This window comes from Anopheles gambiae, chromosome 2 (genome assembly GCF_943734735.2).
Source record: "Anopheles gambiae chromosome 2, idAnoGambNW_F1_1, whole genome shotgun sequence".
In the NCBI taxonomy this organism is placed as follows: domain Eukaryota; kingdom Metazoa; phylum Arthropoda; class Insecta; order Diptera; family Culicidae; genus Anopheles; species Anopheles gambiae.
The window spans coordinates 15,787,224-16,051,257 of record NC_064601.1 but is presented as its reverse complement, the minus strand read 5'-3'; the positions used below and the strand labels follow the sequence as shown (position 1 = coordinate 16,051,257).

Below are 264,034 nucleotides of genomic sequence, written 5' to 3'. Positions count from 1 at the left end.
ACCAAATTGGTATTTGGTGCATTAACAAGCAACCAAATTCTTTTCGTTTTGATGAGAATGTGGACTGTAGTGGTGCACTAACTATTTAAGGAAGAGATGAAAAAATAGCCCCAAAGTCCATCGGCTTTTGTGGAAATTTTGTCCGAAGGCCCTACCAATTTTCGATTGTCTATGTTATCATTTTCAGTCAGTTGTACTGGTGGACGCGTTGAAACAGCCAGCTCTTATTTTATACCCAATCTAGAATTTATGACATTCTTTCACATCTGGCAAAAGGTCCTTCGGAAGCCCGGCTATAGTCACCACTCCTTTGTTGTCTGAAGTTAGGTGCTTGGCGAAGAAAGTGAAGGAAGAGTTCAAAGGTAGTGTGGCCACACGTTACAACGGGAGATTCGAGTGGTATCGGTCAAGTAGTTGGAACAATATTTGGATAATTTGGATTTATTTATCCAGAAGCAGCAGCACTTCTGCAACAGAAGAGCAGACAATCACTCAGAAGAATTGGCTCTGGATGCTGATTTTCAACAGAGCGTAGTTCCATTTTTCATAATAATTTTACAGGAAAACAATCCACAGACATTTGCATCAATCATAATCTAAAAGACGAGCGCCTGGCGTAAGGTTGTATACTAGCAAGCTTTTTTTTATCTAGTTCATAATTTATGCAGACATGTTGAGAGATTGAAAACCCCAAAAAAAAAAAAACTGGAATACTTTATATGTATAAAAGTGCCTCAATGATCTTTAATGAAGAAAGAACTTTTAACGAATCCAGCGACACGAGCAAACCTTCTTATAAGTTTGTGCGAATTGCATACCTTACGGCGCGAAAGAAATGCTAAAGTTACTAACTTAATGCGCCTATTGTGATCGTGTAAAAATGACTATTCTTTCATTACCTCGCACACCCACGGAAACACCCTCATCGGCAACGTGAAACGTGATGTTGAAGGTCCTTAGCATCCAGGCAATCCTTGAGCCTTTTTTTTCGTTTTCAAACCGCCCCAAACGTAGCTTCCGCGAACCAGTCGAGGTGTCGAGAACGGTTCCCGAAACAAAATAATTGATCGTCCACTCGGCAAACCCATGGCAAATGGTACGCGGTGATAAGCAGCAATAAAGCGTGCCGGGATAATGAAGCAGCCTTATTAAGTATCCCCGTGTCGTGGGTCCGCGGGTTTTGACAGTAGCGCGAGCGTTGCCCCGTTCGTCGCCCCACGAAAGCGAAGGCGAGCACGAAGAAGATGAACACGTTTGGCGACTGAACCGTTCCACCGACTGGTGCCCGGGTCCGAGGGCAATTCCTTGCTGATTCCACGAAAAAGCCATCCCTGTTCGCGGGGTTTGCGCTGATAATGGACCATCGCCCCACCATCCACCGGTACAATGGCATTCATTACGCTGCAGTAGTGCCGTCTTTCTGGTGCGCAACGAAAATGTTTCCCAAAAAATGAACCGCCGTCAAGGATGTTGATGAGAAAGATGATGTCCATGATGATGATGATGATGATGGTCTTAGTAATGTTGAGAATAGTGAGGTGAATATATTTCAAGTGACCGGCGGTCACTTTGTCCAACGTGACAGGAAAGGTGCAGGGACATTCCTTCTTTTTTCTTGCTTATACGGGGGCAGTGGATTGCAAATTAGTTTAGCGCTAAAAAAAGGCACAGTACGTGTAACAAATTTACATCATGGTATTGGCGGGCACCAGCTCGAGGGGAAGCGTCATGAAAATAACCATTGGAATTTGTAAGCAATTAGGTCCGGCGGCTTCTCGGTAGCTAATGTAAAATCTAACAGCTTAATGAAGACGATCGACATCTAACGAACCGTAATTCTTACCAATTTTACATTCTAATTGATTGCATACGGTGAGTGGTGTACTTAGGAACCTTGGAATAGATACTCTAGGGTAGATATAGGATTTTTTGGAGGAATTGGAGCGGTTCTCCCGTAATTTGTAGACGCTTTTCGTGGCAAATTATTAGAAGGAGAGACTAAATAAAAAAGGTTATTAAACCACAGGACGAAGGATTAAAATAATATGTTATAAGATCATTTACTGTATGCAGCAATTTCACATTTCATAACGAAGCAAGCAATCGTGGGGAATCACATGTTAAACATTCTTCTTTTTCTGTCGAATTGAATCAAAATTGGGTTATAATTCTCGTACGAAGAAGCTTGTGTAAAGATTAACGTTTCAGCAAGCGCGAAATATTACACGAAATGCTTTTACGATATAATGACAGAAGTAGGAGCATTAATGGCATTTAATCTTTCTCGTTAATTACAGCTACAATTGCACTTCAAAATTAAAGTTCGTCGGAAAACATCACTCAAATATCCGCTTCACCACAGGAATGTGTGTACTTTTTTCTGTAGAAATCATAATTCGATCGCTGTAAGGACTTTCCAGCCAATGGTGTACACATTTAAACGTTAACCACAAAACCTCTCCCACCGCACCGCTGCTGGAATTGTGCCCTTCCTTTTCATTGGTTTCGTTTCCAAAACCTTTAGCGGTTCCCAATGCGCACAGTGCGAGGAGAGCTAGCGAAGCCGGTAGCCGGTGCGTGACGCAAGTGCACCGATGTTCGTGGTGGTTTAACGATGATCGTTTGACAAATGTAAATCATTTCATATATTCCCACAATTGGTAAGCATACTTGTGTGTACAATGGACGATGGGACGCGGGCTGGTAGGTTGGCACGGTTGGGAATGTCAGGAGAAAAACGCACCAACCATTGTGCAAACCGGGTCGTGCACATTGCGCCGTACATGGGTTCGAATTGGAGGCACTCTTCGAAGCGAGGTTGTCGTAGTGAGCATACTTCACTGGCACTTGGTCCATGCTGCGTGCAAAGGTGGAAACCCGCCCATGGCTGCCAGTGGCTCCGCTGGCTACGGCTTAACTCACGGCCGGCAAATGCCAAAAGTGCCATAATTTAATTCATGCTCCATTAAAGAAATAAATTAATTTATGTCGCACAATCTCGATGACGATTGCATACCCACACACACACACAGACAAACACATCCAAACACAAACCTGAAACACCCGGTGCCAGCCCGACCCGGAGCGCCAGTGGTCAGCGTGCACCGGTAGCAAATTGTCGAACAGCTTACCCATTGATCCTGGCGTGTCATCAATTCTTACCACGCGGTTTAGTGAAACCCAATCCATGCCGCGTCGAGATTGTGCGGCCAACGGTCGGTCGCGAGTGGATTCACTAACCGGCCGGTGAAGTGCATCTGTGCCGTAAGAAGGTGCACGAGTGTGGTGGTTTGCTGGCCACTTCGAAAGAGCACCGAAGCGGGCGAACACCGGCGGCCGGCGAAGATTTGACACCACGTTTGCTGTGGCCTTTGCTGCTGCTGGTGGTGATATACCATTTTGCCAGCCGATTTTGCCGAGACGGTAGCTTACGGTAGCGGCCCGCGATCATATCAGCCTTTCGACAGGCTGCGGCTGCAGACGACGGGATTAATTGAAAGAGATTCGCCCCGGATTAGTAGTGCCGACCGCCGAACGATGTTCTTGTAGAGCGACGCAGAAATCGGAACCGATGCCATCTAATTGCTGTCTGCATTGTGTTATGGATTGGTTGAGGGAGACTTTGGCGAAGGCTTTGTAGCACTAATGCTCTTCAAGGCAACTCGACGTGGCGCATAGACCACATTGAACTCATTAGGATAAGGGCTTGTGGAAGCTTTGCTTGCAAATGTGTTTGTAATTGCACATATTTGCATAGAACGATTGATTGTAAATGTGTTTTGTTTTGTAGCGATTGTGTAATATTTCATTCGAAAACATCAATGACTGAATATGAGGACATGGGATGAAATAGAGAGAGAGATGGTAACCAAACCTATCCGGTCTAGTATCGCAGCGACCACTGGTAAGCTGCAGAGCAATTGCTTTATTCCAGGAAATTTAGATTTCGATTCATTCGATAGCGCTGTGTAGTCTTTAGGTTTTTGGAATAAATTTGGAAATAAATGAAATGAAATACCAAGCTCGGACTCAGGTATCGACTTTACTGAAATGGTACATCAGACGTTCAGTAGAACTCGTTGCCAGATCTTTAATATTATTTTACAGTTTTGCATGACACGAAATTCAATCATGCAACAGTCGCAATAAAGAACATACTGGTATGAAAAGCTTGATGGCATCTTAATGGAAGCTGCTCTTACCAGAACCTTTATCACTATTGATCAAATACCCCATTACCTTCAATAACCATTGTGGCGCAAAATTAAAACGTTAAAACCCATCGCACAAGTCAACGGTGCGCGCACGTGTTGCTGTGGTGAGCCTGTTCAGCACTTCCATCGATCCGCACGCTCCACCCAGGGGAAACCCGATCACACCGGATCGAGCCCGTACTGGGAGTGGAGCCGGTACATCTCGTACACCATCGCCGCCAGCTCCCGGTCGAGTGGTTCGCCGCCCCGCTTCCACGCATCGGCTACCGATTCCTCCTCGGTGAAGATGTTTTCGGTGAATGATATCTCCATCGGTTCGTGCAGTATCATCAGGAACGCGGACGCAATGTTGAAGCCGTACGAGTAGTATTCGGCCAGCTCGCGATGGAATGATTCGTAGCTATTCGAGCCGGACCCCGAAATAGAAAAAAAGGAGAGATTGATAAGCATGAAAGGAAAAAGGGGTTCCGCACCCATGTTGATACCGGTTTGATTGACGCACCTGAAGTACGGTGGCAGATCGGCGGGCTCGGGAACGCCGACGACGGTGGCCACCGTCTGTACCAGCGCACCGTGATAGGTGCGGAAGATGGTATCGAAATGGTGCTCCCGCTCGGCGTACCCGGTCGAGTTGGCAAGGAAGGCAGCATAATCGATCATCGGTGATGCGTAGCGCAGCGTTTGAAAGTCAAACATCATCACTTGAGTGGGTCGGGCTGGGTTCTGGGTGGGGAAAAAACGTCCAAAAAAAAGTAGGTAAAAATAGGTTGAGTGAAAGTGGCTCCGAGCACTTTGTTAGTGTGAGGATTCGGTTTTGGAATTCGGGAGCCGCTGGGAGCCCGCACCTTGGCCCAGTCCAGCCGATGGTTACCTTCGCATCTGCGTACCGGAACGCCATGTTGTTGCGCAGATAGTCGCCATGGCAAATGACGGCGAGCGGTTCGCGCGGCTTCACCTTACCCTTCGCGTGCTCCCACGGATCCTGGAACAGGCGGGCCAGCTTTTCCAGGTAGCCCGCCGGCACCAGGCCCTTGAACCGGCTCTCCTTCAGGGCTTTGATGGCACGCATCGGTGCAACGGTCATGACCGCTTTCCACGTGTGGTCCGTAATGTCGGCGGCGTAGCGAGATTCCTTAAACTTTGCAATCATGCTGTCGAACTGGGGGCGGTGCGCCACCTTCAAGCCGTAACATTCGCCATGGAAGCGCCCCAGCTCGGTCACTGGAGTGGAAAATATAATGTGACGCAGACGGGCCAAAGAAAAAAAAGAAGGAATTAAAGTTAGGTGGGTTAAACATGGAAAAGGAAAATAACAACGAAAAGAAAAATAGCAAAAAAACTCGGTACATCTACCGTTACAAACCGGCGAGCATAATGTAATCCATTGGCAGGTTGACGACCATCGGGGCCATTTTCCAGCCGGAAAAGGAAAAATCGCTCATTACCATTAATGCTTCCGCTGGTTTCCGCTCGCAGTGATAGTACCTGTAGGTGACAAAAATGGACACCGACAGCGGTACGCAATCGGAATGATGATGTTTATCGGTCCTCGGACTGCTTGTTGGTGTGTGTCTGTATGTGTGTTGGTGTGTCTGGCAGATAATGTTACCTAGGATACAGCTCTGCCTTTCCGAGAGCGGGGATGATTTCCGTGTAAGCGACCATTTCATTCTCGAACAGTGTCTCGAATTGACAGCTCTCGTACATCTCCTTGTTGCAATCGGGCGTTATCTGGGCGTGGGAAGCGATGGGGAACGGGGGAGATATATAAGAATGATAGAAACGCAGATCAAATCCCCCGCTTTAGACGACTCAATTCCTGGTATGTTTCTTGCACCTCCGCAAAATTGCATCCTTTCGATTTTAGACCATTCACGGGAATCCGGTTGATTTATTTTGCAGAATGAAGATAGATTAGATTTATAGAGAGTGAGGTTTGATAGCTTCTCAGAATAGTAACGATGCAGGACACATCCAATTAGGTGCCCTATGTCAAAGGTAGCGTCCAAGTAGGGATGTTGGAGGGTGTCAAGAATTATTAGTTATTCAATGTAATAAATGAAATAAATAAATATACCATTGTCACTTCATTAATTACACTTAGTTGCTGTCTGTCTTTTATGATAATGATCAACGTGAAGTCTCTACGACAAGTGAAGATGGAAAAGGAATACAGTATTATGCTTGCACTATTAGTCTGCGCCATGGAAATTAACTCTGAAAAGTTCCCATGACTAGATCTAAGCTTACGCTGGAGACATCGTCATCATTGATCGCCAGCTCACATAAAGACTACCAAATAATTGAACATTTTTGCAAAGAGCCTCAAAGATCATCTCAATGTAAGCTCCACGGAATGGTGAGTTATGAAGTACAGTTTGTACAGTATAAAATTCGCGGAGAAGAAATATGTTCCTAACTATAATTCGAGGCCATTCGCGATCGGCAAACTTCGGGCTATGCCGTACTTTTACTATTTTAATACTCATTTGAACCACCGAAATTGAAGTTGTTCATTTCGAGGATGCTATATACCATTAACATATATCAAAAAGTGTTCAACAAAAGGGTTTAAGATCATAATAAGTCTCAATGAAACTTTGGGATTTGTTTACAAATTTGACCTAAAAAATCTCACTATGGAATAGGTAGTAGCCTGAACGAAACAGAATAATACTTAGAACATTCAGTCTCATCTCCTAGCCCTACGCATAGCATAGCTATTGGTTTAAGTGCAAGGCAACAGTTAAACCTACTTCAAATAAATTTAGAATATGAACTACCATTTTGAAACCAATCAAATTTAACTTTTTTTACTACGCTTGAACAAACTTAGAAGTATATACCAAACAACAAACAACATTTAGCAGAACGACCATTGTTCAATTCCCATGGCAAACGATGACGATCTAGATTGATTAAATATGTCTAGCAAGCCTGTATGATGGTCGGAGTCGTTATGCCAAGTGAAAGAAAAAGAACAGTAACTGTGATAAAAAGGGGAAGTAATTTAGTATTGTTTTGAACAGGCAAATATCGTTTATCGTCTCAGCTTGTGAAGTGCCGCGAGATATCGCTCTCCTGTTTCACTGCTCACAGCAAGACAAAATTGGACGAGTTGAAGACTAACACGGCGGCACAGTGACGCTATCATCGTTTGACCGGGCGAAAAATCGCACCATCATTGCATGCTTGGGGACACAAGGTTGCAGTGGCAGATTAAAGTGTGCTTGAATTGGCTAGAATTTGCAAGCAAAGTGCCGTCGAGTGGTCCCGCCTATCTTCACACTTACCTTCACTATCAGATGCAGTGTTTCCGGTTCCGGGGCTTCCTTGCCCTGCGCAGAGCCTTCCCGCTCCAGCACCACGGTTACCACGAACGGTATCGTCAGCATGAATCCATTTGTGACGAGCGGCTTAACTTCGACCGATTTGAGCCGCGTCTTAACGCCTGCCGGAACCGGCTCGGTGAATGAAAGCTGGCCGCGTGCCACCATCCCCGGTATCAGCACATCCCGCACGTACGCTTCCTTGTTCGTTGTATCATTCATATCTGCCCCGGCACTGATATAAGACAGGCAGCTGCTGATAAAACAATCCGTGAACGATCCGTTGTGTCGCGTTCCGTTCAACACAGCGCAGTGGGGGAAGCGCCTATCTTCACTTTGCACAAACACCACACAAACAAACACACACGCACACAACAAATACCACTGAAAGCGAGAACTTGGTCCCGCGATTGCCAAAGCAAAGGGTGTGTTTATCAGTTGGCGAAAAGTTGGCGAGTTAGAAATCAAAACACGCGGTCGCGTGACGCTATGCGCAATGGGGCGGCCCGGTGCGCGCGTATCAACTTTCGGGAAGGAATGGAACGGATTGCCGCACGACGACTTCGCGCACGCGTCCAATCTTCGGTACGGGTTTCGGTTGATCGGTGTGTGGTTGCCCGGGGCGCGTGCGTTCCGTGACCGAGCCGACAGGGGACTAATGTATCGCTGTGATTGTTAGCACCGTCGGTAGCCCGCTCGGCGAGATGCGCACGATGATGGCGCGAATGGACATGGACAAAGTATGTGGAGATAGATTTGTTTTAAATCTATCTTTACAGCTCAACACATTTAATATAAACAGTTCTACGTTTTAAGCTGGTTTGTTAAATGTTAACATAATTTCAACATTTAACTAGTGCTTCGTCTATTATTGTTTATATTTTATTCATTAAGAAAAGTCGTTCCATATAGAAAAGGCTTTAATAACAATGCAATAAATTGTTGTTGAAATGTAAAGCATTTTGCCAAATAAATTCAAACCCTTATTACGCAATTCTTGCTTGAGTCACGATATGCTTCGAATTGACCCACCGTGCTGGATGCTGAGCGGCTTGTCTAAGCGCATCATTAGCAACACGAACACGTCGTTCCTCAAAACGCACACAAACATACACGCACACCCACTTGAACGGTATGATAATGATGATGATGGGTTTCGTTGAATGATCGCTAGATCGAATTGGCTTTGACATTGAACCTTTTCCCACACCCCTATTAAACGCGAACGCTCCCCGTACAATCCAAACCAAACAGCCGGGTCGGATAGCTCGTGTGAATGCGTGAATGCGCACGGTGCGTGTAGTGGTACGATGTCATCAATACACGGAACGTTCGTTAGAAGGGGTTGAACGGGGCTGTCAAATGTGTGTATTTCTAATACGCCTAACGGTATGCTCTGCCGCTCTCACGGCGGTGCGAGCAAATAGGTTCGCAACGAAGCGCGAAACAGCGAACCGGGTGCGTACGCACCGGGACGGTATTGCCTTGCGGGGTAAAGACATCATTAATGAACTTAACGTAATTAAGTTCACTGCTGTGGGGGTAGTTTGAAAAGTAAAGGAAGAAAGACTGAATTTAAAACCACATTGTTTGCGTGTGGTTAACTACTCAGAAACAGGTCGAAAACAATAACACGAAGGAACAAAAAACTGGCGATTAATAGTTAACAGGTGTTTAGGCCATGCAGAGGTGGATCATCCATAGAGCGGACTAAGCGGTTGCTTGGGGCACCGAGCTCAAAGGAGCTTGTCGCTTTAATAAAAAGAACTTTGTGGCATGATGACGCTACGATGGTTGATGACATAATGTTACAGTTTTGATAGAGACGACTTATACCTGACAAATAAAGCCTGCCGATGGTTGAACAACATTTTAAAACAGTCTTGGAGAAACTAGCCTATTCTAGCCTATTCAAGCCCTTGGACCTTTATGGGTATTTTCGGTACGATCAGTCTGAAATGTAAGATACCAGGCTTTTAGTTGGCATCGTAATGGTGTAGTCTCGCCAGGGCGCCACAGTGTAAGGGCATCAGTCTACAGTGCAAAGACCCCTGTGGGCACGCACGAGTCTGCAAGAAGAGTCTAATCGTTAATTGTTCTTTAAATTAAATGCAAAACTTTCTAATCACCTGCAGCAGCAAGTAGTCTACGGTTGGTAAACCTGTCAATTATAATATTTCAAATAGAGCTTTTACCTGCTCATTGTGCTGATACGCTAATAATGAATGGTCGGTTTTCTACCGCACGCTTTTACGACTATCAATTAAGACAACCGTCCTCACCACAACACTCAGCGGGATCGATCTACTTTGAAGTGTGTGTTGCGCTTAACACGTGTTTGCTACGTTCGGCTCGGTTGACTGACGCCTCCGTTTACCATCACCAGGTTCATCGGCGTCTTCCTTCTACGCTTGTCACCGCGACTGGGTTCCTGGGTTGGTGAATGATTGTGCTAAATTAAATGGCAGTATTTGTGCTGTACACACCTGTACCGCGACCACTCGAGGAACAAATCGAATCAAGGACGTTCCATTTAGGGTATCGTGCATCCTTCCTGGCGGAACATTTGGCACGCCCTGTGTCCGTCCACTATGTGTCTGCAACGAATGCAACGAGCGAACTCCATCCACGGAACATGGTCAAAGCGCTTCCCTTCCCTCTATCCTCTTACCATCCAGAAAGCCGTTGATTAAATGTGTCATACAGCACGAGACATCTGCCCACAGCCAAAACCCGGAACGGGGGGCATTGGCGTGAACGGCCCACCGGCACTTTCGGAAGTGCGAAAGTTAGCCCCGTACAGTGCACAGCTGGAGGAGGAATTTGATTACCCCCGACAGTTGCCGGAATGAGGGCTCCCTTCGCCCACAGTGGACAGTGTTGCATCCCGGTGCGTTGCATATCACCGCTGCCGAAGAAGTTTCAAGGTGCCGGAAAGTTAGTGCCCCGTTCCTTACGGCAGGTTTTAGAGCATGGGCACAACAGTATGTTGTACAAGGTGTTGAGCTCGTGACGGTCCCGTTCTCTGCCAACCGGTACAGAGCCAACCAGAAGCCCCATTAAAATGCTCTCCGATGATTTTGTAATTTCGCTCGTACCCAACTTTATGACACATTATTAATTATATTTCCGTGGCTGGCTTTCTCGGCGTTGGGTGTGGGCGTCTGTATGGCAAGCGTCGGTGTGCTCATACTGCTTCTGCAGTGAATTGGCCAGCTGGCTTAGCAGAAGTGCCAACAGCCCTCCCTTGCTCCTCGCTAGACTTTGTAGCGTCAGAAGCGAAACGGTTCTGAGCGATGGTTCTGGACACTTGCTGTTACGGATAGCACAGAAGGTCAGAGCGTGTTGGAGGGTTTGATGGGAAGCTAGCACCCGTCCGGGTGGTTCTGTGGTTTTGGATTTTCACCTTGTTTCTTGTACGTCGAGATAGGCAAAAAAAAACAACGACAACTCACTCCATCCTTGAAGGCACACAGCGTCTTTGAAGGTGAATTGGTCTGAAGCACGCTTGAAGCGCTCGTACACCGTTGTGCATTCTAACCCATTCGCACTGGTCCTGTTGCATTAAGATGCGATGCGGGTAGGATAGCCGTCAGATATCGTGTGGCCGGTGTTTTTGCACAAGGAAGCAAGTTAGCAGCAGTTGGCCTCACCTTATGCTTGTAGAGGGAGAGAGAGAGAGATCTAGAGAGAAATTGTGTGAGAGAGAGAGGGCGCAAAATACAGCGAAGAGACACTGATTTCTCCGGTGAATTGCAATTGCTTTTGCGCAGCGTCTGAGGACCGCAGCTCGCGAGGGAATAGGGAAAAAGTTACTTTTCGTGCGGTTCGCATACCCGTTCGCACATGGCACGAAATTCCCTCCGGCGGTGAGGCGTCCGCTTGCCGCCCCATTAAAGTGGAGGATGTCTTTGCTGCTGCTGCCGCTGCCGTTGCCTGCCCAAAAGTTTGTATCTTTTGTTTTGATGCTCACCATCCCCATGCTCGGCGGGGGCTTAAGTGTTTGCAAACGATCAAATGCAAAGCTGTTGCAATCTTCCGGAACCACTCGCGGGCGAAGGCTTGGGCGGCTGGGGTGGGCCCGGTTCCACAAAATGAAAGCACTGCACCCCGGGGTTTGAAGTTAATGCGCTGCGGCTTACGGGCTTGGCGAACGAGTTGGATGATTAAGCCGCGAGAAAATGGTCGCCCGTTGATGTCTGTGTGTGCCGCAGTAACCCGGCGCATGCCATTGGTGCACAGCGGCTGGGGTGGTGTTTTGTTGCCTTGTACGTGTTCTTCTTCCCCGCTTGGCCAGGCGAACGGTTTCGTTCAACACTTTTCAGTACTTGTAGTTTATCGATCTTATGGTGCCGCTGGGCGGGATGGGCAGAATCAGTGGCAGTGCTGCCCATACGAATGCCGTTCGTAGGTTGCGGGTGTGAAAAGGGCTTTTCTCGTTGGTAAATGATGCCTGCGTTTTTTTTTTTTCAGAAAAGGGAGCGACAATTTTAGAGAGAAACACTCTCCACTGGGTACATTTACGGGTGGTGGCCTTTGTCGAGCGAAACGGTGAGCTTTATATTTATGCACACAACGTAATGCTGAAACGAGTCACTTGAGGGCGGCTATATTCGGTGCGTTACCAAGAAAAGCGCTTCGTTATATGAAGTTGGTGTGTGGGAGTTGAAGCAAGTGCTTGCATGGGGGAAAGCTGCTACTGAACTCAGCTTATAGTATAATTTATTTTTAAGTAAAACTTAACAAAAATATGCTTTTCATTGCACATTGAGAAACCAGCAATATTTTTCACAATTGCAGAATAATCAAATGAATGAAAAGTTACGAATATAGTTTAACTAACTCTAGGAAAGTAAACCATGAGTGTACAATTTGAAATTTAGTAATTGACAGCTCATTTACTGACAATAGTCAGACCAATGTATACATTTGTTACATTTACCACGTTAGCTACTTGCGGAGCCTAAAGAAACCTGAAAAAAGTCTAATAGTAGTCTACTCGCAGGATTTAACAACATGCCCGTCGTGGGTTCAAGCCCCAAATGGACCGTGTCCCCATACGTAGGACTTGGACCCCAAATGGACTATCTCCATACGTAAGAATAAGCATTTAGATGCTTCTAAAGTGATTGTCCAACTACTTGGCAAAATACCATTTTATGTAGAGGTACTTGATCAGAACCAGGATAACACTATTGTGCCTAGAATGATATTGAAATGTTTAGTTTATATTTGTTTGTTAGCTAAAAAAAATAGCTTAAACAGCTTATACATCTAATAATTCCACGCCGTTCCTATCGTGGGCTGGTTGCCCTTTTCGATACGATTGATGATGATGATTTACTTCCCCTATCGAGGCTCGAGTGCATCATTCTGCGTTTGATCTCACCATATGCTTCGTACGAGTGCCACACAGTGTACCGGAGCTGTAGCAGCGGCAGCAGCAGCAATGTCGGTAAATTTCCTCCGGGACTACTTCATCATCATAACCATTGGTTGATTACACTGTAGCTGTGGCTCGACTGTTGCCGGCGCACTGGTTGCCCCAACGGATGGCTCACAGCATCCAGTGGTGAGCCCGAGTGAAGATCAACGCTTCTGCAAGATGCGACACTCTGCTAGGTGGGCGTTTGTCAGCTTCATCATAAGCTTTGTCATTAATCTGTCTGAACAATGGAACATCCAGCACAGAAGAAGTCGTTGGAGATTGGCTAGCTGCTTCCTGAGCGTATGCCCGTGCCTTTGAGGGTGCGCCTGACACAGAGACAGCATTCCGTGAGTGCTCCTGTGAGAATAGTTTCGCTCAAACCGCGTTGACGGATGTGGCAATTCTTTTCATGCTGTGTTCCGAAGCATTCAACCGGTTGCAATTAATTAGAGTGTAATGAAAAACAAAAAACTAAACTAAAACGACAAGCTTTATCACTAAGCCAAAACATGTTTCGATGTAGTAATAGACAAAATGTGCCCAATTTCATAGTAATGTTCAAAGAAGCGGTTGAAAAGGACGACATAGGTTTGGGGTTAGGTGAAACTAAAAACTACAAACGGATGATTTGAATACATGTTAAAACCATTTACAGTATCAAATAACTAGCACACTGGGTAGCACAGGAGGGGTTTGGATGGTTTCCATGTGCAGGTGCTTACCGTTCCTAATGAGAAGTATAAACGAAAGCATACGGCCTTCCCCCCCAAACGAAACTGTTCTGTTTTCGCTGGTATCTGGTTGGGTTCAAGGCGTAACCCACACGTTGACAAGGTACCACACGTGTCCAGCGTCCTTTTGCCAAATGTATATCCTCTCTCTCTCTCTCTCTCTCTCTCTCTCTCTCTCTCTCTCTCTCTCTCTCTCTCTCTATCACACAAACACACAAACTTCCGATGTGTACCTTCTCTATAATGTCAATGAGCTTCGTTGACATTCACCGGTCGATGCACACGGCGAGTGTAAAGTGTATTGCTTTCATCATACATGTAAATTAGAAAGAATCTCGCTGGAGACTGAATTCTCTTACACAAACGCGCACACACAAACACAAACACACATACAGTGGTTTTTAAACCAGTGTGGAGGAAGGTTTTTTGTAGTTTAATCACCCTCCGCCCTCACGGTGTCAGAGCGGAGGCTAGATAGTGCGAGAGGATTGTGGATTCCGATGAGTTTGGGGAAAATGAATGTTGACATTAATTTGGCTCACGATGCATGGTAGAAAGCGTTACGTTCATTAGTCATCTGGAGGGTAGGAGAGAGGGTTTGGAATGTATAGGGTAATGTAGTAATAGGGGGGTTTTAGTTGTTTGCCCACCAGTACGTGGCTGTGTTCGATTACTTATAAAGCGTATCATAATTGGGGGCGTTGAAATGCATTGGAAATTAAATTCAACCAATTGCTTAGTGCCAAAAAGGGTAAGTTTAATTTCGATAGATACGATACTAGTGCCAAATGTAATAGAAAAAAATGAATTGAAATGCATTGGAAATTAAATTCAACCAATTGCTTAGTGCCAAAAAGGGTAAGTTTAATTTCGATAGATACGATACTAGTGCCAAATGTAATAGAAAAAAATGAATTGAAGATCTCCGGCCAGAGGAGCGTGTGTTGGCGCAGCTTGCAGAAGCATTTGTTACCAATAGTTAAATGCAACAGAGATATGAAACAGCATTACACAATTATTATCGTAAACCACAGCGTGTGTATTGGTTTGGGTACAATTACGCGCATCGGAAATGTGAGTTTATTGTTAGCTAAATTTAGCTCCCAAACATCAGACGAAAGAGTGAGCTAACCATGCTAACAGTGTGCAGATATGGCAGAAACAGTCCGTTTAATTAGCTAATGATGACAGGACCGCTGTAATCAAGATAGGGCGAAATGATAGCGGAACAACTGATTGGGTTTTTTGATCGTAAACCCTTACTGACCGTATCGTTCAGGCGAGTTTGATCTATTACCGCCAAAGATAGTAAACACACACACACACACATACACACGATGTTGATTGAAGATGGGCAACCAGGTAGACCAGACGGGATAAGCGGATAAGCGATAACTTTATTTGGTTCTATTCGGCACTGGCTCTGTAAACTCTGCTTGGAGTGGACAAATGTATCGTATAAAAGGTCGCTCGGCCGGTCGGAACGGTCAACACTTACTACAACCATTCCAATCGCAGCAGTAACCGTGTGCAACGAGCAGTGTGCAAGCAAACCAGACAAAAGATGCGCTTCCTAATCGTGCTGGCCATGCTGGCAGCGGTGGCCGTCGCCAACCCGCTGATTAGCATTCGAGTCAACGTGGAAAGCCCGGACGGTGAGGTTCGTCCACCGGGACCGCCCGGGCCGCCGCCGCCGCCACCACCACCGCCCGGTCCGGGACCGGATCCGGAGCAGCCGCCACCACAGCCCTACAGCCCGAACCAGCTGAAACGTGACGTGCTGCCGACCGACGCGGACGTGGTCTTCCCCGCTAACGAACCGAACCCGGCCGGAACGCTGGTCAACATTGAGGTATTCGTTGACAACCAGCGCCAGGGCAATGTACCGATCATCCCGGACTATCCGCCACCCCAGCCCTACTGAGTACCAAGGTCCGGTACGAGCCGTGTACAAATGAAGTGAACGGAAATATATCAACTGACGTATGAAGTCGTAGCTACGTTTCGTGCTTGTTTTTTTTTTTCTTTCGACCCGATGGCGGACACTGTGGACACTTGTTCCCGCTGGATGCACCTTGATGGGGGCTTTCTTGCAGTCCAGCTCGGAGACGCCGCAGTCTGGTCTGGACGGTTTCCGAGAAGCAGCACGTACACTCATTAGCTTCCGGTCGTTAGAGTGGATTGATCGTGAGTTTGCTGAATTTGTGCGTTGACCCGAATGGGCGAGGTTGTAACCTCGAGTAGGTTACTGGCGAATTTCTAATCTTAGCGTTCACGGCAAACACTGGAAGCGTTTCGGGGCTGGCAGTACATTCTTGTGATATTTATTTACTTACTCCCGGGCGGTAGTATTACACATTCGCACGTACCGTGCAGTGTACGCCGTTAACTACTTATCGGTACAGTGTATAGTATGTGTTTGTATATAGTGTAGGACGCCGTGCAGCAGTTTTGTTTTGTTTGTGATCGACTCCTTGGACCCGTTAAGGAGCAGCGGTAATTAATGCCAATTAGTTGATGTCACTCGTACTTCCGCGAAGTTGATCAGCCCACGCGCACATTCCCGGTCAACATGTTTATTTAATTTGTACGTACTATTTCCGGTCCTGCCGGTGTTGATACGGATTGATGGTGACGTGCGGATAGCTCGTATGGTGGCAACAAACACATGGCGCAGTTGGACGAGTTGGAGGTAATTATCGGGCCAGCTGGGGGAGTTTTCACAACAAAACAAGTTGTTTTGATGTGGGGGATGTGTTTTTTTGTGTACGTTCGTACCGTCACGTAAATACTTGCCATTTTACACCCCTCACTGTGATACTGGAAACGTTATTGGTGTATGACTAGGTATGGGTATTAGTAGTCATCGAAGTTTCCTGAGCTATTTCCAAAATTTCATCGATGTAAACGTACTCGATGTGTACCGTAGCACTTAAAACAACATTCAGGGCTTTTGTGCCTGAGCGTTTAAATTTGGAAGTAGTCGTAATTAACTGCTTATCAACAGATACCGCCGTTGGCGTTTGTTTCTGTCTCTATTAGTAATACCGAAGCTGGTCATATGCTTGAAGTAAACATGAAGCAACGTCTAAACATTGCCGAGTATCGTCAATGTTACCGCACATTGCTACTAGTGCTTAATACGTTTGGTTAGTGGATTGCAGGAAAGATTGTTCCGCTACAAATATCCTTTTATTACGTAGATTAAGACTAAAATCTATGATTTGTTTAGCAAAAATTGAAATATTATAATTGTCAACCCTTTGTCTGGCATTATAAGAACCATTCCTTCTGCCTAGACATTGTACCAATCGTACACATTCCTTGTCAATTCTACATCACCTCTTTCTTATGACAGCATAAAGTTATGTTACTCGCTGAAACATTCTACAGGGAAATTTTACACACAAAATAAAGGAAAACACACGCAAACGAAATCTAAACACAAAAAACAGCAATACTACGAATGGTACAATTTGAAAAGGTGCCTCCCTCTTCCCATCCCAGCATTGCACCGTTGCCGGAGGAAGCTGTATTTCCGCTATGCAAATCCACCGGTAAAGCTTCCACTGCACTTTCGTATGTTATGCAACGTTTCGGGAACAAAATTATGATGAAACGTGTGCAAATCACTGTGCAAGTTTCTCATTTTGAAGTCCGGACATTCGGAAGATTATTCTTCCTGTCCCTTACCCCTCCCCCCCCATGTCCCACTGTACACGATACATGAGCGAATGGGTACGGAAAAATTCGTTGAGTTGTTTTTCTGCCCGACTGAACGACATCTGGCAACGTGGGGACGTGGGCACAACGAACAAGATGTCGATTCCAAACGATGATGATACCGACGAAGGATGCAACGATTGCGCTTTTTCAGTGTGTGTGTGTGTGTGTCCATCCAGAAACCTCAGCGTCCGTCCCAGTGTATCCGCTCGCTTCGTGCCGAGGAAGCTCCCTGTGAACCCGTAAGCGTAGTCGGACCAGCTGGAGCAACCGCTCTGACAGGTCGGTTTTCCTGCCTGGTTCCTGCATGACCGCTTCCTCCGACCCGGGCTGCCAGAAACCAGTTACTCGGTCATGCAGGTGCCGTAATGCCTCCTGATCGTGGGTCAACTCTAAATGCTCCCATCTGCATGCAGAGCAGCAGCATCTTTGGCCCGGCGATTCGGTGTACGTAGTCGTTCGCCGGTCGTTCGCCGGCTGCCCATGTTCCAGCTGGTGCGTGGAATTGGCTGTAAGTGGTTTAGAAGATTACTACTGCAGCCCACCCGGGCAGTGGCTGTACGGGGTGCTAGTATTGCATTTTTTTTCACTGCCCCACTGCGCTTCTAAGGCGCTTCTTGCCGAGGAAACCAGAATGCGCCACGCCCTCCCCGCACAGTGTGCTCAGCTAAGCTTGAAACGTTTACTTAGAATTGAGTGCGCGCGTGTATGTGTGTGTGTGTTCAGCGTTTCGGTGGTCCGGTTGGTGCAATGTAAATTAGACGACCTGCTTCGGACCCACTGCCCATTCACAGGCGGTGTGTGTGCTGCTACGGTGAATGAAGTGCGCTCGGGATAAAGGGACAGCACTTTCTAGCACTGAGATTGATTTTTACTGTGAATCTACAGTGTGTGTGTGTATGTGTGGAGAGAGGGGGAAGGGGACTGTACGAAAAAAGCTCTCCATTCTTGGTCTAGGGAGCAACCATAAATCTGGCATCCCCGACTTTGCATGTGTAAGGAATGTGTTTTCGAAAGGAAAAAAATGGGACTGGGAAAGTGGTTAATCTTCTTTAAAGCTTTCGATTTACTTTGCCAAGTGCTTGCTGGGGAATTTCATCAAATTTGTGTGAATAAATATGAATAATTTAGGAATTAAAAGCGCCATTCTTTCTTTGCTGCCATCAATTTAGTATAACAAAAAGTAGAAACTAAGCTTGCATGTAAACCTTTGGCTGTTTGTGACAGTTGTCGGGGTGGACGCCATTTTTTCACATTGCTAGAGTGTTCGGAGAAGTGGAAGCGTTCCCGGGAAACATCTCATTCTTTCAAAAAAAAATGCACACCATCTTTTGCTACGGCAACCAGCCAGAGTGACGGGACGGTCGGTTTACCTTCTTCCCGTATTAGCTACCCAGTACCGCAGAAGTAGAAGAAGAAAAAAAAAAACCCGCAGCAGGAAGCAAAACTGTCCCACCGCATGCCCATCCATCCACCGTAGTTTGTGTGGCCCGGAGGCTCTTCCTGGCCAAACCGAAGAAAACCGAGAACTTGCTGGGCGCGGTGGACAGAATGTAATAAAATGCAAAATGCTTTCGGACGATATTAGCTTTCATTGTTGTTATTATTTGTTGTGCCCAGTCGGGGCAGTACGTGCTCCATATGTCCATAGCGTGTGCCGGGGGCTTTCGAGGCAGTGCGAAGGACAAGCGTTTTGAAATGGCTTTTGAAGTGTGCGCGTTTGCTTTTGAAATTTTGTGCATTTTCATCAAAACCTCGTTCACTGGTCGCGTGTACCATTCAGCAATGATGGTAGCGAGTGATTTGGTTGAATGTCTTTATTGTTTTGTTTTCAGTGTGCTTTTCGTTTGGGGTTTATAACGAGCAAGAGATTTACTATTGCAATTTAAATTAATTGTACGCTGGCCATTTTTTCGTGCTTCTCGCTGAAGCGGGAAGCAAGAAGAAAGGATAGAGTTTTTCTCGCTTGAAAGGAAGCGATTTTGGTCTCTGTTCACTTTGCGCATTGCGTTTTTCATCAGCAAAACGATCAGAAAACACTCAATCATTGCTTTTCTTGTTAAGAATGTATGTGCTGCTTTAGACAAGATTGTTTTATTCGTATAAAACGTTCAGTATTGGCTCTTTGGCAATGGATTGCATTGCCGACAAAAACGGGTTTTAGGGAGGATTCAGTAAAAACAAGTGTTATAATGGCGAGCTATTCACAAGGCGACACCGGTAACTGTTTGAACATACTCGCTGTTAATTAGAGATGTACAGCTCACTGCTGTACTTACTTATTTTCCCCCGCATTTTCATACGATTTGCACAATATTTAACAAATCTGTGAAACAAACCGTTTTATACATAAAACAAACAAATCGTCTGCGGGGCAACCACCGCGAAGGGACAGCGGAACAGCGTCCAAAACCTGTTACATGCCGTAACCGTTGAAAAGGTTAATGGTGCGTGTACGCTCGCTTTACGATGCTTGACCGCTGGGCGCATTACATGTTGCTTGCACTTTTTTTTTGTTTCACCCCCAAAACATATTTCATCCTTCCTCTAACCTTCCGTGAGTGTATAATTTTGATTTACGGCTCACCCACCGGCTCGGATTGCTGCGGACCCGCGCGCGACATCCCGCGCAGGATATGATGCTGAAACGGTTGGTTTCGGAGTGATCGTTCGATGGTAGCCGGGGAACGGGGAAAACGGGGCGCGGTGTTGTGCGTCCAAATTACATTACTGTTGCAATTCATCAAATTCCTGCCAACCGAAGCACCGGGCATTGCAAACTGTCAGCAGAGTGTGCAAGGGATCGGGTTCGCGCTGTAGACAAAGCGATTCGCAACGATGAGCCTACCCGGCCTCCAAATCCGCCAGCAGCAAAAGGGATTCGGAAACCCGTTTTTGACCACCATCACCGGCAATGCCAGAGCGCTCGAGCGTTTGAGGCGCGGTGGGCATGGGAAAGATAAAGTGCCCATGTGTGCAATTCTTCAATGGAAACGTGTGGGCCGGTGGGCGGACTGGAACTGGGGCGGCGGCTGTGTTTTGCGGATGTGTTTTGTGTCAGCGAAAATTAGTTAAATTTTCCGTACCGTGATCGATGACGGTACCCTCGCCGGCAATAGGAAGCGAGACTGCATTCTTTCAACCGCCCGGAAAAGGGTGGAAGTAAAGTGGAGGGACGGAATGGGGATTTTTGCTGGTTTTTCTGTAACCGAATGGTGATGAACCTTTCATTATTATTTTTTGTTTGCCTGCTAGTGTGCACAACCTGTGTACACGTGGGTGCGGGATTTTTTTTTTGGCACATACGTACAAAGAGAGCGGAATGGCAACGCAGTGGCAACAAATGGAACCGGCGTTTGAAGTGCGATTTTTCATAAATGTGCTTCAGACAATAATTGCATTAATGGAGGCGGTAATGGTGCAATGGCGATGATGATGACGCCAGTGCCGGATTGCCGGAAACTCTCTTCTTTTGGGAAGGGCACATGCAAATGTCCTCGGCGTCAGTGCGTTTTGTGTGGCATAGAGAGACAATATGCAACCGGGGGAGCCGGAGGTGGCCGCTTCGGGTGAAACAAAATAAATCCATCAAAGGTGTGAAAAGTATCGCTTCGTGCGCCTGTGCCTGTGCTCTTTGCGCGCTAATGGAGATATTTTAATGGCACCACTCGTTAGGATAAATCATATTAATATAGATCGTTTATCGGATGGAACGATCCGTTTTCTGCTTCTGCCAGTTTTTATCGCTTGTCGATCTACGGTATGGAACAGGGACGCTTTTTAAGAGGAGTGGGACAATTGTTGATTTATGTGGAAAATCGATTTCAAAATTTGAGCCAACCAATGGCAATTGGTTTGCTATTGGTTTGCTATTGGTTGTATGGTGGACCACTTGTGACTTATATTTTAATACAGCTTTGGAATACAGCTACAGCTCTTTTTTGTCATGATTTTGAACACATTGATTTTGATTAATAGAATGGTTTTCACTTATTCTTCTTCTTTTTGTTCTGAGGAACGATTGCTTGAGGATAGTGACAACATTACTATAGTACATTATATCTATAGCACAGCCCTTTAATCACCAACTGAATGCGGCTATTCGATTAAAGGATGATTCACATTAGAGTGGTTGAAATATTCTTATAAGGTTCAAAGAAATATAAAGCCAATCGAGCAGTCGATCGAGTCGATCTAGATCGAGTGAAACTGCCTGAATAACAGCAAAGGATTGAAGAATAGAACGTTCTTTCCGGGTTCAAACGAGAATAAAATATTCTGAAAATAACTGTCCAAAATGGTCATATGGGAAAGAAGCTGATCCAACTAAAGAGTTTGCAAATAGGAGTTAATTTAATATTACACGTTTAATATTAATTTCAAAGAACCAACAGAATATTTCCTCAGTTAGCAATTATTGAAATTATTTTCTTTAAATTCAAATTATTCACAAAACTTTAATCACTAATTCATTTTCAAGTGCATCTAGTTACATTACCAATCAACTGTTTCCCGGTGCAAGTTTCGATACGACTTTTGGCGCTATTCAAAAACAGCAAGTCAGCCGATGCAAAACATAAATACACAATATCGATTGCAAATGAAGCAGAATAATAAAGTACCTTGCCCCGGAGGGAGGAGGGGAGGGGATTAGGGAGGGAGAAACAAACGGGAAGGCTAACGGGTGCCGAACGGGTGTATAGCACACACATACACACCCACATACACACATACATTCACATGATTCAGCCTGCGTAAGTGTGCCAACATAATGAGAGACAAATTGTCATCCTCACACCCGAGCGATCGGTATCCAATTCCGCAGACTCATTTACTTACCCATCTGTCTGCCCGTTTCGGTGTCACCGCCGCTTCCCCCCTCCCCTTCCCTCTCCCCCCAGGTTAAAGTTGTGCTGCGTTGTGTTTCATCAGACGGCAACCAATATGTCCAAGTGGTGCGTTCCCCGGGAGGGCTGCGGGTGGAATTCGGCCAAAGGGACCGGACGAATCACGAATTAATTTCTACGTTCTTGATTTATTGCCTTTTGCGGTCCGATAAGAAGCTGCAGGGGGAGAGAAGGGAGAGGGTGGAGTATGGGATTATCAGGACGGCGAGCAGCTCCACGAACCGGAAGCCCATCCCGGCGGTCGGGTGTATTGGAGTTCTGCAGTTCTATTGGAGGGGAAAATTTATCGATACGTGTGCTGTTATGTGTGGGGATAGATGAAAGTTTGGAACGCAAGGGAGGGATAGCCGGAGTGCAGGAACGCCTGGACCATGAAACGAGACCGGGAAATTATAATGTTTCCATTTCATAGATAAATGATTCATCGACGAGCGGTGGTCGAACCATTGCCCGGGCAGTGCGGAGCAGTTGCAACTAACTCGTACTCGGGCTTGAAGGACACGATGATTGCTCGATTTCCGGTCGGTTGGGTTTGAGCAATTTCCGGCCCAGGGTGGTAACGGTCAAGAAAGCGCAAGACGCTGCGTTGTCCTACCGTTTTGCCAGAGCTTTGACCGTTCGAATGCGAATCCGTTCTGCAGTGAATTGAGTTCCGGGCGGTGAGGAAATTGCGTATAACTACTGTTCCAGCATTTGCGGCAAAAATTGTCGTACAAAGAAAACGAATTTGAAAGAAAATTAAGCTTACTTCATTTATTTCCCATGTACAAATCTTTTCCTATGAAAACACGCTTGATTCAAATCCGTTTGTCCTGCGGCAAGCTCGGTCGTCCTTGGTAACCTTGAACACAATCAGGCATGCTGAGCGAGAGCCTCGAGCTCTCATTACTCCAGCACAGCGGCGCACAACGCGTGCAACGAAAGACGGACAAATGTGTCCCAGTTTTCCCAAACCTCCACGGTCGAAAGTGAAGTGAATGTGTTCCACCTCCAAATGCGGGGCGTTTGTACAATTACACGACGCTACCGAAACCTCGGGAACGGGGAGGTTCGTTTTTGCGTTTCGCTTCATTTAACTTAACCATGAATAAAGGTCGCATTTCAGCGTTGCCCTCCCACGTTGCCCTCCCGAAGCGGTTAACTGAGGGCGCCTAATGGCACGCGGCCAAGCAAAGGCAGTCAAAATGGTTGGCTTTCCTTTCACTTTTCCCTTTCACGGTACGGTTGTGGCGAGAAGATTTTCAGGTCGGGCTTTACGTTTAATCATCAAATTTAAAACCTTTTGCGCGCCGTAAGCCCAGGGCCCGTGCTGGGAGCCGCTTTAGCGAGCGGGTCGACACGGTTGGCCGTTACAATGCTGCCGGGGAAGTGTTCGAGGTGTTCGAGAATAGTATCATCGTTCCGGTGTTTACTTTCTAAGCACTTGTTATTTGAGCAGAGATTTCCCGAGCAGCAACTTAAATCACGGCTCCCCCCGTTAAAAGTGGATGTGAGGAGTATTTTTCGGTGTGATTCGATTTTACAAGCGGCGAGTTATTGGTGTATTCGCTTAAACATTGTTGAACTCTTCAAATCTGTGCTGCTCGCCTGTTTGCTTTTTTGTTTAAAAATAAGCGGTAAAAATAATAAGCTGTTTATCATATCTTATTAGAAAATCATTTAACATTCACCACTTTCCAGTACAAACTATCGAACCGAAATGAAAAACAAGTTAATGCCTATTCACTAAACGTTTTTATCGCACTTGCTTTACTGGTATTAGGTAAGGTTTCTCTCACAAGCACACCTTATTTGCAGCACATTTTAATGAACTTCTCTATCGTGTGTAATTTGCTGTCCTGCAGTGTTAACACAGCAAAGCTTCCCTAGCTTTGGCAGGGTAAGGCTTAACGAAAATTCAACTAAGCCGTCGCCGGCTTACCTGTCGGTCCGGTGCAGCCAGAACAAGGCAAACCGCTTGCTACACTACCGCTGGTTACACTTCTACGCCACTATTTTCCTCCTAGATGGATAGGGGGCAAACGAACGCAACCCAGGAAGGAGGAGTAGAAGTATAAGTAGCAAAACCCTGAGCCGTTCAAATGGCCGTAATATAATAAATAATATTTGTAGGCTTATTATCAGCCAGCTCCTTTCGGCAGCGCGGCGCATTGTGGTTTGCAATGAATGAATAATTTAACAGATAAAATAGCATTTACCTTCGGAGCGCCGGATGGTGCGCCTGGGCAGGTTTTCGTGAATTCCTACCTTCAGCAGGCTGTGTACGTGTGTGCTTGTGTGTGTGTTTGGCGCGTGTGGTTGTTATTATTATTTTTTCTTTCGCTTTCTTGTAGTTCATTATTTCATCCCCGGGCTGCAATTTCACCAGCGCGCATGATAGGAATTGAGGGGGCCGGCCCGGGCCTGCCTTTTATGGCCACTCGACCATCCTTATGAGGCGCTTACGAGGCCGGTACTAAGCCACCGTCTTGCGTCTAACGCTCCCTACCCTTCGCCACAATGGATAACCATAGTTTTTCTTTGGCGTTTGCACCGGGTGGCATTTCAGTGTTTGGTTTTTGTGCGCCCGTGAAGCACACGAGAGATTCCGAAGCCGTTACGAAGCCGGCAGGCCGGGCATCGTGAGCATTGGGCATTGTTAAGCACCGTAATTAACCGCAGCACTGGGGATTGGTTTTTGGGGAAGTAGAGGGGAGTTTAAATAAAGTGTATCAACAACAAACTGGGATCAGAACAGTGGCTTAACAGTTGGCGGTGCACCGTGATGACAGGCAGTCGGGAAGAGCAACGGAGGCGAAATGCAGCAAAGTTTATGAGGAGCAAAATAAAATAAAAAATCACGTGTAGATATTTAAAATTTATTAAAATAAATTGAAAACTTATTTTTTAGCCTAAACTATTGCGAGAAGTATAGTAAAAACATGTCATGACTAAATAAGATTAAAAACGATAACACTCCATGTACAGGATTCAATTTGATCTGTATCATCACAGACCTTACCCGAGCTTAAAGCTTTTAAAGCTTACGCCAGCGGTTCCTTGCCATTTCGAGTAGCGTTTTTTTGTGTGGTAGCATTAGCAGCAGCGTCCATCCAATAGGGATTTATTTCCACTTGAACGATTATGAAACGGGTTGATTTACTTTTGCCTTGTTTTTTTTATTTATTTTATTTTTGGAAGTGATTCTGTGCATGGTGTGTTTGTGTACGCGATCTGCTCGCAGAAACATCCCCAACCTGTATTAATTGCACTCCGTTCGTCATTGCGACGGAGTCGTCTGTTTCCACCAATAAAAGTCTGAACAATCGTAAAGGCAAGCTCCCCCGATCCACTCTCCCACGGGGCCGGCGCACCGGTGCAAAGACTGTGTGCGCACAGCGCACTAACTTTTCATCAATTACCGTCGGATGCCCTGCGTCCCCATCAACGGGTGTGATCCGTTCCCGTTCCCTATCAACGGTCGTTAACGACGATGTTCAGCGGTGCAAGGATAACAGATCAAACGGAGCGCTAGATAAACCCCGGACCATTGAAAAAGGCGAACGGCGTAGAAAGAGCGTCGGTAAAGTGCTCGACGAATCCCAAAGTGGTGAGCCAAAAACACCCAGGGAGCGTAGGGTGTGCAAATGCTTCGGGACGGGGTTTTCGGTAAGGATAAAGATGCGCTGCCGTAGCGTGCCGTGGCCGGTCAGTAAAAGTGCTTGCACGGTTGAAAATATATAATCATTGGCAAAAGTTTTTCCAATAAAATAAAACGAGCACGTTTAACTCTTTTTGAACTGTCCATTATCTCAGCGGTGCAGATCTAATCCACCGAAAACGTCAGCGAATCGTTCGGTCCGTCTCTGTCGGTGTGTATTTGCGGTGCCCGCACTCTACCAAATCCCGCTCGAGGTCAGTGGTACCACGAGGTGGTGTGAACCTGTTTCTGGTCCGTGTGTTCGCGTGGCCGGGATTCCTTTGGAGCCATTTTTCTACGTCGTTTCCTTCTACCGCGCTGCTGGGCTAAATGCTTCACCGCACCGACGTGGACGTGGAAGTATTTGTCCACGAACGTTCGAGGGAAGTTCATCATAAATGTGGGGTGCAGGAGAAGTTGGTGGGCAAAAGTTTTAAACGGCACCAGCAGGTGCCAAACGCTAATGTGTCCTCCAACTTCGTGGTGAGTTGATGGTGAAATCGCACGAAACAAAAAAAAAAACCATGGTTGACACACTTCAAAAACGAGCTACGGAGGAGAAAACCCGTTTATTGCAGCCTTTTCCTCCTGCAGGGCGAGTGAACGCAAGGGGGAGCAGGTGTATGCGCGTTTTGCTTTTCTGATTCTGGCCACGAGTCGTCAACGGGCACGATAGACACATATCTTCCCATGGTAGATTAAGCTTCCAATGATCCGTTTTATTACTTTCATCCTTCGGTTTCCTTCGGGGTGTTTCAGCGCCATTCAAAGGAACGCGGGGAGGGTTCTCTGGTGGTTTTGTTGAATGGCCTTTATACATTCCGCATGCATTTATGTAGGCCGATTGTAAAAGTACGCAAGTTTTGTGCGGTTTCAGAGGGAAGATACTAAAATAGAAGCTTTAAAGGCGCTCGGTTGTTGGTGGTCGTGTTCGATGGAAAATCATACCTAAGAGGTGTAAGAGGGAACAATCGGTCACACAATATCAGCGATAAAACCATGCATTGGTCACATAATAGAAGAATTATAAGAGGGTTTCATTATTTTAGCGTACTTCTTTTGGAGAAATCAAATCAAGTGTCTTGCCCCAATGTTTGCTGTAACACAGCTTTCACGACTCTATTTTTCAAGAAAAGTACATCATTCATGCAAAATGAAGCTTTCTTAATTTGCATACATTCAATTGGATAGTTTGGCAACTATTTTTCGCACATAATTCAACCTAATCATTGAAATGTGTCATTTTCTACCAAAAGACTCCAGCGCTGCATGATACACACCCAGTACACAATGAAGCGAATGAAGCGGGAAACATAACACTGCAATGAATGCGGGTCCAACGCAAAACACAACATAAGCACACCCATCAAGGGTTCTTCTCGTTTCTTTACATTCCAGCACTGTTCACCGTGCCTTGTGCTGGTACGCTTTCCCGCTGATCCCTTTTGCATCAATTTCCCGGCAGTCCGATCTTTTTTTTCCAGCCAGGCGAACGTTGACAGTGAACATGTGCTCGTTATTTCACATTTTCTTCCACTGCTTCGGCACTTTCGCCAGCGCACACTTCCGACAGGTGTCTCGAGCATGCATTCAGGCGTTAAAATGTGAGCTGACTTCTTAATTAATTCCTCGTGCTTTGCTTTCGTCATTCTTGTTGCACGGGTGGATCGGATAGGGATGGTGCTTGTTGTTGTTGTTGTTGTTGTGTTGCTTCTGATGCAGTTTTCAAACATATTCTTTTTCACGATCAGGAAATTTGAAGCATTTGCAATGTTGTGTAAGAGCTAGTATCGAAGTGGACGACTGTACGGGTGGTGCAAAATATTGCACCGATTTTCATGGCCCAATGGAGACGCCTGGTGGCTTGGTTCGGATGGTATGATTGGAAGTTTTTCCCTGCTCCTGCACATCGCTCGCTCGCTCGCTCGCTCGCACTCTTTGTGTGGTAGTGTGGATTTGCTGCTCACCGTACTCCTCATGAATGTGTTGAATTTTTAATTTTTGCTTCAACGCCATGTTTGTGCACATACTTCAGTGTCGCAGTTACACTAATTGGAAAATAAATAAAGACTATTTAACGGTCGAATGCGTTTTTTTTGCTGCCAGTATATGTCGTTTGATTGATGAAAAACTAATTTCTGTGCATGATGCCACGTTCGAGTTTTCGTGTGAATTTACATGTTTTGGAATTTAAATAATTGTTCATCGCCAATGCGCGGCTTCGGATCCAGCAGGAAATTGCATTTGTTGACCATTAATTATATGATGCTTAATCGATTGACAATACATCTTACATAACTGCAAGAAACCAGCAATCTGATGCCTAATCAAAAGCAAAAATTTCCCAATTTTATACTTAGTTCATTAAACTGAAAGCAAAAATAGACACAAATAGAACAGTCTTAAGCTTGGAATCCCTCATCTAAACTCATCGCTAAAACATATCTTATATTTTGCGCCAGACCGACAATGTGACAGCTTAAGAAGGAAAACTTGTCTCAAATCTGTCAGCTACATACACTCTTCGCAGACCTTCCTTGAAAAACCGGCCCTCAAGCCGGCACATTCAATGTATCCCACCTATGGCTGTACGGTGGAATTAAAACATTATCTTACATGAAGATTTATTGGGCCATCTTTATTGTGGCCGAAACATTCGCTGACCTCAGACGTTGTCCATCTTCATTCCGCCGCAGCTGCCCCGGTCACCAAACGGGGGCACCGTTTCGGTGACAGGACTTTATAGTGGCTAACAATTATCTCGAACGTACTACCTGTGCGGCTGGGACGTGAAATGAAGGTTTTTCGTGTATTTATCCTACTTTTTCCCGCCGCTGGCCGACCGGTGATTAATGAGGGTGACTGTTTGGCTATGGGATGATAAACTTTTCACGCATAATTTTGACCACCCGGTAAAAGTAAACAGGACCGCCTTGGTTTGGTGGAGGGAAGCGCACCAGGAAGGAGGCTATAAAGTTGAAAATGGCCTGTAATTCAGGATTTCAGGATCCAGCTGAAAAGGAAGTTGATGAAGAAGTAAAGCGTGTGAATGAGCGTGTAGCAACATTGCGGTGATAAGCTGAGCTGAGGCACCCATTGGCATACCAGGCTAGGGTTTCAGAATTTAGAAAGATAATGTTGGGATGACGCATCTACAATGGGCTAGATTCCTTAGTTGCCATTTGTAACTTTAAACCAAAAGAAGCTGCCGTCGCATTTTGTGACAGATTACAATGCCCTTACCCGATGTCAGTAGAATTCGTAGCAGGTTTAGCTTGCAAAGTGTAGGAAAACTTGTTTGAAAAGCTTAAACTGCTGTATAGTTGTTTATTTATAAGATTCGTTCGAATAAATGTTGATCCAATTTTTGTAAAAGCAATGGTTAGCTGTGGTATTTTCTCCAAGAAAAGACATTTACGTCGGCACGTGCTTCATTGCCTATTCAATTTGGTCCGTTTGGTAAACATTTTGCGAAGAAATTCTAGTTACAGAGCCGCCGAATGATTGGTAAAGTTCGCCGAACAGGCTCCAGCTGGGAACTGACGTGGATTATGCAAAGAGAAACTTTCTCCCTCTCTCTTTCTCTCTCTCTCTATCTCTCTCTTTCCTCCCCTTACACAGAGATTTGAAAATTGAACAAAATAATCTATCCATCCCCTTGAAACTGGCTGGCTGGTCAGCAATTGCCACGCAAAATATATGGTGCAAGCAATTCGATCCGACCAGCAGGACGCGTTGTCCCACCGCAGCGAGTGTGAGTACATTGAAAAACTTGAAGTACCGCGGTTCATAAATAAGCAGTACCTTTTTTTGTTGTTGCTTGTTGGCCGCACCTCACGTACCATCATCCATCTTGATGCTGGGAGAGCACGGAACAGATGAAGAGAAGCAGCAGAAGAAATACAACCGAAAGAGGGAAATCGTTTTTGGTGGAAAGTTTTTCAATTTTCCCAATTTTCTTTCGCGCCCTGAGAAAAGATTGATCCTCGTGTTGAGCGTTGGGAGTGTACGATTGTGTGGAATCGATGGAAGCAATCGTTTTAGGTTTTGGTGGCCTCCAAAAACCGCTGGACCCAACCTTGCTATGAGCGTGTGATGGTGGGCGGTGACCCGCAGCAAATGTACGCCAGTTGCACTGGGGCAGAAAATATGGTGGCCCCCGCCCTGAGCACAGCACGCTAGCGTGACGATTGTTTGTACACATTTGCCCCGCTACTCCCGCTTGCTTCTGTGCTTCATCGCGGGAGCGGTTCGCAAGATGGTTCCAGGCCGCGTCCCGTTCGCGATTCACAATCAATGCAGGAAATCTTTTCGCAAAAGCAAACTTTACCATTCACCTTCGGTGTGCACCGTCGATCGGTCTCGTACGGTTTGGGAAAATCCATCGAACCGCCCAGCCACATGCAACGGTCTGGTGGAGAAGTTGTGCTTGTGCGTTTAGCGGGTAGGAAAGGAAGGGATTCCAGGAGGGGAGGGGCGTCATGATAAATAATGTGATTAGATCGCAATCTGTGCACGGGCAGGAAGCGCACGTTGGGCAGCAGCAGCAGCAATGCCAATGCCCAACACCCGATGGTTCTTGGTGAACGTGTGAAAATAATTACTTCACGTTCCCGTACCAAAATGAAGCTGTTCGGGAGTGGTTCCGTTCGTTTGTTGCTACCGTGTGCATCGATGGAATAGGAGCAATTGCAATGCAATTGTTTTGCGAAGCAGTCGTTGCGCTTCGGTCGAATCGAGAGAAAGTGTGAGCAAATAAAAACTAAGGCAGAATTGTAGCGAAAAGTGACGTAAATGGGCAAACAAAAGTACAAAGGCAAACAAACGACAAACAGTCCATTAGCATACCGTTGGTAAGAGTACATGCATAGCAAGACATGTGCGAAAAGGCAAGACCATTAGACGGTAGGACAATTGGTAGACAGCAAATAAAATACTGTTTTATGCGTCCAAGATAATTTGAAACTAACTCGTTTTTTAGTGCAGTATTCTTTGAAAGAGAACGATCAAAACCTGGACCGTTTGGACGTGGTTTGGTTGGGTTGGATTGAAAATCATTTACCAGACAACAGCCGGCTTAGAAATGCACGATAAAAGATGAATTATAATTATAACATGATCATGACTTCACGATCATTTTCTAAAGCGATTGATGTATGTACACACTTTTTTTCAATATTGTACACAATTTACCATTAAAACAGCGCAGGATGGGTTAGAGCGGTGATTCAATGATGCTGATCCTTAGGATATACCTGTGCACATGAAGTCAATGACAAGACATGCTATTTTTCGACTGCATTATTGTAACTGCAAGCCTTCTTGTACCAGAACTTTCTGTTGTTCGGCTGCATTGAAGCATTGAACAGCCAATGTATGACATTGGGGCCCTTCACGATTCTAGTCAGTTTTTTGTATGGAGTTTAACAGTTGGAGGCTGAAATCATGTAAACACTCCATACCAAATCACACACAAAACTAGCCTGCAATTTTCAGTCTAGATTATTCTAGCCTCAAAGCTCCGACTTTTCCGTCGGTTCCGGGTGCCTTGTTATTTTTCAGCCGACGGATAGCCTTTCGTGTTTCTTCTATGCTAGGTGGCAGTAGCATGTCACCATCTGCTAGTGGCGCTTCTAGCTGTTCGCTAAACTGGTCATTGAGTAATTCATCAAAGTACTGAGCCCACCGCGAGAGGACCTCTGGCTGGTTACTGACCAGATCTCCATCCTTGTTGCGACAGCAGGTTATCTTAGGTACAACGTTGTTTCGGTAACCTGCTATCGCTTGGTAAAACTTTCGTGTCGGTCCGTACGCCTCTCTGGTTTGCTCGAGTTCCCGCATGTTTTGCTCTTCCAAAGCATGCTTCTTGGAGCGGTGAACTCTTTTCTCTTCGCGTCTGAGCCGTGAATATTCCTCTGCGCATGCCCGCGTTCTATGCCGTTGCTGCATTGCTCGGTATGCAGTATTCTTACGTTCGGTCACTTGTCTGCATTCATCGTCGAACCAGCCAGATTTGGTGTTGCCACGACGTGGTGGGAGTATATTTCTTGCACAGTTTATTATTTTTGTTTTTAGAGCGTTCCACCTCTCGCTCGTAGTTTCATAACTGTTTTCTGGTAGTAGAGACTCGTCTAAAGCGGATTTGAATTCCTGTTAGACAGTAATGTCCCTTAGAGAGTGCGTGTTGAGCCGAGGCTGCGTGTTTTCTCCACCCCCATTGGCGCGGGGGTGGGCGACTCTACAACGTATCACTAAGCCAACCAAATAGTGATCGGAATCGATTTTAAATTCATACACCTTGGGATAACCCCACCTATATATATTATACCACATTGATAGCTGCTCGAAAACTGCTATACAATGCAAACAGCTGACAGGCTGAAATTTCAGCCTACGAACTTTAAACGGAAAGGACCTCATTGTTAGAGCAATCGGAAAGATACATAATGCGAGTAGAGTATAGAATAATAAACATTGGTTTTATTAGGTTAGTGTATGACAAAAGCTTTTCCATTAGATATCTATTGTTAGTAAAAACTGTTTCAGAAAAAAAATCACTAGCATTAGTGCTAGTGTTTGCTAAGCACCATATATTTGCTTGTAAAACACTCATCTCAAATGTTGATTGTATCCCGTTCCGGTATCGTCTTTCATCTGCTTCCTTTGCCGAAAATGCGGACCATGTTGTCATATCAACTGACAAAGCATCCTCCATTTAGCTGCTGAAACAATCGTAGCTTTCCCGGTTCGCACCAAACTGTTTACCGGTACCGAATTGCACACTCGAAAGATACCCATCACTTGCGTGGCACGACATAACTCTCCGCTGCTCGCGACACCCCTTCCCCTGCAGATCGTTTAAATCTTCATCCTTTCCGTAGGATTGTGCTCAGGGGAAACCCTCCGTTGCCAAGACAGCAAGCAACTGCAACTGTTCACACTTCTCACACGCGAGACTGTCAACGGCGTGAAAGTGTTGGTGGGATTTGCATGGCAAGAAATCCGAACCATTTCCCATCCTCAGTTCCACCCCTTTTTTGTGGGGTTGATTTTTCCGGCCCACCCTTAATGTGGTAAGGAATAGATACCCGCCAAGGCAGAACGCGTGTGCTTCCCCGTGGTGCTCTCCGCGCAACCATTGCTCAGATGCGGGCGCTAACTCGCCAATAGTGTCGGCACTGTTTGCCACCGCGTGTTGACCATGCCGACGGTGCCGGTGAACGCAAGATTGGGCTCGTGTGTGAATGCTGCGCGGTTGCGGTTTGCGGTGCAGCACGCTTCGAAGCCGCGCAGTCCAAACGCTAGACCGCGGGTCACGAGCGGGTGTAGTTTGCAAGTGTGCCTCGGTGTGTGAGTTTGTGTGTGTGCGCTGTTGCGCACAAAACGTCCGACCGAGGTTTATTTATGCGAACGTGACAGTGGAAATCCTCCTGTGTGTCAAAGCGAGAAAGCACACCAACGTTCAACTGTGATGACATTTTGACGAATGTATATTATTTATCTTACTTATACCCGGAATGTCTTCTGCCATTTCAACCCGTTTGATATTGGTATTTCGCTCGGTGGTTGCGGTGCCGCTCGGCGAGAGGCGAAGCCGTTCGCTGCTCGACCGTGTGGCGGTGTGAGATATTGTATCCTTGAAGGAAGGGTTGGAAGGGCTAGGCCCTACTACTACTCTACCCCTGCGCACCATGACACGTTTACAATGGGCGTGATGCATGCGAAAGTATTCGCATGCGGGAGTCGGAGTGCAGTGCCGATGGCGACCCCGGGGCAACCCAGCGTTACCGAATGCTCGGGCGAGTGATGGCGCCTTCGCCAAGGTGCCGGTGCGGTTTTGTCTGTGGCTGCTGCAGGAAGTCTCAAGACAGGCGTATGATTTATGGTGATGGGTTAGAATATTTTGCCAAACAATTGGGTTGGATTTTGATGCCGGTGCTGGTGGAGTGGAGCGGAGTGCAGTGACGAAGGTGGGTTGACGTGGCTGGTGGCGTGTGTCACTGATTCGTGGCGTACGCTTTGTCGTTCGAGCGTGGGTTATTTGTAAGTTGACAAAGTCACCTAGGCAAGGTAGAATTTCGGTACGGTTTCAGCATGGACTGGGAAGAGGTTGAACGGTTGAAGAGCTGATTATGCGGGGAACATTTTAGCTGAACTGAAGGTGTTACAGTAATGAGCTTTTTCATTTAGTTGTATAGCTAGAATGTTATTGAATTGAAAAAGAAGCTTGTTATTCAATCTTTTAGCGATTATTTGTTTGTTTTTTGAAGTAGACTTTAGGCTGAAAAAGTATTGTTTTTAGGTTTCTTCGGTTTGTACAGTTGATAAATATTTTCGTTTTGGAGGTTAACTTACTTCCTATATTAGTTGAAAAGGAGTAACCTAGGTGATAGTAACACAACATAGGTAAAATTATTTGTGGACGTTTGATCATGTCAACTTTAAAATGATGAATACGCCGATCACATCAAATGTAGGGCCGACTACTAACATGGGGACATATTTAAGGACAGAAAGCCAAACCTACAAGGGGTAAACTGAGTTGTTGAAACGTGCTTGTTATTGTTGATTGCTCGGATGTTATAACTTATTTTGAATGTATTTGTTACGACATTTGTATGCGTTTCCTCTCTGTAAAATGTAAAATTTGTGTCATGTAAACAAGACGCTACATTTCCTCACAATCAAATGCATTGGTTTTTCACTACACATCAAATACTGGAGCCGAAATGCATCACATTGTTCAATGGAGACATTTTTAGAATAGTTTTAGCCCAATATAAGGCTCTAGGTAATAATTAGTAATACATCAATTGATGGAAGCCTGTACCACAAAAAGAATAGAACACAAAACTGCCTTTCAAACTGTTTGACATATGAAAAATGTCTTCATACACTAGCTAGTTATGTGATGGGTTGCTCATTACAAAAAAAAAAATCATTTCATCAAAAACCAACGCAAAAAACCGTTAAATAACTTGTGAAAAAAGGTAATGTACTTAGCCGAATAAATGACGTTCATTTCGGGGAACGATGTTCACCCCGAGTTGTTTTCAAACGTTTCACTTACTATTGTACCAATGCAAGCTTCCTGCCTGTCAGTGCTGTACTGCAACGTAAATAGCATTCTTCCTACATCACTTTGAAAACAACACGGAAACAACGAACCGACCCACCCGAAGTGGGGTAGCATAAAGAAGTAAAGCAACTAGAAACGTAACGCTCTACGACTGTGCTCGAGTGTGCTGGTGCTCTTGCACGCCCATTTCCGTACGGGGTTGTATTCCATGTTTTTCATCATCATCATCATGCGCAGCAGCAGTAGCAGCAGTAGCAGCATCATTGTCAGCTCTTCCGTTACTAGGCTCATCATGTTCTCATTAGGCTTGACAGCAGCAGTCTGAAGTGATGGTGCAAGTGCCAGCATTAAACCATTACAACGCTCCCGCTCGACGGTAACCTCATTAAAACTTCCAGCCCATGTCCATTTGCCGAGCGCCAGGAACCGCTTTTGCATTGTTGATGGTTTTGTTTTTTCCTTTTACTATTTTCTTGCTCTCTTTCTCTCTCTCTCTCTCACACTTGGCATGGGGAGTTTGAGATTCTCCCGGGGAGGAGGTAACAGCCGGGAATCGGGATGTAAATTGGTGAGTTGTTTTTCATTTCAGTGTAGCCGTGTCTATTGGTGGGCGGGAAGGTATTCCACCTCCCCCCCTCTTCCCTCAGGTACGCGTCGAGAGCAGAGCAATTGTTAGTTGGGCGAAAAGTTTGGCAAAATCTAAGGTAATTTGCATTTGTGACTTGCTCCAAAATGGTGAATGGCAAACTTTCGCTCCACCACCAGTGGCAGCTGAGTGGCGAATGAATTCAATTAAAATCGATTGTTTGCGGTGCGGTGGAGTGGTCGGAGCGGTGGGCACGGTGCACGGAGCGGTACCAGGCTCATAATTGGCCATCCAGGAGCAAACAAGGTAAGGGAAAAAGGTAGTTTTACTTTAAATTTGTTACCATTTGCAGCACGATTAAGTGTACTTGTGCAATGGAGGCATCGATGGAAGTTGTTTGGATGTTTTGTAGATGAAACGACACAAAAAATGGGAGGGAAAAACAGCAAAACAACAACCCGAACCGGTGAAGCTTTTCTCTCTTTTGCAATGCATTTCCCAAAACCGAAGCGGCGTTGTTACAGCTTCACTGCCCCGCTACCCTGGTTCCGGGCAAAAGGCAAAACTTTTTTGCTAAATCGAAATTTAATATCTTATTGAAAGTATTTTATGTGTTTCCCCGTACGGGTGCAAAGTTTGCCCCGAGCTTCGGGCGAGCTGCAAGTGCTGCAGGGCTGGCCATATGGCCGCCACTTGTGGTCAGTCCAAAAGACAAGAAGAAACACACAGTTTTCGTAGGGATTGCCAAAATTCCGACCAATCCCCAAACGGGTTGCGTTGGGCACACCGGTTTTCACCAGAGCAGGAGAAAGTTTTCACGTCCAATTTGGACCTTCCAGGACTTGACTTTCAGCCCGGGGTTGGGTGGTGCTTTTTTAGTCCGGGTTTGCGCAAAGATGCAGTTCACGAAGCCGTATGGTTGCTTGCGTAGGGGGTGATTGATTCTAAAATTCCATCCGACCACTCCTTCCCAGTGCAATGTGTCCACTGGCTGGCAAATGTTTGACCCGACCCCAAACGAGTGTGATTCGCTGTGGGACCGTTACCGTTGCATTTCTAGCTAAAGGGTTTCAGTGTCCGCTTTCGCTGGCACCGGTCGTGCGGGTACTGTGAGATGCAATTTGGGCGCCACGGACACGGAACATGAAAAGGTAGTGAAAGCTCCACTCCAGCGCCTAGGGCTTTACTTAACTTGCACGCGCCCGAGAAGGCAGAGAGAGGGAGAGATCGTTTTCAGGTGGAACGAAAATAAAACAAGTTGTTAGATGTCGTGAATGCAGGATGCACAATTATTTTCCCCGAGCAGCAGTGCAGGCAGCGCGCTTGGCTTGCACAAAAAAAAAGGGGTAGGTAGGTGTGTCGGGTCAAATTCCAATTTCCCACATCCATCACCTTTACGGAGCATACTGGCGTCGTCGTCGTCGTCGTCGTCGGTGTGGTTCAAGTGGTAGAATTCGACCCGACACTAGGGAAACTTTGCCCCATTCATCTCGCCCCGACAGGCGGGCGCGGGCGATGAAATCTGAAGATCCGAAGTCATCGTCGTCATCGTCGTTGCTGGAAGTTATGTAGACTAGAAACGACCGGTAACTGGTTGGGCCAACCGTTGCCCGACAATATCTTCATCTAGTGGAGCTGGTGCGGATGTTGACGGCGCTCCCGGGTGGACCAAGTTCGTCAGGCTCGTAGCTCATTTAGAATGCAGGGCGTAGTAACCGTACACCCCTTTTGTACCGGTTGGTATGAGATCCCGGCTTGCTCAAGTATCACGTAAATGGAAAATATTTAAAACTTTTATTTCCCCCACCCGAAGCACCCGAGGCAGTGGGGGAGGGGACGGAGTTCTCCCGAAGGATTGTGCAGCACTTGCACGGCACCTGTTTCTGCTGTTTGCGTTTTGCAGCTTTGGAACAACAACAAAGACGCTAGCCCGCACCACGGAATGTTACGCTTCACGCAATGCTTCACAAAACCGTCATCACACGTACGGGAGAGAAATAATAACAATAATAAAATATCATCATCCAACTCTAAAAACGCATCGATGCATCGCTTCGTGTGAGTGTGCAGTCAGATTTTACGTCTGTCGGTGTCATTCTTAGCTGCAATCTCTGTGCTCGGTATGTGTGTTTGTGTGCATAGCTTCTTTTTCGTTGCACATTTCGCAAGGACGGGAAGATTCGGGAAGGACACTACTCAAGGCAGGCAGTGTGGCATTACTCGGTAGGGAAGGCAAATGTCTTCATTGCACTCTTGCAACTCCCCACCGTGCCTTACCGTGTGCTTGGGAAGCATTCAGCTGTTGACCGCCCGTTCGTGTATTGTTTTGCTGCTTGTTTTCGGCTGCAGCGGCAATAGCGCAGCACACTGCTCGCCCGTTGACATGACGGATAGGTTACGGGATGAGATTTAGCAACCGACGCCAAATAGTTTCCCATGCTTTATGGGACAGATTGTGGGTTTTATTGCGATGCGATGAACCCCGCTTCGGTCGGAATCTCCGTTTCTCGTTGTAAATGGGATGGACGTTTTTCGCATCGCTCGCAGCTCGCAGCAGTTGCTGAACCGGTTTAATGTGCAGCATATGAATAACAAAAAGCAAATGGCAATGTCAGCTTACAAAAAGCGCTCTGGTTTTTGCATATTACAATGTTGTACAAGTAGTACGGTTAGATTTGTTTTATTTTTGGAATTGCGTTTTTGTATGATGAAGTTGTTGCTTTTGGGCAGTGTTGGTTGTGAATTTGTAGACACCATGATTTGATTGCATTGAATGAGTTAATTTACTATTTTATTTAATTATGCATATTATATGCTTCATTATGGTTTATATTACATTGTTTATATAAAAGAGTTGTTATGTTTGTTTTATATGAAAAAGCAAGTGCATTACAGTACAATACAGTTTTGGGTCATCACGAATGGTCATGAATCGCTTTCATTTATTGTGTCCCATAACATATATTTGTCATTCCTAGAAGCGATGCGTAATTAATGGAGCGCGTAAGTTTATTGTTAAGTAGTAATTGATTTATAAAATTGTCTAGAATTACATAATTGAACTGAACAGAACTTTTAAAAGTTTTGAACATACAGGGTTTCCCATGATTTTTCGATTGGTTCCCATCAATTTTTGGTGGGTTCCCATATTTTTTTGGTGCGTTCCCAAAATGTTTTGGCCTTTCCCAGGATTTTTGGTCCAATTATATTGATATCCAATTGGAAAATAGCAATAAATTATGGGAACGAACCAAAAATCTATGGGATACGATAAAAAAATCGTGGGAACGCACCAAAAAATCATGGGAACTAACATGGAAAATCATGGGATAAATCGTGGGAAACCCTGTAAACAGGTTTTTTTTCAATTAAACAGATATCCTTTCAGCCTTGCTTATCTCTGCTTTAAAAAAAGGACTAAATTCTATTATATGTATTAAGGTTATATGACTGCATTTTGCTGTTGTTGAAGCAATTAACATCCAACTTAAGACTCATACTGGATCAGGATCGCATAAAAAAATGCTTCTCTTAGTATTTTCTTGAGTTGAGTTCTATACTATTAATTAAATAAAGTTTTATGAGCATATAAAACGCATTGTTCAGTTGGGCTTTTCTCACGCTTCCACGCCCGCACCAGCACGGGCACTATCATTTGATTTGAAGTGGCTCGACTATCGCAACCGACGCGGCAAATGGCACGTTTGGGAAAGCACTAAAAAGATTTTCACCGTACCCGGGAGAGAAAGAGCATTAGATTTGCCCTCCACGCGCCACCGCACTCCGCACTCCCGTCGGGTTCGCACGATCACGCTTCACCGGGTGCTGGTGCCACTGGCGTGGGGCGCCTATGTCTTGCTGCTTCTTAAATAAAGCGAAAAATATTGCAATGATCCGTAGCAGCACCGGGCGGCGGCACACATGGCAGCACACATCTCACGTGCTTCATGATTTATGATGAAGCATAAAACACTAATATCCGCCTTACCTTTCAATACCTGCCAGAATCACTATATTGCGCAACGGTGGTGGTGCTGGTTAGTGTGCCCGGTGCCCGGTTTCACCCCTCGTGCTGCGGGGTTTTGAAGAATTCACTCCCCCGAACACGTCGCCCCCGTGTCTGTCGAGAGCAAAGCTGCACCGCACCGCACCGGAGCCGGGTGTGTGTGCATATTTCAGCAAAACAGAATGCATCTCGGTGCTGCTACGGCATATGTGCGCATAAGGGGCGCTATGATTTGTACGGCAAATGCAGCAAGCGTTTCGTACCGGGCCCGGGCAAATCTTGCTGCCCGGGACGAGCACGCTGCAACCGCTCGGCAGCACGAGCGCCGCACTGCATTACACCTAAAGGGGGCCGAAAGGTGATCGGTTAACGGTGCAAAGGGAATGACACCCGTGGCCGTTCTGCCTTAATCTTCTGTTTGTTGAACAAATTCTACATTTCTTCACCCTTGAACCTGGCGCAGGTAATGCCGGTTCCCATTGCAGACAGTGCCGGGACAGTGCTGGGAAGGGAATGTTATGAATGCATGAATGGGGTTTCGGCGGGTAAATTAGATTAGTTCATGGTACGGTTATTTGTGCAGTGTGTGCAGGTTTCCACGCTGCGAATCGATGCTGGAAGCGTGAAAACAATTTCTTGTGCGGTAAGCGCGGTTGATTTTTTTTTTTTGAAAAGTTTTATTGGATTTTTATCCCATTGCATAATGGGGAAGTAAAGGCACCAAAGGGCTGCCCTGGGTCTCATTATAATATTTGAATGGCCGCCCGTTTCTTTGCTGGTGCAACTTTGTGCAAGCGAGTTATTACTTTCCATCAGTAGTGCGCAAAAACAGGAATTCGCTCACCATAAAGGAATGTTTTCTAAGGACAAACAATTTCGATTAAAATGCTTCCAAAGTTGCGTCACACTTTTGACGAAATGCATGTGCATTGATTGTTTGGATCCTTTTTTTTGTTGTTTAAGACCGTTTGCGCACGAATCGTACGCAAATGTTTCTCGCCAGCCGTCCTCACTGCTGCCGCAAACCGCAGCGATGTGGGTAAATACGTAAAGATCTCAATTTTTGAGCTGCGGCTCAAGTTTTGTGCGCGGAAGAAAAAGTTTTACTGCCACGTAGCGTTGCGGTGCGCGGGTTTTGGTAGTTGCCGTTGGCAAAATTCATGCCTTTAGGCACGTTTCAATTTGTGGGTTCGGTGAACATGGTTCGGCAAACTGCTGCCCGCGAAAACCACAACGGTTGAATGGTGATTGAAATACGCTTGCACTGGTAGAAGAATTGAGCAACAACGTGGAAAACTTTTGCGTTTTGTGGGGGGGAAAAAGTAACATCAGCAGGGTTGCAGGGTACTGTTGCGATTTCACGGGAATGCCATTCCATTGAGCAGATTGTTGGAAGTGACGGTTTTTGGAATGCATTCCATTTTGGATTGATGTGATCATGGTTAAAATATTACGCATCTCGGAACCTATGGTAAAGCCGTTAAAGGCAGGACTAAGCTTGATACCCAATTGATCCTCTGATAAGGATGGCTTTGCTTGTTTTAGTTCTTTTAAGGCATGCTATGAGGTTTATACGAATAAAGCCACTAGGCTCAAAGGATCAACATGCATTGTTTTCCATGGTTTTGCAGTTGCTTTTGCAAAGTTTCCTAAATAGATTTACAGTCTGTTTATTATGCTTAAATTGATGGATTAGTTGCAAACTATTTGGACAATTTATCAATAACTTTTGAAGGTAGTTTTTGGCAAAGATCGTGAAGTTTTGGGCATAGAATTCAAAATAAGAAACAAAATCCTTGCAAAACCTTGTACATTAACGTAACATCCGAGGGTACATAATAAATGCAGGTGTACAAATGTTAAGCTTTCCTAGTAGGGAATACAATTCATTCTCGAACAATTTACTGCAACAAACATTTCAATGAATAAGCAATACGGCCGAAGCCGTTCTTTCTGAATAATTAAAAAAAAAAAAAACATTTCAATGAATCGCCACTCCACACAACAGAGCATTGAAGCAGTTCCTGTAATCAGGACTAGCTACCCTATTTGCCCAGCATAATGGCAACATAATGTGTTTGTATTGAAATTTGGGTCGATTTGCCGCCCCAAAGTTTGCCCCCAAAGTGCACGGAGCATTAGGCAGGGCGTACTAATTAAGATGTTGTCACGCATTTTTATTGTTTGCTATTCTCTCGCACGCACAGCATCATGTGTAGCACCCCCGCCGGCACATTCTCTACAACCAACGCAAAATGATCGACGCTGTATGCATCTAACCCTCGTGTTTGCACTTTTGCATTGTTACCGCCCACGACCACTGTTACGGGCCCGCTATCGGTTTGCTTTATCGTTAGCTTTAGCAAAACAGCACTGGCAGTTGCAGACAGCAATGGAGCATAAATGAGCAAACTTTTGCACCGCCGGCCACATAATTATCAGGCTCAGCTTTGAGGTTGACCCAGCGTCATGTCACAGCGAACGAATGAATGACGGTGGACAGCACGCAGGGCGGGTCGATGGTGCTCCTGGCACCGCGAGCGTTCGCCTTCCGAGCCTAACGGCATGGATGTTGTGTAATTACGATGATTATCCAGGGTTCATTATTTGCAAACTATTGTCACGGTGGCGAGTGTTTTAATGATGTTGCCGGAGGGGGTTGTAATGACGCTGGCCAGCGACAAAGCATCGCTCCTTGCTTGGATCTTATGGGTGAAAGAAAACTGGGTTGGTTTTGCCATTGATTTGTTTAGATGCTATTGTTGCAAGAAGTATGTTGCAGTGTGCAGAACTAATGAACATCTAAAAACTGAAATTGAAACATTCAAAAGCTTCATGCAATTCAGTCTACACAAAATGGTTGAAACTGTATCAAACGGAAAGCAAATTTTAATTAAAACTGAAACTCTCAGGCTCAGAACACGTTCCAACCGCGGTCCAACCAGAGAGTAAGTGCGTCGGAAAGCTTCATTGCAACCGCGTCAAGACTACCCCAAGACGGTGCTAATGAGTGTCACGATGTAATTATAGAATGCAACCAGAGGGTTGCATCGTTACGGTAACGTCTCCAGTTCGTGGGCGACCGCACCGCACTCCAGGGATGCGACCGGCAGTGCTCTGTCAATGATGCCGACGAATCGAAACGTTGCGAATGTGTCATTCCATTTTGCTGGAGCATCGTGGACATGCCATTCAGTACCGGGTAGCTGGTAGATGGTGGCCTACATTAGCCCGTGTTGGATTGCACCAGTCGTACCGTGTTGCAGCTGAGGCAAAAGCTGCCTAGGCTCAAGGGGGTTTGGCTCACTGGCATTAGTGGGGCCGCGTGGGCTTGGGCTAAACCGGTAGTTACTTCATTAAGATACGCGGTGCTCGAAGGCACTGCTCCTGTAGTCCTGTAGGAAATCCTGCCGTCCTAAAGCGCTAATGCACATGCTTAACGTCTTCGCTGCCGCAACGGGGCGAAGCCGTTGATACGAGCGGGGAGAGAACATTAATTGACAAAAGTTTGTCCAAACTCACGAACCAGTGATGGGGTGTTGTTGTAGAAGGGAATGAGTCGGTTATCAATGAAACTGTTGACGTAAGAAATAGATTGGTAGTTGGGAAGGAAAAGTTTCATGTTTCGTCCTGGTGGAACGGCTGAATCTCAAAGCACTTTGTGCTGAACGCGAAAATGGTGCAGCAGCACAAAGTGTAGTTACTGATTTCATCGTGTCGTCTCGAAGCGGGTAAATGAAGCTGTGCCGAAGCAATAAACTCATTACTCAATCGCCGCCTGCTTCCAGCGTGTGTCTGTATTAGAGTGCAGGAAATGCAGGATGAAAAATTGGAAGAAGTAGTCCCCAGTAGTGGTAGTGATGGTGATGCAAGGAAAAATTATTCAACCAATTGCATTGATAAGTGGTGTAAGCTTTCGCAAACGATCACATGCATGAAAAGTTTTCCATGCTGAGTTGGTTTTTCTGAAGTGGAGAAGTGTGTGCATGATTTTGTTTTTTTGCATGAAGTGTGTGCATGAACTGCTCCAACACTGCCCGGCTGTGTCGGTTGTCGATGTTGCCCTGTCTATCACACATTTTGTAGACAAACTTTTAAAGCCCTTTCGATAGATATTACTCGCTCGAAATTTGGCCAAACTTTCCGGCAAAGGAAATAATTGGTACGGCACCTACTTCAAACTATGCCGTTGCGTAGATGCCGAAATGGACAGTGAAGAATGTGAGCACACGTGTGTGAGTTGGTGTGTGTTGTTTGAAGAATTCTCTTTCCAAACATTCTAAGCTTGCCTGATTGAGTGTGCAGCACCGGCACAATTATTGAAGCATAAGAGAGAAACTTTGCCAAATTGTTTGATAATGTGTGCTGTTTCGAGTTACCTTTGAGAGATCATTGATTTGCCAAAAAAAGAGAACTTATTAATAATTCACTAGACAGAAAGTGTGTCTCCATCCAACTTGATTTCAAATCGCTCTCCCAGCTGCCTTTACCAGCGCTTTCGAGCACCGGATGGGGTCGTTATGAAGGTTTCCAATTTTTCCTTCTCCTGCCAGCGCAAAAAGTAATAGTAAAAGTTGATTCCTTTACGATTATTTTATCGCAACCATTGCCATTGGTCCCGGTGCCTAGGTTTCTTGGGACTTGCTTGCGACCAACAGCCTGCACGGACGGAGCCAGTGTTGGGGGTAATCATTTTCATATCGCATCATGCAGCAGCTCGGACGAGGGAAAAGACAATCACTTTATTGCGGAAAAATTTCGCCTACCCTTACGAGGTGGAGTTCCCGTCCATCGTGCTTATCAAAAAGCTTATCATTTTCGCGCGTCTGCCTGTCATAAATTTTATTTCCAACGGTCGCTCGCATTCGGCCCCGGAGTCAGAACTGGACCGGAAGTCGCCGGACGATTGTCTCTTCATGCTTTGTCGTCGTCCGCGTCGCCGTGACAGGCGTAGGGAGACTGCATTCCTGACCCTCAACTTTGATCCACGCTTGACCTGCTTTTGGGGTTCGCTCTTCTGGTGGTATGCGTATACGAGCCAAGGTAACCAGTGTGTATGGGTATGTGCGGTACGGAAGGATGGACCGGACGGTATGGCAAAGTAGCACAACATTCCTATTGAATTATCCTGCCAAACAGTGGGCAGCACTAGTTTGCTTTACCTCGCCTGGTACGCAGGCGCTTGGATCGCATATCACATGTCCTTTACCGGGGTCCTTTACTAGCGCACGGCTAGTAGTTATTGGATATTTGATTGGATCGGTCAGCGGTATGGTATTTTTATAGAATCATCACCCCGACAAAGGCAACTAGCCCTCCACCACTCCAGCTGGTCCGTCTCTGCCAGCTGGTTTGTCTAGTTTGCAGCATGCATGTGGATGTGGTGCGAAAAAATTGATTGCAGCGCATGTATGACCGTTTGATGCGCTCGTAAACCTATTCCGTGTTTTACGATACGGTTCGTCGGCAGTGGCCAAGCGATATCAGCCAGTCAGGTCGGTTCCAGCGTTGGCGCGCCGCTAGCGATGTTTCATCTGCTCCGTCTTTGATTGCAGCGTTCGGGCATTCCCGATTGGTGATTTCATAACGGGCAGTTCCATCAGATTGATTGATCCTTAACCTATCACCTCCCCCAGTCCCGGGCCCTCACGTCCATTGTTCAGCGCATTTGGATCGTTTTCGGTGTTTATGATTTTTGGTTTTATGCAAAATAGGTGACAACATGCTGCTCACCGAATCTGGCATTGATCGTACCAGGATGCGAAACAAAAAGGGTAGATTTTTCCTATTAGGAATGGATTATTTTCATGGCAGCATTTCATTACTGTTAGATTGAGCTCAATGTATCGGAGGATGGTTAACAAGATAACTTTAAACAAATTTGTGTTATTCATTATGAATCCATTTTAATGGTTCAGAGATATTGATTTGATTTGAAATGGAGTATTTTGCAGTGGTGAAATAACACGAGTGGAGTCCGTAAGCTGTCACACGAATGTAGGTCTTGCTGAAGTGTCGAACGATAAGTTGTGTGAAGAATTCTAAACCAGAGAAGGTTCCTTTCCTCGGGACCTCATGCGGACGCTTAGATTGCGTACTGTTTAATTCGTCTCTGGTCTTATGTCCTCACACAAGGCAGCTTTATAGTCGAATGAAGCAGTTGCGATGGTCAATCTTGAGACTTTTGAGGCTTATACAGGTACTCGCATGCCACCTTTAAAGTTTGCTATAACGATTATAAAGGTGTCGAACGAGGGAGTCGTTCTTATTGATTCATGATATTGATTTTTCTTATTCAGGCTAGGCTGATGATCCTACCATTTAAAATGTTTCATGTAACTTCGAATGATTTAGTTACTTTTCAGCCACTACAATCGCCTTCCAGCTATGGAACCAATTACGTTACAGAGCTCTTTGAAGTAGTTTAAATACGGAACAGGACAAAAGTACACTTAATTTAGAAACATGAAAGGGAAAGTGAATTAAACACTGCAGCACATACTGATGGTTGAGCTCTGGATAGCATTGTAAAAAGGTTTACGTTTCTACGAAGAACCCCTAGCGTCTTGCTTGATGGGATCATATTTGTAGAATGATTACAACAAGCAGATTAGAATAAAACTTTCGACTGTCGTCAAGCAATCGCTTTATTGTTCGAAATATGTTTAATCCCATAAAAGGCACGCTTGTAATCCATTGTAAGAGGCAAAGTGGAGCACGAAGGAAAGTAAAAAAAAAAATCCCGAAAAAGGAAGCTAAAGCAACGACAAGAAGAAAACAACCGACACCGCTACGCTTTATTCCTTTCAAACCGGCCGAACCGCACGGAACAAAAGATGCAAATTGAGTAAAAATGTGTTAGGGGGAGGGAGTGGAGGGGGGAGGTTATAAAACTGCTCAAGATAGAAAGAGTGACCGCAGACGCTGCGTCAACATATGAGCGAACATCCGGCATCAGAAAGCGTAATGGTCGGGACGGTAGCCCTTGGTCGGGATGATCATGTTAATAATGATGAGCTGCCGACGGGTGGGTCGCGATGAAAAGCGTTGCGGGTTCGTAGGAAGATCCGCTTCGACACATCCTTATCCTGTTTGTCTAGCACAACTTAACGATTTCTCGCTGTTTCTTCGCATGCTGAGCGCCGTAGCGGACCGAGGAGAAGAAAAAAAATCAGCAACAACACATTTTCCAGCCAATGAGGGAAAATGGCTCATACACACAGCCACACACGTCTCTCTCCATTCTCTCGCATCAAAATCGCCCAAGCGTCCCATTTACAACGGGCATAGCCGGTCGTTTAAGCTGATTCCTCTCTATCGCTCTTCCCATAGTGTCCTTTTGCGCTTCGCTGCTCGAACCACCCGAACCGTCCATTTAAGTCTAGGTCCCCGATAAGGCCCTGCTGTATCGCCCTCTGCAGCAAGGCTCAAACCGGCGCTGCTGAGCTGAGAAAAAGGGGCAAACAAACCAAATCAAAAAAGGAAAGAGAAATGCGAAGTGATCCCCTTAAGAAAAATAACAACCCACCCAGCTAGCAAATGGGCCAACCAAACCCCATGGCAGGAAGTGAGCCCCAGCAGTAGTGGTGCTTCATAATGATGAACAAGTAGAAGAAGCAAACCACTATAGGAAGGGGGCAAACAGATCAGTGTCAGGGGAGAGGAAGGGGGCAAAAAAGGAAAACAATTTTGTTGAAATTAAATTATAGAGGATTTTATTAATAAAAACGAGATTACGCTGCTCAGTTATAAAATTGAATTTACAACCAATGTCCTGCTGGCTGGTCCAATGTGCTGCGGCGGTGGTCAGTGTGGTGGGCCCGTTTTGTGGGCGAGGTTTGGTTTTTCGCTGATTTTGTTTTCTTCCGTCGGTGGTGCGTTGCTGCGGCCATTACTTCGATGGACCAGCAGCTCTAGTAAACGAGAAATGGGATGGAGAAGTTTTTTTTTAGCAACGAATCAGGACGCTCGGTAGCGTGTTCGTGTTGGTTTACGTGTTGATGGATCATATTCGTGCTACGGTATTGCTATCCACATGCACGAACGTGATGGTTTGCTGTTTGGTAGCTTGTACAATGCGGTCATCATACTTAACTAACCGGCCTAATTTCAGTGGCGAATCTGTGCGTTTTATTTTCCAAATTATGCTCCACGCTACGTTCAATTGGTGTAAAAGTACAGTAAAGTGTCCATGACAGTTAGCAAAAATTCGCCCACACATGCCACTATCATGCTTGTTGAAATACTGAAGCTTTTCGGTAGCGCGAAAAATGGTTCAAGTGGGTGACAGAAACGAGGCAAAACTATTCATCCTGAGCTGTTGTAAATGGCACTCGACGGGATCGAATTGTGATGGCAGATTGATTGTACTACAGTGCACTTGAACGCACACAAAAAAAAACTTCCCACTTTGGCTCCAAAAATTCACTTTACCCCTTCAATCAAATCCAAATCATAACAAAAACTATTCATTTCTTTCACGGTTGGCTTGAGCAACACTTCAAAACATTGAAAAACAAGATGCACATAAAAATCGCTCCGTCCCGTACGGTCCAGTTGAGCAAGCGAGCCTGTTCGCCCCTCCCCCCCCCCCCCCCCCCTTCCGGAAGCACACAAATGAGCTTTCAATTATAGCCCGGTGGTAGAGAAATGACCGGGCGCTGCTCTTAGCTCGTTTGCTGTCATCGTTACCGTGGGCCGATTTGTGACCAAAACCCCTGGCGACGCGGTATGCGCGGTATTAAATGCTAACTGTCGGTACGGTACACACCACGGCAGCGAATGGCATTTACACTCTTCTACGTAGCACCGCCAACCAGCCAGCCACAGAGCACGAGGGTGTATGAGTCAATCTTCTCGCTCGCGATCCACCTCTCCGGCCTGGTGTCGCCGGGGCCAAACTACAAAACACGGCACTGGAAATGGTGACGGTAGCCGGCCATTGCACAATACGGCCGGAGACGCGGCCGCTTAAACTGGAGACAGGCGCAGCCGAGGGAATGGCGAGGGAAATAAAAAAGGATGAAGTACGTACTGTTTGGCCTGGTCAGGCCAGCCCGGCAGGCAAATGGTGTCTCATAAACGAGCGAATTAATTTTATTTTTATTTCATTTTTATGTTATCATCCACATTTCCATTTCTGCATCCGACTGTCGTTCCGGGAAACTGGGCCCGAACCGACCCGGGCCCTTGGCTAGAGCCGTGCTGTATATTTGCTGTGTGTTTGTGTGAATGTACGTGTGTATGTGTGTGTGTGAGTGTTTGCTTAAATGGAAAACGCGTCCCCCGGTACGGACGGGTTGACGAAACGCGGGGCGGGATGGACTGTGAGGTATTAATCGGGCTGGCAGCTTCCGGCCAGGTAAGGACCAGCAGCAGACGGTGTGGTATTAAAACTTATCATTATGGGCGCGTGAATATGATTAAATGATGCGCGAATGGTTGGGCTCCGTTGCAGGATGCCAGGGGATGCCGTTCGGGTGGGTTTGTTGACGGTTCCTTAGTTTTCATGGCCACCCTCAGGAGGGGCCGTGCGTTGGAGCCGCGCTATCAAACGATGAAAGATCCGTATGAATGCACTATTCGTGATTGTTATTTGGCATTTATCGCTTCGGGTGTATGTAATGGAATTTGAGAGCCGGGAATGAAATGAGTGCCGAGTCGAACATTTGAACGATTAATACAATAATTGAAATTTGTGAGATTAAACAACTTTAATGTTGTTGAATAGTTAAATGTTTTCATGCGTATTCCTTCATTTTTTCGTAAATTTATTCTGTGTCAAAACGACAGCTCCAAACAACTTATACAAAACATTTCGTTTTTCATTAAAAGTTAATTCATCTTCAAGATTGAATAAATCTCTACAAACGAAGCGACAATCATAGTACGTCTATCGTGATGTTTAAACAACTAATTACTTAATTCGATTTTTTGTCGTTCGATTTATTTGTTTAGGTTAATTGACCTGACAAGTGGTCAAGAAACAATATCAATCTATTCAAATGAATAGTGCAGGAGTAGTCAAGGAACTACTTGAAGGATCAAGGATTCAATTGAAGAGTCATCGCCTTCCTAGTATGGGTCTCGACGTAAGCTCCTTTTAGAAAGTCAGATATAAATTGCCTGTCGTTACGGAACTCTGCAGGAGGGACTGTTGCTAACAGTCCTGGCGAATATTTACCATCACTAAGAAGTGTGTACTTTGACATTAATTTGGAATTATTGCTTCTCGAATGAAAGTGTAGTTAAACATATCTAACAACGAGTACAGTACGACGGATTGAGTAGAACGTTACATTGCTTTTACTTTCATTCTTCACATTTTTTCGTACCAAATGCTTTAAATTATATGAATGCACTAAATCCTTATGTGCTGAACCCTTCTTAATTCCTCACCTTCCTTTTTCAATGGCTTTGCTGTTTTTTGTGGTGTACTGTGTGCTGTGAGCCAAATAAAATCTTGTATGCTCGTGTGCAGCGTCTACCTTTTCACGTAATTTCACAATTATAATGCAAGAATACTTTACCTAATTCTGTACTTTCGTGTTAATAAGCCGCCGACGACAGTCGAGCCTGTTAAACGTCAGAACTTATCGAGGAGCCAATATCGATTCCGATCACTACTTGGTTGGCTTAGTGATACGTTGTAGAATCGCCCGCCCCCGCGCCAATGGGGGCGGAGAAAACACGCTACCTCGGCTCAACACGGACTCTCTAAGGGACATTACTGTCCAACAGGAATTCAAAGCCGCTTTAGACGAGTCTCTACTACCAGAAAACAGTTATGAAACTACGAGCGAGAGGTGGAACGCTCTAAAAACAAATATAATAAACTGTGCAAAAATATACTCCCACCACGTCGTGGCAACACCAAATCTGGCTGGTTCGACGATGAATGCAGACCGAAGTGACCGAACGTAAGAATACTGCATACCGAGCAATGCAGCAACGGCATAGAACGCGGGCATGCGCAGAGGAATATTAACGACTCAGACGCGAAGAGAAACGAGTTCACCGCTCCAAGAAGCATGCTTTGGAAGAGCAAAACATGCGGGAACTCGAGCAAACCAGAGAGGCGTACGGACCAACACGAAAGTTTTACCAAGCGATGGCAGGTTACCGAAACAACGTTGTACCTAAGGTAACCTGCTGTCGCAACAAGGATGGAGATCTGGTTAGTAACCAGCCAGAGGTCCTCTCGCGGTGGGCTCAGTACTTTGATGAATTACTCAACGACCAGTTAAACGAACAGCTAGAAGCGCCACTAGCAGATAGTGTCATGCTACTGCCACCTAGCATAGAAGAAACACGAAAGGCTATCCGTCGGCTGAAAAATAACAAGGCACCCGGAACCGACGGAATTGCAGCTGAACTGGTCAAGAATGGAGGTGCACGACTGGAAAACGAAATCCATCAAATAGTTACTGAGGTGTGGGATAGCGAATCGATGCCTTGTGATTGGAATCTCGGCATCATCTACCCCGTATACAAGAAGGGAGACAGGTTGGACTGCAACAACTACAGGGGTATTACGGTGTTGAATACCGCCTATAAAATATTCTCCCTGATCCTCCAGGATCGGCTTGTCCCGCACGTCGAAGAGATAGTAGGAAACTATCAAAGAGGATTCCGAAACGGAAAATCAACCACTGATCAGATCTTCACCATGCGGCAGATCTTGGAGAAGATGGCTGAATACAGAAACGACACATACCATCTCTTCATAGACTTCAAAGCCGCATACGATAGCATAGCCAGGGTAAAACTGTACGACACCATGAGCTCATTTGGAATCCCGGCCAAACTGATAAGGCTAGTTAGAATGACTATGACCAACGTCACATACCAGGTGAGGGTGGATGGAAAACTCTCAGGACCTTTTGCTACCACCAAGGGCCTGCGCCAGGGGGACGGGCTTGCCTGTCTCCTATTCAACCTGGCGCTAGAGAGGGCCATCCGCGACTCGAGGGTGGAGACTACGGGAACCATCTTCTATAAGTCAACCCAGATCCTGGCATACGCTGATGATATAGACATCGTTGGTCTGCGGCTCTCCTATGTAGCAGAAGCCTACCAAGGGATCGAGCAGGCGGCAGAGAACCTCGGATTGCAGATAAACGAGGCAAAGACCAAACTGATGGTGGCAACATCAGCGGACCTACCAATAAATAATCCGAATCTACGTAGGCGTGATGTACAGATAGGTGAACGCACTTTTGAAGTCGTCCCAGAATTCACCTATCTTGGGTCAATGGTCAGCAACGACAACAGTATGGAAGTTGAGTTGCGCGCAAGGATGCTGGCTGCCAACCGGTCATTCTACAGCCTGAAAAAGCAGTTCACCTCAAAGAACCTGTCGCGACGGACGGAGCTGGGACTATATAGTACCTATATAGTACCAGTACTCACATACGCCTCTAAGACATGGACACTGTCCAAATCTGACGAAGCCCTCTTAGCCGCGTTCGAGAGGAAGATGCTCAGAAGGATACTTGGCCCCGTATGTGTGGAAGGACAATGGAGGAGCCGATATAATGACGAGCTATACGAGATGTACGGCGACCTCAATGTCGTACAGCGTATTAAGCTCGCCAGGCTCCGGTGGGCTGGCCATGTTATACGCATGGAAACGGACGACCCAGCCCGTAAAGTCTTTTTAGGCCGTCCACAAGGACAGAGGAGGCGTGGTAGGCCCAAACTGAGGTGGCAAGATGGCGTGGAGGCGTCCGCCATTAAGGCCGGGATAGCGGACTGGCAGACGAAGGCGCGAGACCGTGAGGGGTTTCGGACACTCCTCTTTCGGACATAGGTAAAACATATCACTAATACAAATATTCTCATCCTTACTGGATGAATCTCACTACAAAAACAACGAGACACTAACTATCGGTAGCTTGATAGGTAAGATAAGTGGCATGAGATTAAAATGACTAAGGCTACATTTAAGTCCATGTATCTAGTTCGTAAAAAAAGAGTACTCCAACAATTATGAGCGTTTTTCAGCAATAAACTGCACGCTGCGTTCAAATAGCAAAGCAAATAGCAAACCTACAATTGAATTAGTTGCTGCTCGTTTTCAAGTGGCTCCTTCTTTTTTATTTACCGACCTCCTTCATTACGATTATAAACGAATTGAAAACCGTCATACTGGCTGGTGTAATTTAATAGACCATATTTTATCATCTCGAACCGCAGCGAAAATATTTCCCCAGCTCTGGCCGGTTACAAGCAAAAGGGTTGCATCCGCCTCCATCCTTTACATGAAAAATGTACTAGAAAAATATATTAATTTAAATTATGAACGGTGTGGGTAGGGGGGGGGGAGGTTAAAATAATGTTCAACTCGGGTGTACTCTTTTTTTTGTCTAGCTTCTCCCCGTGCCGATATTTAATTAAAATGTTCACTTAAACTTCCTTTTCGAAAACTCGGCAAGCAAGCCGAGCACAGATCGATGGAAAGTTTTTAATGGAAACAGAAATGAAATATTTTACCATCTGAACACCGCCCGATTTTGCCCGCCGATGCTCGTCGTGGCGGTACCGACTGCAGGTGAAGTTGGGGACGAAATAGTATGCTTTGCTGCTCTCTGCGAGTTGCCATGCTGCCATGGGTATGCCGTGGGTGGCCGGGTTTGCCAGTGGTGCCATTCGGCCACGGACCCGGAAAGGGATAAACGATCACGCGCCGTTGAGCGATGAATGATGACGACGACGACGACGACTGGAGAGCAGAAGTGCTTAAAGCTTTCATTGGGCCGCCATTCATCGCGCGATCGCGTGGCGGGAGATGGCGGCCGCCACTACGGGAAGGGTGTTTTGGATTGCTCTTGGATTGGGGTAGTGGAAGAAGAGTATTTTTCGGGCTGTGTCAAAGTTAAGTTTGGCTGTGCCATCGTAGAGCTGCGATGATGTAGTGTTTGTGCCTGTGCAGTTTATCAAGGTGAAATGGGAGATGGCGGCGAAAGGAAAATTTTTCGAAAATCGAAACACAAAACTCACTCGACGTTAAATGGCTGCGAAAGGATGAAGATAGAGAGAGACAGAGAGAGAGAGAATAAAGATAAATAGAGAGAGAGATAGAGATAGGGAGGGAGAGAAAGAGAGAAATGTTGAAAGAAGACGTAAGATGTTTCTGGAGTTGATCTTTGACCAAAATGAGCTGGAATTGAAGCGCCGACTGTTTGTGCTAGCGGTCCTTGCCCTCCCTCCCTCCCTCGCAGGACGGCTAGCTTCCATGAGGTGAAAAATGAGCACCACAAAATCAGGAAAAAGGGAAACGATATTAATAAAAATAGCAAGAAACTCCACGTCAACAACAACAACAACAGCAACGAACGACGAAAATGGAATGATTTCCTGTGGATTTGAAAGAACCTTCCCGTTTTGTGTGGAATGAATATTCGTCCTCCCGCGCTTCCAGCACAATTACCTTAGCTCGGAAGCGATGTCGTTAAGAAAGTTTTAATTACTAAAGTTAAAGTGAATGATTATTTCACTGTCTTATTTATCGTTTTTGATCTTGCCCCAACCGGGAGCTTCCCGTTACTGGTTGGACCTTGCTGTACCGATCGGCATCCGGTGGACGGAACAGGGGTGCACAAATTATTGAAAGACGTTTCTTTAGGCTGCCCTTATTAAATCAGACGTTTGGTGGTGCCTCTGCTTTGCACCGATCGCGCACCTCGCGTGTAAATCGTACACCGGGGCTCTGTAGCGCGGGATCGGGATAACCGATTAGAATTTAATGAATGGGAATGAAGAATGAAATGCTGCCGGGAAAGCGAATGGAAAGCGAATGTGTGTGTGTGTGTGTGTGTGTGTTGTCACCGCAATAAAGTACGCTAGGGTTTGGTGGGCGTGGAAAGTTTACGATGCCTGCCGAAGGAGACCAAATGATACGAATTTAGGGAAGCGTGCGTGTTAGGGAGCTTTTAATTTCTATCATATTGCTTTGTCGGGTGAATATTACAATAAAGATGTACAGTTTGAAAAGGAATGCTATTGCGAAGGAATGTCATGTGGTAGCTACGAAAATGGGATTTGTTGTACTCTTGGGGGAGAAGCTTATCATTAGAAGTCATTTGTTCTACCCCTGGTGTATTGTTTACCAATCTTGGTTGGGGCTCGTGGTCTTATCACGTGAATCCCTCTCAAGTCTTTTGCTGGTGGTACTTTAGTATAGCAATTTAAGGCATTAAGCAAATCATGTTCCCGATTCGTAGCTTTACTATTTTTGCTCTTTTTACAAACACAAACAGTCTGGATGGGAGTTGAATCCAGCAAACCTTCCAAAAGTTTGACCTCTAATGGATCACCGAGTGCATTGTTCTGATTTAAGATTTACAAAACAACCTTGTTATATTTATCCCATTTTACACGTACTTGAAAGTTCCTCTTCAACCAGAACAGCTATAATAATGTCTCTTTCTTCTTAAAGGGAAATGTTTACTGCAGGCATGTTTTTTCATTCAGTCTGCACAGGAAAAGTTAAAACAAATAAGCAGTGCTATAAAAAAATCCCCTTCACAAACACCAACCCACTAACGGCTTCCAGCGAACGGACCCGTTACGGCTGAATTCCATGACCAGAGCGAACAGGAAAAGATGCGTCGCAGCCAAGACAAAGCATAACGCTCAATTATCGACAAAGCATAAACAAACATAAAGCAATCCAATTATATTTGACTACAATGTTATCTTTCGTCGATGTTTGTCCCCTCGATCCAATCAGACGAAGAGCCAAAACAAAACCATTTATCGATCCTTTGCGAGGAGTCTAGGTGGCGTACTGGCACAGGACACGGAACGCCACCCAACACTCGGAGCAGTGTTGGGAACACACACACACACACACACACACACATACACAGCGCATAGACCGACACACGCACATGTCGCATTTTATTTGTTTATGTGTTTGGAGACCCTTGGCGACGAATCCGGTCCAACAGTGGGGCCGTTGCGCCGTTGCTGGCCTTTACCAACAATGTCTGTGTGTGTGTGTTGGTGTGTGTGTCTATGTCCGTGTATTTGTTTGTGTGGGACGGTAGAACGATCCACCGTTTCGTTGGTGTGTAATTGTTCGTAAGCCGTTCCATTGATGCTGTCCTCCGTTCCAAGGCTGCCGAGGATGGATACACACAGGAGTTGATACTATTCAGGCTTCATAGGGAACCCACATTCCTTCAACCAGCCGGGTATCAGTAACCTGCAGTCTTGCAGGACTGTTTTCTTATCTGCTTTATTGGCTAAGGTTGGCTAAGTCGGGAAAATATGAACCAACATTGCAGCAGCATTGCAGTAAAAGTCCTGAATCCTGATCAGTTTGCTTGGAAGCCGAAGAGATTGGGAGGATGTGGTAAAGAAATGAAATTTGTTGTGTACAGCATCGTGTGTGTGTGTGTGTGTGTGTGTGTGTGTGTGTGTGTGTGTGTGTGTGTTAGTACTTTTTTGGAATGTTGTTTTTGTCCGATGCGCTTCGGCATTGTGCGCCGTCAGACGTAAATGCAATAATGGTAAGCGGCTTCGAACACGGAAAGAACGCTACAGATATGTGGAGTGGGAGCTGGTGCGGGAGGGAGGGGGGGAGGGAGATATAGGAGCGCCGTTGCTATGGAGAGTCGCGTAACGAGGGGAATTTTGTTCCTGTGTAGTCGCCTTGCGTCTTCCAGCCATCCGATGACGGACACAATGATAACCGATAATCGGGTCGTTTGCAGGTGGAACGGTGTGCACCGTCATTGGAAAATGTAATGCGCTTAACGGACCGTCGGGACGTGCGGGACCGAGGTCCCGTGATGTCGCCTCCCAACAATTGGCTTGGGAGCGTAATGCCGTAATAAGTTGACAAGGTCCATGGAAGACAGGCTGAGCCTCTGATGATGATGATGGTGCTTCTGTTTCTTCTCGTCCCTCCAAGAAGATGGCTAGTGACCCGGATGGTTTGGATGCCCATCATGCCCAGGAAGGGGACCGGATCGATAAAGGTCGATAGAGGGTTTTGGGAGACTGTGGGACGCACCTCAGTTGGGTGGAATGTTTTGGGTGGAAGGTGTCCTGAAGCATTTACGGTGCCGGGCAACGGGCAGACGTGTGTTTGTCAGGTTCGCATATCCTTGCAGCTCATGTGTGAAGATGATCGAAGTTGGTAAACAAGCCCCTCCCTCCCGCCCCCACGGACCAGTTGCTATGGTAGGCTTAATCTGTGGAAGATCCAATGATACACCCGTTCTTAGGATTGCTGTGATGTGAAACGATGGACCGGGTACGATGGATTCAGTGGCATAAGAAACCCTTTTTAAACCGAAGAACGAGTCTTGTGCTTTTTTTTTTCATTACCATTTTCCACTAGACCTGGGGTGGTTTAGTGAGAGTCTGGAAGGCGGTATCAGTGTCCGGTGGCATAAAAATCAAGCAGCGATTGAATTGATCAAGCAACAATCCAACCGGACAGCCACTTGATAAGGGACATTTTGCCAGCAGCCTTTCGGTGAAATTATTCCACAACGAAAAATTACTGTTTATTCCGCCATTGAGTTTGCGGAACCGGTCCAGACGGTTTCCGTTCGTTTCAAAAATCATGTGCCAAGAACTTAACATGTATTTGTTGCGCCCTTACCACGTGCACGTTGGTCGAATCAAAATCCGTATGCAGTGTCTAAATCGAATGATGCGCTTAGTTAAACGTGGAGTCATCATAGGTTTCTCGGGGTGTAGATAACATTCCTCAAGGTGTAGCAAGAACTCTCACTGGAAGGCACATGGAGCAATGGGCACCAATGAAACGAAAGTGATTTTGTCCAAACCAAAAACTGAACGAACGCTCCGCATTCCCAGGGCCGGATGTGTGCAACAATTACAGTAAAATGTGCACTCTCCCATAAGGTGTTGTCAAATGAAATCAAACACAATTCCGCTACAGTCGATTGCATTGTGTGTAGTGCAGTGGGGCGATGGACGAACTAGGGATCGATACCACTTTTATCGTGTGCTCCATGGTACCACCATCGGACCATCGGAGCGGATTTAATTCTTCCTCGTCTTGCAGCGCCTTGCGGTTGGTTTGCAAGTAGGCGATACTATCGATGCAGCTCGAAACTCGGGCGAAACGTGTGCCTCTTACCGTGCAAAGGAACGTGTGCAACCTTCGGTAAGCTTGCCCGGGGAGACAATTTCTTCCAAATGTTTCGTCCCCCTTTCCCCCTACTCGGAGCGAGAACTCTCGGAGGTGCATTTGTGTTGCAGCGGCAGCAGTTGCAGCAGTACCTTCGCTCTCTTCATCTTCAGTGCCATCGGCAGCATCTGTCATCACAACAGAAGAAAGCCATTGGCATTATCCACATGAGAAGTGCTCCTTTTGGGAGTGGGTGGAATGGGGGGAAGAGAGATGTGGTGGTAAAGCATCCTGATGCCATTCGTTCCCGCTTACACAAACGCCTTTTGTTTCCAACCCCGCCACACCGTGCCCCGGTTTGGTCGGTGTCACTTCCTTTTCATCAACGAAAACGGAAACCGACATTGACGATGTAAGGGATTTTGCGGAAATTAAACTTTTAATTGCTCCTGGCTACGGTTTTGCACTTGCCCTAGGGCTGTGTGAGAGAGCAAGAGCCCCACCGTACGGCGGGGCAGGAGTGTGCGTGTGAGCGTCTGCAGCAACTGGAAGAAATATTTCAAGCAGCTTTTCCACCAGCTCGAACCGCAGCCCGGTTCGGTGCTATTTTTATGCAATCGAGGGCTGTCGTGGGTGTGGGTATCTAGGGTGAACCGTGAAGGGTCAATTCAGGCAAGCTTGGGACACGCTGGTGCATCCTTCAACTACCATCAACTACTGGCAAACTACTATTGATTAATGGATGCATATTCCTTTGACCGTTCGGAGCACTCTGCAGCACGTGTGCATTCCATTTGCCCAGCAACCAGGGCGCACCAGCGGGGAAGGTTTGGACACGCAACGGAACCACTCACACCACTATCCCCTGTCAGCCTACCTGTCCGTCGACTGGCTGTATCCATTACGAAACTTTCCAACCACACCTGGTCTGTTTTTTCCCACCACAACTCCGAACTCGAACCCCTTTTTGCGAAGGCTCTTACTAGCGGAACGATGGAGAAACCTGAGAACGCTGGCTGCTAGACAGCTTTGCCGGGGTTTCCTTGAGCCACAGCCCGTTTGCTTTCTGACAAGTCACTTTGCTAATGTGAACGTGCACCGTTCGCTTTTCGCTCCGGCCTTCCGTTGCTTCCTGTTTGACGGTGCCGGGCCGTTGCAACCCCTCACGCCAAAGCAGTTGCAACGTGCTCTATCACTTTTCGGATTGCTTCATCTATTTTCCCGCTCCTCCCCGGGCGGGCTTCTTCTGTACGATGCCTTTCCGTTGGCAGACGGTGTGCTCCTGCGGCGAACAGTACGGGGAACCGGCGGATCGAAAACGGGAAAACGGGGACGATTAGAAGTTGTTTTTCAATTCAAGCTACCGCAGTATGCAGAAGGGCCGGTGTGTCTCCGGTGTGTTGTCTTTGGCGTTGGCCGTTTGCGTCAGCAGGGTACCAACGCTCCCACTTGTAATTCTGCCAACTAGACCGGTTTCGGTGAAGATGAGTGTGCTGGTGGACGGTTTAGGAGTAGGGTTGGGCAGAAGCCGCCACCGATTGATACCGATTTGCATGTCAACTTTGGTGTACAATAACTGCTGCTGCTGCTGCTGCTGCTGCTCCAATGTTGAAGCATAAAACCAGTGTTCAATCATCATTCAGAGCACTATCCCTTGGCTGCAAGGATGGCTGAGTGCATTGGGACGGAATGGAGGTAGAAAGAATCTGCATCAGATTTGAAGTGCATTAAGCAGAGAGGTTTCTGCTCCTCACTCTCACAATCGAATTCAATTTCGATTTGCTTGCCGTTACTCATCTCAGCGCCTGATGCGCGTTGCTTCTTAAGGATCACGCTTGGGTATGTTACCTTTCGCGCTGATGATGATGATGATGTTGTGAATCTTTGTAATGGTTAAAAAGCTAACTTACATGGGTTTTATAAAATGGTTTTGACGATACTTAAAATTGCGCAAACAAAACATCTTTTCAATAAATTACGCTTCAGCGTGTTAGTGAAAGAGTACCGCTCTTTCGACGAATCGACGAATCAACATTGCTTTTGTTACACCCGTGCTGCTTTAAACGCTGTTTCCCTTAAAACACACAAACCCACGTACACCAAATGTTGGTTTAGTAATGAAAAGCTAAAGTAAATTAAGGTTTTGCAGCAACACTCCCGGCAACTGTCGCTGGCCCTGCCGCTCGCTGACGGGTTGCCTTGACGAAGTCAACCGATTCCAGCAGCCACTCAAGCGATGGCAACGATCCAGACCGCAATGCTCACAATTTCTCCGAACCGGCGCACCGAAACGTTCTGATGTGATGATGTTTTGTCAGAAATCATTGACCGACCGGTTTGGTTGTTTCATTTAGATTTGAGCAGATTGAGGTTAATTAAATAATTTGCACCAGCGATATCGCCGGTGCGGTACCCGGCGATGCACAGAAGGTGCAAGCGATAAGGATTTAATTAAATTAGATTTATTGTGACAGCACTGTTAAGTAAATGAGCCATTCAGGAGGCTACGTGTGTGTGTGTTGCAAAGCAGGGTTTACCAATTGTGTTTGTGTGTGTGGGTTACTCAGAAGTAGCGTTGAATGAATAATCTTAGAATAAAGCGTTTGACACGACAGGCAGTGAAACACAGTGAATCGAAGAGTAAAAAACATTTTAAAATAATATTAAAGGCAGGTTCACACAAAAGCTTACTATGTATGAACAACCCTGACTATCACATTGTTACATCGGCTGGATCTTCGGTCGGATCTAGGAACTCTGTAAAGCCCGGCATGACCTCGGAGGTCAAGACGCTTAAAATGAAGCAGAATCCACAATTTTCACAGGATCAACACTAAAGAAAAGCACTAGGATATGCGTTTAAACAAATCCTAATACTAGAATAAATGGAACGAAAAACGGTTCATTACCATTGCCGGCTACGAGTGCCTGCTGGAAGATTGAATGAAAATAGTGCGAAACCTTTCTTTGTGTATAGCGGAATCTCTCTAAGGTGGATCTTCAAGGGATGAATCTCCTGTCAGCATAGAGATATATTTTTGTTGAGGAGAACTAATAAAGGTGTTGCTATGAAGTACAGTGAACTCTCTCTTATTTGAGACCTCTCCAATTTGAAAAATCCACAAAAATCTCATGCCTTGCCGAGAAAAAAATCTGAAATTCTGACAAAAGTATTAAAAAAAACGTGCCAACCAAAGTAAGTTGATACATCAGGTGGGCTAATCCAGTGCAATTTGACGGCTAAAACAAAATGAGGAAGAAAACCTGATTTGACGACAGTTAGATCCATAACAAACTAGGTGCTTTGATGATTTTTCTATGTACTTTTTTGTAAATCTGTCAAAAATTTTCACAATTTTACACAATATTTGAGAACAATTGGAGGTCTGTTCAATGAAACAAATAGATACATGCACAGGCACTCTAATAAGTTACTCACTTTAAGTATGATGCCTTGTTTGGTTGGGTTGATACACTGCTCCTTGCTTACTGACTGGACAGATTCAATAATTCTTGCCTATGTATCAGATTTTACAAAAGAAATGCTGTGTTGGAATAACACATGATCTGTAACCTTCAGATCTTCGTTTTAATCCAAGAACTGGTCGCCAGTAAGTGTTTTGGTTTCTTTCTTCGTGTTATGCCTGAGTAAAACTGCATACCATTTCTGTGAGATATCATTTCAACTTCAAGGCATGCTAGAGTTTGTTATGAAAACAAATTGTCAAATTGTGTGTCGATGTATTAGTGAGGAAGAACAGCATAAGTCCACTTGATATATACACTCACTTTGGTGCCAACTAAAAGGCACATATCGAATAGTTGGCAGGGAATCGAAGTTCAACCAGTGAGCTGAGACTGTAGTAAACATGGTCATACATAATCGTTGCAGCGTTGCTCTGAAAATGTGAAGCCATTTGTCTGCAAAGTCGACTCTGAACCATATTTTACATCTTTTCCATACAAACAAACTTCACACAAGGTGACTCCATTAGACGGGGAAGGGTGAACTTCATTAGAATGCTTAACCCGTCTAAAGTACGTAACGGCTTCAGGTTAACGGTAGAGTGAGCTCTGAGCAGCTCATAATAAGTGGTAGCTATAGAGGCTATTTTTGATGTTATTTTTATTGTTTTTTTTCTCGTTCCTTCGTTAGGCAAGCGGTATGCAAATCACGTCACATATGCAGCAGCTGCGCTATACTTACATTTTAGCACTATTCATGAACGGAAATGGTTGAGCATGTGGTTGGAAGGTGAAGTGCGTGCTTAGCCAGCGTTGTATAGTTGGTTAAAATGATTTTGATGATTAGCCAGTATGTGCTGAAGATAGGACACAAGTGAACCGGATACTTAAAAATGTCTATTTTTAGAAAACCATATAATAGAAAGTTTAACTAATTGTAATTGTGCTTTTTGCAAATGTGTGCAAAACATAGGTTTCTACTAGTTTTCCAATTTGCATACAAATCAGGTAGACGCAAATAAAAACTAAAACTAAAATAAAAATAGTATTATTCAAAGGTAGTAAACTTAAACGGCAAAGCAATTGTCTATTTGCGTTATGCAAATGAGTTAAAACACATGTGTTTTTGTTGTTGTTATCATGTCACGCCCCAAGTCAGACGGTTCAAGTGAAAATGACAGTGTTTAGCCGTACGTAATAAGCTTACGAAAGAAACGAAGCTTCCATCTTTTCCATGCCGCCACTTTCGTACCGAGTACGTGAGTGTTTGTGTTTCACGTTTCCTCGCACAAGAACCAAGGCTACATTTATAAGCGTTAGATTCATAATGTCAACAGTGTACGGGGCAATTAAACCGCAGTGAAGCCATACAAACTCGACGTCGTAAAGGAAAACGGAACAAAAAGGACTAACCACGGGTAGGGCTGGGTTTCCGTTTCGTCACCAGAGTTGTTGTTTTTCTCGCTTCTTGCTGCTTTTGCTGCTGGCCGATGAATTGCTTCGCTGTTCGTCTTTAATTAGTTATATTTATGAACTTGTTTCCCGGGCGGGGGATCGAGCTTTCCCGACCCGAGGGGCAGGGACGACGACGATTCGGTTGTTGGCAGCGGGACCGTATGAGTGGCACACCACTTTTTCCATCGCGTAGTGTTTGAGTGCAGTAGCAGCGACGGCAGCTGGCAGCTTATTACAGGGATTGGGCGAAACACTTGGAAATGGTTTCTAATAACTACATCGACGATATTACGACAGTGTTGTGCTGGGGCAGGGAGCCAAGAAAGGTCAATAGCCCGGCAGCAGTGTGCCCATGCTCGTTGTTCGTGCGCTAGGGCCGCGCGGAGGTTAGAATTCGCTCGATTGCACATGTTGGTAGAGTGTGGCTAAAACGTGTGGTTGTGTTCTGCCACCCCTTCCCATAACCAAACCACTGTTCACTGTAGGGGGTTAGTTCTGCCACTCGGGCACTATTGAACGATCGAATGTGTGTAAATTAATATGCCGGGGGTCGCTGAGCATCTGGGTCGAGCGTTGTACGGTTTCTGGAAATATTATCGCTCCTTAATTCAAGCACCGATGCATAATGTGCATGCTGTTGTGTGCGCATGTGTGTGATAAAGTCGGTTTCACCCGGGCACAGTTGGGGGAAAACACCCCCCCCCCCCATTAGAGGCTGAGGGAAGTTATAATACGTTCCAGTTCAGCTACATGAACAGCCGCGGGTGGTTTGCTCAATCCATGCATGTTGTACAGCGTAGCTCGATAGGGGAGAGTTTGAGCCCTTGGAGTTGCCTGTCTGTGGTGCAAGCGGATACTCATCAAGAAAACGGATGTTAACATGCACGCGTTAAAGGTGTTCGGAGGTGAATGAAGTTGGGCTTTTAGTTAAGGTATAGATTTATGTTCGTTTACTCCTTCGTATTGGTCTGCTCTTAATGTTGAGCATGTTGACCTTTACAGGGGGAGGGGGGAGGGGTTATGAACCTGCTAACGGCATCAATCCAGGATGGAGCTTGCCATGGCAGCAAATTGTGCGCTAATCATAGTCACTTTCAAAATTTAATTCAAATAATTTTATTCAAATTCTGTATGTTTGAAGCAAACGATTAAAGAGAACGATAGGAAAAAGGAGACCTAAAAAGGAAAATGGGTAATAAGAATGCAAGGAAAAATTGTTATAATTCTTAACATCGCAACAACTCATTCTCAGCATTGTATTCCTCAAATAATGTGATATTTCAAAATGAAAACGTTACAAGTATGCTTCCAAACGCACACATAAACACAAAATTAAAAGTAACACCGTAAAAAACTCAAGAACACTAAGGACAACAGGCATTTTTTTCTTGTTAGTTTTCTCTGTTGTAAGGTTTTTATTTCATATATATTTTTCCATTATTTTGTACATTCATTTATCATATATTGTTTTTCCCCCCCGCAATCTTTCCATTCCCGCCTAGCAACATTTCATCATGCAACATGACGTTGTCAGGACGTTGTGTTCAGTGTCCGGCCGATTGTGGCATAATTCCATCAGCCAGCTCATCAGCCGGCAGCACAATGAAAGCATGCATTTCCCGAACTTTTAGCTTCTGATTTTACACACACACCCACACATTCCGTCTCATCCATTTTACATTCCAGCCTGTGCACGTGCATCCCACAAGGACTGCCGATAATGAATGCATCGAACCGGACTGATGAACTTTTTTTCGCCATTTCACTGACCGACTGTGTCCAAGTCCATGATCAAACCCGTGTTGTGAAGGAAAAACGGGCATTTCTCCCCCATCTACCCAATGTTTTTTTTTGTGATTATTTTTTTCATTCTCTATTTTCGCAGCATCAACTTACAGTTATGGTTCTGTGAATCGATGTGTTTCAGTGTGTGTGTGTGTGATTTGCAATATTGTTGGTATGTACTGATCTTACGGCTTTTTGGGGCTTGTGTCTGCATCGGGAAAGGTGTGTGAGATTGAGATAGATTGATTAAATCCACATTTACTGCCACATCTGTTACCAGTGGGAAAGGGGGGAGCTTGGGGTGTGGGGCGGCTTCTTCTCACCCACCATCCCCAAACCCTTTTCCGCGTGCATCGGAAATACATTGAGGGGGTTTCCATCGAGCTCGAAATATGAAAAATATCACTCAATTATTTCAATTATATTTCTTGTTTTTCATCGGATCTGTTTCCCTTTTTGCCGCTCCCCCATCATCGTCCCATTCGCCCTTTACCCTTTCTCTTTTATATTTTATCATACTTTAACGAGTGTGTTTTAAAATTAACTTAACTGTTTTTTTTTTCTTTCTTTTTTTTGTTGTTTACTATCTCCGCTACATTTCTTCTCTTTTCCCATTTGTCCCAGTGAGAGTTGCGAGCGAGAGATCAGTGTCCGTATGATTTGTGTGCTGTGTGTTCAACACATAACAAAAGCAATGAAATGTCTTCTAATGGCCGCTGGTTTCTGGCAACCATTTTACACATTTTTTTACTATGGTTTGACCACATGATTTAGCTACACAACACTTGCGCATCGATTCGATCTCTTCGCAATACTTCCGAGTTTTCCTTCTATAGAGTTTATATATTGAGTTTTTTTAATGTTTGTGTATGTGTGTGTGTGTGTGTGTGTTCCGGTTTGTCTGAATTTCGGGGCGGGGCGAGTGAATTTGGAGGACTTTTCTGTTGCAATTGCAGAGCTGCTTACATCGTGTAGTTCTAGCTGTGTTTGTAACTAGCAAACGGGAGTTTGTTTTTTTTCTTCTCTGTTTTCTGTTGTCTTTAAGTTACTTTATGTTATCTAAACTCGATCTGTCTCTCACTGCACATTTTTCTATCCCGATTTTCTTACTACCCCCCGTGTTTCCCTTTGATGCGCCCTCCCCCTCTTGTTAGAGCCATTCCTCGGCTCAGGTTTGCTTGGCCATCTCGTCCTTAGTAATTAAAATGTACTTCATAACAGCAGCTTCGCAGTATCTGCGACAGCTGACAGTTTGCAATTATCCTAATGCTCCCCCCCGTCCCCCGTACACCGGACACTACCTCCCCGACAGACAAGGGGTCGAGTGTTCGGGGCTTACTTTATACTATGCAAGAGATACCTAAAGATAAATCAGTTTAACAGACTTTTGCTTAACTTACACTTGTTAATGTATGTTGCCCTCGTTTCTTATAAACTTTTTCTCTCTCTCTCTATCTCTCTCTCTCTCTCTCTCTCTCGTTCTCGCTCTCTTACGTTCTCTTGCATTTGCCACCACTCGCCCATCACTTGCGAACGTTCATAAGCATGTCGAGCGATCGTTAGGTCACGCAGTTACCGTCAGCATTCTGTCTTTTCGCTGTGTGGATGTGTGTTTTTCTTTGTGTTTTGTGTGTCTGTGTTTTAACCGTATTTTTGTTCTTCCTCATCTCACAACTAGCAGTATGATTACATGATGCAAATATTTTCATTCGTATCTACCGTAGATGGTTGAACGTGCAAGTATGTTTTTTTTGTATTTCAGCTTTCCCGATTCCCGCTTCTTTCGCTAGGGGTAAATGTACAGCTAAACCAGCCAGAAAACACTACTCACACGCGGGCGAGTAGTGTCAGTTTATGTGTTTCCTCTGTTTTCATATAGTTGCGTTTGTCGCTTTACGCCCAGTCCACTTCAAGGGTGTGCGTGTATGATCTCGGATTGAATGCCTAGTAAACCATTGAGTGCCCTAGTTCGCGCCACGAATCTACATGATCGTAGTGGAAAGAATCCTTCTCAAGGACGCACGGAAAGTAAGAGAGTATTCTGGTCGGAAGGACACCGTACCTTCAACGACAAAGGTAGCACGATTTCTTCCGCCTGTGGCTGAGTGAGTGAGTGAGAGTGAGATAGAGACTGGGATAGTGTGCAGGGGTACAAAAAGGAGCTCTGTCTCATCGAACAAGGCAGAGCTGTGCCTCCGACCTCCAGCTTAATCGCTGCCGATGAGCAGTCGACTGTTGGCTGAAGCTGATACACGCGCCCGATCGGTCGTCGGTTCGCCATCGGTGATTGTGATGGTGCCAGCGCGATGCCCGCGATAGCGATGGTTCCAGCCGGGCAGGATCGCTGTGACTGGGGCGTGCGGGACAGCCACCGTCGGGGGACGCCCGGCCGGCTGACCGTGACGACAGCCGCGTCGAGGGAGGGCACGTTCGGTGCGGTACGATGGGGAGATAGCGATGGGCGGAAAGCCTTAGGCGAGCCGCGGCGGATGGGCCTGCGATGCGCGTACGTACGGTTCGCCGCAACCAGACTACGACGGGACGAAAGACGTGCTTGACGGTGGCGGCGGCGGCGAGTGGGCGCTGGTCCGTCGGCCACCACCGGATCGGCTCGGCAGCCGCAGCATACCGATGGAGCAGAGCAAGGACGAGACAAGCGCCGAGACCAGCACCAAGAGCGGATGGTTGAGCGGCGCGCGATGATGCGGTTGTCCCGCGCGCTGCATTGCTGCTGGGTACTCCCCTGGAAACGGAATGGGAAACACCTGTCAAATTTTTCCCTCAAACTGTTCTTAACCAGTTGGACAGCATTTAGTTTTATAGCAAGTTTAGGCATCGGGAAATCGGGTAAAGGTGGGATGCGGTGCGGTTGTGGTGTCATGATGGAGATGAAGGTGATGGGTGAACGTTGTCCGTCTAGTTCCAGTGGTTGTAATGCATACCGGCGGTCACAGGAGAATGTCGGTTGACATGTTTGTAAAGGATTTAAACAATGAATAAAAAACAGAATGGACTTTGCATACAAAAATAAGCTCTGTTATCACTTCTATTCATTCTTGCAGAAAAACAAGCCCGAAAATGAAGAATGATTGAAGAATAGTGTGTAGGATTGCGCCCTACACTAGATAACCTTAAACTCGCGATTCGAGTTTCAAAGGGAGCAAAAATCAGCACGATACCAAATACACCTGAGAGCGCAGACAAGTGTCAAGTAAGAGCTACCCGCCAAGGACTCTGTACAAGATTTGCCAGCTGGGTGATTTAAAGATGTAGAACAATAAATTCTGACTCCACAATCTGTGCTGTTAACTGAATTCTGCATGTATTTCTTGGGGTAGTTATTACAAAGTGCTGTGTTCCGTTAGCGATGTTTACTTTTGGGGTTTGTACGCTGGCTTAATTTCCCCTCTTTCCGTGAACATACAAATGTTTCCTTATGATTAGCCAATACACCACCCTTTGACCCCATAGTTTGCATAATTAACTACAGTGAACCCTCTCTTATTTGAGAGGCGATGGGACTGTCGAATAAGAGGGGTTTTCAAATTACAGAGGTTGAAAGTGAATGAAAGGTCCATACAAGACAAGAAAGAGACAGAACATTTCGTATGCAGCCTTAACTGTTGCTATAGGAAACTGCGAACAGAATCGCTAATTTGAGCATACATCTTTCAATAACCATGGCAACACCATACTCAAATAAGAGGGACAAAGATTTCAGAGGTTTTCCAAGTTAGAGGAACAAAAATGTACTGGAAATCAAGGGACTGTGCAAAATGTTCAAATAAGAGAGGTTTTTCAAATTGGAGAGGTGTCAAATAAGAGAGGGTTCACTGTATGTAGATGGCGCTACTGTGAAGTGTGGAATAGTTGTGTTATTGCCTCGAGATGGCGCTGCTCTTGGTTTTACGGCTTACTTCGCGTATACAACAAATTGCCTACATTTGGCGCATTTAAATCCTAAACAAATAGCTTTAATTTGAATAATATTGCAAAAGCATATGTTAAACTGTAAACAACCATTGCTTTATTTATGAATGTGACGCGTTTTGTTTCTAATTGAAATAAATGCACAGAAGTAGTTTCTAGTTCATGAAGATGCATTCTTGGAGAAATAGGACAGTAATACATTAATTGAAAAAAGTCCTCAGTGTTAAACTAAGAAAACAATACTTAAACAAATAGTGCGTCAACATTGAATAAAGTCCTGTTACATCGATTATTTAAAAAAAAACACAAGATCATTAGCTCGAAATTTGCAATCATGAGCAAAGCAAAACAAGGGCAAACACCATCATTATTTCAATTGAATTAAAAAGAGAACTGCACTGCCACGACCAATACAGGCAAAACGAGCGCAATTAAGAAACTATTAAGTATGTACGTCCAGCAGTGGTTGGCCATTTTATTTGTTTAGGAAATTGAATTCTTTTAGCCCCATCTCTATCCCATTTAACAGTGCGCACCCTATCAGCGCCGGAGTGAAAACCAATTTGTACCGAAAGAGAGAAGTCCCCGCCAACTCCCTCATCCACGATCGTTAGGACGCGCAGAATCGTTCCAGTCCTGGAGGGCTAGGGCAATGGTCTAGCGCGCCTGCTGTACGGAATATTCCATCCCTGCAGACCATTAAACAAAGCAGATTATTGGCAAAGTTGGAAACGAATCAGAAATTAACTTTCCATAATCATTTCCCTTTCTGCCACGGTTCGTTCATTTGATCGGTAAACTTTTTGCAAATCATCCATCGGTGGTGAAAACAGACCGTGGCAGCCCGGTCGGTCGGTCGGGAGTGGAGCAGCGAGCGGTCCGAACCGTACCGTGTTGCTCCTGCGGCCAGTTAACATAAATCAAGCAAATCTGTCTGTTGCATGAGCAACTTTGGAACTTCCGTGCGTTCTGTGTGGTAAAGTGTGTGTGTGTTTGCGAATGAAAATGGGATGAAATGGGATATTAACAAATTTCACATTGACCCTAGGTTAGTTAGTGAGTGTTAGTGGTAAGGGAAGCGTTTGCGTTTGATCCTCTAGTCAGTCCCGTGTCGTGCCGGAAGGAATGTCTTGTCCGGAGGGTTTTGTCCTTTTGCGATAAAGCTCGCCCAGCCGGGCTCTGTCGGGTCTTGCACAGTTTTGCTGAGCAAAGATCGTGCCGAGATTGACAGCAATATTGTTGCGAGAAAAGTGTGTTGCTTCCGTTTTAATGGCAGCGATGAAATCGGAGTTAAATGCCACCATTGCCTCACACACTGCACTGGTGTGTTTTGTTGAGTGGAAACATTCTGGTCGATTTGCTAGCCGTCTGCCCGGTTCCTTCTAGTGGTGTTGCTAGAACAAGGTTGCCAAAGCATAAGCCAGCACCAGCAGTGCGCGTCCAGTGCTCGTTCGTATCATCCGTCCGCTTTACAATGCTGCCGAAGGAACGGATGTGTTGCCGGTGCGGAACAGCGGCAAAGGATGGAGATTTATTGACATTCTCCGGACAGGGGAAAGCCCAATGGGTCGATCGAAGACAAACCCTTCTCATACCTAGTACCGTTGCGGGCTCATTGCTTTCTTCCCGGGGCAACGGTTTGCCTTGCGAGCCGAGCGCCTTCACCAAACCCCTCGACAGTGAAGAGTTTTCTAAACAAAACGTCCCGAGGATGGTATGCAACTCCGCCACGATACCACGCCGTACGCGGAGTCGGAAACGTGTCTCTGTGTGACTCGGTTGGGGAAGAAGTCATTCGCAAACGCTCTGCAGGCGAACAGTAAAAGGGGAAGGAAAGCGAGCTGGGCAGGCGGAAAAGGTGCACATGATTCTCCCCGTCTGGGGAAACATTCATCAGCCAGCATTTGTAACACTAGCGCTTTCGTAGCGCTTCTGCCCGGTGCTTCCCTCGCCCGTTCGCAATCTAATAAAAGTCCATTATTGAAACGATCAATCAAGATTCAAAATATACAGCAATATAAACGAGACCTTTGAGACCGCCCCATCGGCCCCTCCCCCTTTCGACCGGACGCCGGTTGAACGGACGGACGGACGGGCTTTGGAATGTCTCGAAGACGAAATACGAAACGCGCTCAAAACGGAAACGGGTCGAACGGAAAGACGTATGAAATAAAATGAGCCTGAGTCTGTGTGGCCAGTGTGTGTGTGTGTGTGCGTGTGTGTGAGCTCCTGAGGAGCCCAAGTAAAACGGTCGGTCAGGGGAGTGGTCGGGGATTTATGGTCACGGGAGGCATAAATTGGCAGACATACCGTTTAGGACGTGCACGGTGACACTTTTGCTTTTGGCGTTGGACGGATTGCACGTGTACTGTCCGGAATCCGATGGCCGTGCGTTCTGGATGAGCAGGAACGAGGTTGTCGTGTCACCTTTTTCGGTTATGACCGAGACGCCACCGCGCGGCGAATCGTAGCTGATAATCTGCAAAAGGGAAGAGGAAAAGAACGTGGTAAATCAGGTGGCGCAAGAAGACGTTTGCGAGTAGGCAATGGGAAACACATTACAGGGAGTTTGGTGCGTTGGTTGGCTGCAACGCTTGCTGTGATAGACTGACCAAAAGGCTTTCTTCATTCTTTACAGGGTTTCCCACGATTTGTTGGCCGTTTCCCAGGATTTTTGGTCCAATTGTATTGATATCCAATTGGAAAATACCAATAAATTATGGGAACGAACCAAAAATCTATGGGATACGATCAAAAAATCATGGGAACGCAATAAATCCTGGGAAACCCTGAAATAGCAATTAATAGCAATCGATCTAGCATGTGTTGGAAATTACCAATAACGCGTGTACTAAACTTGCTACAAGTGTTCCCCTATTGTTGATAACTTTATTCCCTTGTTTTAATGCATAAAATAAAGCAGCAAACATGATGCTGCTGCTCTTTAAATTTACAACAGCTTTACACAGGGTGGCATGTTTGGTTTGCTTCGCGTTCATAATCGCCATTTTTTTATTTGTCCCCTACTCAGGCAGCCGCTATTCTCGACTCGGCTATTCCGAGATTTTGTCTCCAGCTGTTCCCAGAGCCCGAACAAAATGGCGTGCGGTAGTTTCGGGGTGGATCCCGTCATGCAAAAACTGTGGTCGTAGGTTTTCGGGGCCAACTTGTTGATTGAGCTGTCAGGTGCACACGCCACGCTAACCGCTAATGATGATGACGGTGGCGGCGGCGTCGGCGACGCCAAACAGCGTGCTGTTGATCATGGTCACAGTTTTTCTGTGCTGCCATTCCCACCACTCCCATGGATGGGGTGATGGACGAGCGTTCGTTTGCTACCATGCCATGTCGTCAACGAATATGGTTTCCTGTGGTACTGTTGCTGCTCTATCCACCTGATGCTGTCAATGCGTATGCCCGCTCGGTGGTTATCATAATCATCATTATCGGTGAGCAGGTAATGTTCGCACCCAAGCGCGTTCATCTCAGTGGTGCGCCCCAACGAGAGCACCGGAAAAGAGAGTGGAATCGTGGGCGAATTGCTTCATTTTTGCGATTCCCGTCGTAGGATGGATAATCAAACGCCAACGGCCTGCAAATGCGGTAAGGCTGCCAGCTATCGTGCACGTTCGCATTGATCGGTAGTACATAGTTAATGTTTTTTGTTCCTTTTTTTGATTTATGTTTGATTTAACCCGCTTTTTTTTTAATTCGTCCCATAAAAACCGCTCGTGTGAAGCGCCAAGGGCGTAGTAACCCATGGGGGCACACACACACACACGGGCAAATAAATAAAGCAACTGAGCAACCGAGCAAACTCAGCGCGTGCTCGTCCCGCCCTTGGTCAACGATCGACGACGGCGTAATTTTGTTTCATGAATTATTGATGAGTAAATATTTGCGAGTTGCGCAGCTGCTTACACTTTATCGGCAGGCTGGCGTGCGGGTAGGTTTGCGGCATGCGGAGACCTTACAAACACACACACGCGCAAAACCGGGGCAAGCAAACAAAATGAAAAACGAAAAGCTCTTCGGGGATTTTACAGGGGGCCCAGAAACTTTTTCTCTCCACCCACTTTCACTACCATTTTTTCCTACATGTTTGTGTGTGTGTGTGTGGAGTACATGTATGTGTTGCTCTCTTTTGCTCGATTGATCGCGCCGCCGGTGCTTCTGTTTTTACTCCCCTCGCTCTGTGCAAATCCAGTTTGCAACCGTTTTGCGGGCACGGGAGCATTATTTCGTTCCAGCAGGCATCAGCTTTTCAGCGTTTTTGCCCGCGCAGCGGCCAGTGGTGGGTCGGGTGGGACCGATTCCAGGTACTGGGAAGGCTACCCTCCCGAAGGAAGAAATTATTTGCTTGATTTTATTTCTCGCTCTCAGGTAAGCGTTGGAGTGTGTGTGTGTGTGTGTGTGTGTGTGTGTGTGTTGGGAGTTTGTTGCGTTGCGAGTTACTGGGACCAATGTGCGCTCACCTCAACAGGTTTTGCACAAACAGGCAGGGCGGGGGAATCGACGGAAAGGCTAACATCCGGCATCCGGCTTCCGGTTTCCGGCGTTTATCAGCAACATCAATATCAGATTTAATAAAATAGAGAGAGAGAGAGAGAGAGAGAGAGAGAGAGAGAGAGAAGAAAAACATACACCCTTCACAGCTTTTGTTTAGTGGTAATACTAAAACGAGTTTATGTAACGAAGTGAACAGTTGCGCGAATCGTACCACTCCTATTACCGGGACCGTATGAGTTGTTAACCCTATTTATAAGGAGAGTTTTGGGCAAAGAAGTTGCTTTGGAAAAAACTTTCGTACAAGTTTTATGTGTATCCAATTTATTGCAACGTAATTTTTCAAATGATTTCTTGTAAATATGACGATCGAAACGCGCCTTATCCTTGAGATTAACGCATACTGAAACAAATCGTTTTTTGCTTACTGATCTATAAAGATCGTCCGAAAAGGCCCAGACAATTGAGCATTTTTTACACACATGTATTAAAATAGCAATACCCTGAACAGATCATAGCAGGTTTAATTGAAATCATTGAAGTCGTAGTGCATTACACCCATAGCGTCAGTTAAATTCACATGTCTTTACCCAGTCAATTTGTACCCAGTTTAAAGAGAAAAAAGACACATACCACAAAACCTCCACCAAGGCATAAGGCGATGTGTGTGTGTGTGTGTGTCTGTGTCCGATTATCGAATGCAGCGGCGCGAGTGAAGTTGTCAGTGCATTTCCGGTGCCAACATGCTGTCAACGAGTTGGTCCAAAACCCGTTCACTTCAATTTTCCACCTGGCGAACCAGACGGCATCGATTGCGCCCCGCCGTAATACGCCCTGCTGTGCCCGATATCCTATTAATTCATTTAGTTTTAGCTCATCCTTTCCCGCGCCCAACAGAGCAGCAGTGCGCTCAGCCAGAACGCGTGCATGTCCACTCTCCCCGCGAAGGCTATTGTTGCAGTCATTTCGGGTTCGATTTTCGGCCCGATTGGAATGGCATATCGCGCGAGCGCTGCCACCACCGATGCCTGATGCGCCAATGTCATGCTTAATCTACCTGTCCCGGTCGCAGTCGAACTAGGGGGGGGGGGGCTCACGAAACGTAGGCAAATGGTGTGCGCTGTAGAACCCCATTTGCACTGCCATTTATGTTGCAGTTCGTTCACAACAGCCGAACATGTCCCAGTGCATGCAGAGCCGCACATGGCCGAAAGCATCGAAATCGTACGCAAACGGACGGCAGGCAGGATGGACAAGCAACGGGGCCAGCAAAGAGCGGGGGGGGGGGGGGAAGGGTGAAGAAAGCCAGTGCAGGGAGTGCATCGTGACACCGTGCGCACTGCAGCTTAGCGCACCGCTGCATCCATGAATATGGTAATGGATTTTACGGGAGAGTGAAGTTCCCGGGTGGAATATAAATTAGCAAACCAAGGTGAAACCAGACCCGTTCGTCCGTTCGTCGCACAGTTTGCCAGCGAAGCTCACTTGTTTTCTTTTTTTTTCGATGACGCTGATCGTAGTCCTGCTGCCGACGTGATGCTGCTAAAACAGTCACAGCCGATGGGCCGAAGGTGGCGTAACAGAGCCGGTCCCGCAGTTTATGTGTGTGTGTGTGTGGTGCTGCCAAAGGGATGAGCTTTTTTTGGGGTGAGATGGCAATGGGGGTGAGATGGGGCTGGAAGCAAAAAATCCAAAAATGGAAATTTTGTGTGCCCTGCACCACTTCAGGTAATGCCATAATGCTTATTACGGAAATGGGGAGGTGATTTTATCCAGCCCATGAGCCACGTAGCGGGGATATTTCCCCGATTTTTTGAAGCCGTGGGACAGGGTCTAGCCAAAAAAAAAAAAGAAATGTAAAATCGTCCGCTCACTCATTCTGTTGGCGAACGTTCGTGTGGGGTTTAGTGCTCTGTAATAGATTTAACGGAACGATGCAACGGAAGAAGTGACGGAGAGCAATCAATTACTCCCATTATGTGGGACAAGAAAAATCAATTGATGTCCCATTCGATCCATCGGTTTACCGGGGTGCGATCAGCCGGCTTTTATGAACTCATCGATCGTGCAAGCTTGGCACAACCAGGCCATGCAATACTTGATGTAATGCTTGATAGTGTTAGTAGTGATGCAAGTAATGAGAAGTATACCTGCTCATTTTACAGGGAACCCAGATTTTCCAACGAATCCGATTGAATGGCAATTGTATATCTATTGCATTGTTCCGTAACGCTTTATGTAACGCTTTTGATTCGTTCGAGCCAGGCAGCCGGTGGGGCAAAAATGTTGAGATATGTTCTTAAGTAATTAGCTGACATTACAGTTCACAGGTCAAATTATGAATGCTTTAAGGCAAACAAAGCCAGCATTAGAGCCAGTTCTTTGTTGGTGTAGATTGCTTCAATTATGCAAACAAGCTTAGCTGGCGAGCTCACGCTGCTCAAATGTCGATCAATTCAGGCCCTTTCTGGGTACTTACCGCATTGTTATGATTCCAGAAAATGTAAGCTGGCGGCTCGGGAGAATCCTTGACAACGCAGGTTAAATTTATCGTCGAACCACTCTCAATGTATAGATCCGGGGCGCCTATGATCTCGGTCGAAGGTTCTGTGAATGAAAGACGTTTGAGAAGTTTGAGAAACAGAGACAAGAGTTAGTCGATAAAGAAACCCATTGTAGGTGCGTTCGCGGAACGCTATGGAAAAAAAACCCTACAATAGAAAGGTTCATTTTGATATGATTTCAATGATGCTACTATTCGCAATGGTGCATCAAAACAACCATAGCCAGACAAATGGTATTTAAACCTTAACGAGAAGTACGAGTATTTGCGGTAATGTGCTTTGAAATGCATTTAAAAGTGCACTTTACACGTCGCAAACGTTTATAAGAATACTGCTCCGTAATCTTTAATTTTTAACTTCTATTTCCAGCATTCTGATGTGTATACATCGACAAGACGTTAATCAAGGACAACCAGCATTCGACGAATCAGGTAAACCGAGAAGCCCCAGCCGAGAAAGTCGCTGGAAAAGTCGAAGGAAAGTAACAGAATACAGCGCGCCAGTGTCATGGTGTCAAGGGGGTTGTGGGGTTTCTTTTTACCACTAAGTCCCTTTTTTATAACCCTCACCCGTTCGCTCGTGCAATCGGTTCTAAAGAGACGCCAATTCAACGGAACGAATCCGGCCCGGCTCGCAGGTGTCCGTGGTGGGCGGAAGGTTCTGCTTTCTATTTTCAGTTTCGCTGTATTTTGTGCGCTATTTCATTTCGGAAAAGATTTATGCCCTGTCCCTTTCCCTTCGTGTCTTTGTCCTTGTGTTTTTTTGTGTATTTTTTGCTTTTTTTTGTGGGTGAGATATATAAGAAAACAAAAATCTCGACAAAAAAATGGATATGTTCTTTCCTCTGTTTCGGTACCGTTTTTCACAGGCTAAAAAAACCAAAACCAAAACAACTGCAACTCTTGGGTGATACGAAACCGAACCCGCTACCGGGAGGTGGAGGTGAGAACAACCAGAAAGGGGAGGCACATAATATCACACAAAGGTGAACACCGTAGTGTCCGATCGTGTTTGTGTGTGTGTGTGTTTGTTTTGTTTTCCCGTTGAAGAAAGTGACCCGTGCATGGGATTTCAGTCCTGGGACAGTATTACATTTCCACCCCAAAGCAACGGTTGAATGGGGAGGAAGATTTTTCAACCACCCAAACGAGGACACGCTCTGCGACGGATGGATGCTAAAGCATTCCACGTGCAAACGCGTGACAGCCAACCCTTGCCGCCCCCGTGGGGGGGGGCTGGTGGTGAAAGGGGATGAATTTATATCTTAAGAGAGAAAGAGAGAAAAAATGCTAGGAATTTATTCGAACGGGTAAGCCGTGAAATAACCTTCGGGGCCGGATGCGTCTGCCGGTCCTTTTGTTTGCAGACTCGATGGGCATTTATTTGCGTTCGGAAAGTTCCCTTCTTTAGTCTATTCCTTTCTACAGGAATGGAATGAACGAGAGAGGCCCGGCTGAGCCCGCCCCCCCCCCCTCCCCGTTATGGCACTGCCGGCTTATTACTAACACGGAGAGTAATAAATCAAATATTTTCACTTGATTTTATTTCCTGTCCCCTGCCGCTGCGCGGTGGGAGGCATGAGGGAGGCGCCCCACCAGGGCACTTTTGAAACCATCGCGGCCGGGAAATGATTGAAAACGGGACGGGCGTTTGATGCCGATAGACGACTCGTCCCTCCAGTGTGGCCCGTGGCGGTTCGGGGTGGCCAGGTGGCTCAGGCTCGTTCCAAGCATGCCAAAAGTGGGCGAGTATGCTCAGTGCGCTCTGCACGATCGATACGAAGATGGTTGAGATATTTGGCGTTAATTCTGCCGCTGCTTTCCAGCTCGTTGCGTTACCGGTTCTGCCCGGTGGAGGGGAAACCAAACAGGGGAAGCCGTAAGGTAGAGAAAGCAGAGGGAAGCTTAGCGTGGAATCATCCTGTCACGGGGGAGAAAATGGATGTCCTTTTAATCCCGCGTACATTAAGCCCAAGATGTTTCGCATGCGAGTTCGGAATGGATGTGTGGAATGTGGCCATTAACGGTATTTATGATAATTCATCAATTAGTTTTTTTCTTCTTTTTTCTTTTTTCCCGCTGGCGAACGTCTTGGAAAGCACATCTTGGCCGAGATTATCGATGCAGATGGATCGCAAAACGGAGATTCCACTTCTTTTAAAGTGTGTAGGGAAAATTGCTCAAAATCGATTATTATATGAGAGGAATTAATGCCCTTTATTTGCTGTTGATGTTGAATGTTTTTGCCGAATTGGATCAATTTCGTAAAGGAACAGCGCACGTAAACTTTTTGCTAAATCTCCGCGCTGTACGGTTTACGGCCCCACCCCTTTTGCCGAAACATTTCCGTCCGGCACCGGCGCGCCCAGGTACGGGAGATAAGCCAAACACGCTTACCGAAACACACTGGGGGCGAAGGTTTGGCTATCGTAAGTTTATTCTCGTCCCGGCGGAAGTGTTTCCCATTTTCGCCAAGCGGTACACCTAGTGCGTTACACCGTAACTGGCACAGTGCCGGCGCAAACCTTGAAACTTTTCCCCGGCGCCCAAGGATCGAGCGAGCGGTTTTCCCTATTATCAGCAAACGGCAACGATGTGTGCTATTTTCGGATACACCGGCGTGCAAGGGTACGGTTACTGCAACGCCGCCCGCTGGCATGGTCGCTCGAGCTCGGAGCAAAAAGCGATTTACACTCGGAATGTAACTTCCGGCCGAACGGAGAAACTTTCGACCTTTCTCAAAGCGGAAGCTTCCCCAGCCTTGCCGGCGCTCACCGGACGGTTTCGGTTCCGGACAAAGCCGAGCCGAAGCGAACGAAACCGTACCCAGCTCTAATATTTATCGATGGTTTTAATTGCTCCACACCGAGTTTTATGAGTTTGTCGATTAAGTCGTGCGGTTTGGTTTATTCCTTTCGAATGCAAATGAGATAGAGCATTTATCAGTGGTGGGGGGGGGGGAAATGTAGCCACACCATTGGGAGAAGAAAAACGGCATTCGGTACGGTGGCTGGTGTGTGCCGTGTCTCATCACGGTCGGCTTCATCATGCCACACTCGGCTCGGCCGGGCGCGGCTGACAGTGGCCGAGTGGGATTTGATACGGAAAATTGCTTTCGAGGTTTTGCAGTGATTTACCGTCATCAGAAACCAGCCTTGCGTCATCAGAAACGTCCCACCCCCATCACCGTACTCGTATTCGCGTGAGCAGAATTACGGAACGTCTCCCGCTCGACGCTGTCCGGTCGTTTGTGAGGCAATTGTGTAACACACAGCACCACCAAGGCCCCGGCTAGTGAGAGAGTATTACCGAGATGGACGGTCGTGGTCAAGGTGGCACAATTAACTTCGTGGTTTGGTAGTGCAATTAGTTTCGTTTTAAGCATGGTATTTGCTTGTGACCGGACAACCAACGCCTCACTCACAGCCGTACACAGTTTCTCCGTGTGTGTGTGTGTGTTCTCTGTTTTGTATAATTAATTATGTTTCTCGTTTTATGCGTTAATGTTGCATGGAATCGTTGCCTTTCGAGATTTACAAACGAACTAGAGAAAACCACCTTTACCATAGGACTGTAAACGTTCGGCTTTAGGGGTTCAGTTTGAAAAGCCTTTTTGCTGGCCCGTGCTGGACGAGTGAAGGTATGCGTTGCTACTGAGTTAAAAATAGTTTAGATTTTTAAAGGCTTCAGTTGTGTTGGCGGCACATGCCGCTTCCCAATGGGTTTTTATCGACTGCAAATCGCATAAGTCGAGCAAATCCACTTCCGAGGGATAGAATTGCACATGGACAAGTGATGCGAAGTACCATCACCATCATATACCACGGTAAATACACGACCATTCACAGCAATTGCATTGCACGTGCATTGGCGCGTTTGCAGCGCTTAGGTTTAGGCGTAGATAATCCTTTAAGCGGTGGTAAGTGGAGTGTAATGTTTCATCCATCAAGTGCGACGAAGCCATTGATGTTGGGCGATGGGTCAGCGTGGGCAAAAACCGAATGAAATTTATCGTCATAGTGATCCGCAGTTCGGCAGCGATGTCTGAGTAGAATTCAGTGATCACAGCCACCGATACGGGGTGATGAAAAGCGTAACTAAATTTACTCACAAATAAAACCAATAGATGATGCAAATTCAATACATTGCTACAAAGACCGTAAAGAACGTTGTAAAATAAAAATTGACGGTGAAACCGATTGCAGTCGAGATTAGCAACGGCGATATAAAGCGATATGGTGCAGGATAATTCAACCTTTCCAGTAGAATATTTGTGGATTTTTTTCGAATTGTTTCATGATTGTATTTATTTAAAAAAAAATAGCCTTAAAAGATAGCATTTGCACCCCTGATTTCCTTTATTTATCTTCAAAAAAGGTCGGAAGCATTTAATGTCATAGTAATAGGAAAAGTTCGATGTTTTAAGACACGAACAATTAAGTTTGCCAAACAGTAACCGTTTACCGTACGAGCGATTGCATCTCCGTAATGAATAAGAGAGGTTGAAATTGTTTACTTTCGTACAACCGTTTGCCAAAGTACGAGCAACCCGATTCGAGCGAGAGACAAAAGCTCGTTCGACATGGTTCGAATTAAATCGTTGCACCGAATTACTGCGTTCTGGTTTCGTCGTGCGGATTGCACTAGCAGCGGTAACCGTAGAAGTGTTCCGCCAACCATTCGATTTCACCTAACGGATCGATTGCAATGGTTCAGTGTTTGTAATCAGGCGAAACATGGGGACGACTCTTTCCAAATGAAACGGAATGATTATGTAATGGCACTGTTTACAGTCGGTAAAGAGCGAGTCTATGACGTTGTCGGACGAAGCTTGAACTGTTGCAAAAGATGCAGAGGGAAAGCTTCGCTCGCTTGAATACAGCAATGCAGCACCAGCTCTTCCTGCTCAAGTGGTGTCCGCATCGGGAGAGACGTACTAAATTATTGGACCGTTTTTCCGTTCATTTAATCCATTTCCATGCGTTGCATTTAGCAACTCGTTACTAGGCGGCTGAAATAGCCAAAAAAGCACAAGCACTGCATATACGTATCGGATTGGCTGTACAAACAAATGGAGCCCGACCAAAGTTGCTGACTTGCGTTGTCGCATAGAGACGGTAATAGAAGGGTTTAATAAGGGGGATTGGATTACAAAATGGTTGCATGTGCGTTGCTTGCATTTTTAATGCTTTTTATGCAAGGTAGAATTCGGTAGTCCAGGGTTCAAAGGTTCTATTTCGAATGGCGCTTCAATATAACTGAGCAAATACTTATGTTGTTCGTTGTTCTTGCAGTAGTTCTGTTATTACAAAGGGTTTGCTTGAAGCTGTTTTACAATATCAACTTTCAGCAAATGTGTACTTCAGCTAAAATTATATTATTATACACACCCGTACCAACTGTGCTTTAAAAGCTCATCAGCAAAAGCTTAAATTATTTTCTACCATCAAACCAACGGAAAATGAGAGAGAAACAGTGGCTCCACTTGTGAAGCGTACATTGTCGGAACGTCATTTTCATGTACCAGGAGCTACAAATCTTGCCTCGGTTGTGCTACGAGTAACCCCTGCAGGCAAAGGCCCCCTCCCTCTCTCACAGCTGAATTCCCCGAGTGCCATGTGGTGCTACATTTTGCAAAGCTGCTGGCATCCCAATGCCCTTCCCTTGGCCGGTTCGCATGCCTTCGCGTGCAATCTTGTTCCCAGTAAACGTGTCGGCAGTGAATTTTGCCTGCCAGCTGAAGCGTGCCAAAGGTTTCGTTGGTACGATTTTACGATGCGGTCAAAGCGTTTGGGAATTAAAATTAATTTAGAAATTGCTCAGCCAACCGCCCCAGCGCTCCAGGAGCGTCCAGTGGCGGTTCCGTTCGGGGATTGCCATGGTTGAGCTTGCGTAGCAGATGCACCTGCACCACCCTTGCAGACGATTTTGCCGACGACGTCACGAGTTGGAATTTGTGTTGAAATTTGTGGCATGCATCATCCGCAACGCGTGCGATTTCCGGCGATCGGGTGGAGGGGAGAGCAAGTTTTACCCAACTACTCGGTTGGGCGGTAGGCGACCGATGCTTACCGATTACGTTCAGGTGCACAAAATGGCTCATGTGAGGTGTCGTCGATATCTGACACTCGTAGATGCCGGAGTCGCGATGCTGCGGGTACTTGATCTGCAGGCTCCAGTCTTCCGTGTGCGGATGGTGTATCGCCCGGAACCGCTGATCGGAAGTGTACGTGTAGCGGCCGACCGTCAGCAGATGGATGTCCCGGTGACGTACCCAAGACACCTGCAGCAACATCTGTAAAGAGGGAGAAGGATGCAGCGGTCAGTGAGCGGAAAGGCAATTTGTTATTGTGGGTAGTAAGGTATGTAAAGTTATGGAACTGATATTAAAAATGATTTTCAATTTGAAGCTCGTACAACTATGGTTATCTAGGCTACTGTATTAGCAGATTTTCTTACAGTTCTCAATACATCTTAGGAGGATCATTTCTCGCTCTTAGAGTGGTATTGCTCTATCTACCCTTGAAGCAGTCATATTGTGTTGTGTTGCCTTTCTCTCTCTCTTTGTTGATCGAACACGATGCTTTACGAAACTCATCTATCAAACCGTTGGTTAGCTTCTTGGCATAGGCACCGAAACCATTGCATTCGGAAGCGTTGCCTCTACCCGGAGGCTCCGGTTTTGACAGGTCGGGCTTGTTTGCTAAGCAACAGGCGGTAACATTGTTGAACTTTATCATTTTAGTAGCACCAAGGGTCAGCAGAGGGTCAGCAAGGGGGGCAGGCTGCAGACATTTGGCAAAACGTCCATCCGTATCAGCTAGCCGTGAGACTATCTGGCCATCTTTTCATTTTCCGATTGGCTTGTCAGTGCGGTTTGTGGTTTGCTGTCCATCGAATGGAATGTTTAACCATGGGGTCCGACAGTGCAACCGACGTCATTGTATGAAAGCTGCATCGAATAGTATTGTGCAAGTGCTGTGGCGAACGGCAGATGGGTTCCATTTTGGTTTTAAGCACGATGCTATTTATTGCACCAATACCAAGGCCCCCTGCTGTCCGAGTATGGTACGATGCACTGTTGGCGTGATGTGGAATTACTTGCATGTTGTTGAAAGTACTTTTTTTTAAATTCTATTAAAAATTGTCGCTTTGTTGGTTATTATACATCGATAAAGCTTTGCTTCATTGAAAGCTCCTGCTCCTTACACGTTTTTGTAATGCAGCATTGCAATGCTAGCGTGAAAGAGCAAAACCAGGAAATAAGGTTTGTTGAGCGGGGTTGGAACTGAAATGGGTGGGAATTATATGCCAACAGTGCAATCCTTGCGCGATAATGCAAACATCTCTCTGTGGGTTAAAAATGCCATTGCAGCGGCAGCCAAAACCCCCAGAAGAGACGTCCCAGATGCACACGAACACACTAGACGTAATCGAAGAAGAACAGTGCAGTGAACAGTGCGCAGTACAATGTTCGATGTCATGAATAATGAAATCAATTAGTTGTGTCCTCTGGCAGAGACACTGGCTGAGAGCCGCAGAGCATCTGGCGAATGTCATTCCGGTTGCAGGGCTAGGGAATTTATGGCATGAAATCCTGTCCGCCTGTCTGGTCTACTGGTGGCTGCTAACCGTTGCAGCACGCCTGACGCCTGTTCGGGTCACGTTTTGGTTTGTCGCACACTTGCACTTACTTGACTTATGATCCCATAAGACACATGATAGTGGGAGGGGTTTTTTTTTGGCTCAAAAGATGACTGTGCAACTTTAAGCTAGAAAGTGATGAAACAATTGTCAAACGGCTTTTTACTTGTAAAAAAATGCATTTTTTGCGAGAGAAATGATAATTGTTCATTAAAATAAATATCCTCAGCTTAGCTTAACTGAAGCATATCAACATGACAACAGGCACAACAAAAAATCATCTACATTTAATATGTCATTTAATGCGCCGGTGCCAATGGAGGCGCCTGGTAGTAAAACCGCTGCTTAAACAATCAATTTATCTTAGCCCACCATTCGGACGGACCAATTTCGTGCCACGTCGGGTGTGAAAATTTATTAGCTCTCACAGCCCCAGCTACAACACCGCCACAGTATTATTTGGGCGTACCGCAACCGGCACGCTATCACGCTGCACTCAGCGTCGGAACACGTCACTTCAGCACTTAAGCGAAGCAGATTAGACCATCACACAAATCATGGGCACGCGCTGGGTCGCGCCAGAACATCACACGCACCCTCGCGAACGTCTCAAGAATGGTTGAAGTCACCAGCGAAGGGACGTGCGTGGCAACGGTCGAAGGGAGCAGTGTATCATTCCACTCACACACACACACACACACTCAAAGCCGTCCCACAACGGCAGACAAAAACGTGGAAGAAATGAAGCAAAACCTGTCTTTTGCTCAAAACGGTTGATTATACGCCACTGGACACATGTCCGTTGGGTCACGCAAGCCTCCGGGTGGTTTTAATTGATTCATACATGTTTGATCAAACTGGAACGCTCATAAAAGTGGTGCTCGTTGGTGGTGAATTATACAATGTTTTGAGTATATTTGTCTTTCCTATGCACGGGTACAGAGCGGTCGGTAGTGACTGTTGCTGCCACACGCAAACGATTTCTTGGGGTAACATATTTTTGTTTTGTTTTTGTGACGAAAGTAGCTTGAAATTGATTCATTTAAGGCTTCGTTTGCTTTGCATTTATCATTAACTGAGTGTGATGTTTCTAAAATGTTGCCATCGTCTTGCTGAACGTTCGATTTATCAACCCTTGTGTAATGAATTTAGCATACATTGGTGCATTTCCAAACGTGTGCAACCTTCCGCATGGGTTTGTTTTTCATTAGACCCGGTCGGTTTGTCGGTCCGTAAAGAGTCACTAGTATTATGTTGTTTTATTGAGGGTGCGTGTGTGTGTGTGTGTGTGTAGGTTTTTGCTGTGTACATCCTCTTCACCGAATATCGTCCGCACTCTACACGGTCGAAGCCAAGCGAACGAAAGCTCATCTGTGGCGCGTGAATTCAAGTGGTCGTAAAATGTTCCATCCCTGCCACGTACCAGCGACCGGATTGCAACCACCCGCCCCCCCCTCCGCAGAATTCATTTCCGGTCGGCCCGAAACTGGGCCGCTCCTCGGTTCGCTGTAACTTGCCGGCTGACGTAACTGAACCAATTTGCGATGAGACAATCTAGCGGCAGTGTCCTTGTACCGTGAAAATGGTTCTGCGCCGATGTAGACCGATGGGGAGCGATTTTCCGGGTGGATTGGACATGCATGCAAGCAGCGCACACACACACATACACACACTTGCAAAACAGTGGCACGAACAAAAGCTCAACGACATCTAAATTACAAGTGGAAAAAAGCACACAAACAGAAAAGCACGATGAAAAAACATAAAAACGTTGGAAAATAAATAAAATAAAATATATTTATTGCTTGTATGCAGCAGGAATAAATTATCCATGAATTTTCTACTCGTCTCGCACTGCTTTTCCGAGCGTGTGCGTTGTTATGCAAAACGTGAAAATGAAAAAGAGAGTGAGAGAGAGAGAGAGAAAAAACAAACAATCGGTGGACCTCATCGAAACGAGAATTGTCTCACGTTGGCCGATCGGATGTGGAACGTAACGTGTGTTTTGTGTGTTGCTATGGGGATGAGAGATTTCATGGGCGTAATACGCGACCAGCGGGCAGATAGTTTGTGGAAGCGAAGCTTGTGTTCCATTTTTTGTGCCTTTGAGTGGACATGTTTTTACAATGGCTTTTGCCTAACCCATTGTGTTTCACTTCTGACCCTGGCCTTTTGGAGATTGTTTTTTGTTGTCGGTTTTGTTCGGTTGTAAATGTGCGGATGTAGTCAGGACGCACGTGAAACTATTAATATCCGGTTGGTTGGAAAAGTGAATATCGAAGCGCGCTTGACTGGTCACGCAAATGCACAGGGCGAAACCCTGGGGCGGAATATCTCACGGGAAAAGATACGTTTTATTGCATAAGCTGATAAACAAAAAAAAAACAAATAAAAACGTTATTGAATTAATTATGCTATGTGTCAAAGAAGAAATAACCAAACAAAACAATTTTCCACCCCTGGCTCTAGGCAATTGGGGGAAGTGAGGAGCATTCAATGTTTGATTAAGGTAAACAGTTCCTTTTTGCATGCCCCGTTAAACGCCTGAAGGTATGTGATTTGGTGCTGTGATGTTACGCATCATGTAAATAATTATAATTTTGTTACTGGTAACAGTTTTATCAGGTTCAGCAGTAATAGTTTAACGTTCAAAAGATATATTTAAAAAAGCTAAAAAATACTATTTTTTTTTTAATTTTGATTAAGAAGAAGAGAAACAAGTTCAAACACTGAAGAAAAGGCAGTAAATGTTTCATTTTCCCCTGAATTGTTAAGCCAAAACCGGCCTCTTAGATAGCTTTGCGACTCGTAAACTAATCTTACAATCAAAATGTCCCCGGTTATTCACAAAGTGTCGAACAGAATGCACACACGCAAAATCGATTAAAATTAACGAAACAAAGCCCAGACAAATGGTTTCCCACCGCAAAGCAAATCACGATGGATCATCGGAAACATCACCCTCAAACAAGCGAAACAATTACGGGCCCCACCTCAGCATAAATATCCAGCAGCAAATCGGCAGCTGGATTTATGCCGCACTCAAATGCCGAGCAGTGATTATCATTAGCCTTTTCTCGCAGTTTGCATCATCATAAATAAACGGTGTATCTAATCCTGTAAACCATGCGACCAGGCGGCTGGCTCAGACGGTCCTGCTGGCAGCAGCAGCAGTTGTCGTGCAGGCTGCCCGTTCGACCGTGGGGTAGTGTCCCGCTTTGCCTGCCTCGTTATGTTTGAATAATGCATGAGACAACATAATCGAATATATTGATTGACTTTTCTAACAAAACCACTACCGACCAGTGGCTGCTAAAGGGGGTGCATATCGTCAGGTTCGTGGTTAGAAGGAGTACTCCACCAGGAACGATAGACCGGTTGACGAAAGTTTAGTCCGCCCGTTCCTTCTTAGGGAAGAGAGTTTGTGTGGGTGTGTGTGTGTGTGTAAGCGGGAACCAAAGCAGTGTGGCTCAAGTTTACCGTACCGACGTTTCGGTGGGTCGTGAACACATGTTTGTTCGTCTTGTGTTTTTTGTCCCCCGTTTTTCCGTCTGCTCCTCCTCTGTGCGGGGTTTTAATTTTGTTGTCAAACATCGAGTAGGTGGGCGGTGCACGAAGCCCGAGCGAGTTGGTCCGCTCGTTTTTGCGCACCCTCCAATAATGTCCCATTATGGACTACGACGACGTGTGGCAGCCAGTTCCAGAGCCAGCCAACCCTAAGATGAAGCAGATGAATGGCGTACTTAACGAGACGATTCAGCGATCGCTCGGGCGACAGCCAGCGGCTAAAGCCCGGTGCGGCGATGCGCTCGATGACGATGTGTGGCAGTCGCAGTGTGAACCACCCGGAGTCACTTCTATAAAAAATCAATGAAGTAATAGTCTGTCTCGTTTAATATTAATGGGAATCAGTTTGAGTTTTTCTATTAAAAAAGTTACTCCGTACTCGTGGCGTGGCGCATGAAGGATGGGCGAGTACTTTTGGTGTCGCTGGATGATGATGCTGTTGCTGCTGTTGCTGCTGTACACCATCCCGAAGAGTGTAATTAAATTTCCAACCCACCCTTCCAGCTGGAGGGCATCGTCCCCGCAAACCGATTGGAGTAGAGAAGCATATTGGCACGTTTGTTCACGCTTAGCAGCACCCTGCCCCGAGAGTGATGAGCACATTTTTCCCGGCAACCTTACGGAGCGAATGTGGCCGACAACGGCGAGAACCGTTTCGTGGCAGAATGATGACGCTCTGTCGCCGGTCATTCACAGGAGAAACTGCAACCGTGTTTTGTACCGTGCGCTGACACCTGGCTGAGGTGTACAAAAATAGTCAGCTAAATTGATTGAAATGGTGCAAAATTACGCTGGAAGCGATGTGGGCGATAGGAACTTTATCACATTACGATCTATTTACTGTTTTTATTCTGAAAGTGTCATGATTTTCTAACAACGACTGGGAAGAATTTCATTTCATTCTGCTTCCAGCATCCGACACTTTAAGCTAAAACTAAATCAAATGAATTCAAGTCTTTTTATTGAACTTTTTTACGCTTTTTTTGCTTTCCATTCCTAAGCACGACAACCCGACTACGTGTCTTTTTAGTGCCCTCGCAAGCGTTATAGCTTCGAATGATGTATATGACTTGAAAATGGCAAGCAAAAAAGGCAATTCTCAGTCCTCTACTTTTATTGATTTTCCACAACCGAGTTCTTGGCCCACCTTGGCCCAGCACGACTGGAGAGTGCAGAAGATTGGTGGTCGGCACTGGTTCACCATTCGCTTGATTAGCTGATTCATCGATGGAGGGGGAAGTGTGGGTTGAAAAAATACCTAATCAGGCAGATTGTTTGCTTTGCTTGGTCGTTAGCCCTTTTGGTATGTTTGTGTGCAAGTGTCTGCTATGAAAAGCGCCGAACGAACTAGAGCATTTTTCGGTGAAGGTACAACAGTTGGGAAATGCCGGGAAAAGTTTACTGTACGAGCGCCGGAACGGGTGAATGGATGATTTTTTTTGTCATTTTGACTTGATTTCTCTTTGTGTTTAGAGGATAACTATTCGATTTTCTCTAAATTTTTGTATCTGTGTTTAGTGAAAAGCAGTCCTTGAGTTTTTAAGACCTTGATTCCTAGACCACCACAGAACCTGTGAAGGTACATGGCCAATTTCAGAGATAATCTGGCCATTCACAGGAAAAATGCAAGATGTACTTAGTACAGTTCCAAGACCGGAACGGGGTTCAGATCAGTTCCAGCATCGTAATATACTCAGCATAAGTTTCAGGACTGGTGCTGGATCGAGCTCAGAACCAGTATCAGTATAGAATCAAATTCAGCTCCTTAAGTGCCTTTGTTGTGAATCTCAGAGTCTGCTAGTGGAAATATACCGTTGCCTAGTCCGGTAACCGAGCCAAATGAGATAGTACAAACGATTTATAATAGCACTTAAAATGTCATTTTTTAAAGAACTTACTAACTACTGCTGCCCTTAAACAGTTCCTAGCGAGCAACTCACCAGCAGCACCGTCGTGTTTTTTTTTTTTCTTGTGCCACATGAGACCGCTCACATTCCCAGTCCCTTCGCTCACCAGAGCCCACCGGGACGATGCATGAAGTTTGCATAAATATTTTCATACACATTTCCTTCACTCGTGGGAGTGGGTTTAGTTCAAAGCTCGTCTTCCGGTGCATATCGTCCGCCTCACCAACCACCCATCCGTTGGCGCTAGATAAAATTGCTTCCGGAGAGAAGGTTAAAAAGAAGAAGGAAAAAAAACGCTCTGTGTTGACGGGTTCTGCTGGTCCGGTCTCTTCGGGTCGGGTTGCCTCTTCAGTTTCTCATCACTTTTATTGGCCGGGCGGTGTTTCGCGCCCGTGCTAAGCGGATCTGCCGTTCCTCCACACACACTCTCTCTCTCTCCCTCTTCGGTTCGTTGTGTTTTGACCGCCATCGTGCATGAATCACGTCACTGTGCAGGCCACTTGCACGGGCTAACGCTAGCCCCGGGACATGTTTTATTCATGTGCGAGCGAAAACTGGACGAAATGAACGGAATGAATAAAAATCATAAACGGCAAAGAACCCGACGGGAGGAAGAAATTCGGCACCGAACTTTCGGTAAACACGTAAGCATAAGCACACACACATACACGAACAGTGGCTGGTCCGGTGCTGGTACGGGCTCCTCACAAGTCATCCTGTTTGTTTTACGCCAGCAGCTTTTCACTGCCTTCCGTTTGGTTCTTACAAAAGAAAACAAAACAAACAAAGCAAAAATAAAAAAATGGCCACCAGCCAATGATGGTGTTTGATGGAAAACCGAAGAAAATGGATGGGCGGTAGCGATGAAGAATGAACATCATGCAAGTACAATTTCTGGGTATTGTTTTTTTTTCTTTCTTTCCTTTCGTTTGCTCACGCTGTTGCTGTGTGCCGTTGGAGATTCGCACACACAAAAAAAAAACGCCCAGCTTTCCGGCACTGCAATTTCCCACCGTGTGGGTCGGGTGGATCCATGCTTGCGGCCCAGTCGGTCACTGTCCCCTGTCTAGCGCCGGTGTTTGTTCGGAGGAAAAATTGAACCACTAACCCCTTCCGGTTCGTCGAAGTAACTCACTTAGATTTATGCTTTTATCGAGTTCTCCTTACCTCCGCCGTTCGATGGTACGGATGGCGTCACAGGTCGAAAGGCAGCCACCGAGTACACTGCCGTAAAAATTGGTGGTTGCTTCATACAAGGAAGACACGATGAGAATGGAGCAGTGGGCAGAAAAAAAAAAATGAGCAGCAGCAAGCAGAAGAGCAGTGTCATTTCTGCCCGAACGATAAATGGACTTGCTGTCTAATGCAGTAACGAATTTTGGTGTGTCCCTTCGACCCCCTTTTGCTTGACAGGCGAACCTTTTCCTGCTGGACGGTGGGGACATTTTCATTGCCTGCACCGACACCGACATTTGGTGTGTGTGTGTGTGTGCTAGTGAGTTTTGACTTGTCCGACCGACCGACCCCGACCGGTACCGGTAGGCGACAGGTTTTGGCTGGTAAAATTTGTTGATAGGATTGCACAGCGTGCGTACCTTTTTAAGCTGCAAAAGCACAGCAAAGGACCGACGGTGAAAGGTTGAACATTAAACCCACGTTTTGGCGCTCTCCTGCCAGCTGCTGGTAAGCCGATTCAATCGTCACACCCGGTCCCGAGTGTGTGTGTGAGTGTGTGCATGTGTTCAAGCCGGACAGATGCCTAGAGCGGATAAGTTTTGGGTGCCACGGTATCTTCGGTTCGGTCCCATTGCGACTAATGAGCGGCTGGCGTTTCATATAAGACGATAGGCAATACACTTGGCAAGTGGCATTTTGCAGCATGAATGTTACCTATTTAGCCCCAGGGGCAATTGAGCACCCTTGTCTCGGCGCGGAAGGGCAAAAAAAACTGAACCAAACTTTTATGAACTAACTTAGCCGAGACGCTCGTACGCTTACGGACGTTTTATGCCATCTGGTGAACGCGAAATAGCCTCACCGAAGAAGAGCAGAGCTTTCGAAAAGGAAGAAACCACCCCGCCTCGGTAAAGCTGACTGGGAAATAAAACTATTCAACCATTCGGCACACCATTTCGCAGCTCTCGGTCGGTCCCGCATCGACGCCGTTTGGTGATGTTTGTGCCTTCCAAAAACAAAAAAAAGTTTAAAGATGCTCTTAATTATGCTGCACTAAGACGGGTGCAGTGTGTTGTCCGGGTTTGCCGCGCAATATTAAAAAAAAAGAAGCAAAACCCGTAAAGTTTAACGGTCTACGAGGCTTATAGTACGAAAAAAGGGAATCGCCCGCTTTGCCACAGAATGCGGTGGATGGCTTTTATCGACTTCCTTCCCCCCACGTACGCCCCACAAAACAAGCAGATGTACGGGAAGCTACATGAGCCACACCGGGTCTTGGAAACCTTTCAGCATAACCAGACCAAAGCAACCTCAACCAAACACAGGGATGCTTGGGGCGGGCCCTGGTTTGCCTGCGCCTGAGAGGGATAAGAAAAGATGCGAAAGCAGAAGAACCCATTCAATCCCGGCGCCTTGTGGTGCGCTTTGCTTGAGCTGTGGATGGAGCAAGAGAGCGAGAGAGGTAGAGCAAGTTCATGGTCCCTTTTTTTGGCTTTCCCAATTTGCCTTATAAAAGACAAAGTTCTAACAATGATGATGGTGTCCAATTCATAGTTCACTTCCCATTTCGCTCGCTTGTGGAAGCGGAGACCGTGAGATAGGAAGTACTTTTTTCCCCTCTTTGCCTTTTTCTCTGTGTGTATGTGTGTGTGTGTGTGTGTGTGTGTGTGTGAGGATAGTGAAAAGTTTCTCTCTTGCAGTTTGCTTAAAAGCTGAACGCCACAGCACTGCCAGCGCAATGGTTTGCCGGAGTTACCAACGGGTGCAGCGGGCATACGGTTTCGTTGCGGTATATTGTACGAGACCGGAAACGGCTCCTCGTCACCACCGGGGTCGGGACCCACCAAAATCGACGGCAGGGCAGCAGCTGAGCAAACATAATGAGAAACGCTCTGGCGAGGGTGTCGTTAATTACCGGAAAACTCACTGCAGAAAAAAATGGGCAATACAGGATATTGGATAACAATAGGCAGTCCAACAGCACCCAAGATGGTTCAATAAAAAGCTCGTTTGGATGGGATCAGTTTGAGCTGACGTCAGAGTGTTGACGCGCTGGCAGGAGACTGCTGGTGCAGTTCACTTGTGTTGATTGATTGGCGAAAACTTTGTACCGAGTTGCTAAGGATAATCCGATACGTTTCGGGACGTTTGGAACCGGGTTTGAACACGAAGCCGTGTTCTTTGCATCTTAAGTAACGCATGCGGTTGTAAATGTAACACAAGACCGGTGGTTGCGGTAAGGACTTTGTGAAACTTTATTTACAATATGTTATTAGCTGTTGTGTGGTAGATACAAGATACATGGCAGATAACTTTCAATAAGTTTTTTGTTTGTTTGATCTACTTCCAAAAACTTCAGTAGACACACTGACGAGAGTTCGTTTTTGCCGTCGAAGTGTAAGTATGTCCGCTTAAAATAACGTTGTCTGTACTTCCATCGATAGGTTGTGTTTCTGTTTGCATCAGAAACATTCATCACATTGTTTGGAGTTAATGTTTACTGTAGAGATACACGAGGTGAGATCAACAAACGTTTCCAGGCGCAAAATCTGTTTCGTCCAGGTTTTTGTTTTATTGTCTTCATTGACTTCAATGTCGTATATGATAGCATAGTCAGGGAAAAACTGTACGAGGGTATGAGCTCTTTTGAAATTCCGACCAAACTGATAAAGTTAGTTAGAATGACTATGACCAACGTCCAACTTTCCAGGTGAAGGTGGATGAAAAAATCTCAGGGCCTTTTTCTACCATCAAAGGACTACATCGTGGGGACGGGCGTGTCTGTCTGCTATTTAACTTGGCGCTAGAGAGGGCCATCCGGGACTGGAGGTTGGAGACTTCGGGACTTCAGATCCTGGCATACGCTGATGATATAGACATCATTGGTTTGCGGCTCTCCTATGTAGCAGAATCCTACCAAGGGATCGAGCAGGCGGCAGAGAACCTCGGATTGCAAACCTAAGTAGGTGTGACGTACAGATAGGTGAACGTATTTATGAAGTCGTTCCGGAATTCACCTACCTTGGGTCAAAGGTCAGTAACGACAAAAGCATGGTAACTGAGTTGCGCGCAATGATACTGGCTACCAACCAGTTATTCTACAGCCAGAGCAAGCAGTTCACCTCAAAGAACTTGTCGCGACGAACGAAGCTGCGACTATATAGCACCTATATAGTACCGGTACTCATATACGACTCTGAGACATGTTCCTTTTCCGAATCTGATGAAACCCTCTTAGCCGCGTTAGAGAGGAAGATGCTCAGAAGGATACTTGGTCCTGTATGTTTGGGATGACAATGTAAGAGCCGTTATAACGACGAGCTATACGAGATGTACGGCGACCTCACTGTCGTGCAGCGTATCAAGCTCGCCAGACTCTGGTGGGCTGGCGCTGGGTAACAAAATAAGTGGCATATGTTTTATCATATTGCTGATTGGTTTAGATTACTGCACAAATATTATAAGCCTTTTTACCTTGTGTTGATGATCACATATAGCATATAAGGAGCTTCAATCTGGAATTAAGCTCCCTGAGCGTAAGAATATTCAATTAACAACAATTAAGTCGCCATCCTTTTAAGTTGGAATTGATTTAAAAAAACTAGTGTAAATTGTATATATTCATTTTTAATGCAAATCAACACCGTGTTGAAAAATAATTCGTAGTAATTACCAATTCCTTGTAAATACTGCGACTCAAAACTTCCATTGTTGTCTGCTAACAAAGTAATTCTGCGTTTTGACCGCACCGCAAGAGTTGATCCTTTGAAGGGCGTAATTTCTTTTGAAAAATAATTTGCAACCATGGGGCAGATGCCATGAAATTGGGTAGAAATCAATAGAACACAAAACTCATCTGCTCACATTCGTTCCGGTCGCTCTGCCACAAGGCAGGCGGACCGTTTTGCACCGAAACCGAACTGCATTGAAACATGTCGAACGTTTGTCAAACGGTTTCAGGCTAGTTCTTCGATCATGGCCAGGGTGTTTTTTCGTCCTTTTTAACCCAAAGCTTAAAAAAATCAGCCACACATTCATATGTGGAAACAGGGAAGTATCTGCGGTAGCTCGAAGCGCTTGGCACCTTTTTTATGCAATCGCGCACGTCTGTTTGCTTTGCGTGTTGCCGAGTAGCTGACAAGCGGCGGAACGTCGTTGCAATGCCGGTCGGCAATGAGTTTAAGCGCCCTCAATTGTTTCTAGAGACCGCACAAAAGGAACCTACCAAAGCACAGTTCTGCTGAAACTGTATCTCTGGGTGCATATGTGTATTTTCTACTTTAAGCAACCTAGCTGCAGCTTTTCGCTTGCTCGTTCGCCACTGACGGTCTGCGATTGTCCGTTAGTGAAAAGAGTTGCAGAACCATTTTTTTTTCGTTTTCCCAAACTCAATACGTTGCTTTTCGTATTCATGTTTGGTTTTTTTTTCGTCTACTTGTCCTCCCGTTCCACGCTAATGTTCTACAACAATTGGCATGAACATGCCCTGCCGTGCCGAAAAACATGCAGCACGGATGCAGCTGCCAAACCATCGCTGTGCTGTGTTGTTCAACAGAACGTGCACGCTCGTTCGTACTCCGAATGGATATCATCGTGGATTTTCTTTTTCTTCCGTCGCATCTAGTCCTAGTAAGTAACTGTCTAACCGTCAGATGTAGGCAACGGGTTTCGATCAGGAATCGAATTGTTCAAATGCAAATCGATCCGACAGGGCCGCCCGGGCTCTGTACTGCTATTTTGGGCGCGATCAGCCATTTGGCTGCGCACATCAGGCGTTACTGGTAGAGCAGCCCGCCGGTCCGGTGCGCAATGCCAGCCGAATGCGAGCAGCCAAATGCATCCGCGTGATGATGTACCGAAGTTGTGTGAGGGTTTAACACGTTTTTTCCGGCTCTTGTTGTTGCTGTTTGGCCGGTTTCATTCGGTTCACTCTCCGGTCCATCTTGCACAACGTAACGGAATCCTTCACCGATTGGCTTCATCGCTGCGGTAATCGACGGGCGGTATCGCTCGGGAGATCTCGTGGTGCCAGCATGCACTTAAGCATTTGGGCAATGCGATGAAGCTTTGTGTGTGTGTGTGTGTACGTGTTTTATTTCTGAACCTCCAACACATTAGCCGAGAGGAACATGAATTTTGCATTGCAACCAAAGCTGCCATGAGTGAAACACTTGAATGGCATGAAAGAACGGTGGAGCGCTGGTATCGCGCAGACCGCACTGGCCGTTGCGTTAAAAGCGCTATGCACAATGCTGTACGGAACACGTGCGCTTGTTCGTTGGGGTTTTTTGGCGATCTCTGTCTGTTGCTCTTGCCATTTGATGCACACTGATCGATATGGATTAGACCGTTGTATGAAGCTATTGAGTTAAGGCAGACGAATCGCAACGAATTAGACGGTGGAGCCTGGAGTTGTTAAAAGCTTGCGCTTTACACAGGCCATTGAAAGCCTTTGATTCTAACTGCAATTAGTTAAAGTGCGTTTAACCACCGTCGGGAGCTCCAGCTTTTCGGGGTTGTAGTGAATATGTGCTTCAGGTGTATCTTTGAAATCCAATTATCAACGCTCAGAGACCGATTGAAGGGGTTTGAGTTTTTCATGCTAGAGCCAAAGATTCTTCCAACAATAAACGTAAAGGAAATAAGCCAAGCTTGGAAAAATCCAACGACCACTGAACGGGCTTGTTATGTGGATTCTTTGCTACCATTGCAACAAACCTTCTCAAAAGCAACCCGTTCCAACGGATGCATTACGCAATGAGAATGAAAATTCAATTTGCTCATGCACGTTCACTGTGCAAGTGATTGAACGGCTTCGAGCTCGATTCAATCCTCCAGCGTGCACAAAATGTACCGACGGAACCATCATCTTGCAAAGAGCGCATGCAACGGCCTGGCCGAGAGCTGAAGGTTGGAACTTTTTGTCTGTATGTTTCCTTTTTTCCGTGAGCCGATATGTGGCTTCTTTATTGGCGAAGAACAAAGAACAGTGGAACGGGAATGAGTTGCTGTCCAAATTCTTGCCCCAAACATCGTCCCTTGACGGATGCAGAATTTTTGCATGTTGTCTTTTGGTTTGCCTTTCTGGGCTGGCTGGTGCCTTTGCAGTACGTGGGAATTTAATTAAACTGAAAAAGACGAGCGATCGGGAAGGTGGTGGCGGACTTACCGTCTTGTTGCCGAGATTTTTAACCCGACAGTTGAGATACGCCGTTTTGCCCAGCAGCGCCGTAACGTTCTTCGAGGCGGCCACGTCAAAGTACGGCCCCACGCGCGACTGCTCCGTGGGCTGGGCCGTCGTCTCGACGTTTGTTGGCCTGCTGCTGCTGCTGCTGCTAGCACCAACTGTTGCAGCACTTCCGCTGCTACTGCTACTGCTGGTGGTGCTTATGCTGCTGCTGCTGCTGCTACTGCCACTACTGCCAGCACTGCTTGTGCTTGTGCTGCTGCTTACACTAGAGCTACTGCTAATGCTACTACTACTGCTACTGCTGCTGCCGCTGCCGCTGCTACTGCTACTGCTGCCGGTTAGCAAGTTGCCCGGTTGCCCTGCCTGACTACTGCTGTCTTTCGTTGATGCGGTATGCTGCTGCTTTGGTATCGCGTCTCGTTGTGCTGCGTTTACTGTGAAGCAAAAGAAAGAAATAGAAAGAAGGAAATGATTATTTGGTTTTTGGCAAAGTAATCAGGTCCGTACAATGGGTGAAAATCAATTTATTTCAGACATGAAAAAAGCTAATCAGAGTTCATTAATCCATAGAACAACACATTTCAAACTGTTCGATGAAGTTTAATGTTTAATGTTTACATCCGGTATTAGCTGGCTCAACTGAGTGAGTAAAATTTATACATCATTTTCACTTGAACATGATGGAGGAAAATGATTTTTTGCTTACGAAATTACTTCAAAAATATTATAATTTTTCCACCACTTTTCTACCCTTAGCTAGCCTTATGCCTCTCCTTTTGAAATGTTTCATGATCTGCTAGTTTGCCAAAATGTATATGACATCATGCGTTTCATATCATACCAAACAATGTCATATTAGAGAAGGTAACAGCTAAAGGGTAGTAGAAGAACGACTAAAGTTAGCTGTGCAATTCCTACTTTGTCTACACTTCGTTTTGGTCAAATGGAAACCTTACTGCCATTGCAATTGGTTTCAATATTCACAACAAAAAACGTCAAATTGATTTCAATAGTGAACTTCAGCTTAAATAATACGAGAAAATGAAAAAACAAACTCAGTATCAATTTTGTCGTGTTACAACTTGATCTGGCTGGCTTTTTTTTGCAATAAATTGAATTTACTTCCAATTCGGTAAGCTTTGCATGCCAGCCGTCCAGCCGGGATTCAAATTCAAAATTTACTGATTTATGATACCGGGGTACGGCAGCATCGCTCCCAGGTCAAGCTGGTCCTCTGCCAAAGTGCATTTTGGAAACCCGTGCAAAGTGAAAATGTAAAATGCAATCACTTATTCGGCCTCGCTTCGACTTATCTCCACCACTAACTGATGCGCTGTAAGCCAGTGAGCTTTAAATTAAACAGAGAGAGCGAGAGAGAGAGAGAGACAGAGAGATAGAGAGAGAGAAAGAAAGAGAGGGATTGTTTTTGCACAGCCACCAAATTCAACCATTACACAACTCATTTTTCTACTGCTTGTGAGGTGGGGAGTGGCAAGGATGTGAGCTGGCCAAATTTGGCCAAATTAATTTAGCTAAATGAACGCACTCGTCGCTACGGGCAAAACATTTGATCGATAGTTGCGTATCGAGCGCGACGTAAATGGGTGTAATTCAATTTCGGTACATATGGAGCAGTAAAACTGTTTTCCCCGATCCACCCAGAGTCTACCCGGAGTGGAGTGAGTTTATTTTTCTGCATATCCTGTTACCGAGGGAGACACCGTAGTGGGCTTAATTTCAACTATCATTCTCTCTCTCTCACTTTGTTTTTATGTGTGTGTGAATATTTTTTAAATGTAAAAATCAATTCCAATTTATTTCGCATTCAATTGGTTGAGCATTCTGTGCTCCGTCCGTTGATTAAAATGCACTTTACAGGCGGGCAAATTTCGTTGCAAACGAATCAATCCACTTTGCCGCATCGAAACGTCTGTCATTCATGTGAGTGTGAATGTGTATGTGTTGTGGGTGAGGAAAAGCGGCTTATCGTGCGTGTATCTTAATCATACGGTACCCGTTCCCGTGGCTCAGTGAGGACGATGGGGCTTAATGCGTTTCGGCATCAAAATGGGGCTTGATTACAAGCATTTTAAATCATTTCCACTCAGGAATGGAGAAACAGCACTATGTGCGCTCTGTGGCCTGATGGAAATGTAAATACAGCATGGGTGGGAATTATCGTAGCCCCACCCATGGAGCTGTTTCCTGCGTCGGTGCGAATCATCAGCCGTTACATTGCAATCGATCATCATTACCGCGCTTGTAGGTGAGTTTTGAGTGAATTTCTGACATCGATATGGCTCACTGACAGTGCGTCAAGAATACAATAAAAGCAAAACAGCGCTCGAGAGATTGGATTAAACATGGTAAATGTAATTGAAACGAAGCACAGTAATACTGAAATGTATATTCTTTTCATTGGCTCCATTCCTTGGACGTTGCAAGGTAAATGTGAAAACAGTTTAATGTAATGCACACAACTCCGCAACCAATTCGTGGGCTGTGTTTTCCCCCTTAGGATTTGGTGCGTTTCTCTTTGTACGAAAGCATATCTGCAGCGTGCAGTAATTGCACAATCAAAACCCTAATTTTATACGTCTCACAATCAATAACGGAGCGTGCGCGGGGAAATTGAAAAGCGTACAATAATTAAAACAAAATCATTATTTAATTGCAATTGCAATTGCGGGTGCGCTCCGGTAAAAAAAGAACCTCAAATAGATTGTGTCTTCCGCCCCTCTGGCTGATATGGAAATACAGCTTCGTGCATAACATTATAATAACTATCACCGAAGGAAACAGTCGGGCGTGCGTGCCAAACCGACGGTAAGCCAAAATCAATCATCGGGTGCAAAAATTATGAAAATGAACCACAGTACAAAAGCTAAAACCTCCAAACCACCGTCACCGGTTGGCTCTTCGCTCAGCTACCGCAAGCAATATGGTTCGAATTGTGACAATATCAATCGATGAAAAAAAAAACACACACAAACAAAAACAACAACTCCAGTAGCACAATGTCACAGGCACGGTAGAATAATTTCCATTTCCTATTCTCGTTGCGATCATTTTTTTTTTTTTGTTGCTCTCTATGACCGTCGCGTACCGCAAGCGCCCATGATTAGAATAATCATTCACGTGCGCGCGCGCCCGCTCGTTTGCGTGCATCATGCGCGCATATCAATTTAAGCTAATTAGTGTCCCATAGTTGGCTCGCCTCGCAAGGATCAAAACTTTCCGGTTGTTGCTCATCCGTTTGATCGATTTGCTGCCAACCTGCCGGGGGAAAGGGAAGGTATCCGGTCAGTGATGGGTGGAGTGGCAAAGCGGCCACAGCTCATTAGCGAATTCAAAGCGAATTTTTCTCACCTTGCCGGTTGCGCGGACGCAACCCGTGGCGCAACGTGGGCCACGATTCAAATCACCACCACCCGCGGTGTGAAGCGGTGTGACGCGGCGTGACGGGCGTCGGCGTGACATGCTGGCGGGCTGAAATCTCGTGATTGAAATCACTTGATCGAAAATAATCTCGCCCGGCGCTGGTACCGCCCGCACTGCTCCACGATGCCCACCGCTTTTTGTTCGCCCGGCAATGAATGGAGGCATCATTAATCTAATTAAAAATCAATCAGCCTAGCAGCGTCAGACGAAGGGCGGCAAAGCGGGGCAAATGGTTTGATTGGTCTTGGTGATTCGTTTCGGGTGGAGCAGTCGGGAAAATTCCCACCATTTGAATACAGTGTGCCAGGTGCGCGCTCTGTGCGTTCCACGCTATTGCTTTACTTTTCATGTGACTGTTTGATGTTTGATGTGTTTTTCGGTTGCGGTGTTTGGGTGTTTGGTGTAAAAATGGTTAATGCAAATAGCTTAGAGTAGTGTTCAAGTATTTCAAAAGTGAAATGTTTGCTTTCGCCCCGGACGGGATGCTTCATTTATTCTAAAAAGGCCCTAATATTCGTTCACCAAAGGAGGAGAAATCTAAACCGAGGAAGGTAAGGAAGGTAAGGCCGTAAGATTAATCGTTTAAATCCGGCGACGGTATCCACCCGACGCAGGGGGATAAGGACGCATGGGAGAGTTTAGGGCTTCGAAAAGGGATAATGCGGCTGGGCTGGGCTATCGAAAGACCTTATTGGTTAACAAATTTACCAATCTTTTGGCCCATAGCCCGCAGCAGCTGGGGGGACGGTAAGCGAGGGCAAGAGTGGCAAATGCTGATCGTCCCAGCTCGGATTGGGAGAAAAAGTTAACCCGCCGGAAGTGACGTAGCTGAGCAGGGATGACGATGAGACGGCAGCTAACAAAGCAGCACCCAAAGAGTACAATATGCACGCAAAAAGTATGACGCACGACAAACCAAACTTAAAGTGTCACCCATTATCTCTGGGAGCTATTTTTTCTCTCTCTCCTTTATATGACGATGAAAGATGACGAGCGTTTAAAATAAAAGTAAACTAATTTCCCTAATCTAGCGGCATTCATTGTCGCCGATGAATGAAGATTAAACAATTTATAGCCGACGGTATTTGTTCCTTCCTAACCATCCGACCTTGATCGGACGAGCAGCGTAATTCGATGACTTTCTGTCTCTCACGCTCTTTCTCTCTCTCTCTCTCTCTCTCTCTCTCTCTCTCTCTCTCTATCTCTCTCTCTTTCTCTCTCAATCTCCGCTCGGGTCTCGCAAGTTCAGTGATTTACTCGGTCGATGTCTTTATGGTTGCAAATGGAGAGAAAAATTTCCAGCAATCATCCTCATCCCCAGCCGCCAGCCCCATGTTCTCGTTCGCCGGTTTTCGAAGGGAAGGAATGTCGGCTGTTTCTTATTTCACGACCAGAACGCAAACCCGATGGTGCACACTTATTTACGCGCGTTGATTAATGAACTTTATCTTCGTCTGGGATCTTTGTTCTGGTCGCTGCTTTTGGCGCAGATACTGCAACTGTACGCTTTGCGTTGCGTTAAAAGGAAAACGGCAAAGTGGCGAAGCTATGTCAAATCGGCAAGCTCATTTGTTACTGCTTTCACCCCGGGGCCCGAGGTGAGCAGGCGATGCGACACCCACGCTGGTGGGCAGGGATGGTGAAGGGCAATTGGAAGTCTTTTTGTTTTTCTTCCAGACGCCTTTGCTCGAGAGCTTTTGTTTTACTTGGTAGTTTGCGCTTCGCCAGTCGGTTGTGATGAGGCCGGCAGGAATGTGCCTATTTTAGCCGCATGCCGAAAGAGTGGCAATAAATAGCTTCATCATCCAATTTCAAGCATGTTTTAAAGATGTTTAACGATGGGATGAGGGTATGCTTGATTCGAAAGATAACATTCTAATTGTATGTTGATATTATTCGCATAGAATGATTTACTAACAACGAAACTAAGATTTAGTTCCATTGTTATTACTTGAGCTTCCAAAGATATTTCCTTATTTAATGTGCCAACACTAACATTCCAACCATAATACGTTATTTAAACTAAGAAAACTTCATTACGTCTGATTTCGTACAATATTTAAATTATTCATTTCAATCACTCAGCATTTAAAATTGAGATTAAACATTCCCCATTTAAAACATAAAATACCTGATAGAGCCAGCTTCCTCACTGATGGATTAGTTTGGAGATTTTTCTTTCCTTAAAATGCGGATTCAATGTCGAATTGAACTATAAGCCATATTCTGATTTGAATTTTAATGAAATATAGCACAAAAAAACACTCCCGATTTCACGTTGAATTTCACTGCAGGCCGGGTTACGGCTTAAGCTGCAAAATCCGATTGCTAAAAACTTGTTAATCGTATAATGTTGTGGCACCGATCATTGAAATGAAATAGCATAATTTATTTAATGTTATTGACAGAGAGCAATTTAATTCGCTAAAACAAAAAAGCGTGTTATATAGCAATAGAAATGTTTTAAAAACTAGTACAACCATCACAGCCCACACCAGTACACAAAAACAGCACGAACAAACATCGAACATAATGATGCTATCAGTGTTTCGCAAAACCATCGCATTTCGCCAAACTCTGCACCAGCTGATCCAGTTATCCGCAGCGCTAATCAATTTATCGTGAAAGAATAAATTATGGAAATGCAAACTCTGTAAGCGACATAATTTATTCAGCCACTGCTAACTGCCACCGCCGCTGCTGCCATGGTACACCACTGTTCGGTACGATTCAAAAACATGGACAGCACATTGAAACGGCCCACCCTCGGTTGTCGTCTGCTTGCAACGTTTGCTGTCCCTTATTTTAATTATAATTTTCGCAAATGTTGCTAAACTGTCGTCTTTGAAACTTTTGCACAAGACACAAACACACATACACACACACACACACCCACACAGGCACAGCCATACGGAACTCATGGCCGGTGGGCCACCGAGTGGCAATGGCAGTAAATGGTTGCTTGCAGTTGTAACATAACGCCTAATGTCCAACATAATGCATTTATTGTGCGCCGAAATGTTGCGCTGTTCGGCGACTCATGAACGACAATTACCCCCGCGGATAGAGGGAGAGCTGGGTGAGGGAATAGAGTGAGTGTGAGCGAGAGAGAGAGAGGATGGGAAACAGTGTGGGCGTCCCCTGGCTTTCATCTTCATGGAGCATCTTTCGGCCGTGGCCGTCTTATTTTCCCGGGCAGCGTTTTGAATATTTATAAGCATCCGAGGACCACTCGCTTGCGGTCGGTTGCGCCTTATCTGTCGGCCCCGGTGACTGAGCTGTGCATTCCGGGGAGGGAAGCAAGATGTTTTTTCTCTCGCTCCCTCTCTTATGTTGTGCTTCTGTAATTTGGTGTGTGTGTGTGTGTGTGTCCATGAGATAGCTTCTTATTAGTAGCTGGCGCTACCGTTTGCTTCTTACAGCGCCTGTATGCGAACCCCAACGGTTTGCGCTGATAAGAATTGACAGATCCAATTAATTTAAACATCCTCTCTGTTTAATATTTGATTGAATTAATTTCTTCCCCAGTTTTGTGCGCAGGGTGGACCAGCTTATTACTTGCTGCTTGTGCGGCCCCTCTGTTCATAATGTTCATGAAGCAAGCCCGAGAGAGAGAGAGAGAGAGAGACCTTGAGCAAGGGAGTGAGTAAAAAAACAGAAAGCAAGGAAAAACGCACAACAGAAAGCGCCGCACAAACATTAGCTCCTAACATGGGGCTTACTATGTTGGCAGCAAACGAAACGAGCCCGGGCACCCTCCCAAATTCTCAAAGGAAATCTGTGGCCAAAGTTTTCGCCTGACCGGGCAATGTTTTATTTGCTGCGCCGTGTGTGTGTGTGTGTGTCAGACGACTGGAAACGGACGGTGTTCATGGTCTGCTGGTTAGATTGTGATGTTTGTGCAAAAGGACGATTAATTCCCGCGCTGGGACAGCGGTCTTTTGATGAGAGGCAGTAAGAAAAAGGAAGGAAACAATAACATGGGAAAACACAATAAAACAGCGTCCAAAACATGACGTGACACAAACGGAGACAAGCTGCCACGGTGGAACGAGTTAGGACAGGACAAAGAGACACAGCACATGGAAAGGCTTTCCCACGTTTGGTGCAGTTCGATACGCACGCAGGACGGTCGTGAAACCCAGTATCAAAGGCTTCTGGTTGAATGTTTAGCAGTAAACAAACAAACAAAACAATCGCTCCACTTTAGTGTGAGCAACATTTGCCTCGGACATCGTTAAAGCTGATCGGGTAAAATAGCGATGGACGAGTAGCGATACCGAAAGCAATGAACTGCTGCTGCGTAAAAACCCTCGCTTGCGGGTGGGTATGATCGCAGGATACTATCTCAAAAATGGTTAACTTCTGCTACGCTCTGCCGCAGGCTGAAAAGGGAAGCTGAGCAACGAACAACGAACGCCTGCACACCGACAAATAGAGATGAACAGCGATCGATTATTTAATCAGTGGTCGTTTATCGGGTTTACGCTTTCGGGTTGGGCGTTGGGCGTAGGGCGGATATCCTTCACGTTCTGACGCTGCGGGACGAGTTGAAACTGATGAAGATCTTGGCGTCACTTTTCCCCAGTGCCCCCAGGACTCCCGAACACACCCAACGAGTGGCGAGGGGAATAGAAGAAAAGCGACGATGGCAACCGTTCTTGCTAGGCGCCATTCTTGCCTAGATGCCTGATAGTAATTTTTCTCTCTACCCGTGAAGTTGTTGTCGTTGTTTCCACTCCCTCCCTCGCAGGAGTGCTTTTGCATGATAGTGTTTATCTTGATGGGTTTGAAGTAGCAGTAGTGCAGGGCAGGGGGAGTCGTTTCATGCCCCGTTTTCAAACGCCAGCCTTCCGTCGTCAAGCTAGCTGATGCTGATGTTTGTCGACGGTTTTTGGGAAAGACAAAGCGACAAACTGCCACCGTGCGGCGCGTTTCTTTGTCGATTGAGCTCCCCTCCCTTGCTCTCTGTCTCTGCTCTCCCGATGTGTTGTAGCGTTAGTTGTTTTATCAGCTCCAAAAAGTAGGTCAACTGGGATCCTCCCGGGCAGACATGGAGAGGCGTATCATCTTTCGCGTCAAAACACAACTGGAAGGGAGCATGTAATCCTGGTCGAGTTGAGACGAAACTTACCCACCGTGAGCAATTGATGCAATTGGTGAAACTATTAACAACACATTTACGATTTGCTTCTTCTGAGCAATTTGATTAGGAAAGCACATTCCCAGTCACGCACTACATTGCTGTACATCACGCCACTTTAAAACAGTGCAAAAGTGTAGCTTTCGTGTACAGTTTGTGTGTTTTATGCTATGGGCTGATGCTCTCATGGAAACTAGGCCATACTATGCATTCAGACACGGTGTGCGTTAGCTCAGAAGAGTGCTCCAGTCCTGTGTTTATTCATATCCGGCGTGTGTGTGTGTGTGGGATGGGAAGCTGCCAGCAGCTCTCATTTCATGCCAGTGCATTTGCGATAGCCTCATGCACATTCAAATATGGTAAGCAAACATGAGAATCATAAAAGAAAACGATACGATCTGGACACGGACACACACACACACACACACACATCACAAGGTCGACGAAAGCTTGTTCGGAACAGAGTCTACAGTGTCAGTGGTGCTTCGGCTTTCTTGCATGCATGTTAGCAAATGTGGAGCCCTTTTGGAAGGTATGGAATTAACGTTACACACATGGCTGTGCCAGGGTAGGGGGTAAGGCAAAAGGGGCACTGGCCCTCTCAAAACCCCCGCGGGATTCAATGTTTCCCAAGAAAAATGACGCTTAACTAGAAACGCAAAACTTGAAAGGATTCTCCACATTGCATACATATTATATTTATATATATGTGTGTATATATAAATCCTCCTTGCTGTCCCTCCCCACTACCAGCGGGCACATTTGCCATAAAATGTGAATCAACAGCAGAAAGCAAGCGCAAAAGGGTGTTCCCCATTACCATACACCCCTGGCCCTGGCCCAGCTGCGGGGCTGCCTGAAAGTGACATAAAAAGCTTGCCCCAAAAGCTTACCCTTCACACTCCAGCACACACACACACGCACACGTAAAGAGCAAAAGTTGAACAAATTTGAATATGTTTTGCTTTCACTTTGAGCACCCCGTTCCTCAACCCTCGCGCCGGGTCCGGTGGGAAAGGCCCCCCGATTCCCATAAGAATATACGGCCAGAATCCTCCCCACTAGCCGCTCGGTCTCGCCTGTCTTCTGGCTCGCTTGCCACTCGCCTTAATTTAGCGCCCGATCCTAAAGTCGGACGTAAAATCGCTCTGTTCCTTTTCCGAAGCACGTTTCGAAAGTTGCGTCAAAAGGCAAGAAATCAGGCGCGTGCCCCGTCCCCACAACACGGGCTAGGCTGCACCTCGCAACCTCGGCATCTCTCGCTCCGGAGGGCGAAGTTGCAGAGCTATTTTAAACCTGGAAACGGGTTGTGTTCGGGCCAACCGGTGTGCAAAGCGATTGGTACCGGCAACCATCGGAAACAGATCCTTCAGGATATGGAAATAAACTGAACACGAACACTCAGGACACAGGGACACGTGACGGAAGCTTTTTCAGCGTCACACTATCAACATCTAACTGGGAACACTTGGCACTGGCACGGCGGGTTGGTGAAAAGGGACGGTGCCTCGCCAAGGACGGAAGTTTATATTTGCTTCATTATATTCAATAAATAAATCCTTCGTTTCTTTTTGTGACTGCGTGTGTGTGTGTGCGTATGCGTTCACCTGGAAGGGAAAGCAAAGTGGGACACCTTTAGAGAAAATTGCTCCGGTAAAATCTTATCCATCCACCGGATGGACCTACGGGTTTCCTGTAGGGTAGGTGCGAAGTGTAAGGTTATCACACACACACACACACACACACACGCACGCACACACAGTCCAGCCAGGCCCACATCCCTGTGCTTTGTGCAGATGGTGTGAAGCAGTGGGAATGGAAAGATAAATGGCCGAACATCGGGGTCAGCAGTTGTCGTAAAACAGTGTGGTTCACACAATTTTCGTTTCCCACCGTCACCAGAGTCGCACCATCGTTTCAGTCGAATCTCAGGCGAGGCCTTGTAAACAGGCATGCGACGGGTGTGGTAGTGTGGTTCAGAATGGAACGTTAGCAAAGAACATCGTTCTGGCAGCAGTGGGAGCTAAGCCAGTGAGCTTGCGCTTAAACCAACCAACCGCTCGAGGCCACTGCAGCCACTACAGCAAGCCTTCAAACGACGCCTTCGTTTGCTGATCCCAGGCCCTGGCCACCTGGCCGCCCAGTGGCAGCCGCTCGCAACAACACAGTCGGGCAAACAGCCGTAAATACCTGGAGCAGCACTTGAACGCTCCCAAAACAAGCCGTCTTATCGTCTCCGAGACTTTCGGGGCGGCTTAGCGGTGTGTGAGGACGGCACGAGTTGCACTTTTCAGGGTGGTCTGATTTTCACTTAAGCCTGCAGAACCGAAACGCCCGCAGCATGGCCCCCAAAACCATGGATGGGATGATGGATGTAAAGTGGCCCTGAACCAGGGGTGACCACTTGGGTGAGTGAGCGTATCGTGGAACAGCATTCCCGGGGACCAGGCACTGGGATGGAATGCAGATTTTTACGGCCCTTTACTGCCACTCTCAGAACTATCAAACGGGTGGTGGTTCCTTTCGGGATGTTTATCGGTAAGGGGGCAGAGCGGGGGGGAATACGGATGGGGCTGCGAAGGGGTGAGAGTAAGTGCAAAAAGGATGTAATTTATTTTGCTCTCTCATTTAAAATTAAATCCCATTTGTTTTCATTACCGGCTGTGGTTTGGGAAGTGGTGGGATAACCGGCACTCGGTTGCCCCTTTGGTCCTGTTTTTGTCTTCTTGCTGTTGCCGCATCAAAATGCCCGGGAAAAGTATGTGTGCGTGTGTGTGTGTTTATGTGGTATAACGAGTGTTTTTCGGTTTTTGGAGAGAGTGTATTTTACCAGCAATGATTTAAACCCCAGCAATGACTGTGATTTGCAACGAGTGAATTACTGTAGCAGAAGTCTATATGAAAGAGCATTTTATTGTATTTGACTGTATCAAAAGCTTACTTTCTGTATGAAAGATCGATTGGTATCGCTTAGTGAGAGCATGTTTAAAGTGGCAAACTTTAAACTGCGATGCTATAATTGTGCAATTACTGTTTCTTAGAACAAAAATCCTAATTGATTTTTCATGCCCTCAACATCTACAAAAAAAACAGAACGGAGGGAAACAAACCAGCTCAATGAAAGAAAATCATCATCAGGATTAAACACGGTACTCGAATCAGCTAATAAAAACCCCATCCCGTTGATAGCCGGAATTTTCAAGCCTCGCCAAAGCACCAAAGGAAACAAACATTTTCCCAAACGTCCAAAAATCAACAGTCCAACTGCAGCCGGGAGCGATCCGTGTGCATTGCGCGTTGCAATGCCGTACTGGAGCGACCTACCGTACCGCCGTATCAGGCAGCAGGGTCGCCGTGGTAAAATGAGAGAAAAAAAAGAAAGTTTCCCAACCAGTCCCACCGGTATGCTTTTGTTTGTTTCGTAAGCTCACACTCTGTCCGTCTCTCGAGCAAGGCCACGCGAGCCCAGCCGTAGAAGGCGACCGAACCGAACAGCGAAACTCATCGTTTTCGGCGAGTCGTGAGGTGAGGTGCATGTGCTAACGCTACGCTTAAGTAGCACGGGAAAGCTTTCCCGGGCCTTCAGCCCGGGCGAGAAACGATAACGTTTATCGTTGCTGCCGAAAGGTGGACGGCAAAAAAACGGGACGGGTGCAAAATACACGAATACCGTGCGTCACTCTCTCTCTCTCCCCCACAGCAGCATCGTCCTGGTGCTGCTGTGATGATGAAGAATGCTGAAAGACGCTGTGTGCAAGAGAAGAAAAAACGCCCCTGCTTCTGGTACTATGGCCCAAACACCGAGGGATGCACGGGCAAGCAAATCAGCAGATTCCACCGCGGGCAGCACGAAACTATGTGTGTGTGTGTGCACCATTTTCTAGCTAGCAGTTGCCGCTTTAAATAGGCCAAGTAAACAGTACAGGCATTTAAATTGGTACAGCCTCTTGGTGCGCTCCCGTCCGAGACATTGCCCGGGCACAGTGACGCGTGGCGGCGCGCCTGAAACGACTGGGCGAAGCCAGGGCCAAACGTCGAAACTGGTTTCCTTCGCTCCGTGCATGAAATAGTAATTGTAGCGAAAGCACGGGAAAATGCCCGGAAGGCCCCGGAAAGATGAAGGATACGATGCGGCAGATTGGATCTCTTCACCGGTGGCAGTTTTATCGTTCTAATTTTCCTCCAAAGTTTACATTCTATTTGCACGAGTTCCAGTTACTGGCCCGACTTTTCATGGAGGGGGAGAGTTTCTTGCATGCTCTGCCCTTGCGATGTACGATGTAGTTATGGTGAACCGTTTACTTTTGACATTTCACTTGAGCTTTATTTTCATGGCAACTCGGCTCTCGTCTTCGTAGCGACGGGGTGAATGTTTTAATTGCAAACCGTAGGTTGGATATTCAGTGCCCAGATTTTCGCTACCCAGAAGAATACGATGCAAAATTTACAAATTTTGTGACTGTTCAGCTCTCGGAATATATGATAAGTTTTTGGAATTTTTCGTAGCACTGCTTACTATATCCCAATTATACAAGGCACAACATATACTTGGGATTAACTTAAACTCTTCCACCAGAAACACGCTGTTGAAGTTTCCTGATAGCGAATACACCGGTTTAAAATGTGTAACTTTTCAAAACAAGAACCAAGTTCATACCATTTCTGTATCCAACCAGCGTCAGCATAACGATAAATGGAGCATTCATCTGTTAAATAGCAAAATACTGCAGCTGGAGCATATTTTACAGTTCAGATCCGCAGCCGCTCCGCACTATACAGTGGTCGGCAAGTTTTTTGGGATGTAGCTTTTTTAGTTAATAACCGTTTAATGAAAATCTTTGTTTTGGATCGCTTTAAGTTAGTTGGTTCGATTTGAATGGCTTTCATATGCAACATCATTTTATGTGAATGATCAAATATCCAAATGTAATAATTACTTAAGTGAACGACTGAATATTCGTATCACGCGGAGTATTTTACAGCTTACAGAAAGCTTTAGATACTAAGCTTACATTAAAAGGGCCCGACCGTTCAGACCGTATAGCCAAGATGAAGAAGGAGTTCCGGAAATAAATTAAAACAAACATACCAGTTTATGTAAACAGAATTTTCTAACCAATATCTTATACTGACATTGATATGATCCATCTTATTTCTTCTTCTTCTTAAGTGGCCCTAAGTAACGGTACAACAATTGCAATTCAAACTTCCATTCACTATAAGTATTGTTAAATGGTTTAAAATGCTTTTTGGACTGAGAAAAAGTTGTCGACCACTTGTCGTCCGTACGAACACGGGCGTCTATCTGACGGGGTGAGCCCGGTATACCCGGAACTAAATAGTTGCTGCAGAGTGGCAAACAAACGCAAAATGAACGCCAAACCATGAACCGTTTCGCTAGCGAGAAATGAGTCCTGCGGTTCTTCATCTTAGCCAAGACCGAGTGACATTGACATTCCAGCATTTTTTTGAACCAATTCCAGCAACTGCGATGGCATTTACATCAGCGCTATAACAATTAAAAGCATCGCCACATTTCTTTTCTTTTTTTCTCTCTCTCTCTCTCTCTTTTGATTTTGGATTTTTGCTCACTCAACTCATTTTTCCCCCGAGGCCCCGAGTAAAAAGCGATGATCAAACGGGCTCACTTTCCGGCCCGTTGCATCGCCTGGTACGCTTGGTTCCTTTTTAAATGTTCAGGTGAACGGGCGTTCGGGAGCAAATGCCAGCAAAGCCGTGCATAATGTGCTGCACCATTGAGGTTGCCGCTGGCCCAGATTCGCTGGTGTGTATGTGTGTACCCTTTTGCAGGAAAATTCATGCTATGCGTTTTGTGCTGCGTTAAAGCCGAAACCACTATCCGCACAGAGAAGTGAAAGTCAAATAAAGCAAAAAGCGTTTCACCGTTTGCACTTAGCAGTTTGATCGTTCGTGGTAGTGAGCAATTTTATTTTTTTTTTCTGCTTTTAAAGGCGCTGGTTTTGTTTCGAGCTCATGCTTGGGAGGCGCTCTTTGTCCGATGTGGCAAATGCGGCAGAAGAATGGACAATGGTGTGAAGGCAAACCAAAACACATCTTTGTCGCTGGGTCAGAGTGGCTCAACCGAATGCAGAAGAGGTGGATTGGTGAGGGATTGGGAGGTGCACCTAGAATGTAATAGTAACGAGTTTTATTGGAGGGGAATGCTGCTGCACGATCTTACTGCACCTAACTGCAAAAAGCACTCTAACGAAATTGCAGCTTTCTAGCTGGAAGGGAGTAAAAGCATTGCTTAAGGGCAGGTGAAGTCGATACAATGGTTTGTTTTTGTATATTTTGTGATTATCCATCGTCCAGTGATTCCAGAATAAAATAATTGTTGCTGCATTCAATATCATTTTCTGTTTTCGCTGTTCAATGGCATATAAATCACAAAAACAAATCTTGATGTATTTTATTAATTTACTACCAGCTGTATCTGAGTCAGGTTCTTGCTTGACAGTACTGATTCAGCATTAGTACATTTATAATTTTAATTCTTACTACACAACACTCGTTCATCTTTACATTCAATATCTTGTTAAGCCCTTCAGCTCATTCTCACAGCTCTGTCGATCGTTTGAATAACCTCCCGACGCTATTTCGGTAATTTGCCATCACATTAGACCTGTGATCATCATCACTGAACACTTAGCAAGCTTAAACCATGCGTAGAATTTACCATTGCACAATCAGCGCTTCTTGCAATCGTTGTGATTGAAGCATCCAGTGCACTGCGAGCGTAATTGCTCAATCTTCTAAACACTCCTTCCGAATCTGCCTTTTAAACTGGCAAGATTTGTGTCACTTGCCCTGCCTAAGTGGCGGACACATTTTCCACTCGAAAGAATGGAATGAGTTGCCCGTCTCGATCGGCTCGGCTCGGTAGCAGGCCAGTACCGGTTAGCGGAACAATTTCTTGCACCATTTTTGGGTGAAGCGCCCTCCGATTTGCCAGTCATATTTCACTTTGCACTCCAGCAAACGCCCTTCCATCCTTCCGAAGTGAGAGCCCATTTTTCTTCCCCATTTTTAAGCGGGTCACTTTCATCACATTTTCCATATTTTTGAGCATTGCAAAGTGTGTACTGGAGCCACTTTGCAAAAGCTTCCCAATCGTGGGGCCCCCGGGGGGGGTTTACATAGGCTCGGCAGCACTGCCCTATTCATCTTATGGTGCGCCTACCTAAGTTTTCCAAGCAACTAGCACGGTACAGTATTGTAGCCGTTCTTTAAAAATTCTTACGGACAGGCATCGCAAAGGAAAGGACCACGACACCGACGACGACGACGACGACGACGACGTCGACCCCGATCTCGCCAACTTCGTTTTCCTACCGCGCTCGGCACGCTTGACTGACTGTAAGATGATAAGTGAAGACGCAAATGTACTGTAAAGGATGAATTTTCGCATTCAGGCGGAAAATTTGCAACCACTCGAACAAGGAAGCAAGGAAGCCATCAGGACGCAGGGTGGAGGGGGCTTTTTTTTTGCTTTGGTTCGCTTTCAGCTTAAACTGTGTCGGTTTGTGATTGCGGTTGCGAAACGGTTTCTTCGCCGTTCGGTCAAACCCGTCGGCAGTGAAATGTGCTGTGGAAGATTTACCTTTTCTTGGTTTGCAATGTCTTTTTCGGGAGGGGTTTTGTATTTTTTTTTTTGTGTAAAATTTCCCAGACATTATTTGCAGAAGTTTCCACGCCCGGTGAGGGTTGTTTGGTGTCACATTGGCTAGATTGCTAATGATTAACTACCACGGCGGGTCATTGCACTTTATATTGAACCTTTTTATTGTGTGTGTGGTTCGTTCACTGTAACATATTCGAGTGTGAAAGAGCATTTTATCGCAGGAAGCGCCCTTTATCAATCGAAAATGCCAATTGGAAGTTCCGGATTCGATTTCGATTAGTTTCTCTTTCGCACCTATAATCGAAAGGTCAGTGCGGGGGGGGTGCCCTCTCCGCAATGATAAATCATCATCCCGCTTTGGACAGAAACAACGCGTAATTATGGCCATACATTTGAACTCGATTAGGCACACATTTAATCGCAATCGATTAATCTTATGCCGTGAGCACAAAAGGGCAAACGCACCATTCGCACCAGACCCAGACCTGACCCACACCCGACCCAAGGGCGTTCTGCTGCGGTGCGTATGTGCTGTATGTATAATGCATTTTAGCAATTCTTGCTTGCCTTGGTTTTCTTTCGTTGTTGTTGTTGTTCGGCGCTTACCCGACCCGGCCGTAGTCTCCACCGTAGAACCAAGGTCAATGAGAAAGGGGAATGAAAATTGAATTATATCTATCGAAGGTGTAATCAGATTCCGGGACAACCCGTCCCGGGGGAGTGATTTACATTTGATGAAAGTTTGATAAGATTTGATTAGATGACATTTAGTTGTTTTCGCCCGGCAGCAGCAGTACCGGAGGACGGATCACAGCGACCCTTTTGCCTGCCGGAGCACGGGCAAACAACAAACACTGGTGCTCACCTGGTGCCTTTTGGTGAATCACCCCTTCACGTTGAATATTTGATGTCCTAATCAGTATCCTTAGCACGTTTTTCACGCTCACCACCGCACAGCAAAGGTGGGCATAGTGGAGTGGAGTTATGTGTGTGTGTGTGTGTGTTTTTTTTTTTGTTAGTCCTAACTATTAAGGATCAGCATACAAAATGGGATGAAGCCCTGGCGATGAGTGAACCGGTGAAAATTTGTTAAATAAACAGATCATTATCTATTCTGCCACACAAAAAAAAGGAACAAACGTGTGAAAAGGCGCACGAAGGGACAAATGATCCGAAACGTATTGAACTTTCCCAAAGCATACTCTTTCCTTCGAAGTGATCTACATCTTTCGGTGAGTGCACTTTCTATAGGTTGTGCAGGAAACATTCGCCCCTTTTCTTGTTGTGCCGTTGCGATAGTACAGTTGCGATGCACGTAAAACAACATTTATTCCATTTCGTAGCACGGAAAATTGCCACGCATTATTTAATTGAGCAAAAATGAGTAATGAGCTGTGTCTGTGTGTTTCTGGGCGTGCATCTGTATGTGGTTCACTTATTGTCAATTAAGATAAACCCGATACTCTCCGGTCGGCAGCGGGTCGTGATTTTAAAAGCCTCACGTTGCACAAATCAGCACCGACGCTCTCCCCTTGCTACCAACGGGCTCACGTAATCCACACCCCGGGTGGCATAATGTTAATAGTAAAAAAAAACAACAAAAATAATGAAGCAATTGAACAACATAATATCATAGAGCTGTGTAAATCGATGTAGTATGGAGCTCGCGCACGTTTACGGAGTGTAATTTATGCACTGACGGTGAGAGTTTGCCGGGTCAGTTCGGGAGCTTCGGATCGATTGTGTGAGTGTGCCGCATGGTGAATGTAAACCATAAATGGAGCGAGGGGTGAGGGGTGTGGTGGTCAAAGAAACGGCAAAAATAACTGCGCCTATTGTGAGGCAAATCAGCATTATAATTAATATTCAATTATTATGGTTTCATGTTATGTGCTCATGTTCCACGCCAAATCGGCCCAAGCGCCACCGCCGAAAAGAAGAGATCGATGTAAATGGGGGGGGGGGGGGGGAAATGAATGTTTTTGTTCGTATCACCACTCCCCGTTCGCATTTCGTTTTAGTGCTTCATTTAAAATTAAGTAGCTATTGCTGATTGAGTCATTTATGCTTCATTATTTGTTTGATTGTTAGATAAGTGGATCAAACAACGCACACAATCACACTTTCTCATACACAAACACACACACGTAGTCATAGGCCGGCCTGAACAGTTCGATTTTTGTATAGATCAATACATGTACTATATTACCGGAATGTGTGTGCGGCTCATGAAATATCGCTCATAATGCATTAATGAGCTTTCGTGTGGTTCATTGATAGCGGGTTTGTTCTTTTCTCTCCCTACTGCCCGAACGCGACACGTGTGATTTTTGTGAAATGACTCAACGTTCAACTGACAGCGTGTAAAAAAGTGTAATTAACACGCCACACACACACACTTACACACACACAACCCTTCCATCGTGACCAATGGCATAACGTTCGGGACAGTTCTCACGTACAGGCGTGTCACTGAGCGATGCGAAGAATGCGTCATGTAAGTTAACCCCGGTAAGGGTAAGGCGTGGAAAATTCGTGGAAGAATTCATAATTACACGCGACCGATCGACCGACCGGCCCGCTGGGTGCACCTTCCGTCTCCCACCTTTCAGTAAGGGCAGGAATTTTACACCTCCTTTTTTTTGGGAGGACTATCATCAGCATCACTTGGTCGTCTTTAGCTTTAGCGCAAACTGCGCTCGCTCTAGCTTCGGTATCATGTTCAGCTAAAATCTGCCTCTCTCTCTTTCTCTGTTCTAGGTCGGGTGATGTGCCTGTGGTATTTCAATTATGTCGAACGCGTGCTATCGATAGTTTCGCTTAGTTAGAATCGACCGTATGCTGCACCGACCTCCGCCCCACCCGTTTATGGCTCTATTGGCTCTAACGAGTGAACGCACATCCCCGTACCGTGGTGTGAAGTGGTCGCCTTCGGAGTCGTAAAACGGAATGTGAATGATTATGAACCTCCGCCTGCTCCCTCCCCGCCTCCGCCAATCGGCCGATCGACTTTTCGACCTTCCCTGGCCCTTTCGGTAAAGAATTTTGCTGCCGCTGTGTGCCCTACGACCGCCGCCGTTACTCAGGAAGGTTAAGAACGCACTTTGCCTTTATCGCCGTTTGAGGGGCTGGTGAACGCACGGGCAAGCGAGGCGGACAGAAAGAGTTTATGAATATGTGGTTTTGGTTGCGTGGAAATTTGACCCCCTTAACCCTCGTTCCCTCACCCACTATTCCCATCAAAAGGTGCGCTCGGGTGTCAAGGGTGGCAGCCTTATTGGTACTTAAAGCGGACAACTAATGTCGTCAATATTGGCACCGGGAATGAGCGTTCGGTCGCTCGTAGAGAGCACAAACTCATTAGCCACGCCGGTTATTAGGCCCGGCCCTGGTCAGGTTTGAGGTCAGGCCCAATTTCACCCGCGTCGGCATTGGCTACTGCCTACTCTATTCAATTAGTGGGTCGTTTGGAATGATTTTTAATACAGCCATTACGATACCGCTTCGACGAATCGATCGAGCGATTGAGTGCTTGCCGCTCGTGGCTCCCGGACTGTACGCACGTGCCGTACGGGTTTGAATGGGGAATCGTTTTTTACTTCTTCTTCTCGCTTCTTTCTCTCCCCTAAATAATGCTCACCAATGTGCGATAATGCTCAAAACAAATGTGATTTGTGTGACACAATTGATGATTGCAGTTGCAGCCGGCGGGCCGTGCCGGAAGCTTGTTACAATGCGATTTGCCCGCTAAACATATCCCCAATAGGCGCGTACGCAATGTTACGGTTACCATGTCGAACCAGTAAATTCATATTTATTGCCATTTATTGCTCTTGATTCATGAGGTTTCCTTTTCGTGTCCGCGCGCGCGCCTCACATTGCGAAACCGGTCGCATTAATAACTTGTCACCGAACCGTGTCAGATTGCAAAACACGGCGAGCGCGCTCGCGCAGTCTATCAATCGACCCCGACCACAAATCGTCGACCCAGCGAGCCGTGTGTGTGTGTGTGTGTGGATTTGAATTGTTGCGAATCGCGAATAGTCACAAAACTGGGCATCTCCCTACCCGATGCCATGAGGGGATTTGGTTTGTTTTTGCTTTCGATCGCACGTTATGCTGTTTATGCTGGTTGACCGGGCACATAAATCACACCTTCCCGAAACCGTGCCTGGGAGTGTGTGTGTGTGTGTGTGTGTGCCACTGCTATACGATCGCAAAAGACTGGGCATTACCCATTTCCTAATGCTCGGAGAAAGATTTATTTACATGCAAAACGGAGATGTGGGTATTTCGTGTACTCTCCGACCGTAAGCGTACACACTTTTTTCAGCGTTTAGGGTCATCACGTGAATGTTTAACGCTACTTGACACAAAAACACCATTCTGCACCAAGTGTGTCTGGCAGAAGGGTGCAAAACAGGAACGGTTTTCTTAAGGGAAGGATTAAACTGGTTCTTGGCCGCTGCTCCTCCGCCAACCGTGTCGGGACAGGTACAAAGCGGGGGACAGGTTTGGTAGCTTCTTTGTTTCACTGTCCCTCAGACAGAAGATCTACGGCACAAACATTAGTTTTATGTATTTTTTTTTTATTCTATACATTTATAACACTTCCCCCTCCCTCCTTCCTTCCCCAGCTCCATGGTACGAGGGGGGGGGGGGGTTTGGAGGTGGAAGATGCGTGAAATGTTTGCCCCCGAAAAATGTGTAACCGCAAAACGCTCGGCCACTCAGGCACACTCAAGCACAGTCAGCCGATTTCGGTTGGGACTGGCCCACTTCGCCAGCAATGCCAGCTCCGGGTGGCCGGCGTTTGGCTTCCGGGTTTTGCGGTTGCCTTCCGGTAGCACATAAATCACGCGCCAAATCCGGATGTTGAAGCATTTCGCTGGGTTTAACGCGAACCTAATGTGTTTGCCACGTTCCGTGTTTTTGGCGCACCGCGAGGTTGCCGCACCGACAACAATCGAACAATGGACGATTGTGCCCTTTGCAAACGGAAGTGACTGTGGTGCGGCGCGACAGCTTTTACCTGCATTTCAGCTGGAAGCAATATTTCTTTCCTGCGTTTTTTTGTGGGTTTAGTTCGTTGAAGTCGATTAGAGCAATGACGGATTTTATGGCACTGTTATTAAACTCTAATTGAAATGATGAAATCTAAACTGATGTTGAGGTTCTTCGAGTGTTCGTTGATCGTTGATTTACTGTCTAAATGAATTAGAATTATGAACTTAATTTTTTTATTTCATTCATTTAAGTTTTAGTATTTCTTTTTGAATCAACTATTAACCTTACAATATAAACTATTTTTCTTCAGCTTTCATTTCAAACGTTCGAAGAAAATACCATCTGCAAATATTCATCGCACTAAATCTCCTCAACAAAAAGCACGCCTCGAAACATTCTTACAAAGCATTTGTGAACCAACGCAATCTCAACCAAAGTTCCCTGAGTAACGTTTCTTATCATCTGCAAACAAAACCATTGCCATGGCCCGGTAATATTCCAAGTGTCGAATTTGATGCATGATGCGGGCTGACGATTGATGCTTTTGTTCGATACAGCTTGGCAACCTTGCATTTGCTTGGCAACGCCGTACACGTACGAAAAACACGTGCGCGAAACATCAAAGTTTTCTCATTTCCACGGCGTAGTGGTGAACATTTGAGCATTGCCATTCCGTCGGTTGGGGTTGGAATGCTATCTACCGTCTCTCTAAGCCTTCTGCAATGGTATGGCATTCATCTCTCGCCTAGCGATTGCAATTGCACATGATAGTAAATTGCGAAGCTTCGTTTGAACGTTACCATTTCTATAACATTCGTGTGCCAAGAAGACGATCGCGGGATAGCCTGGCTCAAAAGGAACACATCACACGGTAGAGATAAAATGAGGTAAAGCTTATTCCTAGCAGCGAAAAGAAATGTTAAGCATATTTTCGCTACTCGGAGCTCGATATTTGTCTAAAATTCATTCGCTTAGCTTTTATAAAGGCACGTTCCTTACTGCTTAGTGCATCGCATTTCACCCAAGAATATGCACGAAACCGGCCTACTCACCTTCCCGGGGCTTCCCGGTCTAATGGGCGGAAAAGTGGCGTGCTAATGTCCACATACACATAAAAAAAGCATTTCAGTGACCAATTCTCACACGATCGTTCCACCAAATACAAAAAAAAACTCCCGTCGGAAATCCCATGAAGAAAGGAAGCAATGGCAGCAATGGCGATTTATCTTTGCCTTTCCGTGTCGACCGAAAGATACGCCATTGGTGGATTGATAAACAGCGCTAGTTTTGGAACGTGGCCAAGGATTTGGGCCCCGTTTCAGTCGACACAGGCACAGGCCCATGTTCGGGTGGTGGCAGGATTCAGGGATTAGGAATCGAAATGGACGACCATATTTCACTCCGGGCCCTGTTTGTCTGTTTACGTTGCCTCCAGCCCAGCCATGTGGCCAGCACAGTCAGAATAATAGAGCGTCCCTTTGGCTGCCTCAAAACTTTCATTACTTGAGTAGGAAACAGGAAGAGAAGACCCAAGAACAACAATAAAAACAATGTGAGCAAACATTCAATCGGGCTGCGACGGTAAAGTTTTTTTTCCGCACGGCGGTGTGTAGGCGGACTGTGTTAGGCCCGTGTTACGATTATCATAAATTTGCGTACGCAGCACATCGACATTGGGGAGCTGATTTATGTGCCTACTTGCAAGTGAGTGTGTATGTGTGCGGGTGTGTGTGTGTGACAGAAAGAAAGCTCTGGCTCTGCACAGGGCGTACCAACCGCTTATCTCGCTGCTGTCGTGGAAAATCAAACCATCAATTGGCGTGATTATGAGCCTCTTGAAGAAATGATTCCAATAACTGGGTTTTGAAGTAAATATTGATTATGCATAAAACAGCGTTCTCCATGACAGTCGTCAACACACTCCGGCTGCTGCTGCTGTCGATGGTGATGATGTTGAGATGGTTTGTTAGTACGCCAGTTGCCGCAGCCTCCGTGCGCAAGGGGGTCGCGCACAAATCATGCTTCGCCCCCCCCCCCCCCCAAACAGTGCCCGACACTGCACTGATTGTGCTGGCACGATGGTGTGGTGTGTCGCGAAAATCATTGTGTTATCTGGTGCCTGCAAGCTGCTACGGTGGGCTACGGTGGGATGACGACACCGGCCGGCCAAGGTTCTCCCGCACCAGAAGAGCCCGCATCGCGAGAGTGATGTGATTGCGTTGTTTCCAAAATAAATGTGTTATCATTGTAAAACCAACGCACGCGTTTCGACAAACGATACTTGCTAACGGGAAGGCAGTCGTTCCCGAGGGCTGGCGGTAAACCGAAACGCTCAACAACGGCGTTTCTGCCGGCGTTTGGCACCGGTACCGCGCGGCAAGCAGTTGCCTAACTTATTACCATAATTTAATTTAATTTATTTTTCCTCACTCAACCATCGATACGTCTCGCTCGCTGTGTGCTCCACTTGCTGTGTGGGTTTTTTTCTTCCTCTTTTTGTTTCGTATTTCGAATTAATGCCAGTGCTGCGGAAGATGCTACGTCAACTGCGTGAAACTAACTGCTCGGGTGACGGTTAGAAGCAAACTCATCAAACTCTTCACAGATGACTCCAGCTGATCTGTGGTTTTTGTTGCAAACTGGCAAGTGAATGGGGACTGGTTCGGTGACGCTCCTCCTCCAGCATAAACCAACAGTTTTAGCTGACAGGATAAGTTATCTTTCCGGTGAGGTTGGGTATTAGTCAATCAGACGTAACATCAGTGAGTGTCGCTTGGTTGTGGAGTGAGGGTGGTTTCACGCCGCCGCAAACATGAGAAGCCAAAATGTTTACCCTTTCCCTGTTAATCTTGTGTTCGCTTAAGGTGGTATGTTATATCGTTTGACACTCAGTTTTGTCGTGTCGTGTAAGAATTAACGAATGTCCTTCGTTCAACAAAATGGATTCTTTTACTCTCCTTTCTTCCTTTGAAAGTTATTGGAAAATTTACCAAGGACTTCTTAGTAATAATTTTCTAATAGGAGAGCATCTTGGCGTAATGGTAAATAAATGCCTTTTATCAAGCATTACAGTACAACGCTTTGAGATGATTTATTTTCTCTAAAATTCATTGCCATCGTTTCGAAGAATGTCAGAACATCTTAAGCTTCGTTCCCCTCCATCAAATGCGGCAACAACTCACCCCAACGCTTACAACGCGAACCATCCCAATAGACAAGTTAAAACTATGATACCAGCCATGTTTATGCAGCGGCAAAGAAACATTGCTCCCATCACAGCCAACCATCACAGCTGGAAGTGCTTGCATTGGAAAACATTGCAACACATCTACCCACACGGCCTCTTCCAGCCGCTAGCGAACCACAACAGCGTACCAAGACGTTGAATGACACTTGACACTGTTGGTTATGAAGCTTTAAATTCCCTTTCGCTCGTTTCATTTTGGGGCTTTGGTGCCCGTGTCTCCGGGAGGGAGCGGGGGCATGCTACCTCGGGCACTTCTTTCTTATCAAGGGGAAAAAGCTCAACCCTGCTCCTTCGTCGTGGTTAGTTTGAACCATTTCTACTTGTCACCGCAATTGATACTGCTGGCGGGCGCAGCCAAGCGGCTGGGAAGATACAAACTCATTCCCCAAAAATTTTACCCAACCATGCACGTGAAGCAACGTGCTTCTGGCAAACAGTAAGGCCACACGTGATGCGACCACCACCGTTGGGAGAAACTTCCGCTGGGCACAGCGGGCAGTGGGGCTAAGGAGAGCAGAAACGGGTCCAGCAGGTTCTAACGTCGAGAGCACTCGCATAAATTGTGCGATTCCATTTCCCTGCCAGTGGCAGGGCCCGTAAAATATGAGACATTGAAATTCGAACCGAAACGCTCAGCCACCGGTCGGCACCACTGCGACCTGCCTGCCTGCTTGCCTGCCGGTTCGGTTGTCTCTTTTTGCGATGATTTTATTTTCCCGGTGCCACTCGCTCCCTGTCACCTTTGGCTGGTAGTTCCCTGTGCACCCCAAAACCTCTCGCAGGCAGTGTGTCATCTGTGTGCACGCCCGTTAGCTTCCCCCATCCCGGCAGCAGTGTTCTGTCTCACCGGGCGGTTCCGTCACTTTTGCTCGCTCCAGCGGTGAGTTGGTGGTGCGGGGAAACCCTTGGAACATGAACGCTGCCGTGAAGGCATTGGATTTGTTCCATTTCGGGTGCAACCATCTTCCGACACCCGAGTGTAGAATGTTTGCAATGTTATTCCTTGAGTTGTGTGCCATCGTTTGTGGTTGTCGTGCGGGCCACTAGGAAGCAGGGGAGCAACGCACTACGGCAGCAATCGAAAACGAAGCGACGGAGGCGAAATTTAAGCGGAATATTTTGTGTGTCTCATAAAATAAACCGGCCCCGGGAAGTCTGTATGTCTGTGGGACAGGACTGGCAGCAGCAGTTTTGCCCAATTTCTGCCATTCGAGCAAACCCAAATTGGTCCAATGGAGTTTGAATCTCAAATCAGCGCACTCCAACTGTTGTCCTCCTTGATCCTCTCCGGTGCGGTGATGCAATGGGGGGGAGGAGGAAAAAAATCTCGCAGGAAAACAGTTTTATAACACGCCGGTGGCATCGGGGCAGGATCGTGGTGTGGCAAACCGCTTTGGAGCAGTTTAGTTTAGAGTGGTTTGTGATTATTTGTAGTTGCTTAGCCCGCCTGTTTGTCATCCCAAATCGCTACTCCGAGTGGTTGCTAGTGTTGAACACACACACACAAATAGCATCAGCAACGAAACAAATGCAAACTAGCTTCCCGACAAAACACATGCACAGAAACGGTGCTTTTGTGTGTGCAGAAAGTTGACAGCAGCACAATGGTTGCTATGTATAAGAGACCGTAGTAAAGCTCGTGGTGCCCGTGGGAGAATATGTAATTTATTGCATTCAGATAAGCGCCGGTGCAGCGGAGAATTTGTTAATGCAATAAAAATGGCGGAAGGGAGAAGCGCTCTCGGTGAAGCGCTATTAATCATCCGGCTGGTTGACTATTATGATAAAGGTAATTTAGCAGTGAGTGGAGCATAATATTAAGCTGCAACTGCATGGGGCTCTGAAACAAAGAAAAGTACGCAAGTAAATCCTTGGTGTAACATTTCAATCCAAAGGTTTAGCACGGTTCAGTTGGTTAGGTGCCAGGTTGAAAACATGGAAACAATACTCTATTTTAGATACATTATTAGATAATGAAGCAAGAATTATGATTATGAATGGTGATCAAGTAAAAGAGGATCATAAGTTTTAGTTACTTTCGTTACTTTCGAGAGTGTACATACAATATACTAATATTATGCCTCCATTCACCATCTATTTACATCTATTTTCGAACCAAATATTGAGACAGTACAAAGTGTAGTGTGTAAAAATTTGATAAGATGGTTAGAAATTGTAAAAATAACGTTAAAATGTAGTGCAATATCCGATCATTCGATTGGCAGCTAAAAATCCATTATTTTCGTTGTAGTATTTATACTTTTATTGTAATCAATACACTTTTACAGCTGAAATGGTCTATTTCAATCATAACGTAAAGCCTTTCAACTGTCTCATTTCAACAGTAAGTGAAGACCTCACAAAATAGTAATTAAAAACGTTTACATATTTATTCCACCCACCTCGCTAGAAACATTTTTCATCAAAAACCCATTTACACCAGCATTAAAAGCATGAGCATGTTGTGAAATCATCCTATCCTGTCCGAATACAAATCAATGATAGCAAAACCACACAAGCCTAACAGCAAACCACAGCCCACTGTACCGGTTGCCACAATAGTACGCTCTTTAATGAATTCAAACGCCCGCAAATGAAAGTATAAAACAAAAGCATTCAAACAAAACAAACCATCTTGTGCCGTTGCGCCCCACCGGCGTGATACGCAAGCAGGCGGTGCTGAATTATTATGAGTTCATTATGCCATCCAGCCCCGTGGGCCCCGGGCGGGAAAGGTAATCCTGCCACGACGCTGGACCCGTTTCCAACTGGCCATCGTCGGCACGGTGCTGGAAGCGGCGGGCAGGCCCCGGATTGTCAACGGCCACGCGAAACGTAATAATGGATTGAGCACGGTAATTTGCTTTCCTATGGCCGGGTGGAATATTCCAGCACGAGCGCACGAGTGCGTCCCAGGGGCGGATGAAGCACCGGACACACTGCCACGGTCCGGCCGACCGAAAACCGGCCAAGCCGCTTCGGGGCCTGTGTCGGGACCTTGGAAGCGACCAGGCGCGCTGCTGTCCCTCGTGGGTTTTGGGCTAGGCTGGAAAAATGTTTCGCTTTCATTAAATTCTAATTTATTATTCATTCAATGTTTCAATCAATAGCGTTCGCAAGATTCACTTGCGGCACTCGGTAGGGCGAATGTGGGTGAAGGAAAATACCTGCAAGCGAGCGGTTACTCTGGCCGGCCGGCGAGCGCAACTCCACGATGAGATCCACGGCACAGGGCCAAACGGTGCACCGCAGCAGTAGCTCCAAACCGCTTCAAACCCCGCCAGGAGTGGGCGCTCACTTTTTATTTATGATTGCCGTGCCCCGGCCATCGGCGAACGTCAAAATCATTCGCACGGAAACGGGCCCGGACGGACAGTGAAACACGGCAATGATAACGAAATCAAGCGACTGTTGTGCGTGCGAGACTGTCCACTGTGATGGTTCAGTTCAGTGGTTCGGGTGCGGGGCTTGAATGGTGAGTGGAGATCGTTTATGCGGTGGTCTGGTTTTGATTCGGCCGCCCCAAATTGTGCCCTTCATCTGCACCTTCTACCAACACTGCAAAACCTTTTTTTCCACCGAAAACGTAGCTGCGTTACGTTTGGTAGTCGTTTTGCTCTATGTTTCTGCTTTGACAAAATTTTGATGTGCCGTTCGGTCTTTTTTTGTGTGCTCATTTTCTTCGCTTTTCTCATTTTGCCCCTCCCCATCCTTCACTGCCAATTTTATGCTGTTCAATTACGTGGAGGCTTCTGAGAAAAAAGTCCCAACCGTCGCATCTGATGAGATGGTGTAAATGGGACCAATCTTCTTTTCCGTTCTGTATCAAGCACTGCTCGCGCCTTCTTTGCCTGCCTACCCTTCCCTTCGGCACCGTGGTACAGGCACAGTAGCAATTCAATTTCTAATTTACCCCCGTTGCTAGCCCGAACATTAGGGGGGAAGCACGCTGCGGGCCCCACTGATGCCTTGGCAACGTTTAGCTCGTGCAACCAATCAATCGTACTTTTGCGTGGTAATTGTTTTCCCGAGAAAACGAAACCTGTCCAAGTGAAAAGTGAAAAGGCCTGATGGTGCCTTTCGGTGGGTTTTTTTTTGCCATTTTGCCCTGCTCAAGGTTGTTTGACCCACATAATTATAGATATGCTTTTAGAGATTAAATGTGGAGTGGGTATCCGCCGCATCCGACGGCAAAGATTGCTCTTTGACTAATTAGTAATGTCAGAAACGGGTAATGGCAATGGTCTTCCAGCAATGTTTCGCAGTTTCTTTCACCGTTGAGTAGCAAGCAGAGGAGCATTGTTAATTTTTAATAGAACAATATTTTAATGCATTTTTTAATATTTCGCCAATGTATTTTAAATTACTGCTAACACAACATTACAGCGATTAGATATTGACTTAAACCTACGACGGAACGAACTGATACGGGTGTAGCAAACCATCTGACAAATGTGTCAATTTGTTTGAGCCTTGAGCTTTCGAACCATTACAAGCAATATAAAATACAAGACAAGGGAAAAAAGGATACACACACTCCGAAGTTTCCTTAACAAATGCAAACAAACGTTGTACAACTGTTGACGATACTTTCAATGACAAAAGGTTGTCCTTTTTGTTTAGTTGGCAGATTTGTTAGTTTGGTGAAAGTTGTTCGTGCGGTCTACTGCAGAACAACTTGACAATATAAAACAATTGCCAATGCTGATAAATCCCAAGTCAACATTTGATCGCTGTCTTGGCCATAGTGGCTTTTAAAAGTGGAGTTGAGAAACTAACGATGGCTCTTTTAAACGTTTACTAATAACTCATGATCCTTAATCAAGGTGAAAGCGGGTTGGCTTGATGATGGCTTGATATTGGAAGAAGTAATGGGTATATTCATTGCAAAAAATACTACAATTTTTAGCATTTTCTTCCAAACGAAACTAACCAATCAAAACGTGGGTAGTTTGACATTTTATATTTATTCTTCCATTCTTGTATGCAACGGTATGACACGGTAGCTAGGAATTGATGTGGAAGGATGCCTATTACCACGCCAACAAAAAACTATGCTTGATACTCACCGCCAAGGATGAGCACACTTTTACTCCACCACGTTGTTTACCTATCCAAGCGTTCGCAAGATTGAGTTCCACAAACAATTTTGAGATCAATCTCGCTCCCTCCGGAAAGCCACCCGGATGAGCAACAGCTTTTGCAGCCATATCGTTAAAATCTCGCTCATGACCTGAACCACCCTTAACCCCCTATTATCCAGCGGGCTGCAGGAAACCGTGATGCAAGTGAAGAGAAATTCAGTTCCCAGTCAAATTTACAGCGTAATCGCGTTAAGTAGTTGCGTTGCGCTTCGGCAATAAAGTGGTAAAATTTGCCTCCCTCCTTGTGGGCCGTGCGCGTGTAACTTTGTTAAGAAATCTCATTAGCACCGCTGCTCATGGCTTACGGCTGGAAGATGTTTCCAATCTGCCAGCGCGCCTAGACGAAGTGTGCGAAGAGCAGCGGGGCAGAACTGGGTCGCAAATACGCCCCGCGCAAATGTAGTGCCACCGAAGAAGTACGTGAGACGGCGCTACAAAAGTAGTGTGTGCGCTCTAGTTGGGAAAGTTCCGCCGTCACCGTCGACGGCGAGCGCATCATGTCATCGTGGCTGATGTGTTTAGCATAACCCCCCCTTCGAGGGTTGGTGTTCGGTGTTTGGAACGAAAGCTGAAACAAGCTAAGTGATTTGGAGTAAGTAATTTATTTACCGGTGTGAAAATAGAGTTATTTTTGTGTATGCATTTCTCCGTACCCCTTTTACGGGCTCGAGCGGGTAACAGCGATTAAAGTTTTCTCATAAGCAAGTCGTCTAATCCGGGGCATAAAGAACGTACGCATGTTCGCAATTGCTATTTAATAACCCACTTTATAGTGTGCACCAGCTGCATACGGGATGCACTCCATTGCGCGCGCACACTCTGTACGGCCAAAGTTTATGAATACATTCTACACAAAAAACGACATAGAGAACCCTAGAAGCCAGAATAGTTCCGCACGTTCCGCTTCTCGTACAATCACGCAACATAATAATGGCCACTTGTTTGTCTAACTTTGAGCTGAGCAATCGTTTTCAATTAGGTTTTTGGTTTTTGAGCAATAAATAATCCAATTTGTTTTGTAGTGACTGTTGGTGGCAACGAAACGAGCTCTCGTTATTATCTACAACTGCTGCGGAAGTAAAAAGGAAAAAAAAAAGAACTGCCCTTGATGCGTTGTTTCGTGTTTCCTTTGTTGGACCAACTTGCCAGCACGGAAGCACCTATGCGCAGGCGAGTTTTGGTATGAAAAATGATTTCATTTGAACCAACTAAAAACTCGGCTCGGCCAGTCAAGGCAAGCTAAAACTCTAATGAATTGCATTTCGAAGCAAGCGCCCTCTCGGGGAAGCAATAAAAATGAGGTCAATTTTGGAAATGAATCGCAACGCAGGAAATGAAATGTGATTTCTCTTCGCATCCGAATCGCATTAGTTTGGTTTGGTTCTTTTTGTTCGAATTATTGATTACAACTGAAACTATTTTAGATCACATATCATTCGGCTTGTCTCTTTGTGGTCATGCTCATTGTTCAAAAACGATTGTACCTAATTTTGTCTATTAATGCTCAAGTTTTCGTTCATAGGAACTCTCATAACAGCAACAGCTCATTTACTCTCTAAGTGTTGTTGATTGAGCGGAATCGTTCAACCGGACGGGAGGACACCCGTGCTGGGAATTTGTTTAATTAATGAGATATAATTTACTCGCAAAATCCAACGACGCGTCCGCCCGCCGTACAAGAGCGCGTTCTAGATGGATAGGATTGCTGTACCTCACGACCGAGCGCACACAAATAATGATCGATCGTACGAACGTGCTGATATCTGCCAGGTGAATGATGGACGATTTACGCTCCGCAACACTCCATCGGCAATGCTGGGCAGGGTGATGTAAACATTACACGTTGCGTTAAAAATTTGTTCAAATAATGTTTGATGTGAGAAACATGAAAGCAAAAGCTAATCAATAAGCAATTGCCGGTAAAGCAGCGGCCACACTCTATCGCTAGAATAGAATGGTAAGTGCGTCTGGGTGGCCCTCGATTACGGACAAGAACGCAGGCAGAACGAGATACTCCAGTCCAGGAAGGTAACATCATTTGGTGCAACCATGGCCACCACTGCCCTAGGTACTGCATCCTGTCCCGTGATGGGAATGGCACTCGTCTTTCTGTTCGCTCTGGCAATGCAGTAGTAAAGCAACCGTAACGCACACCGGAACGTTCGGAGAAGACTGTTTGCTGACTGTTGGCCTAGGTTCAGGTTGCTGAAACATTTGCCTAATGCTAGAAGGTTGAACTCGATAGACACACACACACTCACACACATTACGGGGTCATAATTCAATGCCGGCGGATGGGGCGAGTGTTGAGGAGAGCGAGGCGGCCCAGTGTATCGAGAATGCTTGACAGTCGAACGTAATTATTGGACGATAAATTATTCAACCAAACATTTCCCAGCAAACGTTCCCGGGCACAGATGAACCGCTACGGAGCAGTGCCGGAGCCGCCCGAGCAGGCCACTCGATTTTCAATTCCCTGTCGGAAAGCCTGCCGGATAAAAGCGATAATAATTCGACTTAGCATAACTTCTCGCACGACTAGCAAAGCTCCAGTTGTGTGGCCGGTAGTGGGGACGCGGTGGCTTTTAGATACGCTGGGCACGGGCCAGCAGTTGCGGAAAAGCATACAGCTCATGTTTCAGGTGGAGTTTTTGAGAACACTCACTCACACATACACACACATGAGGCCTTGCTGTCCTATCGTTTGGCAGCGGAGCGTATCCGTCCTGCCAGTTGTGAACGTGTGCAGTAAGGAACGTTGCGACACAAGTTTCGTTGCCAGTAATGTGTAACACAGTTTGCACAAACTTTTAGTTCAGCATGACCGAAAGGGTATTACTATGCAATGGGTACACCATTTCGAGGATGTCGTGTACAATGGCCTACAAATGCAAACATGAAAGCCCGTTTTCTTAGTAGTAAAAACACTCAAGCATAATAGTTAGGAAAGGAAAGTTTCGTATCGGTACAAGTGTTACAGTTATGGCTGGTTTTCCGAGGAAAATTTGATATTTTGTTTAAAAATAAGTGCAATTATCATTAGTACTAGTACTATCTATAAGTTATAGTTAACTCCTTTAAAGTGATTGCTGGGAACGACAAACCTTCGTTCTACCAGTAATGGCTCTCCGTACTTATTGTTGAGAATGTTCGTTGAAATTATGATTCATGCTGGTTTCTTGGCTGTACGAAATTTGCCTAACGAAAAGCCATTTAATATGTTAAAATAAACATATTCCAAGTAGCACAAAATCAACGTTTTAATCTTCAGGTTAACTGTGCGCAATCAATAGAATCTTTTACATAAACGACCTGTGCAGCACAATTAAGCATTCGTCCAACCAGCTAAACTTGTATGAATTATTATACATTATACTCTAATTAAAATTCACTAGAACAACACAATACCGGTTAAATGTACCTCCAGTAGCTGTTTTATTTTCCCGCAATTTGCACAATACTTCTTCGCTTCGCGCAACGGTCAACCATTCTTCTGTTTGAAGTGCAGTTTCGAACGATAGCATTTTCGTTTGATTTTGATGCGGCTGAAAAGAATGGTGTTAACTTTTACGCAGCGCCTAGCAGCAATTGCGCATAGCAAACTTGCACGCTGCGCGATATAATCTAATCCACGCTTGGTGTAGACATTTCTATGCGTGCTGAAAACGGAATGAAGAATTCCACAAGAAGTAGAATGAGATGGCATAATATAAATAAGGCAAAATGTGTCCTTTGGAGTTATGTTCACTGTGAGGCAAGAGAGAGAGAGAGAGAGAGAGAGAGAGAGGGACAAAAGGTGGAAGCTTTACGGTTTGCGTTCCGTTTGCTGTGGAGAGCGATAAAACGATTTACACTTTTATAAATTGCGTCCATTAATCTGTGGAATACCGGAAACGGCAAAGCAAAGTGGAATGTGCTTTATGCTATTCATTCACTGCCTCTTTTAAGGGTGAAGCTTTCAGATTTGGGGGATGGAAGCGAAGGGGTCGTAAAGCGACCGGGAATCAGCACGCTCAGCAACCCAGCAGAGAAACTACCTCAGAACAGCCTGACTGTTCCCCTTCCTTCTCCTCCCCCTCTCCTCCCCAAACGTACCGACAACGATCAGCATCGCTCAGCGCAATCGCTGCTCTGCCCAATGCTTCCCTTTGCGCTCGAGTCGACCGCAGAAATTCGCTATGCAAAACTGTACACCGTAGCCAGTAATCTGCCGAGTAGGGTGAAGCATTCAGAGCTGGCAAAGGGTACATGGTAAAGGTGGGGCAAAAGGCATTGACGTTGCGCATACTCCACCACACCCTCCCCGCGCCAGTCGCATTTGTCATTGAAGGACACCTTTTTCGACACCTCGAGTCACCTCAACACATTCTCTCACGGTCGAGCGTAGAAACGGAGGCAATGCGCCGTCTTCCTGGTGCTGGTGATGACGGGCTAGAGCGTTTGAAAGTGAAGCAAAAGTAACTTACTGCGCAGCGGAAAAGGTTGAACAATTTGTAGAGCGAACCGAATGTTCCGGGGGGAGGGTTTGCTGCGGATCGCGGTATCATTCCGGCACTGGTTCTTATCTTGCATCAAAGCCCCGAAATGCTTGGGAATGTAAGAAAAGGTTGTGCCCATTTGTGCAAAGTGTTAAAATGTAGGATTAAGAGGAATTTCCCTCGCGCTGAATCGTGTACGCCTGGTGTATGGCAAGTCTGGTATCTATTTTGGCACCATATCTCCTCGGCAGGGTAGTGTGGGTCGCTTTCTTTTGATAGCAGAAACTTAAGGGATTTGTGAGGGAGCTACGCTCAGGATGGGCTGGCATGGGATGCTTTGTGTGAGGAAACTGTATCCCAGCAGGAAGGAAGCGTCTGATTACTTTTGTGAAGACAAACTAGTAGCAAGTAGTCAGTGTACACCAGGAAGGGGCTACACATCGCAAAATTAATAAGAACATTTTCAGCTCATGTAGTTATAAAAGGCTGACTCAGACTTTCAAAGGAGATAAATTATATTGAAAGAAAAGATTTTTTTAATGAATGTCGACAACATGCACTTGATACAATTGAAATATATGGTACAAGTTAATGAAAAGGGATTTTTCACCTACATAAGTAACTCACCATTAACCTCCCATTTCGTTGCGTTCAACATAACAAACAAAAACGTAACTGCCTGCCTCAAGCTCGCAAATAATCAAGATGGTATTAATTTAAACGTCTCTTTCGTTTCCTTTTTCACACCCAACAGCGCTATTAACTTCATAACGCGATGAACTGTTTTTTGTTTGTGTTTTTGGCTAGCTGAAGCGAAAGGACGCAAAATGGGATACCGGAAAACCTTGCTTTCATCCTCATCACGCTGTCCCCGTAGCAAACACGGCACTAACCACCGGGAGGGAAAAAAGGTCCAAAACAACCCACCGTTGTTGTGCGAGCCGCAAATCATGTAGCTGGCATGCAACAGTTAGCAACCGGACAAAGTTAAACATGACGGCGGCGCGGGTACTACTGCTGCTAACTTGTCACCATCCTGATCCTGAGCAAGAACGAATGAATGCTCAAGGACACCTGCTTGTGATGGACTGTTTTTTTTTGTTGTTGCTGTTTGTTTCGTTTTTGGCTGTATGAGTGTTTACAGTGGTCAGTACAATGGTGGCACCGTACCACTTCCTGCGGAAATTCAGCTTCCGGGCCGGTTTTACGTATGCCGTGCACTACCGAAAGCGGTTCGCACCGTATCGAGCCTTAAAGCTGGTTGATAAAATTAAGCAAGAAAAGTTTCTTAAACCAGTCTGGACATGCAGTGTTTGTGTATTCTTTGGTGTAAACTTTTCCATTCCATTCCCTTCTCACACCCTACATCATGCATGAACTATGTTCATAAGAATAACTTGATGCAGAACACGTGTACTGTCCTCCGCATTCCAAATCCGAGTGGGGGAGTAGATCTTGGAAGGAACGGAACAACTAAACGAAATAAACAATTCTGTCCCAAACATTCCACAACAATTTTGAATGGGCAGAATTCTCGGAACACGCGCGCCATCCCAGCTTCCCTTTGCGGGAAAGCAAGAACGGCGCATCCCCTTTCTAAGCGGGTACGGCCAACCCGTCGAGGGTCGTTTGCGACGGTGTTGCGAAGAAAACATTCTTGAAGGATTAGCAAACATTTTGCCCGACCCGACGGAGCCGGATTAGCGTCCCCGTCTGCCACCTTCGCACCAACGTGCCACGCCGGCCACTAACGCTATTTTGTCATCATTACAGTGTGAGTCCGTTGGCCGGGCCAAAAAGGTCGCTTAGGCCCGCGCGGTGTCACTCATGTATCTTCATAATGGCGACCGAAAAAGCTAACAACACGGCGAACCGGCAAACGCATGCCACCCTGTAACAAGGCGACAACTTACCATTCGTCTCCCGGCGTCCCAGTTTGGCCCAGCTACATCGAGCGGAACGATCCCGGCCGAGTCCTGCCGGACGTAGCGCACTGGCAGAGGATTAACCATTTTTATTTGCATTTATTAACTGGTCCACAATTTCCCAACAACCGTTAATTTACATTAGCCGGGTGTGAATTAGGGAAAAGGAACTGATGGCTGGTGCTGCCTGGCCGCAAGATGGACCGTTCCGTTCGACCCGATAATACAGTGCCTCACTATATTGGCTGATATATGGGGTGAACCGTTCACCCGACGCCCGGGACGCTACTATCGGTCGAGGCACTGGGAGTGAGTCACTACACCGACGACACATGACTGCAACCGCGAAAGACATTTGTGGGCTGGTTAAGAGGCTAGGAATAAATATATCTTGATTATTGACGGGCTTCAAGCTTAAAGAAAAGCCGTCGCTGGTGGCGGTACGTGGGGGTTTGGGTAGTGCATCATCCCATTGGTTGAAGTTGGTTGCCGTTTGCCGCTAACATTGATACATGAGTATTGATAAAAATCGTGCACTTTTGCTGGTGCCACTAACTCATGGTAACGCTGGCGTGAGGATGTGTTTGTTTCGGGCAGTAGTGTGTAAGGGCCATTAAATTTATCACTCCAGCGTGGCAAACAATTTATCTTGTTTAATGTGAGAATGTTGCTTAGCTGCTAAGCTGAACTTGAAAATTGATAAATAGATGCTTTTGGATCCGACACAGAGAAAAAATCGTTTAAATTAATAGTTTGAAATATAGCAAGCAAAGCTAAATCTTTCGAATCAAAATTGAAAGAAGTGTTCACTTTAACGTTGATTGGAAGCATTTTGAGAACTTCATTCAAATTATTTTCTCTTTGGCCTGCACAATATGCTTCACTTCGTGTATAAATCTGCATATTGTGTTTTTCGGAGAAATCCGGTTTTTTGAAGACGGTTTAAAAGAAAAATCAGATAGCCTTAATGCCATTCAGAGCACAAAGCAAAACGCATGCTTCAGCTACTTGCTGCACTCCAATTCAATCATCGACAGCAGCCCACGGAGTTTTCAATTCATCGACTCGACATTTCAGCTGAAAAATGAATGCCAACAAAGATGTTTTATGATTATTCCTCGAAAAAATTCTACCCCGCAACGAGTCCCATGCGCAGATTTTGCTTCCATTGCTCGCCCGAACCTCGAACCACATGTAATGTACAGAGCAGATTGATTCAGTGCACGAAACCGTAAGCATCGGGCAGCGCATCGCAGTATGGTTGTACGACTATGTTTTTTTTTTCTTTCTGTTTTGCTCCCTCCCAGCGTCCAGCAGGAGCTTGGATGGAGTTTGATTTATTCTGCATAATCAGCATGGTCGTAAATATTTCTACTTGAAGGCAAGCAACAGCGCGAACCGGACCGCCGGCACGCTTCGACGGGTCGACCGTTGTACCGACCCGGTGCAAGGGAATCCCGGGCACAGTGGACCGGTTTCAGCTTAGTCAGGATTTTATTTGACGTGAGTGTTGTTGTACTCTTCGCCCTCCTCTCCTTCTCTCTTTCTCTCTCTCTCTGTGTTTCTCGGTACCACATGCTGCTAGGCTGCGGGATTAGCTTCTGGCACAGCGCTGCGGGGGCAGAAAAGGGTCCGGAAATGAACCCCGGGTCAGATGATTGGACAGTTCGGGTCCGAAGCAGGAAGCAATCACTGAAAAAAGGTTGCCCGAACATCGCCTCGCTGCTGCTTCCACCTTCCACCTTCGCTCTGTCTACCTTTTGTTTATTTCCTGCCGCAACCTACGCGTATGCTTTTCCGTGTCAATGTTGTGCTGATCATTTTTATGTGGCAGCGCGGCAGTGAAACAGAACCCGAATACGAATTTTGATTGGTTTAGCGGAACAGATTGATGATGAAATGTGGGCATCTGGGAGGGCGGGGTTGGGTGCTGGTTGGTTCGCCGTTTCGTCGAGCCGGTCGCGGCAGTGATTGACAAAAATTCATCGAAACTCGTGCCCAACATGTATTGTGATGGGATTTTAATCGGATGTAACACAACGGAACGCTCAGGAAGGGCAACGCAATTTCATTTGTCTGTGTGTGGTTGTGTTTCTGTGATAGTGAAATGTAATTGATACATTGTTGGAGGACTGAATGGCATTATTTGATGGGCTCCCTCAAGCCTGCATCCATTAGCATATTAAATTAAACTTTATGTATGATATATAAAAAAAACATTTGCACTGGGACGCTCGTTGTCTAAAATAATGAGTATTAATGTTACGTACTCGTTCGTATTGGACATCCAACTTCTCAAAACTCATCGTCGTTATCATCAGCAGCACTTGCGGGAATTGATTTTAACTCGACTTTCATATTTACTATTCCACGCTCCTGCAACTGCAACTGCGATTGTGATTTTCAATACACCTCATGTGGCAAGGTACTTTGTTTACATTGCACTCAAACCCCATTCGTGCAGGTGCATGTTTTGTTAATCATGGATGCGTTGTAAAATTCATTTAATTTTCCCACCCAGTAGAGTGACGCGAAATTAAATGACAATTTTTGCATTTACCCACTACCGTGTGTTTCAGCCATTCGCATAAAAACAATATTTGCGAACAGATTTTCACGGATGGCTTAACCACCGTAACCATTTCAAGTGTGTTGTTTGTGTTTTACAGCGGGCTCCAAGTACACCATCACCGCTCCCACCGTCGATACAGGATCATGACATGCTTTAATTTTGTGTGTTTCTGTGTTCGCTTCGCCCTTTAAGTTTTACGTTTAGAGCTCCGTTTTGCCACGCGCAATCGAACGCGCGAAGCGAATCGATCCATGAAACGACCGTGCCATTGGTTTGTGGAGAAAAATCATCTCACTAAAGCAAATGGCTGCATGGAGCAAACGTACATTCACGCTGTCGTCTTGCGAAACGGGCGCAAGACAGTGGACGTGGTCTGTTGGGTTTAATGTGTAAATGTGGTTTCACACTTTGCCCCGGAATCGAATCGATTTGCTACCCTCGTGCCTCCCTTCGTTCGTGCTCGGGGTTTGTGGTTCGAACGACCGTGGCACGTTGTTCCGAAACGAAAAGTCTCGAACCAAAAGGAGGGGTTGTGGAACCGTTTCCTTTTGGTGTGCAGGTTTAGCGCCGTTATTCTGGCCGTTTTCTTTTCCGAACGTTCTTCGAGTTTCAACTAAACGGTTCGGCACTAACGCAATGAGCACATCGAATTCATTACTACTGCCAGCACGGTAGGATAGCTGCCATCGAGCGTGCGTGTGTGTGTGTGTGAGAGAGAGAGAGAGAGAGAGAGAGAGAGAGAGAGAGAGAGAGACGAAGGGCTCTCCGGGCGGCGTGGAAGTGATGTAGCATAAACGAGCTGACCGGACCCGCATCGCTAAACTCGAGGGTACGGACTGGCGGAACCGGGAACAGGGGGAGACAAAAGGTGGCGGGCCAGTACAGGATTGCGGTTGATTTGATCAATGATACGTTTCAGCGATTTTCCGCCAACCGCTGCCAGCGAATGGAAAAGCATAATTAACGATTATTGCCTCCAATCCGGTGTGCTTTAGTGTGCCCAAAGATTGGATTTTTTGCCATCCTCACTTTCTTTCTTTCTTTCTCTCTCCCTCTCTCGATTTCTAACTTTCTTTTTCTGATTTTTCTCTCTCTCTTTCTCTATTAGAGATGGGTAACGAGAGAAGATGCTTTTTTTATTCATAGGAAAAAGAAACTTACACACAGCACGAGATCTTTCGATTACCGAAAGCCAGCGAGGCAGAGAACTCGAAGAAGCTTTAATTGTGCAACCAGGAGTGAATCAAAATTTAGGTGAATCATATCGATAAAAATAAAATGTAGTTCTGAGCGACATCTTTATGAGCGGTGGTGTGAATGTGTTGGCGCTATGGGTGCAACATTAACGAGCTTAATGAAAGTGTGCGTTGAAAAATGAGATGTTACCCATTGAATGACATTGTTAATCGCAGATCTGTCACTTTTTTGTACCCAGTATAGGGCAACGAAGCGGTAATTGAAATTTAATGCGGATGTACTGCATTGTACAAAGGGTAATTAAACTGTGACTGCAGTAAATAATGCTACCAAGCCATTAATTACAACAGATACTATCATGGAGGCAGATTACTTTGAATGAAACCACAATTAGTAGGGTTTGTGTTTTATGAAAGAAAGGGTTCCACTGTTTGCAATTTATATTGATACAAGAGCTGTAATCACGCAGCACAAAATGTTTACAACGTGATATTTTTATATTCCAACGTTCAGACTCAACGCTAAACCAAAAAATAATTTAAAACAAAACGATCAAACGCGGTCGTGTATATGGAGGCGCCTGGTATTTCGTAACAATTGGAAAGTAACGTATTAGCCTTTTAAAATTGACATCAGCATAGATACTTCAATGTAAGTAATGTAAATCGAATCTTTATTCATTGTGTTTTTGCTATCGTAACATGATATCGTTTCATCAATTGAGCATAAATCATATGATATTGCGCTGAATCTATTTGCAGAAATTCATAAGTAGTATAAACCATGTGAGTATAACTCAGTGATACGGCCAAATATGTCATTTTTACAAGATTTTTTTTATTTATTAAGATAGTAGGGTTTAAATTTAACTCATATAGTTTCGTTTTATTAAGAGTAGCTAGAATGTTGGTGGGCTGAGCACATAATTATTCTTAAAATTCAGCATAATTGAAATGTAAAGGTAATTTCTACTAAACGTCAAACCTCATGCCTCATTGATGATTTTCAATTGACGAAAATAAAACGCTTACATAATTTAAAGGATTTCTATAAGCGAGTGGGTTTTTTCGTCTTTTGAAATATTGCTGTAAGGAACTTAGCAAGTAGTTCCTTAATTTTACGAGCTTTAGAGAAAATCTCATCTACTTAGATTGTAACTGGCATTATTGTTTATTTTTAAATTCGATGTTATTCTTTAAAATTATGTGCTGAAATGATGTTACACTTTTCCTTCCTCTAGCGACATACATGTGTTCGAAATATTTGCCCATTCACAATTTTCCCTTCAATGTAGCGCAAATCAAACGTTTCATCACAAATCAAACATACGCACACAAGCGAACACACAGGACCGCTAAATAAATCCAGCAGTAAACCACCGTGGGGTAGCTTTTATCCACTTTGGCGACTATTACCAGCGAATGTCATGGAACGGGAAGGGGGAGGGGAGATTATTCTTTCCGAAAAGTTATCACTGTAAATAAACATAAAAATTTATACGTATTAAACAGGCAAGCACCGCCGGCTGCTGCCCAGGAAACGGCTCTACCGGGCAAAGCCCGTGCCTCGTTCTAAAATACCGGGCGGCTCCATTGAGCCATAAAAGAGAGTCCGTCTTAAACCATGCACACAAGCACACATAACCACAGCACTACCAGCAGCAAGGCGTACGCTTCACTGCACATACGGAGCAGTGCTGCTGTGCGCTTAAAGTGTGCTTCAATTGATTGAAGCCAGGCCCAACCGTTCTTCGCATGCAAAAGTTTGTGTAAAACAACACATATATCATGCCTGCCGGTGCGGTGCAGAATGTGATTGTGTTTGTGTACGTGATGTGTGTGTGTATGCAGAGGTGCAAAGTTTGTCGGATTGTGATTATTTGACAAGCAGCGGGAGGCAGGCGCAAGTAATCAGCCTAGACCGATAAAGTCAAAAAGTTTATTTTCCCCTCGCCCTACGAAACTCCAACGGAGCGGGGTGCTTCGGGGAGTTTGGCCGTACGGGTGTGAGTGCGTGGTTTGAAGTAAAACCCGCCAGTACAACAACAATTCCCATTTTATGTCAATCATCAAACGACGCTTTTGACGACGAAACAGGCGACAGTGTGGGTCTTTCCCATCGTCCCGTTTCCACGTCATGCGGCTAAGTGCTGGCAGGATGACCTGGCGTGAGGGGCGAGCGAAGTGAGCGCGGGTGAAAATAAAACCGGATATTTGCATTGGATTTTTGTTTCTTCTTTTAGCCGTCACAATTTTCCTCATTTCACGCGTCTCCCTGGCAGCCCCAGGTCAAAGGGAGAGGGAGCCGTGGGTGTCGCTTGCATAAGAGGGGGAAAACAGAGCCAAGATTTTGATGGCTTATTCAATTTCTTTTACCGGAATGTATGGAAATACCGGGTTTTCTGGGGCCGGGTATTCGATTTTCCGTTTATCCGCATTTCGCTTCAAAGCGAGCGCGGGAAAACGTGAGGACGAAATGTGGTGGCATTTCGAGCCACGCTGATCATTTGCATGCAGCATTGTGATGAGCCCGGTTGTGTAGCCCGGGCGGAGCCGCGCAGGGGCAGCAAAAGGGAGGACCGAATACGGATCCGTTTGGTATTTTAATATTGATACGCAACGCAAACATCAGCACCGTTCACTTGGTGGATCATATATCAGACCGAATGTTGGGCCTGAGTTGCTGGGCTGGAGAACATTTCGCTGCCTGCCGCACACTGAACGGGTGCGTTGTTTATTTAGGCAGGTCTGTGTCGGGGTGAAGTGCCCCGTTTTGCAGGGACGGTGGGAGATACAGCCTGCCGTGCAAATACAGCGTTAATGGGAAGGAAGGTCGAAGCTTCCCGGACCCATTCCGAGCGGTGAGAACGAGCAGTGGGCGGAACACTCGTCGGTGGAGGGTTTTCGCAACGATGGTTTGATAATTCACTGCTCTCTTAATGCAAATCTTTTATTTGCTTTGCGTACACTTACACCATGGGTGTATTCTTTGCCGGATCAATTAGGAGTGGAGAGTGGTTTGCAACCGGTGCTGAGCGACCGAGCAAAGTTGAATAATCAAAGTGAATGATTTTATGTATCGGAATAAATTAATACATGAAGTAGGCTGGTGTTGATTAATAATTACACACGCGCCGACTGGTAAATATGATTTAGAACTGTCTGCACTCCATGTATTTTCTTAGTAAATATTGAATTTTCTATCTGCGCAGACCGTTACGTCCTAAGCAAATAAATCGCACTGTTTTCTTCTGCATGAAATACCATGAGAAAGTCATACTTCAATAGCACTTCACACAAATCAATGTAATATAGCAATAAAAAGATTTGATTTTACACGTCAAATCGAATTTGGCCATCCTGATTTGGAAGCTGCATTTGGGTGCTTAAACATTGATTTACAAAAGTTGTTTTTTTTTTCTTTCACATAATTTACCTAAGCAGTCATCTTGCCCCGGTGAAGGCTGTCTTAGACTGATTTTTGTAATCTTTTTTTCTATTTATATGTATTTCGAGTGCTTTAACTGAGTAGTGATGAACCAGAGCTGAATTAATTTAGTACGGTCTTATAAGATCCCAGGATTTTTTTTGCATAGATCATTTGGCGGTTCCCAGACTTATATATATCAACAAAACAAAAGAAAAGTAAATCCTTTCCCTATTTTAAGACACAAAGCTAACATTTTCAGCCTGTCGTTCCGCTGACACTGACTGAGTACTCATCATCCAGGTTGTATCCATGTGACTGTTACGATTACGCCATATTGAATTCCAGCAATTGAGTACAAACCAAGATGCATTTTAAAATTGTTTTGTTTTCTTTTTTTATGTGAGTTTTTTTCTGGAATTCTGGAATCAAACAAAAAATCTTGAAAAACGCAGTATTTGGTACGTTTAGTTGGTTTTGCGAGGTTTTTTTTGGCTGATTCCAGTATTTTATTATTGCTTCCCGTAGTGTTTTAAATATTTTCCATGGTTTATCCTTCATGAGCTAATCATGGAGCTTGTTTTGCGTGTGGTTTTGTATGGAGTGTTGACATGATTTCAGCAACCGAGTCTGGCACCTCGTATTAACACTTTAAGCGCCGCGTCATATGAAATCGCACGACGGCTTTGTTCACCGCTCAGTTCTGTATCTGACGCTCACCAATTCTCTTGATAACGAATGAGGTAGGAAAGAGAGAACGAGAACGACATGTGCTACGCCGCTTATCGAAATGAAACAAAAGAGTGATAATAGTCGCACGAACAATTGTCGCTCTCATCGCTCTCTTGTCATGCGCTACGTGCTCACTTGCAAACTGTGACGTCAGGCCGGTGGTCAAAGTGTTAAACAGCTGGCTAATATCGTTGAAGCCCCCAATACATGGAAATGCGATCAGCTTGTCGGAGCGCCTGAAGGTATGTAAACGCGTTGATCGCAACATACATACTTAACTAGAAAATCAGTTAAAACAGAACAAAAACATGTAAAATACAATCCGATCAATATCAATTGCATGTTAACAAAACCACAATGAACTGAAGTAAATGGCCCGTTGAAACCAAACGAGTTTGATTGGTTTATTTGGTCTGATAAACGTATAAACAAATAAATATAAGCATATTTTACAACATCTTTCCTACAAATTTGGACAGATATCAGTGCACCATGCTAAAAAAGCAAAGTACATTTCACAGGGCTCCATTGCGATAAAGGTAGTATCCGTATGCTCCTAGACGCTTTGTTTCCGCGTGAAGCGAGTGCGACTGACGATTGGCGCGAAGCTGAATAGCTTAAACGATGGTTCAACTGCCAGGTTTGAAACACGAACAAAAAAACACACAAGTATACTTGCAACAACAACAACAACAACAACAACAACAAAAACAAAACGGAAGACTTACCTGTGCTGCTCGAGCAGAAGAAAATAATCATCCACAAGATGCACAATATGTGTGCCTTCGTCATTGTCATTTTGAATGCGCTCATCCCCGCACGGTGGGAAACGGTGTTCCCCTGCCCGGGGTGAGTTTCCTTTGCACAGCCGTGCCGTAATCTGTTCCGCTTCCTGCTTCCCGGGGTGTTGCGCTCTCGACCACCCGGTCGCCCTCTTCGCTCGCTCAGAAGAGTTTCACTCGCTTCCGGCCATTCACAAACACTTATTTTGGTCCTTGCCTACACACATACACTCACTGACACACACACACACATGGACACGCATTCTCTCTCTCTCTCTCTTTATCTCTCTTGCAACTTCTTCTCCCGTCGCTCACTCGTTCACTCGAAATAAGCCGATTGGATTGGCTCACACGAGAGAATTGCGGGCACACCTACACACATATAGAGCGATTGGAGACACACATTTGCATATGGCCAATTGCACTTTTCCACTTCCACCGTCACGGTGCATTATCTTTCGCTGCACTGCATCTTTCAAATGCACTTGTGTTGCCGTCACCGTCGGGTTCGTTGTCGTCGTCGTCGTCGTTGTTGGGTTTACGAAGGCTAGGAGAGAAGTGGGTTACTTTTTACTTTCTACTACACTGTGTCTGCTCACATCGGTGATGCCAGCATCCTAATCCCCAACCTCCCCACCACCACGCTTCTAAAAGCACACACTGCCCCACCCCGACACTGATCTTTCAGTAAGTGCACCGGGAAGGGTCACACATACGCGTGCTGCTCACTTTTGCTGGCACGGCACCGGCCGCGGCAAGCTGGCGGACTGCTTCAAAACGCCAAAGGAAACACTCATCCTGCCACTTTGCATGATCAAAGGAATGAGGTTCGCCTTTCCCTCACAAGGCACCGACACTCTGCCACAGTTTCGGGGCTCGCTTGGCTTCCGTTTCCCGGTTTTGCTTCTACGGCTCCCGCAGTTTCTACCTGCGTTCGCTGCAGCTTCCCTGTGTAAAACGCTGCACGAAACGATTCGATTAGGCGGAAAGATGCACACCGTAACCGCAAAATGCTGAGATTCTTGCGACTCGTGCCCCCTCCCCCGACCAAGGTAAGGTTCACTGGCGTCTTCGACCCCCCTTCGAGAAGGGCGATTCGGTTCGTGTAAGTTGCACCGCGGTCACCACCAGGGTGCGATTGTGTCTTGCCGAAAGCGTGCGCGTGCGGGATCATGTGCACGTGAGCCCGCATCACAAACAGGGTAGCAATTAGATGCTAACCAGCACGGGCTTCTCCGGAAGGAAAATTTTCCAACACTACCGTATGCACACACACACACACACAGGCGCACGCACAACAAGTACAGCCGGTGTTTATGCTTGTGCGCTTGTTTTTGGGGCTTGATTTTATCTGTTAGTTTCTGTTCCGAGCTTTGGCACCCCTGTGGGTGAATGGAAATTGCTGTTCCACTTCCGGGATGTTGTTTTTTTTTGTTCTCTTTCTATCTCTCTTTGCTTTTCCCCCTACCCTTTTTGCTCCCTGTCCTTTTATTTTGTGCGATTTCTTTTTTCTCTAGCCCGTTTTATATCACTCGCGTTTCCGTACCGGGTCCGTGGTTGCTGCCGGTAGCGTTTGCTGCTTTGAATATTTTATTATTTTCCCCGCTCGCCCGAATCCCACGGGTAGAATCATGGAGCAGAGCGCTCGAGCGCCGGAAAACCGATGCAAACGGCAGAGAGCGAGAGCGGAGGTCACTCGGTGGTTCAACAACAGTGGAACCAAAAAAAAATCGCTTCTCTCCGGTGTCTCTGTTGCACACCCACAATGCTGTGTTGTGTTGGTTCCGCGGGTTTTTGTTTTTCCTCTTCTTTTTTTTCTTTTGAGTTTAATTTTACAAAGCTTCACTCCCCCCCCCCTCCTCCCTTGACTAACGACCGTCAACGGGTGGAAGATTTTCCCGGAAAAATCTCGTTTCACGAAAACCACACCGTGGCCACCTTGCACGCCTCTCTAGGGGGATATATGTATATGTGTGTGTGTGTGTGTGTGTGTGTGTGTGTGTGTGTGCGGGCAAACCGTGCGGATGCGCTGACTGGATTAGGATAAGTTTATTTTCGCCTCACTAAATGATTCAAAACCCCCTAACCCGGTGCAACCCAGTGCAAACATTGGGGGACGGTGGATCACTGTGACCCGAACGCCCGGGTGGGCGTGTCGCGGGGGAAGAGTCCTGCGAGAGATCAGTTAGCGTGTGGCAACAGTAACGGTACCAGCAACACGGTCGTCTTCATTTTTGTTTTGTTTCAGTTTGTTTTTCCCCAGCTCAGCACAGTGCACCTGGTTGGTGAGTCGTGTGTGTGTGTGTGTGTGTATTTATTGTATTGTTTTATAACTAGCACGATACCGAGCCGAGACACCTATCGACACACCGGAGGTAATCCTGGCCGCTAGTGTGGTGCAGCTTTCCCTTCCATGGACCGTGCCGGAGGGCTTGCACGATTGTGTGTCTGTGTGTAGCGTTTGGAAGCGATGATGGGTTCCCACTCTGTTTGAGTATGTGTGTTTGTTTTTTTTTTCTCTCTCTATCTGCCCCTCTTTTTTATCTCACACCTTACAGCCACGGATGCACTTTTATGTGTTTTTGCACCACACACTACACTAACCAGCACGCAATAAGCCTGTCCGCGCGTAGCGCTACCGATTCGTGCACTTCCGGGCGCACAAAATTCACTTCACTGAACCCGATTCCGACCTTCCGGGCGTACCGTGTCGCGGTGTTCGCGTCCTGCTGCAATCTCGCACGGCCTCGGGACCGGTGCGGCCCTTCGGGCGTTCGGCTGCCTTCCCGCCCTGTGTGTGTGTGTGGCTTATCGGTGCAAAAGCTAAACGATCTGGAACGTGTGGGTACCACGGTGATAGTGCCCGCGACTGATACACACCTCTCCTTGCGCGCCACGTCCGTTGGCACTGCCAATTTGCCAAGTCACTTGTGTGCAGTTGCAGCTCAGCTCAAACACGGATGCTTACGATCGATCGGTCGGGCTTTTCGCAATTTATTTATTTCGCTGCCGCTGGTGCTGCTGCGCGAGTGTGTGCGGCTGTCTGCCTTCACCTCGTCCCTGTTCCGATCTCGCTGATTGAACGCTCATCTGAAAGAGGGACAAAAAAAGAAGGTTTAGGTTAGTACAGTGAGCACGAAGGTAGCGAGACGCAAACAAGCGCGTATGATCATGCCCGTGCCATGATGTACGGTGCACCAAATTGATTGGTTAAATGAGAGGGTCTTGTTTGACGAGTGCAGTAGCGACGAGCGAAAATGATCCCGTGTGCACCACGTGTGAGCACGGTGCACGGCGCTATTCGTGCCTTCGTTAGGGGGAACCGGAGGAGCAGATATCGTTTCGCGAATTGTTGCTGCTGTTTGGTTTGATTACGTTGCATTGCAACAAATAAAAGCTGGCTGGTGTGTTGCACCTGCCGAAGGGTGCAGGACGAAGCCAAACAATATATACTTCGCACACGGCTAACAAATGGGTCGGTTCTGTTGTTTTGGGTTTTATTTGCTACATTCAAAGTTGATCGCAAACTATGCTCACGAGCTGATAGTATAACAATGATTCATAGTTATTTTGGCAACACTCTCTTGTACGAGAGTGGCTCATTTTGTGTGAAAGGTGGAAGCACTGTTGTTTGAAGTTGTAATATGATTTTGAATTTTCTGAAATAAAGTAAACTAAACTAATACAATAACTACGAAAAAAACATCCAATATAAAACTTTTTATAAATGCATACGATATGCTTGTGCTCTACAGATTTTCTTAGAAATCCTTTAATGATTCTTATGATAATTGTGTTTTTGTTAAAAGAAAACAATGTTAAATTGGTTTTGCTAAAAAGTGTTTGTTTCCTTAAGAGAAACGAGCCCGCTAAACAGCATCCGTGCTTTCATCTTGCTCGGTACATCGCGGCATGTGTGTGCATGGGCTTTGGCAATTCCTCACGTCCGCCTCGTTTGCCAGCTTGGTGTGGGTTGTGCAATTATTTACATATCCAGCGCCGTACGCCACCGAAGCCGTCGTCCCACACATTAGCCACCCGGTGGAAGCAGCGGTACGTGTGTCTGCTTTTCCTTCCCCCAACCAAAGCAACCACCACAAGAAGAAGTAGAAGAAGAAGGAGAGGAAAAACATTTGCTGCTATGATTTTTTATTCCACGTTTGATTCCACGCCGCACCGGACGGAACGGGCATGACAGACACGCCAAGGCGAAAAGTGTCCCGAACCCCTCGACAGCGGAAAAATCAACACGTCATCCCAAAACCGACCCACCCAAGTTAATGGGAGGGTGAGGTGAGGGAGGAGGGTGGACGTGGTGCAGGCTACTGCTGCTGGTTAACGAATCGGCACAACCGTAACATATTACATCAAACAAGTACACGAAACATTTGCTAGCGAACAAGCACATACATACACCGGGAAAACCTTCCAACCACCCTCGAAACTAAAACTTCGCCCTACCCGAGACGTGCTTATGTACATCAAACGGATTGAGCAAATGTTGCCCTTCTTGTTTGGTGCCGGAAAGAAGAGCAAAAAAAAAAGGAAAAAAGAGAAAAACAAAACCATAACACACCCTCCCAAAACAGTACACAAACCGCAATAAAGATGTAAAAACATTTGCGTAACGAAAATTTTAAGCATCCTCGTACGTGTACGGCAACGATTGCTACACTATTGGCTGTAGTGTGTGTGTGTGTGGCTGCATATGAGTGTGACACGGTATGTGTGTAGGACACAGGAAGCCAAATACACGTGACAAGTTGAAGGAGTTCCCCCGTGTCAATCGCAATAGCGGTGGAACAGTAAGGGCTCCGTGCCAGTACCGTGAGGTTGGAAGCGATCGGGAAAACTGTAAAAAGAAAATTTACCACCCAATAGGATACGAAACAAGCGAGTGGTTTGGTAGAGCAACACACACACACACACCTTATGCTTGGCATATTATTACGCTTTTATGATTGTCAAAATTTCGTTCCATCACGCGATTCCGGAACGCGGAACGATATGTGTATATGGCGATATGTGTATATGGCTGATAGAGCCTGTCAGTGTTGGAGATGTTTGGCCATAAAATAGCGTGGAATTTTTATCTCCCCACAACCGCTCGAGCTGTCCATTACATGTTCAATTGTGTTTGCCAATAAATTAGCTTTACTGCTACCACTACTGCACGGGCGAAGCGTAGTGCTTAGTGTGGTTGGTGCTCGGGAAATTGATGGGCATTGTGGTCGAGCTGTTGTTGTGGCTGCCGCTTGTAGTGTGAGCGACTCATCAGAAGGCAAATTTAGAAATTTTCAGCAAAACACACACCTGGATTGGTATGGCAATACAGAAAAAGAAGAAATTCGCGTAGAAGATTGCATCCGGTGCAGCGCTTGAATATGCTTGAAATGTGCATTCTGCATGAAACGCATCATAACGAGCTCTGCTGCTCATCGTCATTCGTTTTCCCTTTCGATGCAATTTATACACTTCATTTATTGCCCATCGAATGTGAGCTGTCAGCTGCAGTTAAGCGTCTTCTTAATTGGGGATGTTGTATTGCTTTAAACAGGAGAAAGATATCTATAGAGTTTGAGTATTAAGTCGTTGAATATATGTTATATATACTCAGCTATCTAAGTGAGTACAGGTGGGCTTATCCCAAGGTGTATGAATTTAGAAGGATGATTTTTATCGCTTCTGCTTCTGAATGAAAATTGTAAGGGTGTTTTGAGTATTCGTCAAGCCTCCAGAAAGCTTGCTGTCCCGTTCTGCCAATAAGTGATGTTCAAAATTGGTTATGAAAAAATGCTATGAGACCACCTGGACTACATACACTTTGATTCCAGATTCCACTACCTGATCTCTTTAATGCACCTTGGGATAAATGTAAACAACACCGTGTTTTCGAGCAGGTACTCGAATCTAATTCTAGTTTTGAGGCTAGAATAATCTAGACTGAAAATTGCAGGCTAGTTTTTTGTGTGGTTTTGTATGGATTGTTTACATGATTTCAGCCTCCAACTGTCAAACTCCATACAAAAAACTAACTAGAATCGTAAAGGCCCTCATTAACAGTATTTGATCTCGCTGGATATTAGTTAAAGTTATTCAAACAAACGTTAAGACTTTTTTTCACCACATTAAAGATACCAGAAAAATGAAAAATCACACATTTGGCTTCAGAGCGTTTCCCTCGAGACAAGCCCTAATGCCCAGCGCGTCCGAGGTTCGATGATTTGGCAAATTGTTCTGCCTCTCAATACGCTAAACGGCAAATAGTGGGACAACTTGCACAAATCTGCTGCCAAGACGATAAGTTGATTTATTTTTATTAATTACATCATCAGTGGTTCAAACTTTTCTCCCCCCGAGGGGATGGGAAGTCGACGACGAGCATGATGTGCCTAGTTCGCTTGCACTTTTGTCACTTGCAAGCGCTGCTTACTATTCGATGAACCAAGCAGATTTTTCGGGCCAGACAGCAAGGGCTGCTGCTGTCCCCGTGCCCGATTTTGTGTATGTGTGTGTGTTTGTGGTGTGTGGTCGCGAACGTGACATTTCGAAACGCGTACATTCAGCTTATGATGACCGTACCGGCATGCCTTGTAGGCATCTTTCTGTTCTCCCTTTTCCTATCCTCACCAAGTGCCGACCGCTGTCCGGTAAATTCGGCGTTGGTTGCGTTTGACGAATTGCTGACCAAAGCTGAGCAATGTTTTTTTTTTATTTACTCTGCTTGTTTTTTTTTTTTTTTGCACATAGCAAGAGACCGACCGAACCGTGGCTGCGTTTGTGAAGCCCTCCAGCACAGGGCGTCGGGGGCGATGACATGTTCCAGCGATGACCGCTTGTTCGATCGATTTCGACACACCGGGACAAACCGTCAGCGCCGAAAAACAGCGTCAAAATCATGCAAGCGGGAGCGCTGTCAGCTGATTGGTGATGATTGGTGATTGTGTTATTAGATTTTTCAGCCTAGGCCGTCGGCCGCGTTTTGCTGGCGGCAGGGAACTTAGCTGCTGAGAAGTGACACTCACGCCATGAGCACGGGACACGTTCCAATGACTGGAACTGTCAACAGAATTCATCGCTCAATTTGAAGGGTCAGGACAGCCAACCAGGACATGAATTTTGGGGCGTGACGATGATACTTCACTTCCGTGCCAAAGGTGATCGCGGTTGGGGATAATTTGTTTCGCTGCTCGTTTTGAGCGTAAAATGTACTTTAGGGTTATAATTGTTGAAACTATTTGTTGTATTGAATTCATCCTTTTTTGATTGATTTTAGATGAAGTTTTGATACTAAAATAATGTCTTCCCATTAGTTTGAAGACCAGACAAACGATCAAACTACGTGTGATAGCCAATCGTTGCTTAAGTATGAGTTTTTAGGGCACAGTATATCTACTTTTTCGTGTTGCCTTCACGTGTTAGGATGCTTTAAATTCAATTACCAGAGGCTCAGAATAAGATTTTGGAAACTAAGCTGATTTAAATAGGTACCTTGGACTTTTATTTTAGGTAATTTATACAGGAAGCGTTATACAAAAATAATATAATATCACATTTTCTACTTGAGTTGAGTTTTTTGTGATTGAGAAGACATGCAAAAGGTGGGCGAAAAAGCACATTTAGTTTGTTCTTATAATCAAATTTCATAAACAACGCATAGCAAACATAACCAAACAACAACATAACAAACAAACTCAACCTTCCAAGTTTGCATGAACATGTTGGGCTTGAATATCTTTATTGCGGTGAAGCAAAGTTTGCCGCACACTCATCCTATTCTCCTTGCTTGCTTCTTTTGCCGGTGTATTCATCCATTATCAGGCTGATGCAATTAGCAAAGCCTACCAATACTTTTAGACCCCATACTGCGGTAAGCGATCAGCGTATTTGCTTGCTTGGAACTTAATAAAACAAGCACCACACACACACACACACAACCAGCTCACAATGTTCGAGATGCACAAACTACTGCTAAACAAAAAGAAAGAAAAAAAAAGCTAGTGGAAATGCAAGTCCGGAAGCTGCGGCATGCTGCAGAATGTTGCAAAAACAACTGGGAAAAAAAACCCCACAAGATCGTCAACTATCACGATGCTCTGTTTCTGCAAAGTTCGACGAATTGACTTCGCAGCGAACCGACCGGCAAGTCGGTTTGGTGCAACTTTGAACGCTGATGAATTTCGTACCAATTCTTCGCAGGTTGGGCGCGTTCGGTTCATTTTTCGGGCGTGGGCTGCAGTTTCCATCCCTTCGTTCTCTCCTGTCCACCCTCTCGCTGCTATGCACCACAAACCCGAGCAGCACAATAAAGCACCCAGCACCCGGTTGGCAAGTTGGGTCCGCCCGCAAAACTTTTGGCAAATCGATGCGCGCGAGAAATAGACAAATAGTTAAATAACAAGGAAACTTTCTTCGCAAAACAACACCCCCAACATCCATCGCACGTTCGACGGTTTTGGGCGCTGACGAAACTTGCGTTCCGCACCCAAGCACCCAAGATCGCTACACTGAGCGCTGCGGGTGCGGGTGGTGAGCCGTGTTGCTCGAGTGCTACGGAAATGCCCCGCGCGCCCAGCAACCATCGCCCAGGGAAACCCGCCCCAAAAAAAGGCCTATCGAATGGTTCGTTTAGTTGATCGCACCTCCGTAAGTGGATTGATCCCTCGTCCTTCCCCGTAGGTTGTTGTGTTGTTGCGGCTCCGGCCGCCGCTTGCCAAAACTTGTCAACGAAACTATTGACGCATCGCTTCATGGCATCGCATGGCAACGGTTGTTTGCGATTTTGCCCGTGCCCGAAGACACCAGAAACCATTGGCGGTGGCATTGAGCTGAACAAAATCTATGACAATTGTGCTCTCGTGAAAGCATTAGATAAAGCCTGCACCATTTGCAAGGCTATGGTATGCCATTATGTTAACGCTTCGAAATGAAGCGGGACCCTATAAAGGGCACCGTCTTCGCGGCTTCATTTGTGCATCTGTGCCGGGTAGCAGGAGGCAGAGAGCAGAGACAAAAGGCGAAACAAAAACAAACCTCAACCAACGGGTGGCTCACAATTGTGCACAAAAACAAAATTATGTGTGTCGCTCACTGCCGCCCTTGAGGCGCACAAGGAACTGCACACAAGGTTTCGCTCTTTGCGAAGGTTTGGTTTGGTCGGTTTCAAAGTTTTCCATTTGCGCCCGCTAGGAAGTGTGCTGGAAGCTTCGTCGAGTTCGTCCTTGGTCATTACCAACCCCGTTCCTCGGGCCCATGTTCCATCGCGATCGAAAAGAAAAACAAAGTTTCCCTCCGTTGCTTCCACTGTTTTGCGTGCATGTGTGCGCACGGTGAGAAGGCGCGCTTCGTTATCATGCCAACTTTGGCTGGAGCGATGGTAAAGTTTCTCCCTCACTCCCCCTTCCTCTCCCCTCCCTCTCCACGCACCCCACAACTCCATCCCATTGTCGTTATTTTCCAAACGGGTGTAGCATCTGCCAGTGTTTTTACTGCCACCCGTACTGGCAGCGGGTTAAGATATTGGAATGGGGGTTGCTTTTTTGTATTCCCCTCCCCCAGCACACCCCGCTCCGTTTTCCGAAGGCCTACACTGCATCTGCCAACTGAGGGAGCGGTGCACCGGAATGCAGCACCGGCGGGTGGTGGGATGAGTCGTTGAAAAGCGCTGCACAAGAAATAGCTTTTAGTGCGCTGTTTTCTTTGTGCGGTGCTGTGCAGCTTTTCTTCCACCACTGCTGACACGCTTTGACGCGGTAATGCGACTCGGTGGGGGACCCGCAGGTGAAGCGCAGGGGTTGTTATCGTCTTACCGGAGCTGAGTGGAGTGGAGGCGAATGAACTAAGCAGAAGAAGGGGAAAAAAAGAGATAGCTATAAGATTTCGCCTGATCGCGTTGCAACAATTTACTTCCTTCTGGCGTCCGGTGCGCACAACAACTTTTTGATATACTATCCCTACCGTGTGCTTGTGATGGGAGGGAGTGAGTGGTAGGATGGTGAGGCCCGAGTTAAGTTGAAACCAATGTAGGCTATAAATGGACAACGGTGGATTTTTGGCGAGTCCCTTGCAACGTCATGCTTTGTTGTTTGGCATTGAACGTCCAGAAGGCAATGGATGATGTTTCAAGGGTTTAGCAAGAGTTTATTCACCTTTATTTTAAGCTATCTGGCTATACTACACTTACTGCTATTAAACCATAATGCTACCCTCCCTTACACAAATACAAAAGCATCGCAAGCATGCAATTGCGGTTAGTGGCAAACACTGTTTTGTTTGTGGCGGCGTGTAATTACATTATTCCTAACCAAACAATCAACCCCAAAACCATTGTTGTGTGTGTGTGTCTTTCCTATGCGACAAAGGCAAACTCATTGGGTCAGCTGTCCACATCAGCATTGTATGGGCACGAGGGCTAGGGATAACTTTTCGCTTGCGCGTTACACACACCGCCGAACGCCGCCCAACCCCTGGACACGATCGTCCGCTTTCGCTGTCTGACGGATGGGACAAAGTTTGCGCCGTAATGAAAACAAAACTCCTCTCGCCTTCCACCCCCCCCCCCCGGTACGGTTTGACATCATCGGTACATTTTATTTGCTGCCAAGTTTGGCCTGTTTGGCCAAAGTTGCAAATGATTGACACTGACGCTGGCCGCTGGAGGGAAGTTGGTAAGAGCGAGCGGAGGCGGATGGGAGAGTGACCGGACACACACGCACACACACGCAGCTCTAGCTCAAGCAAAATATGTCCGGTAGCTGGGGATGGACTTTTGAGAGGTACCCCTTCTTCCCTTCCCAACCTTTTCCCTATTCAATGGGTCTCTTTCAACTGTTCTGTAACGTTGGTTGGCCTTGTTTGGCTGTTTGGTTGGACCGATTTTCGTAAACAATTTGTACGTTCTGGTTTGTGTGTGTCTGTATGTTTTTGTTCTAGTTTGGAGTATTCTCGTGTGACTGTCCGGCAAGCTCTATTAGGCCATTTATGATTGCATAAGCTGCATTTGCACCTTGAAAGTGATGTTCGTTTTAATGAGCTTAAATTTGATATTAAGCTTACACAAAAAGAAAAGAAATTTTCTTTCTGATCGTACATTGCATTTTCTTAATAAATATAATTGTAATTTTGCTTCTGAACTAAACTCAGAAGACCTGAATTAGTGCAATTTAGTCAATTCAGCTAAACTTTCTCCAACTGAATATATAGCAAAAGTGGCCAGCCGAGAAATGATGAGTATGCAAGATGTTTTGCTACACAAACTTTGCTCCAAATGTGTGTATTAGCAGCAGCTTACAGTGCTGCCCGCGTTTCACCTTCTCGTCAACGACAGCATCTTCAAATCTTCAATCACCTCAACGGTGCGCAACCAGAAACCTTTGCTCGCGCAAACAAACGTCAGGAATCCAATCAGAGACCGAATAAGCTTCTTGCATTCCCGTAAATAAAAAAAAAATGAATGTAGCAAAAGTGAGCAAAATTTTGAAACGCAACGCGCGACATTGACACTTTTCCTTACTGGACGACTTTCCCGAGCAGTATCTTGGAAGGGAAGGTAAAGCGAAAGGTGCAAACGCAAAAAGCATCCCAACCATTGCGTTTCGACGGCGTTTGTGCATGCATGCACAGAGCGCTATAAAATTCATAGCTCATCTATATGCAAAGATGCTGCCGGTCGACACAGTCATCATCATATTGGTTTCATGCTGTTTCGTGGCCCTGCTCACCGTACGCGATGCACGTGCTGCGTGAAGGGTAGCAAAGAAAGATAGAGGAGCGAATGCAAGAAGAAGAAAAAAGAAGTTCACTAGCTTCTTCCCCAGAAGCGTCACGGCTCGAAAGCGGTGCAGCAATCACTCAACCCTACTGACTGAGTGACTGATTGACTGAGTTTTGAAAGTGTACTATTTTTTCGTTGTAACATGTTGATGATCACATTCCTCCGAAGGGATACCTTGTCCGAGCAACATCTGGTTGGAGCTTTTCCTTGGCAAAAGGTACAAACTTTAAGGGGATGTTTAAAAATAGCTAAAGCTATATAGCAAACTAACACACCAGTCCAGCGGGGAATGTTTGTGTTCATTCGAACGTTGAATTTATTTGCAAAATGTAATCTGTTGGAAAATGAAATGGGTTCGAACGCTATAAATAATGCGCCGTTTCATAGGCGGTGAAAGATATGTTATCAATTTCAGAAAGCACCTTTTCCTTAATACAGCCTTCGCCCAAAATCTTTGTTTTCCATATTCCAACATCATCGTTCATAAGCGCTCACACTATTATGATTGTCATTTCTCACCGTTGGTGGTACCAGTGGCTCCCCCCCGTTCGCTCCCAAGGGAGAACCGCTTTCGACAAACGGCTGATTTATAAGTGGCAAACAAAATGGATAAACACTCATCAGTAAACTGTGCATCGGCTGCCCCACACAACAGTGTTAAAAATATTCATAGCCTCATTTAGGACTAACAAGCGCAGGGCACCGGGGCAAAATGTGCCACCGGCTTTCCGAGCCCTTAATGGGAGCCAATTTTTCTCACTCTTATCCCCTCCCCAAAAAAGAAAAAAATCACCCACTCGCAGCGCGTTGAAAAAAATATGCCCACTCCCATTGCCAGCCCACACCGGAGAGACCCCCGCATTTAGCCCCACCACGATCAACGTGAGTGTGAGACCTGCCAGCGCGAAACCGTCGGGGCGTTTTGTCTCCATAGCAACGGAACAGAAATCGTACGCGCATGGTGCCTCACATAAATAATCCATTCGTTTTCTGTCATGCCGTCTAAATGGAGGCAACTTATCTGGTAATTTACTTCTTATTTATATTACCCCACCCTTTCCCAACACTGTGTGGGTGTTCGAAGGTTGTGAGTGCATGTCTGGGGGTAAGTGATAGCCACCACCTTTCGAGCGAGAAAAGAAAAAACAATCAACACCTTTTCCATCTTATCCGTCCTCACGCAACCGCCGTTTCGTTTCCGAAACTGATGCCAAAAATGATTTACGGAAGCCTTGTGACAAATAATATAAAACAAACAAGGAAAGTAGGCGCTCGCGAGTAAGTGAGAGAGAGAGAGAGAGACAAAGAGAGAGAGAGAGAGAGAGAGAGAGAGAGAGAGAGAGAGAGCGATAAAGCATCGCTTTAACGTTAGACGGAAGCTGCGCCTTTGCTACCGTAGATGCTGTAGCGCTGGAAAACTCTTATACACACACACACACAAACAAGCACAGTGAAATGGAAAACCAAACAAGTGAAAAACGATGAGCGGATACGGGTACCAAGGGCACGAAAGAGTACAGTGGAGTAGAACTGCCGGCCACAAACTTGTCACAAGGGCATCGGCAACACAGGCATTCCAACACAGGGGGCAGCAGGTACCACTGCGCACGTTTTCACTCGCGAATAACATTTTCCAAATTATGATCCCATGATTGATGGCTCGTCAAGGGGTGGAACGTTGCTTCTACCGACATGCTGCACTGTGCCAAGAATATACACACACAGCCAGACGGTGCGTGCACTCTTTTCCAGCATGCCCACACATGTAGCGAATAACAGGCGCTCCAGCACAATGTCCGGTTCATCGATACGCAGGGCCCCAGTCCAGGGGTTAAACTTTCAGCATTCTGCTGCAAAACGACCGTCATCTGGTCGTAGTTGATTGAAGTTGAGCTATGATGAATTTGAGCTACGAAAAAATATATGTCCATTGCATGGCAACACTGTGACCGTTCTGTTAAATAATTTCTCCAAAATATTAACCAACAGTTCCTGCTCATTCATTTCCTATCCATGTCTTTAATTACTACCAAAATAATAATGAACTCCACCGCTCATCATGGTAAGAGCACACTCCATTGTTGACTACCCACCATGTACGTCCGCCGCTTAATGTTAATGCTACAACGCCCCACTGTACTGTGTGTGTGCAATAAAGTAGAAGCAATTTATCGGTTGCCTCATCGGCCTACATCGGTCGGGCTCACGTGAATTTGACCCGCCCGGTGTCCAAGTGTCAGTGTCTGTTTGGTGCGCTTACCGTGGCCTTCGTATTATGACGCTTCCTACCGCCTCCTGCCTGCCGGTCAGTTCCTCATTATTCCCAACCATTTGCTTGCCAGTTCCCTCGCACAGTCTTCACATTTGCGTCCAATTTAACCTCCATTCCCCGGATGTATTTGCACGAAATTTAGAGCTCACCCTAATGGTGCCCTCGTTCCTCGCGTGCGTGCACGGTTCCGAGAACGGGGCGTGCAAACTTTGCCCGGCCAGCCCGGCTGGTAGCCTCGCTGGCACACTAGCGCGCGCCCGGCACCGAGGGCTTTGGGATCATGTTAAGTAGACTGGAGAAACCGGAGCATTGATTTATTGGAAGCATAATCATACATCACAGTGACGGATGGGCGTCGTCGTCGGGTATCCGCGTGGATCTTCCGCGCCGCTACGCTAATATTCGCTCGCTCGTGGCGATGTTTCGCCCAGGGCCCGTTCGGGGCATGATGCTAACAATTTTTGACATACGATGCGACTCAACCGAGTTCACTCGAGACTGGACGAGAACGCACGTATCGAGATGTGGTGAAGGGAAAACGGTGCCGAACGTGCGACGCACGGTACTTTCATCAGTAGCTCCTATTCGAACCGAAGCTTTCCAGGTTCGCTGCGTGCAGTGTGCTCTGACGCGTGGATATAGTTGTGCGCGGTTAGATGAAACGAAAGCCCATGGTCAGTGGTCACCGTTGGTATGGAAAGTCAAAGTCATTATTAAACAAATTGACTTCAAACTTCTTGCCCGATGGTAAACGCAACGCGCGCCGTCGATGATGGTGTTGGTCGTAGCAAAAAGGCTTTCCTGTATCCTGCCGGATCGCATGGCCCATGGACTGCTAACAAAACTGACTGCTGCTGTATAGAAGGGCATACAGAGAGATAGAGAGAGAGAGTGCCATTCGGCCACTCTGTACTGGCCACGAAACACCGGTGAAGGGGAGCAGCAAAGCGTTGGCGCCCCGGCTAGGCGGGCCGTACGCCAATCGATCGTGTGTGTCGTTCATCCAACGGATGTGTCGTTCCGCGATACTACACCAAAACCGAAACCGGGACTCGGCCTTGGTATGCTTTGACATTCAACCCATTGATGGATCGTTCGAAGCGTAGGGTAACAATATCCTCCAGAACTGACACAAAGTTCAGCAACCAAACGGCAACAGCACCAGCTGGACAGGAAAAAAAGTAATACCCTGCCTTGCGTATGATTAATTTTGTCTCCGTACGCACATGACACACCGACGATGCCCAGTGTTTGGGGGCAAAAAAAGTTGCTCAAAATTGCTACCGACACACAAACGCAAAGGTTCAGTTTTAATTCGGAGTAACCGAGCAGGATGTAGCAAAAGCAACAACGCCCATCCCAAAAAAAAGTTTGAAATAAAAACAACCTATCACCTATTGACGTATGCTGCTGCTGCTGCTGCTGCTACCAGTGTTGTACTCCGGCAACCAATCAGGAAAAGATGCGGTACCAGTAGGGCGCAAGGGTTGTGATGGAAATGTCTGCTCTTTGTGCTAACGAGAGAACCGATTCTCGGTATACCGTACGGTGGGAATAATTTGCTATCAAGTCCTATTGAATTTCACCTTTCCTCAATGTAATGTCAGCGGATCAGTGTGCTGGGAGAGCACAGGGGCAGCAAAAAAAGGGTTTGTTGGGTCGAAAGAAAATTAATGTTTTACCTCGGCACAGCCTATTGGAGGCAGGGATCCAATGCTTGCTACCCCAATACCATAGCCTTCCCTTCACTTCCCTCCCCCAGGGATGATAATGTCTCGTTTTATTATCGTTTACAAAAGCGGTCATATTTTTCACAGGACAGCAACTTGCCGGAAATGTGATTGCATTAAAAACACACATCTTTTTTGAAGGTCATTTTAAAACGATAAGGCCCCATTGTGGATGCGTTACCTTTATCGAAAAGGGGGAGTCATGTTTGGGGCGCGGAATATGTGCGTAGCATGGTTCTGGCGTGTAAATGTAAAGGCCGATAAAGTATCCAACGTTTGCGGGGCTGCTGGGTGAAGGGTTTAACGACCAAAACAATACATACCTTTAAATTGGTTTGCATGTTCATTCGCTATGTACAAAGAGGCATGTGTTTGTATAGGTATGCTTTATTGCTGCCGTAGTGATGCGTAATGTGTGAATGAGTACATAATGTTAAGCACCTGAAAGCAAAAGTAGTGTGCTGCTCCCACAACAATCCACTACACATCAAACCCACTCGATCATTGCGCAATCAAAGGAGGCCGAATGATAGATTGATTTTAGCTGTTTTTTTTTGTTTTTTTTTTTTTTGTTGTTGTTGCTGTGTTGGTGCGTGTAAAATAAGTTTAATATCCGCACCACAACCGTCCATGCCGGGCGTGTGCTACGTGCTCAATAAAGCTGTCACGACGTTTGTCCCTCCGATCACGAAAGATAATAATCACTTTTAAAGTACCGGGGCAGCTCCATTAGTAGGCGCAGCTTCGGCACACTAGACACACGTCACACGTCGAACCAGCTGCTCCCGGGGTGGTGAGCTCTGGCGCAGCACCGTACCAGCGAGCGGATTCAGGATTTTGCACTGTTCTCACTTGATTAATGCCCGGTGTTGTGTATGATTAATGACTTGTCAACCGTGATCCGAAAAGTTTGATAATATATTATGCGCCACATGATTGCCAACCAAAGAGCCAGAGCCATGTGTGTGTAAACGCGAGAGTGTGTGTGTGTGTTAAAATGTTGGGATTTTCTTATCAACATGATTTTTTGTTTTTGCTAGAAGTAGAAAATCCTATTTGATTTAATAGAGTTAATTGTGCAATTCGCAATATTTTTATTTTGGACGATGTTTTTGGTGAACAGAAAACGAGCTCAATCATCCAGAGCGCGCAAGCAAACAAAGTTGATTCGTTTTTCCCTAAATTTCTCATTTTTTTTCTCCACCCAAACACACGAAAGAGACGATCAAAATTAAAATTTATCATTGCGGTAAGTTTATTGGAAGCAACTATCACTTATTCTTCCTTCTGCTCCTCCTTCGGCTCGGGCTCCGGCGCGGCAAAGCGGAACGACAGCTCCGACGCAGCATGGTGTCCACCGTAGCCATGGTCGTGCACTGGCTGGCAGGGAACCTTCGCGACGGTCGGGGCACAGCCGACCAGCAGGTTGGATCCGCACTTCACTGGGGCTGCATGACCACCGTACCCACCGTGGGCCGGTTCGTGATGAGCGGCGGGAGCCGTGTAGCTGGCGGACCGGTAGTGCATCTTCTTGTGCTCGTACCCACCGTGGGCACCGTGGGCCTCGTGTCCGTAGCCATGTCCGCCGTGTCCGCCGTGTCCACCGTGTCCACCATGTCCGTGCGCTTCATGACCGTAGGCCTTGTGCTCGTGGCCACCGTATCCCTTGTGCTCCATATGACCGCCATGTCCGTAAGCCTTGTGCTCGTGGCCACCTCCATGTCCGTATCCCTTGTGCTCGTGGCCACCTCCATGTCCGTAACCCTTGTGTTCATGGCCGCCGTATCCCTTATGCTCGTGTCCACCGTATCCCTTATGCTCATGACCTCCGTAACCCTTGTGTTCCATGTGCCCTCCGTGTCCGTATCCCTTATGCTCATGGCCTCCGTAACCCTTGTGCTCGTGTCCACCGTATCCCTTATGTTCGTGGCCTCCATAGCCCTTATGCTCGTGTCCGTATCCCTTATGCTCGTGGCCTCCATAACCCTTGTGCTCCATGTGTCCACCATGTCCGTATCCCTTATGCTCATGGCCTCCGTAACCCTTGTGCTCGTGACCTCCACCATGTCCGTATCCCTTATGCTCATGGCCTCCGTAGCCCTTGTGTTCCATGTGTCCACCATGTCCGTATCCCTTATGCTCATGGCCTCCGTAACCCTTGTGCTCCATGTGGCCACCTCCATGTCCGTATCCCTTGTGCTCGTGGCCTCCATAACCCTTGTGCTCCTTGTGGCCTCCGCCATGTCCGTATCCCTTATGCTCGTGGCCTCCGTAACCCTTGTGGTCTCCTCCATGGCCGCCATACCCGCCGTGCTCCATGTGCCCTCCGTGACCGTGTCCGTGCCCCTTCGCCTCGTGATGCCCGTACTCGTGACCACCGTGATGGCCCCCGTGCCCACCGTACGATCGCTCGAACGCCACCTCACTGTCACTGCTCGCCGCATCCTGGTCCTGGTCGCAAACCGTCCGCGTCACGCCATCATCGCCTAAGAGTTCGGTACATGCAACTGAGCGCTTGGCGCGGGAACTAGCACTCATCTCACTACCTTCGTCCGCCTCACCGTCGGCCGCATCCTCCGGCGCGAAGCTGCTCACTTGGTTGCCCTGGTCCACCGCTTCCTCAACGGCCGCGTCCTGGGTCACCTCCGCCGCGACGGCCACCACCTCATCGGTCTGAGCCGCCGTCCCATCCACAGCTTCCGCCGGTCGCAACTCTTTCTCTTGCACTTCCACCGGTGCCGCATTGGCCAGAGCCAACGCCACCACACACACTACACCGAGCACTTTGGCGAACTTCATTCTGCAGCGACGAACGTGCGGCAGATCGATACCGAACCACAAACTCAACTAGCCGCCAGTCACCAATTGCAGCCGTATTTTAAACCCGGGCGCTCGGGATCGATCGTTTGCCGTCAGCAAAATTAGCGAAAACGGGCGGGCGATTTTGCTCGATTGAGCGAGGTAAAGCAGCAGCCTTTTTTGCTTTGATTGATTTGGGTTCCACGGCTTTCCTAGCTGTCTCGCAGCGAGCGTCATCACTTTCTGGGGAATGGATGTAGGGCGGTTTTTTGTTTGGTTTTGCGTTTCTTTAAACTGAGAACAATAACAATTACTTATGTGTTCCGTTTCTTTCCGCCGTCGGCAGTGAGATGTACAGGTGTGCGCGTCGCTGCACCCGGTTATTGTGTAAAGATACAAAATTGCCGACCTAAACACGGACGAATGCCACGATTCCGTTTACAAAACGGCTCGATTGCAATATTTTACAGGTTTGAAGGTAATTGGTGCGATTTTTTAACAGTTAATACACTCAATCCCCTTATACCGTCGATCATTTTCGTGGCCCAATTTCTAATGCTTGTTACGAAAATAAATATGGACAAAATGTACCTAAATTTGCATAAACATCCTTCATCGTTTCCGAAGCACACTCCACCTCCAAGCGGGTTCTAACAATTCCATCTACAACGGCATTCCTAATCAATGTTTTATCCTATTTACGGGAAATAGCAAAACCATTAGCTTTACGCAGAAAAAGCCCCTATCCCAAGCGCCCAATAATCCAACCAAGATTGAAGTGAATTTGTTTGGACGGGCGAGTTCCGCAAAAGGCACCGCCAGCCATTGCCGCATTGACTAATTAAGGCACGGTAAGCCGCTCGATTCGTGCAATACAATATTTATTCTCATTTCAAGCTGATTACAATTACAATCCTCGGCCAAGATTTGCCTCAATTATTCGATCATGGTACGCCAATGGAAAGGCAGACGAACCCTTCGCGCGTAGCTCATCTTCTGTCAATTTGCCAGAAGATTGCTAAAGGTGGAAGAAATTATTCATCGGAGGTAATGGGTACAGGCATTGATGCCGAAACTTTGCTGGGCTTATTATAATAAGTATGTAATCTTCATGTGGAATTGGTACAACAGAGTTTGAGATCATGTAAGTAAGCACTTAAACTCTTGTTTACAAACGTATTGTTTTGTGAGTTGGAAAATAACCTTTAATGTGAAAAATCCTTATGAACATTTCAATTAATTTAACAATAACGAATGTAAAGTCTCCTACATTTCAAAAGTTGTTGATGTTGTGTGAAGGAAATAGTTCCGCGTTCCACTCATCGCTTCTTTTCTCATGGGGCCAACAAAAAAACACGTGAGAACCATTCCTCTAGATAAACTTCATCTTCTCACGCAGCACACAAGCTGCAGCTGAACGTGATCCGGTACGATGTTGAAAATTCTTCCGCAACGTATGCACCGGCATAGCAGCTCGTCTTTCGCAGCACTTCGTACCTTGCAAGGGTTTTTGCTTATTTTTCTTCCCCCAACACAGCGGAATGCAAACGTAAACGTTCTTTGCAAAACGTGTGCGGAAGAGTTCCAATTCTACCAAACGTACGGGGACACCGTTTTCGCTGACGCCTTCGAAGGGGTCTCATTTTCTTTGTTTGTTTTCGCTGCTCCTCCTACGCTGAACCGAACTTAATCGAATGTTTGTTTGTCCGCTGATACAGGGCACGAGTTTCGGTTCGATCCAAGGTTCGGGGATCAAAAGCGGACGATTGTGTGATTTTTGGCCGTTGGCTTCCTAAAAAACCCATCTACTCTGATAGGCTATACAATCTATAGGACTTTTTTTCTCCTCTTAAAACTTTAGGCTGACGAAAGTTTGGAGACTTGTGTTTATTACCCACAAGCCTATGGTGAGCCTGTTTGCGCTACAGCTTGTAAGAATAACCCGTGACCAACCGCGCACAAATCGACCACGCTCGCGTTATTCGGAACAGTTTGCGTTATGGTTTTATGTGCTTTTCGTTAACCCCTTTCGGCTCGCTAGTGTGAGTTTCGTCTTCGTCATCGTCTAGCAATTTACTGCCCAATACTTTGCACAGCCACGAAACATGAAAATTTGCGTGCAGCTTTACAACTCCCGCACTCCCGGTTTGTGGCTCCTTTACCTTAAGCAGCGTTACAAACGTTCAAGCAACACCAACAGCGTAGCATTTAAAAAGTTATTCATGCTAGCAAAAGCTAAAGCCAGCCAACCTTCTCGCAGGTTCTCAATAAACAGCGCTAGCACATTTGCGCTCGTACCAGGCTTTCTAATTCTAATTGAAGGAAGTAGCAACAATTTTCAACTTTAATCACCCAAATGGCAACGCTAGTTTCACCTGCAAAGAAGGCCCATTCGCGTTACGATCGGTAACTATTTCCCCCCTTCGCTGACGCGCTGCAAACCTCCTCTCCTCCGGCCAGTAAACAAGGTGAGCAGTAGTTCGTTGGCGTTTTAGCGTTAGCTCGTTCGTGTCATTTAATGGCGTACAACGAGCCCGGGAAGAACGCCACTAATCGATTCTACTTTTAGCACATATGGCTCGCTCGAAGCGCTAGCAACCTCTGATGCCGTAACGCCTTTTACACATAACCTTTTCTCGCAACAACATAAACACATTTTCGTGTTGTATGCGAGTACAGGGAAGGGTTATGAAACGGTTCGAAACGGGTGTGGTGCACTTACAATTTCAAACTTTTGGGTAACGATGCTTCGGTGTGAAGTTGAAGTAATTGAGCTAGGTACAGCTTACCTGTAGGGTTGATCTGAAACTGTTGCACCGTATGTGTTGAAAAGCCACACGATCATCAAGAGCACATTTAGCTCACTGAGCTCATGTATCAAGCATGAAGTCATGAAGTCTGAGAGCAATAATAATTATTACTTTATAACTATACATTACTTTCAATGCATAAATGTTGTAAAAAATTCCAATTCAATCAACAATTCATTTGCTGCTTTAAAAACATTCACAGCCAAAACTTCAATAACACCGTTGGGGCTTAATGCTTTTATCAGCACACACTCTCGTTCCCTCTTACCAACCTCACAAAACACAAGTTTAAAGTTATGATGCTCGTGTAAACCATTCGAGCGGAAAGGTTCTTAGATTTCACGCGAAAGAAAATTGATCCTTGAACAGGGCTGCAAAACTCGCCGAGCCGAGTTCGGTTCGATTTCGTTCGTTTGGAGAAAAGTTTCCCATAAGAACCCAATAGCTTTCCCACACAGACGCTGAAGTTGTGCTGTACGCCCATTTGCAGCCGATTTTTCCAGTGCGAACTGTTTCCGAAACTCATTAGCAGTAAATTTTACAGCCAACATATTGATTTCCCAGGTGTGTGAGTGTAGGCTGCCCGAAAGTTATGCTACCCGCGGGCGCACGATTTGAGCCGGTTAATGGAAACCGATGTTGGATCGAACAGGGCAGCACCTTCTGTCAAAGCAGCGACAGAGTGGCATGGCAAGTTTGTTTACGCTCTTGTGTTCCTTATTTCAGTACTCTCGAACGGCGCAAAAAGTTAGACGAAAAGCGAATATACAGTAAAGTTAAGGCTAGTGAAGCACTGAAATGCTATACTGTAGGTAGAATCATTATTATCTTAAGCTGTTCGGGTTTATTTTCCACCAAGAATTTTCGCCCGTTTTTTCCCCCAATCAATATGGAATCTTCCGGATGCTTTCATATGCAATTTGCATCGTATAAATGTTTCAACCGTCAATTTCATTGCAATTTCTATGACCGATATTGTGCCCATCCATTGCAATCAGAACCATACAAACACTTACTATTCATTTTCTCATGCATGAGGTGTGCATTATGCCGGCTTTATAGGACAATCTGGCCAATCTTGAAGCGAATCGAGGCAACAACAACAACAAAAATCGTTCAATGCTTCCTATCTCGGCCGGCACAAGCACCCTAATGCTATCTAATCCAATTTTTCATTTTCAGACTGTTGTTTAGGTGAAAAAATGCAAAACGATGCCAAAACGCAGTGACCCCGCCTGGTCTGGTGCCATCACAGTGAGCAGGACAAGACACACACGCATCCACAAGCAAGCAAATGATTCTTCACGGCACTATGTTTACACGCTAACACCCACAGCCTCGATGCCTCGATTCGATTACCCCCCGAAACGTAACCAGGGCGGGAAGGATTGTTTTTCCTCCATCCGGACTGAGCTGCTTATTTTTTCTCCTTCTTCTCTTTATCGGAATATGACTGTCCGACGGGTTAGATATGCGTACGGAATTATAAGCGGCTCAACTTTAGCAACAGCAGTAAGCAAAAAAAAAGCGGTCCTGCACGTTCGTGAAGATGTGTCGTCCGGTGGAAATAGTTTTTTTTGTCGGGTTGTTGTTATGGCCGAGGACATCCAAGGCGGAAGTAGAACGAAGAACGCTAGCATTGAGCAGAAATCGACTATCGATTTCGATACGAGTCCAGGGTCTATAAGCTTCCAAACCATAATCTCCCTCGTATGCGTGTGTGTTAGTGCCATTTTTCGGTATTTGATTCTATGCATACAAGAGGCTGTTCTAGGATGTGTGTGTGTGTGTGTGTGTGTGTGTCGATGGTGAAGTTGGAAAAACTTACGACGCGATAATCCGAAATTGCTTTCCTCCCACTTTAGTTTGCATGCGAATCGAATCAAAACGTGTGCCCAAGGTACCGGATTTAGTCCTTCGAGTTGGCGTTCGTGATCCTTCGTTGCCTGCTTGAAAATAATTTAGTTTCCTTTTGGCTGATTGTAAGCTAAATCGATTGAAGAAATGCGCTACACAGGTTCTTGTTAAAATCATGCCGAAAATTTTGAAACAAGCCATGTTACAGAGAGATTATACCGCATACAGATAAAGTTATAGAGGCTCGCAACCGAATTGCACATTTTTGTATGACGTGAACAATAGCTAAAACGGCATACTTTTGCTTTAGTCTTTTGTCTGAATAGTCTGATTATATTTCCCATTAAACGTCTCCTTTTAGTGAACATCAATCTGTAGCACTATATTGGATAAAATGATTATTGAAGATTGTTTAAGGGCCTAATGGACGAGCTCGATAACTCCTTATCTTCCACCTGACCTTTATACATTCCCGTTCGTGCGTCTTGTGTGGCATACCTGATATTTTGTTTACTAATCTTTTCCAGGAATAAAATACGCTTCGTTCATTGTTGACCGTGGTTAACTTACCGTAGTTAACGTCAATTTGTCTTCTCCTGGCTGAAGATAGTTGTCAAAATAGCATTAATTATTAACCCCATATCAATGGTGGACACTTCATTTTTTATTTAAGACGATGGACCATGCCGCATTGTCTATTACTGTCTGTTAAGTATTTACTCATGAAAATTTGGAACCTTGTACTCTTAGTGTTGATTTCGTAACGTGTCGTGCAGGTAATTTGAGCCTCAATTCGTCTGGCTTTCCATTCGACAACGACACATTTCTTTGGTTTCCTTCGATCGGTTCTGACAAATTTTGACCATAATAACCATTTACCACGTGCCATTGCTACTGCTTTTCGATGGTTTCCCATATGTTATTTCTTCCTTCTTTTTGTTGTTGTTCCAATATACTCTTCGATATTGGATACACGGTTGCAGAGTTTTTCAGAGAACACAACCAAAACTCCTTCATACATTTTGTATCCGGTTCGACGGCAACGAAGGTAACACATTCTGTACAATGAACTTGAAACTTCATTGATCTTCTATATGGCGAAGCCACCGAAATCCCTCCCTAGCTTCGTATTGTTTATGCTGAACATGTTTTTGGTTTCTTTCTTTTTCCATCGCCTCCCCAGCAAATCCCCAAGCTTGTTGTGTTGCGGTTTCTCAGCCGGCACAAACACTCTTCGTATTTTATGATTGCGCAGAACCCGGCCCCAGCTTGGTATCCTTTCAAGCCCACCGCACACGCCCGGGGTGTATGGTTTACAAAGTAGAACTGCCTGGCAGCATGCAGCATTTAGACCCGCATTAAAATGGAATTTCATCTTTCGCGGCCATCGGGCTCTCCGAGGGAAACCAGTTTCTGTGTGTATGCGATGTCACATAATTTACATTTACCATCGTTTATTATTTGCAAGGAATTAGCGTCGCGCCCATGGAGATTGGGCCCATCGTTTGTAATGTTCAACCAGCAGTGTGAATGAGGTCTGGACAAGCATGGATTTAGTCTGGAAGTTTTTTAAAGAGATATTGACTACCTTTTTTCCCTATTTTTAGTACGCACTGATAATGTCAATAATGCAAAAATCAAATTTATTTATTATTGTTGATAAGCTCGAAGCAAGTAACTACAGGAAAATGGAATTTGTTTCCAGTTTCATCGTAAAATTCTATTATTTTCATATGATTTCTATCGTAAAGATCATGCAATACAGCATCACTAAAACATACTTCTCCTTGCAGCACTTTGTCCCACCCAGATGAACCCGCCAGGCTAACAATACACCGACATCTTTGGATTGCACGTATCGAGAGCTGCAGCAACAGTGCGTAATACGCCTAATGCAATTGCTATCACGTCATGTGTCCGACACGAATAGGTAAGATCTATTTTATAAATGAATCATCCGACGCACACCGTCCGTATTCCGTAGGGCGAGGACACATGAAGCAGCAATACTAACCTAATTTTCCTTCTTAGGTACCGGCGAAGCAAGACTCCACCGGAAGCGGACTGCCCTTGCAAACAAAGCCGTATGTCCGTAAACATAATCTTTCGTTGCATTCTGCACGAAACCGAGCGAAAAGCGGGCGGCCATGGAAAGTGGCCGACACACCTACACACACACACATGTCGGAAGTAGTCAGTAGCTCGAGGAGACAGGAGTCGAGGAGACAGAGCAGAGCACAAACCGGATGAACGTCAGCGTAAAACGACAGGTTGATACTATCACTCACTTTGTCTGTCTATTACTGGTCACGTTACACCCGGCCGGGTAGTAGCACAATGAGCGTTGCTTTTATCCTCCTGCTACCCGGGCTGGCTGTATTTACAGTCCTACCATCGAGAACGGGCCAGTCAGACCAAAGCGCGAGAGTGCCACTCAGGCCATTGTCGAGGGCACAAATGCAGCGCTCTGCAGCCGGCATACCGGCTGTGCGTGACCTTAGCAATTGTGCCACGTACCATCGCCCATCTTTTCAAGTGATCCTTCGAGACAATGTGTTCCACTCCTACAGTATCGCCCCATGCCGCGGGAGCATGGGATCGAGGTCGAGTGCGGGCAGGGAAAGGGAGATACATAAATGGAGGAGTGGAATCGTGCCGCACGCTATGCGGAATTAATGTGGCACTTATAAATTATTGATTGAATTATATGCGTTTATCTGATGGAAGGCGTCCAAAACGGGCGATCAATAGTCACATTGGCCTGCAGCTGGCCAGTTCACCATGCACAGAGCATACATAGGATTATGTAAGCAAGGAATGTGTGCAATATCTGTTCCTAATCGAATGGAAGTGTTGATAACGCTTCATAGTACTATCTGAGAGAGGAGTGGTGAGTTGTAAAAGAGCCTTGCCCTCGAAATCATGATGCGTCATAAGGTTGTGCTCTACGTAGTTAATAGACCACGATAAGAGTAGAACTATGAAAGTGTAAAACGTTTCATTCAAGTTGGAGCTATATTTTCAAATGCAAACTTCGTAATCGAATTTCACATTTCACACATTTAGGATAACATCCACACGGTAAGCAATAAACTGTACTAGGCAAATACTCTTCAAATCGATTAGCAACGGGCGCAGGATTCATACTATCCACATCTAACTAATCAAAGTCCAATCTCTTAGAACAATACCAGATCTTATTACAGCAGCGCCATGGGCCGAGGGAACAAAATCCCAAACAAAGCCGGATCACCAACACGGGAATTCTTCTACCATGACACTCATGGCACCGCTCGACAACGGCACACGCTGTACTGTTCGATAATGACGATGATCACGGATCGAAACACGACCCCCGCCTGACCCCCTTTTGCGGATCCCGGAAGTAGGTACTGTTGGCGTGCGCCAACGGTACACGGCGCTACATTTGCATAAGATTAGATCGCCTTGCACATTATCATTATCGTGCTTGTGTTGCATAAATGAATTGATTACGTTGTGACAATATTGGATAGATAAAGTGGAATGATTAATGCTTTGCGATGGAGTGGTCTGTGTGTGCGTGTGTGTGTTTGCGCGTTCCCGTGCGCGTTAGATGTCGCTGTCGAGCAACAAAAGGCGCTCGAATTACGGGCCCGGCACTTGAGCGTCACAGCTCAGGAACGACACTGCTAGTGCTACTGCTGCATTTGTCAGTCGCAGTGTCCACGGGGAGCCATAGCGTTGCGCTGGGTCAACGCTCCGTCGCATGGCCGTGGAGGTTTGGGGTGCATTCCGGCAACCCGCACCCCGTGCTTGCACACCCACAGCAAGCGCGTCCGCTTGCTCAACGGATGCAACGGATTCTCATTTTCGCATTCCAGCTAGACAGTGCGCGCAGCCCCATGGTGCATTTTCTGCATTGCTCAGCGTAAAGCGCGCGCCTACATTCGGAGGATTGTAAGCACGCTCGCCGTTTTGGGTGGGTCGAAGCGAACCGGGGTTGCGTTCGTTCAATAAAGCGGATCGGAATGTGTGTTTGATGTTTTGTCGAACAAAGTGCTAAAACTGTGTGGACAGATGGGAAGCGAACGCTGCCGCTTCTTGGTACTGCGCACTCATTCAACGGTACGGCGTGAGCTTTTTAGATTGGTGCGCTTTTGTGCGACACAAAGCAATTTGATTGTTCCGTAGGTGCGTGTGTGTGTGTAAGTGTGCTAGGAATGCAAATAATGGTTTTAAACAGTTTGAAATTAAACCGTAAACCGTAACATCACAAGCATTTTAAATGAGTGAGAGTGCTAAAAAATTACAAACAAATACTGATTGTTGGGCCATTTGTGTTCTTCAACATTTCCAATTGCTTCCATAAAACAGAAACAGACCGAAACATTAAAACGTTTTATGTACGAAAACCTACTCCAGGGCCGTGTTTACCTTTTTCTTCCATTTCATTAATCCCGGAGAAAAGCCTACCATTTAGCAAGCAAGCACAGCAACGGATACCGTCAAGCTCAGCAGTACCTTTGGATTTGCTGAACAGGCATATAATGGTGTTTGCTCGCCCGTCAGCTCGCCCGCCCCAGTCTGTCTTCCTCTTACCTGAAACGAAACACAAGCAATGGACAAGGAAGTAGGTTAAGAAAGTGCACAGAAGAAGAAAAAAACAACATTAGACACAAGAGTTATTAAAAGTTGAATTAAAATCAAATAGACAGATTTTTATCGGTGTTGGTTGGAGCATTTTTCAGCCGCTTTCTGTGCTTTCTTTTCTACACCAAACCGTCCCTTTCGGCACGTTCGTTGTGTTTGAGTAAGTTATTAAAATATGAAACAGCACAGCAAAACGATGCTGACACACAGAAAAAAATCCCTCACCTCGGACCTTTACACACAAAAAAGGTACGATGAAATGCACCTTTGGGATAGTTGAAAGTAACCTCAGGAAAGTCCTTCACGAAGAAGCCAGAGGAAGAAGACTTTCGGGTCTTTCGCTGGATTTTTATCCAACTTCAGCAAAACTGAATGAATCCGGTGCCCCGGAGAAGCTTCTCAGGGCAGACACTGCCCCGCAAAACTATAGGACACCACAACGGAGCAGATCTAAACAAACATCCGTTTGGTAGAAAGGGAACCACTAAAAAATCCACCACTAAAAAAACGTTAAAAAGATCAGAAAGAGAGAGAGAGAGCGAGAGAGAGAGAGAGAGAGAGAGAGAAAAAGAGAAACGTTCCGCCTATCTCGAACGATAAAAAAGAACAAAAAAAAAACAAGCAAATTTTCCAAACACGGTGCTAATTCTGAAGAGTGTTTGTTTTCGTAATTAAATTATTCCTAGGAGAGTTGTGTGTTAAAATATTCAGCAGCAAAGCCCGGGACCCCCTGCCCGGGCTGGTCGTTCGGTTATCGAAAGGCAGCGGCGCAACTTTCGAGGCTCGTGAAACGATACCCCTTGGGGGAGCGGGTGTGTGTGTGTGTGAGTGGGTATGTGATGCCTTCAAGCCCAAAGTTCCAACTCTCAAAACAGCACCGACTGCTACGAGACTGTCCAGGCTGATGTTCTATTGATTGTAACTCAGCGCGAGGACGCACGAACCCGGCAGGACGGTTGAGTGTCTTTTGCATATTTTATCCGAAAACTAGCCTTCCCAGGGAGGGTTGTGTGCCTGTTGCTACATTTTTTTTAACTCACCCAGCAAAAGAAGCAGAACTTTTCGAGTCCGAGGGCGCAAAAGTGCTGAGGGGTGGTGCGGGTGTCCGTTCGGCGGGTGACAAAACTTTCGGCCAGTGAGCATGAAAAGACAATTGACCGGTGCTTGGCTGCATCCGGGTGCGCGGGAGTTAGCCTAGTTGGCCGTTACGCGCTCCATTGTTTCAACTTTGGCCATTGTTTTCTTCAACGCAGGGCTGGAGGACATCCGGCAGCCCGGGACGCAGGTTGCAAAGCCGCCGGGCAGTGGGAAGAAATTAGTACCACGGCTAAGAACGAACAGGGTAACAGGGTGGTCGGTGTGAGTGTCCGGCACAGGGAGAGCCACATTGCCGGACTGTGGACCCGGGAAGACATTTTCCGCTTTAGCTGGCGACAATTGCGACCAAACGGCGCGCTAGCTGTGGAGTGTGGCTCTAATTTCCGAGACATTCCGGCACTAAGCAACACGCAAACGAACGTCACTCGTTTTCTAATCGCTTTTCACACCACCACCCCAGCACCCGCCACCAGGCAGGGGACAGTACTTTTGTTTTCCTCTTTTCTTCTTTTCCGAACTTCCGAGTGATGCGAGGCCCCGCTGGGAGGAGTTGTAAAATTTTAATTAGTTTTCAATTTTTATCGTCCTCCCGGGCGCCCGGTGGCCCGTTTCCGCCCGCCGTGTTGGCAGGCGAATGGTGAGAAAAATTAATTAAAAGCCTGCCGCCTTGGTGCTTGTTAGGAAGTCGTACTCGTGTTCGTTGCCGCCCGTAAGTGGCCTGTCCGGGTGTAGGCAAACTTGTTGAAACTTTTATCCGACGATGATAGCGTAATCGATAGTGAGATCTTTTGCATTCGCACTTAAAACCCGTATCGCGATGGTACGCTGTTGCTGGTGCTGCGAAAGTAAGCCATCAAAACGGCCCCACCCGCTAGCAGCTGGTGGAGTTGGTCCCCGGTTTGTTTAATGTTTCATCTCAAAATGGGACCGGCAAAATTGGCAAAACCATCCAACCATCATGACGCAACAGAAATTCCAAACCGTTGCGTTCGGTGTGATTAAAATGAAGCTCGGTCGGTTTCGGGAATGCAAAACCGATTGCACAACAACGCAGTGGTAAAACGTTTACTCTAGCGATGTTGATTTGATTGTGTAACACTTTCAATAGCAAATTTAAAACATTACCGTTTAAAATGATGATTTGCTGCTTCATTATTCTCTTCATGCAGCAACAAATCGACGCGTAGCCATACGAGTGGAGAACAAATACACAACACACGTGACGCTTCAAACCTTCGCTCGCCAGCAAGCAACTAGTGTTGAGGAAGGACGAAAAAACGACCCAAAACGAAGCTAAACACCTCGTATCGATTTTAACATCAAAATGCTGAAGCAACGTTTGGGTCGTCGCGTGTAGCAACCAGCGGCCCCAGGGCAATCTTTTGCTTTCCTTACAGGTTCTCCAAAAGCCCAAACAAAACAAAAACGTTCCCACCTCCACTACCGAGTGTGGCACGAGCTTCGGCCCAAGGTGGCCAATGTTGTTTTTACGATTCACTGACCAATAAAAGCAAACGTTAAGCGTGTGTGTGTGTGTGTGTGGGGGGGGGGGGGGGGTTTCGCTTGTTTGGTCCACTTTTTCGCGGCACACCACATTAAACGCGCCCTGTAAGCCAAGCGAGCTCGTGTTAGTGTATGTGTATGTGTGTGCAGTGGTTTTCACATAAATTAACGAGCAGAAATGATTTTCCGCTTGATTTATGTGTACCGAGGTTTGGAGGAGATCTTGACCCTGCTGTGCCCCTCGGCGGATGTACCACCACCAACCAACTCTTCATGCCACACAGGATGCTTCAAGGTCAAGAGTTCACATGCCCGCACGATTACCTCAAGGTTGATTGATGCCGCGCAGTAAAGAGTGGTCAACACTTAAAGACTTTTGACGTGGTGTGTTTGTTAAATTACTTCTCAAATTAATCTTTCAAGCCACAGCCAAATACAGGTAATGCGATAATTAGAACCATTGCTTCTTCTTTTTTATGCTTTCTGGATGAAACAAACAAACCCACAACGACAGTACAGAAATTAGCAGACTCTGCTGAACTCTGAACAGCTCTTAATTATTTCCAAACGGCTCTAACAGCGGCCTCGCCTCTCGAAGATCAAACGAAGATCTCCATGTTGCAGTTTTTGCCCGCCTGCCATGCTCGGGGGACGCGGCTTTTCGCTGACGGTGTGATGTATTTTGTGAAGTAAAAATCACTCCACCACGTCAAGGGCGACACCTCCCGCGTGCCAACCCCCCGTCGGTACGGTTGCGAGCCTGTTGGGTTGCAAACACCGTCCGCTTTGAAGATGCTCCGGATGCCCCCGGGGCGGCTGGGGATGAGCGGGATCAAACGGCCCGGTACGGCAAGTGTTAATTAATATTCGGCAGTAATTGGAACATCGGACCGCGAACTGAAGTGCGAACTAATCTTGCAACCGATCAAGGACTGGAATGGGTCTGGATGAGGGTTACGTGCGGAAGGGATGTTTTGCCACCTGGGCTACCTGTCCACAACAGGTGTCGAGCTGGCAAGCTTTATCGGGTTTTGCGAAGAAAGAGAGAGATAGAGAGAGAGAGAGAGAAAGAGAGAGAGAGAGAGAGAAAGAGAGAGATATTCTTTCTTGCTGCCGAATCGATATTTAACTAGTCTTAAGCTAGAAAATAATAACGAGTTCAAAGAAATTTAATGACGCGTCTTGCGGTGAGATTTTGAAAAATTGTGTTGTTTTAAAGCATAACCGGCATAACCGGCATTGGGTGTGCATGTGCTTCATACTTTTCATTTTTTTAATATATTCATAAGTTTTGTTCTGTTTCGAGGTTTCACTTCGTTGAGAAAACCACAACGCATTGTTGGCGATGAGCCTACTTCTAGGATCTTAAACACCACCACCACAAAACAAATTTTGCAATTTCCAGGAAGTTTCAGTTTTACAAGAGTTGCCCTTTATTTTACGCATTCCCAGAACCGGCGTTCCTTGGGGGCAGTTGTGATTCTCTGTTCACGGTGGCGCAAAGTCTCTTGCAAAATATAAAAAAGTAGTCACGAAGTTATGTAACTTTAAAATGGATTCAACTTATTTAAATAGGATTTTTTCCGGAAATGATAACATGAACACGGTTTTTTTCAAGTGGGGAAAAATATGCTCTACCTCTGCAAAACGTTTTGACCACATTCGTTTTGAAAAAGATGACATTTCATTGAGAAAATTAAAATTATCATACATTTAATATCGATAAGCCGCCAGTCGGACGTTTTGCAGTGCCTTTATAGTATCTGCCACCGTTATCAACAATCTTTAATGCACTGTTGGAGATTTTCCATTTTTAGAACCGGCACAACTCTTCCGCTATACTCTTCTACCGTTTGTTGACGTGACTAAATGATAACCGTTTGCTTTGGAGCGAGAACTTTCATCATACTCATACTGCAGTACCGGGGAAAGCCCATCCTATCAGCGGGTGGCTCCTAGCACCTAAGAAAATAAACCATTTCCAACCCCAAAAGTCAGTGTCATAAATTAACGTTCGCCTGCCGTACACCAGTGTGCATTTGCAGAGTGACTGCGTGAAGATTGTGTGTAGTGATGTGCTCTCTGGAGCGCACCCACGACTTCAAAGCTTCAAAGTTAGTCCGTTTATGATTCCGGGAAAATGGTAGTCACTAGCTCCACCAGGAATTCGAGACCCCCGGAGTCGTCTAGAGTCGTGCAAAGTCTACGGTCAACTCCGACTCCGGACATTTTCAAATAACTACAGATGACTCTGGCCGACTCCGGATGACTCACGACGACTCCGACTCTGAACAACTCCGGGCGGACTTACCTTGCGGAGACGATTTCAAAATTTTCAGAGTTGGATCAGTGTCGACTCCGGATTTTTGCCAACTTTACCCCATCACTAATGGTGTGTGTCTTGGGCTGTCTACGGGGAACCTATGCTTTTCTATGCCGTCTGTGGTGTATGTGAGTTCTGCCCGTGTTCTGCCAGGGAAGCCCAAACGTTCACTCCGGGAAGTGATAAGGCTTCTCCCAACCCTTGTGTGATGCATGCGTGTGAGTATGTGCGTGGTTTGCACAGCATGAGCCTAGACAAACAATAGACTTAACCAGACAAGAAAACACATGTTAACCCACCACCACCATCGCACCACTCTCCTTCCCATCGTAGGCTATTTGAGAGCGACGACCAGTTTTGTGTGGTGAAAGTGATACGGCACAACATAAATTAAAACATGCAAACAAAACGCCACACGCGCGCGCACCGTTCACGGATATTGAAGTCTTTCGGTGTTTCGGGACAATATTTATCCAAAGTCATCCCATTCTCGGTAACCGCCGGGTTTCTGCCGTATCATGCGAGGCAAGCCGTGCAAAACCTCGCGGCAAGTGCTCACGCTGTGCCGCCACCGCCGTTGTGGGCTGACTTGTTGGAGGAGAACCCGTTTTTGCGGCCCAAGAAAACGTCCCAAGCTGGGTAGCTCCTGTCCAGTTACAACGTGTCGTTTTGCGTGTTTGGATGGCGAGGAGTGGTATAGTACGACGTTACTCCGGCGACGATTTTACAGTTTCTCGACGGCTGTCGTGTTTCGTGCAAATCGGCAAGATTCTCTCTCCCGTTTTTGCTCCCGTGCCGTTTCCTACTCCTTCATCGCCGGCTTAGAATATCCTGCTGGGCACGGTTGGGATGGCTGGTCGAAATGGCAGACACATCCGCCTGAATGACAGATGACGTACGGGGTTTCTCTTTTTTTGTTGCAGAAGAATGTAAAACAGTTCGATTGTTGTGTGTGCCTCGTGAACGCCAGGAAAGCCTCTGACAGATCTGTCAAGCTTGATTGAAGCGACATTGCTAACGGTGAACGCAAATGGATTTAGAGCGATGATGATAAATTGGCTACCGTTTGGTGCTGCCGGGGATAAAATCGCTCCAACAAGCGCACGATAAAACGATATGATTGGGCGGCTGGTGGACTGGTTTTGATGATGTAAAAGTGTAAATTTTTGTTTCGCTTTTTAACGCGTCAATACATTGACAGCATGCACGTGTCACTTTAATTCCACCGAAGATAGATAATCCAATGCAGCTCTTTCCAGTCGTTTGACCGGTGGCTCCTTCGTCGTAAAACAGATTCACTTTTGCTGTTATTTTCCTATAACATGCCTCTACTGGAAGTAGGTATGTAAAGCGCGTTTTACACCGAACGTCTTGGTATTCAAACACCCACCGAGCAGAAGTGTGCCTGGAGCTTGCCTACGGGTGAGGCAGCAAATTATTATCCTTCCCAGAAGATGGCGGTGCTCAGTCGGTGGCCCCGGTGCTGGTGCTACGCCGGCTAGAGCAGGTACTTTTCCACCGTCCACTTTTGACGCATGACTAAAATGGCAAAACCGAACGCTAGGCACCGAACCCCGTGGGACGAAGTGTAATGGCTGTTGGGGTTGAGGGTTGGCGAAATGCAAAATCTTCCATTACGGGACCGGACGGACAACGGGGAGAAAACTGTGAAGACACACAGTTTGTTTGCGTTTGTCCAATACTTCGTTTGATATTAACCCGGGCCTCTTTAGTTGACAGATATGATAATGTTTTACCAGCAGCAGCAGCAGACCCTAAGGGACGAGTGAATTTGCCCGGCTGCGTCCTTCACTAAACTCTTCTGCGTCCGGCGTTCGAGATGTTGGGGCCGATGTTGGACAAGTTTTGGGGTAGCTTTGCTTCGTGCAAACATTTATCTATCAAAAATGAATTTCGGTGCAAATATAGCTGCCGGTGAAGCTTTCAACGGGGTGACTCATGCGCCGCATGGTGCGTTGTTGGCACCGACCGGAGATAGGGGAAATTGTTTAATTCCACCCTCGGTACAGCAAACCACAGCAAGGCACCCCCGGGCAAAGTGATTGATTTCTCGATTATATATATAAAAAAGAAAAGGTTCATTCACTTGCTTCGAGTGAGTGTGAATGGTTTAAGTTTCCAAGTTCCAAGAACATTTCTACCCTACCGCCAAGATGAATGTGAACACCCAAGCGAGTGATGTTACTTTAATCGTTTCCCCCACCGCCAAGTGGTCTTGGTTCTTCATCAGGCATTCCAACCATTACCGTAGCCCCCGTTTGACGGTATCTCTTCCCTGAAATACTTCATTAGACCCACCAGTGTGATCGGTTCTGGTAGAACCCAATCCGCGGCGCACCTTTCAACGGAAAATCGATCCCGATAGTGATCCCGAGAACTGTGGACGACTGCGTTCATTTGATATTGCTTCAAATAGTTAAGCACCGTTTGTCGCTATGAAGATTTGCGGAATCTTCAAAAGATAGAGAGACAGAGAGAGAGAGAGAGAGAGAGAGAGAGAGAGAGAGAGAAAACGGCAACCCGGGCTAGATATTTTACACCTTCACAAGCCGACCAGACCCTTCGACTACCGGGAAGGGGCGAACGCCTAGAAGGACGAATCACTAGCGAAGGCCGCAACAGAAGAAAACAAACAGTCCGTTTACTGTCCCGTTTCCAACCCGCGACCCCGTGCCTTGCACCGTCTCGTTTGATGTCCAGCAACAAATTGTGGCACCTTTCTCATGAAGGACCCTGGCGAAAAAGAACCTCCGGTTTGCCAGGGTACACCTAAAACCACGCTAGATTGACCGGCGGCAATTCTTGGGATACGTTTTCTGCGTCCTTTGGCAGGACGTCCCTCTTTTTTTTAGGGGGCAGTGTGACCGGGCACTGCTTGTGCCTTAAGAGAGAAGAGTTTCACTCTCTCCTGTTTGACCCTGCTTGACCCTCTTCCTTGGGATGGTCTTCTATCGGTTCTTCCGGTGAGAGCAAAGTCGAAGGTGTTTAAATCTAGCAGAGAGGTAAAGCTTTTGCACGGAAGGCGATTGGCATTTTGGGGTTGCTTCACTGTGTGTGTGGATGTTTAGTGTTGCTGACCATGTTGCTTTGCTTTCGTAGCAAACCGGCGAAGGAGGGACGGAGTGAAACGAGGCTGAGGTTTGGTGAAGGATGCGGTTCGGTGACCGCAGTCCAAGTGGAAAAACAGATTGAAAATTATCACCGACAGAGGGAGCTGTCGGCATTTCTACTGCTACCACTACGCAGCACCCCCTGCATCTGCGCGCCGATCGGTGCCGCCCGGAAGTCCGGACTTTCGACACCGGGCACACCACCTTCGTGTGCCAACCAGCCAAAGGAACGTTTCTAAATGGCAGCATCAGCAGCACGGGCTACCGGTGTTAACTGAAAAGATTCCACCGCCCGAGCTGCTGATAATGAAAAAGGTGCCGATCGAAAGGAGAGCCGGATGCGAGGTGCGTTTTTGGTGTCTAGTACGTGTGTATGTGTGTGTGCATGGGTGTTTGGGATGAGTTTTCCGTTTTTTCTTTCTTTAAATTAAAACGAAACTGTCAAAAGGGTACATAAAAATTCACTATCTGGTCCGATCCGATCGGATATTTAACTTCAAAGTGTTTTCCGTTCTTCTTTTCTATCGGTTCTTCTCCCTTCTGGTTCTGGTTTCTCGCTTTCGGTTCGGTTTCCTCTCCAAACCCTCCCCCCCCCCCCCCGCGGAAAGCGGAAGCAATAACCCCACGAACACGGCGCACGTTTGGGAATGTGCAGTTTAACAAAATAATTACGGTCCCTTTGAACGGTGTTGAACCGATGAGCTGAAGCAAAACCATAACAGTAGGTGTGAAACGGCGCGCGTTCTAGATGAAAGGGACAGGCACGATACCGATGCTGTTTGCCGAAGTTCGGCGTTTTGATGGAAAGAAAATTGAAAGATTTTTGCACAACTCTTCACAACACCTTTCTCATTTTAATTTGCCAAAAAGAGCCAAATGCCGGAGGGAAATTCAATTTTAAGAATGACAAAAACTCATCCAATTTTCTTTTCCAACGAAGGCAAAATATTATACATCCCCAAAAACCTTTCACTTTCACAAAACCAAACCACTGGCGCAAGTGGTGCTTGTAAAAAGGGCAACACCATTACGCATCGGCTGTTTGTTCGAGTGTTCTGGCGAAACATGTCGTTAATTAAAATACGCTTTGTATCACTTCACTCCGGGCGTAGTATCACTTGCACTTGCGTTCGGGAAAACAACAGGCAAACAACTCCACACACCCGTCCAATCGAATGCGACTCAGCGCCATTGGATAGCAAAATGCTTGCTTGTTTTTCGGAAACAAACTCCCTTCACACAGGGCTCCCGCTACACACACAGGAGGGAGGTGGCGTGTTTTGCTGCTGCTAAGTACTTGTTAGCAGTGCACACGAACCACTGCTGCTCTTCTTTTTCGCCAGTGCACCGGAACGTTTCGGTTTCGATCGCAACGGTGGGCCGGCTACGAGATAAACATGATGTTGATCGATTTTTGATTAATTTCCTCCCCTTTCCAGGGGGTACCGAGAGGCCAGCATAACTTTGACCCCGAACAAGAAGCACACAAGGCTCGGTATCGAGCACGTCGACAGTGCTTCGGTGGGCAGTGTGCAATGGCGTTGGTGATGATGATGGTGATGATGACGGTGCTGGTACTATCACGGTGCCATGACTAGGAGAACACGTTGCGGGGGGGGGGGGGGGACAAAACCCTCCTCCTTCTAGTCAACAGGAAGCGGTGGGAAAAATGGAAAGGAAAGAATACCGCAACCCAACTGTAATGGCTTAAATGTGCTGCCGACCAGCACCAGTACGATCCGATGAATGTGATATGCGCCTGCAGAAGGATGGCCCGGAACCGATGCCTTAACAGTATGGGAGTGGGCAAAAAACCGGCACGCCAGTGGAACAGTATCATCAGTGTCGAAAGCAGCTCACCAATCAAGTGGGTTTGGTCGTGTTGTTGTTTTTTTCGAACGGCAAAGGACGTAGAACATGTTCTCCCGTACACGGGCGGGCCTCAGAAGGAAGGGAAAGATGGGACGGGGATCCCATCCAAAAGGCGACAACAGTGATTGCATAACCGTGGCCATGATGTTGCTCTTGTCGAGCCATTTCGCACAGTATGGCCGTGTTCTGCACGGGACACATTTTTCTTGTCACACTCCCTTGTCCATTCGTTTATTTATGCTTTCCCATTCGATAGGTGTGACAGTGTCGGTTAGCGAACGCAACGTTTCTTCTTTTTTTTTATGCAACGATGCTCGGTGAGTGTGGGACATGTTGATGATTGCAGAAATGCCATCCTGCCGAACGAAGGCAAGTCGCACTTCAGTGTCTCAGTGTCTTGTGTGACATGGCCTGTTCGCTACCCCTTGGCCGCGATTTGTTCTGCAACGAGTGTTCTGAGAGTTCTGCCAAAAATGAAACCCAATCCCGAGAAAGTCCAAATAAAAGAGCCGTAAAAAACCACTCCAAATGTACCTTGGTGAAAAGGAAAACGCGGGCAATCGGAGCTCAGAAACGAACGGCTAAAAAATCAAAGCGCATCGCACGGCGTGCGCACGGGTGGCCAACACGGTGGTGCTGGTGGGCAAACAAATTTAAACACAATCAAGCACGATTGGGAAATAATCTGGCGCAGAATTAGAAAGCAATTTGGTAAATATAAGCGACTGACCTTTTCGGTACGGCCAACCGCATGGGGATGCAGGGGGGGCGGGGGGGGGGGTGGTAAGCGGTAGTACAGAGCGAAAAGCTCTGTGGCACAAAAATAGTCCACCCTTGTCGCGGGGAATGCCCAACTTTCGCGCATCATATTTCGACAGATGGCGACAGCGGTCCGGGGTACACTCTAAGGATGAACTTTTCCCAGAAGGAACACTGCTGTCGCCTTCGCGGTTCTCGCGACCGGTGCCGGGGAAAGATGGTAGGAAAATTACTCCTAAAAGTTGCACACTGAAAAGTAGCACACTTACTTCGGCCGTCACTGGGAGAAGGAGCTTGCGCTGTAGTTTTTGGAATCGTAGCCATTTGACGCGAGCGTTAATTAAATTATCATATTTTTGGGATGTCTTATTGAATGGAACGGAAAAGTTTCGGTTGAAACATCGAGCAGCAGCAGCAGCAGCAGTGGCAATAAGCGACCAAACAAACAACGGATGCTGTTGATCAAAATGGTTGCCATTTTAGTTTGCAACTTTATCCGCGGTTCTGCAAATGCGCGGAAAGAGAGAAATCGATTTAAAAAAAATGCATTCTTTGCTTTGTTTGTACACTCGCGTCGATGGTTTGATTTTTTGGAGAGAAAAAATAACCCCTTTCCAATCACGGATTGAAGCCAACCACCACTACCAAGAATGGCGAGCGACGGGAGGTACGAGCAGCATGCAGCACTGCCCCACGCTTGAAAGGATGACGATACTGCGAACAACGGCACGTTTGTACTGATTTCAGTGAAATCAGAGCTGATAAAATTACAGCCAGCGTATCGAGTTTGCCCCGGCTTGTGACTGATAGCAGTAGCTGATTCTGTGTACAGACCATTTTGAAATGTGATCCTCAATGCAAACGAAACAGGCTGGGCGTAAGCGAACCTTAGTTTATGTGTAAATAGAAGCAATATTATTATCGCTGCTTTTTTGCCATCTCGCTCGATTGATTTTCTAATGCTTAGTGCGCATGAAATAACTCATCAAATGGCAGAAGGGGGGGGGGGGGGGTAAAAAAACAGAGGCTAGTACATCAGATGGCTGGCTGATGTTCAATTTCCGCCCGACAAGCAGACATTTTATTACATTCCCAGAAGCATACACTACATGCAGCGGAGCAAACGCAAGGGGCGATACATTTTCGTATTTCCACCAAACTGTCTGTAGCACAGTCGGTGTCGGCGCGGCACCATTTCCTGTTCACTGTATAAAACACGAAAGTTTCACCCTCTAGCCCGCTTTCAATGCAGCCCACTACTGGGTGCGATCAATCTTCCGACATCTTTGAGACATCTTAATTTCCCGCAATAACAAGATAGTGGACAACAAATCACGCTCGACGCTTCGCACTTCGCAAAGGGTAAAGGTCTTTGCATGATTCTGTGCGGCAACTGTTGGCGCCCAGTGCTACTCGTGTCAATTGTTACGACTACACCGAACGTTACGGCTCTTTCGAGCAGCCGTCGAGCAGCCGAACTCGAACCCTACCGACCCTGCAGTAATGTATGCGTACGCAAACGGGTGCCGTTCTTCCGGGGCGCCAGTCAACCGAAAACACATTACCGTGAAGTGACTATTGCGCGTTTTCGGACTTCGATTTCAACGACCGGCAGGGACGCCTTTGCCACAGGAAACGTGTGCCCTTTACACCAAAAATCCTGCACGCAGGAGCGTTTAATTTCCCGTCGACTAGTGGGTGCAAGATCTTTTATTTATTTCGCCCACTTTGACGTTGAGCTTATTTTGGAATCAGTTGTGTTCAATTCGCTTTGTGGATGGCTATTGCCCGTGCACTTCTGTTTCAACTGAGAACATCAAGTTAAGCAAAGCGACGTTAAGCAAACTTAGAAGCGAAATGCGTTTCAAATAGCGAAGAGCAATGCAAATATCGCAAACGATGTAACCGTGTACCGACATTGACATCAACGACCCCAACAGGAGTACAAAATGAATTGAACATAATGGCCAAACGCAAGGATTAAAGGGTCAGCTCTACACGAACCGCACTGTTTGGCAGTGTACGTGACCCGAACTTATCCCTAAAGATAAGACAAAGCGAAAGCAAAACTGGAAAGTACAGGGATGATTGGATGCTCCCCCACTGAAGGGTTGCGTGAGAGCGTGTGATCGATTCAGCTTCGCAATGCTCGCCAACTCACACGCCTTTAGTGCAATCCCTAACGCTTGAATGGAACGTTTCTTGCTCGTAAAGCGCTCCTGCCCCCTTGGAATGAGGTTCAGCCTGGGCGAAGAAACAAACCCACACAACAAAGCAACACATTGCGCCAGTCATCCCGGGCGCACCGGGCATGAGCATGCTCTGCCTTTAGTTTGACGTAAATGCGGCCGCAAAGATGATGATAGTTCTGCCCGGCGGTGTAGAAAGAAAAGCTTTACCGAGCGGTTTTGTGTGTGTGTGTGTGTGTGTGTAACCATTGGTTTGTTGTTTCTTCCCTACCCAGTGCAAGCAGCGTAAGTTCCGTGGCAGAGTCCAACCAGCACCGTGGTACGGACGAGTCTGACAGGGCTCGGTTTCAATTTGTGCTACACAATACAATTAACTACACAACGAATCAGGAGGTAAATCCGTTACGTTTTACGGTGGGCCAAGACACCGTAGGCTCCCCCGGGGATGATGGTGAAGCGCCCAAGGATGGGCGAAATTTTGCGCTACCCTATCCATAACCTAATGATGATTGCGTACACACGCACAACAATTGGCCAACAATAGGTGCCAGCTGGCTGGTGTAACACCAAACGCGCGATACTCTTCAACCCAGCCTAAAGGTGCGGGATCTCAATACAATTAACAATGAATACCAAATGACACATCATTTACCATCCACTGCGACAAGAAGCTACCATTCTTTGTTTTGCTGGTGTGAAGATGATTTAGCTTTTTTTTCTATTCAATTATTTTACTCCACTTTTAAATTCATGCTAAAAGCTCCTGCATGCAGAAAGACACCGGAGAGTGTTAAATGGAAACCGCACCGAACAAAGGCAAACGGCAATTGAAAATGAAAACCAAACAGATCCCCCGGCCGGCATTTGATCCGCTATACGCTGACGCCCACTGCACACCATCGCTAGCCTGACGCTGAAACAACAGAGAGGCTGAGCGTATCCCGCTGACAATCATTGCATTCTATTGTTGGCCAGCTGCTGCTACTGCTGCTGCTGCTGCCGAGTGTTGTCGTTTGTTTTGTATTATCATTATTATTTTTTTATTGCTGCATTGGAAGGTTTTATCTTATCAGGTGACAACACACCGCTTCACACCGTCTCCGGTTACACTCGGTCGGTGCAGCGTATGGCACTACTGCCTTGCCCTTCCACCCTTAAACAATCGTTCACGCTCGGACGCTCGGCATTCCGAGCCGGATAATCCATTTCACTGACACGTGACATTCGATTATAGCGCTGCAGTTGCATTTGTGCTTTATCCTTTTTGTTCGGGGCTTTCACGCATCTCGCAACTTGTGCAATTACTGAGCGTCACCTGTATGCTATGAGCACGGCGGTGACCGTACGGTTAACGAACATGTGAAATGACTTCTTTCTGGATTTGTTTTTTTCTGTAAGGGGTTGTTATGAGCTGATTTCAGTTGAAAGGTTACGAACGGTGTCAAGCTTGTTGAGACAAAACTATAACATGATAACTGAAGCCAATTAAATTTAGTCCTTCGAACCGGATAAGCGTCGATGTAATGGATCCAGTTCAAAGAACTTAAACGTTAAAGTTTAACTAAAACAACTTGAGTTACTTAAATGAATAATTATTAATTTAGTTCAAGAGAATAACACAGAAATTACCTACATGTTTTTTACCTTCTACTTTACAATTAAAGATAAACAACAATTCAACTAATTTTCATTGTACGCTCTTTCTATATTATATTTTACATGCTCGTTTAGGTGAAAGATAGCCACTGTCTATCGATCTCAATTGGACCCTTAAGCCGTTTATTTTTAAAACAACAACCCGCACCAAAAGTGCTCACCAACTCGTACACTACACTTCCCCCGGGGAACAGGACAGTGAATCACGTAACCCCCGCGCGTCGCTTAAATGATTCATAAATTCAATCAGCAATTCAGTGGCGTAAGCAAAAGGGCCGGTGGATTAATAATTAAAACACGCTCCAAAGAACTCATTCTCCTGCTCGGCTGCTCTCTCCCTCCCATTCCGTGACATACGATACAATAGCTAGCAAACAGACCATCGTCGTGGGTTGGGGCAGATGGCGAAGGTGCGAAGGTCTTCACTTGCAATGCAACTGCCACTACTCTGCCTTGCCGGCGCTCCACCACAACAAACGGCCAACGCAAAAGAAGCTGTGGCGTGAAAGCTCACCAAGTGCCGCGCATCGCTTTCCACCGACTTGCCTCGCGTGCCGTTTTGAAATTGCGTCACGAGGCGTGAATCCGACGGAAAATTGCACAGATCCTTCAAAAGTCCTTCGGCTTCTGTTTCTTCGAATGGGTAGTGTCGGTGTGTGTGTGTGTGTGTGAGAGAGAGGCAGCTTTGTTGGACAGTTGCTGCTGCAGCTAGTTGGATCCCGGGCCACAAAGAGAAGATCTTGCTTGAACTCCTCGGCATCCAAGCACTGTCGACGACAGTAAGTATTGCTAGCCCCCCCGGGGCAGACGAACCGGGGAGCAGAAGCAGCAACACCGCCAGAGAGCAGTGAAAATCTAATGGATGGAAAATTTATCGGCACTTTAGTCGAGAGCAGAGTGGAAAAGCATCGAAAAGGATGTTGGTTGCATTTGCAGCAACGAGCAGCTCTCTTGACGTTTGCATTATTATTTTTTCTCTTTCTCTCTCTCTCTCTCTCTCTCTCTCTCTCTCTCTCTTTCTTTCCCGCTAAACTACTTTCTATTGCAGCTCGCCCACTTCAGATATGCGAGAAGCGCATCGGTCTGGGCGCGATAAAGTATGTCTGTTTGTTTGATTGCAATCTGCAATCGTTGCACTTTGCTGCTCGCAGACGGAGCGAATGAGAAAATGAGATAGAGGGCATGAGAGCGACCGTAAATTATGGTACATAATATTTACATTCAAATGGTTGGCTGCATCCGTCGGCAGTAAACAACGGCAGGAGCGAGGGGTTGGAATTTAATTTGACACCATAAGCCAGCGGGAAAATAGAAATGCTCATATACGATGTTCTCCCCCACCCCCACCAAATGCATTGCACCGTACCACCACAAACCACCATTGACAGTGGCAGGGTTGGTGCTTCTTGATCCATTCCACGTCACTGTTCACCGAGCTGCTAACCCTTTTGTACGTTCGCCACCATCGCACCCTTCACAAGACGAACAGCGGGCAGGCAAGTTCAATCGAAATTTGAGTTCGCCTACCACCGCCCTAGCCGGTCACCATTTATTTGACCAACATTGTCGAAAGGACATTGGAAATTGGTGTTGTTTGGTGTCGCCGGCAACCATTTACGGTGTAGTGTTCGTTGGCGTTTGACATGTTTTACTATCGGTTAAGGATGTCGCTTCACGTTCGCAGTCGGTCGGCGACGGGCAACAACTCAACTATTGGAAACGAACCGAACGATTCAATTGAAATGGCGCATGGATGTGGTGTTTCGGGAGGTTAAAACAAGGTGATAGGTTGATGTGTTTCGAATAAATTTTTATACCGATAGTAAAAGCAGAGTGCCGTTTAGCTGTTGGCCTCGATGGATTGCTTTGTTTGTTCCGGGAAACGGGTATACGCTTTCAGCTTTCATACGTAGTGCTGTAAAATTGATGTCAGTTTAAAGTTTTCACGGTGTTTGCTGCAGTGAACCACCTCGCCCAAACAACTTGGTGTGCATATTTGTGTAATAAAAAAGATTGTTATCATCTTCCAAGCAGCTTTTAGAGTGTTTGTGGAAACTGTTTCCTTCCACCTACAATTCTCTTCTCAACGCAAGACCAATTTCAAAACAAAACACTTGACTTGGCGTACTTGATTTTCTCAAGCAGCAGCACTGTCTCGTTCGTGCTGCTTCCGTTACCGCGGCAACAAATACTGCTCAAGTGACAAGCGTTCCAATCTTCCGATGGGAAACAGCGCTACAAAATGCCGCCCATAATGGTTGGCTGACTCCCGGGACGCACCATAAGGACCGGTTAATTTGTCGTGCTGCAAAGTTGCTATTCCTTTCTTCAATCGCAAAGCTCTTAAAGTTTTGATCGGCATTGCATTCGGTGTAACAAATTTGCGTGTCAGCATTTTGACGCTTCTTGACATCAGTATGAACTGCGAGGCGGAACAAACAACAAAAAAAGAAGAACAGATTTACCAAGCCGTTCCAAGATCGGGTACCACCCACAGCAGCCAAATCGAAAAGCTCAAAGACCAGCCCAACGAGCTGCTAAGGCATTTCACGCGCACGAGTATGTGCTGGCGAACGTTTCATCAGATCGATTCGAAAATGGGAAATGCTCGTTTCAGACGCAAAATCGCAAACGCCAAAAAAAAATGTGGCCAAATTCCTGGAACATCATATCACTGAATATGCTGCCGGCGATGCTGGTTACGTTTGGTCCTGTTTCACCGCTATCTTGCATGCTGTGAGCTGCTCGCTGTACGCTCACCTCGAGCGCAGAGCAAAAACCGGCACAAACACCGCGCGGTGTAGGAAGGTAGCACATGCCAGCGTGTGGAGAAAAAATACCATGACAACTCATGGCCCTGGGTCCTAAGCACAGGACGATGGATACGACGAACACAGTGGGTGGGGGGGGGGGGACGTCCCATCCTTAAGCTCAGCCAATTTTCGATCTCCGTACGCACTTTGAGTTCACCGGTGTTCCACATCGGGCAGATTTACATAAGCTCGCACATGTGTGTGTATATGTGTTGAGATGGGGTGAGTGAGTGTGTGTGTTTGGGAGGGGGAGCCCACAACGTGGAGAGAGATCGAGCAATTCTTGCCGTTTCTTTTCTTTTTTTTTTGTACAGGTTCGTTTGTCAAGCCCTGTCATTGGTGTTGTCAGAAAAATTACGCTTCCTTTGTGTAAGTGGCTGTTTTCCTCTTTCTCTCTCTCTCTCTCTCTCTCTGTCTCTCTCTCTCTCTATCTCTCTCTCTCTATCACTCTCTCCTTCTTTCTTTTTTGTCAGTGTATTCTCGCATATTGCTTTTCCGTCGCCGTTGGATATGCGTTTCCCACGATTCTGCCGTTTTGGATTGGAAACGAAGGATAAAATACCATACGTGCATGCGTATATGTGCCCATGTGTGTGTGTTTGTGTGTGTGTGTGTGTGTGTGTGTGTGTGTGTGTGTGTGTGTGTGCTTGTGCGTATTTACCGTGGAATGTGGCTGTACCTCTTTGTTCTTTGCCGTTTGGAGTTGGCAGTTTTGTCGACCAACTTTTTTGTTCTGTTTTGCCTCCATGCTCCTTTACCTGTACCTTCACATCCGCGCGGAACGATTGCAATGTGGGATGAAAATGTTTTGCAAATCGCTACCCCTACCCCCTGCTCTCATCTGCAGGCTTTCAAGCTTTTGCCGCACGGTCTTTCTTTTTTCAATTTTGCTTCTGCGGTTTTCCAGCGACAAGTATTTAGAGCAAAAATATGCTTCTACCGCGAAATAATTGTCATAGTTTCGTAAAATTTTGATTTCTTAGCAATTCAAAGCAAATTAAGTGGAAATCAAGTAAAATCGAAGGGTGTGTTCGAGTGCTGGGCCTCAAAGCGCATGAAAAACCATTTCGTGAAATTGTTACCACATTCCATTGGCGGTTAATGAAGCCTTTTCGTGTCACAGCGTTCGTTACTTCATCTTCTCCGTAGACACGCGCGTACGGCAAAACTATCTAATTAACCCGTGTCCCAAGAATTATGGTCTGTTATGGTGTTATGGTGTTTTCCCAGAGCCAAAGCCACGCCACAACCCTGCAAAGCACAGAATGTGACAGTAAAACCCGTCTAAAAAAGGCACACTGTAAAGCTATTCCACACAGTCCGAGACGCACCACAGCGCCACCGATGCTATCAGCGTGTCAACCTCGAGGGTTTCATAAGTTCCCCCTTCCCAGACAGCCGTGGCCCGCCCGCAGCTCACCGACCGTACGGTGGAAACCCGCAACGATCCAACGATGATGCCAGTGTGCATGAAATGTCACAACATAACTGACATCGTTTCTCGCGGGCGCCTTTCCGAGGTCCGGTGAAGGTGGGCAAAACAGAAACAAACGGTTGTAAAGGGAAGGAAGTGGAGTGAAAAAATGGAAAGGTTACCGGTTCCCCCTGGTGCTGTCTTCGGGGAGGGGGCGTTAGAACAGATCCGATCTTTCGGTTTGTCCCTTTAATGATTTTTTGTAAATGCCTTTCCACGGCACTGTTCAGTACAGTAGCAGCTCGAGTGCTGGCGCACTTTTTTTGCCCGCCTTTCCACTTCTGGTGAAGTGGCGTTTGCGTATGAGAGAGTGTGTATGTATGTCCTCTTTGCTCAACTTTTCTGGTGCTGTTGTAAATGTTAAGGAAAACGACCAAGCAGAAAAAAATACACACACACATTCAACCACACAAACGTACCCTAGAATCGATCTACTCCATTCCTAGATGTGCGAGGGCATGGTTCAGTCGGTGTAATTCCCAGCCAGCCATAATTATTTGCACGACAAAGACAGTTACGCCCACCCAAGGTGTGGCCCGTCCTTCCTTCCGGGCGCTTGATTTGCTGTGCGTGAGTGCAAGTGATCTTCAAGCGTTGTTGCTTTTTTCCTGAACCTCTTCTTAACACCGACCGTCCTACATTACTTTTTAAGGACCGCCATGAACAGATCGGACCAACAAAAAAGCGAGCCTAAGCCACCAGGAGTGGGTCCGTTCGATTTCCCCGGTAATGGTCAGTAGCAGGTAGAAAGGTATGACGCGGTGCGGAAGGAAGTGGAGGGAAAACTGTGTGGTCCAGACCGTAATTATGTTACTTCAGTGTTCAGTGAGTTAGAGGCGCACTCACAACGGCTACACAACCGCTAACAAGCAACATTTTTTGCGCTAGCTGTGCTAGCCTGTGCGTGATAAGGGCTGGTAGTAGGGCTGAGCAGAAATTCATGTGAATTATGAACAAAATTAATACCGAGGTAGAAACACTGAAATACTGTATGTGCTCACTGTTTTGGTAAGGTATTGCACAAAATAAAATTAGGAAAAAACGTTTCTTTACGTAATACTTGAAAGTAAGCTTCAATTGTTTAATGCGTGTGCTTCAAGAACGATCGCAATCGAACGTGGCTCAATATACGACACAGGATTGGTCAATATTTAACGGCCAGCTTTCTTCGAGCATCAACAAATGCGATACTCTTATAACATCCCAACCCCAGGGACCCATGTCAGTGAGGTTTAGGATTCGCCTTTCAAGTACAAGGTCATAAAAGACTCCACCCTCGCGTCGAACCTCGGGTACTTATTGGAGCATGAGCTCACTAGAAGAGCAAACAGCAAAAAACACACGCAACCGAAACTGAATAAAGAGAGCAAGCACACAACCTCCGCAGCACCGATGGTGTGCGCATGGTTTAATCTGATGGAAATAATTAGACCGAAAGACGGAACTTCGTGCCCTGCTGGCTATTGCAAGTCCCGCAGGAAGCTAAATTTGATTGCCAGCTAGCTTCCGCCACGTGTAACATCGTTTCAAAAGTATAAAGCTCAATTTCTACTACTAACCAGCTAGCGCAAGAACGTCCGCACCGTGTCGGTTGCGTTCGACTTTTTTCACTCCCCTCTCTGCCCCTTCTCGAAAGAACCCCGAAAGAAGGTCCAATGAAATATGAACGGTCCGAGGGGCCAAGCAGCTGCTTCCTTCCTTGGCCTGAGTGCTCCCAGAGTGGCTGAAAGAGAGTCCCCCACAAGAGGGCCGGAGGCGCAGGACGAGCAAACCATTAGGAGTGTGAATGCGGGAGGCGTGCGCAAGACGCGCACAGAATGAAGCGATGAATATTTTATCGTACGATGGACCCAGCCCCGTAGATGGCGATCGGGGAGCTCTCAAGTGCAACGAGAAAGCACACACACATACATGTGTGGGTGGGGATGGTGGGAGGAAATCTACAGTCGACGAGGAGGTTTGAAAGGATCCGTTCACGGTGAGTAAAAGGATGAAATAAATCCCCACAAGATTTATCGACCTCCTGTATCGAATATTTATCGCTGCCCGGTTTCGATGAACTTGAACTGCTTCCGCGAAGGGTGTGCGAAAGCAAGCCGAGTGGAAGGTAGAATGCTGGTAGAGCAACATGAAGCTCACCGGGAGGGACACACGCAGTTGAAAGGATGCAGAAGCATATAGGGTAATATGTCTGACCTGGGAAAGCTGCTGTTCGGACTGTTGGGTGGCACGGAGAGTGGAGCGGTAGGGCCTGGAACACGATAGTACAAGTTTGCGATAGCGACCATCTACATGGGCTAAAGGTAAGATGCTGCAGGCGATGGGGTAAAGTAATTTGGTTGAACTTTGAGCGAAATCCTTTCGGAGAAATTGATTTTACGTTGTTTTTTTTTCTTCTACTTCCCCTCTGCACATTCGATCTCTTGCCAATTCGCATTCGCAAAGGCAAGAAGCTGAAATCAGAAGCAGGGTTGCCGATTTCCAATGTAGACGTGTTGGAAGGTGATTGTATGCTACCGTGCTACGTGTCCTAAGTATTAGTGTAAGCTTCAGAAACCTTGAAACTAACCGCAAGTTGTTGTAACACTTTTTTTTACTCTATGACCACCCAGAACCGTGTAAGAAAGGTGTTGTAGTTTCAGGATTTCCATCTCAGGGCAAATCATTTGGAAGGACTGAAAACATCAACCAACGACCCAATCTTGATGGTTTTGTTCCCATGCTCACACTCTCTCAATTAGCTTTGACCCAATAAAGTCACAATATCGCTCGTTTGCGTTTTGCATGCATTGGGCGGGGAAGAATGTCCAAATCAAATCAGCTCGCCCAATGCACTTTTCCCTGATGCTAGAAATCGGTACACTGGGGGACTATTTCTTTATTGAATATAAAACACGTTTGCTGTGTTTCCTGCAGCTGCTGCAGCACAGTCTATCGCACGTAGCGACAGTCACCGAGAAAGCGCACTGACGTTCCATTTCGCAGGACGCTTAGGTGACCTTTTATCCCTGATCGGTAATCATACCACCGCTTGGGGAATTTCGGCTACCTCCAGAGAACGGGGAGCGATCGAACGAATCACCCCCTCCCCCCCCCCCCCCCCACTGTCAGCCAGCGGGAACGTTTTCGTATCACCAATTCGTACAGTTCGGTTCAGTTTACTTGCTTCCCATTTTGGGTTGCTCTGGTCAATTTCTTCTGTGATTGCTGTCACGGCCACGGTACGGTGTTTCCACTAGGATTGACAATATCTCTCCCCCGAGAAGTGGTACCGATTGGAAAATGATTTCATCGACATAATATCGGGTACTGGTATCGGTTGGGTTGTTTCCTTTTTTGTGAACTATACATTTAACATGACGTTTGTAATGTTGACTCTATTCGAGCTTACAGCCGAACGATGCCGCTTTGACGCTTTGTTTCATCAAATCGATTTATTCAAAGGGTGGCCCCGTCCATGGTTCTTCGCATGGCACGCGAGACTTCAAATTCAATTTATCTTTCGTATCTCATTATTCTTCTGTATCGGTACAAATGCTCGCAACCCGATTGCTGTCGCAAACGGCATCACTTGTCAACGGGGGCACAATTTGGTGAGCCTCTGGTCGTCCCGCTGCCAAAACTTACAGGAGTGTTCGCCTTCCCGCGAGGATTTTGATATTTTCAATGATTGATGAAAACGTTGCGCCCAAAACCGAAACGTCAAACGCAGCAGGCTATCTTGGAAAACCCAACAAGTACCCTGGAGAGAATGTTTGCAGCCGGGTTTGCCGTTTCGGCGAAGCATAATCACCTCACTTGCACTGTGTTGTTCGTTTCGTTTCTCGTCCCATCAAAAGGCTACCACAGTATGGGGCAATAATTTTTCATTGGAAGCATCCCTGAGAAGCCTGATTGATGCTTCAGATGGTAGAAAAACTGGTGAAAGCTTACCAGTTACCAGTAATCGGAGTCGAATCGATTCGCACAGTGTTCGCCACTTGACGAAGCGATGAAGCGAACTGTGTTGTGGGATATCTTTGCTTTCCAAGCAAAACTCTTACGCGGGCTATTTGTAGTAAATTATTGTTTTCACTGTAGTTACAGTTTTATCACTCAATAGGGGCAGCTGATAGAGAACGTAAATGTTCTGAAAAACATGTTGTAACCTCATCAACAGCACATACACTGCCAGGCAAAACTAGCGTACAATATGTGACACGCTATGAAATGCTGTTTATGCCCGTGTTTGTATGTGTGTGTGTTGCTGCGTCACTCTCGTCGAAGACCAGAGATGAGAAAATATTTTTTAATCAAACTTGCCACCAGGATTAGATAGCATCTCAGTTCAGTTGTTGACAGCTGCCGTTATGCTTTCGATAGTTGAAAAAAAGGAAAAATAGAGAGAAGTAAAACGTCCATATCTCCTCCGCGTTCAGATAGACATCAAGATACAGGTAAAGTACAACGCACAGTTTGCAGGGGGCAAACATTTCCTATCCGAAAGGTAAGAAATTAGCATTTTGATAACGTATTGAGCGAGATCGAAGTTGCTTTTGGCAGATTGGCGTTGCAATGCGCTGACATTGACACAGAAGTCATCGAAGTAGCAGAGGATAAAAATCGATGCCATCTATCCGTTGCCTGCGTATCCGTAGGTTCCTGTCGTTCCTTCTGCCCTATGGATTTCTTGAAGTGGGTTTGTATTTCAATTTTCATATGTTATATTCGGAGACGATTGACTAGCGTAAAAAACTAGCGTATTAGCATAATGTAAAATACACATTTCTGTTATCAACTTTACTTTGCGCTTAGCAATAAGTTAAAAAGAATATAATAAAATAAAACACTATAGGGCATTTAGTACAAACAAACAAAAAACATTAAACTTAAAAACGAGAGGGTTAATTTCACTTTTCTTTCCATTCAATTATTTCATTCATTATACCAGTAGAAATTTGTAATGAAACAAACCTTACGTTTTAAGGTATTTTTTCGTTTTAGTGCATTTAAAACGTATTTTTATATTTTTTCGTATTTTTTCCCCTTATATGATTTGATATATCGTTAATCAGACTCATCCTACTACACGAATCACCAGACATTGTACCGTTTATGACGTAACATTAACGATTTCCTGAACATGCTTACATGAATCATTTCAAGAGCCTTGCTTGGCCTTGAATCCAACTTGAAGATAGAAAGATTACAAAAAAAGCAATAGAGAATGTATGCACCATTCGCCCTAGCAATTTAAAGAAACAGGGGAGAGCGCTATCTAGAGCGTAAGGTGCATATGAGGGAGTTAGTGAGAGTAATGCTCTCAAAATGTGGCCATGTGCCGAGCATTACAATTTCATAGCGAAAACCAGCGACTTTAATAAAAAAAACGTGTGTGTGTTTTACTTAACACAAATTTTACGGCACACTTCCGCTGTAAAGGAACGCTCTCGCTAGCTCTCTACGGTCCCCCGCATCTCATTGTCATACTCTTTTCTCTTTTCTTTTCTCCTTCGATGCTGGCGTAGCACACGTTAAATCGCCTCATTTCGAACATAATGCTGCACCCATTTCCCAACACGTCTGCTTCCAATCGTTTCCAATCAGAATAATTCCCACTAAAGCCCCCGGGGACCAAAGCCTTCACGTGCCCTTTATGGCTGGCTATCTCCGCCTCATAAGCAAAATTCGTCACTCTGCCCTCTTGCGCGGGGTGAAAAGTTCACCGACAATAAGTGTCTATTTCCTGAGGGCCGCTGGCCCTGCGGCAGCACACTTGGTCACGGATATGTGTCGGTACTTGGCATAAGCACCTACTTCGGAAGGTATATGGGGGGCCGTGCCGGTTCATGGGCACGCGCACCGTGCTGTAACACCAATAAGCCGTGGGTGATCTTCGCCCACCATCACCGGGCACCACACTCGGTTCGGTATTAGCGGCTGTCAATCAAAAACGTGCCGCACTCAAAACAAAAATATCTTACATCCGGCAATATTGCATACGGCGAAGGTCGCTAGCTAGCTCATGGGCTTCGGTTGTTACCACCGCCCAGCGACTTGTGTAGTGAAGCAAGAGGGATCATATATGGGAAGGGAAGTATTGTTGCCACACAACAAAATCAAATTGCACAAGCAGCAAGCAGGTTCAAATTTCAAACCTCGCACCGAATTGAGCTCTGCACAGATCGGCTGTTTCCGATGCATAGTGAAAACAATATTTTGGTTTAAGGTGTCATAGATGTGTCCGGTAGAAGTGGAGGGTTGAAAGTGGGTATCATTTTTCAGGTTTACAGTTTCGCTCGAATCTTGTACCGCCCAAGGCGTTAGTTTTTCTTACCATCGTTCCGCCAGCGGATTAGCAGAAATGGATTATGGCTCACAATATGTCAAATCTACGTACCTTCCGTACGGCAAAACTATAAATAAATGTTTTCAATTTTCTTTCGACACAGTAGACACTCCCCGCTAGTGTGAACCGGCAGGGGACACTTCTCGCAGCGAAATTGAATCGCTTTCTACTGTTGTCGTCGCTCCCGTCCTCCACAGACCGATTTGCTTTCGAATCGAAAGGCACTTTCAATCCACTTTTGAAGGAGGCAAAGGCAAAGAAGGGACAGTTGGTTGGGGTCCTCCTTTTTTTTCTTGTCACGCTTGCCTTTCGCCTGCCGCCTGCGGTTCACACTCATCTTTAATGGAAAATTAATTGAATGTGTCAAGCGCGAACGATGATGGCGTCCACACACATGCCCGCCCGACGACTGCCAATCTGCAGCGCCGCAGGAGGGCCCCTTCTGCCGGTGATGGGGCTACGACGTACTTTGCTAACGGTGATCGTTTTTGTTTTCTTTTTTCCATCACCATGCGCGTACCACACACACGCACACACATTTCTCGACAACTTTGTTTGAGCTTTCCGGCCGTTTGCGCATATGTGGAACGTGTGGGGGAACGGGTGGAAAATGTCAACAAGCAGATGGATTTGAAAACAGTTGCTGCTGCGCGCACAGAACAGGCGCACTCAACGGTTTCGGTCTGGTAAGATGTGCTTGCCGATGCCTCCATGCCTCTCTCCGCCACTCACTGCGCGCTGAGAGTTTGAACATACACTTTCGTCTCTGGCGGTGACGTTGAATTGATTGCACATTAGTACCGATCCCGTACACGGTCGATGGTGGACGGTCGGAATCACTTTTTGACGACCACAAGTGTCGGACCGGGTTGGTGTCGTGAGAAATTGGCGTGTTTATGGCTGTGTTTTTAATGTGTAAAAAATGCAATCTTAAACAGTGAAATTCTTACCATCCTGTTATCTGGGTTTGTAAACGTGCTAGAGAAATTGGAATAGTTTATTTTACGATCATGATTTTCATAAAATACATTTCCATCCTTATTTGAAACGTCTAGGAATAAATCAAATAATTATAGTTAGGTTATCAATGGAACTGCGAGGTAGTATTACAATAACCAATCGATTTTGCATCCATAGCCGATTTTACAAAAAAGTACATTTCTTGTTCTCCGTAACATTCAAATAATTTTCTTTGAAAAATGGCTGAATGACTGAAATTGTACCTCGTAAAGCATTAAATTGCATGTTTGATTCTGTGTTTCGTTTCATTCCGCATCAAACGTTGTTGTTAATTCTGCTAAAAGCTGTTCAGTTTTCTCCAAATTGTCGATAAAATCCACCAAGGGCTTTTCATCTCCACTGTGGTAGTGGAAATTATACACAACGCACGAGTTTTCAGTATGTTGTTCATTTATATTGAAGTTGGCAAGTTCAACCCACACAATTATTATTAAAAAAGTACCTAATCAGCTTTTAAGTAGCCCAGAATGAGGCAATCACACTTCAAAGCGGAACCAAACCATCCCTTAAAGGACTGCCAACCGCTAATCATTTGCTGACAGTTGCGACAACTTTGCCTAGCGTCCCGTAGCTTTCCCGTAGCATCAATAACGTAAAAACAACCAGTCCTGCAGCTAATTACCTCTCACTAATTCACCATGATGCGCACAAAAACCCAACCGAACGAATCGAAATGGAAGAAACAGTGCAGCAGTTTGCCAAACATACCGAGCGCGGAAAGTGCATCACCCTCCGTCCGGCACTGCTCACTGCTAGTCAATGTACGCCGGACACGCCAATGCATTAGCTTGTTTGATAAATGAACCACCGGCTAACCTAACTGCCGCCCAGTGTGCCGCCCTTACCGACCCGGTAGTGCAAAATTTACCCCAACTGCTCTCGACCGCTGTGAGAGCGTACAGAACGAATAGCGAAGCTGTGGTAGAAAATATTAAAACTGAAACCGTACTAATGGCTAGCGTACCCGTTACTGCAGCACACTGTGCCCGGGTATTGCATCGACCACGGTTAGCACAAACCCTCCCCATTTGCAGCAGTACATTGTGAGCTTTCAGGCGAAGTTTTCGCTTTACACTACCAGGAAGCCGATAGTTTTCATCATTTTCGTAACGCTTCTTTTTATTCGCTGAGGCAAACTGTAATCAATCTACAGAGGGAGCTTTCTCTATATTTGCAACTAAATTAATCACAATAATGTGAACCGAACTCGTTTTTGACCCAGCGAAAGGTGCATCATCTTCCCGGCTAGGGAAGCACGAGTGATACGGGATCAGGAAATTACCTCGCAAGAAATTGGAAGGGACAGCAAAAGGATAACATAGCATAATGGCTCATCAGTCAATCCTGGCAGCGCAGAATAGCATCGGTGGCAATTTAAATATTTACCGCTGCTTTTTGTACGCGACCCCGTAATGTGCGCTTTGGAAATAGCCTCACCCATAACCTCATAACCATTAGGGTCATAACTATTCGCGCCTCCGTAGCTCCCTCCTGGCTGGCAATCCTCCGTACATCCAAGATGTTTGACAAGTTTGGTCCATTTTGTTCGTAGCGCCAGCTAGGAAATTTAATTCAGTAATTAATCCTACAGGACCTACACCGCTTCGGACTAACGATGCTGATGGTGCGCGGCTAGCTCCAAGAAAGGGAAATGGAACGAAGGTAGCAACAGGAAAATGGGGAGGTTTCCATTATTTTACCACTTTTTTTTGTTTTGTTTTGCCCTGTAATGCTGCTGCTCAACCCATTCGTTATCGTGCAGCATAATTTTCCATATTTAGTGCAGCCATACCTCGGCCACCGTACAAACGGAACCGTGTGGTACGTTGGCTGCCTGGTCCAATTTAATATTAGCCCCCTGCTGCTGCTGCTGCTGCTGCTGCTTCTGCTGATGGTCAAAGGTGTAGCAGGGTGCAGGGTCGGTGAAAAGCGAGCATAAATGCGATTGCGATGCAGTGGTAAAGTTGCATCGTACCTTCGAAGTGCGCTAATAGGTCCACTCGGTCCGCGTGACTCAAACGTGCAGGGAACGAAGCGATGAAGCGAATATCCCGCTGCTGCTGCTGCTGCTGCTGCTAGCTGAAAACCGCCGGATGCACGATAGCTAATCAAGAGCACGAATGGAGATGGAGAAAATTGATGCAGCCTGGATAGTTTCGGCAGGCGAGAACTTGTCCGGGGTGGTGCGGCGGTGTTTTGTTTTTACTTTGTTGTGGCATGTTTGAAGCAGTTTGTCTTTCACCATTTCCCACCCCGCGAAGGTGTTCTTCTGAGCCGAACAGACTGCAGCAAAGGAAACACGACACGATACGCGGGGAGAATAATTTGTACGACTGAAATAGGAATTGAAAAACTCAAATGTTTGACAGAGCAAAAAATGTAGTACCCAACCAGGAGTGAATCTATACATATTTTGTTAAATTAAGTTGAACTTTTTGATTTTCCTTAAAATATTTAAGAGAAAAAAAGATTTTGAAGGATAAAAACTCTGAGGAAACTGCGCAATTACGGAAAAGCAAAAGAGTAAATACACGAACCAAAAGGTTGTGCAGAAAATGATGGACTCAAACAACTTTTTTCTGGCTACAAACAACAACAACAGCAAACAAAAACTCTCCCCACGGAAAGTCGTGTTCGACGAAAACTTTGGCGCCTCCGCCTATCGACAGCAAAAAAAAACTAAACGCTAGAGGGCAAAGATGAGAACAGAACAGACAAGGCAGCGAAAAGCCTTAAAACTTAAATTAGAGTTTTGTGCAACTTTTCTCACGCGCGCGCGAGCGACTGCTGGCCGGCATTTCCGTTCCGGCTGCGGGAAATGACTTGGCGTGACCCGCAACGGGTCTGTCTTCCGCATTGTCTGGACTCGTGCCCGATGCTACCGGGCGCAAAGCAGAATGTGCACGCTCTTCTAGCGAAACCTTAAGCGGCTGGAACTTATCACCCGACCATTCCCAATGCGCCCGACGGAGAGCGAAATGGCGCCGTCCGATTGTAACCAATTTCGGCATGACACGCGCAAACGATGCCATCGAGCGCGTGACCGGCCGCCGTCGGTACGGTGTGAATACGAGTTTCCTTAAAAAGGAAGAGCTCAAAGGTCAACGAGAGAGTGTCTGTGGCAGTAGGAACAATTAAGGGTATAGGAATGATATTATTTAATTCTTATTTTGGTTCGTTTTGAAGCTGTCACAGCTCACATTTAAAAGTTAGCTTGTATTTCTATTCTATTATACGTACTTCGTCAGGAATGCAATACAGTGATGATGATTGGACGACTATAAATTACCTAAAAAGAAAGATATTAAATGTTTGTTGTAAGCTAAAGTTTATGTATATGAACAATGCGTAAAATATAGCATAATTGAATTGGAAGCCACCGTTCAAAAGTATTAGCAAATAGAGCATAAAAGCGTGGAAAAGCAGGTGATGGGAACGATAATTTCTCTTGCGATTGTTACATCTCTTTTGTTTCATTCAAATAAGAAAGGTTCCATAAGCAGTTCCTGTTTTTGCTTTCCCCTCCTAATCTACAGAGAGTAACTAAGTGAATACCGCCGTATGACGCGGCGGTTAACTTATACTTACAAGTTTTGATCTCACTGTGGAGGCGCCTTGTACGCCATGGTTAGGTAAGAAACACTATGTACGCCTTAGTTTGAAACCCCATTCTATTCTCTCTTTTACAAAAATGATTCGTGATGGATACACTTTGAAAAGAGAACAAAACGTCGCCAGTTTTCAAAACCAATTAAGCGCAAAAGAGGAGTAAGCATGTACTAAGCTAAACCATGGAGGCGCCTTGTACTTGATGCAAGGTGTAAAATGTTTTTAAAATCATTAATCTTATCATTGCATAGCCATAGCCAAAAATACATGTGCCTAGCTCTCAATTGCTAGTTTTTTTTTTCATTAATGCTGGCTAATATCTCTAACATTCATACAGAGAAGATCAATCATGTTTTAAATCACAATAGCAAACAGCCAACAGCAGAAACGAAGTACATTTTATTTAATTGAAATCGTGCGAATGCTATACCGAGATCAAATGTGATCATCCCTCCTTGTACACCTTGTACCAGCTGAACCAAGTATTGTACAAAACAAATGTACAGTGAAACAAGAGCCATAAGTCTCGAAATATCACCGGTCGGGGTTTGAAGGTGAAAGGAAAGGCTTATTTCTTTTGCGTCTAAGCCTTCCAGTCGCTAAAATATACATATCCACACACTTCTGTGAAAGTGAAACTTGTTTCATGCTGGATTTGAGCAACAAAAATAAAACAACCCATCCAAAGAAACATCGAGAAGGTGTTGTACCTGCCGCTTAGCGAATCATACCTTCCCATACATTATCCGCATGGGAAAGTACGAACAACAACAACAACAACAACAACAACAACAGTAGCAAAAAAAGCGCCTTAGCATCGCGTAATGCAGGGGTCTCCAAACTTTTCAGTTCGCGGGCCGCATTGCTTCACAATCAACTTTGTTGAGGACCATTTTGACGCTACCTTTAGAATGGGTGGAAGTTCAAATCTTGTTTTACTAAGAAAATACTAGCAAAATACATAAAATTTCTGGAGCTTTCTTTTATTGAATCTTGATTTTCGTCTTTAAAGAATTTTTAAAAAATAAATTTTGATTGATTAGTCAGAAAGAAAGCTATTTAATTTAACCTTTACCCAGTCATCGCGGGCCGCATTAAAGGCTATTGAGGGCCGCATGCGGCCCGCGGGCCGTAGTTTGGAGACCCCAGGCGTAATGGATACGGTAGCACAGTGGAAAACATTTCCACTAACATACGAGCCGGTCGGCCCGTCGGATGACAATTTGCAAAGGTTCGGTGCGGGTGTAAATGTGACATATGGAATTGGAAGTGCTGCTTAAGAGAATGGTAATAAGATAAAAGGCACCCAGCACCGTCGCTGTCTCCTGGTGGGCTGGCGGTAATGCACACTAGGCAGTGTTACGGTGGCACATGATTCCTAACCGGTGCCGTACAGCGGGAAACGCACCCGTTTCAATACTCACCGGTTGAACAGGTGTTTGAAATTCGGAGAAAAGTTTTGCTTCCTCAAATAATGGATCCCCGCTAAGCATTGTTGTACCCAAAATGATGAAAAACCCGGAGCCAAATGTTGAGCGAAAAGATTTGCGTGTGTTTTTGTTTGTCTATCTTGGCCGGGTTGTGGGAGTGTTGCAATGAACATCCCACTCCTTCGTTCCCATACCATGAGACGTGTGTTTTTCGTCGCCATGTGTGTGTTTGCCGTGTGTGCAGAGACACAATCTGTGTGGTGTTACGCGATGTTTGTGTGAGTGTGTGTGTTGCCGTTCGGAACTTTTTCTAATTTCAGTTTTCACTCAAGCGCAAAGAATCCAGTAATTTAGCAAGCTTCTGGTAATTACATCTTCGCCCACATGCCAATTTCTTTGTGGTTTGTCTTTGAAAGCATGCAGAAAGGACAGAGCTTGGTCGTGTTGTTTTTTCAGCTCATTCCCTCGAATGAATTTTGCATCGTTAAATGGAATTGTTTTCTAGTTCATTTTTCCTCCTCGTTTTTGGTAGCGTTTGTTCGACACTGTTCTGCAAACATGTTTCGCATAAGAAACATGCGCAGGCTCACGAGTGTAGTTGATTCCCATTCGAGATGACGCACACTGGTGGGCCGTGTTGTAAGCTGTACGGGTGTGTAAAATATCAACGCAGCTGAATGTGTTCTTTCTCGACACTGCTTCACAATTTTTAAAAGCATCCGACAGGAAAAAAATGCAAAAAATAATCGAGCATCAAACTAGTCAAGGAATTATTACACCTTTCTAAGCTAAATCGAGCTAAATCACACAACGAGCGTGCTGAACTGCAAAGGTTTTAATTTGAGCCCATCATCCACATCGTTCGTGAGTGGTTTGAAACCGTCCCAAAGGCAGAGGATAGTTTACGCTACCAAACTCCTTTAGCAGTAGCTTTACAGCCATGTGCCGTGTCTGACTGGGTACCTTTGCAAAGAAGCGCCATTTACTCATCCCGCAGTATGGCACCGGTACGCAAACATCTCTTAACTGCCTCGTCTCATATTACCGTTATTGCAAGTCATTTGCACGCCAGTGATGCAGAACCTTGACGGGATAAAATATGTTTGAAATAGTTGAAATTGCCGCGCAGGCAGCGCATTTTACTGCCGTTGACTCAAAGTTTGCTCCTAGCGACAGCGCCGCAAAGTTTGATGTAGCTGCTGAGAGATTTGGTGCTGAAGCAAGGTTAGCCAAAGTCTGTTTAGTCTTATTTAACGCGGAAGATGATAAATATTTTTATTTCTTTTACTGCGTCACAAGTCTTACGGAATTGTTGAAATTTTCTACCACAACAAAAAGAAATAAATGCGTTGATGGTTTTCCTAAGTTATTTAGTTGCTAAATGTGTACGTTCAGGAACTCATAAAAATACCTATAAATATATTTCAGAAAAACATAATTATATAATAATTTAACCCAGCCAGAACCACTCACAAGCTAGGCTATCTGTGACTTGTTGGTATACTCAAAGAATAGTCAGTCCTCCAATATACTCAAAGAATAGTCAGTATGGGAGTTCAGTTTATACGAAGCTTGAACACATAAAAGGGCATTCTATGCAATCGTTCTAGTTGACCATGACAGAGTTTGCTGTGTACTTCTTGCTAGATACATATTAGGTCGATTTGCCCCTTTAATTCGATGTTAAATCAAGAATTTTGCAAGAAAGCACCAGATTTGTTATATTTTTCAGTCACTAATTGATTCTATCTATCCATAAATGTTACACGTAATGTTGATTTTTAAAATAAATTCCCAAGCAAAACTGTTTCTCATAAGCAAAAACATTTAATTGCAAATCCACAACCGTACCTGCCGCATAATAACATTTGCCTATCAAAATGCTCCATCAAAAACACTCCCACTTATCGTTGCTGTCTTGTTTTGTAGCTTGGTAAACATTTGTCGAAAGAAAAAAGGTTTCGTGCTACAGTCGCTCATACAAAAAAAGCACTGGGCAGGTGTGATTACATTTCCCGTTCATTAAGGCAGCGAAAGCTTCCCATCTTGTCGACCCTGCTACAGCTCGCTAATGTGAGCATATTTTACCGCCAAGCGATAAACTTGAGCCATTGCCCGCCTGTACTCCATTTCGGGACCCACAGCTTCCTCCTCCAACCCACCCACCCCCTCCCCTCCACCCTTCCTCCCTCCATCCAGACAGAAAGTTTTCCCGAGGCCGTTCCGATTTCAGCGCACAACACCCATTAAGCGGGTGCAAATACATATTTTCCGAACAGTACTTGTATCTTCTGCCCACGCGTGAAAAAACCAAAACCGATGCTTCCAGAACCTTTCCGTTCACATACCAGCCCAGTGAAGTTTTCCATCTCTTTTCGAGTTTTCCGTACGCCACCGTTTTTGAGTTGCACCTGCGAGTAAAATGTCATTGTCAAAATATATATAATCTTGCAAAGTAATTGAACCCATTTATCAGTTTGATTTTAGGCCTTCGTTTGCCTTTCCCCTCTTACTTCCTGCTCCGATCTTCTCGAAAGTGTACAATCGAGCGGAATGAGAGCGTTTTCGCACCGCAGAGAAGGCTTTTTTTGACGGCACCCTCATTTTGTGTGAAAGTTTAACGCGGGAAGAAAAAGCAACCCCCTCATTCCCAAGCGATAAGAATGCTAAAGGCAGCAACAAGAACAAAAAAAACACAGTATCACATTCCCATTTATAGGCAGCCGAACTGAGTTGAAGGACAGCAAAAGAAAGGCAAAAAACGGATGCCAAGAAGCTTCTCAACTGTGTGTGTGTGTGTGTGTGTGGGACGCGTGACAATGACTCGAGTCAGTAATCGCCCGACTGGTTCCATTTCACCGAGTCGCCGGAACGCCGGCGAATCGAATGGAAAAGGCAAAATAATAATTCTTCAATGAGTCAACGGGTACGGGGGCATGAGTGGTTAGCTGAGCTGGTCTGACACTCACACCCCATGGAAGTGGAGAAAATGCTCCAGCACGGACCGTCACGATCCAATTTATTTTCATTCCACTCATTGTCTCACGCAGCTGAACCGGTTTAATGCCGCACCACTGGAGGACAGTTCAGCTCGTGCGCCTGCTCCTGCTGGGAGCTGATCGTCGAGCGTTTGGGCGAGCGGGTGTGTGGAGCAAAATTATAGACAATTCTTTTTTACGACCATTTGCCTTCCCCATCGCCTTAAAGCTCACTCTGTTTGGTTGGAGTTCTCTTAGTGTGTGTGTGTGTTTTTTTTTTATCGGTCGGTCCGGGCTTGGAAAGCTGACAGTGCACTACTGGGGAAGCTGTCACTAATAGGCGCGTTCGCTGTATTTTGTCTAATCTTGAGATTCGTTGTTGGAAAAACCAAGAACTCGTTTCGCTTGTTTTTTTTTTTTGTGTCTACCATCCATGTGCTATCCCGTTTTTTTTTTTGTCTAATAAGTCGCTTCCCACGGATCGCAGGACGTGCAGGATTTTGGCGTCGTGGTCGTTGCGAGCAGAAAGTGGAAACCGTTCGCACGTCGCCCAATTCGTTTACTTGTGCTTTCATAAATATTTTCTCGTTACCTCCGCTGGCAACTAGCCTTGTACGGCAGTGAAGGTTGTTGAGTTTTGCCTGCGTATTGATATCATTGCCAAGGGAATTTATTTTGCTCATTTATGTTGTTCTCTCTTCCCTTCTCTCCATGGCGCACACACACACACTCGGACCCTTTTGTCGTTTCGCTTCATTTCACGCCCCAAAATTGAGCCAAAAATGAACCACCCGAAACGGCGGTTGCCGGGGTGCTGAAGGGAATGGGGGAGAAATGCTTCTAAACGGAAACGGAACACAAAAGCGAAGAAAGGCTCTGCCAAACCCACATTCCGACAACACCACTTTTCTGGAGTTTGGTGGTACATGAAACGGGGATAAAAATGACGCTCATCAATTCTGCTCAATGCTCAGCGAAGCATTTTGGGAATAATTGAAGAGCCAGCCGTTGCAGTAAGTGTCGCAGTAATTACGCAGCCTAACCCCTTTTTAGCGTGTGTTCTTTTTCCTTTTTGTTTTGTTTTTGTTTTTGAACAGCGAACCAAAAAAAGGAAAATGGGTGTTTTTTTACTTTGAAGGTTGTTTTTCCTTTCACTCCTTTTAGCAAATGTTAAGTGCGTTCCAATGCTCAATTCCTAATACCTTTCCTCGTGTTGCCACGGTACTGTACTCCATTTGTGTTTGCATTCGTGTCCTTCGGCTGGAATTTGTTTGGCTCCCATTCAAGTGCTTTTGGCGAAACGGCTTCCAAACGATGTCGAGATTTGTGGATATGGTTAAACCTTTGTATTTGTTCTAGCAATTTACAACTGCATGTCGTTGCTGCATCTCCATAACGCAAATGAATGTTTTATCCGATGCACCAGCGCTGTATCAGCTTTCATTTTATCATTTTCAAATATGCGTATGAAATGATGCCGTTCCCAGCTTTGGAGTACAACTCTCATCCCCGCAACCCATGGACAGGGTAGTATTGCGAAACTTTAACCCACGTGCCGCAGCCTGTCCCGCTCGACAGTGTTTGCTTTTCATTCCGAATTCTTTTTCCCGCTCGGCAGCAAATTGACACGGCATCAAACACTCGGCCAAATGGGTCGGCACACACAACAAAGAGAAATATTCATTTTCAAATAGCTGAACGGGCTGGCAACAAAAAACCAACCGACCCGAGGCCGTGAAGCGGGCAGCATGCGACCTGATGTTGATCCTGGATCAGCGCAAAAACAAAACAAAACGGAAACATCTAAACAACGGCCAAGGACAAAGGAATGTGACTCAAACGTGCTGCAATGTGCGTCGGCTGGCCCTGGCTGATGAGAATGAGCGAGCGGGAGAATGGGAGGAAGCTTTAGAAGAAGAAGAAAAAAAAAGCTCTCTCCCTTCCTTTCACACAGCCCCAAGCCCCGTTAAGAGCATACAGGGAGGCCCGAACGGCATTTGCAAGCGGTGCTGCGCTGACGGGTGGAAAACTCAAACATCTATAATTTTATGCTAATTATGGCCAATGTTGTGTCCGCTCTCTGCTCTCTGTTATTTTTACGCTTCCTTTCATTTCATCGTACGGTGCCGCCGACGCCGCCGCCTCCATGGTCGTTTGGCCGTTTTGGTTGGGCAGGGTACGGCAAAATCCTTTGAATCGTTGATTTTGCTGCGGGAACCGGATCGTGGAAAAGCGCGCTACACCAAATGCAGCGGCAAAAGCATATGAAACATGAAAGCTGCCTAGAATGGTACACTGTTTTTTTCGTCGCTGTTGTTGCTTTTATGCTGCTACGAATGGTGAAGAGCAGAATTTTAATGATTCTATTTCGCTTTGCATTATAGATAAAGCTGTGTCCGGAGCGAAGCTTTTAAACGAGTGGATAACGATCGATTTCAGTCGTTGTGTATGTTTTTTTTCGCGAATGATGCAAATGTCTCTATAGCGACTAACGAGTGGTTTAACTTTGACGACAGAGAACTCCCAAACAGCGGATAATCATTACTTATGAACCAGATCAAGCTTGAACAATTTATCGAATGTGTATGTGTAGAGATCACTGTGATACCCTATTGGAGCATTCATGCCGTACATCATGCAGAAAAAATGTATTCTATGAATTCGGTTGATTGGTTTATGATACTCCTTTAAATTGGAAAACCAATATAATGCCTACTTCGCGTATGGGCACAGCGAAACCATCCGCTTATCGCGCGGTACTGGATGTGGATCATAAATTATCTTACTTCGCAACATTCACCATTCCACGATACAGTATTGGATAGTTCGAACCATTCGGCACGTGTAGAATAGAACATCTCTTGAGCTGAATTGTGCAGTTCACAACCAAATACTTCCATACTTGAGTTATCCACAAACAGCGAACAATTGGTTGTGCATGAATGCAATTCAAATTGATGGATACGCAGTTGAAATTGATGTTTGCAAATTTGAACCAATTCGTTTCATTACGAACGCGCCCGCCGGCTTGCCCTGCACATCGCGTGTCGAGAAGATATATTTCACTCGTCTGAATTGTTGCCCACAAATGGGTGAGTGTGTGTGTGTGTGTGGTCCATTATTGAGCGTACGGCAGCATAACACCGACCATTGCGAACGGCGATGTAACGCGAAGCATGTAGCATAACGAACATTCTCGTTTTCGCATACGCGCCGCATGAGTGAAGTTGTTTGAGCTTCATTTAACATACTTGGAACTTTAATTTTGCTAGAACTTAATGTTTTGAGCACTATTGAAAACCGCTCAAAGACGAATGGAAAACGTTCATACCTTTTCATCCTTTTGGGAACAATTATTCACCCATCTCGCTGGCTGGCAGTGTGGAAACCGTAAATTCAAACAAAGCCACCAAACCGAGTAATCCCCAACGCAACGCCTCAAACCTCAAACTCCCGCACCCGCAAGACACTTCCACGTCAGGAGCGTGTTGCCAGCGGTGGAAAACGGAAACGGCTTTCCCGACCCAGCCCGACAAGAACGTCCGGTCCGTGTTACCGTAGCATGCGCCGCTTCAATCCAAGACACCGGCAGCAGCCTTGAAACCGACCGACCGACCAGGAATCAGGCCGGGAGTTTGCTAAACCATGGCTCACCAGGTCTCACCTCCATAGCTGCACATGTGGTGATGGTCACAATAGGATGGCCGAATTCAACGCAGTACGTTGTCCCCGCTCCTTTGAGTTTACCGCCCTTCTCTCCATCCCTCATCCTGCCAAAGCGTTGCGAAATCTTCCGCCCGAAGCCAGAGTAGGTTGTTGTTGTTAAGCTGGAAATTCAATTTACGTAAGGTGAAAGTTTAACGATGTTTGATTGATCGACGGTTCGGCTGCCTAACCGGCGTGTGGGCGCCTGTGTTTGTGTGTGTGTGTGTACGCGAACGAAACGATTCAAGGTGAACCAAGGTGTGAGGACAATGGTACGCACAGCGGTACTCCCGTTGACGACGGCGCTATTTCTAAGCTCGTTTTTCCACGGGTTACAACACCGGGGCCCGACTAGCGAATCAGTAAAGTCGAACACAACCCCTTTACCTGGCAGCGGTTTTAGTGGTCCAATCAAGGGGAAAGAGAGAGCGAGAGAGAGAGGGAGAAAGAGAGAGAAGGGGGAAAGCAATAGTCGTGCGGTTACGGCATGCCGCATAGTGAATGGGTGATAAAAAATATGAATAAAATATGCCCGAATCACGAAAGTGTGGAGAATTCCCTTGAAAGGTTATCCCTTCCGGTTACCGATAGTCGCTTTGGGGTGAGAACCAAAGACTAGTTCCTTTGTCTGACATCGTGCTCGCCACCAACCCTCCCTCCACCCCTTCCCCCCCCCCCCCTCTCCATCTGTCCTATTTTCCGTTTGTGTGGGTGTGAAGAATCGGAAGCCGTGCTACATTTTCACTGAACACTAGTTTCGTAGTCGCGGGTACCTAAACGCCATCTTGCCTAGCCTTGCGTTAAAGCGTAAAGGTGTGTGTGTGTGTGTGTGTGTGTGTATATCTAACTTCGAGAAATCCATTCGACAGCCGCAGCCACAACGAACGAAAGAGTAATTACAGGGATCGACTTTCAGTGGGCATCTTGGGGCTGGGGAGAGCTTTTGCTGAGCTTCCCCATCCCATGGCACCTCCTTCGAAACGATCTATTACCGCTACCCACTGCTGGGTGGGCACATAAACACCACCAACGCAAGGAAAGGGAAAGAATAGAGGAAAAACGGGAGGTAAGGGAGGTGAAAGTTCTGTGGTATTATCGATAGCAAATTGCTATTTTCGTTGGCCACAGTTTATAATCGTAACTTTCATCACGCAATCCATCATTCGACGGCTGCCACTATCAGCCTGTGGGCGAGAGGGCGAAGGCGAGAAATGAGGCTGAAGCATAGGGGAGGTGCCGTGTTTTAGGTTTAGATTTCGAGGTTTCATCCATTAGCTTCGGAGCGGGCAGGCAGGCAGTGCTGTAAGTCGTGTCCCGTGTAACGACCATAAAAGGAGGAGAGCCAAGGTCTCGCAAAGGAAGCGAAAGTTTCACTATCGAAGGGAGTTGATTTACCGTTCTTCATTTCAGTTCTCACGTTTGCGTGAGGGGTGCGTTGAAGGGGCCGACGGGAAGGGGCTCTTGGTTATTGGGAAGCAACACTAAACAAACACAGCACAGCTCCCGAAACCCGAACCCCAGCCGGTTGGGTTGGGTTTGGTAATTTGTTCCATTTCGGTGCTGAATTGTGAAGCAGCACCTAGCATCGTAACGTCGGGCACGGGGCGGGGTGATTATTTTAATCGTTCGTTCGATTGCTGCTTTCCCCCATTAACTTCGCCCTACAAAAAAAAAAACGCACGTGTTTATGACCCTCCGAGAGTGGTTGCGAATTCAATACCGAAATTGACAAAACAAATGATAACGAATGATCAAACACATATTTGCTCATAATTAACTGCTCGCCAACAGTCGAACTCGATTCTCGATGGAGTCTCCTCTTGCCGTTGTTGCCGTTTCACCGACACCTTTTCCACCGATTGAAACATTTCCATACAAATCGCAAAACCCTGTCAACTGTGTCACAAGAACAACAAAAACAAAAATATCGACTCGTTCGATATGCCAAAAGGAGGGTCTGAAAAATGAGAACCCAATTTCATTAAACCTCAACCACGCCGCCGCTCCCCACCGGGACCCAATTCCGGGGCAAAAAAGGGAGGAGCGAAAATTGCATCTCTTACGAGAAGCACAAATCGTATTCGTTCCGTTCCGTGCCGTACACCACCCACGGGATGGGTTCGGCAGCATTGAATGGAGCATCGTCGTCGTCGTCATCGTGCCGACATTTTCGAGGTGTTTGTAGGTGTGTGTGTGTGTTATGCAAATGAAATTGATACCGAACTCGCAAGAATCAAACTCACTCCTTCGAGCCGGGCGTGATACACTTCCGACAGTCGTCGGTCGCACGCTTCGGAACCGTGCCAGCAGTGCCTGCTGTCCCAATCCCCTCATCCCAGCCGCTGCCGGAAGGGGATGCCGTGTCTTGTGGCCGCCTGTGTCAGGTGTAAATATACATACATTCCGCCATTCCGGGTTTTGCCGGGCGCGACCGAACGGGGCAACACGGGGCTGGCCGGGACCGGGTTCGACAACCGATATCACTCGTCACTGTCAAAGTTGTTCGGGCAAACACACAGCAATCCCATCATAATTTCATCTCATCTCCACCCTCTTTCCCGTTGCCATTCGCCGTTGCCGTAGCACGCCGAGTATGCAAAGCAGTTATCACGTTTCGGGCGCTGGGAAAACAATGGCACGCAATTTTCACCCCCGGGCTCCGCCCGAGCTGAGAGCTGAGGGAACGGGCAGATGAAATATGGAAAGAACTTGGAGCGCTTTTGCTACGGGGCCTTTGCAAGACGGCCATAATTTATCCCCTTCAATTCAAGCCCGACCGATCCTGGGGGGGGTGGGCAGTGAGGAACACGTGTGCCGGTAGGGGTGAGCGTGATGATGTATGGTTCTTGGGCCTCCTCGGGCCCGACCCGGAGTGTGTACACGGAGTGTGTCTCGTGTTTTCGCCGCTTTCGTGTCGAGCCGGATCGCGAATAGTTTTTGATGATTCCATCGCAGCTCATCGCGTTGTACATTGCCGTTCTGCCTACGCCCGTCTGCGTGCGGAGCACTTGACATTAACCTTGCCCACTCATGAGAGCTTCATGAGCATCATCACCATCATCATCGTTCTCGTGGGCTTCGGGGCAGGCTGCGTCACGGCCATCCTTCGCGGAGTGAAAAATTATCCTTCCCACCGAAGGATGCACGACCGGAGAGAAAGAGAAGGGAAACGAGCAGAAGGAGTACGAGACAAAACAACAGCACGCTCCGCAAAAAAACAACGGGCAAAAGACGTTTGAAGAACCTTGAAGTTGCTCCCCACCTTCTCAGTTGTTTGCGCACCTGCGTTCGTGGCAAGCGTCATAATGATTTTGGGAGGGGTTTGGTTGGCTGGGAGGGGTTTGGTTGGCTGGGAGGATGGCTGGAGCGTGAACTCTGGGAAATGAAAGCACACCACCGATGCTCGATGTCTGTTCGGGCAGGCGCCAGTTTTGGGTGCTGCTCGAAAAGGGCTTGCTCTTCTTGCCTGTCCACCCGTTCGGCCACCGCTCAGTAACCGCTAGAACTCCGAGCAGCAGCCGTGCGGCGTGGAGCGGCAGAACGAAACAAAAGCAAAACGCCAAAAGCAACGAAAGAAAACGAAAACAACAAGCCGGCAACGGCTGGGGCGCCTGAGCGCTAACGAATTTGCGGTAGACCACCTTTAACCTTTATTTATTTAGCACCTTGCCCGGCGGCAACGATGGCTAGAAAATAGGCAGGCCAAACTCCAGTCCAGAGGGGGGGAGGGGGGGGAGCACAAAAGCCCTACGGTCGTCATCTGCACACGCCTGCTCGGGCCACCCGTCGGCAACAGTGCGCGGCGGCGCTGCCGTGTGCCGTGCGAGGGCCACACTTTTGGATCGAATTGGTTATGACGGGTTTCCGTGCCATTGGTGTGCGAAAGGGAGGGGGGGAAGAGGTGCTTCCCCCTTGCGCACCTTCTTCACTACCATCTCCCAATCCGGAAGGATGCAGTGGGTGTTTTGTTTTGAGAGTTGGGGGTGGAAGGTAGTAGGCGAAAGCAGTTTCGAAGCTGCAATGGAAAATAGGCGAATTATTATTAAAATATGCACAACACATTTTTCATTCTGTCAAACCGGAATGGGAGGAGCCACAATCGCGTAAGACAAAAAAGGAAAAGGCGAACGATCGGGGAGCCCCGCCGGGTTGGAGACGGACCGTTGCCGGAGCATCGCTGATAAGCTGGCATGGTCGCGAGCGATGGCGCAGCGACGGCGGCGGATAGCTTACCACACGAGCAGGGCAAAGAAATTAGAAATGACAGACGACACGGCCGCACGGGTTCGAGTGATCGAGGGAAGCAACAACAAACGAGGGAGGTGGTGTTGGGAGGTGTATCAAGCAAAGCAAACACCCCCTTCACGGTGTTCGGCCTTCGATGGACCGGTACTCGGCACAAACATGATTCACTGTTGCGAAGACATTTCTTATCTTTCCTGCCAGCAGTAGCAGTATCAGTCGGAGCCCGTGGTGCTCCTTTGGGGCAATTTCTTGGCACGGAAAGAAAAGAAGAAGAAAAAAAGCGGTGAATGGACACCGGTGGAAATTATTCCAACCCCAAAGCCACCTCCAAACGAGCCAGCGGTTCAAAAGGTGCCGGTGATTGCGACTGATGATGCCACTTTCCGCCCAACGACCGAGGGGGTTCGGCCGGGCGAGAAAGAATAATCATTATAATCATTACACCTCTTTGCATGGGGACGAAAATTGGATGCGATGTTCTCCTGGGAGCGAGAGAGGCGAGATCTGGCCCCGTCCCGGGCTCTTCGTTCGCAGGCCAAGGGGAAATTTGAAATAAAGGGGCGGAATGGTCCCGAGTGGCGTTTTCTCGACTACCAGGAATTTTCAGCACCATCCATCGCTCTCCAAACGGCACGAGGCCCGCGCTGCTTTGCCGAAATGAACTCCAACCTATCTCAACGACTCCACGAAAGGTTGGTTGGATGTCAGTTTGTTGTGAGTGTGTGTGTTTGTATATGTTTGTGTGTGTGTGTGTGTGTGTGTTTCAAAATCGTTTCCATCTCATTCGCTTCCATTCCCGATAACAGAAGCAGGTCTAAAAAGGTGGCGGCGGGGAGGGAGGGAAGGTTTGTTAATTCAGGTGGACCGGTTATTGGATCAAATTGACAATGGCACCGGCACCAGCTGTCGCATTCGATTCGGAAACTTTCGACAGACAATTTTCCACCCCGAAAGCGCACGGCGACGACAACTTCTGAGGTGATCTATCCGGTGCTAGGGTTTTGGGTTGATGTGGCACACTGTTGGTGCGGTGACGACCGTAGGCTTAACCACCTGAAGATTTCATCCAATTCACAACAGTTTCGGGGCCGGGCGATGAAAGATTAGATTAGTTTGATACGTAACGACTGATCTCCGTCAGCGGGTGGGGGGAGGGGTGTTGTGGGGCCAAAAGTCAACCCCCGAATGTGTGCGGCCCGGGTGGCAATCCGAGCGACGGTGACGATTGCTCATGTGGAAGAAACACACATAAGGAAAACATTCTCGATTACCGAAACAGCACTTCGGCCGCCGGGAACGGCCCGGACAGACTGTTCAATTCTTCACGAACTAACACAAACACTCATCCCCACACACACACACACACTCACGCGCGCTCACTAATCAAGAGGTTTTCCTATTAAAAGTTGAAATGCAATCAGTGCGAATGGGTGAAAGCTGTAGGCCACCTTCGGTTGTGCGAAGGGTCTTAGGTGGAAAGCAGATGACATAACTCGCTTCACTCCAGCTCAAGATTATCCATGGCTTAAGGAGAAATGGTTCGATTTAGGTGTTATGGAACAAAGCGCATCACGTTGCAGTTGCAATGTTTCTCAGGCTGCTTCGCAATAAGTGCAGCTCATCTTCCTGATCGACTGATTGCATTGCCGAGAAAACAAGCCGTTTTTCCAGCGCTGCTGATGTTCCGTTGCATTTTGCCTTCAAGCCGGTATTGCTCAGAGTGTGCCCTGCGCCAGTTGTCTTCTATCCCAGGGAAACTTGTGCCCTTGAAACTGATCGCTAGGAACCTGATAACTCCCACGATGGATAGGAAACAATGGCAAGGTACCTGTCGCCTGCGGGTAGAAGCATGGGCGACAAGTTACTGTGCAGTAGAAAATGCGCTGTCCATTGGCATTGCTGTATTGGAGTGTTCACCCACGAAGGATGGTGCAGTTTACGTTTTTTTGCTTTTGTTTTTAGTTTTATGAGCATTCAACCCTCCTTGACAGCTTCCTCGGCGCAAACAATCGTACAAATTCCGCTCGGAGCGACGAATGTCACGAACAAAGCTGAATTGCGCTGCCTTTTCCCCCGCTCATTCTTTTTGCTTTCCATCGAACCATCGCCCAGGTCGTGTGTTCCCACCCATTATTTATCCAAGAAGTATGCAAAGTCAGGCTGTCGTCAATGATAGTGGCAAGCAGTGGAACCCACTGGCAACGTCGTTACCGGTGATTCGACAAGGGCTAGGGCTGAACTGGTAACGATAGCAAATGCGTTATATAGGACCTAGGACATACACACACACACAAAACCCTTGATAAGGTCGGTATTTTCCACGAAAATTTCTTCACCCACAGCACTCTAGCGGAGAGCGACGAATGGATTGCTGCGGGGTATGGGTTTGCATCTGACAGCAACCAAAGCGCTGGGCTGGCTGGGCAATTAGCCAGACGTGTAACTGGTACGTGCAAAACGAACGTCGCCTAATTACGGGAACTACGTGCTACGTGCGAAACCGTGCTAACACTGGTTTGGGCGTTTGGCGGTGGCGAGGTGTTCGCGGTGGCGTATGCCAATTTGCCAATTCCAAACTCTTTCCCACAACGGCGCCCTCCTCCCTAACTGAGCGGGTGAGGAATAGGGAAATGCGAAGCACAAACAACGCTTCATTTCGAGTGTACTTTTTCGTAAGTGCTCTCCCAGACAGGCGTCTAGCATTAGGGCGGACGCATTTCCTAAATGTGTGTGTGTTTTAAACGGATGAAGCTTGAAACTAGCAAAATATAGTGTCTCGCAAAATTATATAAAAGCCAAAATGTTTCCTTTTTCATTCCATTTCCTGCAATGTCAAGTGTAGCAAGCACTTCATATAAACAAACGATCGTACAGCTTTTGGATGTACCCGTAAAAAAGGCTACAAAATACATGCAAAAAGCCTTTCCATATCATTACTACAGGGCACACAAAGCATAAAGATGGATACAATCCAAAACCAAGCAACCCACTGACCGGGAAAAAGCCTTCGGGCTAGGTGTTGACTGGCTGGTTTGGTCTTTGACCCAAAGGATTGTTTCTGTACGCTGGCAAGCAGAGGGTTTCATCCACTTTTTTTGCTCATCCTTCAGGTGATCTAGCTTTCAAGCAAAACAAAAAGCGAAACAAACCAGATACGGTTTCCAGCCATGCAAAAGCACTGGAACACCGGTCGAGCAAATAATCGCCCGACTGTAGGGAGGGAAACATAAAAAGCTTCTACAGAGTAGCGAACACAAAACCGGGACCGGAGCCACAAAAAGCAGGCTCCACGCTGCCACGACAAGAATGACGTAGAGGGGTACCAAAAAACAACAAAAAAAAGGAATATTAATTTATTACAGTAAAGGGCCGGCGAAGCATAAATCTCACGCGCTCTTTCTCGCTTGCCCGTTGGCACTTTTTCAGAATTGTGCGCAAGATTTCTGTTTACAAGAAATGTCTGCTATAAATTTATCCCGCTGTCAAAAGCGGGCCATTTTATTGGCACGCACAGGCATACATACACACACACAAACGATGGACAGGTACGTACACGGTACATGCATGCGTAGAAAAGGTGGAGAAAAAACGATGCAAAAATAATTATTATTGCGAGCAGAGTTGCGATGCAAAGTTACAAGTTAAATGAATTAATGAGAGAGAAAAAATCTTAATTAATTTTTACTTTTATCATCTGTTCGTGGCACGTTTCGATTCTCGATTGATGTTTTAAGAGTTGACTCAATAAACTCAATAGCCCTCTTAAATATTAACAGTACGAAGTACTTAAATTGCATGTGATTGAAATTACTCCACTCTCTGACCCATGTTGACGCAAGTGTTGAGCATTCCACGGCATCAGTCATGATCAAAAGCTATGAAATCTCAACACAAAAATGGATACTGCCACTTAAAGCAATGAAATACAATTTATATCCTTTACGCAACGTTACGAAAGAAGTGAATAATATTTTAATACAAAATAATGCATTCTCTACACAAAATAGTTCAACCCTAAGCACACCGTAACATGAGAGTTGTTTTGATTCACACCTACCATAGAAAAAGGACGTATAAAAAGCTACGGCATCTGACCTAAACCTAAACACCGTGACTATGCTGGTATGGTACTAAAAATTACAGACTCCCTCTCCCCAACTCAAGAAGAGCTCATTTCAACTTTAAAACAGCCATTAAGCAGCCGTAGTTGCCGTAGTTTGGTTGATGTTGTCGGTGTAATGATGCCGGAACTATCGGACAGATTAAACCGACCAACCTCATTTGAAACTCATTAAAAGAAACTGCAACGATCGAGATAAGCCCTCGGACGCACTTTTCACACTTCAGCGCCAATTTTCCGCTTCCCACACATGCCCATAAGGGGCAATAACAGCATACAGCATGAAAAGCTTACCCTTCCACGAAGCCCACCCGTCTTTCGACTCTATTCCCTGCCCCGTTTATCATCTTATCTACGGCTAACAAAACGATATTTTTGGATAGGTGAAGGGTGATAACTGGTGAAGAAAAAACTATTTCCCCTTCCTCTTCCCTTTCCCGTCCCACCTTTCTATGCGCTATGTTGCGCTAGTGGAGCAACGGTTTCACCATGCAGAGGGCCACCCAGTCACCCAACAGCAGAAGAAAGGGGGTGCGCAACCGAATCGACCCCGAAAACTTTATTGCCTAATTAGATTTGAAGAGGGTCGTAAACTTACAATTTGATAAATGAGCACATGAAATCCAAACGACACGCGTTCGGCTAGTGTTCGGTCGGAAAGACATGTCCCCTGCACACTCACGGCGGCAAACTGGGAGGGCGGGAGCGTGTTTCTTTTTTTTTTTTTGGCACGAACACTACACACCGCTGTATTCGAGCGATCGGCGCTGGGAGTGGATAAACTTTCGATTAACTTAACCTCTTTTGAAGCAAAACAAAAAAAACTACACATAACAAAATCAACCCCCTCACCATGGTACAATACAAACCGTGGGAATGTAGGGGTACCAGCGATGGCAAGGGTAGGCGTTTTGCTACTAGTTAAGTTGTCATTAAACGGCTTTTATGTGTGTTTGGAACGCCCTCCCTCTCCAACTCCACCATCCATCCATCAGCGGTTAACCTTTCCTCGCCCTATTCAAACAAATCGGGTGTAGGTGCCAAAACTCGTGTGTGTGTGTATGTTGGAGGGTACATACCACAGCAGCATGTACGCCCTAGCACAGGCGCAGCAAAGCAAGCGGAGGCTGTTCCCCTTCGCCACTCCGAACATGACGGTGGACCTTTTTTAACCGTTTAAACGACTTTATAACTTTCCCTTAGGCGGGCGGGCCGGTGGCGCGGGAAACCCAGGCTGCTTGTAATACCGCCCGGTTTACCGCAACATGTTGGTAATGCCGCTTTTTTGGTCGTAAATAAACAACAGCACACTCCCTCCGTTTTTAGTAGAACCATCTTCAATCCATTAGAGGGCACACTCGAACCGATTTCCACTGTGATCAAACACGCGCTCTTCGCCGTTTCGTGAATCATTGAGAAAACTTTCGGTCTCTGTTCTCGGGCACAGTTCGCCTGCACTTCGCTGTTCGGCGGAAGGTTTCGTTTGTTTAAGTAGCTATCAATAATAATTATTGCTACTTGAAACTCGACATAAAATTAGTTGATCATTCGAGCACGGAGTTGAAATAACGTCATAAAATCGAAGAAATGATTGTGTACCTTGTTGGGTGAAATGTGGCCCACCCGATTTACGCCGCCCCGTTTGCCCCGTGCTGGTCAATCATAACTTTGAACGATCTTAGATTGTTTTACGAGCCCGAACGGTAACAGCAAGTTGCATCATTTTAATGAGGCGAAGCTAAAGATTTCATAGCGACGTTCTTATATGTCGGGGTAGTGTTTTAGAGCCTCTTTTAGGGGCCATTTTGTAATGTGGGCCTCTATAGGAAACCGATCAACAGATTGGGCAAATCTTTACACTCAAAAACAAATGAAATGCTGTGCTCTATAAACAGGCGGCCTGTGCAAACTTTCCAATGAAAGGTCAATAATAGCAATAACTTCATTAACGACAGCTTTTCGAGCACTAAATATGGCTGTCGGACAGCTGCTGCCAGCGACACCGTGCGACACACACACACACACACGCACATATGCTGATGCGGTCGGTTTGCCCGGAGGCAAGCCCGCCCTGTCCGTGGTCGCTTGTGCATGTGCAAGCGCGACCGTTCAATATTAATGTGGCGAGCGAAAGGAAATAAAATTAAACGAAAACAAAAACATGTGTTGACGGTGCTAAAAAATGCATAGCACCCGACCCCGAAAACCTGCCAGCTAGCGGTGTCGTGGTTTTTTGCAACGGTTCCCCCGTTTTAACCCGCGCATTAAATTGACGATTTTGCAGCTTAAATCAAACCCCAAGCTCATGTATTTAAAATGAAGCTCATCTGATTGTGTGTGTTTGTGTATGTTTGTGTGTTGATAAAAAAAAACCTCCGCAACTACGGCTCGCAACACGTCGGTACACTTTACAGACCAACGAATACGTACACAACCCCGTGCACTCACACACACATGCACACATTTCGCACAGCCGAAAGCACAGCTCAATCAACTTACGTCCAGCGCACGTCCCGGCACCGGAAGCTGCATTGCAGACATCGCTGACAGCATCGTTCGACCCGAATCGGTCGGAGTCGCTGGTCCGGTGAGCCCTCGCCGGTGGCCGCCGTCGCCGTTTTGCGTTTTAGCATAATGTACCATGCACCACGCAACCCCTTCCGCTAGCGATCGTTCACGGCGAGTGAGCGAGTGGGCTGCCACCGGCCCCGAGGGAACCGAGCTCAATCCGATGGACGCGCGATTCATCATCCACTCCCAACGGGGAGTCCGATGCAGTTAGTGCAACATTTTCCCGGAAAAGTGTGGCCGGTGGGTTTTTCGGGTAGAACAATTTCGTTTCGGAAAACATCGAAACGGCCAAAATCTCATTTGGAGTTGATCTACCAGCAAAGCGGCAGCTTTTACGCCAATGGTTGAGAGGCATAACTGCGAGTGCACCGTACTCGAGATCTGCCCACTAAACTCCCGAACCGGGCAAACGGTAATTAAATTTAATGTCGAATTAGCATCTTCCCTCATTACTCGCTTAATTTATGGCGTAACGCAAATCGTGTACGACTGATTCCGTTTTCCCATCATGAACAAGCACACTCGCGAGCAAGATCCGCGAGGAAGATCCGATTGGTTCAAAGGCACAACTGTACTCTTATTTTCGAGTTTTTTTTTCTTCGTAGCCCATTGTTCTTTTATTGTCTCGCTCACCTTTTCATCTCGATCGATTGGCATTTCGCAAAGCCCCCAGCACTGCCCCAGCAATGCAATGAACCAGATCGCACAGGTTCTGGGTTTCAGTCGACAGGTGAGTGGGTTTATCCTGTGCGTGTGCGTTATGTGAAATGCAAATTAGACAGCTAAACCTATTCGAGCGAAAAGCGCAAAGTGTCACATTCAATGTAAGTCTTGTCGCAAGAGAACTTCTCATGCTCAACGCGTTTAATCGAGAGCATAAAGCGTTTACTTTTTGGCGTGATGTGTATGGGTAAACATAGGAAAGATACAGGGAACATATTCTATGCCTACGGTTAATATTGCATAACTTGGTGTAAAATCAATAAATGTTTCAAATTTATGTTAGGAATGTCATATTTACAACTTACCAACCTTTCATGCAATATGTTTTGGACAAATTATAAATAAGAGATTATTTTCAATTTTCAGATCTCCTTAAAGATATCACTACTGCCCTTTCCGTGATTTTTCCCCTCATGTTTGGGTTTCCCCCTTTTTGTAAATTGCTAACATTTGCCCTCCCACATCTTCCGCTATCGTCTGACATGCTTTGTGAATGCTTTTATCAGATTGATTTGAGCAAGAGCAAGGCGAAAGCAGAATGATTGTACTCTTTCAACTGGAATTGTATGGTTAAAAAAGAAGAATCGATGGTACAAAATGTTATTGGTAAGAATTCAATCCAATAAACAGTACTTTAAAATTAACCGTCCCTGGTTTAGACTACATTCTGTCGTTTGAGAGGTTTCTTGTGAAAACTACTGCTAACTGCTAACTGTTTCTCCAAAATCTCTTTTGTACTTAGCTATCGTGGTCATGTCGTTGGAAAGGAGCATTGCAAGGATTTCTTCTAACCCATGGATTGTGTTTGATCATTGAAGTGATGTAAAACTTTTTTTTAAATTGTATATTCTGTGTCATATTTTTATTCCCAATCAATGGAAATAGCTTTTTGTATGCGAAAAAACTTTACGGTTCAACTTCAGCTGCATCCAGGCACTAAACCGACCCGTACGATCGTACCCGTGCACATCGCCTAGCTCGATCCCGCTAACTTTAATTTAAACACAATTTAATGTTACCAGCTTTGTCATGAATAATGTATCGCTGTTAAGAATAAAATAAAATAGGAAAACTTTCCCATTTATCAAAGACGAAGCAAACGGTGCCGTTTTTTTTTGCCTTCCCACCCCAGCCCTGCATCTGCGAGGCGCAAGGGGAAACCGGAAGGACCGAATTGTCGCTAACAGTCTCATTATTTCGCGATGCGCCAGGTGCGCGGCCATTCCTCGGCTGGTGAGTAATAAATGAAACGGCGACCGGGCGACCGAGCAAAAGCGACCTTTGCCGTCACGATGTCAAATTATGGCAACAACCAAACAGAATAGGCACAATGACAAGCCACAAATAATCGGACAGTGAATGTCACAAGAACAAAAACCGTACACACACACCCACAAGAAGACACAAAAAGAAACGAGCCGAAAAACGTAAATTGAAATACTAGGAAAAGTGAAACTTTGCCCTTACAGTAAAGGTTCGTTTGACATTTGAGCGTGGATCCAGCTGCTGGCCCGCATTTTACTTATAACGGAGCGCTTCTGATCGCCGCTGGATGCTCAACTGATGCGTTTGTATAAATTATTGTTTAATGTAGTATCGTACGCCCTTTAAAGCCGTAATATTGCGCCCAACGTTCGTAAAGCCGAGTTACTTTTAAATAATGTACTGCATCTGATACCGCTGACTGTTCGGAGAACGCGGCAGTGCCGTGCACAAAATGGGAAAAGTTCCGCAAAACGATACACAACAAAACGGACTTACGAACGGAAACCGGAAACATGGAGAAAGCAGCAAAATAGCACAGGACTGTCAACTTGTACACACACACACGCAAGCCATGGTTTCAGCTCCAGAATTTCCCGCTCAAAATGCCCCGCATACACCCACCGCCAGAGAGAGAGAGCGCGTCCCCATTTTACTATTCATCCGGCATGTCGTTCGTCTTTATCGCTACGTTTGATCTGGAAGCGAGCGAGGAAACTTTCGCCCGCCAAAGCTCCGAGTTCGCCCTTGCTGCCTCCGTGGATGACAATGGTCGACACCGGTGGAAAACATAGCGCAATGATTATTATGCAAATGTTGTTCGTTCGCCTATTCGTTCGCTTTAGTTGACTCCGGGGGCCATGGTCCGGGGCGGTTGTCCTTCGCTTTTAGCGTGCATTCTTCCATCCGATTCTTCGCCAAAGTTTGGTCTTTTTGTGCGGTACTTTTTTGCTGCTGCTGCTGTTATTGTTGTTTCTGAGGAGTCTTGTGTACTTTTTTGTCTTGCTGCTTTGCCCTAAACAGGTCGCACCGTAGAGCAACATTTTTCCCTCGTTAGCCTTCGTTAGTCGGGATGCTTCCGGAAGGTTGCGTTAGTCTATTTTGCCATGTACATTTCATCGACGAAAAACCTCATTTGTTTGTGAGCAAAAAAAGCACACTTCTATTCTTATAGTTATTTATTGTGTGTGTGTGTTTGCGTTTCTTTGCTTTGCTATTCATCTTATTATTGAACGCAATGGCTTTGACTGATTCGATAAAGCGTTGTTGTGCGTCTAATTTGAATGTAAGATCGATCCAAAATCGTTTTGGAAGGTTCCGTTTCACTGAACGAACATACCAACAACGAATAAAAAAAGTTCGCATACTTTAATAAATTGTTTCTTCCCTTAAAGCCTAACCTGACAGGAGCAGGAGGGATACAGCACACCGCAAAGAGTTGGGCATGGCTGTTTTTATTTTTTTATTTTTTTCTATGCTGGAAAAACAAAACACAATTCAATTGCTTCGTCCCGTGCACAAATAGAGCTTTCGTCCGTCCCCGAAGGGCACGAGATGGTACGTACGCAAGGGACACGAGTAAAAGTGAATTTAAATTTCAGAACTGTTTCCACCGAAAATCCCGCATCGGATAAGCCGGGCACTGTCGATGGCTGGCTGGCTGTGCTCGGTAACGCGAGCGGCCCTCGAACCGGAGGCAAAAAGGACGAAAGCTAATAAAACAGATCAGGTAAAATTTGTGAACCGTATCCACGCACTTCCGGTACTCTAATTTAGCAAATAGAGGCAGCAGTTTGGAATTAGTCGCCACCAAAGCTATGGAACAGCCGTGGGAGCGGGAAACAAAGAGGACAACGCAGAGAGATAGAGAGAGAGAGAGAGAGAGAGAGAGAGAGAGAGACAGAAAGGTGGATCGCATTAAAATCGCAAGGTAACGGAGATGTTTCCGCGACGCAAGGGCAAACTTCCCTTCCCGGTACCCATTGTGTGCCCGCTGCGCTTCTCAACGAGAGGCGTTGGTTATCACAGAATCGTTCCTGGGTAGAGGACAATCCCTCTCCCGAGGACGGAATATCTTAATGCTAATTAAGCAGCGAGCCTGCAACCCTTTCGGTACAGGCTTGGCCGGTGATTGTCCCGGCTGAACTTTTCTTATCATGATAATTGTGCAAGTTTTTCACTCTCTTGCTCTCTCTCTCTCTTTCTCTCTCTCTCTCTCTCTCTCTCTTTCTCTTTCTCTCTTTCTCTATCTCTCTCTCGCTTTCTCTCATTAAAACACCTCTTCCCCTTCTCGTTTTTAGCAAAATTCGTTGTTCAGCACAACATTCACCTGGGGTGTCTTATTCCTGACCAAACACTTCCTTGGCTCGTCGGACGGATTGAGATTAATTCGATCGATCTAGAGTGGGATTAGAATTTTCATGAGTAAGGTTCAATGTGCTTTGTGTACATTTACACCAGTCGGCAATGAGAATTCAATTCGTTTTCAAAAACTTTTTCCAGATGCGCTTAAATACTGTAGCATCTTTCTAAGTTCGTTATATTTTGTTTTCATTTTTATACTGAAATACTTATTAATACATCAATTTATTTACTCCTTGCATATTTCTTCGTCCCAGGCAATTTATGTTAATATTGTTAGCTTTTTCTTGTTTATAACAGTCGGTTTGTAGCTCTTGTCACAAGTTCATATAATCCAGAGATATTTTGTGATCCCTGTGATGATTCAACAGTGATAGAATAATTATAATCAATATATATAATGACCACACCCAACATGGAACCTGAAACACAGCGAGTATTTTCACGTGAATCACTACGATTAACCTGAGCATATTTTGAAGTTGATGTGTTATTTTATGACAATTGATATCAAACCTGATGATGCTGCTTCATTTTCTGACAATTTTTTTTCTAAATTTGCACAGTTACAATTCATTGTCTTTATGCGGTAAAACTGCAGGTAATGCTTGTTAACCGGAGCACAACGTCAACACAATTCGTTCATGAGTAGGTGTAAAATCTCGACATAAATACATATAACAGTGCATCACCACAAACGTAGTGCTTTATTCCCAGTACGCTTTTTATAATTACCGCTTTTACGGCATGTGTCATGCTCATGACGCTGTGTTATGTTTGATGTTTTTTCCCCCAAAGCTGCTACAGTGGATCAAAGAGCAAAAGTAACGCTCGTTTCACTCAACCTCAGCCCATCGATACTCGCTCCATCGTTCACAAAACGTGTTGGGGCATTGTTCAAAAATGATTGCACCCTACGCACAGCTTCAGTGAAAGCCACCATTTTGATGGTTTTTGTTCTACCGTACCGAATCATGGATAACCGGTGAGTGTATGGGTGGGGGGGGGAGGGGGCGTTAACCGGGGAGGAAAGTGTACGATTTCGAATGCAGCGAAATCGTGCTAAAGTGACGCTTTATTCAAATTTCGTACTTAATTTTAACCGGCACTTGGTGTGGCACGGGAACCAATCGACACGCCTGTCGCGAAAGTGCAAGCGCTCATGTATGAATCGCCCCATGTGCAATGACAATAAAAATACTACCAAACAGTGCATATGGAAGTGCGAAATGGGGAGGCGAAAATGTTGAACAATATAGCCGCCAGCTAGGAGGAGGAATTCTGATTGAAATGCGAAAAATTGAAATATTTGCGCAGTGTGAATTGCTTGCCACAGCGTGGTGTGGAATATTAAGTCCACCCTATCCCGCACTGCCGCCCTGGTCTGCACAGGCAACCGGTGCGTGAATATTGGCAGTTCTGTGTTATTTCAAAAGGGGTTAGAAACCAGCAACGAATCGCGCTATGGACGCGTTAATAGGTGTTCCCTGTACCTTGCTATTTGTGACATTTGCCTTCATTTTAATGTTTCACCTTAACGCACCAGCAGTTAGTGCCGTTTGGTTTTTGGCATTACTGTTTTCGGCCACCAATTTGCAGTAGTATTTAAAAAAAGCAACATAGATGATTATTCACAAACCCTTTTTTGCCAACGTTTTAATGCACAAGCATATGCGTCCGTTGCGATGAAATGGTTCGGTACACAAACCGACATCAGTCGTATCCAAACTGTCGGCGCTAAGCAGCAACTTCAATCAAAATAGAAGCTTGTACCGCGTTTCGCGGGGTATCATAAACACCCCAAAAAGTGCACACAATTTAGCGTTTGATGTTGCTCTGCCTTTTTAAGCTTTATTTTCACCCGCCCCGATTAGAACGCTTTTTCTTTCGCTACACATCGGTAAAACACTATCCGCTCCATGTCATAATGCGTTTTCACCCCATATGATCCGAAAACACCGGTGCAAAACACCCAATGCAGAGTTTTGCACATGAATTTTGCAGCAAATCGCTCAACATGATTGATACCTAGTGCCGAAATGGGGAGTTTGTACCACACGAAAAAGAAAAACCACAAATTAACGATGGTTTGTTATTGTGTTCCGTAACAGCGGTAGCGTTTCTCATTAATCGTTTGATCGTCGGGTAAAGCACAAAGTGTTCAAAATAGCACAATTCGGCAAATCGAAATTTTGTACACACAAATCACACAAACAAACAGCAGGAGTGCGTCTGTTTAAACACAAACACACACACATAGCGAAAGTGCTCATAAAGCACAAACACACAGCAGCTAAGCTGGGCCACGCCTTGGGAAGATGGATGCAGAAGATGGAGAAGAAATTTTCCAAAAGCAAATGTTTGCAAATGTGAGATATTTCTTAATGTCCGTCATAAAATCCGGCGATCCACGTTCCCAGCTCTCCGACAGTTTGTCGAAAACTGCCGTAACGGAGCGACGTGCTTTGTGTCGTTTCGAGCCAAACAGTCGACAAACTGTTTGTCCGCACTGGGGCGGAAGGATTTTTGCTGCAGCGAATTGTCCGTTTCCTTTTTTTTTATATATGTATTTTGAGCTGTCCTCCTGGCTCAAGGCGCCAACACATTTTCGTGAGGTTGCACTTGGAGTTAGAGGAGTAGGAAGGCAACGTAGCTATAGGACCAATAAAAAAAGTGTCCCAACCTCCCCTGGCAAAAAGCTCACAAACCTCACAAGAGGCTTTCGAGAGTTCTTTCCAATCCTTTAGTACGGGGCACGCAACGGCACACAAATCCTCCCTACATGTTACCGGTTTTATGTGTGTGAGTGTGTGTGTGGTTCTGTTTACTTAACCTGATTAAAGAAACACCAATCAGTTGACTCCATAAAAATGTTCGCTTCGCATCGCGCCCCCCCCCCCCCCCCCCCCTCTCAAAGTTTGGTACACATCCTGACAACCGAACCTATTCCACAGCTAGGCCGGTTGCCCCTTGCGAGGAATGCAAACCGTTGCGCCGTTGCGCATTACCGACAACAGGCTCGCAAGGGCCCCGAAACCCATGGCCCATGGAGTGCATGCGGCAAAGAAATGGGTTTTAGTGATTTTGCCGCACGCAAACACAATGAAAAATGCAAATAAACAGAGAACCACGCGGCTACGAATGGATAAATTGTCACAAATTATGTTTGCGCTGGCACCGTGTCTCGTGCGCTCGCGTGATGGTACCTACCCTGCGCCGGTTTCTTTCGTGCACGCTCGCTTCTGCCTCACGCTAAGGGAAGGAAGAGAGGGGGGGGGAGAGGAGGAAGATGGGATGGCAGGGAAAGTTTGCATTTCGTGTGAGCGTTGCCGTTTACCGGCTGCTACGCGATGATGTACGTGATGCTCGGTACAAACCACCGAGCCTATACACCAAACGCGTAACCAATGGGATGGGCGGGGTACAGGGAGCTCAAAGGGAACCCATATCTCATGTCGGGAACAAATTTTTGCCAAAGGAAAAGAGAGATTAGAGTTTTGGCCCCGGTTGCGTTCGATGCAAATGAGCCACTTTTTCATAGCAGGCCGCAAACGATGGTTGGGGTGAAGGTAAGTTTAAAAAATGGCTCACAGAATTAAATGCATTCCTCTAGATGGTGCTGTAAAAAGTAAACAAAATATATATTATTTTTTTGACAAATCTGGCACACAGTTGTAGCATACGAATGAACACTCGTTCTGTATCGGGTGGCCAGCGGATTATTTTTGTGTCATGCATTTTTTAAACTTAATCGTAAGTGGAAATCCTTGTTTTTAATACATTTTTTTAAGAGCAAATCTATAGAATATTGCATTGTCCATGCAATGGCCAATTGTTCGAGCTCCGTGGAGAGAAAAAAGGAAAAAATACACTGTAAAATCGTTCGCCAAACGATCGGGTCCAGCCGTTGCCGGCGTGAAGTGGGATTTGGCAGCCGCCCGGACAGCACGGGAGAGTGTGCGATGTTGATTTAATTGGAAAACTTTGCCACTCTGGAATTCGCTCTCGAGCGTTGTTAGCATTGTTTGGCATTTTACCCACTCTCGACCAGCAAAACGTAAAACGCACTTGAACAAGCCGCCTAAACTTTTGCCCCGTAGCCCGACCGGAAACAAATACGGATCCTTCCGAAATTTCAATAACAACGTTACCATAATGTTTAGGGCGTGTGTGCATGTGTGTGTGTGTGTGTGTAAAGAGCACTACATGACGCTTTCCGGATGGGATTTCCCAATACACAACACTTGGCCAGGCACTAGTTTTGGCCCTAAACTGTTTGTGGAACAAAAGTATGCAAATGTTGCTGGGTGGGTTTTCCATCAAAGTTTGGCTATGGTTGACGCCGGTGCAAACATGTAGATTTAATTATTTCTCCATGCCAGTGTATAATAGTAATTGTTGTAACAAAAAAAAACTACTTGATAATTTGAAAACTACTAATTAATATTTTGTAATGCTTTTTGATACCAGCAACAGTGCAATAATTGACAATTTATTATTTCTCAACGAACATTGCCCGTCATTGTTGATTTTATCTATTAATATGGTTTTTTAAAGGTACAATCTAGTAATTTGTTTAAAAATAAACGTTTGCCATTTTTGCAAAATTGGGGTAATACGCACCACTTACGGAAAATGTATTGATTTGCAATTAAATTCCCTAGCGATTGTTGATTTTATCCACTAATATGATTCTTTAAAGTTCAATGTAGCTATCTGTTCAGGAACTGTTACCACTTTCGCTCAAAAAACCATGGATATATATTAACAAACACACCACAACAACGGGGGAAAACGAATGCCAACTATAACACAACTGATTCCTGTTTTCACTGCAATAACTGGAGCATTTCGTCCCAATCTGCTGGATGCATTGTAGCCCAGTTCGTAGCAGAAAACATTTTTGATTAAAAAAAAACCGTTTAAATCTGAATTCTTACCAATCCAACTTCCAATTAATAGAATTATGTATTCCACGAATAAAAACAACGATTTTTTGACTTGTATCGCTTTCCTTACATATTTCATTGCTAAAATCAGTTTTACCTAGAATTATTTCACAGGCTTCTTTTACACTGGTTCCGACATGTTCACCATATGCTAGAATACGCCCGAAAACACTTGTTCCAATAAGTACCACAACTCTCAAATAGATTCCCGAGGCGTTTCAATTAGGATTTTTAACGCATGATGATTTTGGCGAATTGACTTCATTGTTCGCTTTAAAACAGTTGAATTGTGCAACAACGATGCGTAACTTCCAAACATTTATGAGAGGCATCACCAAAAGTACATAAATTTAAGATTGTACCACACGGTGGTAGCTATTTCAAGGTGCTCCATTTCCAAAACATCCGAGCTTTAGTCACATTGACAAAAAATTGCCTATCTATATCGTATATTGCACTGCTTTCGAAAATTGCACCATATTTGCCGACACAAATGTGTGCACACTCACCACTAGCCAACCATCGAGCTCTACCGGCAAAAGCAGCAAAACTTCACCAGAGTCGTATGTTGGCCAAGTTTATTTGTTAAGACCCGATATGTTTGCCTATCTGCTGCCAATACGATTGAAACGACTTCAGTAATGTTGCTTATGCTTCGTTCGCCCCTAGCACAACCTGCCCAGCCAAGCTGTTTTACGTACCGATAGAAATAAACGCTCGCTAAAGCCCCAACCTAACGCAATGGTGTATGTGTGTGTGAGTGTGTGCATCAGCCAAGAAACATCTCCCCGAAACCCCCATTTTCCGGGCACGCATCCGCACCGTACCGACGACACAATCACCGTGCCACCAACGCCGGCAGCCCTGCCGGCCTTGAAAAATTCATTCCCATACCCGCTCTCTCCCACACAAACCAACGATACGACAGCTGTTGTTGTTTTTAGCCTGCCGGTGGTGTCTTTTCCTCCTGCATCGAACCGCAAAAGGGCATTGTTTTGGACGTGTTTTGCTCGAAACGGTTGGGCTCCCTTGTATCTGTTTTTTTTTTTTTTTTGGTTCTTTCGCGGTAGCTTTTCAGCCCGCGAGAACCGCCAACAATTTGCGCACCGAGCTCCACCCAGGCAAACCACTCAAAGTCGTGGTCGGTTTCACGGTAGCCATTTGGCATTAAAATTTAAAGCTTTCGGGTGTTTTCTCGCCCGAAAGTGGGGGGGGGGGGGGGCAATACAAGGAAGCAGGGGACAGGGGACGTCAAAAGAAAGTTCGGATTTTTGTTTTTTTGTTTTGTTTTTGGTTTATTATTATTTTCCTGGCTCGGCTTTACTCTGCAACGGGGTCCTCCCCACCGCAATTGAGGGGGGTTTGCGTGCTGTGTGCGTGTATGACTGTGTGTGTATGTGCCGTAATCTGAACGCCTTTTTTGCTGGTTTATTGCAACCCTCCCATCCTCACCCGCGCTCGGTACACTTTAACGTAGTAAAAGTTTCATCCCGACAATCATAAGCATCGCCTGGTTCGTTTATTCGCACTCCTTCACAACTCATGTCCTTTCCCGCGTTTAGAGCTTTGCCAACCGAAAGAGCGAAAGAGAGACAGAGAAAGCACACAAAATGGGACTATCTCTCCCACCGCACAGCCTCACACCGTGCCTCGCCAAATCCAAAACGCTTCGATCCCTCACGTACTTCAGCGGTAGCGTCCTCCGGTCATGCTCCCCGAGCCATCCCTGTTCCCGGGCCGCCCAAACGCCCCTGTTCATCGATGGACGCAGCAAAAGTTTACCTAACCCGGCAACCCATCGGGAACGATCCTCGGGTGCGGGGTACGGTGCTAACGAAACACCGCCGCCCGGGTGTAGATAACATTTGAGCCCCATTCGTGCGAAGCCTTGTAATCCAACGAGGCTCAAACTGACTCCCGACCCATTACATCGTTGTGAGCTTCAAGCAGCGGGGCAATAAATTTGGCAGGCCAGCCAGTGATGCTTTTACTTTTCACTCGCTTGTCTTCCTCTGCACTCCCCGGTGCGAGGCGCAAAACTCGTACCCAACAAAAAAAAAAGACTCCTTTTGTAGCTTTTGTGGGCTCGCTCTTCGCCTTTAAACTCCGCCTCGAAGACGCATCACGTAGAGCGTGTTGGGAGAGATCTACCGAGCGGGTAGTTCCGTGGAGTGGTAAGTAAAGTGCACCCGTTCGTAAACTGAAGCACACACCCAGACACACAACCACACACTGCCATGGCTGGGGATGTGCGGGCGACACATTCTTCTTGTCCTACAATTTGAGCACGAGTACTTAGTTTGCCAAACCTCCCGTACCATCCGAAAAGTTTCGAATAATCAATTTAATCCCACGAGATGGCAACTGCTTCCCGTTCGGTCGCTCGATGCTTCGTGGAAAGCATCGAGCAAGTCCTGGTGGACGATTTTCCTCGCCCTACCCACACAAGGACACAAGGACGATGGGAATACGGGTCGCGCAAGCAGCCAAACATCATCAAGTCACAATCGAGCGGAAAATCAGCTTACAAGCGCTGGCAACCGGGAAGGCGCACACGAATGTGCGCTCAAGCGTCACCGTCGGGGATCAACGGTTGAGGGATCGCGCTAAAAGCACACAGACACACACACACACAGCTGTACACGCGGAAAGGACCCAGCGACGGCAGGGGGTATCCGGAGCTGTGCCGAGTTGGCGGGCCGGGCTTTAAGCGATGGTACGATGAAGCAGCCTTCCGTAAGCACAACGAAGTATATTGACGCAAATGCTTAGCGAGATGGACACAACAACACAGCGCGAGATGGCTATCGATTTGACTGTTTCTGCCGCACAAACCAGACTGCCTCGGCTTTAATGCGTTACTATGAATCGCTAGTGCGCTGTGTGGTTGCGTTATTGCGGTGCCAGAATTGTGTACTTATGTAAAGTAAGTTGTGCTCAGACAGTATTCGCTCCCACCGGATTAATGCACCATAAGCCTTTGGTAAGCTTACCTGATTAGTTACGCGGGGCTCATTAAGGGAGAGATGTTTCTTCAAGATCCAGCAATCTGCAAAGAAAATTTTGAAAATCCTTTTTGAGTAAGGTTTGCAGTACATTAATTATATGGTATATAGATTCAATTTAATTCACGGCATTCTATACGACTTGCCGTTTACTCCCAAGGCAAGCTTGATGCAGTTAACCGTTTCTAAAGTGCTCATATCCATTTTTCCTTCTTCATTAAAGCGATGTCACATTTCTGCTCGTCTGTCCAATGCCCAACCATAAGGTCTCATCAACATCACCGCCTGACAATGGCGACAATAGTATTGAATGATTGACTGATGATCCCCGTTCCGTTACGTTTGCTTCCCCCCGTCCAACCACGCCAAAAAAGGAAAAACCCCCCGTCGTCAATCACTACCTTTTGGTCGCTCCAAAATGATGTGCCACTCACACTTGACCCACATCGAATCAATCCATTCGCGATGGCGGGCCCACCACCGTCCATCCATATTCAACCCATCCATCATCCCGGAAGCGCAGCGCGTTCGCGCTTCATCTGTGGGAAGGGAGTGGCGTCTTTTGTTGAAGCTTGATTAAAATTATTTACTCAACGCGATATCCACAGTCTCCCGTTCTCCTGCGACCGCTTTCTTTCTAAACTCTAAACGACCATTTCGTGCCAGGCAAGCGTTATCTTTCATGCGCCCGGCAGCGCTACAGGGCAACAGGGGGGGCTAGCAGCAGAATCGATACCACACCGCTCTGCGCCTTCGTCCGGCGCTTTCGAGCAATATGATGAATGTCGGCAAATCCTCCAGTCGGCAATTCGTTATCAATTGCACAAACAAGCTGTCTTAAGTCACCAGGCAGTTGCCGGGTTCTGAGCGCGTAGTCGAGCAATCGGTTTGCTTCCTTTCGTAGCACAACCGCCACCACCACCACTACCTTCCATCTAGCCCCGGCGTTCAATACAGTGAGCATAGCGAGCGAGATGCGAACGTTTCATAATTTATTATGTGATGCTTTCATCGCATCGAACAGAACAGATACTGGGGCTCTGGGAAACCGGAAACCGAGCTTGTGGTAGTAGCAGTCACCCACACTCACCGTACTCGTCTGCTTGCGAGCACGGCTTAAAGTCATAAGTGGGATGAAGCATAGCTAGGGCAGTTACAGCGGTTAGGTGCACGGAAGAAAGGAAAGCTTCTTTCAATCGCAACGGAATGCCCGCCGGTCACAGTACGGGACACAGTGCGTGGGGTGAAATTAACACTCATGGCAAATGCTTCCCATCCTCTCGGGTTGCTGGAGCAAAGTATTTGGACTGATGATTTATGGGCATACTTTTCGGGTGCCCGCGTGCAGTGTGTATGTATGTCACGGCCTTTTAAAAAGGGTGGAACGCATTTAAATGGGTAATGTAAGGGTCGGGATCAAACAAAACGTAAATAGCATACTTTAACTTCATCCACGATTCAAGACTGTGATGGGTTGCTGTAGATTCATGTTTTGTGAAAACCAATTTCCAATAGATTCAATTTGATGCTCAACTGTTCAAGATTTAAAGATGTTGTCATTGTAATGATTCAACCAAACCCCATCTGTAATACCATCCTAAATGTAATGTAATTAAATAAATTAGGTTAACTTTAAACTACAATTCCCTCATTTTGAATATCAAAATTAACAAAAAACATAAGGAAGTGATAATTAAAAAAACCTATAAATACTTAAAAAGCCGTAATTAATGAATCAAATTGGTAAAATCTGTAAATGAACACGCAGTCGCGTGTACAACAATTGTTTTCATGCTGACATTACAAACATTGTAAGTTTAACGTAACTACCACTCCCGTTAGAGCCTCTTTTAAATAGAATGAAGCACTAACAATGATACGAACCTTATACAAACTGCTAGTATGGTGAACCACCCACGGCCATCATAACGCGCCGTATCCCGTATTAATGGTTGATTAATGCACGGGCAATATTCAACAACATCATCACCCGGCCCAGCAGCATTGGCTTGTTGCATTTTTATTGCCAATTACGCTCCCGGTGTACGATAGCATTAACGTCAACTGCCAACGTGCGACCCCAAACACCCTGGCTGGACGTGGCGAGCCATTCGAGTGTTGTGTTTTTTCCCAGTTGTTATAAAATAACAACCTTTTTGCTCACCCGTCAGCAGCATCCCCGTTCCAACACAATCGTTCGATAATAATGCGCCCAACAAATATGGCACCCACGCGCGTTAAAAGCGGGCAAGAACAATTTCGATCCTCATCCTCATTATCAGACAGACGGTAGCCCATTAACAGGAGGCTGCCATGCTTCATTACTATGATTGGTAATATTGTTATTATATTATTATTATTATTATTATTATTATCATTGCGAGAACTTAACTATGGCCGACCCGCTCGTCGTACAGACCGCGCGAGGGGTGAGTCGATAGAAAGGCAATTAATTAAGCTCACGTGTTTGCTGGTGCTGGTGGTGGTGGAGGCGCTAACTTTCTTCCCGAGGACGCGCAAACATCACAACTGACAGGCTAGTCTGTTCATGCAGAGGGCAATCAGAGCCGGGGAACCAATCCAAACGGACAATTGTACGCCGAGGGAAAACGAATCGTCGACAACAGTGCCTTCTCGGTAGTGCTGCCGGTGCTCAGCAGGTGGTAATGATTAATCAATGTCACCGTGACAATAAACCCGGGCAGCAAGGGGCTGGTGGAGAGGAGGGAGGGTTTTGTCACTGAGAAACATGATGAATAGAAATTAAAACGAGAGAGAGAGAGAGCGAGAGCAAAAAAGAACTCCAACAGCAGGGAACGCTGCACACAAATCTGCGTTTCTTCTGCCATTCAAATCAAAGTCAAGCAACACCAAGGCACGTCAGCGTGACGAATGATTTTCCGCGTTTGAAGGCGACGACCGCACCACCGCATATTGCTAGTGACGGCCGTCAGCTGTCGCTTACCGTCCATGCTGGTGCTGACCAGCTACTAGGGATACCTTTCCCGCTGTTGGGGGTTTTCAAAGCGGCTTAACGCCATGATCTGCTTTGCCAGCAGCAGCAGGCAGCGACTTTCCAATGGGGCACAAATGAACCAGTGCCAACTGCCACAATGAAATGTTGCCTACTAATGTCGTATCTCTCTATCCTTTTGGTTCGGGTCTTCCGCACAATTCGTACCATCCACCGGACGGTGGATCCACTGTGCAACGTAACACCGAACGGATCAATCAAACATTATCACCTCTAGCAAAACAGCAACAGCGCTATGAAATAGGGCGTGCAGACCGACCCAGCGGACTGGTCGTGTCCATTGAGTGCAGGCGGGAAGTCCCTTTTCACTCGACGCTGGAAAGAAGGAGCTCCGGCAAACACTCCATCATCGCAAAGAGCTAGGTAGCGCTCGACAACATCATTAAGATAAACGTTGTAAAGCTGTCGAGCTTTGGTTTATGTCGTGCCTCGATGCCGAGTCGAGGTCCCTTCCCATGTTGGTTTTGTCTTTCCCCCCTCCTCCTTCTCTCCCCCCTCCCTCCTCCCACCAGGTTTCGGGAACGCCACTGATTGACCATAAAAGTTTTGCTGCAGAAGATCAACACGCAATGACAACGGTGGGTCGTAGTGGTGGTTTTTGTTGTAAAATTCACAACTCTCCTCCCATTCCTAACGAACGAGTGAGCTTCCTTTTTCCGATAGCGTTGTTCGATGCTGAGGAGCGGATAAGGATGCCGGCACGTGTCCTGCTTCAAGATCCTTACCACCGTTTCGGATCAACGGTTCATAAAATCGAACACAAACACCAAAAACAGCGGAACTAGTAATCTCGTCCGTCTGCACGGCTGCCCGACTGTAACCGGCGAGTAGAACGGGAACAAACCATTGGACAGGCACACACACACACACACGATCACATGTAAGATATTTCTTTTGTCCTATTTATCCTATCGATCCACATCCGGCGTACGTGTCCTTCGAGCTGTTGGAATGGACGTTCCAGTTTCCACTATAGCGCCCGTACAACGCGCGTGTGTGTGTGTGTGTTTTTGTTGTTGAGGTAGCACGGCACATAGCAAAATCGATAGCCTCTGTGTCCTTAAAAAGATTATGGCCACTTGAGTCACTGTTGTTTCTGGTACATACCCCGCAAACCACTCCGACTGAAAGAGGACTCGTTTTCCTATTTCACTAACGGAGCGAGGAATGCGTAGCATGTGGTGGCCAGCCATCGGTAGCACAAAACTAGCTCGTGCTCGTTGGTGGTGAATGCCGTCTCTGTGTGTGTTGAAATCTGTCTCTGTGCCGTCTCTGTGTGTGTGTCTTCTCACCAATATATTCGCATTCGACAGCCGTATCCGGATAGTGTGGTCTGAGCAGCGTCATCATTGCTGTAAAGGTTTTCCATTCTCCATTCGAGCCATTCTCTGTTTGTCCTTTAATCAAGTGCAAATCGATCAGAGGGCCGGCGAGGGCCGGCGAGAGGGGTCATGTTGAGAAGCGTGGGAATTGCATTGCGAGCGGGACCAATTTCCTACACATTCTGATGCATACATATATTTAAGCGAATGGTTTCTAGGGCCAAATTCAATTGACATCATTCAATCGCATTGTCAATCGATTGGTTGAAACAACATAGCAACAAGGGATGTTACAGCTAATGCAATTGCGGACCGAAACCCTGTCGAGCTGTGGCGAGGTACGGTTGCACTAAATTTCGATCATGCTTAAATAGCGATGGAATCAAAAAAAAATCCTGACGCAAACAGCGAACATCAATTACAGCTACCAAAGTTTCCATTGCTTGTGACCCGTGCCGTAGCGACCAGTGGGCCAATAAATCTAGGCTATGACGTGCCCCGCCACGTAATTTATATGTATCCTCAGAATTAGGTGACTAATTTTTTACAACTTTCCCCGGTACGGTACGGTCCCGCAGTTGCCGGTTGCGCTCTCCAGCCCAGCTGTCCTACCCAGCGTTGGTACGTGGTTTGATTTATGCAATCAAAGGTCTCTCGGTCAGATCCGTTCTGTATCAGGAGACTCCATTTCACGCACGGTCTTCCGGAAGGTGGATGGAGAGGAATCGGACTAGAAGAACTTTGTTCCCTTCCGGTGTACTTTTTTTTCAAAAACAAAACACCCTGAAAAACCGCTCGACATCTCGGACAGACAGAACACAAAAAACCCATCACAAATCATCAGTGCCAAAACGGGGCAGAGTAAAAGGTTGAGCACGAGCGACAACAACAACAACAACAACAACTGGACCTCTGAAGTCGATAAAACATTCCACCGCACCCCAACAATGGAGAGTTTTTCAGCAATGAGGACGGGATAAGAGAAGATAAACAACAGCAAATCAACGAAAGCACAACAGCACAAAAACCAAGAGACCAAGAGAAAACAAAATCCTAAATTTGTCTTATCGCAACTCGTAACTCATAAATAACAGACGCCAGCCAAAGCGTCCGCAAGCATTGTATGGCTGGAGGAAAATGTTGAGGAATAGCGGCGTAAAGGGATCCAAAAAAAAGTACAATCCTTCCCACGATTCCTTCGGGATAAGTCAAGTCTCTTGCCGAGTACTATCATTAACTCGTTCCCGCCATACACACACACACACTCGTGTCTGCTTTCAGTTTCCAGTTTTGGTGCAGTAATTTCACAACGCTTCACAATGGTTACCAAGTCAGTGTGAGTGTCTATATGTGTGTGCGTCTATGTGTGTGTCACAGGCAGACGTCCCTTTATTTTAGCACTTTTGCAAGTAAGAGTTTGCTCATTTAAAGACGACAAGATTAACTGACAAGATTGCGTATCGCTTTTATCGCTGCCGTAACTTCTTTCCGTGGACGCGCTGATTCTGATGGAGTGGTCGGGCTTCCTCCTGGTTCATGCTTCCCCGCAAACATCTCTTGTAAAATACACACACACGCACAATACACGAAACAGAACAATGGAAACTGCAGGCACGGTCGGCAACAATAACATGCAGCGCCATTCGCCCGACAAGCCGCGGCAAAAGGGAAGGAAGGGCAACGTCTTGATATCTTGAGTAATAAATTTCCGTTTACAGCGGGAAGCTGTAAATGTAGCCGCAGATCCTGTCACCGCTACCAGCCCTGCCACGGCACCGCCTCCCCGCTCCGCCTTGGCGTGGTGAGAAATGGTAAAAGGTTAGCCCGATGGCTTGATGGACCGTTGCTTCCCCCGTACGGAAAGGGATTGGAGATGAAAAGGACAATCGGGAAAAGGACCACCACCTTCTTCAATCCCATCCATTGCTTTCGCTCGAACGCGCACTGCATAGACACGGTTTCACGGAGCGAGAGAGAGAGAGAGCACGCTGTCGACTGCTGGTCTGTTTCTATCTCTGGCATGCACTGTCGGAACAGAAGCGACATCGGGCTACAATAAGAGCCGAAGCAACGGCAAGGACAATGGGCACAGCTTGGAAGGGGGGAGTAGATGGTTTGCTTCCTACAGGCAGCGCCACTTAACGCCCTTGGACGGCGTGTGCCCCCGTGTTTCGCCCCACTCAGGCGAGACCACTATCGGTCGACAGCGAACGAAGTGGACGTCGATTAGATTGAGAGGATATACGTATGTGCTCTGCCGTGCATCGTCCCATTCGCTCCCAGTCCTACCTCCCAGTCCCCTCTGGAAAGGGGACCATCTTTTTCAGGCACGTCGTTCCGCGCTGAAAGATAGTTCCGAAACGATGGATCAACGGACAGGCTCATTCCTTTCCTCGCGCTCCGCTCTAGTTCCCGCAGAACCCTGTGCGCAACCAGTAACACTTTGTCACCCCACGGTGATAATAGTCGGATATGACAAATATGCGAACGCGACCGAGTATGACAGCATGCCAGCCAGGCAGGCACACACACACACACACGGGAAGGAAGTGAACATCCAACGACAGGGAGCGTCGCATGTTAAGCTCTTCCGAAATCTCAATCGACCCATCCTTCAACCCCGGTTTCAGACACACACACACACACACCATTGTACAGAAGAGCTGATAAACCTACTTCTAGCAAGCGAGCTAGATAGCAATGACACATACCCAGCGGCGCCAAACCAGGAAAAGTGATTGTTAAAGCTTTGCGGCTGGGTGAAGTGGTTCGAGGAGCGTTTCTTCGAAGTCGAGGTTCGAAGCGGCACCAGGCAAACGCAATAGACAAAGCCATTATGAGTGGCCACTTCCTGCGGGGGTGCAACCCGAAACGTTACAACAATGCTACGGTAGAAAAACGGCCCTGAACGGTGTTTTGGGAGGATAATTTTCCAATTCCCGGGAATCCTTACCGCTCGGGGAGGAAATTTCGCCACGGTTCGCCCTTATTTTACGCGCCCCGCCTGAATGTGTAACCGTCGGTTGTGTGCAAACAATCAGCTTCTGACGGCTTCCGGAACAGGCTTTACTCTATTCCAACCCCTGTCCCTCGGTTGAATGATGTTTCTTTTTGAAGTGCACGGCCGTACGCAAGTACGCTCTACTCGTGGGTTGGCTTTTGTTTTCGTTAATACTTTTGATGTGCGGTTGGTGTGGTGGAATGTTTTCGATTCACAGCACCACCAAGCGGCGTCTCAATGGCTCGATGCCATTCACTTCGGCGAGAAGACTAGCGGAAGACACAGCTGAAGCGCTTTTGAGAGCGTTTGACCGGAACGGATACAGACTCGGAGATGTTTGTCGGAGAATGTATTGTTCATCAATTTTGCGCTGATAAACTGGGACAGATAAGCGGCCGAGCGAAAACCCCCGTCGTAATTCGTTCCCATCTCCCTTCCCACTGCACTGTGTAATGCTTGCATGGTCCAACCGCAGCAAACAAAGCGTATCGTTCCACTTCCACACTTGTCGAGCAAAAAACAAAAAAAAAACAACAGGACGACGAGATGTGCCAGAGTAAACAGCTTCCCAAGGAAGCTTCTCCCAGCGCGGTTTATCAGTTGCGGCCATCGCGGGATTTATCTCAGTATCGCTGGAACTCTATTAGTTGTGTTTGAGGGTGTAGCATTGCTTGCTTCTCGCGAGACATCGGATTGGCCACCGCACAACAACACAATTGCTTGGTGATTGGACGGTGGTGGCAGTGTACGGTACGCGGACTAAAGTAATAACCGTCACCCACTGTCAAACTGTTTCGCTCCATGTCAGTCCTTTCCCTCCTGTTCGTTCTGGCGACGAAATTCTGCCAGTTCGTGCTCCGCTCACGACCACCACCACCACCACCACCACTCCCTCAAGGGGCTCGGGCAACAATTTTCCAATCGGAAGGAGGGAAAATTTATGGTTTAATAAAATATTATTGGTTCAGCAGGATCCAGGACTCGTCGGTTACGCTCACCCGCCCTTGCCACGGAGACGGTCGCATACAACCGTATCGTCACGGATTCTATCATTTTGATGTTGATGTTTTCTTTATTTTGCACTCATAAAAATCTAATCCAATGATGAAGAAAATGTTCAAAATTGGGTACACAGACAAGGGCGGGCGACTGGCGGGCGCATCGCCAGCTGGTGAGAAATGAATCGCCAACGGCACCGGGAGCCAACGGAGTACACACCGCACCGCGGGGAGGGTCATCATTTCAAGCAAAATACGATTACGATTCTACCGCTTCGGCACGGTGGAAAGTGTGGCACGGGCATAACTGTGTATGTTTTCGTTCGCAAACGCTGACAACATTAGCTGTTTATCAAGCTCACGAGCTCACACACAAGGGCAGAATTGGGTGTGCTGTTGTCGTTGGTGGCGAGGTTTCTGAAGAGCACCGCTCAAGGCACTGCGTTTGGGTTGGTGTGTTGCCGTAAATTTTTAAAATAGCGTAATTTGAGCGCTTGAGGAGTAGTTGCACAGTAGCTTGAATTTACTGCCAAATTTATCCGATTTTTTTTAAGATTTCTTTGACTATCGCAAGACGATGGCACCCTTTTTCGAGTGGTTTTGACGTGATATCGCAGTGTTTGTAAAGGTATAAAATATCGTCGGTGCGCGTCAGAGAGAATCGTGCAAGGGTGCCACTATTTTGAGATACAGTAAGAAGCCTTCAAACATGCGTTGGACGTGTTGGGAAGGACATATATCTATCGATTTCATTCAAAAGAATGTTATTTGAAATATTAAAGTAAACAATAAAAAGTGAGACAAGTCATATCGCGACAACGGTTTCCGAAATATAGCATCAATGAATCAACGCTAAATTGATAGCATATTTAGCATCAGCCGGCATGCATAAAAAGAACGAAAAAGAGAGACAAATATCCTATCACAATATGAATGGAAGCAATTGAAATGACGCATGTCAACTAACATTGGTTTATTTTCGTGATATCGATTTCAATACGACGCTGTAAGGTGACAAAAGAACACCAGCAACAAAGATGTAAGAAAACCAGACCTTTATAGAATCTCCATCTCCCCATCGTTCCATTGATAAATATGGCTTTCATTTTATTCGTGTCTAGTCTTCAAGCTGCCCCTGTGCAAGGTATTCGCTATGAACTGCGAAAAATATTACAGCTAGACTGAAGTGAATGTCACAAGCCTTAAAAGGGTATTCATTATCCCATGAAACCCTCTGTTTCGGCTTTGTCTTTTGGTAACAAATTCCAATGGTGTCTTACAAACTAAAGCTACATTCGACACATTTTACATTTTCAGTATTTTACGTCTATTATTACACCTCTTTTGATGTTTGCAGCACTTTCATTCACCTTTATTGCACGATTGCACACATTGGCAGGTTAATTACAGCTTTCTTGCACGAAGTTGTTCCATCCATGTGGCCACGCTAATAAAGGTTTTGCTTTTGTGCCAGCCCAAGGAGAAGCAATTGCTGGCAGCCACAGAAATAGCCCCCTATACCATAATTTGTCACCCAACGCATTGACGAGACACGGGGGAAAACTCAAAGCCTACAGACACGGTACCGCTGCCGCAGCTGCAGGAAACATGGGGCGGATCATCTACCGAGAAAAATGGTTTGCCTATGGAATAAAAGAAAATTGTCACAATAAAGCAACTACTCGAGCGAAGTGGCGACGGGCCCGAAATAAACGCGTGCTGGTGTGTGCGTCGAGCTCAACTGCTCGCTCGCCCGAGTGGCACTTGTAACAACTCCCTTGCGTGTCATTATTATCCCGAATGCTCTCCTCCTCCTCCTGCTTCTGCGTGGTTTGAATCGAACTAAAGGCGGCACTCGCAAGAAACCTTCGTGCTCTGGGCAGCCTCAATCAAGGGTGCCGTTGGTGCGACGTTTCTTAAAAAAAAAGAAGTCTTTTGTATAAGCAAAAACAAAATCTACCACTCTCCACACGGAGGACGCTGTTTCCCGGATTCGAGGAAGGGCACACAAACACGCCATTGACTTGAACATCCTTGTGGTTTCCTTGGTTGGCGATGGTACTTGTTCAATGTTGTGATGAAATTATATTAAAAACATTGCTTTTTTAAACCACCCAGACAATCAACCAACTATTCCCGGTGGTCCTGGGCGGAGAAAAGAAGCAAAGTGTCTCATACTACCATTCGCGCTTCAAAACGTACCATGTTTTCTTCGATCTTCCATGCATAGGAGAGTCGCGCCTTGTTATGACAAAGCGTGCAAAACACTTTTATGACAATATAAGGAAATAAAGCGACTATCATGAAGGGTAGGGGGGGGGGAAACATCCTCGAACGATGACTCTTAGCATCATCCCAAGTCTTCAAATCGCGAATGTTTTCGCGCTGTGGTGGTCAGTGAACTCCGCCAGTTTGTTATTCGTTTGTCGACAATCGTACGTACGGACGATGACGAAGCAAAGTATGATAATACTACAAATAGACAAAGATTTGCAGTAAATGGAACGAAGGTCCATGAACTGTGTGAATAAAAATCTTCCCAGAGTACTGGTGAGGTAAAACGTTCGACCGGAGGTAGCTCAGGTGTGTCAAACATCAACAACCTTACATTGTAGTTATACTTTCTACATTGTACTTGAAGCCTTTAACTTTAAAGATAAATCCGTCCTTTAACCGAGCTGATCCAATTTTAGTATGGTGTATCATTATGACAACGCACAAATAAGGCTCGATGCTGTGACACTATAACAAAGGGATAGAGAGAAAGAGAGAGAGAGAGAAGGCTTACGGTGACACCTTTGAAATTTTGAAAAACTTCAAATAACAAATGAGTAAAATCATTAAAAAAAATAAAAATTCTCCCTTTTAGATTGAAAATTAGTCGTATTATTATTATGACAAATATAATAAGATATTATAATTATTAATCATTGTATTTCAGATTTTTCGATTTTGCTTAAAACTATCGGAAATAACACATTTTACTCATATCGATGTAAAATTAGAATCATCATTATTTGCTGATCATCTAGACCATTTTTTTTTTGTTTCAAAACAACAATGAGAGTGATCCACACCCGCCAAACCAACTTTACTCTTTAGCAGCCGACAAAATTATGTCAGTTTCATCTTCCTACCTCCGGGGTTCCGCACGTTCCACCCCCCCCCCCCTCCCCCTCCCCCTAGCAAACTCTTAATGGTTTTAGGGATGAATGTGAACAGGAAGGGTAGAAAATGTTATATATGATCACCATGTCAGCCTCCCAGGGCCGTGCATACCATTATCCACGCTCGAGACACAAGCAACGAGCGGTACGCGGCCTTAGCAAAGAGAGAGAGAGAAAGAATGAATCCTTTTTGAGTCACTTGTTTACCACGCCACGGCTCATTCGGAATCCCCAACGGTCGCTTCCGCACCTCCGTGCGGTGCCGGCGGGCACAGACACAAGCATTATGCTTGCGCATAATTCCTTACAATCTTCATTACCCCGGGAGACAGCTTGCCAAACAGCTTCCCGTCCCCCCCAACCCGCTGGGATGCGGCGTGGCGTGTGAAAAGGATGAGATATTCTTCACACCTTCACACCTGCCCCGCACAGGAACCGGGCATCATCATCATCATCATCATCAACCGCGGTACCGTCGGTTGCGCACGTGGGACAATTCGGCATTTGCGGCGGTGCGGCGCGGCAAGTGTGCATACAAGTGAATTCGCTTTTCAGTGCGTCACCACGCGCCTAAGTGGCGCAAAGGGACGAAGCATAAAAATGTGAACAAACAAACCAGCAGCAGCAACAACAACATCAACAGAAATAACCATATCCCTCCAACACATCATTCCGCGCAACGCAAAGCAACGAACCGTATCCGTTTCTTAACAACTCCGCGCTTCTGGCTGTGCAATGGAGCGGCAGCAAAAGGGGAGTGAACAGCAACAAAACAAAACGAAAACAAAAAAACGTTTTCATTTTACGAATGAAAAACAGACGAGTCCTTTGGTGCACGCACACAATAGCGATGGCGAAAGGGGTGGCAGCGGCGAGTGTCGGCACGGAACACGCAAAGTCGACAGCCGAAGGTGCGGGACAAATGAGCTTGAACGGCTTTAAAATTTAGAGTGTGTGTGTTTTGCGTTGGGAAGAGGTTTTGATAATAATGATGCTTCCTGCCGGAGCCCTCCCTCGCCGACGTGTCTGTAACGGTTTGCCCTTGCGCGTGGGTGATGAAATCAGCTCATTTAATAGATAGCACACAAACAGCGCGAAAATGTCGGGACGTCGAAGGGACCTCCGTGAAAGAGTCTACGGGCACAATAAACACACCGGGGATGGGAGAATGTGTCTGTAAACACACTATCTTGGGACGCCATCGGTGAGCTGCCCCGGCGTGTTGCCCGGTCGCGAATGTCTACAAACGGTCGAGATTTCCCCCATTAAAGACTTGTTCGGTACGGCAGTATCAAGTTTGTTGGTCAACGAATGATAAACGGCCCTCCGCTCGTCCCCCGGCGGTGGCATGGAGAGGCATGAAAGGGGATGATAGGCCGCAGTAAGGCTCTCTAATTATGTCATGATTATTTTACCACATTTCCGAGCGTTATTTGTCGGTTTTGGGTCCGGTTTGTGGGCTCGCTGGTACGTGACAAACGTTCAACCAGCGAGTTTGCGTGCGGTAAAAAAGTAGACACGCACCACACACACACACAAACACACACCAATAGCGAGAAGCTGTAAAGTGAAGCATGCTCCAGCGGAGCGAAATTGGACCGGACCCGAGCCCACCAATCGCCCAGATACGTTTGAATGATAACGAGCGTCGCGTCGTTCAATTGGGCCGCCAAAATAAATGATGCGATAAAGTTGAATTAGATTCCGTTTTTCTGCCAGTGCAGCGCAGGGGACTTGGACTTGTTTTTATATGTTTTGTTTTGGGGGGGGGGAGGCAGGGTCCAGCCGTGCAGGCAGAAGAGCAAACAAATTTCGGACTGTAGCACACTGCCGGAACGGAACCGGGGCTTCCACGCGGCCGAGTCGTGTGTAAACTTACCTGCCTAGCTACCTGGAGAGGGGGAGCTCTGGTAGCTTGGGTTTGTTCATTTATAACTAATGCCCTATCAACCATTTGAATTTTTCGGGGGGGAGGGGGGCGGCCCTTCCACGCGCGGTTCGACCAAAAACACGGCGCAAGCGGATCCGATGTCGAGTGTGTTTGCTGTGTAATTGAATTCCGCTAATGCTGGGGAAAATTGGCATTGCGGTTAAGTGGATTGATAGCGCTGCGGGTTTGCCGTTGTGGACGTGGTGAGTCTCGCGCGTGAAGGGGAGGTGTAGCTGGAAAGTAATTTATTTCGGTTGTTTACGGTGAACTGGGAGTGAACAAGGCGGCTTTTGAAGCGTGCGGGAAAGGTATCAACAATGGTTGAAATTATCCCGATTTTTGTACCGAAACAAGTTCAACAGGCTTGGCTACACGTTGAAGATGTTGGAAGGATTCGGGTCTTAATGCATTCTTCGTTGCGTTACCATGGCGATCACGGTGTTTTTCAAGAAGGATAATTACATTTAACTTTGCGAATACTTATACGCATTATGTAGTGTCCCTCTTGACTGACGACAGGCAAAAACAATCAAATATGAATTCAATCATAAAAATCATTTCTCGTCAAGCGTATTTTCTTACACTGGATCAAAATTGAACTCTAAAAACTGTAATAAAGCTGACCATATTATGTACAATTGAGCTAAACTTGTGTTTGCATAAAAAATAGCTCCAGTCGACCCTTAATATATGTGGACAACAAACTCGTACATTCCTAAACCAATAGACACACAAAACACCATTTTCACTACAAGCTCATTGCGTTCTATTTGCTTTCTTCCTTTAAATTTAACCCTTGACACGATCAGCAATGAGGCTTTTGTTTCTCTTGAATTTTAATTTTAGTTTACCGCTTTTTTGCTACCACTGAGCGCCCACCCTTGATGATCCATTTTAATCGTCATTCATTACCATGACTTTAATCAAACTTTACCTCCAAACTCCAAACAATTCCAATCGCTCTCACTCTCGAACGTACAGTCTGAATGGTTACAATTGTTAGAATGCTCCACAGCAAACGTTTTGCTTCATTCAAATTGCTAAGCTCAACATCAAACGAAGCGTTTGCACGGAAGAACGACACACAATTTTGCCTCCCGCTCGCGAAAACACTATCGAAAGCGGGCTCGGCTCACGCTGGGAAACTATAATTTTCCAGATACCTGAGGCGTTAATAAGATCGTTTGAAGCGCCCAACACCACCTTCTCGCCACCAGCCACCACCAACGTACCACCGCGCACAGCCGATGGGCTGGGCTGAGCGGGCATTGAATTGCTCGCTTGCGCAATACCTTGCGCGATCCTTCTTTCATGACACATTAATTAAATTCCGAATTCAATTTCACCGTAAATCGAAGTGCCTGTAGGCACGGCAAAGCAGTTCTCGTTAGCCCCCACCCTCCCCCCGCCCTTTCCCCGCGGATCCTTTCGCCCCAGAAACGTTATCCCACAAAGCAGCAGTTAGGCAAAATAGCGGTGCCGAAACTATTAATTACAAGCAAGCGGAGCGGAGTTTCAGAGAAACAAGGGCAGGGAGGTGCTTTAAGAAAACAGAACAAACGGACTCATCAAAAGACGGTGAGGGAATTGAGATAAAGGTTGATTCTATTTTTGTATATATATGTAAACAACAACTATTTTTTGTCTTATCGTAGCTATTTACATATTTAACCACCCACCCAACGGGCATTGTGCGAACAACGGGTCCGGTACCGTACAGCACCAAATCGATCAATTTCCCAATCATTAGTGGATGGGAGTATTTTTATTTAATAAATTTAGCATGACCTATAAACATCGGTTGTACGTAGCCTGACAAAACCTATTCGCATGGACTTCGCTTACAGGAAAAGCAGGAAAAATTGAACACTCTCCCTCGTTCAGAGCCTCCGGTACAACACAAAACGAACCGTATCGAGACGAAGGTGCGCTGGCTGTCCTCCCTTCCAACCAATGCGAGCATGGGGAGGGGTTTGGGTAAAAATAATAAACCATCTAGGGAGAAACAAACAACCGTCGCCCTTGCGCCGGCCGAGGAGCGCTAACTGCTAACCGATAGAATGCATCGGAAGGTTCGGAAGGCTATCCAAACGAAAACCGGCACCCCCAAGCTCCGGGAGCAGTGGGGCGCGGCACAGAAAGGGGGGCTGGGGTGTTTGGTTTTCTTTTCACATCCAGCCTAGCAATTTCGAGGACCGCTTTTCGCTTTCAAGCACATTCGACGACACCAGCAGCAGCAGCAAAAACAACAACACCAAGGCGAGAGCGATCGACAACGGGTGGTGAACACGAACGCTCGCGTCAAACTCCCGCAGTAGCGTAGGCCGTACACAAGCCGGGGCGGGGAAATTAATTAACGATTCAATTTTCTTTCCCCTGCAGCAGATACACGCCAGCACACACACACACGCACACAGCACCACCAGTACAGAAAAACACACAAAAAAATGCTCCACCTCCGTCAACACCGTGTCGGGGACGGAGACCGTACAAAAGGTCCAAGGATTTCATGTGCGCGCAGAGATGCTTTGCCGCCATCGGTCGACACGGGGTTTGAAAAAGGGCGACCATCTTTCCCGGCGACAGGTTGATCAAGGATTACTGCAGTGTTTGGTTAGAATTTGCAAAGCATCACCCCGTACAGAGCACACGCACACACATATACATACACACAAGTCCTTTCCTTGGTTGAGTCAGAGGTTGTTGGGGGTTTTTTGTGGTGGCCTTTCCCCAGCCATTCGCTAACGGAGGCTTACAGGGGAGGATTTTTTTATTACTTTTTCTTCCTCTTTTTTGTTGATGTCGTCGTTGTGCATGTTGTCGTTTATTTCCTAACAACATCAATCAAGCGGCCGCTTAGGCGGGCTTTGCGATTGCGAAACGAAATTAATTCTTCGCCAACAAAATACAGCATTTATTAATCCTTAACAACATTTGTTAAGCCGTTTCGTTCGACATGATTTACTTCCTTGCTGTTGGTTTAACTTTTACACTTTATTTTTTATATCGGAACACTCATGCACTACATTAGGGTTAACGGCAATTGAGCTTTGGGAAATGATAACAAATTGATTGCAAATAGTTGACAAACCACAACAATCCTATCACATGAAAACTTACTTTCTTTTGCTACCTAAAGCTGGGCTCATTTTCTATATTACTAGCAAATGCTATTTATCTTCAATTATTTGTGAAAATGTTTGTGCTGTGGAATACCACTTTAGAGTTCATCGTTTTCACCGCTTCTGTTACAAACGAAAGGAACGTCGCGAACCATTTGACAATGTGCGAGAGAGGGAAACGTTTTAAATTGCAAATGAACTAATTGCCATCGAAACGTTTCAGCCGTAATACGCGCTTCTCCCTGCTTTTAGCGTGTAGGCAAGGATCCAGCGGCTTCAATCGATGCCGCATTCTCCACCTATCCACATTGCCCCCAGCGTTGGGGACGCGCAACCGTACACGCGAAAACGTACGCTTCTCCCAATTACATCGCTTCTGCATTCTTTTTGCATGCTTAATGATTTTTTTTTTGTACTTCTTTCTTTTTTGGTTTCTGCACTGTTTACGCCGAGCGATTGAAGCAATTCAATTAAAAGATCAAATTTCTCCCAAACCGGTGAAATATTTAATTGGCTGGAAATCTTTATGTTTAATTAACACAAGTCTCATTATTTACCCTGATACCGGTGTAATGTTGCGGCTCCGAATGGTTGGCTGGAGCCGTCTGAAATGGAAACCATTGACAGTAAAATCTGGCAAAGCAATTAAACGGGCACATTGATTGAAAGAAGTACGTATTTAAACCCCTGCAAGTTGCAAACAAAAATCCACCGTTCCAGTAGCAGCAAAGCAGAATACTTCGGATCGAGAAAATACCGTATAATTACCGTATAATGTGATGTTAGTGCTACTGTACACTGTTGGCTTTTTTTGTTATTACATCACCCCAATACTGACGCATCTCCCGCTTAAGCTTTAGCTTGAACTCACCCTTCAAGCACACGTCATCATACATCAGCAGCGATGGAGCCGCCCAGTACTTCACGCGAAACGCGGTCAGCGGCATGGAACCATTTTTCCTAGTTCAAAATTCATGAAGTCCATCCACGTGCTAATGCGAAATACCCGCGCCACGAGCAGACACGAGCGAAAAAGCCCAAACCGCTTACCATGAATAAGGCGGGCGCCCCTTCGGCACAACCAACGCCAGGTGCGAGTTGGACACGCTCGGGGCACGGCGTTGGAGTCTCGCGAGCATCGCAAAACCATTAATGGTGAAGTTTTGTTGCAAGGCTAGCGCTACTTCGGTAATGACCTTACGTCTCCGCTTCACCCCCTCGTATTCCATACAACCTCCCCGGGGGGAGGATCCCCATCGGCACCATCAGGTACTGGTACATGGGTGGGGCCCACATCCTCAAACCTTAGGAGAAACTCAATCTCGCAAATGCGTATGCTTTATGCCGCTGGTTAATGGGCGGAATGTGTTTCTTATGTTTACATCCTCAACGCGTGGGTAAAACAGGTTTTTACTGGATGGCGGAGAGGGTGGTCAGGGCAAACGGAATTGGTAAGATGGCGGTGAGATTGGTAAGGATGGCGAACGGTACAACGAAAGTGCAATAAAAAGTGCGGCAGAAAATCAAGCACGAGAGTGCTGATAGAGAATGCGTGCAAGAGAGAGAGAGAGAGAGAGAGAGAGAGATCAAATGAGAGAGAGCTTACCAGTTTGATGATGGCGGATTCTGTGCACAAGCCGAAAGGCGTCGGCTAGGATCACCACAAACACACACACACATATACACACACATACACATTCGGCTCGATGCTGGGAGAGGGCGTTTTTGCCCCGCTTTCGCGGGAAAATCGTTCCACCCCGGGAGCCTTCCGGAGACACCGGAGCTTGTTTTGGCAGATCGTTCCCGGTTGTACGCGGTGCACGGTTTCAAACGCGGGATCAAAGCACAAGGTTTGATGTAGCGAGCTGGGATAAAATGATTCGTGCACACCTTTTCGGCACACCGTGGCCTGTGAGTTCCGGGGCTGATTCGGGTGACAGGTACCGTTTTGCACTGCTTATTCCATTTTCCACCGAACTTCGGCCCCACCGATTATGCACACCTGCGCCTCATGCAAAACTCTGCATAGAATATTCACTCTTCACCTTTGATGTGTTGGGCTTCGAAGTCCGGCTGGACAGTCTGCACTCACTGTGTGGCGCACTCTGGCGGTTGCGGTATCATTCTTGTGGCAGTAGTTTGCACCTGCACCTGTGGGGAAGGAGGAGGGGGATGTAAAAGTGAACCTTAAAGCTGGCAGGTCGTGTCACACGTGTCACGGAAGCACAGAAAACAAAAACAAAACACCAAAACAAATGACACTGATCGCATTTTCACACCACACCTGGGTGGGAAGAGTGATTGCCATGAAACCGAAAGGATTAAATCTTCCATTTGATGCATCACACGAGCCCAAAGAGTTCCACGAATGCCAGCTTTTAGCATGCGTGTGTGAATCCATGAATGTTGGCTTACGCCCATCAACAAATTCATCACGCCGGTAGCAGAGGCAGCAGCAGCATCAGCCAGGATCAACCATTTCGCTCAGTTTCATTTATTCACATTAGGAGTCACGCTGGTAGAGTTGGTTGTTACAGTTTTCCCCTACCCTACTATGGCAAGTATGGCAAAGTAGGCACGGGAAAAAAGCGCAACACTCCTACACAAACACACACACACACACACATGGCCAATATGATGGCCGCCCACTCGCATTGTCGTTGGTGTCGTTTCCATCGCTCCGTTTGCCTTTGAAAATCCTTCCCTCCGGGTCATGTGCGGTGTTAGAAACGGTTAGTCAAAATAACAACAAAAAAAAGCTGTAAGCCCGGGGTTTTTGCTTGATCGCACCAGCCGTCGTCCGGGTTCGCGTCAGTGCCTCGTCAACGTGGATTAATTTTTCATCTCATCCATCACTTGAAGCGACCGCACGACGCGAAATGTGCGCGACAATATTAGAGGCGGTGGCGCAACTCTCCGCGCGTAATATAGCCATCGAAACGGGTCAGAAAATCAGTTCGCTGTGATTGTGTATCAACGCGGCAACCAACCCAGAAGGAGTGGAATCCTTTGCTCGCACCAACGGGTGCATCTTTTTTTTTGCTGTTTAGCTCCTACCAAGAATGCTTTGCTGAACCCTGCTGGACTAAACTGTTTATTTATGAGTGAACTTAATCTTATCCGCGCCGAAAGTTGTGCGAATAATTGAGAAAACTTAATGCAGTTCCAACCGGGCAAGCAGAACAACGCCCCTGTGCTGCGTGCACGAGCCAAGCGTAATATCATTGACGAAGTTGTACGCCGATTATTTTTTTTGCTGCTGCAACTTTATTTGCCAGCCCCGAAAGGGATCGGTTAAGAACAACAGCAGGAGCATGGCAGCAGCAGCAGCAAAAAAACGGCGGCCACCCTCCAAACCTCATTGTTGCCAATTATGGGTTGAGGATGTTTGTTTTTTTTCTCTCTCTCTCCACATCCTCTTCCTAAGGGTGATGATATTTTACCCCATTGTTTTCGCTTCTACGTGACTGAATTGTTTTACTCTGCTTTTGACCGGTCCACAGCCCCGTGGGGGCTTCAAGACACTTTCCGGTAAGACGGTGTTTCCCATCGCATCGAGGGCAAGAAAATTCCAACAAGAATACAATTAAGTTCCACCGACGGGGCATCGTTTCCCAACTTGTACTGTGCCGCACGCTCAGGTTGATCTGTTTTCGATGTAGTAGGAATTAATGGATTTTTTGTCTCTCGTATTTGTGCGGTTTCTCTTCAATTTGGTTTCTTGCCTTCTTTTTTTGCGTTCTCTTGCTCAACCTGTCCCCAATGGCCGCACTGCTAGCAACGAGATGGGTACGAGAAGAGTAAAACCCAAGAAAAAACAACGAACCGTACAAGAAACCGGAATCCATCCTAGGCTTTTTCACGATTCCATGTCACAAACATGTCAAAGGCATGGCCCTAATCTCTTGCCCATGTTTATCAAGAAGTGAACGAAACACGGGACAGACTGACAAAAACGAAGGTAGTGGGCCCAAGGGCTATTTTTTGTGTTGTGTTCTTTCCCGTTTGTACCGTTTTTTCTCGCTCTCTCTCTATCTTTAACTCCCTGCAGGGGCAAAGACAACCAAAAGCAGATGAATCTAGTCTCCCCACCAACTCGGGGTAAGATGGCTTATGTTAAGCAATGCAGGGTGGCTGGTCGTGTAATGGAAGAAAGTGACGGTAGGAAAAGTTGGAAAACCACACTATCCTGCTGGTACGAATGTTGCGACTGCTGCTGCTGATGTTGATGATGATAATATCCTTTCCCTGGTCCGAATACTATTAGGTTGTTGGGTGTGCTTTTTTGTACGCTTTCTGTAAGCTTTAACTCATCCAACACCTTCTTTTTGTTTGTGTGTGTGTGTGTGTGTGTGAGCCTCGGTTGTGTCACCTCATCCACGCCAAATGGATGATTCATCTCGATCGTTATTCAATCTAGCTCGGTGTGTGTGAAACGGGAAATGAAAAATCAACACGCACGTGGAGCAAAAAGACAGTAAAAGCATGTTTAAATAGCAATAGGAAGCGCTGCGTTTATCGCTTAAAATTCACATTTTATGGAGTGTTTATGAACACATCAAGATCATATAGTTTTAACGACAGAATAATTGAATCCCGTCGGCACATTCCTCTAAAAAAATTCAGCTTCATTGTGATGGATTCATTCCAAACGTCTCGTCTACAGAAACTAATAGTTAGAAGGTCATCTCTCAAGCGACCCGCATAACAAAATGTAAGGGATTTTTTCTTAAGCGCAGCTCGCTTACGCAGACAATGTTTCATCTCCGAAATCCAAACACGAAACATTCTAGCAGGATACCAAAGGAGAAAATCTTAATCTTCTAGCCAAGATAGAACTAACGAAAAAAGAAACAATCACCTCCGCCAGCCGATCCGACCAACGCACACAGGAATCAACAATAACACCGTGCACACGGGGATCCTTGTTTCCTTTTCCCATGCTCTTTCTCTCGTAAAAACAGTGTTTTTTTTTTTTTGCTTATTTCGTCCTGACAGTGGCATCTACAATATGTCTGTGCCGGCCGAAAAACGATGCTGGCAAAATTTATTGTAATTTATTCAAAAGCATTTCCAGCATAATTGAATCACTTTTCGGCATCGCAGCTCACCGCCGCTAACCTAGCTCAACGTGCCGCCATCGGAACCGTAGCAGGGTAGAGTTTTGATGCCTATCGTCCAAGTTAGTATTCACTCTTCGGCCCGGTGCGCTATTCTTCTGCTCACTGCTGCTGCGGCTGCTACTACTACTGCTGATGCTGCCGCCGGTGGTTATGCGTTAGTTCGGCAAACAAAACTAACATCTTGGCGTGTAACTGCTCCGGTTACTCGACACGTCAAACGACATTTGTGGGAAACAATTCTACAGATACACACACACACACAGATACACTACACAGTCGCTCATGCGTCCAAACAACGCAAAAGGGTTGTACGCCACACTAGATCTCGTTGTTGTGCTTCACGCTCCACACGCGCACACACAGCTTTGGCGCTTTTGGGTCAATTCACAATTCACCGTCAACAGCATTTGCGTCGGCTGCTTAATCTCTCTATCTCACTTTCGCCCAATCCTTCGGTTTGAATCGATTCTCAACCCCAACAACACCAGCCCTTTTCGCTTTTCGTAAGCGAACCGTCGGTGGCTGGGCGTACAGTTGAAATTACTTAGCACACGATTCGTACACTTGTGATGCTTTCACACGCGTTTCTGCCACAAGCCCCAGGTTACAAAATTCTTCGTCACAAAATCTTCTTCTCTTTTCTGCTCGCTCTCACTTTCCCTCTCTCTCTCTTTTTCACACACGCGATCTCTCTATATATCTCTCTCTTATCTGTCATTCCACTATTTTTTCCACTGCATCCAACGAACCAAGGGTGAACTAACAAACGGTGGACCATACAACCCATACACCAAGCAAACTAGGCGCAGCAAACCGTGTACGGCCTGCTGCTACTACTACTCCCTTTTCTGTCACACATACATTTACACACACACACACACACACACACACACACACACACACACACACACACATTCACATACACTCGCGTGCTCTTGGTGTGCTCTCGGTTCAAGCGGAGTGAGTAGTTAATTATTCATTAGCATCGATTTTTCAACACAACACTCACTCACAACACACACTGCTGGTTGGTGGCAGCACACATACACACACACACGGCAAACGCATAAACACACACATTCGCGGTTATTCATCGACACCTTTTGCAAACTTTGCTCGGGGAGTAACACCCCGGTCCAAGTTAGGAAAGGGATGGGACTGCCCCGGAACTAAGGACATCCACGTGAAAGCGGCGTAGCGTATTCCTATGTGAGCGTGTGTATATCTACGCCTTACCCTCCACCCTCTCCAGCTCAATGAAACGTGCCGTGTAACGCTGATAGAAAATAAACTAGTCCCTCGTGCTTTGTGGCGCGGCACCGGGATGCTGCGCCCTTCGTGTTTTGCTCGATTGAAATCCTTTCGCACCGCGTGGGCTTTTCACCTCGGGTATGGACGCGCACGGAAGAAACAGCCCCTTGCACGCTTTGACTATGGCAGCTCAGTACTGGCAGCAGCCCGAGAGGTCCTTGCAGTTTGCTTTCCCACTAGCGCACCATGTGTACAAGAGCGTGTGTGTGTGTGTGTACTGTGTGTGGTACGTTAGTGTGAGTGTGCTCCACTCTCCTCGAAACACTCATTCCAAGCGCACCTCATTTGCCGAGCACTGCGTTCACCACAACCATTCGCCCACTATACAAATGCGCACACATACACAAGAGCACACGCACAGGTACGTTCCACAACATACACTAGCACCTGGGCGGGGGAGAACGGGAAGCACTGCTACCTCAAGGGAATTTCCGTTGGGCGACAACTTCCCGAAGGATTTGCCCCAATACCCCAATACACACGCTCTTGAATCTTTTCCACTTTGGTTTTGTTTTGCTCGGTTCCTTCTCGAAGCGGCAGAACTGTGACACCGTGGCCGAGGGCCTTCCAGCAATGGAGGGGAACGCTCTCACTGTCGCATCGATTCACCATCCCTCTGCATCACTGTATCCTTCGGTATCTTCGGTCGCTGGCATCGCAGCAAAACATTCACACCTGACCCACCCCGCACCAACAATTTCACCACCTCAGTCAGCAGCGTGATATGGCGCTTGTGGCGCAGTGCACCAGTCAACGTGTTAAAACGAACAGCACAACACAACAAAACAAAACACAAACGCCCAAAACAATCCACCTTACCAGCAGGCAAAACTGGATGGCTATCCCAGGTTTCGGTACGAGCACGTCCACGTGCGGCGAGAACGGTTGAGCGAACGCGACCGTGGTCAATTTCCAACTGATGCCCCCACGAACCGAACGGGACCGGGTGCCCCAAAACGCACACGCACTGCGAACGGAAAATTCCGAACTCACGCTCCTTCGCCCAGGGAAAATTGGGCCACCGTTTTGGTCGGGCTCGTTTCGTTTTCCATTGCGCGTGCGCACTGCGCGCGAAGGTGTTGTGTGCAGGAGCTGTCATTTTCCGGGAGCACTCACGCGTGGAAGCAGCTGGGATGGTTTCGGTACTCACAATCCTACACACACACATACACACACACATATGAGCATGCTGGAGAGGTTCGATGATGATTATTGGTCGTGAAATCGTTGATTCGTGTGCGAGAGAAATGGTAGAGTTCATGTTTCTGGAAAGCATTTGTAGTCCTACACATCCGCAGAGGGCAAAATGCGTGCGGGAAAGCTAAAAGTTTTAGGAAATTCTTATCTTATAAACAATAATGGCTACTAACGAGATGTAGCGATCGCCAGCATAATACAGCGGCTGTTAGTATCTGGACGGATGCATCGGTGACTTTTTTTCCACACATGTCAAACCGCGCCCAGACTCAACGACTGTTGAACAAGGATGCATAAAATCATCAGCCACTGTGATGGAATGTCCTCTCAGCTGTCATCGGTGAGCTCCTGAGCTCCCCGCTCTGAGCAACTTCGTAACAAGGAGTGAGTGAAAGTCTCCACATTGAGCGCATCATCTCGGACCAGCTGGTGCTTTGGAACTGACCATCGACCACAACAGGAGGGAAGCATTACACCTAGAACATGCGTTGCACGTGAGAATGCAACATTGGGCAACCACTCTCACTCTCACGGTCAACCACTTCTCACGTGTGTTTTTCTTCTGCAACAATCCTCTCATTACTCTGCTGCTGTGCTGCGTTTAGCTGACATGTCTTCGATTGTTTCCAGCCGGTATCGCCCGTTTGGTGTGCGTTCTCTTTTATCAACTAGCATCAAAGCGAACTGGACGAAACTTCCGTACGGGATTCATCACGGCCGAGAACCTCACTGACAACACACTCGCACCAGTTGATGGAATGGGTAAGCGGGTGGAGTTGTTTCCACATTTTCGTGCACACAACTCTCCGCCCGGCCGTGCATCGCCGCTCTCCAGCACGACGGCGAACGGCTCTGTTTATCGTGCCGAATTAACCCCAACACGCCGTACGACACGCTCGGGATTTGTTTCGCTGGGCCGTTCGCTCCTGCTCGACAATACCGCGCCGGTGACTCGGTGGCCGGATCTAGGGATCCGTGCGTTCTCGCACCGTGTGTACTGAGAACCGGTGAGCAGAAAAATCGATGCAGAGCGGATCGCCTGCCGGAGGTCAGGGCAGTAAGTTTTTGTAGAGATTTGCGCGCAACCGGACCGAGAGACCGGAGCAGGGCCCGGGCCCCAGTTCTGGTGAATATTTCATGTCTAGGCTCACCGTCAGGCAGAGCTGTCCGGCAGCACCGAGCGGCTGAACCAGTCACCGGCCGTAGGTGGGCGATGACGCAAGCTGCCGGTGCCGGTGCGCTTGGAACGCTACTACCAGCGCCATCAGCACCGCAGGGTTTGGCGGTGGGCAAGGGTTATGAAAAATACAAACTGAAGCGGGTTTACCGCGTAGTGTGTTACCTAAATTGTGTTGCTTATTCGCGCGGAAAGTTAAATCGCAGAAAGGTATCATTTATGAGGAAGCAGAGCTATTATAGGTAATTTTTCGCTTATGCTTAAACACTTTTTTATGCTGTCGGTTCGTGAGTAATCGCTCATACATGAGCATAGCGAAAATTCCCACTTCTACGGAATTTTCCGATTACTGTGGTATACGAATTCTACTAAACTTCAACCTTTTCCTTTACGTGTGCGATTTACGTTTCGAAATTCGAATGAACACAACAAAAAATAGAATTACCATTTAACGAAAACTTACAACAGTACTGTAAGGGACTGTTAACTTTTAATAATTATTCAATTCGTTTAGATCAACTGCACGATCTCTGCATCAAGACATGTAAATGTTTCGCTTCATTAGTACTAATGTCTTCCATAAGATATTACACATATTATTACAAACAACTACGCGTTAACTAGCACATTAGATCGACTTCCACCCACAAGTGGAGGAAACCCCGATCCGTCAAACTCATTGAAGCAACAATAACCGTTCCTAGCAAAATTAGACTGTACCGTGTCTTGAAGGTGATAAAACAAAATGTGCTGATGTGCTAACTTCACACGAATGCTTCCTATTTCCGTTGGAGCTTTTTAACGCTCGGAGTAAATCAAGTTGAAAATCAACATCATGCTGAACCCAACATCGCTTCTAAGACCTGGGCAGTATCCGGCCCGGCAAACGTACATACCGGAGTTTATCCTTTCATCAAATTTGCATTCCGTCGCTCTAGAATCAGGCCAGAAATTAACCAGTTTGTCACAAAACATTCACATACAACATGAGCGAGTAGTTTTGCTTGAAGAGGATGGTGTCGGCCATCCTGCGTGTAACATTCACTTTGTAATATGATTCTGACTGAAGGTTGCATTTAGTTTTGTTTTTGAATGTTTTTTTTTTTATTATACAAAAAGGATTTTTTACTACATTTGGCGATGGATGTGTCAAACCGGCACAATTTGTATAAAAAAAACTGCCAACAGTTTACGACATTTACCTTCAACCTTATTTTTTATTTCAGAAACCCTCCTACCGGGTAGAAGTTATCAATTGTATGTTTTTTTTTTTGTTCCTACCCTGACACTTTATCACGCGTTGATGTAAAAGTTGCTTATTCCAATGAAAGTTGCACGATTTGCCTAAACGAAGAGAAGTGGTATACGTTTCGGTATATGTGTTGTTGTTATTGCTCTCATTCTTATCAAAGAACTCTCACGCCCTTTACCAAGCGTGCAACAACTCACGCCGCTTTACCAGTCAACATTAGCACGCAAGTAGTGCTCGATGTTTGTGTGTGTTTGCGCGAGCTTTTAAACTCTTCCCGCCTGCTGCAGTGCTGCGCTGTGTAGTAACGCAAACAGTAGGGTTTTGTTGTTAAGTTTCGACCCGGCGGAAGTGTATGGAAGCAACGCTTTCTACCCATACACTCTCACCACTTCTTGCTCATACAGCGCACTCCAAGACAGGACAAAATCAAACAACAACAAAAAAAAAGTAAACCAACGGCATCCATTTCAGATGGCACCTCCCGCGGAGAAGCCATCCACGAAACTCACCCCAAACACTCGGACGCGGCGGCGTAAGGTGGGGCCGAGCGGCAGGCACAAAAGCTTGACTTTTCACCGCGTTTGTTCGCTCTTATTTTCTTTTCGCTCGTTGTCCAAAGTGGCTCCCTCTCGAGGCTAGATTGTTCGAAGCGAGGCGGACGGCCGAGCCGGGGCGCGCGACCGAGCCGGAGCGAGGACCTGACGGAGCGGTGTCCACAAAGTTGGGCGCAAACCGAACTAAGTCCTAAATGCTGCTCGAATTGGATGGCGTTTAAAGTCTCGTTACGTTCGAGAGTTGCCCAGATGAACTTTTAATGGAAAAGCGTCACCAGAATGTTCCGCCCAGCATCGGCGGTCGGCGTAAGCCTTTCAGCGGGATATAGCCCCGGCGCACACGCGTCACCGTGGCAGGGTGGCACGTTACTTTCAGAAATCATAAACTCATCCAAAACCGCCGAGCTGTTGACTTAAAGCGCCCAATCCACTTCCTGTGCATGTGGTGTGACCGGCGCTAAGACGTGGAAGGTGGAGAAAAGAGAGATAAAAACAAAAGGCGGAACAAACTTTTAACTCTGCCCACTCTACCCACTGCCCAGCTTACCGTAAGAATTTTTTTGATGTGACTTTCAATAGCATCCTTACCGGCCGAATCGATTGTGTTCAGCAAACGAATTTATAAACCGTTCACATTGCGCCATCAAACAGACAGAGTCGATGCACAAGGTACTAATGTAAAACAATCGATTATTTCACTCACACACGCATTGGTAGGAAGCTAAATATGAACGCTTCCCTCTTAATACACCAGCCATTGTACATGAAATTGTTTGGAGACCGCCTTTTTCGCGCGAAACACACTAAACAATCTTTCACCGGAAGAACGGGCTTCTCTACAGCAGGCCACCGTTTGCCACAACGGTAACAAATATGTTGAGCTCAATTGATGCGCGTATGAATGCGTTAGTCCGTACGTGGCCGGGATTTACGATTCCAAATACGGTGGGAACGATGGGCCATTTTGTTTAGTATGCTGGAGGCGTTTTGTGTCTCGCTGCCGTTGCCGTTACTACCCTAGCTCCTGTGCCCTAGCAGTGGCTTAGAATGTTCATTTGGCTTTATTTAAGTAAATAAATTAGGATGTACAGCTGATTGGAAGTGGGCTGTACGTTAATGCGGCCGCCTAAATTGAATACATCTCAGCAAATAGATTGCACCACTCGTACGCGTGCAGAACGACCATCGGGAGGTATATTTCTTTTCTTTTTTGCTTTGGAACGATGAAAAGCCGCCATTGGTATGATTGGAACGCTCAATAAGTGTATTTATTTATTATTCCGATTTCCTGGTTACCGTCCGTACAACACCTCCAATTGCCGTTTAAATGATTATCTCACTAATGGGTTCTTTCTTCAAAAAAGAGAAAACATATGAGTACGAGTTTTATGGTGGATTCTAAATCGAATTTCCGAGTTGGTGAGAAATGAAGCAAAATATTGATGAGGTGCTTTATAAAAGTGCATTATTACACGAGAGCTAAATGGCTGGATCGTGGTGAAGCAGGACTTGTCGGAGATCGAGTATCTACATGGACGGGTAGCTGCAACCAGGAACCGATCATCCTAGAAAATTATTTATGATCGGGTCATATTAAAATGACATTTCACGCTAAATAAGACTTCAAATGAAGAATTAAACATATTTGAAAACCTCATCTAATTATATAAGTAAATACACAAATAAATTTGATTGACAAAACCCACTGTTTAGACCCACTGTCTAAAAGGCCGCAGCGATCTCATCCAGTTCGGTTTACCGCAGTGTAATTACTCGCTGTCATCCTGAGGGTCAAAAGCATGACTAAATGGATCGTTATTTCAAGAAGTATTACAAAAAGCTAGTAAATAAATCCAAAAACTATTAACTAAATCAATTACTCGAACAAATATCGATCTCTCTATTGAATGTATGTGAGTGTATGTGTGAGAGAGAGAGAGAGATAAAGAGAGAGAGAGAGAAAGAAACAGAGCGCGAAAGACCATAATAGTATTCAGAAGATGCCCTAAGTAATTACAACAATAGATTAATTTAATTTTTATCATTTAATAGCCAGAGCGGTCCCGTGGTACAGTTGTGTCCCTCATGGGTTCAAGCCTAGAATGGACTGTCCTTCCGTAGCAAGGACTGACTATTCAGCTGCCTAGTATGGAATAAAGTATCAACAGCCTATAAAGAACAAACAAATGTAAATCTGTCCATGTTTATTTGTTAATACAAACTGACCACGTCTACAACAACACCAAACATCGTGTTTAAAGCCTCATGGCGGTAAGTAAAGTAGCGAACGAAAATTAAAAATGCTAATTTACGTACCAGTCTATTACACAAGAAAAGCTTACCGAAAACTTCAAGTTCAAAGGAACCCGGTTTTCAGCACACACACACACATACACACACTACAATCACGCACATGAATCCACCCTTTAAATCCCTACCTCTATTAGCAACAGCCCCACCCGTACATGGGCATTCATGCAAGTGGTTAGTGGACTGATTAAAACTAGCGATGGAAACCAGTTATTTTCCCTTCGTAACTCATTTCCCGCCCAGCCCCGACACACACACACACACACAACCCCCGGCCCTCTTCTTCAGCACACCGGCAAAGGGACATTGTGTAAACCTGTGTTTTACGTGACCAAACATTTTACAGAGACTGCCAATTTTTCCGTCAAACTCCTTCATTCAAAAGCCCTCCTCCACCGCGGTGGGTGCGTTTTGCATACGGGGACTCCGAACCACCCCAACTCCCCAAGAGCGAGCTTGTTGGTTACCTTTTGGCAGGGGTTTACTTTGCACGGCAAACTACTGCCCAGGCCCCTTCTTTGCAAACGGAAGGAAGCACTCCTCCACAAGGGTTGGGGGGAGGAAGCATAGAAAGAGAAATCCTTCATCACGTTATGCTTTCCACCGAAGCGGTCGGTTTTCGGAAGCCAGCAGAGCTTTCACTACGTCCTCCACAACAACATCCTTACCGGTGAGAGAGGAGGGGGGAGGGAGGAAGGGCTGGGCTTTTGTTGACCAATCAGTACCACGGTGGCCATGTGGCTGGCGGAACCTCCTTCGCCCTCAAACGATGCCCGGTTGCGGTGCGCTGAACGGACTACCGCACTACCAAGGAACTCTGCATGCATGCGTCCGGTTTGTGGCTGTGTGTGTGTATGTGTGTATGTATGTATGTAGGTAGTCCGGGGGTTTTGACCGAGGGCAAGAAAATGTGTCCCGTTGAATATTCATGAGTCGCTCGCACTGGTTTTTATGGTGAAAAGGTGGAGACAAACCTGCCATGGTTCGTCCTAGCCACCGTTACGGGCTTATGGATGGTAGTGAATTTCATGGTGCTTAGGTTTTTCGGTTTCCCTTCGGCCGCTCGGCCCTGTGCAAGGGCTGTCCAAGGTTGGCTGGTTTCTTTTGTCCCAGTTCTACGACTCGTTCTCTTCCACGTTCGGCGTTCGACCGGTTTCTAGCGCAACAGGCGCAACACAACCCGGAACCCGGTGCTCAGCCCGCACCATGCCCGGTGCTCAAACGCTACACCGGGCGGAGAGGTGTAGTACTGGTCAACCCTGGCTGCCCCCGGGGGGCAATGCAAAATGCGCCACTCTAATTAGATCGGTAAAATGTTCACCAAAATAATTTCGCCCCGTAAAATGCTTGTACCGGTTTTAAGAAGCGCGGGGGGTGCGAGAGGGAAAAGCACACGGGTGCATATTCCAATAGGGACTGGCCACGAGCTCGTCGGTGTGTCTGCACAAACTGGTTGGGTGAGGTCAGTAATTAAGATGAATCGAATGCTCTAAATGGTGCTCCATTTCAGAAGGCAATTTAGATAGATGCATATAATTTGCGCTTTTGCGAATCGTTTGTGCAAAGGGGGCGAATGAAAGGGCCGGACCAGGCCGGGTGAGGTAAAGTTGATTGCAAACGAGCTGGGGAGGTGGGAAAATGTGAGACAAAATGACGTTTCCTACCTGCGCTTGACCGTTTGCTGCTCCGTCCTCCAATTCCTCCACTGCCTCCCTCCCCAATCCAAACGTGCGCCAGTGTCATCAATATTCATCAATAACATTCATCGGTCGAACGGAATGCAGTTATGGTGCAATCTTGCGAACGGGGCGATGCAATCGATTGGGAAAGGTTTAACGCTAACGCGGAGGTGGTGCCGGGTTTCGAGCGGTATATTAATGGAGGTAGTTGTTTGGCGCGATTATTTGGGCTCAAAATGGATGACCCTTTTTGGCTGTTCGCGTGTATTGCCACACCGGTAAATGGTTCTTTTTTGACCGCTGGAGTGATGAGAATTTCAAGTGTATTTCAATGATTCGCTATGTGGTGCCTTTCTGCGGGTGCTCATTAACCGCGGAAGCGTTTGAAGCACGCCAGCAAGTGCAAAGCAACACAAATCAAACCCAAATGTAGATGAATGCTTTGCAAATCGTTTGATGAAATATGCTTAAAGTGTTTTAAAATGTGATGTTGCTTTTGATGTTGCTGGATAAATTGTTTTGATTGAGGTATGGTATGGTAGCGTTGCCAAATGCCAGTAAACATAAATACATTCCTTTTCCTATTCAGCTCATACACAAAACATCATACACAAAGCGGACATGGTAATTAGGAAACAACATTAAAATGTCCAATTCCAGACAACTTGATGTGCTTATTACATGCTGTAGGCTTCATCATTTTTGAAAATCAAACTATGCATCGCTGAATGTATGGGAGCTCGGAATTTTACCCACCCGATTCCAATTCCGTGTTCAGAATCAATGCAGGAGCCGATTCTGATGCTGTAATCGATTCCGATTCCGAAATCGATTCCGAAACCGATTTCGCAGTTGACTTCGGAGCCGATTCCGGTGCTCCGAAATCAGAATCGGCACCGGAATTGGAGCGTTTGGGTGTAGTATCATTGGACCCAAACGCCTATTCTTATGGAAATGACGATACCGAATACGATTTCGAAGCCGATTTTGAATTGGGAACCGAACTCCGATTCTGAAGCCGATTACGATTTCGGAACCAATTCTGATTCTGGAGCAGGTTTTCGGAGCCAATTCCATAGGCGATTCCGGAACCAATTCTGGAGCCGATCCCGGAGTCGATTCCAAGAAAACATCAGTTTTCCTACCACTACTTGTACCGTTTTTCCAACAATTATTACGAAATTCCAACAATTATTGTTCTCAAATCTTATCCGACATAAGTTTACACGAATTATCCGGAACGATCGCTTCCTAAAAGCGTAGGCGAAACAACAATACAAGTTCTGAATCTGTTTAATGTCGATATGCCTATCACATGCCCTTAATAAGATTATCTTGTTTGCCATTTCCGCGCCGTTTGTTTTCCCCATACTAATAATTCTGTTAGAATCAGTTAAGCAAAATCAGTTAATAACTTTCGGCAATGCCACAACATCCGTTTCTGAAGAATTATTGGAAAAAAAGCTGGACGCGTGAGTTTTTACTGCAAATTAAACAACTAGACACAACTATTTCAATATTACCTGCAATGGGATTTCGCAATTGTTTGGTTTGGTCAATCACAAGGAAAATACTGCCAATGCGAACTTTCGGCGAGGGTATTCATTAAAATATGGCCTCGGGACTGATATAATGAGCAGCAAATCCGTTTTCTTGGAAAAAAGAAACCACCATTTGCATACCCTAACATTATCATGAGTTGGCAGTTTGATTTATTTTGAGCATGGTTCGTACATTTTTCGAACATTCCCTCTCATCGCGATGTTACTTAAACAGCTAATGCACACACACACACACACGTGCCATCATGCTTCCTAATGGCTTTCATCGTTATCGCCATAATCGAATGCCACATATTATGTATTTCGCCGGAAATTTCCACCATGCCGTGCCGTGCATGGCAAAGATCACACATATACCCGGCCGGCAACACACGATCACGATGCTAAACTTTCTTCTGCGGTAATTCAATCTACCAAATCTGCACAGTTCAGCATGCGCACTCTGGTGTACTGGTAGCAGACATCGTAACGTTTCGCCGTCCAACCCCGTGAAAGTACTAGCGCATATGGTAAAGTTTTCCCGCCCATTGTGAACCATCGGCTAAGGACGGTTCGTCGTTAATTAATGAGTACATTAGAATCATTCATTTGTGCAGCCGGTTGCATCGAAACCGCTGCACCGTATGGTAGTGAACGATCGCCACTGTTCGTTCGCCAACGCTTCATCGGCAGTTGGCCCCTTTTGATCTAGCGTTTACGGGCGAACGGTTAGGGAGTGTCTTTAATTCTTAATTTTCACTCTAGCTCAAGCGAACTGAACTGATTTGCGACTGATGTGAATAGAATCGCTTTGTTTTAGGTAAAATAAAATACATTCCTTAACAGGAAAATGTTATGTTTCCTTTATTTAGAAAAAAATAGCTGCAACTAACCAGTTTAATTCGAGCAAAAGGTTTACTTTCCACTTCAAATACCCTTAACTACCTTCCTCTGCATAACTACGAACAAGAGGATATGTTTGCACCCCCAAACGACAGTTCGAGCAACTGTCAAACCCCCACCCGGGTCCCACCTAGCACCCTCTAATTGGCTCTGTTTGGGTAGCACATTTAATTTTCCTCTCATCTGACCGTACCTTCCGTACACCAGTCCGAAATCCAATCCGAATCCTTCCCGAATGCCCGGGGATGACATTCGAACTTTTGCTCGGACCGCCAAAATGCATCAAGCCTTGGCACGGGCGCCCAAAACTCCAACTGCTATAGCGAACCAGTGGCTGTCCCATTCGCCATTCGCAATGGGAAACACCACCAAGGATGGCCACCCACTGCCACGAACAGTACGCCGCAGTACACAGCGTGGGCAAAGGTGGACGTCTGGGCTGCTTCGGGCGCTGAGCGGGCCGCCAGCTCGTTGCGGAATTAAATTATTCTTTGATTTCGAGTATGGCCAGTTTGGCGCTTACCAACGGCCGTTAAAAAAAAACCATCGAAGCAAAAACACAACAGCGGCAACAACACGCCGATCGCCGAAACCGAGATCCCTACGCTTGTACATTCCCGTCTCATTACAACGCACTGCACACAGCACACGGGGGAGTCGGACTACCGTATTCGTCCGATTAAGGCCAACC

At 46.2% G+C, this 264,034-nt stretch overlaps 4 protein-coding genes across 12 annotated transcripts; 1 reads left to right on the top strand and 3 right to left on the bottom strand.

Moving 5' to 3' along the window:
* Positions 1 to 3,859: 3,859 nt before the first annotated feature.
* Positions 3,860 to 8,810, bottom strand: LOC1269421 (uncharacterized). Its single transcript, XM_308058.6, has 6 exons — positions 7,508 to 8,810; positions 5,824 to 5,945; positions 5,578 to 5,699; positions 5,086 to 5,435; positions 4,717 to 4,937; positions 3,860 to 4,614 (listed from the first exon to the last, which is right to left on the bottom strand). Exons 1-6 carry the CDS (start codon positions 7,763 to 7,765, stop codon positions 4,374 to 4,376), a joined length of 1,314 nt encoding a protein of 437 aa, XP_308058.5. The 5' UTR covers positions 7,766 to 8,810; the 3' UTR covers positions 3,860 to 4,373.
* A 6,456-nt stretch (positions 8,811 to 15,266) lies between these two features.
* Positions 15,267 to 15,626, top strand: LOC133391843 (uncharacterized). The gene has a single exon (XM_061648280.1). It carries the CDS (start codon positions 15,267 to 15,269, stop codon positions 15,624 to 15,626), a length of 360 nt encoding a protein of 119 aa, XP_061504264.1.
* Positions 15,627 to 65,948: 50,322 nt separating this feature from the next.
* LOC1269423 (nuclear pore complex protein DDB_G0274915) lies at positions 65,949 to 253,698 on the bottom strand. 9 transcript variants are annotated; one of them, XM_061644299.1, is made up of 10 exons: positions 253,550 to 253,698; positions 247,903 to 248,447; positions 229,711 to 229,766; positions 143,276 to 143,814; positions 140,671 to 141,271; positions 95,965 to 96,419; positions 81,574 to 81,796; positions 75,418 to 75,545; positions 70,743 to 70,911; positions 65,949 to 67,267 (listed from the first exon to the last, which is right to left on the bottom strand). In XM_061644299.1, the coding sequence occupies exons 5-10, from the start codon at positions 140,753 to 140,755 to the stop codon at positions 66,672 to 66,674; spliced, it is 1,656 nt and encodes a 551-aa protein (XP_061500283.1). In that variant the 5' UTR covers positions 140,756 to 141,271; positions 143,276 to 143,814; positions 229,711 to 229,766; positions 247,903 to 248,447; positions 253,550 to 253,698; the 3' UTR covers positions 65,949 to 66,671. The 9 variants fall into 9 exon arrangements, with proteins under 9 accessions (XP_061500283.1, XP_061500284.1, XP_061500287.1 ...); XM_061644300.1 differs by having other exon boundaries at positions 143,431 to 143,814; XM_061644303.1 differs by having other exon boundaries at positions 143,605 to 143,814.
* On the bottom strand, positions 157,731 to 159,392 carry LOC1281376 (uncharacterized). The gene is made up of 2 exons (XM_061646598.1): positions 159,046 to 159,392; positions 157,731 to 158,985 (listed from the first exon to the last, which is right to left on the bottom strand). The coding sequence occupies exons 1-2, from the start codon at positions 159,296 to 159,298 to the stop codon at positions 157,775 to 157,777; spliced, it is 1,464 nt and encodes a 487-aa protein (XP_061502582.1). The 5' UTR covers positions 159,299 to 159,392; the 3' UTR covers positions 157,731 to 157,774.
* Positions 253,699 to 264,034: the final 10,336 nt, after the last annotated feature.

Coding starts and splice junctions, on each gene's coding strand:
- LOC1269421 (XM_308058.6), bottom strand. CDS start 7,765: ATGAATGATACAACGAACAAGGAAGCGTACGTGCGGGATGTGCTGATA. Junction 5,946..7,507: donor CACTGCATCTGATAGTGAAG/GTAAGTGTGAAG, acceptor TCCCACGCCCAG/ATAACGCCCGATTGCAACAA. Junction 4,938..5,085: donor TCCGGTACGCAGATGCGAAG/GTAACCATCGGC, acceptor TTCCCCACCCAG/AACCCAGCCCGACCCACTCA.
- LOC133391843 (XM_061648280.1), top strand. CDS start 15,267: ATGCGCTTCCTAATCGTGCTGGCCATGCTGGCAGCGGTGGCCGTCGCC.
- LOC1269423 (XM_061644299.1), bottom strand. CDS start 140,755: ATGAGCGCATTCAAAATGACAATGACGAAGGCACACATATTGTGCATC. Junction 96,420..140,670: donor CTTCTGCTCGAGCAGCACAG/GTAAGTCTTCCG, acceptor TTTGCTTCACAG/TAAACGCAGCACAACGAGAC. Junction 81,797..95,964: donor AAAATCTCGGCAACAAGACG/GTAAGTCCGCCA, acceptor CCCTCTTTACAG/ATGTTGCTGCAGGTGTCTTG.
- LOC1281376 (XM_061646598.1), bottom strand. CDS start 159,298: ATGAAGTTCGCCAAAGTGCTCGGTGTAGTGTGTGTGGTGGCGTTGGCT. Junction 158,986..159,045: donor CGACGGTGAGGCGGACGAAG/GTAGTGAGATGA, acceptor CCGAACTCTTAG/GCGATGATGGCGTGACGCGG.